Source organism: Dendrobates tinctorius, unplaced genomic scaffold (assembly GCF_039654945.1).
Source record: "Dendrobates tinctorius isolate UK_male_01 unplaced genomic scaffold, ASM3965494v1 ptg000022l, whole genome shotgun sequence".
Classification (NCBI taxonomy): Eukaryota; Metazoa; Chordata; class Amphibia; order Anura; family Dendrobatidae; genus Dendrobates; species Dendrobates tinctorius.
Genome location: NW_027361690.1, coordinates 76,377,422 through 76,665,779, shown reverse-complemented (window position 1 = coordinate 76,665,779; position 288,358 = coordinate 76,377,422).

Sequence of the window (288,358 nt, the reverse complement as noted above, 5' to 3'; positions counted from 1 at the left end):
CTACACCTTATAGTTTTGTCCGTTTTTCAAACAGTTTAGTATATTTGCTGTTTGATTACATTCAAAACTAGAGAGAGACAGCGTGTGTCAGTCCGTATACAAAAACACGGAGCTTGACAATTTTACATACACTGTACAGCAGTGTACGTGCATGCTCCTCTCTCAGTACTGTGTAACGGCTGTTATCATGGCCAAATTGAAGCTATCTACGTGTGTGACTCTTTAAGGAAATGCCGAGGAGTTTGTCCGTTCTTACAGACCTACACTCTAGGGAGATTTCAATTCTGCCCAATACTATATGCACCTTGTAGTTTGTCATACACTAGGAAATTTCTGCCGGTCACACTGCGGTGTTATAGACACAGGGCCTGACAGAATCCAACTGTGTCCTGAAGTGTAGAGAGATTCCAATTCTCCACAGTCCTCTATCCACCTTTCTTACAACATCCAGAATCTGCCTGTCACATTGCGGTGTAAAATAAACAGGGCCTGACAGAATCCAACTGTGTCCTGAAGTCTACAGAGATTCCAATTCTCCACAGACCTCTATCCACCTTTATTACACCATCCAGAATCTGCCTGTCACATTGCGGTGTAAAATAAACAGGGCCTGACAGAATCCAACTGTGTCCTGAAGTCTACAGAGATTCCAATTCTCCACAGTCCTCTATCCACCTTTATTACACCATCCAGAATCTGCCTGTCACATTGCGGTGTAAAATAAACAGGGCCTGACAGAATCCAACTGTGTCCTGAAGTCTACAGAGATTCCAATTCTCCCCACTACTATATACACCTTATACCTTGTTTTACAGTACCATATAGTTGGTGTTTTTTTGGGTACATTTTCCCCAAAAATGAGGAAGTGTGGTGGAAGAGTCCGTGGAAGTGGGCAGGGGTTGGCAGCTGGTAATGATAGTGTTGGTGTTGGTGGTGGATCTGCTGGTAGTGGCAAAAGCAAAATAGCACCTAATGCAAGAGGTGTTGATCCTGCGTCATCGTCTGGCTCCACAAGGCCTCGAAGGCTCCCTTTTCTGGGAGAAGGTAAACCGCTTTTAAAGCCGGAGCTTCAAGAGCAAGTTTTGGCTTACATTGCTGACTCAGCCTCCAGCTCAATCGCCTCCTCTTCTGAAGTTTTAAAAAATGAAAGCACTGAGTCATCATTGGAGGCTCATGTTCATGAACCACACCTTTCCTTGTGTCCTTCACCCCAACCAAAATTGAAGGATGCGGCAGGCCACACTACAGATTACTCCATGGAGCTGTTGTCACATACCATGCCTGGGTTATCAAGTGAAATGGTGAATTACCCAGGCCAAGATGAATCTGATGTGGAGTGCACTGATGCACAGCCACTGATAGATGATTCTGCTGGTACATTCAGTCAGAGCACTACATTGTCCTCGCAGTGTACTAAGCCAGAATCTGACCAAGATGAAACTCAGGTGCCCCTTCCCACACACTATACCACCATACACGGTGACACAGAGGAAGGTGCACATGACATTGAAGAGGAGGTGATGGATGACCCAATTTTTGACCCAGATTGGCATCCATTGGGGGAAGAGGGTGCCGCTGCCAATAGCTCAGATGAGGAGGAGGAGCATCCGCAGCAGGCATCGACATCGCAACAGCTGTTATCTGGCAGGCCCGGAGCAGTCCAAAAACGGGTTGCAAAAACCAAAAGAGTTGCAGGACAGCTTGGCCAGACGGTCAAAATAGCACAGCGTGCAAGGCCTCAAAATGTCTTCCATAGTAGGAAGAGTGCAGTGTGGCACTTTTTTGAACAAAATCCTAATGATCAGGCAAAGGTTATCTGTAAGAAGTGCGCAAAGACCTTTAACCGAGGGAAAAATCTGAGAAATTTGAATACCAGTTGCATACTAAGACATTTAACCACCATGCACTTGCAAGCGTGGACGGACTACCAAAACTCACGTACCACATGTGCTACTGCTCCCAAAGAAGGTAGTCAACAATGCTGCATTGTTTCCCCCACTGTAAGTCCACCGGTTAGCACACCACCAGCAGCAAATGTTGAGTTGTCGTCGCAAGGGCAAATCAGTCAGGGAATCACACTGTTATTGCAACAAAAGACTGAATCTAGGCCATCAGAAAGAACACCAACTCCATCACCATCATCAACCCTCTCTCAGTCCGCCATGTCCACCGCTAGTTCCATCATATGCAGCTCTCAAGTCCAGTTCACCCTACCAGAGACTATGAGTAGGATAAGAAAGTACTCATCCTCTCATCCGCGTACACTGGGTTTGAACGCCCACATTGCCAAACTAATCTTGTTAGAGATGATGCCCTATCGGTTGGTTGAAAGCACAGCTTTCTGCGAACTCATGGCCTACGCAGTACCATGCTATGACCTACCCAGTCGCCACTTCTTTTCTCGCAAAGCCATCCCAGTCCTCCACCTGCATGTGAAAGACCGCATTGACCATGCACTCAAGAAATCAGTGAGTGGAAAGGTGCACCTCACAACTGATGCATGGTCCAGTAGGCATGGCCAGGGCCGTTACGTGTCCATCACTGTGCACTGGGTTAATGTGGTGGATGCAGGGTCCAGAGGGAACAGCTGTGATGGCACAGTGCTTCCTAGCCCACGGCATAGGAAATAGTTGGCTGTAAGCGTTCGACCCTCCTCCTCCTCCAGAAGCGAAAGCTCGTCCACAGAGCGCAGTCGCATGAGCACTGCATCCGCAGCTGACAGTGGTGCACACGAGTTGTCCCCCTATCGACCAGCTAGTGGAAAGCGTCAGCAGGCTGTGTTGCAGATGATGTGTTTGGGTGACAGACACACGGCGGAGGTACTGGCCGACTACTTTCAGCGACAAACTGAGTCATAGCTGGGCAGTCTACATCTTGAGGCAGGCAAGGTAGTTAGTGATAACGGTCAGAATTTTGTGGCAGCCATAGCCCTTTCAAAACTCAGACACATACCTTGCTTGGCTCACACCTTGAACCTGGTGGTGCAGTGCTTCCTCACTAATTATCCGGAGTTAGCAGGCCTGCTTCATAAGGTTCGAAGACTGTGCTCGAACATCCGCCGGTCGCCGGTACACTCCAGTCGTATGCAGAAGCTCCACCTTCCCAAGCACCACCTAATTATCGACGTTGCAACAAGGTGGAACTCCACCCTGCACATGGTTGAGCGGCTGTGCGAACAGAGGCAGGCTGTAATGCATTTGTGGGAGGATACACGGGCAGGCACTTTGAGGGCAGACATGGAGTTGACAAGTGTGCAGTGGTCGAAGCAGAAAGAAGTCCTTCAATGTTTTGAGGAATGCACATGGCTGGTAAGCGCAGACGACGCCATCATAAGTATGAGCATCCCACTTTTGCATCTGCTCATGCAAGCTTTGACGCACATCAAGGAGCAGGCGTCTGCAGCCGAGGATGATGAGGAGGAGGAGGGAAGCCTTGATGACAGTCAGCCATTGTCTGTTCAGAGAACTGTCGTGGACGAGGTGGAGGAAGAAGAGGAGGAGGAGGATGATGATGGGGATGATTATTTAGGGGAGGAGGATGCTTCTCGTGGGGCAAGAGAAAATGTTGGCGTGGCAAGGTCTGGTACTGGGTTTGTGCGTGACTGGAGGGATGTGGATTTGCCTGAAAGTGCTCCTTCACCCAGCACTTGCAGTGCATCATTGACAACGGGAACATTGGCCCACATGTCAGATTATACCTTGCAGATCCTAAAAAGGGACCCCCGCATTGCCAAAATGATGAACGATGATGACTACTGGTTAGCCAGCATCCTGGATCCACGCTATAAAGGCAAATTCCAAAACATTATGCCACAGTAGAACCTAGAGCTAATATTGGCTAACAAACAAGCAACTCTGGTAAGCCGTTTTTTTGAAGCATTCCCAGCACACAGCGGCGGTGATGGTTCTCCCACGAGCCGTAGGGGGCAACATGGAAGAGGTGTTCATGGTGCACACAGCCGAAGTGGCATTGGACACAGGGGTTTCATGACCATGTTGTGGACTGATTTTTCAAGTACCGCTCACACGACTGGTAATACTTTCGATTGAAAGTGACAGGAGACAGCAGTTTTTCAAGGATGGTTACAAACTACTTCTTCTCCCATATCGATGTTCTCCCTCACAGGTCATTCCCCTTTGACTATTGGGCCTGTAAACTGGACACCTGGCCTGAATTGGCACAATATGCCTTACAGGAGCTCGCTTGCCCTGCTGCTAGTGTGCTATCGGAAAGAGTCTTCAGTGCTGCTGGCTCAATCCTGACAGAAAAAAGGACCCGTCTGTCGACCCAAAATATTGATGATCTAACCTTCATTAAAATGAACCATGCATGGGTTTCAAAGGATTTTGTCCCACCTTCCCCTGATGATTCATAGCTTGCCAGAAAAATGGCTCGCTTTTGTCCTCCTCTTCCTCGGACTTCTCCAATTCCTCCATTTGCAGCTGCTGAATGTCCAACATCAACATATGCCATTTTTTAAACCTTCCTAACTGGGCTACCACCCCCCATGGCCGGGGTCACCACCTAGCGCACACAACCGTGCGAGTGCCATTGCCCTGGACAGGTGTGGTGGTCCAATTCTTGGGCGCCGGCACTGGCACAGGGTCCCTCATAGAGCAATCAAGTGTCTCTGACGGTGGGTGTGCACACCCGCCGTCAGACACACCGGCGTACAATGAGGGGCCCAGTGCCAGTACCGACGCCCACGAGTGGGCCCCCCTTGCTTGGGCAGGGCCCCAGCATTTGCAATATTTACTTCTCCCTGCTCCTCCGCTGTGTAGTCTGGGCTGTCAAATCCTTCCCTGGGACTGCCACTACAAATTTCGTGAACTGATAGATGATGGTTAAGACATAGCTATGCCCTGTCCTGCTGGCCAGGCTCTAGCTTCAGATGATCAATGGCTTCCATTTCTTATGGACGTCAACTCACAATGAGAGGCAGTTGTGGTTTATCATCAGCTTTCACAGTTTTCCTACTCACAGACGTGTGACATTCCTGCCCACATTTTTAAATGTGCCCTCTCATGCCAATCCAATAGAATCGCCTACAGCCTGTGGCTTCTGTCTTTTGCACTCCAAAGTTACCTGACAGATCATGATAGGCAGTGTGGACTATGTCTACATCTCTCCCTGTGATCAAAATTTGATGGAGATTAGTAACGGTGATGGGATCAACGGTACTGCGATACAGCAATCCTTTCTTCACAAAGAACTGTTTTTGCTGTCTCCACACACAAAGTAATTGAGGGTCAGCATCGCCTCTGAGAATTCTCCTGGGAGTTTTTCCCGTGATTAGTAATTCCTAAATTTCTGCAATCACTCGACTTTATGTCTGTACTTTTATCCATCTCGTTTCCTCTTGTGGAGAGTCTGGACTGTCTTACTGAGACAGAAATATATATGAAGATTTAAAAATACCCCAACAGTGTATACTGGTGTACGCTTCAAAAACATTTCCTTTTTCCTACTTTTTAGATGGTTGTCTAATCCATACTGAGGCCGTGAGTGTCTTTGTCGGACTCAGGAAATAAACACGGAGATTTTAAATGTTTAAACTATGCTATATATACCTGTTTCCAGTGATACTGTACCCTTTCTCAACTTTCTGCAATCTTGTTGAATCCATACTGTGCCTGAGACCATCTGAGTCTGCCTCCTGATTACAGATGAGTGGTGTTTGAGTGGAACTTTTGGCCAAGTTTAAATTCTAGCTGTTTTGGGTGGTGTTAGATCCGTTCGTCGAACTACCACACTTTGATTAAAATTCGGCTGTTCGAGTTTCCGTTCGAGAACGTTTCGTTAAACAAAAGCGTATCTTTTTTTCACATTAATAATGGTTTTCAATTATAATAGACAGTTTTAGGGCATAGTAGCGGTGTCTGGTAGCCAGCGGTGTAGTACACCTGTGAAGGAGCTATACCGTGTGTGTTTCTAATAATTTTTTTATCGCATATTGTCCTGAAAATCCTTTTGGGCCTAGTAACTGTGTCTGCTACTCAGAAGAGGAGCCCACCCGTGAACCGAGCTATGCCGCCTGTTTATGAAAGAACCAGTTTTTGACTGCATTTACACCACTTAATATTATGGGCCTAGTAACTGTGTATGCTACTCAGCAGAGTTGGCCACCCGTGAACCAAGCTATGCCGCCTGTTTATGTAAGAACTGTGGAGGAGCCCAGCTGTTAAGCAAGCTACAGTACCTGTGATTTGGACACTTAATGGGGTTCAGCGTGTTATCCGCACCTGTAAGCAATACACGCTGGTCCTTTCATTGTAGCACATGTGCAGCCCCGGACATGTAAGGGCATGACAGACCTGTTATTGGCCGATCTCGCGTGCCAGAGCCTCGCGTGTCCCTCTAGTAATAATCTTTATTTTTATATAGCGCTAACATATTACGCAGCGCTTTACAGTTTGCACACATTATCATCACTGTCCCCAATGGGGCTCACAATCTAAATTCCCTCTCAGTATATCTTTGGAATGTGGGAGGAAACCGGAGTACCGGGAGGAAACCCACGCAAACACGGGAAGAACATACAAACTCCTTGCAGATGTTGTCCTTAGAATCATAGAATCATAGAATCGTAGAGTTGGAAGGGACCTCCTGGGCCATCTGGTCCAACCCCCTGCTCAAAGCAGGATTCGCTAAATCATCCCAGTCAGATGTCTGTCCAGCCTCTGTTTGAAGACTTCCATTGAAGGAGAACTCACCACTTCTCGTGGCAGCCTGTTCCACTCATTGATCACTCTAACTGTCAAAAAGTTTTTTCTAATATCTAATCTGTGTCTCCTCCCATTCAGTTTCATCCCATTGCTTCTAGTCTTTCCTTGTGCAAATGAGAATAAAGTTGATCCTTCTACAATGTGACAGCCCTTTAGATATTTGTAGACAGCTATTAAGTCTCCTCTCAGTCTTCTCTTTTGCAAACTAAACATTCCCAAATCCTGCAACCTTTCCTCATAAGACAGGGTTTGCAGACCGGTCACCATTCTGGTCGCTCTTTTCTGAACTTGCTCCAGTTTGTTGATGTCTTTTTTAAAATGTGGTGCCCAAAACTGGACACAATATTCCAGATGAGGTCTGACCAAAGAGGAGTAGAGGGAAATAATGACTTCACGTGATCTAGACTGTATGCTTCTGTTAATACATCCTAGAATTGCATTTGCCTTTTTTGCTGCTGCATCACACTGTTGACTCATATTCAGTCTGTGATCTATTAGTATACCCAAGTCTTTTTCACATGTGCTGTCACTTAGCCCTATTCCTCCCATTCTATATATGCTTTTTCCATTTTTATTGCCCAGATGTAGTACTTTGCATTTCTCCCTGTTAAAAACCATTCTGTTAGTTGCTGCCCACTTCTCCAGTTTATTTAAATCTTTTTGAATCCTCTCTCTCTCTTCTCTAGTATTAGCTATCCCTCCTAGCTTTGTGTCATCAGCAAATTTAATCAGTTTACCCTCAATTCCTTCATCTAAATCGTTGATAAAGATGTTGAACAATACAGGGCCCAGGACAGAGCCCTGTGGTACCCCACTTGAGACATTCTTCCAACTGGATGTGCAGCCATTTACGACCACTCTTTGGGTCCGATCACTAAGCCAGTTATGAATCCACCTAACAGTTGCCTTGTCCATTCCATACTTAATCATTTTTTCAATAAGGATTGTATGAGAGACTTTGTCAAATGCTTTGCTGAAGTCAAGATATACTATATCTACAGCATTTCCTTGATCCAACCAATCAGTGATACCGTCATAGAAGGAAATTAAGTTAGTCTGACATGACTTATTAGTTAGAAACCCATGCTGACTCTGTTTAATCACTTCATTCTTATCCAGGTATTGACATACATGTTGTTTAATAATTTGTTCAAAGATCTTTCCTGGTATAGAAGTCAGACTCACCGGCCTATAGTTACCTGGGTCCACCTTCTTCCCCTTTTTGAAGATAGGAACAACATTTGCTCTTCTCCAGTCTTCTGGCACTTCTCCTGTTCTCCAAGAATTTTCAAAGATTATGGAGAGGGGTTCAAAAATTTCTTCTGCTATCTCCTTCAGTACTCTGGGGTGTAATTCATCTGGACCTGGAGACTTGAATTCATTTAGGCTAGCTAAGTGTTTCCTCACTATCTTTCTGTTTATAGATATCCTGGATTCTTCTATTCCCTTAATAGGACAGTGAATAACAGTTGATGTTACATTTCCTTTCTGAGAGAAAACAGATGCAAAATAGGAATTTAAAAGTTCAGCCTTCTCAACATCCTGTCTTACCATTTCATAATTTTCATCCTGTAAAAATCCTATAGCATCTTTGACTTTTCTTTTACTTTTGACATATCCCCAAAATCCTTTATTATTGCTTTTGACATCTCTTGCAAGCCTCAATTCATTTTCAGCTTTAGATAATCTGATTTGTGCCCTGCAGGTTCTGCAGACAGCATTATATTCTTCTTTAGATATGCCTCCCTCTTTCCATTTTATAAACATTTTTTTCTTCCTTTTTAGCATGTGCTTAAGTTCTGTGTTCATCCATCCTGGTTTCCTTAACTGCTTCCTATTCTTCCCTCTTTTCGGAATTGTTAACAACTGTGCTTTGAGAATTTCATTTTTCAAGATTTCCCATCCTTCCTGGACATTTTTGTCTTTAAGGATATCCAGCCATTGGATCCCTCCAATTCTCTTTCTGAATCCCTTAAAATCTGCCTTTCTGAAATCTAACCTTGACATCTGAGTCTTCACAGTTCTTCCTCCTCTAGTTATCCAAAATTCTAAAATAGCATGGTCGCTACCTCCTAGGGTCCCAGCCACTTTTACCTCCTCAACCATTTCCTCCCTGTTTATAAGGATTAGATCCAAGGTAGCAGTTCCCCTTGTTTTCTCCCTTACCTTTTGGAAGATAAAGTTGTCAGCAAGAGAGGATAAGAATTTCCTTGACCTGTTAGTTTTGCCTGAGAGAGATTCCCAACAAATGTCTGGATAGTTGAAATCTCCCATGACAACTATGTCATATTTTTTGGAGAACTTGGCCATTTGATGCATAAAGAGTTCATCCATAGCTTCAGCTTGCACAGGCGGCCTGTAGTAAATGCCTACAATGGTGTCCTTTCCATTGTTCTGTCCTTGTATTCTTACCCAAACAGTTTCCACAGAACTCCCAGTCTCTGAAGCTTCAATCTCTGTGCAGATATACGCGTTTCTAACATACAATGCGACACCCCCTCCTCGTTTATCAAGTCTGTTTCTTGCAAAACATTCGAACCCAGGACCCCAGTGCTGCAAGGCTGCAGCGCTAACCACTGAGCCACCGTGCTGCCCAGCTAGTAAGCTGGACGCGGACCGCGGGGGCATGCCTGAGTCTCGTTCGTTAACGGAATTAAGCTTGCAATCTGTGCAGCTTTTTTGTGGATGGCATGGTTGAGGTTGCCCGTGTTGAGTCCAATTAAGCCGCAGGCTCCACTCCTGGTGGTGCCCTTCTGGACATTCCTTTAAGGTTCAGCTTTGCAACCATACTGCCCCCGGAAACCAAACTTTTGTTCAAAAGGTCAAAGAGCGCGATGACATCACGTCTGTACACCCTCTGCCTAAACAGTCCAAGTGCAGAGAGATGGAAGATGGGGATGAGGAGGAGTCCAGAGTACAGGGATTCCTTAGCGAGGAGACTTATTTAATTGTTTTAAAGGTTGGGAGCAATTTTTGGGGAGCACGATACTCTGGAGAATGATATCTGGGGCCCAGCATACACTGGAGCATTCAAAGGTGGACATCAGTCACTGGAGCAGCATTTACAGGGCCCATTATACACTGGAGCATTAGAAATGGGGCCCATTATATATGGAGCATTAGTTGGGCCCATAAGACACTGGAGCTTCATCCATGGTGAACAACATATACTGTAGCATTATGTGGAGTTCATCATATACTGTATCGAACATTATATGGGACCAATAATTCTGTATGGAGAAATATATGGGCCTCATTACTCTGTATGGTGCACTATGCGGTGGCCATAATACTGTATGGAGGAATATACTGTCTGTTTTTGGAGCTATTGGAAAATTTAAAATGGCTATCAGTCATGTGATGTAAGAATTGAAGTATTTTTCATTGTACTGTACCGCTATTTCTCTGCCGTATCAAAGGATCATGAATTGTGTCATGTGTTAAAGGAGCTCAGTGACACTCTTTGGCCCTGGGCCCACGAAAATCTGGAGCCAGTCCTACCCCCCCACAACTTTAGCCAAATAACCCCCAGGTTTCAATGCCTAACTATTATTATAAAGTAAATTAAGGTTGACAAGCTTAAGGAATAAGAATTGATGTTTTTGGCATTAAAATGGGCACTCTAGGTGTGTTTCCTGTCCTCCACTCACTGCCGACTTTTCTTCCCCATTGACTTACATTGTGTTTCGTGTTTCAGTCGGACTTCGACTTTTCACAATAATCGGCCAGTTTAGTTCGACCCGACTTTTGCGAAAGTCGAGTTTCGTGAAACCCGACTCGACCCGAAAAAAGGCAAAGTCGCTCATCTCTAGTCGATGCATTTGTTAGCTCGAGACAGAAAACTTATGGTCAAGTCTGGCATTGTGGCCTGAACAGGGATTGTAAAATATGGTCATGTGAATGCACCCATAGGCAACTTCCACACCTGTCCCCTCTGCGGATGAGCACACAGAGCTGCAAACAAGTTCAACCACATCCGTAATTTGTAAATGTAACTGCTCATGTGAAACAGACCAGAAGAGTACATGCTGTGAGTTTTTGGAAGATAACTTGACCACTAATTACAATTGATTTAGTATGCAGTGGGACAGAACACAAACCAAAAACACACTGGTCTGAACGAGCCAATATAATGAATCTGGATACGACGTATTCCATCAGTATTGCATCAGTATTTTCATCCTTATTTGCATTCAATGGTATTATTTTCGAGGACACATTGATGTTTTGCAATATCCAGACCATGTGCAGGTCTTCTGACCCAAACTTATGGCCTTGTAGGCTGTGGACTGAAGCAATACTGATAGAATATTGATAAACACTGATTGTAAACACTTTCCATAGACTTATAAGGGTGTACTTTATAAAATAGATGAAAGTAGCAGAATTACATAAAAAGTAAGTTAAATAATAGATTTACATTTCTACCAAGTCTGTAAATAAAAGATTAAATACAAATTTGAAAAATGCTTGTCACGTCGCTGTCAGACTCAGGGCCTCCTGTTCCGGCTTCAGCCAATAGGAGGCGCCGGACTGGCACGTTGCCGCCAGACTCGGGGCCTGTTGTTCCGGCCTCAGCCACTAGGAGGCGCCGGTCTGTCACGTCGCCGTCAGACTCGGGGCCTGCTGTTCTGGTCTCAGCCACTAGGAGGTGCCGGACCGTCACTTTGCCGTCAGACTCGGGGACGGCTGTTCCTGCCTCGGCCACTGGGAGGCGCCGTGGTTCGCCCGTGAGTGATGGTGGTGACAGAGAAGGGGCTCTTGCGCAGGCATCTGGTGGACGCAGGCTCCGCCCCTCTTTCAGTCAACAGGGGGTTACTGCATCACCATCTGGCCTAGTCCTGGGGGCGGTCCTAATGACATCATCAGTCCGGGAACCTGTGAGTTATGACCTGATCCCTAAAATACCTTGGGACTGGTCTTGCAAGCCGCCGGATATATTCTTGATTCCCCTGCGTGCTACTGTGTGATTTGCTATAGTTAACTCTGACCTCAGCTTGGATTTCTGAACATTCTATTGCCTGCCGTTTTTGTACCTCTGCCTCTCTCCCGATTTTTGACGCTGACCTTAGCTTGGATTCCTGACCCTTCTTCTGCCTGCTGATTTTGTACCTTGCTGCCCTCCTGTTTTTTTACTCACCTTGGCCCGGACTTTAGACCCTTCTTCTGCCTGCTGATTTTGTACCTCTGCTGCCCGCCGGCCTCCGACTCCTGCCTCCGGACCACGATTACGGGTTTTAGTTTTAACCCCTTGGCGGCCGTCCTGCTCTGGTCCACTGCTCCTCTAGACAGCTACCGCCTGGGCCTTGCTACACTTCCAGATCCCTGTATAGGGGTTAAGGGTCTCGGGGTTACTCGGGGCGCTGTTCCTACTGCAGCCCAGATTCGCAGACAGTCGTCACTAGAGTTGAGCGACTTTTGGTTTTTTAGGGTCGTGTTTAGTTTCGTGAAACCCTACTTTTCCAAAAGTCGGATCGAGCAAGATCGTCCGATTATAGGGAAAAGTCGGGGTCGTCCCGAAACACGAAACCCAATGCAAGTCAATGGGGAATAAAAGTCGGCAGTGAGAGGAGGACAGGAAACACACCTACAGTGCCCATTTGAATGCCAAAAGCATCAATTCTTCTTACTTAAGCTTGTCAACCTTAATTAACTTCATAATACAAGTTACGCACTGAAAAATGGGGGTTATTTGGCTAAAGTTGGGGGGGGGAGGGCTGGCTGCAGGTTTTCATGTGCCCTGGGCGAAAGAGCGCCCCTTTAACACATACCACAACTCATCATGCTCCGATACGGCAGAGAAATAGCGGTATAGTACAATGAAAAATACCTCACTTTTTACATCTCATGACGAGGCCCATCTATTTCTCCATACAGAATCATTGGTCCCATATAATGTTTGAAACAGTATATGATGAGCTCCACATAATGCTACAGTATATGTTGGTCGTCCCCATGGATGAAGCTCCACTGTCTTATGGGCCCAAATAATGCTCCAAACATAATGGGCCCCATTTCTAATGCTCTAGTGTATAATGGGCCCTGTAAATGCTGCTCCAGTGTCTGATGTCCACCTTTGGAATGTTCCAGTGTATGGTGGGCCCCATCTATCATTCTCCAGAGTATAGTGCTCCCCAAAAATTGCTGTCCCAACATTGAAAACAATCAAATAAGTCTCCTCGCTAGGGAATCCCTGTACTTGTCTGGATTCCTCGTCGTCCCCATCTTCCATCTCACTGCACAGTATTTCAACTTTGCAAGTGCTGTGATCCTGGGCAAGCAGAGGGGGCCCACTCGTTGGCGACGGCACTGGCACAGGGCCCCTGATAGTACGGTGGTGTGTCTGATGGCGGGTGGGCCGAACCTGCACTTTCATCTGCAGCTTCCTCTTTGTCACCGTGTAAGATGGAACTGTATATGGGAAGGGTAACCTGAGTTTCATCAGGGTCAGATTCAGGTCGTGTAGCGTGCGAGGGGAATGTAGTGGTCTGGGTCAATGTACCAGCACATTCATCGAGCAGTGGCTGGGCATCAGTGCACTTGTGTTGCCCCCAGGAGTACGGTCGCCACAGTGGCATTACCTTCTTCCTAGGGAGTGTGATGTCATGCTTGGGAGCAACGAAGGATCTCTCTAGCAGGTTAACTGATTGGGCGGCGTTATTCCCACGAGTCATGACCCTCCAAACAGCGTTCATGAAGGCAAAGTGTTTGTTTTACGTGGGCAGTATGGTTGCAAAGCTGAACCTTAAAGGAATGTCCAGAAGGGCACCACCAGGAGTGGAGCCTACGGTTAAATTCGACTCCACCTGGGAAACCTCAACCATGCCAGCTACAGAACAGATGCACACATTGCAAGCTTAATTCCGTTAACGAACGAGACTCCGTGAGGCTCGTGAGGCTCTGGCACATGAGATTGGCCAATAACTGGTGTGTCATGCCCTTACATGTCCGTGGCTGCATGTGCTCTACACTGAATTGGCCAGCGTTTGTCGCTTACAGGTGCAGATAACCCGCTGAACAACGTTAGTGATGGGGATCACTGATTACAATTATTACTCGCGAACAATGATTTCCCAGTAAGTGCAGGTCAACCGCAGTTCCGGAATTAGGCCTAACCGTCATTCCTGAAAAAATGAAAAACTTACGTGTGCAAACCACAGGTGCTGTAGCTTGCTTAACAGCTCGCCAGCCGTTCTCACGCCCAGTATGGATTACACGTGATTGCACAAAGGTGAGAAAGGGTACCGTATCCCCAGATAACATGTATGGATAGCGTACACATTCAAAATATATGTCTATACATCAGGAGGCAGGCTCAGACGGTGTTAGGCCCAGTATGGATTGCACGTGATTGCACAAAGGTTAGAAAGGGTACCGTTTCCCCGGATAACATGTATGGATAGCGTACACATTCAAAATATATGTCTCAGGAGGCAGGCTCAGACGGTGTTAGGCCCAGTATGGATTGCACGTAATTGCACAAAGGTTAGAAAGGGTACCGTATCCCCGGATAACATGTATGGATAGCGTACACATTCAAAATATATGTCTCAGGAGGCAGGCTCAGACGGTGTTAGGCCCAGTATGGATTGCACGTGATTGCACAAAGGTTAGAAAGGGTACCGTATCCCCGGATAACATGTATGGATAGCGTACACATTCAAAATATATGTCTCAGGAGGCAGGCTCAGACGGTGTTAGGCCCAGTATGGATTGCACGTGATTGCACAAAGGTTAGAAAGGGTACCGTATCCCCGGATAACATGTATGGATAGCGTACACATTCAAAATATATGTCTCAGGAGGCAGGCTCAGAGGGTGTTAGGCCCAGTATGGATTGCACGTGATTGCACAAAGGTTAGAAAGGGTACCGTATCCCCGGATAACATGTATGGATAGCGTACACATTCAAAAGATATGTCTATACATCAGGAGGCAGGCTCAGACGGTGTCAGGCACAGTATGGATTTGACGGCCCAGACTACACAGCGGAGGAGCAGGGAGAGGTAAAGATTGAAAATGCTGGGGCCCTGCCCAAGCAAGGGGGGCCCACTCGTGGGCGTCGGTACTGGCACTGGGCCCCTCATAGTACGGCGTTGTGTCTGACGGCGGGTGTGCACCACCACTGTCAGAGACACTTGATTGCACTATGAGGGACCCTGTGCCAGTGCCCGAGCCCAAGTGTCGGCCTACCCACCTGTCCAGGGCAACGGCACTCGCACGGTGTCGTGCACTAGGTGGTGACCCCGGCCATGGGGGGGGAGGCAGCACAGTTAGGGAGTTTTAGAAAGTGGCATATGTTGATGTTGGACATTCAGCTGATGCAAAAGGTGAAATAGGTCAAGTCCCAGGAAGAGGTGGACCAAAGCAAGCCATTTTTCTGTCACCCTATGTGTCATCAGAGGAAGGTGGGACAAAATCCTTGGAAACCCATGCGTGGTTCATTTTAATGAAGGTTAGATCATCCACATTTTGGGTTGACAGACGGATCCTTTTTTCTGTCAGGATTGATCCAGCTGCACTGAAGACTCTTTCCGATAGCACACTTGCAGCTGGGCAAGCGAGCTCCTGTAAGGCATATTGTGCCAATTCAGGCCAGGTGTCCAGTTTAGCGGCCCAATAGTCAAAGGGGAATGACCTGTGTGGGAGAACATCGATATGGGAGGAAAAGTAGTTTGTAACCATAGTTGACAACTGCTGTCTCCTGTCACTTTCCATCGATGCAGTATTACCAGTTGTGTGAGAGGTACTTGAAAAATCAGTCCACAACATTGTCATGAAACCCCTGTCTCCAATGCCACTTCTGCTGTGTGCACCACGAACACCTCTGCCAAGCTGCCCCTGGCCCGTACGGCTCGTGTGAGAACCATCACCGCTGCTGTGTGCTGGGAATGCCTCAAGCAACCGATTTACCAGAGTTGCTTGTTTATTAGCCAATATTAGGTCAAGGTTCTCCTGTGGCATGATGTTTTGTAATTTGCCTTTATAGCGTGGATCCAGGATGCTGGCCAACCAGTAGTCGTCATCGTTCATCATTTTGGCAATGCGTGGGTCCCTTTTTAGGATCTGCAAGGCATAATCTGACATGTGGGCCAATGTTCCCGGTGTCAATGATGCACTGCGAGTGCTGGTTGGAGGAGCACTTTCTGGCAAATCCACATCCCTCCAGGCACGCACAAACACTGTACCAGACCTTGCCACGCCAACATTTTCACTTGCCCCACGAGATGCATCCTCCTCCCCTAAGTAATCATCCCCATCATCCTCCTCCTCCTCCTCTTCTTCCTCCACCTCGTTCAGGAGAGGTCCCTGAGCAGACAATGGCTGAATGTCATCAAGGATTCCATCCTCCTCTTCCTCCTCATCAACATTGGCTGCAGACGCCTGCTCCTTAAGGTGCGTCAAAGTTTGCATGAGCAGACGCATAAGTGGGATGCTCATGCTTAGGATGGCGTCGTCTGCGCTTACCAGCCGTGTGCATTCCTCAAAACACTGAAGGACTTTACAGAGGTCTTTCAGCTTCGACCACTGCACACCTGTCAACTCCATGTCTGCTCTCAAAGTGCCTGGCCGTGTATCCTCCCACAAATGCATTATGGCCTGCCTCTGCTCGCACAGCCGCTCCACCATGTGCAGGGTGGAGTTCCACCTTGTTGCAATGTCGATAATGAGGCGGTGGTTGGGAAGGTGGAGCAATCGCTGCAGCTTCTGCATGCGAACGGAGTGTATAGGCGACCGGCGGATGTGTGCGCACAGTCTTCGCACCTTCTGGAGCAGGGCTGTTAACTCCGGATAATTTTTGAGGAAGCACTGCACCACCAGGTTCAAGGTGTGAGCCAAGCAAGGTATATGGCTGAGTTTTGAAAGGGCTATGGCTGCCACAAGATTACGGCCGTTATCACTAACTACCTTGCCTGCCTCAAGATGTACACTGCCCAGCCATGACTCAGTTTGTCGCTTCAAGTACTCGGCCAGCACCTCGGCGGTGTGTCTGTTGCCCAAACACATCATCTGCAACACAGCCTGCTGACGCTTTCCACTAGCTGCTCGATAGGGGGACACATCGTGTGCAACAGTGGCAGCTGCAGATGGAGTGCTCGTATGACTGCGCTCTGTGGACGAGCTTTCACTTCTGGAGGAGGAGGAGGAGGGTCGAACGCCTACAGCCAACTGTTTCCTATACCGTGGGCTAGGCAGCACTGTCCCACCACCGCTGTCCCCTGTGGACCCTGCATCCACCACATTAACCCAGTGCACAGTGATGGACACGTAACAGCCCTGGCCATGCCGACTGGACCATGCATCAGTTGTGAGGTGCACCTTTCCGCTCACTGACTGCTTGAGTGCATGGACAATGCGGTCTTTCACATGATGGTGGAGGGCTGGGATGGCTTTGCGAGAGAAGAAGTGGCGACTGGGTAGGTCATAGCGTGGTACTGCATAGGCCATGAGTTCGCGGAAAGCTGTGCTTTCCACCAACCGAAAGGGAATCATCTCAAACGAGATTAGTTTGGCAATGTGGGCGTTCAAACCCAGTGTACGCGGATGAGAGACTGAGTACTTTCTTGACCTACTCATAGTGTCTGGGAGGGTGAGCTGGACTTGAGAGATGCATATGCTGGAAGTAGCGGTGGACAGGGCGGACTGAGAGAGGGTTGATGATGGTGATGGAGTTGGTGTCCTTTCTGATGGCCTAGAATCAGTCTTTCGTTGATATAACAGTGGGATTCCCTGACTGCTGTGGCCTTGCAACGACACCTCAACATTTGCTGCTGTGCTAACCGGTGGGCTTACAGTGGGGGAAACAATGTAGCGTTGCTGACTACCTTCGTTGTGATCAGTTGCACATGTGGCACTTGAGGTTTGGTGTTGTGTCCACGCTTGCAAGTGCATGCTGGTTAAATGTCTAAGCATGCAACTGGTATTCAAATTTTTCAGATTTTTCCCTCGGCTAAAGGTCTTTGCGCACTTCTTACAGATAACCTTGGCCTGATCATGAGGATTTTGTTCAAAAAAGTGCCACACTGCACTCTTCCTACTTTGGCAGACATTTTGTGGCCTAGCACGCTGTGATCCTTTGACCCTCTGAACAAGCTGTCCAGCAACTCTTTTGATGTTTGGAACCTGTCTTTGGAGTGCTCCGGGCCTGCCAGATAACAGCTGTTGCGATGTCGATGTCTGCTGTGGATGCTCCTCATCTGAGCTATTGGAAGCAGCACCCTCTTCCCCCAATGGATGCCAATCTGGGTCAACAACTGGGTCATCCATCACCTCCTCTTCTATGTCATGTGTACCTTCCTCTGTGTCACCGTGTATGGTGGTATAGTGTGCGGGAAGGGGCACCTGAGTCTCATCAGGGTCAGAATCTGGCTCTGTACACTGCGAGGACAATGTAGTGCTCTAAGTGAATGTACCAGCAGAATCATCCATCAGCGGCTGTGCATCAGTGCACTCCATGTCAGATTCATCTTGGCCTGGGTAATTCACCATTTCACTTGATAATCCAGGCATGGTATGTGAAAACAGCTCCATGGAGTAATCAGTAGTATGGCCTGCGTCATCCTTCAATCTTGGTTGGGGTGAAGGACACAAGGAAAGGTGTGGTTCATGAACATGAGCCTCCAATGACGACTCAGTGCTTTTACTTTTTACAACTGAAGAAGATGAGGCGATAGAGCTGGAGGCTGAGTCAGCAATGTAAGACAAAACTTTTTCCTGATGCTCTGGCTTTAAAAGCGGTTTGCCAACTCCTAGAAAACTAAGCGTTCGAGGCCTTATGTAGCCAGACGATGACGCAGGCTCAACACCTACTGCATTCGGTCCTATTTTGCTCTTGCCACTACCATCAGATCCACCACCAACACCATCATTACCAGCTGCCAACCCCCGCCCAATTCCACGGCCTCTTCCACCAGCCTTCCTCATTTTTGGTAGAAATGTAGACAAAATCCAACAAACTATATAGTAATGTAAAACAAGGTACAAGGTGTCTATAGGACAGGGGAGATTTTTAATTTCTGCACACACTTGTGGACACTGGACACTTATGGATTGTGTGAGGCCCACTGAGTATCTGAGCGCTCTGTCACAGGCTCGATGGCAGAGCTGTGACCAAAGTGACTAGAGGATAAGGGAGATTTTTAATTTCTGCACACACTTGTGGACACTGGACACTTATGGATTGTGTGAGGCCCACTGAGTATCTGAGCGCTCTGTCACAGGCTCGATGGCAGAGCTGTGACCAAAGTGACTAGAGGATAAGGGAGATTTTTAATTTCTGCACACACTTGTGGACACTGGACACTTATGGATTGTGTGAGGCGCACTGAGTATCTGAGCGCTCTGTCACAGGCTCGATGGCAGAGCTGTGACCAAAGTGACTAGAGGATAAGGGAGATTTTTAATTTCTGCACACACTTGTGGACACTGGACACTTATGGATTGTGTGAGGCCCAATGAATATCTGAGCGCTATGTGACAGGCTCGATGGCACAGCTGTGAGCAAAGTGACTAGAGGATAAGGGAGATTTTGAATCTCTGCACACACTTTTGGACACTGGACACTTTTGGATTGTGTGAGGCCCAATGAATATCTGAGCGCTATGTGACAGGCTCGATGGCACAGCTGTGACCAAAGTGACTAGAGGATAAGGGAGATTTTGAATCTCTGCACACACTTTTGGACACTGGACACTTTTGGATTGTGTGAGGCCCAATGAATATCTGATCGCTAATTGACAGGCTCGATGGCACAGCTGTGACCAAAGTGACTAGAGGATAAGGGAGATTTTGAATCTCTGCACACACTTTTGGACACTGGACACTTTTGGATTGTGTGAGGCCCAATGAATATCTGAGCGCTATGTGACAGGCTCGATGGCACAGCTGTGACCAAAGTGACTAGAGGATAAGGGAGATTTTGAATCTCTGCACACACTTTTGGACACTGGACACTTTTGGATTGTGTGAGGCCCAATGAATATCTGAGCGCTATGTGATAGGCTCGATGGCACAGCTGTGACCAAAGTGACTAGAGGATAAGGGAGATTTTGAATCTCTGCACACACTTTTGGACACTGGACACTTTTGGATTGTGTGAGGCCCAATGAGTATCTGAGCGCTATGTGACAGGCTCGATGGCACAGCTGTGACCAAAGTGACTAGAGGATAAGGGAGATTTTGAATCTCTGCACACACTTTTGGACACTGGACACTTTTGGATTGTGTGAGGCCCAATGAATATCTGAGCGCTATGTGACAGGCTCGATGGCACAGCTGTGACCAAAGTGACTAGAGGATAAGGGAGATTTTGAATCTCTGCACACACTTTTGGACACTGGACACTTTTGGATTGTGTGAGGCCCAATGAATATCTGAGCGCTATGTGACAGGCTCGATGGCACAGCTGTGACCAAAGTGACTAGAGAGGGAGATTTTGAATCTCTGCACACACTTTTGGACACTGGACACTTTTGGATTGTGTGAGGCCCACTGATATCTGAGCGCTATGTCACAGGCTCGATGGCACAGCTGTGACAAAAGTGACTAGAGGATAAGGGAGATTGGATTGCTTTTAAAAAAGCAGTTTGCGGAGCAGTGGGTAAACAGCAATGCCAGCCTGTCAGGAATCCTTAAAAGGCAGCCCAACAACCAACACCACTGATACACCACAATATAGCCTCCCCTTGCACTGCACACACAGTGACTGGTGTGTTGTGCAGGCCAAATTGCTAGCAGCAGAAGCAGTTTTTTTTTCTTCTCAGCAGGACAAAAAAAAAAATTGGGATTGCTTTTAAAAAAGCAGTTTGCGGAGCAGTGGGTAAACAGCAATGCAGGAATGTCAGGAAGCCTTAGAAGACAGCCCAACAACCAACACCACTGATACACCACTATATTGCCTCCCCTTGCACTGCACACACAGTGACTGGTGTGTTGTGCAGGCCAAATCGCTAGCAGCAGAAGCAGTTTTTTTGTCTTCTTCCCTGCCTAACACTCTCCCTAAAGAATCAGCAGCAACCTCTCCCTATACTGAGATCGGCAGAAGTAAGATGGCGGTTGGCGTGCACGCCCTTTTATACCCCCTGTGACGCCCACCAAAGCAAGCCAATCACTTGCATGCCCTTCTGAAAGATGGTGGTGACCCCTGCCTATGTCATCACGTTGCCCACAGTGTCCTTGGATCCTGATTGGCTGAAAAAGAGCGCAAAACAAACTTTTGAAACGCGACTTTGGCGCCTAAGTCGCCGACCTCGTGGCCGACCTCATCCTAGGGTCGGGTTTCGTTTCATGAAACCCGACTTTGCCAAAAGTCGGGGACTTTTGAAATTTTTCGACCCGTTTCGCTCAACTCTAGTCGTCACATTATATCTGGCCCAATATACTGCTTTTTGTATGTATGTCCATCATATATAAAAGCAGTCTCCTGACCTTTTTTCCCTTCTTCTCCTGCCTGAGCTGATTTCTTGGCCTAACACCTGCTTCAGTGCACAGCCTGAAGGAACACTCCCATCTTCCTATACCAGCATGCTGCAGCCTGGAGACTTGAAGGGAAATGCTGGGTGTCAGAAATCCACATTCCTGGGACATTGGCCTCTGGGCAGCTCTGGTCATGCTGGCCCAGAGGCTCAGGTATTGCCCGCAAATGCGGCTAAAGTTTTGTTACCCATCTCTCTCTCATTTTCTAAGAAATGTGTGTGAAGGCTTATGTGGATTGTGCTTCTGCAGGCAACTTTATGGATTTTTTGCTTGCAAGGAATCTTGGTGTACCTCTGCTAAGGTTAATGCCCCTGTTCAAATCACTGCGATTAATGGTACATCTATTATCCAGGGTGGAGTGGAATTTGTCACTACAGAAATTGCTATGTCAGTTACACACCGAACAGATGTCGTTTTTTGTTATTCACAATTTATCACATGCAGTTGTTTTAGATATGCTATGGTTGTGCCAGCATAGTCCTGTTATTGACTGGCATCTAGGTGATATCGTGCGCTGGAGTCAGAATAACTGTATGTCGCTGTCGGTGAACCAAATTAAAGTTAAAACACCCTTTATACCATATGCATTCAGGGACTATGAGGATGTCTTTTCCATAGTGGAGTCTGAGAAATTACCTCCTCAAAGAGAGTATGACTGTCCTATAGACTTGGTCCCAGGTTCCCGTCTCCCTAAGGGGAGAATATTTAATCTCTCTGGTCCAGAGCGTGTAGCCATGAATGACTACATAGCAGACAGCCTACGAAAAGGCTTTATTAGACCATCCATTTCACCTGTAGGGGCTGGGTTTTTCTTTGTAGAAAAAAAAGATGGTGGACTCAGACCTTGCATTGATTATCGTGAGCTGAACGCTATTACTGTAAAAAATCAGTATCCGCTTCCACTCATCCCTGATCTTTTTAATCAGCTACTGGGAGCCCGTTGGTTTACTAAGCTTGATCTCTGGGGAGCTTACAATCTGGTCCGCATAAAAGAGGGAGATGAGTGGAAAACCGCGTTTAACACACCCCTTGGTCATTTTGAGTATCTTGTTATGCCGTTCGGGTTAAGTAATGCACCTGCCGTGTACCAAAACTTTGTGAATGATATCTTCAGGGATATCTGTGGGGTATATGTAGTGGTTTATTTAGTTGACATCCTGACCTACTCTGCTGATGTTCTTACACACGCGCAACATGTCTGTTCTGTGCTCCAAAGACTTCGAGAACATTCCCTATTTGCCAAGCTGGAAAAGTGTGTTTTTAAGGCTGAGGAGGTACAATTTTTGGGGTTCATGATTTCTGCTAAGGTGTTCCGCATGGATCCTGCCAAGATCCGACCCATTAGAGAATGGGTGCAACCCAAAACTCTAAAAGCGCTGCAGCGATTCTAGGGGTTTACAAATTACTACCGTAAATTTATCAAAGGCTTCTCTGAGATCGCCAAACCGCTCACGGATTTGACCCAGAAGGGGGCAGACGTGGTTAATTGGAAGCCTGAGGCACTTCAGGCATTTTCTGTTTTAAAGGATTGTTTTTCTGCCAACCCAATATTAATCCAGCCTGATCCAGACCGCCCCTTTGTGGTAGAGGTTGATGCCTCTGAGGTTGGAGTAGGGGCACTGCCTCCCTCACTCAACTCCATCCATGTGCCTTCTTTTCCCGAAAATTCTCTTCTACTGAGAAAAATTATGATATAGGGAATCGGGAATTGTTGGCCATAAAATGGGCCTTCGAGGAATGGCGCCACTTCCTCGAAGGTGCTAAACACAAGATTACGGTGATCACAGATCACAAGAACCTGACCTACTTGGAGTCAGCTAAACGACTGAATCCTAGGCAGGCTAGGTGAGCTTTGGTCTTCTCAAGGTTTAACTTTGTGATCACGTTTCGTCCAGGGACTAAAAATGTAAAGGCTGATGCCCTCTCTCGAAGTTTCTGCCACTCACAGGCCGAGGACTCGGAACCAGTTCCAATACTGGCCAATGGGATAGTTGTGTCGGCAGTGTCTCTGGACCTTCTGGAGGAGATCCGTAGGTCCTCAGAACCAGCCCCTGACATGACGCCCCCCCAGAAATTGTTCGTTCCAGCCCCGTTTCGTCTACAAGTTCTGAAGGAGTCACATGACTCTGTCCTGGCAGGCCATCCTGGTGTCACTAATACCGCCAGACTAGTGACTAGTAATTTTTGGTGGCCGATGGTAGTTAAGGACTGTAAAGATTACGTGCTAGCTTGCGAAATCTGTGCTCGCGCCAAGTCCCCCGATAATCGGCCTGCCGGCTGGCTCCAGTCCTTGCCCGCCCCAAAGAGTCCATGGACCCACATCTCCATGAACTTCATTACTGACCTACCGCCCTCAGAAGGGAAGACATGTATCTGGGTGGTGGTGGACAGGTTCAGTAAGCAGTGCCATTTTGTTCCCCTGTCTGGACTACCTAATTCAGAAACTTTGAGTAAGTTGTTCATTATTCACGTAATATGACTGCATGGCGCTCCGGTGAATATCGTGTCTGACCGAGGTACCCAGTTCGTTTCTAAATTCTGGAGGGCATTCTGCAAACGCATTGGCGTTGAATTATCCTTCTCCTCCGCTTACCACCCTGAGACCAATGGTCAAACTGAGCGCACCAACCAGGCCCTAGAGCAGTATCTCCGCTGCTATGTCTCGGAACATCAGTCCGACTGGGTGGAACATCTCCCGTTAGCCGAATTCGCCCTAAATAACCAGTACCAGGAATCCATCAAAACCACCCCGTTCTTCTGCAATCATGGTTTGCACCCACGTTTTGGTTCATTTTCGGCCAAGATGTCGGAGCTCCCGTGGGTAGAGAAATCCATACATTACTTAAGGACAATCTGGTTGAAGGTTAGCACAAACCTGAAACGGTCCCAAGTCAGGCTTCGGCCGCAAATAGATGGCAGTCCAAGAGGCCACACCTAGAAGTTGGGGACAAAGTTTGGCTGTCTACCAAGAACATTAAGCTTAAGGTGCCATCTGCCAAACTGGGTCCCAGGTTTATTGGTCCCTATGAGATATTAGAGGTAATTAACCCGGTAGCCTTTCGTTTAAAGCTCCCTCAGTCTTTTAAAATACCCAATGTTTTCCACAAATCCCTCCTCAAGATGTACCGCTCCCCAATTCATCCCATAAAGTCCCCTCCTCCTCCAGTTTTGGTCAAGGGTGCCTTAAAGTACGAAGTCCAGGGCATCCTTGATTCCCGTTTGGTGAGAGGGTCCGTGCAATATTTGGTGCATTGGAAGGGCTACGGTCCAGAGGAGAGGTCCTGGGTCCCTGCTAGTGACATCCATGCCAAGGGGTTAATTAGAAGGTTTCACCTCCTTCACCCTGACAAACTGGGTTTTGAGGGTCCGGAGGCCCCTCTTGGAGGGGGGGTACTGTCATGTCGCTGTCAGACTCGGGGCCTGCTGTTCCGGCCTTGGCCAGTAGGAGGCGCTGGTCTGTCATGTCGCCGTCAGACTCGGGGCCTGCTGTTCTGGTCTCGGCCACTAGGAGGCGCCAGACCGTCACTTTGCCGTCAGACTCGGGGATGGCAGTTTCTGCCTCAGCCAATGGGAGGCGCCGTGGATCGCCCATGGGTGATGGTGGTGACATAGAAGGGGTCCTGCGCAGGCATCTGGTGGGTGCAGGCTCCGCCCCTCTGTCAGTCATCAGGGGGTTACTGCATCACCATCTGGCCTAGTCCTGGGGGCAGTCCTAATTACATCATCAGACCGGGAACCTATGAGGGATGACCTGATCCCTCAAAAACCTTGGGACTGGTCTTGCAAGCCGCCGGATATATTCTTGGTTCCCCTGCGTGCTACTGTGTGATTTGCTATAGTTAACTCTGACCTCAGCCTGGATTTCTGACCATTCTATTGCCTGCCATTTTTGTACCTCTGCCTCTCTCCCAATTTTTGACACTGACCTTAGCTTGGATTCCTGACCCTTCTTCTGCCTGCTGATTTTGTACGTCTGCTGCCCGCCAGCCACCGACTCCTGCCTCTGGACCACGATTACGGGTTTTAGTTTTAACCCCTTGGTGGCCGTCCTGCTCTGGTCCACTGCTCCTCTAGACAGCTACCCCCTGGGCCTTGCTACAATTGCAGATCCCTGTATAGGGGTTAAGGGTCTCGGGGTTACTCGGGGCGCTGTTCCTACTGCAGCCCAGATTCACAGACGGTCATCACAATGCTCCTCTGAAAGATTCCTTTTACCTGCAAATTCCAAGTAAAACTGTTTATTCTGCTCCTGTCATTGTTCTTACTTTGCCAAATGACTTCAGTATACTAAACGTTTCCAGACAGTGATCACTGCGTGTGGTATGGAAAGTTGACATTTCTATTTTCATATTATCATGCTGCATTACTTATAGTAATGCCTATAGAAACGTTTTGGATTACAGCAGGCACAGATAAATAGGGCAAAACTGATTTCATCCTTCACAACTATTTGAGGCTTTCTAACTCATGGATGCCAGAAAAGTAACAGTTTGGCTGCATTTGGCTTTGCTTCTCTTCATCTTTAATACTTTCAGCACAATTAAAGATGAAGGAATATGCATTCATAAATGTATTTTCTGGAGTGTGCATCACCTATTTTTTTAAAGAACAAGATCCCAATTATTTCTCTATCGTATCGTTGGGTGTTCGTGGAAGGATTGTCTGCAGACAAGTTCAGGCGGTCATATAATTGTCTTCAGTGAGAGCCCGTCTTTCGCTGCACTAACGATCAGTGACTGTTCCAGGTTTAAATAATCAGTAGGAGTCACTTTTCTGATTGTTAGAGTAATGCCTCATAACAATCTTGGAACATTTACTGCAGGACAGTAAAGAGAAAATGGAGCAATTTAATTCCTATTATCATATGTTATATTTCCTAAGTAGGCGACATTTCCATATTCTTTTTTCAAAATTGTTTCTGCATTTGTCTTGTGCTACAGGAAAGTGCTAAAGAACAAAGAAGCACAATAAATAAAAGGACCCACATGCCAGGAACATCTCTGCGGAGTGTACAAAGCTTGATCACAGGCAAAGCAATCAGTGTTTTTATAACCCTTCTATCCTTCTCCCACAAAAGCAATGACGATCACAAGAGTTGGTTATTTGTATATTCAAAGTTTTATTCTTTTACTATGATGTAATACTTTAATGTCATTATTTTTTTAACTTTTCTACAGTTTTTTTTATCTAAATATCTCAAACTTAATATAAAAAGTAATCAAGTCATAGGAAAGTTAACCCATTCATGGCATTGCGATTTTCCATTTTTGCGCTTTCGTTTTTTCCTCCTTTCGTTTTTTTCCTTTTCTTATTACAAGAGCCGTAACTTTTTTTATTTTTCCATCTTCATAGAAGCACGAGGGCTTGTTTTTTGTAGGATGAGTTGTTCTTTTGAACGACACCATTGGTTTTAACATATCACGTACTGGAAAATGGGAAAAAAATTCCACAGTGCGGTGAAATTGCAAAAAAAAAGTGCAATCGGACAGTTGTTTTTTGTGTTGAATTTTTACTAGGTTCACTAAATGCTAAAACTGACCTACCATTACGACTCTCCAGGTCATTATGAGTTCATAGACAGCAAACATGTCTAGGTTCTTTTTTATCTAAGTGGTGAAAAAATTTCTAAACTTTGTTAAAAAAAAAAAAATTGCACCATTTTCCGATACCTGTAGAGTCTCCATTTTTGTGATCTCGGGTTGGGTGAGGGCTTATTTTTTGTGCACAGAGCTGATGTTTTTAATGATACCATTTTGGTGCAGACACTATCTTTTTGATTGCCCATTATTGCATTTTACTGCAATATTGTGGTGACCAAAAAAATGTAATTCTGGCATTTTGACTTTTTTCTCGCTAAGTCATTTAGTGATCAGGTTCATCTTTTTTTATTGTTAGATCAGGCGATTCTGAAAGTGGCGATTCCAAATATGTCTGTTTGATTTTTTTATTGTTTTATTTTGAATGGGGCAAAATGGGGATAATTTGAACTTTTATATTTTTTTATATTTTTAAAAACATTTTTTTTTTACTTTTGTCATGCTTCAATAGTCTCAATGGGAGACTAGAAGCTGCCATTAGCCGGCTATGCTACATGCAGGCAATGATCCGATCACCTGTATGTAGCAGAATACCTCATTTGCTATGAGCAATCTGACAGTGACAACCATAAAGGTCTCCAGGAGACCTCTGGTTGTCATGCCAACCCATCAGTGACCTGTGATCACGTGACAGGGGTCACCGAAGGGTGGATTTCCGTCACGCTCACTGGAAGCGAACGTTAAATGCTGCTGTCAGCATTTGACAGAAGCATTTAAAAGATTAATAGCCACGGGTGGATCGCGATTCCACCCACGTCTGTATCGGGCACATGTTGGCTGTTCAAAACAGCTGACGTGCCGGGAAAGATGTGGGCTCACTGCCGGAGCCCACATCAAAGGGAAGGTGTCTGACATCGGCGTAAATTTACACCCGATGTAAGAAAGGGGTTAAACTTTTTTTCTTACTTTTTACTGTATTTGATAGTCTCCTTAGGGAATTTAAAGGTTTGATCGTTTGATCGCCTGTAATATACATGGAAGTGTATTAGCATTGCTGTGTATAGCAGAAATCACAATCTCATATGAATGGAGGACGTAATGACAAGTACCATCAGCAGATCCCCGACTGTCATGACAACACATTGGTACCCCACAATCATGTGATGGATGCACCGATGGGCAGAGTGAATGAAGCGCTTCCGGATGGTGCCTGTTAAATGCTGCTGTTAGAGATTGACAGTTGGATTTAACTGTTTAACAACTGCAGATGGAGGACAGGAACCAGAGGCAGCAGGGAAGCAATAAAAAAAATAATTTCCTGGCCCTCCACTATTGAGCAAATTTTCTGAATTTGCATTAAGTTAATCACAAAAAAATCGATTTAAAATAACTGATTTGCTCATCTCTAGACATTAAGATTGTAAATCATCATAATAAAATGCTGAAGTTTAAAGGGGATCTATCATAAGATTTCACATTGCTAAGCTGTCCTATAGGAGGCAATAGAGCTGTCCTATAGGAGGCATTAGATCTGTCCTATTGGAGGCATGAGAGCTGCCCTATAGGAGGCATCAGAGCTGTCCTATAGGAGGCATCAGAGCTGTCCTATAGGAGGCATCAGAGCTGTCCTACAGGATGCATTAGATATGTCCTATAGGAGGCATCAGAGCTGTCCTATAGGAGGCATCAGAGCTGTCCTATAGGGAGGCATCAGAGCTGTCCTACAGGATGCATTGGAGCTGTCCTATAGGAGGCATTAGATATGTCCTATAGGAGGCATCAGAGCTGTCCTATAGGAGGCATCAGAGCTGTCCTATAGGAGGCATCAGAGCTGTCCTACAGGATGCATTGGAGCTGTCTTATAGGAGGCATTACAACTGTCTTATAGTATGTATTAGAGCTTTCCTATAGGATGCATTAGGCTAGTTTCACACTAGCGTTCGGCAGAGCTGTGGAGGGCTGTGTAGTTCCTCCATGAAGCTCCGCCCACTGCTGCACCTCCTCTGGTCGGCGACCCGCATCGAACGCAACGTGTTGCAATTTGTTGTGGTTACCGCATCATCAAAACGACACATGAGGACGCATCCACAAACATCCGCACAGCCTGTGTATCCAATGTTAAAGATAGGTACGCAGACCGTATGCAGATGTAGGCGGAGCTGACTGGAGGAGGTGTGGCAGTGGCAGAAGCTTCACGGAGGAACTATGCAGCCCTCCGCAGCTCTGCCGAACGCTAGTGTGAAACTAGCTTTAGAGCTGTCCTATAGGAGGTATTAGAGCTGCTCTATAGGAGGCATTGAAGCTGCCCTATAGGATGCATTAGACCTGTCCTATAGGATGCATTAGAGCTGTCCTATCAGATGCATTATAGCTGTCCAATAAGAGACATGAGAGGTGTCCTATAGGAGGCATTAGAGCTGTCATATAGGAGGCATTACAACTGTACTATAGGATGCATTAGAACTGTCCTATAGAAGTTAATAGTCACTGTTTTGAGACATAATTACCACCATGAGTTTATTTTTATATTTAACTGATTGATGTATGCTTGGGTCTTGGGGGTCTAAGCGTTTTCTCCCATCATTGGCGCAGTTTGTCTGTGTCTGCACGTACTTGTTACTGTCTTTGTCTTTTCCTGCATATATATTTAATAAAGTTGTATAATTTTTTACTACTGGATCTCTAGTCGTTTATTAGTGGTTCTCCACTACCCCTTTGTAGACATTACAACTGTCCTATAGTCTGCATGAGAACTGTCCTATAGGATGCATTAGCACTGTCGTATAGGATGCATTACAGCTTTCCTATAGGAGGCGTTAGAGCTTTCCTATAAGAGGCATTAGAGCTTTCCAATAGGATGCATTAGAGCTGTCCTATAGGAGGTATTAGTGCTGTCCTATAGAAGGCATTACAACTGTCCCATAATATTCATTAGAGCTGTCCTATAGGATGCATTATAGCTGTCGTATAGGAGGCTTGAGAGATATCCTATAGGATGTATTAGAGCTGTCCTATAGAAGGCATGAGAACTGTCCTAGAGGAGGCATTACAGCTGTCCTATAGGATGCATTAGAGCTGTCGTATAGGAGGCTTGAGAGCTATCCTATAGGATGTATTAGAGCTGTCGTATAGCAAGCTTATCTCTCCCTGAGGAAGCCACTCCTGTGTGGCAATACGCGTAGGATCTCATCCCACACTCTGGTTCTCTCTATTTTTTTATGGCACAGATAGCCTTTTTTTCTTGCCCCGGCTCATATTGTTGTGCTCTGAGGTTTGATTTTCTATCAGCTTACCTGCATGTGCCTTTTACAACCACCTTTTGAGCATTTACCTTTTGTGATTTTTTCTATTTCAATGTGCCCCTTATAGTGGGCTTTTTTGAGGGGTTACTGCAGGTTCATTCCATCAGGCTGTAACTCTTTTCCATCATGAGTGCTGTTGGATCCATCAGTTGGTACTGTATATTTATCATCACTTTGGTTATATAAACCTTGTCATTATTGTTTTTGTATAATTTTGCTACCTTTATCAGCTTCAGGTGGTATTTGTGATTATGTATATTCATGGTTGCAGGTCTATATGTGTATATATTCCAACTAAGCTATCTTCATTGATATAGCGCCTCTATGAGAACCATGTGTGGTTTACCATAACCTTTATATTAAGGTATGGTACATTTTTGAGTCTCCTTGTTTGCTATCTCGTGATGCAATTTTAATTGATTTTATCTTGTGCGTTATATGTTGTTGTTCTGTCATATATATTTTTCTCTGTTTTTTGTTGAATAATAAAGTGATACTTTTTTTACTATATATATCTATATGTAGTTATTTTGTGCAATTGAGGTGTTCCTTTTTATGGGTCTGTTCTTTCTCCTGTTCTAGAGCTCTCTTATAGAAGGCAAGAGAACTGTCCTAGAGGAGGCATTACAGATGTCCTATAGGAGGCATTAGAGCTTTCCTATAGGAGGCATAAGTGCTGTGTAGGGTCCTAGCAGGTTCACAGGATGCAGTGATGAGACACGAGACTGTATGTGGTTTGTGAAATAAACTTTTATAAAACTGTAGCCGCGGGGCTATATTGAGCTAAAAACAAATGTAAACAACAATCAGTCCACGCAGGGACTCAACAACCCTAACAACACTTTTCTTTTGGTGTATGCGACTAACCCGGTTTGCCCGGTTGCTATAGGCCACGTATGACCAAACTGGGGGGTCCTTATCTCATATAGTACACTTATCTTTCCAGGGGTCTGTCCAAATCACAGGTGTGCTGCATAGAGATCGCTGATGCGGCTGCCATGACGCCTCGATATTCCGGGGTGAAACTGGGCTCGACAGACCGCTGAAAAAGCGATGCCGGTGGAGTGCAACAGGCCCTGAAGAAATGATGACGGTGGGGTGCAACGGGCCCTGAAGAAACAAGGACGGTGGGGCACAACAGGCCCTGAAGAAAATGATGACGGTGGGGTGCAACGGGCCCTGAAGAAAACGATGATGGTGGGGCGCAGCAGGCCCTAAAGAAAACGATGATGGTGGGGCGCAAAAGGCCCTGAAGAAACGATGACGGTGGGACGCAACAGGCCCTGAAGAAAACGATGATGGTTGGGCGCAACAGGCCCTGAAGAAAACGATGATGGTGGGGTGCAACAGGCCCTGAGGAATCGATGACAGTGGGGCGCAATAGGCCCTGAAGAAACTGTGCCGATGGGTGCAACAGGCGTCCCCTTGCGACTCTCATCTCACAGCAGAGTCATGACGCAGTCTCTAAATATAACTGTTCACCAACCTCTACTCAGGGTCCCTTAGCAAACCGGACGGGGGCCCCTACTGCCGCTTGTAGTGAGGTGGTGCCCCCTGGGGCCGGTGATGACAGGGCCGGAGCTGTGGGAGAAGGCGGGGGGGCAGTGTCCTGACTGCTGTAAAGGAATGGTCTCTAGTCGCAGCGGTCAGTGGAGGTCGTGGACTTGTCACAGCAGGGAGGGAAACAGCGGGGGCGGCGGTATGCGTCTGTATGAGGGGAGCGACCGCCGGTGCAAGGCTCTCACATGTCACTAGTCGGTAAGTCCGCAGCTTTCCTTTCACAGGGCCCTGTCAGTCTCTCCACAACACACCGTTCGCTCCCTCAGTCCTCTCTGTCTCACCTGACTTCTTGTCTGTTGTCTGGCTCTCTCTCAACTGCCACTTCAGCGCACCCCCTGCTCCTGTTAAGCTTGCCCCGCCCCCTGTTTCCCTGACAACTTCAGTCAAGTCTTTTCTTTTACTGTCCTCCCAGCATCGTTCCCTCAGGAACCCTGATGGCGGTCCCCTGGGCACCTGCCCCTTCACTGTCTGGGAGTCCTCCTCCCCACAGCTGTCCTATAGGATGCATTAGAGATAGTAGCTTAGCTACCGGGGGTAGAGGGGGCAGTGGCCCCGGGTCATGCGCTCTGAGGGGGCCCACCCGGAGCTACGCTGCTGTAGCTGTGTTGATGTGCACAGCGGGCCCATACAGTTACATTCTGTGGCAGTGCAGGGAGAATTGATCTCCCTGCTCTGCCACCTGGCCACTATGGGGCCCCTGAGCAGGCGGTAGGGGGGACCGGTGCCAGCAATGCCATCCCAGGGTCAACAGTATCAGCATCTAGCTGATACAGCTGACCGCATTGATGAAAGAAGGAGCATTATGCTCCCTCTCCCATCATTCCCCTGTCTGCGTCTGCAACAGACACTGACAGCGGGCATGCTGACGTCACTACCCGGCGCCCGCTGTCAGGAGATGAGTGGGAGCTCGGATCAGCACAGGAACCAGGAGGAAGAGAGGTGAGTAGTGTTGCGCATTCCGATACTGCAAATATCGGGTATCGGCCGATATTCGCTGTATTGGAATTCCGATACTGGGTACCGATATTTTTTCAATATCGGATACCGGAATCGGAAGTTCCCATAATGCAATGAGCCACTGTTGTGGCTGTGATTGGCTGCTGAAATGATGTCATCATGATGCGCGGTCTGTGCGCATCATGATGAGTGGTCTGTGCCGACTGCGGGGGTCTGTACAGGCCTGCCGGGGGCCTGTGCCGGCTGCCGGGGGTCTGTACGGGCCTGCCGGGGGCCTGTGCCGGCTGTCGGGGGTCTGTACGTGCCTGCTGGGGGCCTGTGCCGGCTGCCGGGGGTCTGTACGGGCCTGCCGGGGGCCTGTGCCGGCTGTCGGGGGTCTGTACGTGCCTGCCAGGGGCCTGTGCCGGCTGCTGGGGGTCTGTACGGGCCTGCCGGGGGCTTGTGCCGGCTGCCGGGGGTCTGTACGGGCCTGCCGGGGGCCTGTGCTGGCTGTTGGGGGTCTGTACGGGCCTGCCGGGGGCCTGTGCTGGTTGACAGGGGTCTGTGCAGGCCTGCCGGGGGTCTTGTGTGTGTGCAGGCATCGTCCGATGGGACTACAAGTCCCATCGGGCTATGCCTGCTACAACGACAGTGATTGACACATTAGCCAATGATGGGACAGTAGTAGTCCCATCATCCGGCTAATGTGTTGAATGTAAAAAAAATACATACATACTACATACATCCTACATATATATACAACATTCGTACAACATACATACATACTACATACATACTTCATATATACTACATTCATACAACATACATACATATTACATACATACTACATATATACTACATTCATACAACATACATACATGCATACTACATACTACATACTTACTACATACATACAACATACATACAACATGCTACAGACATACAACATACTTACAACATACATGCTACATACATACTACATGCAACATACATACTACATACAATACATTCATATATTCATACAATACATACTACAGATATACTACATTCATACAACATACATATATAGTATACTACATACATACAACATGCTACAGACATACAACATATATTCAACATACATACTATATACATACTACATACATACTACATACTACATACAATACATTCATACATTCATACAATACATACATACTACATATATACTACATTCATACAACATACATACATAGTACATACTACATACATACTACATACATATAGCATGCTACAGACATACAACATACATACTACATACAATACATTCCTACATTCATACAATACATACATATAGACATACAGTACATATAACATAGAGTACATGCTCACCATCACTTGTCACTTTGATCCCAGAAGCCAGTGTCATCTATGAAAAAAATTAGAAAAAAACAAATAAGCAATATACTCCCTGATCCGCAGAAATCCACGAGTGTCCCACGACGATCTGCTGCACTGCATCACTGAGAGGTTACTATCGTTCACTGGTCAAACTTTATGGCAAAAGCTGCATGGGAACTTTCTCACACTGCAATGCCAAAAGTGAGACTAGGGACTATTTTTAACAGTGGCGGAGGAATACAGTGCGGAAGGATACCTACCTCCTGTCATTGGATTCCTGGAGCCCCTAGAGAGCGGTTGCATCAGCTGATGCTGCTGTTCTCCACGGGAGATCGACGTGGGACACTCGTGGATTTCTGCGGATCAGGGATTATATCGGTTGGTTGCTATTTTCATATTTTTTCACAGATGACACTGGCTTCGGGGATCAAAGTGACAAGTGATGGTGAGTAGGTACTCTATGTTATATGTACTGTATGTCTATATGTATGTATTGTATGTAGTATGTATGTTGTATGTCTGTAGCATGTTGTATGTATGTATGTAGTATGTATGTATGTATGTTGTATGTTGTATGAATGTAGTATACATGTAGTATGTGGTATGCATGTATGTATGTTGTATGAATGTAGTATATATGAAGTATGTATGTAGTATGTATGTTTGTTGTATGAATTTTGTATATATGTAGTATGAATGTATTATGTAGTATGTATGTATGCATGTATGCTGTATGAATGTAGTATATATGTAGTATGTATGTATGTTGTATGAATGTAGTATATATGAAGTATGCATGTAGTATGTAGTTTGTATGTATGTTGTATGAATGTAGCATATATGAAGTATGTATGTAGTATGTATGTATGTTGTATGAATGTTGTATATATGTAGTATGTATGTTGTATGAATGTAGTATATATGTAGTATGTATGTAGTATGTATGTATGCTGTATGAATGTAGTATGTATGTAGTATGTATGTTGTATGAATGTAGTATATATGAAGTATGTATGTAGTATGTATGTATGTTGTATAAATGTTGTATATATGTAGTGTAGTATGTATGTAGTATGTATATATTTTTTTTTTACATTCAACACATTAGCCGGATGATGGGACTACTACTGTCCCATCATTGGCTAATGTGTCAATCACTGTCATTGTAGCAGGCATCGCCCGATGGGACTTGCAGTCCCATCGGACGATGCCTGCACACAGACACAAAGACCCCCGGCAGCCCGCACAGACCCCCAGCAGCTGGCACAGGCCCCCGGCAGCCGGCACAGACCCCCGGCAGGCCCGCACAGACCCCCGGCAGTCCACACAAACCCCCAGCAGGCCCGTACAGACCCCCAGCAGGCCCACACAGACCCCCGGCAGCCAGCACAGACCCCCGGCAGGCCCGCACAGACCCCCGGCAGTCGGCACAGACCCCCAGCAGTCCCGTACAGACCCCTGGCAGTCTACACAGACCCCCGGCAGCTGGCACAGACCCCCGGCAAGCCCGCACAGACCCCCGGCAGTCCGCACAGACCCCCGGCAGGCCTATACAGACCCCCGGCAGGCCCATACAGACCCCCGGCAAGCCCACACAGACCCCACCCGCACACACAGACACGCACAGTGTCCACCCACGCACCGCCCACACTCTTCCCCCCTCCCGAACAGGATGTGCAAGTGCAGAAAGGGTTTTTTTAATTCCGATATTTCTATCCCATTGACTTGAATGGGACTTCCGGTATCGGAATCGGCGATACCCGATACTTTTTGGGTATCGGCAGATCCAATCCAATCCGATATTTCTCAATATCGGACGGTATCGCTCAACACTAGAGGTGAGTATTTATTTATTTTTTTTTTAATGTTGGTGCATTATAATACAAAGGTTACCTATGAGAGGGGGGCTGAATTATAATGCAGAGACTGCCTATGAGAGGGGTGCTGCATTAAAATACAGAGGCTGCCTATGGGGGTGCATTATAATACAGAGGCAGCTTATGGGGGTGCATTATAATACAGAGGTTGCCTATGGGGGTGAGCCTAAACTTTTGAACGGTAATGTAGATTATTAAATTAAACACAGACGTCCAAAAGTACAATTACACACTGTGCAGGCAAAATAAACTGTTAGGTGTGTACAATCCCTTATATCAATATCAAGAAAGTATATACTGTATTTTTAACCTCCATATTTCTTGAGTGTAATGTTAGTGTAATACATTTTTTTGCTCACTGAAGATCTGTGGTTGATCCAGAGATTTAATCGATATTTTGAGTTAGGTAACTTTTTTCTCTAAAATAAGTAATACTGGCTTATGCCCCAAAGTGTTTTTTTTTTTTTGCTTTGCTATGGATCAACGTATCAGATAATCCTTACTTCTCAATGAATGTATATAAATAGTGTTCATTTCTGTTTATAATTTATAGTAAATTTATGCTGTAAAGTATTAGGCTTGTAGATCGATAAGCAATTGTCAAACAAAAAAAAGCCCAAATATTACACCAAAAAGTTGCAAAAAGACAAAACTAGATTTTTTGTTTATTTCAGTTACCTTACTAGCAAATAAAACCCTTAGTGAAACCTCTCAGTATGTTTTACGACTTTGTGTTTCGATCAATCCAACGGTCTATACATCTACTAAACTTCCTGCATATGTCTTTACCAATTTATGACAATGTTTTGGAGAGTGCTCCCTTAATAATCTCATGTATGAAAGCTCCTCCAATATGTTTCACAGACAATATTCTGACATATCAAACTAGGTGACATATTTAGAAAATAATTGCCAGCAAAAAGCCATTCTCTCATAAGATCTCTATGTAAAAGACCCCAAGTGACAGCTCACCGGTTTCTTCATATCCTGAATACTTTATCAGGTCTGTTCTATCTCTCTGTGTGATGCATTAACGTACACAATCTACCTGATTGTTTCCAGAATATTGTTCCTTACGGTTCTCGTTCATCATGTCATTCTGTCATGTAGCTAACAACTTAAATGTGTTCCTTGATGTTATATCCAAACATGTTGACTGTCTATTGATGAACTCTCACCTTTTAAGTACATGCCCTTTAATAGACTAAAATATTAAGGCTATATCCAAACTTGAGGGAAACAATCTGCTGTAGTGTTACATGTGGATTTCTTTGCAGATTTTGTTGTGGGCAGCTCTAAATGCTACAATGAAGGCGTGAATGGCTTTTGGATGTTATACCTCAACATGGTCAAATATTCCAGAAAGCATTAGGCAACTGGTGTTCCTAAATTGTTTACTACACATGGCATTTGGGGCCATACAGTACTGAAAACAAAATCATAAGTTGGTTCTTGTGGTTTTGCGATTGCTCGCTATGGCACTCTCTGTGCCTTGTTCTGCAATATCAAGGTGTATGCTGCATCTCTTCACGTCACTTTCCGTCCCTCAGCCCACCACCTCTCTTGCAGTGGACAAGATATTCTGGTCTACAGGTCCTCTGATGGATAGTACAATGGCACAACAGTTAGGGTAGTGGCCATAAAAATTACAATATGCTGACCATGACAATTCGTAAAGGCAAGTTCCACCTATACAAGTGCTAATAAATGTCACAGTGACTATATATCCTCCATAATCCTCTACTGATCTCTATTCCACTGCCAAGAACTTTCATCTGATCAGCCAGACAGCAGTATGTACTGGTCTCTTCTCATGCCAATCACTGCAATCACAAATCAACATAATTGATCCGTTCTATAATGACAGATGAGTGTTAATCCAAACCATTGATCCTGAACTCTCTCCTTGAGGCTTTGAGATAGTGTTGGATGAAGTTGGAAAGTCAGAAAGTTCATAAAAGAGGCCATTACATTTAGTATGGGTATGTACTGTAAATAGGCAATCCAGAATTACTTTTCATGGCACTGCACATTTGTTTGCCATTCAAGGATTTGGAAAGGCTGGTGATGACAACTTTTATGGGTAGCGTAAAAGGTGCCATTATGGGATGTCCCTTGGTATGCCTCATCTTTATGGAGCAAATAGTCAATATTAAAATTTTAACTTTTGTTTAAAGCAAAATAGTCCTAAAGTAACATAGGACTAGCTACAGTATTGTCCAGTTTCAAAACCTCAGGTCAGATTTACTAATATTTACTAGAATAAAGACAGTATAAATCTAGAGAAGATAGAATAGTATGTCAATGGGGGTAGAAATTACCGAATATGTTTGGAACCGATCATAAGACATACATTCAGCACGAATACTGTTCGAATATTGCTCGAATATGTCAAAATTAGATTCAGGGACAAATTCCCAACAAATTTGCTCCGAACAGGTTATTGGGATTTCTTCAGGTTTGCACATGTGAGAGAACCTGTGTCAGTTTCTGATGCCTTCAGAATAATTACATCACTTGTGCAATACTAAGGAAACTCTGAAAACATCATCTGTTGAGGGTCATTGTGACTGGGAGTTTGGGAAACACTGATAAAGAAGATGCTCCAAATGCATCATAGTGGTGTATGATGTGTGTTAGATTTGCTGCATCTTGATAGACATTTATTTTATTGATTTATTTTACTTACTAATATAGCACCATTAGTGTCCACATCATCATTTACTGTCCCTATTGGGGCTCACAATCTGAATTCTATATCAGTATATCTTTGGAATTGTGGGAGGAAACCAAAGAAAATTAGGAGAACATACAGACTTATTGAAGATGTTGTCCTTGGTGGGATTTGGACTCTAAACCCCAGCGCTGCAAGGGAAACTGGAGAAGTGGGCAGCAGCTAACAGAATGGTTTTTAACAGGGAAAAATGCAAAGTACTACATCTGGGCAATAAAAATGAAAAAAGCATATACAGAATGGGAGGAATAGGGCTAAGTGACAGCACATGTGAAAAAGACTTGGGTATACTAATAAATCACAGACTGAATATGAGTCAACAGTGTGATGCAGCAGCAAAAAAGGCAAATACAATTCTAGGATGTATTAACAGAAGCATACAGTCTAGATCACGTGAAGTCATTATTTCCCTCTACTCCTCTTTGGTCAGACCTCATCTGGAATATTGTGTCCAGTTTTGGGCACCACATTTTAAAAAAGACATCAACAAACTGGAGCAAGTTCAGAAAAGAGCGACCAGAATGGTGACCGGTCTGCAAACCCTGTCTTATGAGGAAAGGTTGCAGGATTTGGGAATGTTTAGTTTGCAAAAGAGAAGACTGAGAGGAGACTTAATAGCTGTCTACAAATATCTAAAGGGCTGTCACATTGTAGAAGGATCAACTTTATTCTTTATTATTTATTACTTTATTTAGGCAGCACGGTGGCTCAGTGGTTAGCGCTGCAGCCTTGCAGCGCTGGGGTCCTGGGTTCGAATCCCACCAAGGACAACATCTGCAAGGAGTTTGTATGTTCTCCCCGTGTTTGCGTGGGTTTCCTCCGGGTACTCCGGTTTCCTCCCACACTCTAAAGTCATACTGATAGGGAATTTAGATTGTGAGCCTCATCGGGGACAGTGATGATAATGTGTGCAAAAACTGTAAAGCGCTGCGGAATATGTTAGCGCTATATAAAAATAAAGATTATTATTATTATTCTCATTTGCACAAGGAAAGACTAGAAGTAATGGGATGAAACTGAATTGGAGGAGACACAGATTAGATATTATAAAAAACTTTTTGACAGAGTGATCAATGAGTGGAACAGGCTGCCACGAGAGGTGGTGAGTTCTCCTTCAATGGAAGTCTTCAAACAGAGGCTGGACAGACATCTGACTGGGATGATTTAGCGAATCCTGCTTTGAGCAGGGGGTTGAACCAGATGGTCCAGGAGGTCCCTTCCAACTCTACGATTCTATGATTCTATGATTCTATGCAGTGCTAACCACTGAGTCACAGTGCTGCCCACAACATGTTAGAGTCTTTCCTTTTGGGTTATCTTTCTTGAGACCAGTATTTTGCATCAACTACAAGACCATGACATTAATACATTTGGTGAACTTATAGACTCCACTTAGCCGCAACTCCTCTCCTAGACACTTTCAAAAAGTTTCTAATGACGTACAAAAATTGTAAATATGTCCCATTATAAGTTAGTGCGATTTTGATAAAATAAAAAAATGTAATAGATTTACAATAAGTTGTAATTTTACTCTGAAATGCGTAAAACATGCATGTAATGCATGTGGGGTTTCATCATAGATTTTGAGGCTAGCTTAGCAGTTTTAATAAATCCAGTCGAATAATAAGGTATACAGCTATCCCTTCCAAATTTTTTGACATCTACTGAAAATATTTAAGGAATTCCTACAGTAGTAATCATAGCAGGAATGTTCGTTTTTTTTTAAATAGAGATTAAGGAATCACTCTGAAGGTTTCCAAAAGTGAGACTCCCCCTTTATGTAGAAGTCAAGTTTCTTCACAGCAAAGATATGAAGATCTTCAGAGCAGGAGCATAGTTTCCACCACATTATTAATACGTCAAGCATAGCAATGTGTTGTTGGATTATGCCCGGCAGGGAAAGAGTTACTTCAATCTCTTTCATGTTGGTGGTAGGCAATCAGCGGTGGGTGGCTTCTCACAAGAGAACCCAAGAGCAAAAGAATGTATTAATTAAGAAAAAGACATGAAAGCATTAAAGGAGGGATGGAGGGCCGCTTATAGAACTTTGTATACATTATTTTGTTTTTCTCTTGCACAAATTGAGAGATTAACCGGCAGTCAATTGAAATGGCAGCCTGTATCATACCTTCCCTTGGTCTCACAGCATGGATAATAAATGCTGGGATCTAGCCAACCAGCCTTCTTTATCTCTCCCCTTATTGTTCCGGGCCACACATCCGTGAACCTTCAGCATGTTATGTACTTAACCACGGTCAGGTTGATGTCATTATTTTCTTATTGTTGCCCGGCTCCCTGGGTGCTGCTCTCGCATTCACATGGAGTGGAGCTTGTGTGCTCTTTGTAGGTTAACCTTTTGAAAAGGAGATGCTCGACCACCTGCAAATTTAGCCCAAGGCTTTGACATTGCACTAGGCCGATTGGTACGCTTGAAAAAACACATTAGCCCCTCTTGTGCTATTTCATCTTTCTCCTTAATTCTGAATCAGAGCTGTAAGATAAATCTTATCTATGCCGTTAGAATCCACCCGATAGAGAACAGTTGTTCAAGGTCCCTTGGTACGGTGGCTTGGTTCGGCTAGGTCAATGTCTGCTTTGTCTAAGTCTATGTCTATGGTATGTGCCAGTTTATCTTTCCGCTGATCCATCTGTCTGCAGCGCTACCTAGCAGCAAGCAAGCAGCGGGCACTAAAAGTGAGATGTCAGATCTATGGGGGAAAGTGGTTCTCTGCATGATACACAGGCACATTTAGCTTTGTACAACAATATTGTGTAAAAATTGGTCGGTTAGTAGAAAACAAGCTGCATCCTTCTCATTCCTCTGTGCTCACATGGAAGATCCACAAATGCTTCTCTTTAATCCATAAGTGACAGAATACATCTAAGAAAATGTTAATTAACTCCTCTTGACACCAGATGCAGTTAATTTGCTACCTGCCAGTCGAGAATCTCTGCTGTTTTATTAGGTAAGGTGATATTTATTGCTTGCTATCATTAACATTCCAGCTCTGGTTTTCTCATTTAACAACTTGCATCTCTTATGTGTATTTTTTTTCATGTGTCAGCAATATCTTAATATTATATGAAAGACCCCTGTGTGGGCTGATCAGGAAATCTGAAAAGATGACATCTAATTCAATTACACTGGATAACCTGAGGATATCACGGGGGCATTCACTCACCAATGTAGTAGCCAATCCCACTAGAATACTCAAAACTATTATTAACACATTATTTGCTTTTATTTTGAAATAATACTTTTTTTTTTCCAGATCAGACTAATCAAAATGAAGTTTCATTAACCTAAAGTAATTAATTTATAAACTTTAGAATTTTTTTGTGCTCCTTTGCAAACACCTAATATGCAGATGTAGCAGAGGTGATATTGTAATTGCTCTTTTGACAATATCCCACTAATTTTAGGCCAATTATATTCTGCACACAATGTCAGCTATGCTGCATCTGTATTATTATATATTGATAATCACAAAAGTGCAAATATGCTCTTCAAGATTGTCTTCAAACCAACTATTAGTATCAACCACATATGGTAAAAAAAATACATATATACATGAAGGCATGAGGTTTCGTTCAAGTAGCCTCTTTTATTATAGAGCAGGTTATTCCTTGCTCATGTCTACTAACAAAATTACAGCAGCACCGAGCACCTGCAAGCATATCCAATAATCTGACAACCCGATAATGGGCTGACATAAATTAGATTATTAGGTTGTCAACATATATTGTGGAGTGGCGCTTTACCAGAATGTTATCAATCTTGTGTGTGGTGTGTGGCTACTACTATGTGCAGGCTGTGCTGTAATGTACAGAAATCCATTCCCTGAGTACTAGGCTGATTTATTACTATTGGGAATATATAGAAAGGATATTAATGTATTGCCATGGCATAAATTGTCATTGTTACCACTGCCAGAATCATTACTCCAACTTATCTCGCTGAATGTATCCAACTGTACTCGTTATGTATGTCTGGCAATACTATTTAGTAAAGTATAGTAAAGACCAAAAGTAAAGACTTGCAATACGAAAATGTTTTCCAGCATACTAGCTATGTTCTGCATGTGCGTGATATTCATTCATTTCTCTTAATGTTATGCATTATGGTTTGAGATGGAGATAGAAAAATAGAAGAATAAATATAAAGATGAATGATAGTATGGTAAATCAATAGAAGATGATAGCATGATAAACAGAAACATTATACCGTGATACATAGATGATAACATGATTAGATAGATAGGTTAGCGCATGATAGCTAGAATAATGATAGAGTAATGATGATAGGTACATAGATAGATGATGGATAGATAGATAATAGATGGATAGAGAGATAGAAAGATAATAGATAGATAGATAATAGATAGATAGATAATAGATGATAGAGAGATAGATAGATATTGATAGATAATAGATTATAGATAGATAATAGATGATAGATAGATAGATAGATAGATAGATAGATAGATAATAGATGGATAGAGAGATAGATAGATAGATAGATAGTAGATTATAGATGGATAGAGAGAGATAGATAGATAGTAGATTATAGATAGATAATAGATGGATAGAGAGATAGATAGATAGATAGATAGATAGATAGATAATAGATGGATAGAGAGATAGATAGATATTGATTGATAGATAGATATATAGATAGATAATAGATGCTAGATAGATAGATAGATAGACAGATAATAGATAGATAGATAGATAGATATGGGATAGATAGATAGATATATAGATAGATATGGGATAGATAGATAGATAGATAGATAGATAGATAGACAATAAATAGATAGACCCATTTATGTAAATTACAGCAACAAGTGAACTGAAGTTGTTTGTTTTTTAACCCTTGAAAATACATATTTCATAGAAATATCAGCTATTTTATGTAGTAATCAAGCTTTTAATAATTTATAAAGTTAACAGATAGACTATAGATTACTGATATATATATAGAGAGAGGATAGATAACTAGATAGATAGATATATAATAGATAGATAGATAAATAGATAATAGATAGATAGATATATAATAGATAGATAGATAGATAGATAGATAGATAGATAGATAGACATGCAATTACCATGCATTAGTTTGAAATACAGCAACAAGTGATTTTCTTTTGAAATCCTTACAAAATATATATTTTTCTAGAAAAGTCTGCACCATCAGAAAGTTGTGATCCAGCTGCTAGCAATTTGACTGTAAATGTTCATCGCCCATATTTTGGCTTTTGCATCATTTAATGGCTTGTGTTAAAATAATAAGCCCATCTGTTTGGACAATGCTGATGAATAATAAAAATCTCATTAATTCCTTTTTTTTGTGTGTGACTTGCGACAACAGTTTATTCATTCTGGGGACACTTGATTCCGTAAGTCTGTGGTTTGTTAGATGGTGACCTAGTGCAAGACATTATCAAATCTTGGAAATGATGGTCCAAATGACTGCTTAATTTCATCAGTAAGATCAAATCTCTGCCCCCTTCTCAACGTTGGCCCCTCTCTATTGTGAAACTGGCAATTAACATGAATTGTGTACTTACATTATTAAATTGAGGGTATATCAAACATTTTAATTGTATATATGCATGCATGTGTGCATATAATAAATATATACTGTATGTATATGTACTACACACACTATATATATATATATCATACATACACACATACTGTATATGTTACACACATGCATTCACACATTCATGCACACACACATTATATATATATATATATATATCATACATGCACACTTCCATATACCCATAAACCTAGGTAGGATTTGAACTCTTTTAACAAAGGTAATACGCGGAGCACAAAAGCAGTCCAATTTCTCCAAACCTTATACTTCCTTTTAAACCATAGTCATTTTGTTAGATATTGAAAATGTCTTGATTCAGTTGTCTTGCTGTTTTGGGCCTGTCTAGCCCCCTGCCGAGGTAATAAGGATGAGAGTTCCTGCTGAGCCCCGAAGAATACCATTTCAAGGCTGCCACATAGCTGGCAGCTTTTATTTATAGAACCAGGAAAATGAACGGGTATTAGTGTCCAAACATTTTAGAATGCTCTTGTGGCCATGCACAAAGGGACTGATTTGCAGCAAATTTCCACTTATTTTCCAGAAGTATTTACCTTGTAGAAGCTTGGATGATCACCGTAATGACTGGAAGAAGGGGAAAAAGTAACCATTTTTTTTCTTTTTTTTTTTTAATGTGTATGTATCTTAACCCATTTGGAACCAAAAGTAACACACATCACCTTTCTTAGTATGTCTCAATGTGATCAGTGAAAGTATTCAAGTGCAGCTTCATCTACAGAGAGTACTGTGGATAAAATGCTGCTTGAGTATACTGTTCACTTTGTATGATGTTATTTGTGAAACTGCATGCTTTAACTCTTGAGAGCTTTCCAAGTAGGACACATTGGAAGTTCACACACTATAAAATGCAATGTGCACCCTGTAAGTAGAGCTGGGGCGAAACCTCGGGGAATATTAATTTTCAGTTTACTATCTTTACATTTTTTAGAAATGTCTTATTGGAAAGAAAGTTTAATCACTTTGAAAAACAAAATTTTGTTGTACAGTTCTTTCTGATCTTGTTACTTTCTAATTTTGAGATATCCTGCTATAAGGAGAATCGCTTACCAAGTGGGCATATTTCCCATGGGGAAACATTGCGAGTGGACTAATGAGAATACTGGTATTCAACCCTCATATGAGACTCTCTCTTTTCATTGGTTTATGTGCCTAAATACATGGTAAGGGGTATCCTTATGGAGAGCGTCTTACAAGAAATGTAATTGTTGTATATGGGTTGTGAATCAGTTACATTTTTGGCTAAACTTCAAACTAGCTTAGTAGTCTAATTTAGCCAGTTAAACAGGGCGGCATTCCTAATAAGTCTGTCTAGGCTAAATCCTAGGGGCCCACAATGACCAGGGACTAATCAGATTTTTTTCTGAGACACAGTTACCTAGGATCAGTTTAAACATTTTTTGTGTATAACAATGTGTGTACATATATTTATCACAGTGGTCAATAGCGCATTAGCACAAGGGTTGTGATTAGTGTTGAGCGATACCGTCCGATACTTAAAAGTATCGTATCGGATGGTATCGGCCGATCTAAAAAAAATATCGGGTATCGCCGATTCCGATACCAGAAGTCCCATTCAAGTCTATGGGACTTCCGGTATCGGAATAAGAAAAACCCTATTTTTGCCTTGTACAGCCTCTCTGGGGTCTGTATGGGCCTTTCGGGGGGCTGTGCCGGCCTGCCGGGGGGTCTGTGCAGGCTCCGGTGGTCTGTGCCGGCCTAAAGGGTGGGCTGTGCCGGCCTGCCGGTGGTCTGTGCAGGCTCCGGGGGTCTGTGCCGGCCTGCCGGGGGGCTGTGCCGGCCTGCCGGTGGGCTGTGCAGGCTCCGGGGGGCTGTGCAGGCATCGTCCGATGGGACTACAAGTCCCATCGGGCGATGCCTGCTACCATGACAGTGATTGACACATTAGCCAATGATGGGACAGTAGTAGTCCCATCATCCGGCTAATGTGTTGAATGTAAAAAAAAAAAAATTTACATGCTACATACATACAACATGCATACTACATATATACTACATGTAACATGCATACTACATACATGCTACATACTACATGCATGCTACATACTACATACATACTACATACATAATACATATATACTACATGCATGCAACATACATACAACATACAGTGGGGCAAAAAAGTATTTAGTCAGTCAGCAATAGTGCAAGTTCCACCACTTAAAAAGATGAGAGGCGTCTGTAATTTACATCATAGGTAGACCTCAACTATGGGAGACAAACTGAGAAAAAAAAATCCAGAAAATCACATTGTCTGTTTTTTTTTCATTTTATTTGCATATTATGGTGGAAAATAAGTATTTGGTCAGAAACAAGCAATCAAGATTTCTGGCTCTCACAGACCTGTAACTTCTTCTTTAAGAGTCTCCTCTTTCCTCCACTCATTACCTGTAGTAATGGCACCTGTTTAAACTTGTTATCAGTATAAAAAGACACCTGTGCACACCCTCAAACAGTCTGACTCCAAACTCCACTATGGTGAAGACCAAAGAGCTGTCAAAGGACACCAGAAACAAAATTGTAGCCCTGCACCAGGCTGGGAAGACTGAATCTGCAATAGCCAACCAGCATGGAGTGAAGAAATCAACTGTGGGAGCAATAATTAGAAAATGGAAGACATACAAGACCACTGATAATCTCCCTCGATCTGGTGCTCCACGCAAAATCCCACCCCGTGGGGTCAGAATGATCACAAGAACGGTGAGCAAAAATCCCAGAACCACGCGGGGGGACCTAGTGAATGAACTGCAGAGAGCTTGGACCAATGTAACAAGGCCTACCATAAGTAACACACTACGCCACCATGGACTCAGATCCTGCAGTGCCAGACGTGTCCCACTGCTTAAGCCTGTACATGTCCGGGCCCGTCTGAAGTTTGCAAGAGAGCATTTGGATGATCCAGAGGAGTTTTGGGAGAATGTCCTATGGTCTGTTGAAACCAAACTGGAACTGTTTGGTAGAAACACAACTTGTCGTGTTTGGAGGAAAAAGAATACTGAGTTGCATCCATCAAACACCATACCTACTGTAAAGCATGGTGGTGGAAACATCATGCTTTGGGGCTGTTTCTCTGCAAAGGGGCCAGGACGACTGATCCGGGTACTTGAAAGAATGAATGGGGCCATGTATCGTGAGATTTTGAGTGCAAACCTCCTTCCATCAGCAAGGGCACTGATGATGAAACGTGGCTGGGTCTTTCAACATGACAATGATCCAAAGCACACCGCCAGGGCAACGAAGGAGTGGCTTCGTAAGAAGCATTTCAAGGTCCTGGAGTGGCCTAGCCAGTCTCCAGATCTCAACCCTATAGAAAACCTTTGGAGGGAGTTGAAAGTCCGTGTTGCCAAGCGAAAAGCCAAAAACATCACTGCTCTAGAGGAGATCTGCATGGAGGAATGGGCCAACATACCAACAACAGTGTGTGGCAACCTTGTGAAGACTTACAGAAAACGTTTGACCTCTGTCATTGCCAACAAAGGATATATCACAAAGTATTGAGATGAAATTTTGTTTCTGACCAAATACTTATTTTCCACCATAATATGCAAATAAAATGAAAAAAAAAACAGACAATGTGATTTTCTGGATTTTTTTTTCTCAGTTTGTCTCCCATAGTTGAGGTCTACCTATGATGTAAATTACAGACGCCTCTCATCTTTTTAAGTGGTGGAACTTGCACTATTGCTGACTGACTAAATACTTTTTTGCCCCACTGTATATACTACATGCATGCAACATGCATACTACATATATACTACATGTAACATACTTACTACATATATACTACATGCTACATACATGCAACATACATACTACATACATGCTACATACATACTACATACATAATACATATATACTACATGCATGCAACATACATACTACATATATACTATATATACTACATGTAACATACATACTACATATATACTACATGCTACATACATGCAACATACATACTACATACATGCTACATACATAATACATATATACTACATGCATGCAACATACATACAACATATATACTACATGCATGCAACATGCATACTACATATATACTATATATACTACATGTAACATACATACTACATATATACTACATGCTACATACATGCTACATACATACTACATACATGCTACATACATAATACATATATACTACATGCATGCAACATACATACAACATATATACTACATGCATGCAACATGCATACTACATATATACTATATATACTACATGTAACATACATACTACATATATACTACATGCTACATACATGCAACATACACACTACATGCTACATACATGCAACATACATACTACATACATGCTACATACATACACACTACATGCTACATACATACAACATACATACTACATACATGCTGCATACTACATACATGCTACATACATACTACATATATACCACATGCATGCAACATGCATACTACATATATACTACATGCATGCAACATACATATATACTACATACATTACATACATATAGACATACAGTACATATAACATAGAGTACATACTCACCGTCACTTGTCACTTTGATCCCCGAAGCCATTGTCCCCTTGAGGAATAAATATCAAAATAAAAAAACACCAATATACTTACCCCGATCCGCAGAAGTCCACGAAGGTCCCACGTCCATCTTGCGTGGAGAACAGCAGCATCAGCTGATGCTACCGTTCTCTACCAGCTCCAGGAATACAATGACGGAAGGTAGGTATCCTTCCGCACTGTATTCCTCCACCACTGTTAAAAAAAGTCCCTAGTCTCACTTTATGCCATGGCTGCATGGGAATTTCCCACGCAGCAATGGCATAAAGTGAGACTAGGGACTTGTAGTCCCATCGGACGATGCCTGCACAGACCCCCGGAGCCTGCACAGACCACCGGCAGGCCGGCACAGCCCACTGGAGCCTGCACAGACCACCGGCAGGCCGGCACAGACCACCGGCAGGCCAGCACAGACCCCCGGACAGTCGGCACAGCCCCCCCGAAGGCCCGAACTGACAGCGCATCATGATGCGCACAGACAGCGCATCATGATGACGTCATTTCGGCAGCCAATCAGAGCCACAAAAGTGGCTCATTGCATTTTGGACTTCCGCATTTTATTCCGCATTGCATTAGGATAAAAGAGGTCTACTCCCCAAATAAAAATCTTAAAAAAATGTGAATAGCATTCTATGGGAGATCCTCAAACTGGATATAGGGCTATCTATGGAAGTCTTGTACCTACTGAAGCAGGGTCAGGCTGTCAACTGCAGAAATGTGAAAGATTGAAATGCTGGATGGTCCCCAAAATTGCTGAAGATCTAGAAGTCTTGTAAAGAGTTAATATGGGCTTTGAAGTTAGGAAATCTTAATTAGTAGGCTTTTTTTTCCAGAGACTAAAGGCCCCTTTACATTTAGCGATGCACCAGTGATCCGACCATGATATGACCCGTTCAGGATCGCTGGTGCATCGCTAAATGGTCGCTAGTGAGCTGCCAAACAGGCAGATCTCACTAGCGATGTAGCGACGCAGCAGCAGTCGTTACTTACCTTTCACATGCAGCGATGCTGACGTCCTCCCGCCCGTGTCCACACGTCGCTCGTCGGCGCCAGCAGGAAGTGCCCGACGAGAAATGGACCCGGCCGATCTCGCACGAACAGCGACAGACAGCGGGAACAGGTCGGAGGTAAGTATCACACATAGCGATATCTCTAGCAATATCGCTGCTGCGTCACAAAATCGGTGACGCTTTAGCGATATTGCTAGCAATATCGCTATGTGTAAAACCCCCTTAAGGGTACCGTCACACTTGGCGACGCACCAGCAATCCTGACAATGATGCGACCTGGTAGGGATCGCTGGTGCGTCTCTGTGAGGTCGCTGGTGAGATGTCAAATAGTCAGATCTCAACAGCGACGCAGGAACGATACGACAGTCATTTGGACCCTGTCTTTCATACCTGTAGTATTGAGGCTGTTCGTCGTTGTCCCTGTCAAACACAGTGATGCATGCTGGCCAGTGGGACACCAGCGATCAAAAAATGGCCCAGGACATTCGAGCACGATCAGCGACATCGCAGCAGGGGCCCAATCACCGCTATGTGTCACACATAGCGAGATCGCAGGCGAGATCGCTATTGCGTCACAAAATTGGTGATGCAACAGCGATCTCGCTATGTGAGACGAGGGCTTTAGACATTTTGAGGTCAATTGTAACAATTTTTGAAATAAAGCCATGGTGCTTAGGAAAGGCTCAAAAGCTCCTTTACTATATAAGATGTAAACAAAAATGTACGTGGTAGAAGGGTCCGGATATTTCGAGTCACACCTATTCTTCCTATAAAAAACAAGGAAGCAGGCCAAATATCTGAAAATTCTCTTGCCTAAGATCGACATGGTCTGCCCCTAACATATTTTACTATCAATACTACACAGTTAGGATTTTTTTTGAGTCGATGTGGTGCTGCAGATAACAAATACAAAAAATAAAATCTGTAACTAGTCACCAAGCCAACCTTATTCCACTCCCATGCTTAAGATCCCTTGGTCTTAGGGTATGTGCACATGCTGAGGATTCTGCTGCAGATCCGCAGTGGATTTGGCCTCTGCGGATCCGCAGCAGTTCTGCAGGCAGTGTACAGTACCATGTAAGTCTATGTGACTTACAATCTGCTGTGCACATGCTGTGATTTTTTCACTGCAGAAAGCTGCGGTTTTAAAACCGTAAAAAGAATTGACATGTCAATTCTTTCTGCGGATTCCGCTCTGGTTTGCCACCCATTCCATTGTCCAGGTGTCAAACCGCAGGGGAAAACCGCTGGCCAATCCGCAGGTAAAACCGCAGGTCACTTTACCTGCGGTTTTACCTGCGGATCCGCACAGAAAAATCCACTGGTGAATCCGCAGCATGTGCACATAGCCTTAAGGTAATCTCTGTTTTTCTGGCTCCAGTACTGACCCATGTGAATGTTGCATACTGTGATTTGCTGCAGTGGTCATGTCTGCACAATGCAATATTGCTGGAGGCTTGAATACAGAGAAAAGACCTGAGGACGAAGGAAGTGTCTGCATGAAAGGTGCAGGACATTGGTAAGATGAAGGGCTCATCCAGATAACCATACAACACTGTCAAGCACTATTTGTCATTTTGACAGATGACACTTGTCCCCTTATTATTCTACAGGGGTTATGAACATGTCGGATTTTTTACTCGAACCAAAAATTGCAGCATGCACAAATTGCCTGCGAGAATGGCATGACACTTGCCCATTCAATTCTATGGGTCCATGGAATAAATTGGACCATATTCATATGACATCTGAGTGCTGTCCGATTGATTTAAACAGATTGACATTATAGAGAGGGCTTTATTTTCTTTCACTCCACCTCAGAGAAAATAGGATCACACTCTGATCAAATGGTCATCAGAGTCAGATCAGAGTTTGGTTAGGCCTGTTTCACACATCCATTTATGTCCATCAGTCAAAATCCGCTGTTTTCCCATTGAGTTGCATTACCGGCGGATCTTGACGGATGGCCATCCATTGGATCCGTTTTTTCGGGCAGCCGGATCCGCACTTCTCACTGCGCAAAAACTTCACTCAGCCGCAAATTTAACCCTAAACTCTGTTCTGGCGGCTGAAAAATTCTCTCTCTCTCTCCCTCCCTCTCTATCTCTCTCTCTCTCCTTCCCCAGGCAGCGGTTCCTTTAAAATTTTTCCTCTGACGGATCCGTTAAAATAACGGTACGGTGACAAACGTTGTGGTCCGTACAGGAACGGATCCATTATCCGCCATTTCAGCGGATTTTGACTGACCAAAAAAACTGATGTGTTAAACAGGCCTTAGCATAATCAGAATTTCTCGGATGGGGTTAAAACCTTCACGTGACTCTATCACAGTAGTTTGCTTTTAACATGAATAATTAGTCACACCTGTGGGTTTTACTATAAATCTGCAGAAAATAAGCAGCAAAATCCTAGCACTAGGAACTGATTGAAGATTTCTACTTTCCTATTCATGTCAATAAGAAAAATTTGCAACAAATCTGTGCGTTGTAGGAACTGAAATGCTGTGGATATAATATTCCACACTCCAGGTCGATTTCCATGCAGAAAATTTCTGCACTACTGTATGTGACTATGATTTGATAAAATCTCCCCCACTTGTGTGCTAGTAGAAAATCCACAGATAAAATCTGTATAATTTAAGCGTGGAGATTTACAGAAATGCACCTGGGGTGTGATCAGTCCATTCAGTGAAGTGCTACTTGCCTCCTACTGCTCTGGAACTAAAGTTAATGGTTTTCTCTTTTTGTGCATGAACATTATTTCAAGCTTTTTCTAATTTTTGCATAATATAAAATAACCCCTGTGGTTGGAAAAAAAGTGATGATCTACATGTATCTCGATGCGTTCAGTGAAAGCAGGTAACTGATGACTTCACCCTCTCAAGTAACTTGTCAGATTTAAACTGTCTGACCTCACGGAAAAGGAATTAGACAAGTGATTATAACCACATTGCCCCACCGATCAATATATATGACTTTTTCCAAGTTGCTTCAAAACCACAGCCCCTGTATAAGTCTTGTTGTTCTATTAATTAACGAGATTGTGGGCTGCTCTTCATCTCGCTCGCACATATTCACTTTCTCCAGGCAGTAAAGCTGCTGTCTGTCACTGTTAATGTTTGATACAGTTCATTATTATTATTATTAGAACATTATTACATTAGAACACTGCTTGGAAATAATATTGTATCATAGTTAGCAAAAAGCATAAAATACCTGTTACACTTGCGTTTGGACTGTTTAGCACAAGTGTGGATTGTGACCCCACTGTGCAATGGACTGAGGAGAGCCTAGAGTGGCATGACTTATTGCCTCCACAAGATTGACCCGGATGCACGGCAAATGACGGTGCCGCAGTCTAAGGAGAGCCCAGAGAGGCATGACCAGGTGCAACACCAGCACTGACCTCGGTCACATGGCAGTGGAGCCCTCAATGATATATGAAGGTGCTGCTTGACATGACTGCTATAAAGACAGGCAGGTCTAGGACCCAGTTCAGACAGGATGGAAAGAGCAGCTTCAGGGAGAACTGGATCTCTGGCTAGGGGGTATTTTACTGCAACTGCAGTCAGACAGGACAGGACTCGGTTCACAAGGAGTAGTCAGGGTCAGGTTCACATAGGACACATACAAGAATAGGTACGGACAAGACAGACAGGAACAAGTTCACATAGGGTACTTACAAAGAAGTAGCAAGTGTACTTACTAAACACTACTGTTGCACAGAGACAACAGATTAGAGATAGGCACTCGTTCAGACACTGCATGTTTCAAAGATAGGAACAGTTTCAGATACTGCAGGTTTTAGGTATAGGTAAACATTCAGACACTGCAGGTTTTAAACACAAGCGGTAAAGTAAAAGATCCAGACAAAAATACAAACAGGTTTAGGGAAAAGTCCTAATACAGACAAGAACTGACAGAGGTACAAACAGATTTAGGGTTTTGTCCCAATTCAGACAAGAACTGACACAGGTACAAACAGGTTCAGGCCTAAGTACTCAGCCCCCAGAGAGGGAGAAACAAAACCAGGTCCTGGCAACTCAGTAGTTGCAAAAGCACACTGAAAGAGCGTGTTGCTCAGGCACCTCCCAACAGGTGGAGGTGCTTAAAGTACCCAGTGCCTGTCAGCAATAGGCTGGGGACACATTAGGAATGTGTGCACAGTTTCTTTAAGAATCAGAAATTGCAAGCGCAGCTGCCCTAAACATGCAGCCTGGAAGTATACACAGCCAGTAGGGACACAGAGCTAAGAGCACACAGAGAACAAAACTCACTGTACGGACGGGAGTGGTCAGTAAGTCAGTGTCCCTGCATCATGAGGATGGAAAGCCATGCAGGGATGGCAGCAGTGATGAAAACAAAAAACAGAAAACAATTCCTGAATTCCTGGTTTTTGTTCATTCTGCCTTCCAAAAATCAAAACAGAGAGCGATCCAAACATGTCATCTGACCGAACATGGTACCAATAAAAATTTCAACTCGTCCCACAAAAAACAAATCCTAACATGACTTTATTTCTTTATTTTCACATCTCAAAGTTCTAAATTTCTGTGAGGCACCTGGCGGTTCAAGGTGCTCACCACACATCTAGATAAATTCCCTGAGGGTCTAATTTACCTAAAGGTGTCACTTACTGGTGGTTTCCACTGTATAGGCACATCAGGAGCTCTCCAAAAGCAACATGGCATCAGCTAATTATTCCAGCAAATTTTACATTCAAAAAGTGAAATGGCGCTTGTTCCCTTGCAAGCATTGCTGTGCGTTGAAACAGTAGTTTTCGTCTACATATTTGGTATCGGCATATTCAGGAGAAATTGCATAACAAATTGTATAGTGCAGTTTTCCTGTTACCCTTGTGAAAATGCAAAATTTGGGGCTGAAAATTTTTTTTTGTGGAAAAATTTGATTCTTTTATTTTCACAGCTCACCGTCATAAAGTTTTGAGAAGCACCTGGAGGTTCAAGATGCTTACCACACATTTAGATGAATTCATTGAGGGGTCTAGTTTCTAAAATGTCACCTGTAGGTGGTTTCCACTGTTTAGGCACATCAGGGGCTCTCCTAATGTGACATGGCGTCCACTATTATTCCAGCAAATTTTACATTAAAAAAGTCAAGTGGAGCTCCTTCCCTTCAGAGTCCTGCAGTGGTGTTCCCCCACATATAGGGTATCTGTATGCTCTGGAGAAATTGCACAAAAAATTTTGGGCTCCATTTTTTCCTGTTACAGTTGCGAAAATAAAAAAACTTGAGTCTTAAGTAAAATTTTGGTGAAAAAAAAGTAAATTGTTCATTTTTTCCTTCCACATTCCATTAATGCCTGTAAAGCACCTGAAGCGTTAAAAAACTTCTTGAATGTGGTTTTGAACACCTTGAGGGGTCAAGTTTTTTGAATGGTGTCACTTTGGGGTATTTTCTGTCATATACACCCCTCACAGTCACTTGAAATGTAATGTGGTACCTAAAAAAAGGTTTTTTAAATTTGTTGTAAAAATAAGAAATCATTGGTCAAATTTTAACCCTTGAAACTTTCTAACAAAAAAAAATTATGTTTCAAAAATTGTGTTGATCTAAAGTAGGCGTGGGAAATGTTATTTATGAACTATTTTGTGTGACATAACTCTCTGACTTAACAGTATAAAAATCAAAAATTTGAATATTGCTACATTTTCAAAATTTTTGCCAAATTTCCATTTATTTAAAAAATAAATGCAAGTCATACCTAACAAATTTTACCACTATCATGAAGTACAGTGAGCCACAAAGAAATTTTCTCAGAATCAGTGGGATTTATTGAAGCATTCCAGAGTTATCACCTCATAAAGGGAGACTGGTCAGAATTGTAAAATTTGGTCTGCTCATGAAAGTGAAAACATGCTCGGGTGTGAATGGGTTAAACCAGAGAGTTATGTCCACAAAATAGTTAATAAATAATAACATTTACCACATGTCTGCTTTACATCAGCGTAATTTTTGAAACAATTTTTTTGTTAGAAGGATTAAAAGTTGATCAGCAATCTAATTTTTCCAACAAAAATTACAAAATTATTTTACCACATTACATTTGAAGTGACTTTTGGGGGCCTGTATGCCAGAAAATACCCAAAAGTGACAATTCTAAGGCTGGAGTCACACACAACAAATAAAAAATCGGTCCGATTTTAACGGTACGAAATCGCACAAAGAATTCTTGTCCAGGGATCCGTCTGTCATCCCATTTTCCGGCGAGGAACCGATTTTATTCGCATCTAAGCATCAAATTGACATCCAATGCCAATGCCTGATGCTCTTTCCTGTTGACCTGGAGAAGTCTTGCGATTTAATCGCAAGTCACACTTGCGGTGCGTTTTCAATGCGATTTTTAATCGCATCCATAGACTTGCATTGGCGAATCCGATCCAAAAATCGGTGACAATCACAGCATGCTGCGATTGTCTCAGTCCGAGGAACGGATCCGATAAAAAAACGCATGATGGGAGCAGCAACATAGAATAACATTGGGATGAATGCAATGCGATTTTTTATCGCATTGCATTCGTCTTATTTAATCGCTAGTGTGACTCCGGCCTAAAAGTGCACCCATTTAAAATCCTCAAAACACCATTCAAATAGTTTATTAACCTTTCAGGTGTTTCACAGGAATTAATGCAATGCTGAAGGAAAAAAATTCACATTTTATTTTTTTCCCGCATAATGCTCTTATAGCCTCAATTTTTTTTATTTTTACAGGGGTGACATGATAAAACGGTTGCCATATTTTAGTTTGAAATTTCTACTGAGTACGTTGATACCCCATATGTGGGGAAAAATACTGTTAGGGCTCATGGCAGGGCTCAGAAGGGAAATAGCACCGTTTGACTTTTTGAACGCAAAATTGGCAGGAATCAGGGATGAATTCTATGTCACGTTTGGAGAGCCTCTGATGTGACTAAACAGTACAAATCCCCCATAAGTGAAAACATTATGGAAATTAGACCTCTCAAGGAATGTATCTAGATGTGTGGTGAGCAACTTGAATCCCCAGGTGCTTCACAGACGTTTATAATGTAGCACCTTGAAAATAAAAAAAATCTAATTTTTCCAACATAAATATTTTAGCCCCAATTTTTTTATTTTCACCTGGGAGCAGGAGAAAATGCATCATAATTTGCTCTGCAGTTTCTCTTGAGTACACTGATACCCCATATGTAGTTGAAAACTACTTTTGAGACACAGTGCAAAACTCAAAATGAAAGAAATGAAATACTGAAGTTCAGTTTTTGCTAGAATGGTTTGCAGAAGCCATGTCACATTGGCAGAGCCCCGAAGTGCCAGAACAGCAGAAAATCCTCATAAGTGATGTCATTTTACAAACTACAACTCTCAATGAATTCATCTAATGGTACAGTGAGCATCTTGACGCCACCTAAATTTATACCATTGGGCAGTAAAGAAAGATTAATTACAGTACATTTGTACCTCTTAAATGTTGTTTTAGCCCCTGAGGTGCAAGGACAGCAGAACCTCTAAGTGACCCAATTTTATAAACTACACCTCTCACTGAATTTTTCTAAGGATGCAATGATTAAATTGAAAGCACAGGTGTGTCTCAAAGCCTTACACAATTGGGTAGTGAAGAAAATATGATTACATTTTTACCATAAATGTTTGATTTAGCCCCAAATTTTACATTTTCACTTGAGGAAATGGGTTAAAATTGCACCAAACTATGCCACACAATGCCCCATATGAGGCTGTACAGTATTGCCCAGTATTGCGAAGTAGTGCTATTTTCTTCCTGAAGCACAGATTTTCCTAAAATAGTTTGTGGATTCCATAAACAGAGCCCCAAAGTGCTAGAAGAGCAATACCCTCCTTATGTGACCCCATTTTGGAAATTATACCCCTTTTAGAAATTATCTACAGGTATAGTGATGATTTGACTCCATGGATGTTTTCCAGAAACAAGCAGCAGGGGATGTTGCTCAGTGAAAATTGCAATCTGATTTTGTAGTTCTTGTACATTGTAGTGCCCGGTACTAAGTAGTGCCCAGTTAATTATGGCTAACTTGTGCTTCTGGAGACACTCATCCATAAATTAGTCTGGCTTTGGATTTGTGAGTGCAGAATTTGCTGGATTTCTTTTGGGGAGTGAGGAGCCATAACACTTTTCCAGAGCTTTGTTCTATCAATAATGTGGAATCCCCTATATTTCCTTTGACAGATGATGGACCTGAGAAGGGGCTTGCATTTTTATGTATTGAGTTGAAGCTTTTGTTGAGAACATTTTATATAACATTTGAATCATGTTTATTCTGTGCTTTACGCTGAGCTCTTACATCGGGGTTTCCATGTAAATCTCTGATTAACGTGATTCAAATAAAACCCCTGAGCGATCCATTCACCATAAGGAGTCAGCAGAGTTACTCTGGACTCTGCCTTGCCTCTGTTCAGTGGTGTACATAGAATCATAGAATCGTAGAGTTGGAAGGGACCTCCTGGGCCATCTGGTCCAACCCCCTACTCAAAGCAGGATTCGCTAAATCATCCCAGACAGATGTCTGTCCAGCCTCTGTTTGAAGACTTCCATTGAAGGAGAACTCACCACATCTCGTGGCAACTTGTTCCACTCATTGATCACTCTAATTGTCAAAAAGTTTTTTCTAATATCTAATATGTGTCTCCTCCCATTCAGTTTCATCCCATTGCTTCTAGTCTTTCCTTGTGCAAATGAGAATAAAGGTGATCCTTCTACAATGTGACAGCCCTTGAGATAGTTGTAGACAGCTATTAAGTCTCCTCTCAGTCTTCTCTTTTGCAAACTAAACATTCCCAAATCATGCAACCTTTCCTCATAAGACAGGGTTTGCAGACCAGTCACCATTCTGGTCGCTCTTTTCTGATCTTGCTCCAGTTTGTTGAAGTCTTTTTTAAAATGTGGTGCCCAAAACTGGACACAGTATTCCAGATGAGGTTTCACCATAGTGGAGTAGAGGGCAATAATGACTTCACGTGATCTAGACTGTATACTTCTGTTAATACATCCTAGAATTGCATTTGCATTTTCTGCTGCTGCATCACACTGTTGACTCATATTCAGTCTGTGATCTATTAGTATACCCAAGTCTTTTTCACATATGCTGTTGCTTAGCCCTATTCCTCCCAATCTGTATGTGCTTTTTTCATTTTTATTGCCCAGATGTAGTACTTTGCATTTTTCCCTGTTAAAAACCATTCTGTTAGTTGCTGCCCACTGCTCCAGTTTATTTATATCTTTTTGAATCCTCTCTCTCTTCTCTAGTATTAGCTATCCCTCCTAGGTTTGTGTCATCAGCAAATGTAATCAGTTTACCCTCAATTCCTTCATCTAAATCGTTGATAAAGATGTTGAACAATACAGGGCCCAAGACAGAGCCCTGTGGTACCCCACTTGAGACATTCTTCCAACTGGATGTGCAGCCATTTACGACCACTCTTTGGGTCCGATCACTTAGCCAGTTATGAATCCACCTAACAGTTGCCTTGTCCATTCCATACCTAGTCATTTTTTCAATAAGGATTCTGTGAAATACTTTGTCAAATGCTTTGCTGAAGTCAAGATATACTATATCTACAGCATTTCCCTGTTCCACCCAATCAGTGATTCCGTCATAGAAGGAAATTAAGTTAGTCTGACATGACTTATTAGATACAAACCCATGCTGACTCTGTTTTATCATTTCATTCTTATCCAGGTACTGACATACATGTTGTTTTCATAATTTGTTCAAAGATCTTTCCTGGTATAGAAGTCAGACTCACCGGCCTATAGTTGCCTGGGTCCACCTTCTTCCCCTTTTTGAAGATAGGAACAACATTTGCTCTTCTCCAGTCTCCTGTTCTCCACAAATTTTCAAAGATTATGGAGAGGGGTTCAAAAATTTCTTCTGTTATCTCCTTCAGTACTCTGGGGTGTAATTCATCTGGACCTGGAGACTTGAATTCATTTAGGCTAGCTAAGTGTTTCCTCACCATCTTTCTGTTTATAGATATCCTGGATTCTTCTATTCCCTTAATAGGACAGTGAAGAACAGTTGATGTTACATTTCCTTTCTGAGAGAAAACAGATGCAAAATAGGAATTTAAATGTTCGGCCTTCTCAACATCCTGTCTTACCATTTCATCATTTTCATCCTGTAAAAATCCTATAGCATCTTTGACTTTTCTTTTACTTTTGACATATTTGATTTGTGCCCTGCAGATTCTGCAGACAGCATTATATTCTTCTTTAGATATGCCTTCCTCTTTCCATTTTATAAACATTTATTTCTTCCTTTTTAGCATGTGCTTAAGTTCTGTGTTCATCCATCCTGGTTTTCTTAAATGCTTCCTATTCTTCCCTCTTTTCGGAATTGTTAACAATTGTGCTTTGAGAATTTCATTTTTCAAGACTTCCCATCCTTCCTGGACATTTTTGTCTTTAAGAATATCCAGCCATTGGATCCCTCCAATTCTCTTTCTGAGTCCCTTAAAATCTGCCCCAATGTCCCAGCCACTTTTACCTCCTCAACCAATTCCTCCCTGTTTATAAGGATTAGATCCAAGGTAGCAGATCACCTTGTTTTCTCCCCCACCTTTTGGAAGATAAAGTTGTCAGCAAGAGAGGATAAGAATTTCCTTGACCTGTTAATTTTGCCTGAGAGAGATTCCCAACAAATGTCTGGATAGTTGAAATCTCCCATGACAACTATGTCATATTTTTTGGAGAACTTGGCCATTTGATGCATAATGAGTTCATCCATATCTTCAGCTTGCACAGGCGGCCTGTAGTAAATGCCTACAATGGTGTCCTTTCCATTGTTCTGTCCTTGTATTCTTACCCAGTTTCCACAGAACTCCCGGTCTCTGAAGCTTCAATCTCTGTGCAGATATACACGTTTCTAATATACAATGCGACACCTCCTCCTCGTTTATCAAGTCTGTTTCCTGCAAATAAGTTTTATCCTTCTAGCCTTGTATTCCAATCATGTGTATCTTCCCACCAAGATTCAGTGATTCCAATTACATCATATTTCTTTTCCTGTGTTAGTAGTTCCAGTTCTCCTTGTTTGTTGCCCATGCTTTGTGCATTAGTATAGAAAGATTTTAGTTTGTGATTGGTTTCTCTTTCTCCAATATTTTTATTATTTAGATTTTTTTGTCTTTGTTCTTTCCTCCCATTTCTAATAGCAGAGTTTTCAATAGCATTTGTCAGGTGAACAAAACTATGGTCGACTAGGCTTTTATGCACACCTAAAATGACGGTCACCGCCAGATCACAGGCCAGACAGCATCCATAGAATCACCATCTGCCCCATTATAGGAAATCTTCCTTTGGGGGTTCCATCTGAATCACATATTTCAGAGATTTACATAAAAAACATGGTTTTAGCTCTCAGCATAGAGCACAGGATAAATGTGCTCCCAACTTTACTGCCATCTTTGGGAGGCAGAATGAACAAATCAGTAGTAGGTCAAGAATTTGGTTTTATTTATTTTTGCGCAATTCTTCGCGTGTTATAAGTGAATGGATTACTTTATTCATTTGGTGTGATTACAGCGATCCCAGATTTATATTGTTTTTTTTGTTTGGCTGCTGTCACACACTAAAAGACGCAGTGACAGTACAAAAGCATGACAGACATAGCACGTCATTATGCTGGAACTAACACCCGCTCATGATGTTAAGAGGTCAAAAGGCTGTATGCGGCCTAAAGTGGCAGCATGAATCATTTTTACTCTGACATGGTGCATCATTTAGGCAAAAATATACTTTCAAAAGCCAGCTGGGGAATAACAGACATTTAGCCAGATTTAGGTCCCTGACTCAGAGACCTGACTCGTGCTAGTCATCCAAGATGTATAGTCCCTGGCCAACTTTTCAAAGTACGTTTTTCTCTGAACCCCAGAGTGTGAAACGTACACAGCTGCAATTACACATCTAGCATCTGATTCATTCTGCCCATGAATAAACTAATGGGTTCCCTTTAAATCTATTTTAAAGGAAAACAGTCTGGTGCCTATAGCAAACAATCATAGAATAGATTTCATTTCATCTGCTTTAAAGAAAAAAAAACAGTATTTACATACCCTAACATTGGCATTCATTACCCAAAGTCTAATAATACTAATAAAAATAATAATCTTTATTTTTATATAGTGCTATCTTATAAAGTATGATGACATAATGATGAAATGGTTACCATAGTATCCTATGGGTGACCAAATTCATTGTATGACATCTATCACATCACATGTATCCATAACTCAAAGACTATTTAGGCATAATCTCAATGGATAGGTCATGAAAAACTTATGACATTAGATTATATTTATTAGATACCTGGGACATATGCAATATTTTTGCTGTTTTGTTTGAAGTTTTTTTTTAAGTGCTATATATAACAATAACTGCATGTAAAATACAGGAACAGTAAAATGGTTGCTGATCCCAGGAAGTGTTATGTAAAAAAATGTTACCTGTAACAAAAATTTTCTGTTATAGCTTTCCTAAACACTATGAGAGAAAACATACATGGCAGTGACACACAGGTAAGAGAATGAGCCCCATTTTGCCACCTTGGACAGAAGAGACCAGTTTTAGTTTCCTCCACCTTCCTGTTAATTACAAATGCAGTACATTTCGAGAAGGGAATCCTGCATATGTTTTTCCCATGTAACAGTAAATGGATAGTCACATGGGCTGCCACTGGGAAATTTGTACATCAGCAGATTCAAGATTCAAAAACTAGGACTATGGTGCCGACATGCAGAGCCAGGAGAGGGGTATGCAGGGTAGGCACCCGCCTAGGGTGCTACCTCTTGCCTCCCCGAGGTGGGGAACACATTGAATAAACAAAACTTGACATTGTTGTATACCTGCAGCCGTCAGCACCATTCCGGCCGCAGGCATTCAGCACATTGACATTCATAACCGCATTACTTGGCACAAGCGCAGCTCTTTCACAAAGGTTGGGTCTGCCAGCTCTTGAAGGGTTCGTGTCAGCATACATAGCTCCTGCAGTGCCACCATGCTGAGATGCAGCGCTCTTTGGCTGCTGATCGCGACGCTGTTATTATCAATATACTGGCAGCAACTCCTATTGAACAACCCTGTAAAGCAAGGCTGCTTGCTGCCGTTTGGCTGTGCTGCGGCCAATCAGTGTTAGTTTGTTTTTGTGACCTCTGCAACTCAATTCACAGCTTGGTAAAGGAGGCGGTGATCGGTTGCCTGCCCCTGCACTGTAACTTGGCGCGTGCTGATGTAGCAGAAGAGGAAGATTGATGGGTCCCTGTTGGCACATGACTTATTCCCTGGAGTAAAGTGTGAGTAAAACATGAGAAATTAGGCATCCCTAACTGACTGCCCAACCAGCAACCCCAGCACTGTCAGTAAATGCCATTGGGCAATTAGGTTTGACACACTGTAAGAGGGGGGAACTATCCGGCAACTTGCAGAAACAGAGTGGGAAAGGGACCCTCAGGCTATTATCAATGACAGTGGGGAAGGAGGCTGACTTGAGGAGGGGGCTGCATAAGGGGCTATAGGGAACATACTGGGGTCTGGGTGATAATACTGTTTTGGAAGCTGTTAGGAACCTTATAATGGGGGCTGTGGTGACCATAGTGTATAGTGTGTCCTTTTGGTTTGGTCCTGATGAAGAGGTTGGAAAACCTTGAACCGCATTGACATAATAAACCACATTCATGCTTCTCCTTCATGTGTGATTGTATCTTTGAACCTTGGGCAGCGCGGACTCAGAACTACCGTATTCCTCATTTACTGCAACTTATCTCCTTGGTGGTCCTGCTGCAGGTGTTGTGAGTTCATTTTCCCCTTCATTACTGAGGCCCGAGGAACTCCCTCTTCTGATAAAGAAAGGTAGTGAGCCTGATTGTCAAACACCTGAGGCTGATGATTGTGACTGGCTGAGTGGAGTTACGGACTGGATATAATGCTGCCGACGCCCTTCTGCCCTGCGGGTGATTTCTCTGTGGGATCCTTGGAGACCAGTCTGAATTCCTGCTCCTCCAAAGCTAAGTTTGCTGCTCGGCCTTTTGCTTTTGTGCTTTGACTTTGTTTTTGCTTTGTTTTTCTGGATTTCTGCCATTCCCTGCTGGGGTGTGCTGAATTCATTTAGCTCTGTCTTCTGAAAATACCTGAGTGCTGATTCAGTTTTTGAAGCCTAGCTGCTTCAGGGCCTTTTTCATATCAGCTGGTGGGCTTTGATAGGGTTTTGGCAGATTGCAGACAGCAGCCTTCCTGTCCTTTCCTATCTAGGTAGTTTTGGGGCCCCGTCTTTGCTCAGTCTATCTTTCTGTCTGTGTTAGTATTTTCATCTTGCTTCACCGTCATTATATGTTGGGGGCTGCCTATTGCTTTGGGGTCTGCTCTGGGGCAGTTTAGATTTCCCCTTTCTTTCTTTAGGCCTATGTATTTCTCCGGCTGTGATCGAGGGGTCTAGGGCATCGTAGGAACCCCCCACGGCTACTGCTAGTTGTGTTGATAGGTTCAGGGGTCTGCAATCTGATAGTTGCCAACTTCTCTGGTTTTCTGGACTTAGCTTGTATTTCTGCTTTTGCCTCCTACGGTGACTCATTCATAACAGCAGGCTTTACATGCCTCTATGGGAGTTGTGACTGTCACAACCCCATCAGGTGAGCATACCAATAATATTTTATATTACTTGATTATCAGATATGACCCTATTTGCTCTTTTTATCTCTCCAGTTTTACCATTTAAATCAGTAGGAGGCAGATGTTCAGTACCTGGTGCTGCCACTAAAGAGTAGACGACTGCAGTTCCATTATTAGTCAATTCTGGCCACCAAGAACAACTGATAGGTGGGGGGGTGCCAGGTGTCGCATCCCCACTGATCAGACATTGATGTGTACTCATAACCTTAATATGCTTAGGAATACTCTTATTACACCTGACATATCGTGCATGCCTGACTCCTCATATAGACATGACACAGTTTATAATCCCAAATCATTACACTTGCCTTAGGGTGTAGTCCTAGGTCTTCAAATCGACAAGGCATAGGGAATACATCTGACATCTGCCTGGCTCCTCAAATAAACATATCAGATGGGGTAGTTCCAGACCATTACCCCTGTCATGCAGAGAAGTCCTGGCCCCTCACATTGACATGACAGGGGATTGTCCCACACTATTACACCTGACATAGGTTGCAGTCCTGGCTCCTCACATAGGGAATAGTGCAGGTCCATCAAATAAAAAGGACATAGCCTAAGACCCTCAGTCAGACATGAAAATAGTAAATAAAATGACAGCATGGAACTGATGGAACTGAATTTCTGCTTTGTAATAATCCTATGGTTCACATAATTTAAACATTTCAATTCATCACTGAACTAAGTATCACATTTTGCATATTGTATCAACCATTGGACTAAAACAATGAAGGAATTGCATTGGATGCTATCCTCTTATAATTTTTTTCACATCCATCCTAAACTTTCAAGTATTCAAGTATCTATCAAATTCCTTCCTCATGCATAGATGATGTCTCATTTTAATCACTTCATTCAGCGAAACTCACAGAGTAGCTGCAAAACCACTGCCAAAATTGGAATTCAGCTGACCCCAATCTAGGTCCAAACCAAACCGAATTTGCGTGTGTGTATTTGCTCATCTCTAGCAATATATAGAATTTCAAACACCACCATTCTGTGCTTTCCTTTTACTTTATTAGCGAAAGCCAACAAATGTTTTTGATCTTCATTAATTCAGGGCGTATGTCTAATCATATGCATGTTGTAGAACAGGCAGAGGGAAATCATTTATCTTCTACCAGAATACAAAGTTTCACAGAGTGCAATCATGTACCTAGTAATCAGGCAATTGTGTACCTAATTGTCCAGACTTATAGCAATGTTCTCATTTTAGGTTTTCCCTGCCAAGATGCTGCCGTCTCATCCACTTGTTGATAGATGTTGGTGTCACGTTAGCGGATGCAAGGAATGCAGCATTCTGAGTTCCATTCATTGAAGCTGAATTCTCTTCTATGTTTTTTCTAGAGACTTTTCCTTGACTTTCAGTTCTATAAATATGCATCGCTTCTGAGGAAAGAAATGTCAAAAGTAAAAGATTTTTCTTGTTTGTTTATTTTGGCAAATACACATAAATTGGCATTAGCTTTCACCAATGAGATTTTTCTTGGATAAATATGGTGCTTGACAAGTGGATCATCTGATCTCGGGCCTATGAGAATGTATGGCTTATGTTCAGAGACTCCAGCATGATAACCATCTTGTGTAAAGCTTAGGCCTCTTTCACACTTCAGTCGTTTGACATCAGTTGCAAACCGTCAAAGTGTGAAAAAACGGATCCATTTCCACTTTGCAATAAACAGATGCAAAGATCCGTTTTTTGGACGGATCCGCTGCAGCCGCTAAGTGCATGAAATTTAAAGGAACAGAGTTCAGGAAAAGAGGAGAGAGAGAATTTTCGCCTCTGCCAGAACGGCGTTTAGGGTTAAAATGCATGAAAAGAAAGATGTTCCGGGGGGAATGGCCTAACAAATGGCTGTGTGAAGAAGCAGCTCTGTAGACCCGGGACTTAGAAGCTGTGCCTATCGCTCACAAAGACACCCAAGATGACCAGGAAAAAGAAGCCAGACCCAATGCCCTGTCACACACCAGGTCTGCAACCAGGAAGCACTAAATCTGATCTTACCAGGCTCTTTGGGAGCGCAGTGAAGCATGGTAAGGATTCCTTAGTAATGGCGCCGGGACTGCAGCAGAGGACGCCACCTCGTGACTCCCCTCCACAGACGCTGAGTTCACAAGATTTGATTCGATGTGTGCATCACTCTCTCTTGGAGAAGTGGACATACAAGGTTCCCCTTATGGTGAGACAGGAACGGAGATGCAGCATACTGGAGTTACTGGGGAGAGAGGTGAGTCAGCAAACAAGAGTCATGTGGACACGATGCAGCAGCCTCCTCCTCTCTACACCTACTACTCAGAGTGAGATACAGTGCATCAGAGACTTAATTGAAGCCCTACCATCTAAACAAGACCTAGATGCTCTGATGCAGAGGCTTGAGGCTTCCCAGGAGCGGGCCCTGAGTTCTATAAAAGAGGACTTAGATTCTCTGAAAGAGAGCTGTGGCTAATGATGAGGCTGTGTCCTCACTAGAAAGCAGAGTGGCAGCCCTGGAGAGGCAAGTGGGGAGGTCTCAGGCACATATTCTGTCGCTTACTATGCAAGCTGATGATCAAGAGAATAGGGAGAGACAAAATAACATCCGTCTTAAGGGCATTCCTGAGACCATCTTCTCAGATGCCCTCCTACAGAAGACAATGGACATTTTTAATATGGTCACAAAGAAATCTCCAGGATCTGTTTATAAGATTGACAGGATACACAGAGTATCTCGCCCAGGTCCAATCGACAGTGCTAACCCACGTGATGTCTTATGCAGGCTACACTATTTTACGGATAATGATGCCATAATTCGTGCTTCATGGTCTCATGGCTTAATCTCTATGGAGGACAGTGAGATCCGCTTATTCCCTGATGTGTCCAGCCGCACACATTTCATGAGGAGGCAGCTCCGTACCCTCCTTTTGAAGATTAAAGAAACGGGTGCCTCATACAGATGGGGGCACCCCTTTCACCTGATTGTAAGACTGGAGGGTCGCCTGTACTATTTATGGAGAAAGGAAGATCTGGAGGGTCTGTTTGCTTTCTTAAACATTCCATCTATTCCAATCCCTGACTGGCTGTCCCACTCGAAGATGTCAAAGATCTGAAAGTCAAACACTTCCTAGAGGGCACCTGGGAGACAAAACAGGTCAGGGGCCACAGGAGCCTCCGGGGAGGTCCCCAACTTGAAGATCAGACCCTCTTATTTTTTTTTTACTTTTGGTGATGGTACGCACCTGTGGGTCATAAGGTGGGCTTCGGGTGGTCGGGCGAGTCTGACGGGGTAGTTTGGGATTAATATATGGTTTACTTCCTTACAATCGTTCTTACCTGGGAGTTTTATCACCCTGGTAAATTACAGTGACTGCTTTTCTTTTTGTTCCAGAGCTGATAGTTTTACTGTTGTGCTTTCTATATGCAGCCCTTAATTCACAAGATATAAATTGTGATTGGGATGAGAAAAAGGATGAATAGGATAAAGTAAAAAGGGCCTTGTTTCCCTGATGTGTTGGATGGGTGAGGGCGAAACCTGTTATATTTAAGTTGATGGTGTTTTGGTTATTCCTGGGTCTGCAGGGCTTCACCCCATGGTTGTCTTCGTCCCCTAGGATCCCCCCTAACTTTTCAGTGGGGATCTGGTACTCCGGCTAAGTCCAGACAAGGCTTATTAATCCTCCTTCTACCTGTGCATTTGACTTATTCTTAGCCTTTATCCTTTCACTTATCTATCATAAATCTATTTGCTTTGACTTTACTCTATTTCTTTAAAAACTTTTAATTTACCCCATACTTTTCTCTCCCTCTTCTCTCTTCCCCCCACTGGGCAATGTCTCTCAGTTGGCAATCAGAGCTGAAAATAGGCTCGCTAAATGTGAAGGGTCTTCATGGTGCAGGTAAAAGGTCAATCATGTTTAACTATCTGAAGTCTAACCTGATTCATATTGCCTTCCTCCAGGAAACTCACCTATGCGTGGCCAAACCGTTCAAGCTTACGAATCAATGCTACCCCATGGCGTATCACGCCTTTTCGACAGATACCAAGTCATGTGGTACCAGTATAGTGGTGGCTCGCTCTGTTCCGTGGGAGTTTGGGGAGTCTCGTAGTGATGATGTGGGCAGGATGCTGTTGGTAAAGGGTAAGCCTCTCAGACATACACTTTTTGCTTCGCTATACCTCCCAAATGCTGGTCAGATTTCTACGCTAGTGAATTTTTTGGAACATGTTGATGATTTTGCTGAGGGGACTCTGATACTGGGTGGTGACTTTAATTTGTCTCTGGAGCCTGCCCTAGACACATCTGTAGGGAAAACATTAGTGTCTGGTGCTGCCTTACGCAGACTGCGACGTACCTTACACAATCATCAATCACTGGACACTTGGTGCACGTTACATCCTGGAGAAAAAGATTTTTCATTCTATTCTACAGCTCATGATACATACTCCAGACTTGACTATTTTTTTATAAGACACGCTGATCTCGCACGACTGTGGCGTGCAGACATTGACACCATAACATTCTCGAATCACGCTCTGGTGACGATCTCGGTGTCCCTCCTCATTTCCCATTCCCAGACAATATCAATGGAAACTGAACACTTCTCTATTAGATGGTCTTGTGGTGTTCGGAGAGGTTACAGAGACTTTAACTGAATATTTTGCCCTAAACGTCACAGGAGACTCCTCCCCAACGATGGTCTGGGAGGGGCATAAATGTGTCATAAGAGGTGTGCTCATAAAACACGGAGCTAGATTAAAATGGGAGAGGGAGGCTGAGATTGCTGATCTGTTGACACGACTCAGGGACCTAGAAACGCGCCACAAAAGGACTCCAACAGTTGACGTGAGAGACTCACTGCTCTGTTGTGAGTTCATTTTCCCCTTCACTACTGAGGCCCGAGGAACTCCCTCTTCTGGTAAAGAAAGGTAGTGAGCCTGATTATCAAACACCTGAGTCTGATGATGATGACTGGCTGAGTGGAGTTACTGACTGGATATAAGGCTACCGACGCCCTTCTGCCCTGCGGGTGATTTCTCTGTGGGATCCTTGGAGACCAGTCTGAATTCCTGCTCTTCTAAAGCTAAGTTTTCTGCTCGGCTTTTTGCATTCTTGCTTTGACTTTGTTTTTGCTTTGTTTTTCTGGATTTCTGCCATTCCCTGCTGGGGTGTGCTGAATTCCTTTAGCTCTGTCTTCTGAAAATACCTGAGTGCTGATTTAGTTTTTGAAGCCTAGCTGCTTCAGGGTCTTTTTCATATCAGCTTGTTGGCTTATGTCTTTGATAGGGTTTTGGCAGATTGCAGACAGCAACCTTCCTTTACTGTTCTGTTTAGTTAGCTTGGGCCCCGTCTTTGCTCAGTCTATCTTTCTATCTGTGTGAGTGTTTTTTCATCTTGCTTCACCGTCATTATATGTTGGGGGCTGCCTTTTACTTTGGGGTCTGCTCTGGGGCAGTTTAGATTTCCTTTTCTGTCTTTAGGCTATTTAGCTCTCCGGCTGTGATCGAGGGGTCTAGGGCATCGTAGGAACCCCCCACGGCTACTGCTAGTTGTGTTGATAGGTTCAGGGGTCTGCAATCTGATAGTTGCCAACTTCTCTGGTTTTCTGGACGTAGCTTCTATTTTTGTGTCTGCCTCCTACGGTGACTCAATCATAACAGAATCACCCACTATACCGCGGATCCTAGGGTACTCTATAGCAGGAAAGAATTGTTAAAAAAAAAAGGGTGTATATTTTTTCCTCTATATCTCTGAGGCAGTAGGGGGAATTTTTTTTTTCTCAATGGAGATAAAGCAATTGTCTGATCGTGTGGAGCAGCTCGCTGCGGAAGTGTGGGGAATTTCCGCCTACCTTGCTCATTCACATGCTGCTGAACCAAAGATTCCTACACCTGATGTATTTTTTGGGGATCGGTCTAAATTTTTGAATTTCAAAAATAATTGTAAATTATTTTTTGCCTTGAAGCCTAACTCGTCAGGGAGCTCCGCGCAGCAGGTTAAAATTGTCATCTCTTTGCTGCGTGGCGATCCCCAGGATTGGGCGTTTTCTTTGAAACCAGATGATCCTATTCTGACTAATGTGAACGCATTTTTTCAGGCCTTGGGGTTGTTGTATGACGAACCTAATGCCATTGATCAGGCTGAAAAGACCCTGTTGGCATTGAACCAGGGTCGTGATTCTGAAGAATTGTACTGTCAAAAATTCCGAAAGTGGGCAGTACTTACTACCTGGAATGATAATGCCTTGGCTGCTCTCTTTCGGAAGGGGTTGTCAGAAGCCGTAAAAGATACTATGGTGGGATTTCCTGTTCCCTCTGGTCTTGACGATTCTATGTCATTATCCATTCAGGTTCATCGGCGTTTGCGCGAACGCAAAGCTGCACGAGAGGTGTTGCCACCTGTTGAACAAATGTCTGAACCTATGCAATGTGATAGAGTTTTTTCCAGAGAGCAGCGTCAGGAGTTCAGAAGGCGTAATAAGTTGTGTTTTTTCTGTGGAGATGCCTCGCATATTATTTCTGTCTGTCCTGAACGAGAGAAACGCTTTGCACACACGTTTTCTGTTGGTGATGTTCAACCTAAGTTTCTTCTGGCTATTACTCTGATCTGCTCCCTGTCCACATTTTCCGCCAAGGCTTTTGTGAATTCGGGAGCAGCCCTAAACCTAATGGACTTGGATTTTGCTAAACCTTGTGGATTTCCGATGACACCTCAGCAGACGCCTATCCCTTTGAGGGGGATTGATGCTCCTCCTTTGGCTAAAAATAAACCTCAGTTTTGGACCCAGGTGGTAATGCGGGTCGCCCCAGACCATCAAGAAAATTGCAGATTTTTGGTGTTGCATAATCTGCATGATACTATTGTTCTGGGGTTTCCCTGGTTACAAATTCATAATCCAGTTTTGGATTGGAAATCTGTGTCTGTGGTGAGTTGGGGTTGTCTGTGTGCCTTTAGTGATGCTCCGGTGTTTTCCACCTCTCCTCAGTCGCATGATGTTCCTGATTATTTGGCGGACTTTTATGATGTATTTAGTGAGAATGAGTCTGCATCTCTGCCTCCTCATAGGAGTTATGACTGTGCAATTGAACTGAGCCCGGGGTGTAAATTTCCCAAGGGTCGGCTCTTCAATTTATCTGTACCCGAGCACAAGGCTATGCGATCCTATATTAAGGAGGCGTTGGAGAAGGGTCATATTAGACCATCCTCTTCACCCTTAGGTGCCGTTTTTTTTTGTAGCCAAAAAGGATGGATCATTAAGACCTTGTATTGATTATCGTGCCCTCAACAAAATTACTGTTAAATATCAGTATCCGTTACCCCTGATTTCTGATCTATTCTCCAGAGTTAAAGGTGCTTGCTGGTTTACCAAGCTTGACCTCAGGGGGGCGTATAATCTTATTCGCATTAAGCATGGGGATGAATGGAAGATGGCGTTTAATACTCCGGAGGGACATTTTGAGTACCTGGTGATGCCTTTTGGGCTCACTAATGCCCCTTCTGTCTTCCAGTGCTTCATGAACGATATTTTCCGAGATTTTGTCGATAAATTTTTTATTATCTATCTGGATGATATTTTGATCTTCTCCAAGGATTGGGATTCTCATGTGGAACATATTCGGACTGTGTTCCGGATCTTGAGGGAGAATTCCCTGTATGTCAAAGGATCTAAATGCCTTTTTGGAGTACAGAGGATTTCTTTTTTGGGATTTATTTTGTCCCCGTCAACTATTGAAATGGACCCAGCCAAGGTACAGGCCATTTACGATTGGGTTCAGCCCACTTCTTTGAAGGCCCTCCAGAAGTTTTTGGGTTTTGCTAATTTTTATCGGAAATTTATAGCAAAATTTTCTAGTATTGCCAAGCCATTGACTGATTTGACTAAGAAGGGTGCTGATGTGTTAAATTGGTCTCCGGAGGCTGTTGCTTCCTTTCAGGAGCTGAAGCGAAGATTCACCTCCGCCCCGGTTTTGCGGCAACCTGATGTCTCACTTCCGTTCCAGGTAGAGGTGGATGCTTCTGAGATTGGTGCAGGAGCTGTTTTGCCCCAAAAGGATCCTGTAACATCTAAAATGAATCCCTGTGCTTTCTTTTCCCGAAAGTTCTCTCCATCTGAACGTAACTATGATGTGGGGAATCGGGAACTGTTGGCCATGAAATGGGCATTTGAGGAGTGGAGACATTGGTTGGAGGGAGCTAAACATCAAGTCGTGGTCCTCACTGACCACAAGAATTTGATTTACCTAGAGTCGGCTAAGCGCTTGAACCCTAGACAGGCTAGGTGGGCCTTGTTTTTTACACGTTTTGATTTTGTGGTTTCTTTTCTTCCTGGAACTAAGAATGTCAAGGCAGACGCCGTCTCTAGGAGCTTCTTTGCTGATTCTCCTGTGGTGACCAAGCCTGCTACCATCTTAGGCGAAGGGGTAGTTCTTTCTGCCATCTCGCCCGATTTGAGACGTGCTCTGGAAGAGTTCCAGGAGGACAAACCTGAGCGTTGTCCCAGTGGAAAGTTGTATGTTCCTGACTAGTGGAAGAAGACAGTGATGTCTGAAGTTCATTGCTCTGCTTTGGCTGGTCATCCAGGTATTTTTGGTACTAGAGATCTGGTGAGTCGGTCTTTTTGGTGGCCCTCCTTGTCTCGTGATGTCAGGAATTTTGTGCAGTCCTGTGGGACGTGCTCCCGGTCTAAATCGTGTTCTCGCTCTAGTGGGTTGTTGATGCCTTTGCCTGTCCCCAAGAGGCCATGGACCCATATTTCAATGGATTTCATCTCTGATATGCCTGTCTCTCAAAGGATGACTGTTATTTGGGTGATTTGTGATAGGTTCTCTAAGATGGTTCATCTTGTACCACTCCCTAAGTTGCCGTCTTCCTCTGAGTTGTTGCCCCTGTTTTTACAACAGGTGGCTCGCTTGCACGGGATTCCTGAGAACATTGTATCTGACAGAGGAGTCCAGTTTGTGTCTAGATTTTGGAGAACTTTCTGTTCCAAGCTGGGAATTCAGTTGTCCTTTTTTGCCCTTGGCCGAATTTGCTTTAAATAATAGAGCTAGTTCTGCCACTTTGATGTCACCTTTTTTTTGTAACTTTGGGTTTCATCCTCGATTTTCTTCAGGGCAGGTGGAGCCCTCTGCCTGCCCAGGTGTTGACATTGTGGTGGAGAGAATGCATCAGATCTGGGACCAAGTGGTGGAAAAGTTATCTCTCTCCCAGGAAAAGGCCCAGCGGTTTTCCAACCGACATAGGACCATTGGTCCCCAGTTTAAGGTTGGTGATATGGTGTGGTTATCATCAAAAAATATTGCTATGAAGGTGGCTGCTCCTAAGTTTAAGCCTAGATTTATTGGACCTTACAAGATTTTGGAGATTATTAATCCGGTCTCTTTTCGTTTGGCTCTTCCTGTCACATTTAAAATCCATAATGTGTTCCATAAATCTTTGTTGAAGAGGTTTGTTGAACCTGTTGTTCCGGGGGTGGCACCTCCAGACCCTTTATTGGTTGAAGGTAACATGGAATATGAGGTAGAGAAAGTACTGGATTCCCGTCTGGCTAGACGGAGACTCCAGAATTTGGTTAAGTAGAAGGGTTATGGTCAGGAGGATAATTCCTGGGTCTCTGCCTCAGATATTCATGCCAAAAGATTGGTGCGTGCCTTTCATCGGGCTCACCCTGATCGCCCTGGTGGCATGGTTGAGGGTTCAGTGACCCCTCCTCAAGGGGGAGGTACTGTTGTGAGTTCATTTTCCCCTTCACTACTGAGGCCCGAGGAACTCCCTCTTCTGGTAAAGAAAGGTAGTGAGCCTGATTATCAAACACCTGAGTCTGATGATGATGACTGGCTGAGTGGAGTTACTGACTGGATATAAGGCTGCCGACGCCCTTCTGCCCTGCGGGTGATTTCCCTGTGGGATCCTTGGAGACCAGTCTGAATTCCTGCTCTTCTAAAGCTAAGTTTTCTGCTCGGCTTTTTGCATTCTTGCTTTGACTTTGTTTTGCTTTGTTTTTCTGGATTTCTGCCATTCCCTGCTGGGGTGTGCTGAATTCCTTTAGCTCTGTCTTCTGAAAATACCTGAGTGCTGATTTAGTTTTTGAAGCCTAGCTGCGCAGCGCAAAAAAACGCAAGTGTGAAAGTAACCTAAGTGGCACTATTATGAACACGGAAATAAAGCTGGGAAGTCGCTAGCCAGGGCTGAGAGACTGCAAAAGGCTGCCACATATGTCTCAGAAATTGTGCCATCTACAGGGATCTCCCAATTAAAACTCCCTATTAAGATAACATCTGCCTTCCAAAAGTATTATGCCTCTGTTGGAAGATAACATGGACGATCTATTTATCATAGGAATCACTGAACTCTATATTGAGTTTTTGAGAGCTGAAACCAGATACAAGACTGTGTACCTGAGAAGGCCTATGTTCTTGTGTGTTGTCCTTTTGTTTTAGACATAAGATAAAAGTGCATCTGCATACGAAATGAATACTGGCCTTCCAACATAATAGAAGATACAGGTGTAAACTGTGGAGGTCGTGAATGAATAGCCTCTATCCTGTTTGTGACCTATTGTTATCTACATACGTACACAGCTCCTGTGGGTTTCCATTATGAACCAGTGGTCCTGAGATAGACATTCTGTCTCCGGTCTATGGATATGTATATTGATACACAATGTCTGTGGTGCTTGGATGATAAACTAATGTTCTTCAGATGGACATCTAGTCTTGGCCTAAACTGAATACCCTCAGGCCTTTTGACACCAGGACTTTATGCTAAATACAAGGACGCCATCTACAGGAAAATGTTGAATACTGCAGCCAATGACAGTGTTCCTATTACAGGAAGATGATTGGATATTTGCCACAGAAGATACCGGAAGAAGGGTGGAGTCATGGGTTGTATGTGGGTGTGAATGTGAAATCTGGGTATAAATGAAGGAAGAATCAAGGCAATCTCTCACTCTCTCTCTCTCATTATTGCCATGAAGAACCATTGCTAAGTATACTTGTATTACATAGATATTTGTATTGGTATTTATCTAATTCTCGGACATTGAAGAAAGGTTTTATTGTTATATTATTGTTTGAATTGTCTTATTACTATTTTATTTTACTTGTCATTAAATATCTCTGTCATTCTCCCAAACTTGAGTTATTGATTATATAGGAAATATTCAGGAAGGAAAATCACCTCCAACAGCCTCTCTGTATAATATAAATGATAGAAACGCTCACTCCAACCAATCAGAATTCAGGTCTCGTATTAGAGAATACATCAAAACCTCGAGACTGACTTCTCCTCAGGAGTCTGAAGTGGCATCCCAGCAATCACAGACCAGGAAATCACATATGCAATTTCCTCTTCCAGATCGGGGAAAGTTCCAGGCCCGGATGGGTTCTCCCTTGCTTATTATAAAAAGCTGTGGTAAATGTTGACCCCTCACTTAAAAAATGCATTCAACACCATGGCGGTGACCCCGTCACCTCCGGAAGACACTCTTAGAGCGATTATATCAGTGATCCACAAGCCGGGGAAAGATCCCTCGCAGTGTTCCAGCTACCGCCTAATCTCGTTACTAAATGTAGACACTAAGTTATTCGCTAAGATTTTGGCAGCTAGATCGTCTCCCCAAGTGTGCAATGTCATTCATCCGGACCAGGCTGGTTTTGTGTTGGGGCAGGAAGCTCGTGACAACACCATCAAAGCAATAAACCTAATATATAAAGTTAAACTCTCTGGCTCCCCCTTAATATTGCTCTCAACGGACGTAGAACAAACATTTTATATAGTTGATTGGACATTTATGGAAGAGACTCTGATTCATATAGGTCTGGGAGGGAAGATGCTACAATGGGTGTTGTCCCTGTACTCGACACCATCGACTAGGGTGCGGGTGAATGGCATCCTCTCTGACTCTTTCAGAATTAAAAATGGCACCCATCAGGGTGGCCCCCTCTCCCCATTAATATTTGTTTTGACTCTTGAACCCCTGCTTTGACAAATAACAGCGAATATAGATATAGGGGGAGTAGAAGTGGGATCAACCATGCATAAAATCACAGCTTATGCAGACGACTTGCTGTTTTTCATTACTAAACCTGAGATTTCCCTCCCTAATCTCACGAAGGAGTTGGAGAAATATTCCAATCTCTCAAATTTTAAGATTAATCAATGTAAGTAAATCGGAAGCTTTGAATATCAATTTATCCCCCTCACTTGTGGACCGACTTAGGGCTACTTTTGGTTATAGGTGGTCCTCACAGGCCTTGGATTATTTCGATCTACGCATTACAACAGATATTCAAGCATTATACAAGTGTAATTTCCCGAACCTCATTAATTCTATTCATACAGCTTGTGATAGATGGGCAAAATTAACCTTTACTTGGTTGGGCAGATGCCAGTTGTTTAAAATGAATGTACTGCCCAGAATTCAATACTATCTACAGTGTTTGCCTATTTAAATACTATCTTCCTTCTTTAAGTCGATCAATAGGATCCAAACTACATTCATATGGAATGGAAGAGGTTCACGACTTAAGCCCCCGTTACACATAGCGATATCGCTAGCAATATAGAATCATAGAATCATAGAATCATAGAATCGTAGAGTTGGAAGGGACCTCCTGGGCCATCTGGTCCAACCCCCTGCTCAAAGCAGGATTCGCTAAATCATCCCAGTCAGATGTCTGTCCAGCCTCTGTTTGAAGACTTCCATTGAAGGAGAACTCACCACTTCTCGTGGCAGCCTGTTCCACTCATTGATCACTCTAACTGTCAAAAAGTTTTTTCTAATATCTAATCTGTGTCTCCTCCCATTCAGTTTCATCCCATTGCTCCTAGTCTTTCCTTGTGCAAATGAGAATAAAGTTGATCCTTCTACAATGTGACAGCCCTTTAGATATTTGTAGACAGCTATTAAGTCTCCTCTCAGTCTTCTCTTTTGCAAACTAAACATTCCCAAATCCTGCAACCTTTCCTCATAAGACAGGGTTTGCAGACCGGTCACCATTCTGGTCGCTCTTTTCTGAACTTGCTCCAGTTTGTTGATGTCTTTTTTAAAATGTGGTGCCCAAAACTGGACACAATATTCCAGATGAGGTCTGACCAAAGAGGAGTAGAGGGAAATAATGACTTCACGTGATCTAGACTGTATGCTTCTGTTAATACATCCTAGAATTGCATTTTCCTTTTTTGCTGCTGCATCACACTGTTGACTCATATTCAGTCTGTGATCTATTAGTATACCCAAGTCTTTTTCACATGTGCTGTCACTTAGCTCTATTCCTCCCATTCTCCCATTATGCTTTTTTCATTTTTATTGCCCAGATGTAGTACTTTGCATTTCTCCCTGTTAAAAACCATTCTGTTAGTTGCTGCCCACTTCTCCAGTTTATTTAAATCTTTTTGAATCCTCTCTCTCTCTTCTCTAGTATTAGCTATCCCTCCTAGCTTTGTGTCATCAGCAAATTTAATCAGTTTACCCTCAATTCCTCCATCTAAATCGTTGATAAAGATGTTGAACAAAACAGGGCCCAGGACAGAGCCCTGTGGTACCCCACTTGAGACATTTTTCCAACTGGATGTGCAGCCATTTACGACCACTCTTTGGGTCCGATCACTAAGCCAGTTATGAATCCACCTAACAGTTGCCTTGTCCATTCCATACTTAGTCATTTTTTCAATAAGGATTGTATGAGAGACTTTGTCAAATGCTTTGCTGAAGTCAAGATATACTATATCTACAGCATTTCCTTGATCCACCCAATCAGTGATACCGTCATAGAAGGAAATTAAGTTAGTCTGACATGACTTATTAGTTACAAACCCATGCTGACTCTGTTTAATCACTTCATTCTTATCCAGGTATTGACATACATGTTGTTTAATAATTTGTTCAAAGATCTTTCCTGGTATAGAAGTCAGACTCACCGGCCTATAGTTGCCTGGGTCCACCTTCTTCCCCTTTTTGAAGATAGGAACAACATTTTGTGACGTAGCAGCGATATTGCTAGCGATATCTCTATGTCTGACACTTACCTCTGACCGACTCCCCCGCTGCTCATCGCTGGTCACGCGAGAAGGTCCTGGATCATTTCTCGTCATCCACTTCCTGCTGGGCTTCCTGTGGCGCCAACAAGTGCCGCGTGGACGCGGGCGGGAGGACGTCAGGATCACTGCGTCTGACAGGTAAGTAACGACCCCCGACCCCTGCTATGTCGCTGGTGAGATCTGCCTGTGTGGCAGCTCACTAGTGACCACTTGCGATGCACCAGCGATCCATATCGTTGTCGGGATCGCTGGTGCATTGCTAAGTGTAACGGTACCCTTAGACACCTCACACGAGTTGTAGACTGGTGTAGAAATGGGGAAAGTAAATTATGGGTACATATCAAACAGAGCTTGACCCCCTGCCCTCTACATTCCCTCCCTTGCATGGCGATAAAGGACCTGGAAGGCTTAAGGAACCATCCTATCATAGGGCCTACATTATATAGTTGTGACAGTTACTTGATACGATTAACAGTAATCCCTAACGACTCGGCACTTTCAGCGATGCTAAGTCATCCGACCTTTAAACCAAATGTTTCAGACCCAATATTCAAGTTACGGATCTAGGCAGGAATTGACAGAGTGGGCAGTTGGGGTGATGGGGATAAGTGGCCATCAATTGAATCTCTTGGAGCTATGTCTGCTCCAGTCCCTCTTGGGTTTTGGAGATGTTTACAGCTCAAACACTTTTTTAGTAAGCTCCCTCCTAAAAATAGGTTTTGTAAAACTAGAAAATTATTTGAAAATATCTGCATTGGTTTCGGTACATATAGACATGCTTTGTCTAGAATATACACAATGCTAATCTCGTCGCTGGAACCGACACCGCCCCCTTACATGGCACAGTGGGAGAGTGACTTGGGGCTTGATCTTAACATGGAACAGAGAGCTAGAATATTCACTCTTGCACATACAACATCAATCAGTTCCAGGTGTCAGGAGGCAAGCTATAAATTGTTGACATGCTGGTATAGAGTCCCCACTCGCCTTCACAAAATGTTTCCATCCTTAAATTCTGTGTGCTGGAGGTGTGGTGAGGCAGAAGGCTCACTTATTCATATCTTCTGGGAGTGCAGAGTGCTCAATCCCTTTTGGTCTGGGGTAAGTAGCATCATACGTAAAGTTACAGATTACGAGGGCGAGTTGGGTCCAGCTCTGTTTTTGCTGCATCACTGCGGGATCCCCACTAACTAGAGTTGAGCGAAACGGGTCGGTCAAATTCAAAAATCGCAGACATTAGCTAAAGTCGGGTTTCGCCGATCGAAACCCGACCATAGCGTGAGGTCGGCCATGAGGTCACCGAGCCGAGCGCCAAAGTCGCGTTTCAAATAATGCTTTCAGGGCCTTTTCTCAGCCAATGATGGAGGGCACACACTGTGGGCAACGCAATGACATGGGCAGCGGCCACTACCAGCTTAGAGAAGGGCATTGAAGTTGATTGGCTGGCTTTGTGTGGCGTCACAGTGGCTATGAAAGCCCGTGACCGCCGACCGCCATCTTACTTCTGCCGATCTTAGAATAGGGAGAGGTGCTGCTGCTGATTCTGAATAAAGGAGAGCGTTAGGCAGGGAAGAAGAACAAAAAAATTGCTTCTGCTGATAGCGCTTTTCACTGCAGAGTTAGTGTGCAGTGAAAGGGGAGGATTTTTGGTGTGCGCAGCAGCGCTGGTGGTGATTAGGCTGCCTTTTAAGGCTACCTGATAGCTGCATTGCTGTGTGCACAATGCTGTTCAAACTGCTTTTTTCAAAGCACTGCAACTTTTATTATTTTGTTCTGGTGAGTTACCGAGCGTTCATTTTTTCACACACCGTATAGCGGTGCACGCTCCTCACACACTACCATGTACTGGCTGGTATCACGGACAAATACAAACTATCTGTGTGTGACTCTGGAAAAACAAGCTGAGGAGATTTTCCATTTTTCCAGACCTACACCTTATAGAGCTGTCCGCTTTTCAAACAGTTTCGCATATCTGCTGTTTGCTTACGCTCAAAACTATACAGAGACAGCGTGTGTCATTCCGTATAAAAATAAACGGAGATTGACAATTTTCCATACAGACACCGTATAGCGATGTACGCTCCTCACACACTACCATGTACCGGCTGGTATCACGGACAAATAGTAGCTATCTGTGTGTGACTCTGGAAAAACAAGCCGAGGAGATTTTCCATTTTTCCAGACCTACACCTTATAGAGCTGTCCGCTTTTCAAACAGTTTCGTATATCAGCTGTTTGCTTACGCTCAAAACTATACAGACACAGTGTGCGTCACTCCGTATAAAAATAGATGGAGATTGACAATTTTCCATACATACACCTTATAGCAGTGTACGCTCCTCACACACTACCGTGTACTGACTGGTATTACAGATGAATAGAAGCTATCTGTGTGTGACTCTATAAAAAAAACGGAGACTGACAATTTTCCATACAGACACCGTATAGAGCTGTCCGATTCTCAAACAGTATTGTATATCTGCCATTCGCATTTCAGTCACATCTATACAGAGTCTGCGTCTGTGTGTGACACTCCGTAAATACATATACGGAGATTGTTAGTTACACAAAAAAACGTATACAGCTGTACACTTCTGATACAGTTCCGTATATCTGCTTGTTGGAGTACTGTCAAATACATACTGGGAGAGCGACAGTGACTAACAGAATATATACGTAGATTTAATTTTTTTAATACACCTTACACAGCTGGACGCTCCTCATACAGTACCATCTCTCTGCTGGTATTTTTGGTACATTTTCCCAAACATGAGGAAGTATGGTGGAAGAGGCCGCGGACGTGGGCAGGGGGGCTGGTCCTGGCAAAAGCACAATAGCAGCTAAGGCAGGAGGTGTGGAGCCTGCGTCATCGTCTGGCCCAAGAAGGCCTGCAAGGTTCCCTTTTGTTAGAGTAGGAAAACCGCTTTTAAAGTCAGAGCATCAGGAACAGGTTTTGGCGTACATTGCCAAAACAGCCACCAGCTCTATTGCCTCCTCTTCTGATTGTTCGAAACCTGCAAGCACGGACTCGTCAGTGCAGGGTTGTTGGTCAGGAAAAACACCTTTCCTTTTGTCCTTCACCCCCACCAAAAGTTAAGGATGTGGCAGCCCACACCAGATTACTCTATGGAGCTCTTTTCACATACAATGCCTGGGTTATCCAGTCAAATCTGACATGGAGTGCACTGATGCATAGTCACTGCTAGATGATTCTGCTGGTACATTGACCCAGAGCACTACATTGCCCTCGCAGTCTACTGAGCCAGAATCGGACCCTGATGAAACTCAGGTGCCCTTTCCCGCATACTATACCACCTTACACGGTGACACAGAGGAAGGGTAAAGAGGAAGGTGCAGATGACTTTGAAGAGGAGGTGATGGATGACCCAGTTCTTGACCCGGATTGGCATCCATTGGGAGAGGAGGGTGGTGCTGGCAATAGTTCAGATAAGGAGAAGGATCTGCAGCAGGCATTGACATCACAGCAGCGGTTATCTGGCAGGCCCGTAGCTGTGCAAAAATGTGGACTAAAAACTAAAAGAGTTGCAGGTCAGCTTGGCCAGACGGTCAACTTAGCACAGCGTGCAAGGCCAGAAAATGTATACCATAGTAGGAAGAGTGCAGTGTGGCACTTCTTTGTCCAAAATCCTACTGATGAGGCAAAGGTTACCTGTAAGAAGTGCGGAAGGACCTTTAGCCGAGGTAAACAACTCAGAAATTTGAAAACCAGTTGCATGCTTAGACATTTAATCAACATGCACTTGCACTTGGATGGACTACAAAACCTCAGGTAGCACATGTGCACCTGCCCCGACTGAAGGTAGCCAGCAACGCTCCATCGCTTCCCCACTGTAAGACCACCGCCAGTGTTAAGCACACCACTAGCCCTAAATGTTGAGGTGTCGTCGCAAGTCCAAAGCTCTCAGGGAATCACAATGGTTTTGCAACACAACACTGAATCTAGGCCATCACCACCAATACCATCACCAACCCCCTCTCACTCCGTCCGGTCCACCGCTACTTCCCCCATATGCAGCTCTCCAGTCCAGCTCACCCTACCAGACACTGAGTAGGACAAAAAAGTACACATCCTCTCATCCGCATACACTGGGTTTGAATGCCTACATTGCCAAACTAATCTCATTAGAGATGATGCCCTACCATTTGGTTGAAAACAAAGCTTTCTGTGAGCTCATGGCCTACACAATCCCACGCAATGGCCTACCCAGTTGCCACTTCTTTTCTCAAAAAGCCATCCCAGCCCCCCGCCTGCATGTGAAAGACCACATTGTCTATGCACTCAAGCAATCAGTGAGTGAAAAGGTGCACCTCACAACAGATGCATGGCAAGGGCCGTTACATGTCCATCACTGCGCACTGGGTTAAAGTGGTGGATGCAGGCTCCACAGGGGACAGCAGCCTTGAAATAGTGCTGCCTAGCCCACAGTATAGGAAACAGTTGGCTGTAGGCTTTCAATCCTCCTCCTCCTCCTCCATAAGCGAAAGCTTGTCCACAGAGCGCAGTCGCACGAGCACTCCATCTGCAGCTGGCAGTGTTGCACACAAGGTGTCCCACTATCGAACAGCTAATGGTAAGCGTCAGCAGGCTGTGTTGAAGATGATGTCTTTGGGTGACAACAGACACACCACGGAGGTACTGGCCGACTAATTGCAGCGACAAAGTGAGTCATAGCTGGGCACTCTACATCTTGAGCCAGGCAAGGTAGTCAGTGATAACGGCCGTAATTTTGTGGCAGCCATAGCCCGTGCAAAACTCTCACACATACCTTGCCTGGCTAACACTTTGAACCTGGTGGTGCAGTACTTCCTTAATAATTATCCAGAGTTAACATCCCTGCTCCATAAGGTGTGATGAATGTGCTCGCACTTCCGTCGCTCAAACATCCACTCCACTCGTATGCAGAAGCTGCAGCGATTGCTCCACCTCCCCAAGCACCGCCTAATCATAGATGTTGCAACAAGGTGGAACTCCACCCTGCACATGGTTGAGAGGCTGTGTGAACAGAGGCAGGCTGTAATGCATTTGTGGGAGGATACACGGGCAGGCAGTTTGAGGGAAGACATGGAATTGTCGGGTGTGCATGGTCAAAGCTGAACGACCTCTGTAAAGTCCTTCAGTGTTTTGAGGAATGCACACGGCTGATAAGCGCAGACGACGCCATCATAAGCATGAGCATCCCACTTATGCGTCTGCTCATGCAAAGTTTGATGCACATTAAGGAGCTGGCGTCTGCAGAGGTGGAACAGGAGGAGGAGGAGGAGGGAAGCCTTGCTGACAGTCAGCCATTGTCTGGACAGAGAACTGTCCTGGATGAGATGGAGGAAGAATAGGAGGAGGATGAGGGGGTTGATTATTTTGGGCAGTAGCATGCTTCTCAGGGGGCAAGAGAAAATGTTGGCATTCCAAGGTCAGGTACAGTGTTTGGGCATGACTGTAGGGATGTGGATTTTCCAGAAAGTGCTCCTCCACCCAGCAGTGGCAGTGCATTATTGACACCTGGAACATTGGCCCACATGTGCGATTATGCCTTGCGGATCCTAAAAAGGGACCCCCGCATTGCCAAAATGATGAAGAATGACGACTACTGTTGTGAGTTCATTTTCCCCTTCGTCACTCAGGTCTGGTGAACTCCCTATTCTGGTGAAGGAAGGTAATGAGCCTGATTATCAGGCACCTGAACTTGATGAGGATGACTGGCTGAGTGGAGTCACGGACTGGATATAAGGCTGCCGACGCCCTTCTGCCCTGCGGGTGATTTCTCTGTGGACTTCTAGGACACCAGTCTGATTCCTGCTCCTCTAAGCTAAGTTTTTCTGCTTTGCCTGTTTGCATTAGTTTTTTGTTTTTGTTTTCCTTGCTTTTCTGGATTCTGCCATTCCCTGCTGGGGTGAGCTGAATCTCCTTTTGCCTGTAGCTCTGTCTTCAGAATATTCCTGAGTACTGACATAGCTTTTTTGAAGCCTAGCGTCTTCAGGGCCTTTTTCACTGTCAGTCTGTTGGCTCTTATTTTCATAGGGTTTTTCACGGATTGCAGACAGCAGCCTTCCTGTCCTTTTCTATCTAGCTAGATTGGGCCCCGTCTTTGCTCAGTCTATCTTTCTGCCTGTGTTAGTGTTTTCATCTTGCTTCACTGTCATTATATGTTGGGGGCTGCCTATTGCTTTGGGGTCTGCTCTGGGGCAGTTTAGTTTTCCCCTTTCTTTCTTTAGGCCTAGCTATTTCTCCGGCTGTGATCGAGGGGTCTAGGGCATCGTAGGAACCCCCCACGGCTACTGCTAGTTGTGTTGATAGGTTCAGGGGTCTGCAATCCGATAGCTGCCAACTTCTCTGGTTTTCTGGACTTAGCTAGCATTTCTGTTTTTGCCTCCTACGGTGACTCAATCATAACAGACTACTGGCTGGCCTGCATCCTCGATCCATGCTACAAAGGCAAATTACACAACATCATGCCACAGGAGAACCTAGAGATAATATTAGCTAACAAACAACAACTCTGGAAAACCGTTTGTTTGAGGCTTTTCCAGCACACAGCAGCAGTGCTGGTTCTCCCACGAGCTGTAGTGGGCACAATGGAAGAGGTGTTCGTGGTGCACACAGTCGAAGTGACGTTGGAGACAGGGGTTTAGTGACCATATTGTGGAATGATTTCTCAAGTACCGCTCACACAACTGCTAATACTGCATCGATTACAAGTGAAAGGAGACAGCAGTTGTCAACTATGGTTACATACTACTCCCATATCGCGGTTCTCCCTCACAGGTCATTCCCCTTTGACTATTGGGCCTCTAAACTGGACACCTGGCCTGAATTGGCACACTATGCCTTACAGGAGCTCGCTTGCCCTGCTGCTTGTCAGGAACACCGCACTACACTCGCTCACTGAGTCAGTGCGCATGTCCTGAGTAAAAAAAAACGTGCTTAAAGATACCTGTGAAGCAGGGCAGCAGCGGTGACAATGCGTCCTTCAAACTATCAGGACCTGAAGCATGTGACTGCTGGGGGCGTGGCCTAAGCTCCACAGAGCTAGGAGCTGCAGGGAAACTCCCAGAAAGGTAACTATGGGACAAGTTACCAAGGGGCATAGACAGGGGCGGAAACCAGATCAAGCTGGGGTCAATGCACGAGATAGCAGGACAGTACCAAAGGGTTAGACAGAGCGGATAGTCAGGTCGTAGCAATAGATCAGAAAACCAGAATGAGCAATAGATGGTACAATAGGGGCAAACGGTAGCAGAGTAACAATAGCCAAGCCAGGAGGTCAGAACCAGAGAAGACAATAGTACCTAAAACGTGAGACGTAGCTCAGAGTGAGGGGACAGGCCAGGTCATACACGGCAATCAAACAAGCAATGCAGTACACGCACACCAGGGGGGTCGGTTAGACACACAGCCAGAATAACAGTATAGCTGACAGAGAATGCTAGTCTGGAGTGAGTATAAATACCCCTCCCAGATCCAAAGAGAGGCCGGCAAAAGAGAGAACAGGACATTACCATGTGTGCGTATATTCTTTCCTCTATATCTCTGAGGCCGTAGGGGGAATTTTTTTTTCTCTCAATGGAGATAAAGCAATTGTCTGATCATGTGGAGCAGCTCGCTGCGGAAGTGCGGGGAATTTCCGCTTACCTTGCTCGTTCGCATGCTGTTGAAAAAAAGACCCCTACACCTGATGTATTTTTTGGGGATCGATCTAAATTTTTGAGTTTCAAAAATAATTGTAAATTATTTTTTGCCTTGAAGCCTAACTCATCAGGGAGCTCTGCGCAGCAGGTTAAAATTGTCATCTCTTTGCTGCGTGGCGATCCCCAGGATTAGGCGTTTTCTTTGAAACCAGATGATCCTATTCTGACTAATGTGAACGCATTCTTTCAAGCTTTGGGTTTGTTGTATGACGAACCTAATGCTATTGATCAGGCTGAAAAGACCCTGTTGGCATTGAACCAGGGTCGAGATTCTGCAGAGTTGTACTGTCAAAAGTTCCAAAAGTGGGCGGTCCTTACTACCTGGAATGATAATGCCTTGGCTGCTCTCTTTCAGAATGGTTTCTCAGAAGCCGTAAAAGATACTATGGTGGGATTTTCTGTTCCCTCTGGTCTGGACGATTCTATGTCATTAGTAGAGTTGAGCGAAACGGGTCGAAAAAATTCAAAAGTCGCCGACTTTTGGCAAAGTCGGGTTTCATGAAACGAAACCCGACCCTAGGATGAGGTCAGCCACGAGGTCGGCGACTTACGCGCCAAAGTCGCGTTTCAAAAGTTTGTTTTGCGCTCTTTTTCAGCCAATCAGGATCCACGGACACTGTGGGCAACGTGATGACATAGGCACGGGTCACCACCATCTTTCAGAAGGGCATGCAAGTGATTGGCTTGCTTTGGTGGGCGGCACAGGGGGTATAAAAGGGCGTGCACGCCGACCGCCATCTTACTTCTGCCGATCTTAGTATAGGGAGAGGTTGCTGCTGATTCTGTAGGGAGAGCGTTAGGCAGGGAAGAAGACAAAAAAACTGCTTCTGCTGCTAGCCATTTGGCCTGCCCACACACCAGTCACTGTGTGTGCAGTGCAAGGGGAGGCTATATAGTGGTGTATCAGTGGTGTTGGTTGTTGGGCTGCCTTCTAAGGCTTCCTGACAGGCTGGCATTGCTGTTTACCCACTGCTCCGCAAACTGCTTTTTTAAAAGCAATTCCAATTTTTTTTTTTTGTCCTGCTGAGAAGAAAAAAAAACTGCTTCTGCTGCTAGCAATTTGGCCTGCACAACACACCAGTCACTGTGTGTGCAGTGCAAGGGGAGGCTATATAGTGGTGTATCAGTGGTGTTGGTTGTTGGGCTGCCTTCTAAGGCTTCCTGACAGGCTGGCATTGCTGTTTACCCACTGCTCCGCAAACTGCTTTTTTAAAAGCAATCCAATCTCCCTTATCCTCTATTCACTTTTGTCACAGCTGTGCCATCGAGCCTGTCACATAGCGCTCAGATATTCATTGGGCCTCACACAATCCAAAAGTGTCCAGTGTCCAAAAGTGTGTGCAGAGATTCAAAATCTCCCTTATCCTCTAGTCACTTTTGTCACAGCTGTGCCATCGAGCCTGTCACATAGCGCTCAGATATCAGTGGGCCTCACACAATCCAAAAGTGTCCACTGTCCACAAGTGTGTGCAGAAATTCAAAATCTCCCTTATCCTCTAGTCACTTTTGTCACAGCAGTGCCATCGAGCCTGTCACATAGCGCTGAGATATCAGTGGGCCTCACACAATCCAAAAGTGTCCAGTGTCCAAAAGTGTGTGCAGATATTCAAAATCTCCCTTATCCTCTAGTCACTTTTGTCACAGCAGTGCCATCGAGCCTGTCACATAGTGCACAGATATCAGTGGGCCTCACACAATCCAAAAGTGTCCACTGTCCACAAGCGTGTGCAGAAATTCAAAATCTCCCTTATCCTCTAGTCACTTTTGTCACAGCTGTGCCATCGAGCCTGTCACATAGCGTTCAGATATCAGTGGGCCTCTCACTATCCAAAAGTGTCCACTGTCCACAAGTGTGTGCAGAAATTCAAAATCTCCCTTATCCTCTAGTCACTTTTGTCACAGCAGTGCCATCGAGCCTGTCACATAGCGCTCAGATATCAGTGGGCCTCACACAATCCAAAAGTGTCCACTGTCCACAAGTGTGTGCAGAAATTCAAAATCTCCCTTATCCTCTAGTCACTTTTGTCACAGCTGTGCCATCGAGCCTGTCACATAGCGCTCAGATATCAGTGGGCCTCACACAATCCAAAAGTGTCCACTGTCCACAAGTGTGTGCAGAAATTCAAAATCTCCCTTATCCTCTAGTCACTTTTGTCACAGCAGTGCCATCGAGCCTGTCACATAGCGCTGAGATATCAGTGGGCCTCACACAATCCAAAAGTGTCCAGTGTCCAAAAGTGTGTGCAGATATTCAAAATCTCCCTTATCCTCTAGTCACTTTTGTCACAGCAGTGCCATCGAGCCTGTCACATAGCGCTCAGATATCAGTGGGCCTCACACAATCCAAAAATGTCCACTGTCCAAAAGTGTGTGCAGATATTCAAAATCTCCCTTATCCTCTCGTCACTTTTGTCACAGCAGTGCCATCGAGCCTGTCACATAGCGCTCAGATATCAGTGGGCCTCACACAATCCAAAAGTGTCCACTGTCCACAAGTGTGTGCAGAAATTCAAAATCTCCCTTATCCTCTAGTCACTTTTGTCACAGCTGTGCCATCGAGCCTGTCACATAGCGCTCAGATATCAGTGGGCCTCACACAATCCAAAAGTGTCCACTGTCCACAAGTGTGTGCAGAAATTCAAAATCTCCCTTATCCTCTAGTCACTTTTGTCACAGCAGTGCCATCGAGCCTGTCACATAGCGCTGAGATATCAGTGGGCCTCACACAATCCAAAAGTGTCCAGTGTCCAAAAGTGTGTGCAGATATTCAAAATATCCCTTATCCTCTAGTCACTTTTGTCACAGCAGTGCCATCGAGCCTGTCACATAGCGCTCAGATATCAGTGGGCCTCACACAATCCAAAAGTGTCCACTGTCCAAAAGTGTGTGCAGATATTCAAAATCTCCCTTATCCTCTCGTCACTTTGGTCACAGCTGTGCCATCGAGCCTGTCACATAGCGCTCAGATATCGGTGGGCCTCACACAATCCAAAAGTGTCCAGTGTCCAAAAGTGTGTGCAGAAATTCAAAATCTCCCCTGTCCTATAGACACCTTGTACCTTGTTTTACATTACTATATAGTTTGTTGGATTTTGTCTACATTTCTACCAAAAATGAGGAAGGCTGGTGGAAGAGGCCGTGGAATTGGGCGGGGGTTGGCAGCTGGTAATGATGGTGTTGGTGGTGGATCTGATGGTAGTGGCAAGAGCAAAATAGGACCGAATGCAGGAGGTGCTGACCCTGCGTCATCGTCTGGCTACATAAGGCCTCGAACGCTTAGTTTTCTAGGAGTTGGCAAACCGCTTTTAAAGCCAGAGCATCAGGAAAAAGTTTTGTCTTACATTGCTCAGCCTCCAGCTCTATCGCCTCCTCTTCTTCAGTTGTAAAAAGTAAAAGCACTGAGTCGTCATTGGAGGCTCATGTTCATGAACCACACCTTTCCTTGTGTCCTTCACCCCAACCAAGATTGAAGGATGACGCAGACCATACTACTGATTACTCCATGGAGCTGTTTTCACATACCATGCCTGGATTAGCAAGTCAAATGGTGAATTACCCAGGCCAAGATGAATCTGACATGGAGTGCACTGATGCACAGCCGCTGATGGATGATTCTGCTGGTACATTCACTCAGAGCACTACATTGTCCTCGCAGTGTACAGAGCCAGATTCTGACCCTGATGAGACTCAGGTGCCCCTTCCCACACACTATACCACCATACACGGTGGCACAGAGGAAGGTGCACATGACATAGAAGAGGAGGTGATGGATGACCCAGTTGTTGACCCAGATTGGCATCCATTGGGGGAAGAGGGTGCTGCTTCCAATAGCTCAGATGAGGAGCATCCACAGCAGACATCGACATCGCAACAGCTGTTATCTGGCAGGCCCGGAGCACTCCAAAGACAGGTTCCAAACATCAAAAGAGTTGCTGGACAGCTTGTCCAGAGGGTCAAAAGATCACAGCGTGCTAGGCCACAAAATGTCTGCCAAAGTAGGAAGAGTGCAGTGTGGCACTTTTTTGAACAAAATCCTCATGATCAGGCCAAGGTTATCTGTAAGAAGTCCGCAAAGACCTTTAGCCGAGGGAAAAATCTGAAAAATTTGAATACCAGTTGCATGCTTAGACATTTAACCAGCATGCACTTGCAAGCGTGGACACAACACCAAACCTCAAGTGCCACATGTGCAACTGATCACAACGAAGGTAGTCAGCAATGCTACATTGTTTCCCCCACTGTAAGCCCACCGGTTAGCACAGTAGCAAATGTTGAGGTGTCGTTGCAAGACCACAGCAGTCAGGGAATCCCACTGTTATATCAACGAAAGACTGATTCTAGGCCATCAGAAAGAACACCAACTCCATCACCATCATCAACCCTCTCTCAGTCCACCCTGTCCACCGCTACTTCCACCATATGCAGCTCTCAAGTCCAGCTCACCCTCCCAGACACTATGAGTAGGTCAAGAAAGTACTCAGTCTCTCATCCGCGTACACTGGGTTTGAACGCCCACATTGCCAAACTAATCTCGTTTGAGATGATGCCCTTTCGGTTGGTGGAAAGCATAGCTTTCCGCGAACTCATGGCCTATGCAGTACCACGCTATGACCTACCCAGTCGCCACTTCTTCTCTCGCAAAGCCATCCCAGCCCTCCACCATCATGTGAAAGACCGCATTGTCCATGCACTCAAGCAGTCAGTGAGCGGAAAGGTGCACCTCACAACTGATGCATGGTCCAGTCGGCATGGCCAGGGCCGTTACGTGTCCATCACTGCGCACTGGGTTAATGTGGTGGATGCAGGGTCCACAGGGGACAGCGGTGGTGGGACAGTGCTGCCTAGCCCACGGTATAGGAAACAGTTGGCTGTAGGCGTTCGACCCTCCTCCTCCTCCTCCAGAAGCGAAAGCTCGTCCACAGAGCGCAGTCGTACGAGCACTCCATCTGCAGCTGCCACTGTTGCACACGATGTGTCCCCCTATCGAGCAGCTAGTGGAAAGCGTCAGCAGGCTGTGTTGCAGATTATGTGTTTGGGCGACAGACACACCGCAGAGGTGCTGGCCGAGTACTTGAAGCGACAACCTGAGTCATGGCTGGGCAGTGTAGTGTACATCTTGAGGCAGGCAAGGTAGTTAGTGATAACGGCCGTAATTTTGTGGCAGCCATAGCCCTTTCAAAACTCAGCCACATACCTTGCTTGGCTCACACCTTGAACCTGGTGGTGCAGTGCTTCCTCAAAAATTATCCGGAGTTAACAGCCCTGCTCCAGAAGGTGCGAAGACTGTGTGCGCACATCCGCCGGTCGCCTGTACACTCCGTTCGTATGCAGAAGCTGCAGCGATTGCTCCACCTTCCCAACCACCGCCTCATTATCGACATTGCAACAAGGTGGAACTCCACCCTGCACATGGTGGAGCGGCTGTGCGAGCAGAGGCAGGCCATAATGCATTTGTGGGAGGATACACGGCCAGGCACTTTGAGAGCAGACATGGAGTTGACAGGTGTGCAGTGGTCGAAGCTGAAAGACCTTTGTAAAGTCCTTCAGTGTTTTGAGGAATGCACACGGCTGGTAAGCGCAGACGACGCCATCCTAAGCATGAGCATCCCACTTATGCGTCTGCTCATGCAAACTTTGACGCACCTTAAGGAGCAGGCGTCTGCAGCCAATGTTGATGAGGAGGAAGAGGAGGAGGGAATCCTTGATGACATTCAGCCATTGTCTGCTCAGGGACCTCTCCTGGACGAGGTGGAGGAAGAAGAGGAGGAGGAGGATGATGATGGGGATGATTACTTAGGGGAGGAGGATGCATCTCGTGGGGCAAGTGAAAATGTTGGCGTGGCAAGGTCTGGTACAGGATTTGTGCGTGACTGGAGGGATGTGGATTTGCCAGAAAGTGCTCCTCCACCCAGCACTCGCAGTGCATCATTGACACCGGGAACATTGGCCCACATGTCAGATTATGCCTTGCGAATCCTAAAAAGGGACCCCCGCATTGCCAAAATGATGAACGATGACGACTACTGGTTGGCCAGCATCCTGGATCCACGCTATAAAGACAAATTACAAAACATCATGCCACAGGAGAACCTTGACCTAATATTGGCTAATAAACAAGCAACTCTGGTAAATCGGTTGCTTGCTTGAGGCATTCCCAGCACACAGCAGCGGTGATGGTTCTCACACGAGCCGTACGGGCCAGGGGTAGCTTGGCAGAGGTGTTCGTGGTGCACACAGCAGAAGTGGCGTTGGAGACAGGGGTTTCATGACAATGTTGTGGACTGATTTTTCAAATACCGCTCACACAACTGGTAATACTGCATCGATGGAAAGTGACAGGAGACAGCAGTTGTCAACTATGGTTACAAACTACTTTTCCTCCCATATCGATGTTCTCCCACACAGGTCATTCCCCTTTGACTATTGGGCCGCTAAACTGGACACCTGGCCTGAATTGGCCCAATATGCCTTACAGGAGCTCGCTTGCCCAGCTGCAAGTGTGCTATCGGAAAGAGTCTTCAGTGCAGCTGGATCAATCCTGACAGAAAAAAGGACCCGTCTGTCAACCCAAAATGTGGATGATCTAACCTTCATTAAAATGAACCACGCATGGGTTTCCAAGGATTTTGTCCCACCTTCCCCTGATGACACATAGGGTGACAGAAAAATGGCTTGCTTTGGTCCACCTCTTCCTGGTACTTCACCTATTTCGCCTTTTGCATCAACTGAATGTCCAACATCAACATATGCCACTTTCTAAAACTCCCTAACTGTGCTGCCTCCCCCCCCATGGCCGGGGTCACCACCTACCGCACAACACCGTGCGAGTGCCGTTGCCCTGGACAGGTGGGTAGGCCGACTCTTGGGCGCGGGCACTGGCACTGGGTCCCTCATAGTGCAATCAAGTGTCTCTGACGGTGGTGGTACACACCCGCCGTCAGACACACCGCTGTACTATCAGGGGCCCAGTGCCAGTACCGACGCCCACGAGTGGGCCCCCCTTGCTTGGGCAGGGCCCCAGCATTTACAATCTTTACCTCTCCCTGCTCCTCCGCTGTGTAATCTGGGCCGTCAAATCTGTACTGTGCCTGACACCGTCTGAGCCTGCCTCCTGAGACATATATTTTGAATGTGTACGCTATCCATACATGTTATCCAGGGATACGGTACCCTTTCTAACCTTTGTGCAATCACGTGCAATCCATACTGGGCCTAACACCGTCTGAGCCTGCCTCATGCTGTATAGACATATATTTTGAATGTGTACGCTATCCATACATGTTATCCGGTGATACGGTACCCTTTCTAACCTTTGTGCAATCACGTGCAATCCATACTGGGCCTAACAGCGTCTGAGCCTGCCTCATGCTGTATAGACATATATTTTGAATGTGTACGCTATCCATACATGTTATCCGGTGATACGGTACCCTTTCTAACCTTTGTGCAATCACGTGCAATCCATACTGGGCCTATCACCGTCTGAGCCTGCCTCATGCTGTATAGACATATATTTTGAATGTGTACGCTATCCATACATGTTATCCGGTGATACGGTACCCTTTCTAACCTTTGTGCAATCACGTGCAATCCATACTGGGCCTAACACCGTCTGAGCCTGCCTCATGCTGTATAGACATATATTTTGAATGTGTACGCTATCCATACATGTTATCCGGTGATACGGTACCCTTTCTAACCTTTGTGCAATCACGTGCAATCCATACTGGGCCTAACACCGTCTGAGCCTGCCTCATGCTGTATAGACATATATTTTGAATGTGTATGCTATCCATACATGTTATCCGGGGATACGGTACCCTTTCTAACCTTTGTGCAATCACGTGCAATCCATACTGGGCCTAACACCGTCTGAGCCTGCCTCATGCTGTATAGACATATATTTTGAATGTGTACGCTATCCATACATGTTATCCGGTGATACGGTACCCTTTCTAACCTTTGTGCAATCACGTGCAATCCATACTGGGCCTAACACCGTCTGAGCCTGCCTCATGCTGTATAGACATATATTTTGAATGTGTACGCTATCCATACATGTTATCCAGGGATACGGTACCCTTTCTAACCTTTGTGCAATCACGTGCAATCCATACTGGGCCTAACACCGTCTGAGCCTGCCTCATGCTGTATAGACATATATTTTGAATGTGTACGCTATCCATACATGTTATCCAGGGATACGGTACCCTTTCTAACCTTTGTGCAATCACGTGCAATCCATACTGGGCCTAACACCGTCTGAGCCTGCCTCATGCTGTATAGACATATATTTTGAATGTGTACGCTATCCATACATGTTATCCGGGGATACGGTACCCTTTCTAACCTTTGTGCAATCACGTGCAATCCATACTGGGCCTAACACCGTCTGAGCCTGCCTCCTGAGACATATATTTTGAATGTGTACGCTATCCATACATGTTATCTGGGGATACGGTACCCTTTCTCACCTTTGTGCAATCACGTGTAATCCATACTGGGCGTGAGAACGGCTGGCGAGCTGTTAAGCAAGCTACAGCACCTGTCCAGACAAGTACAGGGATTCCCTAGCGAGGAGACTTATTTGACTGTTTTCAATGTTGGGACAGCAATTTTTGGGGAGCACTATACTCTGGAGAATGATAGATGGGGCCCACCATACACTGGAACATACCAAAGTTGGACATCAGACACTGGAGCAGCATTTACAGGGCCCATTATACGCTAGAGCATTAGAAATGGGGCCCATTTTGTTTGGAGCATTATTTGGGCCCATAAGACAGTGGAGCTTCATCCATGGGGACCAACATATACTGTAGCATTATGTGGAGCTCATCATATACTGTTTCAAACATTATATGGGACCAATGATTCTGTATGGAGAAATAGATGGGCCTCGTCATGAGATGTAAAAAGTGAGGTATTTTTCATTGGACTATACCGCTATTTCTCTGCCGTATCGGAGCATGATGAGTTGTGGTATGTGTTAAAGGGGCGCTCTTTCGCCCAGGGCACATGAAAACCTGGAGCCAGCCCTCCCCCCCACAGTTTGTAGCCAAATAACCCCCATTTTTCAGTGCGTAACTTGTATTATGAAGTTAATTAAGGTTGACAAGCTTAAGAAAGAAGAATTGATGCTTTTGGCATTCAAATGGGCACTGTAGGTGTGTTTCCTGTCCTCCTCTCACTGCCGACTTTTATTCCCCATTGACTTACATTGGGTTTCGTGTTTCGGGACGACCCCGACTTTTCCCTATAATCGGACGATCTTGCTCGACCCGACTTTTGGAAAAGTCGGGTTTCACGAAACGAAACGCGACCCTAAAAAACCAAAAGTCGCTCAACTCTAGTCATTAGCCATTCAGGTTGATCGGCATTTACGTGAACGCAGGATTGCACGAGAGGTGTTGCCACCGGTTGAACAGACGTCTGAACTTATGCAATGTAATAGAGTTTTGCCTAAGGCGCAACGTCAGGAGTTCAGAAGGCGTAATAAGCTATGTTTTTTCTGTGGAGATGCCTCGCATATTATTTCTGTTTGTCCTAAACGAGAGAAACGCTTTGCACACACGTTTTCTGTTGGTGGTGTTCAACCTAAGTTTCTTCTGGCAATTACTCTGATCTGCTCCCTGTCCACATTTTCCGCCAAGGCTTTTGTGGATTCAGGAGCAGCGCTAAACCTAATGGACTTGGATTTTGCTAAACGTTGTGGATTTCTGATGACACCTCTGCAGACGCCTATCCCTTTGAGGGGGATTGATGCTACTCCTTTGGCTAAAAATAAACCTCAGTTTTGGACCCAGGTGGTCATGCAGGTCGCCCCAGACCATCAAGAAAATTGCAGATTTTTGGTGTTGCATGGTCTGCATGATGCCGTTGTTCTGGGGTTTCCCTGGTTGCAAATTCATAATCCAGTTTTGGATTGGAAATCTGTGTCTGTGGTGAGTTGGGGTTGTCGGTGTGCCCTTAGTGAGGCTCCGGTTTTTTCCACCTCTCCTCAGTCGCATGATGTTCCTGACTATTTGGCGGACTTTTATGATGTATTTAGTGAGAATGAGTCGGCGTCCTTGCCTCCTCATAGGAGTTATGACTGTGCAATTGAACTAAGCCCGGGGTGTAAATTTCCCAAGGGTCGGCTCTTCAATTTATCTGTACCCGAGCACGAGGCTATGCGGTCCTATATTAAGGAGGCGTTGGAGAAGGGTCATATTAGACCATCCTCTTCACCCTTAGGTGCCGTTTTTTTTTTGTGGCCAAAAAGGATGGTTCTTTAAGGCCTTGTATTGATTATCGTGCCCTCAATAAAATTACTATTAAATATCAGTATCCGTTACCCCTGATTTCGGATCTATTCTCTAGAGTTAGAGGTGCTTGCTGGTTTACCAAGCTTGACCTCAGGGGGGCATATAATCTTATCCGCATTAAGCAGGGGGATGAATGGAAGATGGCGTTTAATACTCCGGAGGGACATTTTGAGTACCTGGTGATGCCTTTTGGGCTCACTAATGCCCCTTCTGTCTTCCAGTGCTTCATGAACGATATTTTCCGAGACTTTGTCGATAAATTTTTGATTATCTATCTGGATGATATTTTGATCTTCTCCAAGGATTGGGATTCTCATGTGGAACATATTCGGACTGTGTTCCGGATCTTGAGGGAGAATTCCCTGTATGTCAAAGGATCGAAATGCCTTTTTGGAGTACAGAGGATTTCATTTTTGGGATTTATTTTGTCTCCGTCAACTATTGAAATGGACCCGGCCAAGGTACAGGCCATTTATGATTGGGTTCAGCCCACTTCTTTTAAGGCCCTCCAGAAGTTTTTGGGTTTTTGCTAATTTTTATCGGAAATTTATAGCAAAATTTTCTAGTATTGCCAAGCCATTGACTGATCTGACTAAGAAGGGTGCTGATGTGTTGAATTGGTCTCCGGAGGCTGTTGCTTCCTTTCAGTAGCTGAAGCGAAGATTTACCTCCGCCCCGATTTTGCGGCAACCTGATGTCTCACTCCCGTTCCAGGTAGAGGTGGATGCTTCTGAGATTGGTGCAGGAGCTGTTTTGTCCCAAAAGGATCCTGTAACATCTAAAATGAATCCCTGTGCTTTCTTTTCCCGAAAGTTCTCTCCATCTGAACGTAACTATGATGTGGGGAATCGGGAACTGTTGGCCATGAAATGGGCATTTGAGGAGTGGAGACATTGGTTGGAGGGAGCTAAACATCAAGTTGTGGTCCTCACTGACCACAAGAATTTGATTTATCTAGAGTCGGCTAAACGCTTGAACCCTAGACAAGCTAGGTGGGCCTTGTTTTTTACACGTTTTGATTTTGTGGTCTCTTTTCTTCCTGGAACTAAGAATGTCAAGGCAGACGCCCTCTCTAGGAGTTTCTTTGCTGATTCTCCTGTGGTGACCAAGCCTGCTACCATCTTAGGCGAAGGGGTAGTTCTTTCTGCCATCTCGCCCGATTTGAGACTTGCTCTGCAAGAGTTCCAGGAGGACAAACCTGAGCATTGTCCCAGTGGAAAGTTGTATGTTCCTGACCAGTGGAAGAAGAGAGTGCTGTCTGAAGTTCATTGCTCTGCATTGGCTGGTCATCCAGGTATTTTTGGTACTAGAGATCTGGTGAGTCGCTCTTTTTGGTGACCCACCTTGTCTCATGATGTCAGGAATTTTGTGCAGTCCTGTGGGACTTGCTCCCGGTCTAAATCTTGTTCTCGTTCTAGTGGGTTGTTGATGCCTTTGCCTGTCCCCAGGAGGCCATGGACCCATATTTCAATGGATTTCATCTCTGATATGCCGGTCTCTCAAAGAATCACTGTTATTTGGGTGATTTGTGATAGGTTCTCTAAGATGGTTCATCTTGTACCACTCCCTAAGTTGCCATCTTCCTCTGAGTTGGTGCCTCTGTTTTTGCAACAGGTGGTTCGCTTACACGGGATTCCTGAGAACATTGTATCTGACAGAGGAGTTCAGTTTGTGTCTAGATTTTGGAGGACTTTCTGTTCCAAGCTGGGAATTCAGTTGTCCTTCTCCTCTGCTTTTCACCCTCAGACCAATGGGCAGACAGAGAGAACAAACCAGACCTTGGAGTCGTATTTGAGATGTTTTATTTCCGCTGATCAGGATGATTGGGTTTCATTTTTGCCCTTGGCCGAATTTGCTTTAAATAATAGAGCTAGTTCTGCCACTTTGATGTCACCTTTTTTTTGTAACTTTGGGTTTCATCCTCGATTTTCTTCAGGGCAGGTGGAGCCTTCTGCCTGCCCAGGTGTTGACACTGTGGTGGAGAGAATGCACCAGATCTGGGACCAAGTGGTGGATAAGTTATCTCTCTCCCAGGAAAAGGCCCAGCGGTTTTCCAATCGACATAGGACCATTGGTCTCCAGTTTAAGATTGGTGATATGGTGTGGTTATCATGAAAAAATATTGCTATGAAGGTGGCTTCTCCTAAGTTTAAGCCTAAATTTATTGGACCTTACAAGATTTTGGAGATTATTAATCCGGTCTCTTTCCGTTTGGCTCTTCCTGTCACATTTAAAAGCCATAATGTGTTCCACAAGTCCTTGTTGAAGAGGTTTGTTGAACCAGTTGTTCCTGGGGTGGCACCTCCGGACCCTGTATTGGTTGAAGGTAAAATGGAATAAGAGGTAGAGAAAATACTGGATTCCCGTCTGGCTAGACGGAGACTCCAGTATTTGGTTAAGTGGAAGGGTTATGGTCAGGAGGATAATTCCTGGGTCTCTGCCTCTGACATTCATGCCAAAAGATTGGTGCGTGCCTTTCATCGGGCTCACCCTGATCGCCCTGGTGGCGTGGTTGAGGGTTCGGTGACCCCTCCTCAAGGGGGAGGTACTGTTGTGAGTTCATTTTCCCCTTCGTCACTGAGGTCTGGTGAACTCCCTATTCTGGTGAAGGAAGGTAATGAGCCTGATTATCAGGCACCTGAACCTGATGAGGATGACTGGCTGAGTGGAGTCACGGACTGGATATAAGGCTGCCGACGCCCTTCTGCCCTGCGGGTGATTTCTCTGTGGACTTCTAGGACACCAGTCTGATTCCTGCTGCTCTAAGCTAAGTTTTTCTGCTTTGCCTGTTTGCATTAGTGTTTTGTTTTTGTTTTCCTTGCTTTTCTGGATTCTGCCATTCCCTGCTGGGGTGAGCTGAATCTCCTTTTGCCTGTAGCTCTGTCTTCAGAATATTCCTGAATACTGACATAGCTTTTTTGAAGCCTAGCGTCTTCAGGGCCTTTTTCACTGTCAGTCTGTTGGCTCTTATTTTCATAGGGTTTTTCACGGATTGCAGACAGCAGCCTTCCTGTCCTTTTCTATCTAGCTAGATTGGGCCCCGTCTTTGCTCAGTCTATCTTTCTGCCTGTGTTAGTGTTTTCATCTTGCTTCACTGTCATTATATGTTGGGGGCTGCCTATTGCTTTGGGGTCTGCAGAGTAACAATAGCCAAGCCAGGAGGTCAGAACCAGAGAAGACAATAGTACCTAAAACGTGAGACGTAGTTCAGAGTGAGGGGACAGGCCGGGTCATACACGGCAATCAAACAAGCAATGCAGTACACGCACACAAGGGGGGTCGGTTAGACACACAGCCAGAATTACAGTATAGCTGACAGAGAATGCTAGTCTGGAGTGAGTATAAATACCCCTCCCAGATCCAAAGAGAGGCCGGCAAAAGAGAGAACAGGACATTAACCATGTCCTAACCATGACACTGCTAGTGTGTTATCTGAAAGAGTCTTCAGTGCTGCTGGATCAATCCTGACAGGAAAAAGGACCCATCTGTCGACCCAAAATGTTGATGATCTAACCTTTAATAAAATGAACCATGCATGGGTTTCAAAGGATTTTGTCCCACCTTCATAACACATAGGTTGCCAGAAAATTGCCTCGCTTTTGTCCTCCTCTTCCTCGGACTTGCCCAATTCTGCCATTTGCAGCATCTGAATGTCCAGCCTACACATCAACATATGCCATTTTTTAAACCTCCCTAACTGGGCTGCCCCCCCAAGGGCTGAGGTCAACACTTGGCACACCCGGGCAAGTGCCACTGCTCTGAACAGGTGGATGGGCCCACTGATGGCTGACGGCACTGGCACAGGGCCCCTCATAGTACAATACAGTGTCTCTGATGGTGGGGGGGCCCACTCGCCATCAGACACACCAGCATATTATGAGGGGCCCTGTGCCAGTACCGTTGCCCATGAGTGTGCCCCCCCGCTTGGTTATGGCCACAGCACTTGCAAGTTGCAATACTTACCTCTCCCTGCTCCACCACTGTGTAGTCTGGGCAGTTAAATCCTTCACAGGGACGGCCACTAGAAATTTGGTGTATTGATCGATGATTGTTAAGATGTAGCTATGGCCTGTCCTGCTGGCCTCTACCTTCAGATGATCAATGGCTAACATTTGTAATGGACGTCAACTTACAAGCGGATGCAGTGGTGCTTTATGATCACCTTTTACAATTGTGATAGTCACAGACATGTGACATTCCTGCCACCAGTTTTCAATGTCTCCTCTCATGCCAATCCAATGTGGCTTCTGTCTTTTGCACTCCAAAATGACCAGACACATCATGATAGGCAGTGAGGACCATGTCTACATCTCTCCCTGTGATCACAATTTGATGGAGACGAGTAACGGTGATGTGATCCACGCTACTGCGATAAAGCAATCCTTTCTTCACAAAGAACTGTTTTTGCTGTCTCCACAGACACAGTAATCGAGGGTCTGCATCGCCTCTGCAACATGTATCGGGAGGTTTTCCCGCGATGAGTAATTCCCAAATTTCTGTTAACACTCGACTTTCCGTCTGTACTTGTATCCATGTAGTTTCCAGTAGCAGAGAGTCTGGACTGGCTTACTGAGATTGAAATATATACGAAGATTTAAAAGTACCACAACACTGTATACTGTTGTACACTTCGACTACCTTTCCCTTTTTCCATTTTTTAAATTCTGGTGTAATACATAGTGAGTCTGTGAGTGTCTGTGTCTGACTCAGAAAGTATACACGGAAATTTACAATTACCCCTAGACTGGATACACCTGGTATGTGCTGATACAGTACCTTTGTTCAAAATTTTTTATTACGGTATCATCCATAGTGAGTGAGCATGTGTGGTTTACGCCTTCTATATATACGGTGAATTGGAGATACCAATTTTTACCCTATACTCGATACAGCTTGTATCTTGTTATAAGTACTTTTGTTCAACATTTTGTATTACGGTCAAATCCATACTGAGTAAGCGTCTGAGAGTGACTACGAGACTATGTATGCAGAGATTTCAATTGTACCCTATAATATATATACTTGCTATCTTGTTATCCAGTACCTTTTTTACAACATTTTTTATTATGGTCAAACCCAGACCGAGTGAGCGTTTGAGGGTGACTCCGGAAATATATACCATGATTTCAAATTTGGCCAACACTATGTACAGCTGTACGATTCTGATACAGTAACCTTTTTAGCTATTTAGATTCTGGTGTAATCCATAATGAGCCGGTGAACGTCTGTCTGTTACTCCGGAAATATATTTGGAGCGTTAAGATTACCCCAACACTGTATACAGCTGTACGCTTGTGTTACATTACCATTTACAGCTTTTCATATTCTTGTGTAATCCATACTGGGCCTGAGAGCGTTTGTGTCTGCCTCCTGAAATGTATATGGAGATTCAGAATGTTTACACTATACTATATATACCTTGTATCTGGTGATACTGTACCCATTTTCAACTTTTTATTTTATTGGGTAAACCATACTGAGCTTGTGAGTGTCTGTGTATGAATCATGAAATATATACAGAGATTTACTGTTATCCCTAGACTGTATAGAGCTGTACGCTTCTGATACAGTACCATATATCTGCTGGTATTTTGGGTCCATTTTCCAAAACATGAGGAAGTATGGTGGAAGAGGATGTGGACGTGGGCGTGGGGGGCCACCTGGTACTGATGGTGGTGGTGCATCTGCTGGTAGTGCCAGAAACACAATAGCAGCTAAGACAGGAGGTGTGGAGCCTGCATCATGGTGTAGCTCTTGAAGGCCTGTAAGGCTCCCTCTTCTGGGAGTAGGTAGACTGCTTTTAAAGCTAGAGCATCAGGAACTGTTTTTGGCTTACATTGCTAAAACAGCCTCCAGCTCTATCGCCTTCTCTTCTGAGGTTTAAAAAGTGCAAGCACTGAGTCGTCAGTGTAGGCTTCTGGTCAGGAGCAACCCCTTTCCTTGTGTCCTTCACCCACACCAAAAGTGAAGGATGCAGCACCACACACTTCAGATTACTCCATGGAGCTCTTTTTACATACCATGCCTGGGTTAATAAAAAATGGGGCCCATCATATACTGGAGCATTCCAAATGGGGGACATCAGACACTGGAGCAGCATTTACGGGGCCCTTTATACACTGGAGCATTAGAAATGGGGCCCATTATATATGGAGCATTATTAGGACCCATCATACACTGGAACATCATCCATGAGGCCCATCATATACTGGAGCAATATAAATGGGATTGCTTTGGATTCTGCTTGGTACCTTCTATGTCTGTTTGGTTTTGACTTCTGCTTGGCCCTGACTATCCGTCCTATCTCATCCCTGGTACTTTACTGATATCTCTGTGTGTGACCTCTGTTTTGCCTGACTCTGAGTATTTCTGTATAGTGTCCTGCCATCTCTGAAAGCAGGACGCTAAGCCCCGCCCCCTTGCAGTCACATGACCGTAGGTCCTGTGACTGCTTGCTAAACTTCAGCGTCCACAGGTCCTGTGTATCTGTACTTTCCGGCTGTACCTGATCCCGGGCCCCCCTACAGTGCGGGTGAGTCCCTGCTCAGCGGAGGCTGCACACCGGCGCTGACAGGATCCTGACATTATAACTGACCGTTAAGTTTTGGGTTTTGCTTTTCTTTCTCTGCTGAGAAATATGGATCCCATACAATTTCTTGCTGAGCAAATGAAAAATCTGAGTCAGATGTTTCAGGGTTTATCTCTGGAGCAGTAAGCTCTGGCTCGTTCTCAGCAGCAGGTTTCTGAGACAGTGTGGGGGGCTTTAGCTGCTGGTCTCTGGGGGCTGGGGCGAGTGATTTTGTTTTGGTGTCCCCAGAACCACCTGTTAAACTGCCTGATTTCTTTTCTGGGAACAAAAAGGAGTTCAGGGTCTTCATGGAGGGGTGCAAACTCTTCTTTAGTTTGAGGCCACGTTCCTCTGGGGACGAAAGTCAGAAGGTTGGGGTCATTATGTCTCTGTTAAGAGGGTCCTCACAAGCTTGGGCTTTCACCCTTCCTCCCACTGCCCCTGAGAGAGTGTCTGTGAATGCATTTTTTGAGGCCCTCGGGCACATATATGATGAGCCGGACCGAGTGTGATTGGCAGAGGACATGGTGATGAGTGTCTGTCAGGGGAAACACTCGGCTGAGTGGTTTTGTACAGAATTCTGCCGCTGGGCCGCAGAGGTCTCTTGGGTCGACGACGCACTCCGAGGACTCTTTCACAGAGGCTTGTCCGAGCGGTTACAGGATGCCTTGGCATTACATTCCCCACCTAACTCACTCGAGGACGCCATGACCCAGGGCGTCCGGATGGACCACAGGCTGCGGTGATGCAGGCGGAGACTCTATTTGTTCCCTAGTGGAAAAGAGACTGTTTCTGTGCCCATGGACGTAGGGGCTCTCTCCCTGAAGGAAAAGGAGAGACAACGCCGGAGAGAAAAGCAGTTATGCTTCTACTGTGGTAAAACGGGACATTGGAAAAGGGAGTGTCCTGATTGTCCATCCTCAACCCGGTCGACGGGAAACGACTAGGTCTGTGTAGTCAGCAGGGAGACTACTCAGACCCTCAGGTACTCTTTTCTTCGGTTTCTAAGGTGTTGCTTCATGTGGAACTGTTAGTGGACTATTGTTGTTTTCCCACTACAGCTTTCATGGACTGCGGATCATCCATCAATCACATTGAATCCCACCCAATTGGTCACACGCTGTAAGATAGGGACAGTTAGACTTAAGGATCCGATCAAAGTGGTGGCCATTGACTCCTCCCCCTCACTAAAGAGGGAATTCTCTTTATGTCTGACTTGTTTTCGCTCAAAGTGGGCGCTACCCATGTGGAAAAATTAAGTTGTTTGGTTCTGGACAATCTACCAGCAGGATTGGTGTTGGGCATACCCTGGTTACAGCGCCATAACCCAGTCATTAACTGGAAATCGGGGGAGATTGTTCAGTGGGGGTTTAATGATTCGATGTTATGTGATAAGTCTGCACTATTGGTTGAACCTGTTAAATCTGTATCTGTGTCATCTGTCGAGCTGGAAGGTATTCCGGAGTACCTGAAAGAATTTGAAGATGTGTTCTCTGAAAGCGATGCCGAGACGTTGCCGCCACATAGACCCTTTGACTGCGCTATCGAGTTAGTCCCGGGGGATAAATTGCCTAAAGCCAGTCTGTTTAATTTATCTGGCCCTGAGCGCTTGGCCATGAAAGATTACATTGCTGAGAGTCTTCGCAAAGGACACATACGTCCCTCAGTCTCACCTGTGGTGGCAGGGTTTCTTTTTGTAAAGAAAAAAGATTGTGGTTTACGTCCCTGCCTCGATTTTCGTGAGCTCAACAAGATTACTGTGCGAAATACGTATCCCCTTCCGTTGATTCCCGATTTGTGTAACCAACTTTCAGGGGCAAAATGGTTCTCCAAACTGGATCCTCGGGGGGCATATAATTTGATAAGGGTCCGGGAGGGGGATGAATGGAAAACCGCGTTCCTCACGACCGAGGGACTGTTTGAAAATGTAGTCATGCCGTTTAGTCTTACCAATACCCCAGCCATATTTCAGAATTTCATCAACGTGGTATTCTCGGATCTCATTGGTCGTTTTGTTGTTATTTACTTAGACAATATTCTGATATACTCTCCCGACAGTCAATCTCATCTGAATCATGTACGAACCGTTCTCCAAAGACTGAGGGAAAATCATCTGTATGCCAAATTGGAGAAATGTGTGTTTTTTGTTCAAGAATTGTCTTTTTTGGGATTAATTGTGTCCTGTGAGGGTTTTCGCATGCACCCCAAGAAGGTGCAGGCCATTGCGGATTGGGTGCAACCCCGAGACCTTAAGGGTCTTCAGCGCTTCTTGGAGTTCACCAATTATTACAGCAAATTTATTCGGGGGTTTTCACAGGTGGTCAAACCACTCACAGATCTTACTTGTAAAGGTGCGGATGTGAGAAGCTGGTCCTCGCTCGCAAAAGAGGCCTTTGCGACCATGAAAAGAATCTTTATTGCTGCTCCCGTGTTAGTACAGCCAGATCCGTCCAAACCATTCGTCGTGGAAGTGGACGCCTCTGAGGTGGGGTTGGGGGCGGTGTTGTCCCAATGGCCTGCCACTCTAACCAACCTCAGGCCATGTACTTTCTTTTCAAAGAAGTTCTCTGCTGCGGAAAGAAATTACGACGTAGCCAATAGAGAGCTTCTTGCGGTCAAATTGGCACTTGAAGAATGGAGGCACTTTTTGGAGGGGGCCAGTCACCCGGTTACGGTGATCACGGATCACAAAAATTTGTCATACATTGAGTCTGCTAAAAGACTAACGCCCAGACAGGCCCGTTGGTCCCTTTTTTTTCCCATTTTCAGTTTACGATTATATTTCGTCCGGGGTCTAAGAATGTCAAGGCTGACGCCTTATCGGGTAGTTTTCAGCCGGTGTCGCCCCCTGAGCCATCGTCCTCCATTCTTCACCCTGGGGTTGTGATAGCAGAGGTCTCGTCTGAATTGGAACGAGAGATTCAGGGGGCCAAGTTGTTTGTCCCAGAGCAACTTCGCCTTAAACTCTTGCATGAGTTCCATGAATCCAAGCTGAGTGCTCACCCTGGTATTTCAGCCTCGCGTCTGGCGGTGGCTAGGATCTTTTGGTGGCCTACCCTTGGTTCAGACATTGCTGGTTGTGGGCTCTGCGCTCGTTCTAAAAGCTCTCATAGCCGGCCGGCAGGGGAGCTGATGCCCTTGGCAGTGCCCAAAAAACCAAGGACTCACTTATCCTTGGATTTTATTACCAATCTCCCTCCATCTAAGGGTAATACAGTGGTATGTGTAGTGGTGGACAGGTTTTCTAAGCAGGCTCATTTTGTACCCCTGTCCGCACTACCGTCAGCTGAGAAGTTGTCCAGGTTGTTTGTGCAGCATGTCATCCGATTGCATGGGGTAGCCCTGAATGTGGTGTCTGATCATGGTGTGCAGTTTGTGGCTAAGTTTTGGCGTGCTTTCTGCAAAAAATAGGGATGTCTCTGTCCTTTTCATCTGCATACCATCCTGAGAGCAATGGTCAGACGGAGCGCACTAACCTGTCCCTGGAACAGATCCTCAGGTGTCTAACCTCTGCTAGACAGAATGACTGGTGCGATGCACTGCCGTTGGCTGAATTTGCCTTCAATAGTCGGGTGAATCAATCCACGGGTATAACTCCTTTTTTAATCAATTATGGGTTCAGTCCTCATTTTGGTGAGTTTTCTCGTCTGGACTCGGGGTGTCCCGGGGCTGAGGGCTCTGTTCAGCGATTATAAAATACGTGGGCAGAAGTTCAGCGGAGTATATCTAAGTCTCAGGGCAGGTATAAGTTTTTCGCGGACAGGAAACGAACACCAGGGCCCACGTTTCTGGTTGGAGACAAGGTTTGGCTTTCCATGCGAAACATTAAGTTGAAGGCTCCTTCAACCAAGTTGGGGCCCAAATTCATTGGCCCATACAAGATTGTGGAAAAAATCAATCCAGAGGCATATAGACTGTGCCTTCCACCCTCTTTCAAGATCCCTAACGTCTTCCACAAATCTCTACTGAAACCTTTTGAAGCAGTCCGGGGAGACTCCGAGTCCGCTGCTACTCCTGTTTTGGTCAAGGGGCAGGTGGAGTATGAGGTTGGTCATATCGTAGATTCCAGGTTGGTACGGCGGTTGGTACAGTACCTGGTTCATTGGAAGGGGTTTGGACCGGAAGACAGGTCCTGTGTACCGGCCCGGTTGATGCATGCTGATCGCCTGGTGCGGGCTTTCCATGCTAAGTACCCGGACAAGCCTGGGGGTCCAGAGACCTCCCGTTGAGAGGGGGGTACTGTCATGATCTCAGTGCGGGTTTGACTCGCACACATGGGGTTAATGTCTGGAACCAGTGCTGATGACTGGCATTTCTGGGGTTAAAGGTTGTGATCCAAGTGCAGGCTTACCTGCACACCTGGGGCTATGATTGTGGCCTCTCCCTAGTTCTGGGAGAGGCTTCTTATAGCCTCAGGATGCTCCCATCCCCGTCAGTTATACTTTCACCCTTGGCATTGTGTGGTGACCCCTGAGTGTGTTTGTGCTGTGTTCTGGTTGCTTGATTCTCTGTGGACGACTCGGTCTGTTCTCTGGATATTGCTTTGGATTCTGCTTGGTACCATCTATGTCTGTTTGGTTTTGACTTCTGCTTGGCCCTGACTATCCGTCCTGTCTCACCCCTGGTACTTTACTGATATCGCTGTGTATGACCTCTGCTTTGCCTGACTCTGAGTATTTCTGCATAGAGTCCTGCCATCTCTGAAAGCAGGATGCTAAGCCCCGCCCCCTTGCAGTCACATAACCGTAGGTCCTGTGACTGCTTGCTAAACTTCAGCGTCCACAGGTCCTGTGTATCTGTACTTTCCGGCTGTACCTGACCCCGGGCCCCCCTACAGTGCAGGTAAGTCCCTGCTCAGCGGAGGCTGCACGCCAGCGCTGACAGGATCCTGACAACTCTATGTTGATGCCTTTGCCCAAAAAGCTCTACTTTTGGCTCATCTGACCAGAGAACAATCTTCCAAAACGTTTTAGGCTTTTTCATGTAAGTTTTGGCAAACTCCAGCCTGGCTTTTTTATGTCTCGGGGTAAGAAGTGGGGTCTCTCTGGGTCTCCTACCATACAGTCCCTTTTCATTCAGATGCTGACGGATAGTACGGGTTGACACTGTTGTACCCTCGGACTGCAGGGCAGCTTGAACTTGTTTGGATGTTAGTCGATGTTCTTTATCCAACATCCGCACAATCTTGCGTTGAAATCTCTTGTCAATTTTTCTTTTCCATCCACACCTAGGGAGGTTAGTAACAGTGCCATGGGCTTTAAACTTCTTGATGACACTGCGCACGGTAGACAAAGGAACATTCAGGTCTTTGGAGACGGACTTGTAGCCTTGAGATTGCTCATACTTCCTCACAATTTTGTTTCTCAAGTCCTCAGACAGTTCTTTGGCCTTCTTTCTTTTCTCCATGCTCAATGTGGTACACACAAGAACACAGAACAGAGGTTGAGTCAACTTTAATCCATGTCAACTGGCTGCAAGTGTGATTTAGTTATTGCCAACACCTGTTAGGTGCCACAGGTAAGTTACAGGTGATGTTAATTACACAAAATAGAGAAGCATCACATGATTTTTCGAACAGTGCCAATACTTTTGTCCACCCTCTTTTTTATGTTTGGTGTGGAATTATATCCAATTTGGCTTTAGGACAATTCTTTTTCTGTTTTTTCATTTAAGACAAATGAAATGAAGATAATTATACCAAAGAATTTGTGTTTGCAATCATTTTCAGGAAGAAACTGAGTATTATCTGACAGAATTGCAGCGGTGTCAATACTTTTGGCCACAACTGTACCTATATTTCTGTGCCGTATCGGAGCATCATGAGTTGTGGTATGTGTTAAATGGGCGCACTGACACTCTTTGGCCCAGGGCACACGAAAACCTGGAGCCAGCCCTACCCCCCCACAACTTTAGCCAAATAACCCCCAGTTTTCAATGCATAACTATTATTATGAAGTAATTGATGTTTTTGGCATTGAAATGGGCACTGTAGGTGTGTTTACTGTCCTCCACTCCCTGCCGACTTTGCTTCCCCATTGACTTGCAATGGGTTTCGTGTTTCAGTCGGACCCCGACATTTCCCTATAGTCGGCTGATTTCGTTCGACCTGACTTTTGCAAAAGTCGGGTTTCATGAAACCCGACTCGTCCCTAAAAAAGGTCATTTTCGGGTTTGCCTCTGGCTTCTGGTGAGGTTATGGAGCTGGCTGTGCTGACAGAAGAGTAGTGAGTTCTCTATCTGGACTCCCTCTGTTGGTGAAGGGAGGTAATGAAGCTGATCTAAATGGCAGAGACTGGCCACCTGAGGAAGACTGTGATTGGACATCAGGAGTTTCTGACTGGATTTAAGGCAGCCGACTCCCTAGTTTCTTGCTGGTGATTTTTCCTGACTGTGGCTTCTGGTTTCCAGTTTGGTTCCTGCCTTCCTAAAACTAGGTTTTCTCTTCTATTGTTCATATGAGTTTTTGTCTGGTTTACTTAGTTTTTGTGTTCAGCCAGCCCTGGCTGGGACTGGGCTGAAACCCCATTTTGTCTCTGATCAGTTGATCTCTTTTGCTCTGTCTTCAGAATATACCTGAGTGCTGCTATAGTGATTTGAAGTCTAGTGACTTCAGGGCCTTTTTCTATCAGACGTGTTGGACATTTTTTTGGCAGGGTTTTTTGCGTGATTGCAGACAGCAGCTTTTCTTTCCTGTCCTTTCTAGTTAGTGAGGGCCCCATCGCTTGCTCAGCCTATCTTTCTATCTGTGTCTGTGTTTTCATCTTGTTTCACCGACAATACATGTTAGGGGCTGTCTATTGCTTTGGGGTCTGCTCTGGGGCAGTTTAGATTCTCCCTTTCTTTCTTTAGGCTTATTTAGTTCTCCGGCAGTGATGAGGCATCTAGGACCACCGTAGGCATGCTCCACGGCTACTGCTAGTTGTTGTGGATAGGATCAGGGGTCTGCAATCCGCTAGTTACCAACCTCTCCGGTTTTCTGGGCTTAGCTTGCTTTTTCCTCCTCGGTGACTCATTCATAACAGTTCTCCTACTTTGAATAGTCAATCACGTGGGAACAGCAATCGGGAAGCTGGGAGGTAGAAGAGCTATGTATTCCTGTAGAATAAGTATAAACAACCCTCTTAATTATTAATGAAGAAAAAAAGGTAGTCCAGCGTAGAGAAATATAAAACTTCATCTTTAATGGAAAAGAATTCATAAAAAGAGGCACAATGCGGACAACATATAGATCCAGGGCCGCAGCTATAATGAGGCAAGTTGAGCCAGATGCTGAAGCGGAAGGCAGCAGGGGGCAGCATTATGCGCTCCTCTACCTGCAGCACCTACAATTTAGCCTCTGCACGCTGGTGCTGTGGTCGTGCAAGAAGCTGTAATTGATGAGATCACAGAAGGGAAGGAGAAGGAGTCAGGGCCCGCTGATCATGTGACCCCTAACTCCTCCCCTCCTGTGACCTCATCACAGGTCTTGTGTGCATCAGCCCTTGTTTTATGCAGGACTCTGTTGTCTGTCATCATCCTGGATGAGGGAAGTTTATTTGTGGGGTCAGGGGGGTTTACAGGGTGGATGTAGCAGAGCCGGGAGTGTGTGAGGTGTATGGAGCAGAGCTGCACGTGCATGAGGTGTACGGAGCAGAGATGTGTACGGAGTGGAGCTGTGTGTGTGTACGAGGTGTATGGAGCAGAGCCGTGAGTGTGTGAGGTGTACGGAGCAGAGCTGTGTGTGTGCGAGGTGTATGGATCGGAGCCATGTGTGTTATGGCCGATCACCGAGGAGGAAAAAACCTAAACATGCTAAGCCCAGAAAAACCAGAGAGGTTGGTAACTATGCAGATTGGAGATCCCTGATCCTAACCACACAACTAGCAGCAGCAGTGGAGCGTACCTACGATGAACCTAGACGCCTCGTCACGGCCGGAGGACTAAATAAGCCTAAAGCAAGAAAAGGGGAAAACTAACTGCCCCAGAGCAGACCCCAAAGAAATAGACAGCCCCCACACATGTATTGACGATGAAACAAGATGAAAACACAAACACAGGCAGGAAAATAGGCTGAGCAAACGATGGGGCCCAAACTAACTAGAAAGGAGAGGAAAGGAAAGACACTGTCTGCAATCTGCCCAAAACCCTACAAAATAATGTCCAACACTTCTGATAACAAAATTAACCCTGAAGTCACTAGACTTCTTCCACTATATCAGCACTCTGAAATATTCTGAGACAGAGCAAAAAGAGGCCAATCTAATAAGGGACAAAAAGTAAATTGGCAAATACAGATAATTAAGAGAGGAAATTCAGCACAGCCCCAGCCGGGGCTGGCTGACCACACAAAAAACTGAATGGAACAACAAAATCAAGTGTGAACATTAGCAGAGAAACTTAGCTTGAGCTGACTGGAACAGAGCTGAAAACCAAGAACTGACAAGCAGAAGGAATCACCAGCACCAGAGTAGGGCGTCGGCTGTCTTAAATCCAATCTGAGATTCCTGAGGTCCAATCGTCATCCTCATTATCAGGTGGCAGATCTCTACTGATTAAATCAGCCTCACTACCTCCTGTTACCACCAGAGGGAGCCTGGAAGGAGAACTCACAACTGGTAGACCAGAAAATGAACTCACAACACGTGTCTGTATGAGGTGTAAGGAGCAGAGCCGCGTGTGTACAAGGTGAAAGGAGCAGAGCCGCGTGTGTGCGAGGTGTAAGGAGCAGAACCGCGTGTGTACTGTGTACGAGGTGTACGGAGCGGAGCCGCATGTGTACGAGGTGTAAGGAGCGGAGCCGCGTGTGTACGAGGTGTACGGAGCGGAGCCGTGTGTGTGTACACAGGGCTGCAGCTATAATGAGGCAAGTTGAGCCAGATGCTGAAGCGGCAGGCAGCAGGGGGCGGCATTATGCGCTCCTCTACCCACAGCACCTACAATTTAGCCTCTGCACACTGGTGCTGCGGTCGTGCAAGAGGCTGTAATTGATGAGAACACAGAAGGGAAGGAGAAGGAGTCAGGGCCCCTGATCATGTGACCCCTAACTCCTCCCCTCCCGTGACCTCATCACAGGTCCTGTAGTCGCTCCTCTCCTCATCTGTAGTGTCTTCACTCCGGATATCATGTGACCCCTGACTCCTCCCCTCCTATGACCTCATCACAGGTCCTGTGTGCATCAGCCCTTGTTTTATGCAGGACTCTGTTGTCTGTCATCATCCTGGATGAGGGAAATTTATTTGTGGGGTCAGGGGGGTTTACAGGGTGGATGTAGTAGAGCCACAAGTGTGTGAGGTGTACGGAGCAGAGCTGCACGTGTACGAGGTGTATGGAGCAGAGATGTGTATGGAGTGGAGCTGTGTGTGTATGAGGTGTACGGAGCAGAGATGTGTACGGAGTGGAGCTGTGTGTGTACACGGAGTGGAGCCGTGTGTGTGTACGAGGTGTACGGAGCGGAGCTGTGTGTGTACGAGGTGTAAGGAGCAGAGCCGCATGTGTACCAGGTGTAAGGAGCAGAGCCGCGTGTGTACGAGGTGTAAGGAGCAGAGCTGCGTGTGTACGAGGTGTATGGAGCGGAGCTGCGTGTGTACGAGGTGTAAGGAGCGAAGCTGCGTGTGTACGAGGTGTATGGAGCGGAGTCGTGTCTGTGTACAAGGTGTACGAAGCGGAGCCGCACATGTGGGAGGTGCACGGAGCAGAGCTGCACGTGTATGAGGTGTATGGAGCAGAGATGTGTACGGAGTGGAGGTGTGTGTGTGTGTACGGAGCAGAGCCGTGTGTGTGTACGAGGTGTACGGAGCAGAGATGTGTACGGAGTGTAGCTGTGTGTGTACACGGAGCGGAGCCGTGTGTGTACGAGGTGTACAGAGCAGAGCCGCGAGTGTGTGGGGTGTACGGAGCGGAGCTGTGTGTGCGAGGTGTACGGAGCGGAGCCACATGTGTACGAGGTATAAGGAGCAAAGCCGCGTGTGTGTACAAGGTGTATGGAGCGGAGCCGCGCGTGTGGGAGGTGCATGGAGCAGAGCTGCACGTGTGCGAGGTGTACGGAGCAGAGATGTGTATGGAGTGGAGCTGTGTGTGTGTACGGAGCGGAGCCGTGTGGGTGTATGAGGTGTACGGAGCAGAGATGTGTATGGAGTGGAGCTGTGTGTGTACACGGAGCGGAGCCGTGTGTGTGTACGAGGTGTACGGAGCAGAGCCGCGAGTGTGTGGCGTGTAAGGAGTGCAGCTGTGTGTGTACGAGGTGTACGGAGCAGAGATGTGTACGGAGCGGAGCTGTGTGTGTGTACGGAGCGGAGCCGTGTGTGTACGCGGAGCAGAGCCATGTGTACGGAGCGGAACAGCGTGTGTGCGAGGTGTACAGAGCAGAGCAGCGCATGTGTGAGGTGTACGGAGCAGAGCCGCACGTGTACGAGGTGTATGGAGCAGAGTCGCACGTGTGTATGGAGCGGAGCCGCGTGTGTGTGAGGTATATGGAGCGGAACCGCGTGTGTACGAGGTGTATGGAGCAAAGCAGCATGTGTACAAGGTTTACGGAGTGGAGCCATTTGTGTACAAGTTTTACAGAGCGTGGCCACATGTGTACAAGGTGTACGGAGCAGAGCCGCATGTGTACGAGGTTTACGCAGTGGAGCCATGTGTGTACTGAGTGGAGCCGTGTGTGCGAGGTGTGCAGAACGAAGCTGTGTATGTACGAGGTATAAAAAGCAGAACCGTGTGTGTATGATGTATGCGGGGCCATACGTTTACAAAGTGTATGATGGGGAGCATTCATACCTCCCAGCGGGACAGTCCTGATTTTGAGAGAGATTCTGCCCCACTGCCCCGGCTGGGAGCTTACTTTTCCCGCAGACACAGGAGTACACGGCGGAGCCCTGAGGAGCACTTTAAAATTTGCACATGACATTCCACCGGAAGTGACGTGCTAGAAGCTGACTGGAAATGAGGTAATTTCGGGAGGAGATTGTGACGGAACCATGGAACCACTTCAGGGAATGCTTCAGATCCATTACTGTGTCCTCCCCCAACAGCGTGGACAGCAGGATCTCCTTGGACTCGGGATGCCGGCCATGTGAGCGGATCATGATATGTCCTGCATCGGGAGGTTCAGGTGGGCACTACAGTGGGAGCCAGGCTGCTATAGTATCTTTATAGAATCTTTCTCTCTCTGTTTCTTTCCTTCTTCTTTCTTTCTTTCTCTGTTATTTCTTTCTTTCCCCTCTTTCTTTCTCTCTCTGTTCTTTCTTTCTTTCTCTCTCTGTTTTCTTTTTCTCTCTGTTCTTTCTTTCTTTTCCTCAGTACCAGTCAGTGTGCCCACAGTACCAGTCAAAGAAGAGGGGTAGGAAACTAGGTGGCACTGGTCACATTGAGCCTCTCATACTTTTTACTGGTGCATAATCATATGCCCTGAGCACCCCCATAAAGTGGGTCAGCGCCAGACAACAGGGTACAAACAAACCACTATTACTATCAGTCCAAGTGGGCAGTTATATAGGTAACGTGACAAAGTAGAAAAAGCGGACGGCACCGCTATTACCATGTATCAACTGTTGGTATGTGTCTGGCAGCAAGCTGTCATCCTGGACTCCCGGGTGCTTGACCTCGCAGCAATCAAATCTTTGAATCCATGTAGAGGAAAGGTCGCACTCAGCAGGATGAAGTATAACTCATTTATTGACACATACAATACATGTCAGGTCAGAGTAGGGGTGGCATGAGTGTTACAAGCTGACAACGGCCGTTTTGCGCTGTTCTAGCTCTTCCACGGGTCCAAGTTATATAGGTAAAGTTAATGATGTCCCTGTGCCAAGCACTTCGGAGGATCAGAATACACTGAGGAGACCAGGACAGCAGGGTTTGGGTAGAAGAATTATATGGGGCCCATTACACTGTATGAAGTAATATATGGTGCCCATTATGCTGTATAAAGTAATATATGGTGCCCATTATACTGTATGACGCAATATATGGTGCCCATTATACTGTATGCAGTAATATATGGTGCCCATTATGCTGTATGAAGTAATATATGGTGCCCATTATACTGTATGCAGTAATATATGGTGCTCATTATACTGTAAGAAGTAATATATGGTGCCTATTATGCTGTATGAAGTAATATACGGTGCCTATTATTCTGTATGAAGTAATATATGGGGTCCATTATACTGTATGAAGTAATTTATGGGGCCCATTATGCTGTACTTTATGCTGTATGCAGAAATATATGGGGCCCATTATACTTTAAGCAATAATATATGGTGCCCATTATGCTGTACAAAGTAATATATGGTGCCCATTATACTGTATGCAGTAATATATGGTGCTCATAATACTGTATGAAGAAATGTATGGTGCCTTTTATGCTGTGTGAAGTAATATATAGGGCCCATTATACTGTATGAAGAAATATATGGGGCCCATTATACTGTATGAAGTTATATATGGGGCCCATTATACTGTAAGAAGTAATATATGGGGCCCATTATGCTGTATGAAATAATATTTGGGGCCCATTATACTTTAAGCAGTAATATATGGTGCCCATTATGCTGCACAAAGTAATATATGGTGCCCATTATGCTGTATGAAGTAATATATGGTGTACATTATAGTGTATGAGGTAATATATGGTGCCCATTATGCTGTATGAAGTAATATATTGTGCCCATTATACTGTATGAAGTAATATATGGGGCCCATTATACTGTATGAAGTAATATATGGTGCCCATTATGCTGTATGAAGTTATATATGGGGCCCATTATACTGTATGAAGTAATATATGGTGCCCATTATGCTGTATGAAGTAATATATGGTGTACATTATAGTGTATGAGGTAATATATGGTGCCCATTATGCTGTATGAAGTAATATATTGTGCCCATTATACTGTATGAAGTAATATATGGGGCCCATTATACTGTATGAAGTAATATATGGTGCCCATTATGCTGTATGAAGTTATATATGGGGCCCATTATACTGTATGAAGTAATATATGGGGCCCATTATACTGTATGCAGTAATATATGGTGCCCGTTATGCTGTACGAAGTAATATTTGGTGCCTATTATGCTGTATGAAGTAATATATGGGGCCCATTATACTGTATGAAGTAATATATGGGGCCCATTATACTGTATGAAGTAATATATGGGGCCCATTATACTGTATGCAGTAATATATGGTGCCCATTATGCTGTACGAAGTTATATATGGTGCCTATTATGCTGTATGAAGTAATATATGGGGCCCATTATACTGCATGAAGTAATATATGGGGCCCATTATACTGTATAAAGTAATATATGGTGTCCATTATACTGTAGGAAGTAATATATGGGGCCCATTATACTGTATGAAGTAATATATTGGGCCCACTATACTGTATGAAGTCATATATGGGGCCCATTATACTGTAATATATGGTGCCTATTATGCTGTATGAAGTAATATCTGGGGCCCATTATACTGTATGAAGTAATATATTGGGCCCATTATACTGTATGAAGTCATTTATGGGGCCCATTAAACTGTATTAAGTAATATATGGTGCCTCTTATGCTGTATGAAGAAATATATGGGGCCCATTATACTGTATGAAGTAATATATGGGGCCCATTATACTGTATGAAGTAATATATGGGGCCCATTATACTGTATGAAATAATATTTGGGGCCCAATACATTGTATTCAGTAATATATGGGGCCCATAATACTGTATGCAACATTATATGGGGCCCTTAATACTGTATGGACATTATGTGGCGATAGGGGATGACTTTCTGTTTGTTGTGGATCTGACCGCTGGGACCTCCATGATCCTAGGAAACGTATCTTTGAAGAGCACCATGTAAATGGAGCTGTGGTCGATCATACGCACTGTGGTGCCATTCACATGTGGCTCTTCAAATAACTCCTTTAAGAGAGTGATGAGGGGACGACAAAGTATAACAAAAATTCACTGATCGGGGTGAGGAGTGCTTTAGTTTGTGGGCTGGTGGGGTTTGTGTGGCAGGGCTGCATTTTTGTCCCAGTCCAGCCCTGTGCCAGGCCTACCATTGCCATTAATGATCCATGTTCTGGATACTTCTGTGTTGTTCTTGTATGTGCTTGTGATGGGGCTGACATCCTTTTATTTGGACACCTTTTTTCTATTTATCTAAATCAAAATGTCCACTATTGTACTCAGTTTTACAGGATAGATATAAAAATTTACTTTGTGTGCGGGGGGGCATCATTTTGCTGTTCGCCTCAGGCAGCAGATAGGCTAGGTTCACCCCTGTATAGATCCCAGAGAGCTACCAACCAGCGCGTTTCGACACTCCAGTCTTATTCATGGTTTAAACCATGATTAAGACTGGAGTGTCAAAATGCATCTGTTGGTAGCTGTCTGGGATCTATATGTTGTCCACATTGTGCCTGTTTTTGTGATTTTTTTCCATTAAAGATGAAGTTTTATATTTTTCTCTGCTGGAGTACCCTTTTTTTCTTCATTCTTTGGAACTTGCATGCCCAAGCCCAGGCGGCTCCGTGCGTGCAACTCATTCTTGAAAAGAGACTACAAATGGTGAGCTGACTTCTCCCGTTCCTTTCCCCCTTTTTTCATACATAATTATTAATACTCCTTTAAAGGGATTTCCCAGTCTTAGGCAACAAGTCTGCAGTCACTCTATGTGATTGTAAATTTGAGAATCCTCAGACTGTGCGTCCTGTGCACTGAGGATTCGCCAGTGTCAGCTTTGGGACAAGGTGGTCATGTGACCTCAAGTATGCGATTTGCACACTTCCAGCCTTTCTAGTTGGCATGTGACTGCATATATACAAATGAAAAATACTTGCCGTCACACACACCATTCTTGGCACTAGCAACAGAGAATCCTCACAACGCATAGTGAGCACGATGTGAGGATTCACAAGTCTGCAGTTACATAGAGTGCCTTAAGGCTGGACAACCCTTATAAGGTTAATTTTACTTACGTTCAATACAATGCATTTTTTCGCGTTTTGCTACCTCACGACCTGGAATTTTACGGGGTTTTTTTGTTTTTAGGGTTTGCATCAGCTCATGTAAAAAACATGCCTACAACTGTGAACATTTGTTTTTTTTATGGTAAAGCAAACATCAAATAGGACAAAATAACTGTAAACTTCAGTATACATAACTATTCTCCCTCCTAAAGTCAGTACTTTGTGGAGACCCTTTTGTGGTAATCATGGCTGCAACTCGCTTTGGATAAGTCTCTATGAACTTTCCACATCTTGCCACTTGGATTTTTGCTCCTTCAAGTTAGATGGTTTCCTCTGGTGAGCAGCAATCTTCAAGTCTGATTACAGATTATCAATTGGATTAAGGTCTGGGCTTTAATAAGGCCACTGCAAAACATATACACGTTTCCCCTTAAACCACTCAAGTGTTGCTTTAGCAGTACTTTGGGTCGTTGTCTTTTTGGAAGGTGAACCCACTTCCCAGTGTCAAATCACTGACAGACTGAAGCAGGTTTAGATCAAGAATATCCTTGCATTTCGCACCATACATCCTCCCCTGGGCTCAGACCATTTTTCTTGTCCCTACTGCTGAAAAACATTCTCACAGCATGATGCTTCTGCCACCATGTTTAACTGTGGGGAAGGTGTTCTTGGGGTGATGAGAAGGATTGGTTTGGTGCTAGACATAGCATATACAGTTGTGATCAAAAGTTTACAAACCCCAGCAGAATTTTTGCTTTTTTAGGCCTTTTTTCAGGGAATATGAATGATAACACCAAAACTTTTCTCCACTCATGGTTAGGGGTTGCGTGAAGCCATTTATTGTCAAACTACTGTGTTTTCTCTTTTTAAAACATAAGACAACCCAAAACATCCAAATGACCCTGATCAAAAGTTCAGATACCCTGGCGATTTTGGCCTGATAACATGCACAGAAAATGATACAAATAGGTTTGAATGGCTACTAAAGGTAACATCCTCACCTGTGATCTGTTTGCTTGTAATCAGTGTGTGCGCATAAAAGCTGAGTGAGTTTCTGGGATCCAGACAGACTCTTGCACTTCACCAACTTAAGGCCCTTTTACATTTAGCGATGCACCAGCGATCCAACCAGCGATCCGACCCGGTCAGGATCGCTGGTGCATCGCTAAATGATCGCTAGTGAGCTTTCATACAGAAAGATCTCACAGCGATTCTGCAGCGATGCAGCGCACGATACTCACCTTTCACACACAGCGATCCTGCGTCCTCCCGCCCGCCTCCACGTGTCGCTGGATGTCACAGCAGGAAGTCTCAGCAGGAAGCGCCCGACGAGAAATGGAGCCGGACATTCTCGCGCGATCAGCGATGAGCAGCGGGGGAGCCGGTCGCTGGTAAGTATCACACATAGCGATATCGCTAGCAATATCGCTATAACGTCACAAAACCAGTGACGTTTTAGCGATATTGCTAGCGATATTGCTTAGTGTAAAACCCCCTTTACTGTAGACTATTTACTACTGATGCATCACACACAAATTGGATTACAAAAATATTTAAACAGGTTGTAATGAAATAAAAAAGGAAAAAAGCTAAGGGGGTGAAAATTTTCACAAGCCACATTATGTTGCTGTGCTTATGACTGAAAGAAGATGACTACAGCTACCATGTTATAGGACAGGGTCTTATTTTAATTTTTGCTCTGAAAGATGGGTTACGGGTTATTTTCAGTCGATGTCTTATTTTTTTTCCATCAACAACAATCCATATTTATTCTTGAACAAAAATATCAACATAATCCTGTTATCACACACGCACACTGCACATATACTTATAAATATGCACACACGGTGTCTCCTCTTCAGTTCCTCTAAACTCCTGCAGTTAAAGGTCCTTTGGTGACATTAAGGTCACATAATCGTGATGTCACCAAACGTCCGTAAGCAGTCTTAACTTCAGATTGGAAATGCTGGGGGCCCCTAAGAGAGTGGGGCCATGAGAAATTGCCAAGCTTGCCTTCCCCTAACGCTGGCATTGCATATAAGCCTGTCTACTCTTTAGCTCCTCTATAAAACTCTAGGGAGAAAGTAGTGCAAATAGGCTCTTATCTGACAAACAATAAAAAATGTTTTTTTTAGATTGTGCTAACCTGATCCATGATATGGGTTTTAAAGTTGATGTTCAACTGCTGTGGATCCACAGGTTGTCAAAACTGATAAGACTGAAGATATTGAGAAATTGTGGATCTCTCCTGCACTGTCGATTATTGAAGATGTCAATTCACAGGAAATTATAAAATCCTGGTGGTTGTTCCCTGAAGAAGAAATGCCTGTCACTTCAAAACATGTGGAATAAAAACTGCAAGTTTTATAATTTCACGGGAATTGACGTCTTCAATAATAGGCAACGTGAGAGGTATTCACAATTTCTCCATATATTTAGTTCTTCTAGACTCTACCAGTTAAGGACTTTTGGTGACATCATGGCGACATGACTGTGATGTCACCAAAGGTCCTTAAGCAGTTTTAACTTCTGAAAAGAGTTGTTGGGGAGCCCTAAGAAATTGGGGGCCCAAGGCAATTGACCATTTTTGCCCCCTCCCACTGCACCAACACCAGTCCTAACTGTAACTAGGGCTTATTTTTGGAGTAGGGCTTATATTTCAAGCTTACTTCAAAAATTCTGTAAAATAATGTAGGGCCTATTTTATGGGTGGGTCTTATTTTCAGGGAGACATGAGATCCTTGGACTTGAAGGGTACCAAGACCCAACCTTTTATAAAATGCATGTTAGGTATTGTAAACTTTTCCAGTTAAGCTATGCCTCCATCAATTGTTATTCAGATCACAATAGGGTAAAATACAAAGCTATAGGATTCACTTTCTCTGTACTGATGTCAATGGTTTAATAAATTGGTTGTAGTAGCCGTGTTAGAACATGTAAGAAGAAATACTGAGCTCTGTCGCATCCATATTCTACTCTTGCAGCTTTAAGTTACAAATGACTTCTTTTATCATTGACTGTGCTGATCTCGAAACAATCCCCCAACTTAGTCCCTTTTTTATTATTATTGGTTTAAGTAAGTGGTAAGATAACAGAAATCTGTGTGTCTTGTCTTGACGTTTCCTGAAAATGACAATTTGACATTTGTTTCCTTAGGCTGAAATAGAATTGAAATGTAGCCGGTGACATGAAGATCTCCTTGTAATGCATTAAAATGTCTCCTTAATATGTCTCATTAACATGTCAGACACCTCCTGCGCAACATAATAATCTGACTTGCAGCAGCCGCTGTGCTTATGGGAGACGAACAAGATGGCAGATGTTACTTCAGGCAATGTTGGTGATGTGGGGATGAAAGGTACCTGCTTGATGTTGAAATGAAGCATGCTACCAGGTTTCATCACTTGTCTGTATGCTGTCAAATAATTGTATGCAGTGACTGTACTATCCCTTAAAATAACTTGAGTGATTTGTATCATCCTGTTATCTTACATAGGAGAATTTAGTGTGCTAATGATACTTTTTATGTGCTTAGCTTATTATCTCTGTCTCAAAAACACATTTTTCCCTAAAAATACCATAAAATCCCTAAAGTGTATAACTGCTTCACATAGCCATCTTTGCAATTATTATAAATATAATAGTTTTTTTTTCACAGGCAAATTTTTGAATTATAGGCAAATGTAAGTTCCTCTCAAAGTACTTACTTTGACTGCTGTAACTTGTATGTCACAGTCCAGGAGGTATTACACACGTGGTCAAAATTGTTGGTACCCGTCGTTTAATGACAGGAAAACCCACAATGGTCACAGAAATAACTTGAATCTGACAAAAGTAATAATAAATCAAAAATCTATGAAAATGAACAAACGAAAGTCAGACATTGCTTTTCAACCATGCTTCCACAGAATTTAAAGAAAATAAAACTCATGAAATAGGCCTGGACAGAAATGATGGTACCCTTAACTTAATATTTTGTAACACAACAGTCTTGTTATTACATTTATTGTGACTCCAATGTTCCTCAGCCGCATGTAGTCCAATGAGGATTATAGTACCAGCAACGGTTGGTACGGCGTCTTCAGGCGTTTCCTGCCAACACACAAACAAGCTTCTGGTGGCAACGGGCAGTCTCGGTTTTACCTGTTGAGTCCCTAGTTCAGTAATCCATAGCACCAAAGGGGGTAACACTGTGGAATTCTCTGACTGGTGCGTGCTCCGCCGCATGCCTGTACTCACAGAGGGATACAGCTCACAATCTGGCACCTGGCACCTGTTCCTTACTGCGAGCACCTCACACTGTCTGGCAGTGCGCCTGACGCTCTGCATGCTCCCTGTTCCCGTGGGGCCCTCTTGCAACCCCGAATGGGTCTCAGCTCTGTGCTCCCTCAGTGTCTGCAGAGCGTGGCGCACATCTGTCTCCACACTCTGCCAGCGTGAAACCTCTGACTCTTCCCATGCTTCCTGTTCTCACTACCCTCTGTTCACCATGCCCCCTTTCAACAGGTCATCAGTCCTGTCCGGTTCGCCATTCTTTCCCCCCAGCAACACTGGATGCAGCCCTGACAGTTCTGGATCGGGCATCATACAGGTACCCGCAGCTCAGTCTTCCTCCTTACACTCCCACCCTCTTTTAACTCGCCATTCCACGGGCGAGAACTCCTTCATCAAATGTTCACATTCTTCCACTCCTTGGATAATACATTGCTAAATAAATTGATTTCATTCATAACGAGTACTCCAGTGGTTGTAACGAGTACTCCAGTGGTTGTCCACTCTGACCGGCGTAATTTAGGTTGATGGATAGGAGGCGGAAGAACACTTTGGTCCGATTAATCTGCCGTCCCTGCTGCTTCAGGCCCCGCACTTCCCTGGGACCGGTGGACAGTGAACTATTCAAGTCTGAAGCTGAGACGAGTGTCTCTTCCTCATCCCATTCGAGAACCGTTGGAGTGGGCAATTTGGCAATGTCCAGCAACCTTTCTCCTTCCTCAGGTCCCTGTGACAAACAAGGCCACAACATGCTGTGATGGACTATTTGGGTAGGTGCTTCTTCACCCTTGGGTTGAACTTCATACACCAGCCCATCAAAGCCGACTTGGTGCTTCACTCGATGTGAGGTCTTCTCCCATCGATGGTCCAGTTTTCCCCGGGGCCACTTGTTCTGGATCAACACCCGATCTCCTGCTCTCAGAGCTGTCCCTCGATTGAGCAGCATTTCATAGTGCTGGATTTCCCGGAACTTCATAAATACGAGTCGGTGAAGAGTCTGTAGTCGATGTCGGTGTTCCCGGTCGGTGTTCCCGGACCCAGGAAGACACCCCCGTCCACGTTTAGTCTTCTCTCCTGGGTCTAACTCCAGTTCAGTGATCTCTTGTCCCTTTTGCCCAAACAGCATAGTATGCAGAATGCATCCTGTTGTACTGTGCACTCAGTTGTTGTACACTCAGACCAATTCAGCCACGAACTCAGGCCACTGTATTTTCAGATCTTCCTCCAATGTTCAGAGTATATGAATCAGCATTCAATTGAAACGCTCGTAGACTCCATTTCCCTGAGGGTGATAAGGCATAGTCCTCGACTTCTCAATTCTGTACAAACGGTATAACTCCTCCATCACTCGACCTTGGAAGCAAGCGCTTTGGTCAGAATTAGTCCTCTTTGGGCAACCATAACCATACCCCTGATGAAGTCTCAGCAGATGGCCTATGCAGCTGACTTGGCAGTCTGGTCCCAGGTCGGAGTCACTACCGTGAACTTGATTAAGTGGTCAGTCATCATCAGACAATGTTCATACCCAAGATGTGCTGGGCCTACAGCTAGGTAGTCAATCATCAATAGTTCTAAGGGGGCAGAAGTCATGATGGTCTGCATCGGTGTTCTCTGCTCTGGATGTTTGGCTAGTTCACAGCTCCGACATCGTTGACAGGCCTCCTCTACTGCAGTCTTTAATCGAGGTGATACACCAGCTTCTGTAACCACTGGAACATCTTCTCCAGACCAAAGTGAGCCCCTCACTCATGGGCTTCCGTAGCTACTACATAGATCAACTTTTCTGGGAGCACCACTAGCCAAGTGACCCCCAATTCCCGCATCAGCTGTACTGTTCTATATAGCAATCCATCTTCCATCTGAAGCCTCCCCCCACTGTCTCAGAATATGCAGAGCCCCAGGGGACAGAGCGTCACTCTCTTGCCAGCTGGGAAGTTGCTTCAGGGCCACCTACTGTCTCAATGGGGCAAGTTCCTTGTCTGCTTGATGGAGTTGAACCCAGTCATCCCGAGGATGTCCTAGCACTTGTTCTCTGATCTGTCCCTGCGTCACCACCAGTGACCTAGCCAGGTCCTGGAAACCAGGAATCTACTCTGCCTCCAATTCTTCATCTTGGTCGCTTTCAGGCCGCTCATGAGTCACTTACGAGAAAGCATCGGTGTGTGTTATCAGCACCAGCTTGATAAATGATCTTGTAGCGATACTTCACCATGTGGGCCACCCATCATTGTTAAAAGGCCCGCAATTTTGCATTTTCTAGGTGGGCAAGGGGATGATTATCGGTACGCACCAAGACTTCAGATCCCGACAAATATTCTGTGATCTTTTGGGTCATTGCCCATACCAACGCCAGCAGTTCCAACTTGAAAGAGCTGTAACTGTCCGGGTTTTGTTGCAAGTAGTGAAGAGACCGGCTCGCATAGGCTATCACACTCTCTTTTCCTTCCTGCATTTGTGATAGAACAGTCCCCAGGCCATGTAGGCTCCCATCAGTGTGAAGGATGAAGGGCTGTGAGAAATCCATGTAGGCGAGTATTGGTGCTTCTGTCAAGGCCATTTTCAAGGCAATGAAAGCTTCCTCTTGACTGCTTCCCCATTGAATAACTCGATTCTTCGAACCTGATGGCATTCCCTCTAGTAGTTCCAACAGCGGTTTAGCGATACGGGTGAAATGCTTTACGAACCTTTGGTAGTATCCAGTAAGACCAAGGAAGGCCCAAACATCTTTCACTGTGGTCGGGGTTGGCCATTCTTGCACAACCACAATCTTTTCTCGTGCCGGTCTCACTCCTTCAGCAGATATGATGTGTCCCAGATATTCAATTTGTTGGTGAAAGAGGTGACATTTTTGGGGCTTCACTTTCAGACTGACTCTGCAGCTGACTAAACACTTGCTCCAGATAGATATTGGCGTGCACTCTGAGTGTCACTAATGGAGGTGCCAATTGAGGGGATTGATGAGATCCCTCGTAGACCACGTAGAATAAATATCATTTGCACACTCCTTTTGAATGCAAACAAGATTACTTTTATTAAAGTTCAAAACATAGGAGCAACCTTTGAATGTCAACGCGTTTCGGCCTAATAGGCCTTTTTAACGACAGTTGCACTCAGTAGGTATTCTCTTCTAGAAAGGGATTTCTCTTTCCTGGAGGTCTGAATTGTTAAATCTGGAAGGTATTTTTCAAGAGATATCCTTGAGTAGGTTGATGAATGTGCAAAGCCTGTATTTCACATGTCCCGGTCCGGGTGGTTTCACATTTTAGCAACACTGGACGCAGCCCTGGGCAGTTCCGGACCTGGCATCAAACTGGTACCTGCAGCCCGGTCTTCCTCCTTACAAATAGTTGCAAGCATATTTATATATGATATAGCCAATATGATTGTCTATAAAACTATGGTAGTATTACATTATATATATAGTATGTGTATATGTGTGTATGCACAGTTGAAACTAGAAGTTTACATACACTATATAAAAAGACACATGTGCTTGTTTTTCTCAATATCTGTCATGAAATCAGAATAAACATTTTCCATTTTAGGTCAGTAAGCTTTATATATAGATTATGGTAATCCTGAGTGTATGTGTGTGTTTGTGTGTGTGTATGTGTGTGTGTATGTGTGTATATATGTGTATTGACGACGATGTCATAATGGTTGCCATTTCGACGATGATGTCATAATAGGTTGCAAAGGTGACGGTTTTGTCATAATGGTTGCCATGGTGATGATGTCTTAATATGTTGCCATGGCGACGATGATGTCAGAATGGTTGCCATGGCGAAGTTGATGTTATAATGGGTATATGGGCACGGAACTATGGGATGGAGGATGTGTGATAGGTATGTGGGCACAGGACTATAAAATGGAGGATATGTATGATGGGAATATGGGCACGGGATTATGGGATGGAGGATATGTATGATTGGTATATGGGCACTGGACTACGGGATGGACGATATGTATGATAGGTATATGGGCATGGGACTATGGGATGGAGGATATGTATGTTTGGTATATGGGCACGGGACTATGGGATGGAGGATATGTATGTGTATGTTCGGTAATGGGCATGGGACTATGGGATGGTGGATATGTATGATGGGTATATGGGACTATTGGATGGCGGATATGTATGATGGGTATATGGGCACTGGACTATGGGATGGAGAATAATCATTATAATTTGTTATAACTAACCACAAATAGTCACTATGCCCAGGCAACGCCAGGCTCTTCAGCTAGTTATTAATATTTGCCAAATGCCAGAATAATGAGAGAGAGAATGGTTTAAGGCATTTTTATTACTTACTGCAATGTCAAAAGTTTACATACACTAAGATTACTATGTCTTCTGGACTGCCCATACGATGATGTCATGTGTTTGGAAACTTCTGAGTTTCTGGTTTTTGGGCAATGACTGAGTTAATTAGAGACACGCATGTGGATGATTTAAATGAATACCTGAAACACGCTGCTTCTTTGTTTAGCACCATGGGAAAGTCTTGTGGATATTCTGCCTTCAGGCACGCTGACACGATGTGAAATCCAGCATACAGTATAAACCACAGATCTGTCTTCCGAAATAAGCAGACTTTTCTCTGTAGTCTAGCTTGTTTATTTGTGAAGAGTATAGAACATGCACGGTAAAACTGCAAGGAATACAAATAACATGCATAAGTATTGGGCAGATGATGACAGCTAACACAATCACAGAAGTGTACATTGTGATGCAAACATTACATAGAAAGACATTAGTTTATGATTACATTTACTGAGAACTGGCAACTAAAGGGTTAATGACATCTCTTGGCTGCTAGACAGTAAATAACACCTCTCTGAATCACTGCATTGCAAGAAAACACTAACTCTCACCATATATGCTTTAGCCGGGTAGTGACTCAAGTAGAGAAGTTGCAGGAAAAACAAAGGTTACACAGGAGGACAAAATAACATGTGCATCCTATGAGATCCACAGAAGCAAAATGGCCCTTCTTAATCCCAGAATACATTGCTTCCTTCCCATAGAGCACTGCTTTAATCCCTATATAATGTTATCAAGACACTGCTATAAATTCACTAGATGGAGCTATAATCAACCCAGCACATAATAAAAAATTCTTTTCCCTATTAAGAGGGCAGAACAGAGGACTTGCACAAGTCTGGCTCATCCTTGGGTACAATTTCAATATACTTGAAGGTGCCTTGTTCATCTGTACAAACAATTATATGCAAGTACAAACAGGATCAGAATGTCCAGCCATAAAACTGCTCAGGAAGGAGACGGGTTCTGTGTCCCAGAGATGAACGTGGTTTGGTCCGACATGTGTAAATCAACTCAAGGACAAAAGCAAAAGACCTTGTGAAGATGATGGCGGAGGCTGGTAAGATTGTGTCAATATCCACAATGAAATGAGTAATTAACCAACATGGGCTGAAAGGCCACTGTGCCAGGAAGAAGAGAAGCCATTGCTCCAAAAGAAACATAAAAAAGCCATATTCATGTTTGCAAATGCACACAGGAACACAGACCTTAATTTTTGGAGACATGTCCTGTGGTCTGATGAAACTACTCTTGAACTTTTTTAGGCATAATGGTCATTGTTACATTTGAAGGAAAAAGGGAGAAGCTTGGAAGCCTAATAACACCATCCCAACTGTGAAACACATGGGTGGCAGCATTATGTTGTGGGGTTGTTTTGCTGCAAGAGGGACTGGTACAATTCACAAAATAGATGGCATCATGAGAAAAGAAGATTATGTGGCAATATTGAAGCAATATCTCAAGACATCAGCCGAGAAGTTAAAGTTGGGCGGAAGTGGCTCTTCCAAATGAACAATGACCCGAGGCATACTGCCAAAATGGTAACAAAGTGGCTTAAGGATATCAAAGTCAATGTTTTGGAGTGGCCATCACATAGCCCAGATCTCAATTCCATTGAAAATGTATGGGCAAAGCTGAAATGCAGGTGCAAGTATGGCGATCTGTAAACCTGGATCTGTTAAACCAGTTTTGTCAGGAGGAACTGGCCCAAATTCTGACCAACTAGTGTGAGAAGCTTGTGGAAGGATATCCCAAATGTTTGACCCAAGCCATTCAGGTTAAGGGCAATGGTACTAAATACTAATTAAATGTATGTAAACTTTTGACTTTGCAGTAAATAATATAGTTGAGCAAAACGGGTCGGACAAATTCAGAAGTCGCCGACTTTGGCTAAATTCGGGTTTCGCCGATCAAAACCCGACCATAGCGTGAGGTCGGCCATGAGGTCGCCGACTTGAGCGCCACCATTACCACCATATTAAGTGGCCCTTTAAGTCAATATCCAGCTCTTTACGAGTTTACAGATATGACAAGGGAAATACCAAGGCCAGGTATCCATCCACAGACAGCTGTTTCGGGGTGTTGCCCCTCATCAGTGTGGAGTAGGATTCTGGCTAGGTGGGAGCAATGACTAGTAGACCAACATCACGAAACAATCACTGACCTGGTCTACTAGGCATTGCTCCTACCTAGCCAGAATCCTACGCTGCCGGCTGCCGCAGTGTTTTCTTTGACTGGTCTCCCTGAGGTTAGTGATTGTTTCGTGATGTTGGTCTACTAGGCATTGCTCCCACCTAGCCAGAATCCTACTCCACACTGATGAGGGGCAACACCCCGAAACAGCTGTCTGTGGATGGATACCTGGCCTTTGTATTTCTCTTGTCATATCTGTAAACTCATAAAGAGCTGGATGTTGACTTAAAGGGCCACTTAATATGGTGGCAATGGTGGTTTCCGAAAGGAGCCACTCCTTGGCTGGGTCCTTTCCTGGAGGAAGATCTGGCTAGTCCCATGTTTGAGACTCTTAAATGAGGCTCCACGGACTTTATTTGCATATTCGTATTTCCCAGGGAGCAATGCACCTAGGATTTCACTGATAGAGCGCCTTTGCTGGCTGCCGCAGTGTTTTCTTTGACTGGTCTCCCTGAGGTTAGTGATTGTTTCATGATGTTTTCTTTGACTGGTCTCCCTGAGGTTAGTGATTGTTTCGTTATGTTGGTCTGCTAGGCATTGCTCCCACCTAGCCAGAATCCTACTCCACACTGATGAGGGGCAACACCCCGAAACAGCTGTCTGTGGATGGATACCTGGCCTTGATATTTCCCTTGTCATATCTGTAAACTCGTAAAGAGCTGGATATTGACTTAAAGGGCCACTTAATATGGTGGTAATGGTGGTTTCCGAAAGGAGCCACTCCTTGGCTTGGTCCCTTCCTGGAGGAAGATCTGGCTAGTCCCGTATTTGAGACTCTTAAATGAGGCTCCACGGACTTTATTTGCACACTCCGTAAATACATATACGGACATTTCCATTTCTCCTTACACCGTATTGAGCTGTCCGATTCTCAAACAGTATCGGATATCTGGTGTTCTTATTACGGTCACATCTACACAGAGTCATCGTGTGTGTGACACTCCGTAAATACATATAAGGACATTTCCATTTCTCCATACACCATATTGAGCTGTCCAATTCTCAAACAGTATTGTATATCTGGTGTTCTTATTACGGTCACATCTATACAGAGTCAGCGTGTGTGTGACACTTCGTAAATACATATACGGAGATGGACAGTTTTACCAACAACGTATACAGCTGTACATTTCTGATACAGTACCGTATATCTGCTTGTTGGATTACGGTGAAATACATACTGGGTGAGCGTCTGTGACTCACAAAATATATATGGAGATTTCACTTTTTACATACACCTTACACAGCTGTACGCTCCTCATACAGTACCATTTCTCTGCTGGTATTTTTGGTACATTTTCCCAAACATGACAAAGTATGTTGGAAGAGGCCGCGGACGTGTGCGGGGGAGCGCAGCTGGTACTGATGGTGGTGGTGCATCGGCTGGTTCTGGCAAAAGCACAATAGCAGCTAAGGCAGGAGATGTTGAGCCTGCATCATCGTCTGGCACAAGAAGGACTTTAAGGTTCCCTTTTCTGGGAGTAGGTAAACCGCTTTTAAAGCCCGAGCATCAGGAACAGGTTTTGGCTTACATTGCTGAAACAGCCTCCAGCTCTATTGCCTCCTCTTCTGAAGTTACAAAAACTACAAGAACAGAGTCGTCAGTGCAGGCTTCTGGTTAGGAACAACACCTTTCCTTGTGTCCTTCACCCACACCAAAAGTGAAGGATGCCGCAGCACACACTTCAGATTACTCCATGGAGCTCTTTTCACATACCATTCCTGGGTTATCAAGTCAAATCCTGAATTCCCCAGTCCAAGATGAATCTGACATGGAGTGCACTGATGCACAGCCACTGCTAGATGATTCTGCTGGTACATTCACCCACAGCACTACATTCCCCTCACACTCTACAGAGCCAGACACTGATGAAACTCAGGTGCCCCTTCCCGCATACTATACCACCTTACACGGTGACACAGAGGAAGGTGTAGATGAAAGTGCCGGTTCCCTGAGCGGGTAGGGGGGTCATACACGTGGGCGACGGAAGTGGCACAGGGCTCCTCATAGTGCGCAAAAGTGTCTCTGCCGGTGGGAGGGCCCACTCGCCGTCAGACATACCGTCGTAATATGAGGGGCCCTGTGCCAGTGCCGTCGCCCATGAGTGGGCCCCCCATGCTTGCTCAGGGCCACAGCACTTGCAATACTTACCTCTCCCTGCTCCACCGCCGTGATGCCTTTCCTGACAGTGACATTCAGGTTACAGAGCATGATGACATCATGTTTGTATGCCCTCTACTGAAACAGTACAAGTACAGACAGCTTGAAGATGGCAATGCTGAGGAGTCCAGAGTAGAGCAGTGTCCAGCGAGAAGTATTTAATTTTTTTTAAATGTTGGGAGCATTTTTTGGGGAGCAATATACACTGGGGAATGATATATGGGGCCCACCATACACTGGAGCATCATCCATTTGGCCCATCATATACTGGAGCATTCCAAATGGGGGACATCAGTCACTGGAGCAGCATTTACGGGGCCCATTATACACTGGAGCATTAAAAATGGGACCCATTTTATATGGAGCTTTATTTGGGCCCATAACACACTGGAGCATCGTCCATGGGGACCAACATATACTGGAGCATTTCAAATGGGGGACATCAGACACTGGAGCAGCATTTACGGGGCCCATTATACACTGGAGCATTAGAAATGGGGCCCATTATAAATGGAGCATTAGAAATGGGGCCATAAGACAGTGGAGCATCATCCATGGGGACCAACATATACTGTAGCATTATGTGGAGCTCATCATATACTGTATGGAACATTATATGGGACCAATTATTCTGTATGGAGAAATATATGGGGCTCATTATTCTATATGGCGCACTAGGTGGTGGCCATAATACTGTATGGAGTAATATACTCTCCGTTTTTTGAGCTATTGTAGAATTTAAAATAGATATCAGTCATGTCATGTAAGCAGTGAAGTATTTTTCATTGTACTATACCTATATTTCTGTGCAGTATAGGTGCATTATGAATTGTGGTATGTGTTAAAAGGGCGCACTGACTCTCTTTGGCCCAGGGCACACAAAAACCTGGCGCCAGCCCTACCCCCCACAACTTTAGCCAAATAACCCCCAGTTTTCAATGCGTAACTATTATTATAAAGTAAATTAAGGTTGCCAAGCATAAGTAATAACAATTGATGTCGTTGGCAGTGAAATGGGCACTGTAGGTGTGTTTACTGTCCTCCACTCCCTGCCAACTTTGCTTTCCCATTGACTTGCATTGGGTTTCGTGTTTCAGTCGGACCTCGACTTTTCCCTATAGTTGGCTGATTTCGCTCGACCCGACTTTTAAGAAAGTCGGGTTTCATGAAACCCGACTCGACCCGAAAAAAGGCAAAGTCGCTCATCTCTAGTAAATAATAAAAATGCCTTAAAACATTTTCTCTCTCATTATTCTGGCATTTGGCAAATATTAATAATTATCATAATCCTAGTTGCCCTAAAATGGGAAAGGTTTGATTGCTGCAGGTGACCAGTTTTTTTATTTTATAAAAAATAAACTTGGTTTCAAGAGACATAGCAATTACAGTTGTGGCCAAAAGTATTGACACCCCTGCAATTCTGTCAGATAATACTCAGTTTCTTACTGAAAATGATTGCAAACACAAATTCTTTGGTATAATTATCTTCATTTAATTTGTCTTAAATGAAAAAACACAAAAAGAATTGTCCTAAAGCCAAATTGGATATAATTCCGCACCAAACATAAAAAAGAGGGTGGACAAAAGTATTGGCACTGTTCGAAAAATCATGTGACGCTTCTCTAATTTGCGCAATTAACAGCACCTGTAACTTACCTGTGGCACCTAACAGGTGTTGGCAATAACTAAATCACACTTGCAGCCAGTTGACATGGATTAAAGTTGACTCAACCTCTGTCCTGTGTCCTTGTGTGTACCACATTGAGCATGGAGAAAAGAAAGAAGACCAAAGAACTGTCTGAGGACAAGTCCATCTCCAAAGACCTGAATGTTCCTGTGTCTACCGTGCACAGTGTCATCAAGAAGTTTAAAGCCCATGGCACTATGGCTAACCTCCCTAGATGTGGACGGAAAAGAAAAATTGACAAGAGATTTCAACACAAGATTGTGCGGATGTTGGATAAAGAACCTCGACAAACATCCAAACAAGTTCAAGCTGCCCTGCAGTCCGAGGGTACAACAGTGTCAACCCATACTATCCGTCAGCGTCTGAATGAAAAGGGACTGTATGGTAGGAGACCCAGGAAGACCCCACTTCTTACCCCGAGACATAAAAAAGCCAGGCTGGAGTTTGCCAAAACTTACCTGAAAAAGCCTAAAACGTTTTGGAAGAATGTTCTCTGGTCAGATGAGACAAAAGTAGAGCTTTTTGGGCAAAGGCATCAACATAGAGTTTACTGGAGAAAAAAAGAGGCATTCAAAGAAAAAAACACGGTGCTTACAGTCAAACATGGCGGAGGTTCCCTGATGTTTTGGGGTTGCTTTGCTGCCTCTGGCACTGGACTGCTTGACCGTGTGCATGGCTTTATGAAGTCTGAAGACTTCCAACAAATTTTGCAGCATAATGTAGGGCCCAGTGTGAGAAAGCTGGGTCTCCCTCAGAGGTCATGGGTCTTCCAGCAGGACAATGACCCAAAACACACTTCAAAAAGCACTAGAAAATGGTTTGAGAGAAAGCACTGGAGACTTCTAAGGTGGCCAGCAATGAGTCCAGACCTGAATCCCATAGAACACCTGTGGAGAGATCTAAAAATGGCAGTTTGGAGAAGGCACCCTTCAAATATCAGGGACCTGGAGCAGTTTGCCAAAGAAGAATGGTCTAAAATTCCAGCAGAGCATTGTAAGAAACTCATTGATGGTTACCGGAAGCGGTTGGTCGCAGTTATTTTGGCTAAAGGTTGTGCAACCAAGTATTAGGCTGAGGGTGCCAATACTTTTGTCTGGCCCATTTTTGGAGTTTTGTGTGAAATGATCAATGTTTTGCTTTTTGCTTTATTCTCTTTTGTGTTTTTTCATTTAAGACAAATTAAATGAAGATAACAATACCAAAGAATTTGTGTTTGCAATCATTTTCAGGAAGAAACTGAGTATTATCTGACAGAATTGCAGGGGTGGCAATACTTTTGGCCACAACTGTACAAAATGTGTAAGGTGTGCATTAAGGAACAGGAAAGTGGAAGTGCTGATGACGGTGCACGCAGATGCCGAGGATGTGGGGCAGATGTTACTACACCTGTTGATGGAGCACAAGAAACACACCCATCCAAGACACATAGGTTCCTGTCCCATTTTGCTGGAAGGATAGAAAAAAAAAAAGAAGAAAGCGCACTTTGTGTAGATCAAACACAACAGATGGAAAAAAACTACAGTAAATGGTGAAAGTGCTCACCTGAAGGGGTTGTGCAGCTGCAGGCACAACACTAAGCAATGTAGGGCGTGTAATGCAATAGCTGCTGCTCCACCAGCTAGATCTCACCCAGAGGTCAAGAAATGTAATCAGAGGATAGAAGAATGGTGGCTAGATAAAGAGCTGCTGGGGAAGTAAAGATTGCGATATCACCAGGGAATATCATAAGACTTGACATTTATTGAATGCTACACATTTCAGAGCTGATCTAGCTCATTCCTCAGGCAAGTATACATGTAAAATGCTATTATATACACTCACAAAAGGATGTCATCAAATAGGTTCAAAATTAGAATTGAATAATCTATGTGGTTCGCCACTAATGAGCAGCAGAACCTATTAACAATGACTGATATACAGATGTAAACCATATATAAATAAAAAAATAAACATTAAAATGTAATAAAAACCTCTTAAATGACCCTATGTGGAAAAAAAATTCTTCCTATTGATGCTATGCTGTGTTGTCTACCATATGCACTCATTTAAACCATTGGGTTTGAGTTTGGAGAGCTTGAAGATCCAGTAAGACTCCCTAATGATAAGTCTTTGTAACCTTTTGGGTACATTGTTGGGTATTTGTTCAAGTATAGTGAGTTTCATGATAGTGGCCACTCAATCTGCATGCTCAAAAAGGGACATGATTACATGCTGTTTAATGATGCTCAAATCTTAGAGCAGCCACAGGCAAATAACAATGGTAAGGAATGGAAAATCTGGGATAAGGAGAAAGATGATGTTGAGACACAGTTGCCTCTAAGTCTTGTTGTTGTTAAGTCACGAAGTCAGGAGGAACAGGGTGTGGTGGTTTTTGACGAAGTCACCGATCAACCTGGGAAGTTGGCATGCAGAACGAAGCCAGCAGCACTGAAGGGGACAAATTGACAGCACCGAAACAGGCAGGAAGAGGCATTAAGGTGACCATAGGGAGAAGTCTGGAAGCTGTTCCGCAGAGCCCCAACACTCCTGAATATCTCCATCAAAGAGTTAGCTGTTCCCCAATCTGGAACTTTTCTGAAGAGTTTTGAGACACATAAAATTGCAATTTGCAACCTGTGCCATGCCAAGATCAGCAGGGGTCTGACGACTAAGAACCTAACAACCACTACCAGCATGATCAGGCACATGTTATCTAAGCACCTGACTAAGTGTTTCAAGCACCTGAATCCACGATTTGTGCCATTGGGTAACACCAATGCCTATTCCCCTGTTCTAGGTGCTTCTCAAACCCCAATCCAAAGCACTGGCACAAATGCCTTCTGCTCTTCACATATCCTTGCACATTATGACTTCCAAATCCTTGTCTCAGCACAGCGTTCAGCTGTCCCTACCCCTGTCCCTACCCCTGGCCTTGAAGTGAAAAACAAAGTTCCCAGCAACTGACTCCAGGTCCAAATACTAAATGGGCATACTTCCAGGCTGCTAGCAATGGAAATGTTACCATTTAGGCTGGTAGACATGAAGGATTTACACTGACTTATGGCAGCAGCCATCCCTTGGTACTCGGTTGCCAGCTGCTACAAATTCTCCCAGTGTGGTGTCCCCGTCTCGTAAGAGCACGTGTCCAGTTACATCACTCGTAACCTTACCAATGCAATTACTAGCACTGTCCACTTAACTACTGACAAGTAGACAAGCGCTTGTGGACAGGGATGCTACATTTCCCTGACCGCACATTGGGTGAACATTGTGGAGGATTGGGCCTAGCCACACCCTGGCACGGCGCATGTGCTCCGATGCCGAGTATTGCTGGCCCTACTTCTATCAGGGTTTCCTCCACCTCCTACAGGAGTTCCTGTAGCCCTCCTGCTCCTCCTCATCCTCTATCTCCGATGTGCTATCTCAGAGTACGTCGTCCACTTTAGCTGGAAGCTGAAATCTCTGCAGCCCTGCTTCACTGCTGAAGCTAATTTGTGTAAAAGACAAACTGCACGCCGTGCCAGTGTTACTTAAGGGAATAACAGACCAGACAGATCTGTGGTTTTTGCCACAGAACCTCTGAGTAATGGTTGTGTGTGATAATGGACGTAACTTGGTGATGGCTGTGAAGCTTGGCAACCCCACACACACACACCATGCTTGGCACATATGCTCAACTTGGCAGTTCCGTGGTTCTGAAAACATACCCAGATTTGCCAGAGCTTCTGGTCAAGGTATGCTGTGTCAGTGCCCATTTCTGCAAGTCAGCTATGGCTTCCGTCACTCTGGCAGTGCTGCAGCAGCAGATGCAAGTGCCAGCTCACCGACTGGTGTGCGACATCACCATGCACTGGAACGCCACACTGCACACATTGGCAGTGCTTTGTGAGCAGAAGAAGCCAGTGGCTAACTACCTGCTCCAACACGCCCATCAGCATTCTGGTCAGCCTCTGCATATAACAACTGAAGTGTGGGCATGGATGTCTGACATTTGTGTGGCTCTACAAGATTTTGAGGACACAAATATGTTGAGCAGCGATGACGCCGTAGTCAGCACAACTATCCTGCTTCTGTGCTTACTTAAACAGTTGCTGCTCACAAGTAAACATGAAGCTTTGCATGCAGAGAAGCTGGGAATTGAGGAAGAAATAACACAGAGAGATTGTAGCCAGCACAGCCTCATTTCATCTGCTCAGCGAGGATCTGGTATCAATGAGGAGGTTGAATCTGAGGAGGAGTAAGAGGACCGGAACTGGTGGCTAGTGCAACAGAGGCTAGTAGTCACACAACCTTCATCCAGTCTTTCCTACATGGAAGGGCTGAGGATGGGAATGAGGAGGAAGAGAGGGAGGAGGAGATGAAGAGTCATCATCATAGTGGAGACAGGGAAGTTTTGGCTGTATGGACCTTGGCACATATGGCGAATTTATGTACCGCTGCCTTTCCCATGACCCTTGCTTTACAATCATCTTGGCCAAAAAAAAGAGTACTAGTTGTTCACCCAGCAAGACCAACACTACTAGAAGAACTGTGCATCTCTTCTTCTTAAATTGGAGAGATCTTCTAAAATGGTTCTATGCCAGAAGGCCATTATGAAAAAGGTGTTGAAAAAATTCCCATCAGACATCGCTAGCAACAGGGGGGAAAGTTTCCTTGCCCAACCAAGGTGGAGAGGCCAGGGAGACAAACAGCAGAGACAGGGGTACCCTGTCAAAGGCATGGGCCAATTTCATCACACCAGCCCAGGGCCCGATGACCAGGTATTTTTACCAATGAAGGGAAAAGTTTTTAAAGATAGTCAATACCTGGCCGACCAAACCAGAGTATTCCATAATTCCTCTATAACTTTCATCTATTGGGTCTCAAAGCTGGACATCTGGCATGAGCTGTTCATCTATGCCTTGGAGGTGTTGTGTTTCCTGACACTAGCATTTTATCTGAGCAGGTTTTCAGTGCTATTGGAGGGGTCATAACAGACACATGCTTTTGCCTGTCAACAGAGGATGCAGACAGGCTCACTCTCATAAAAATGAAAAAGACTGGATTAACCTTACTTTTCCACATCACCAGATAACAGCAACACAAAATAATTGTAATATTGAATATTTTAATGAGGTCCACCAGTTGTTGCCTTTCATGGGTCTATGGATGACACTCTTCATAATTTCTGTTTGGCTTTGCACTTTCTGACTTTGCACTTATGACTTCATAAGTACATCAACTGCACTTTCAAAATATTTTAGTTCAAGATTTTTTTATGGATTCAATGACTCATGCAAACAGTTTAACATAGTTATTCTTGCATTACGGTGGTATGTAACACTTACAAAAAGGTTTAGATTACTCATCGATACAGTATTACATGCTTGCAGTCAAATTTTTGTGACTGTATATAATAGAATAAAAAAGCATTTGAAAATTGTGCTACTTTCTTATCCATACACTATTTTCTGTATTCTGGGGTACAATATTCATAAATTACACTGAAATTTCCTATTTTTTAATTTAAAAAATCAGATTTGGTTTACTTACTATTTTTAATTCCTTTTTAAATTTTTGTCATTATACAGAAAAAAAGATTTTTAAATTTTTTTCCCAGTAAAATGCAATTTCTTGTTGATTTGGAATGTTTTGTTGTCACTCCTTAAAGTGGAGTAAAAGTATTACAACATTGTTCTCAGCAGCAATCTATGGGTTAGGCTACTTTCACACTTGCAATCTTTTGCGGTGAGTTTTTTGCGCACATACACGCATGAAAAAAACGCATCATGCATTTGTGTGCGCTTTTTTGTGGGTTTTGGTGCGTTTTTTTTAAAAACGCATGCTTTATTGTGCATACGTGCGCATTACAATGCACACGTATGCACACCCATAGACTATAATGGGTGTTTTGCTGTAAAAAAACGCATTGCGTGCGCATGCGTTTTTTGGGGGCAAGTCGGACGGACAAAAAATGCAACAGGATGCATTTTGTGCGCCCGAGCGCACACTACAAAAAACCGCATGCACATACAAACGCGTACAAACTCATGTGTATGCGCACCTATACACACCCATGTAAAAGATAGGGGAAAAAACGCATGTGTTTTTTTGCGCTAAAAAACAGCGCAAAAAAACGCAAGTGTGAAACCAGCCTTAGAGGTGCTTTCAGGGGCCTTCCCCATTCTGTTCTCCTTCCATTTAGCACTTTTCTCATCCATTTGAACATTTTCACTGCCCCCCAAGACCTCTTTGTAGGATCTGCTGGAAAAAAGCTCAGCTTTTCCAATGACTCCCATTAAACTCATTACTCGCAATGAGCATGCAAGTATTAGGAGTTGCTCAGTTCAAGCAACAAGCACCCGAACATTTTAGTGCTCACTCATTTCTAGTGTCAATCTTTCAATTACAGTTATTCTCTGTATGATCCACTCCTGGATTTGGCATACAAACACTGATGCAAAATACTGACCAAATACTGATGTGTGTAGAAGCCATTACCTGGTAAATTCCCCTCTGCTCTGGTAATAAGATAATCAGATAAGATAAGATAATCCTTTAATCGTCCCACCATGGGGAAATTCAGAGCATTACAGGAGCAAAGCAGGAACAAGTACAGATACAGATGCATAAAGGCATTACATTGACAGTAGGTAGGTACATATAAGGAAAAAAAAAATGTAACCGGACTGTCACAACTTTGGATCTATCAGATTCTCTGTTTGGGTCGTTCTCCGTTTTGGACAGTGCTGGTTATACAGTATAACTGCAGCAGGAAGGAAGGACTTTCGATAGCGCTCCCTCTCACATTTAGGTTGAAGTAGCCGGTCACTGACAGTACTGCACATCTTTGTCACGGTCTCATGCATGGGATGGGAATCATTCTGCACCATGTAGCTCACCTTGGCCAGTATCCTCCTGTCGCCTACTTCCTGAACTGGGTCAAGGGGGCATCCCAGGACAGAGCTGGCCCTTCTAATCAGTTTGTCCAGCCTATTCCTGTCCCTGGTTGATATGCCACTACCCCAGCACGCCACACCTAAGAAGATGACTGATGCCACAACAGAGTTGAAGAAGGATGCAAGGAGTGCCCCTCTAACTCCAAAGGCTCTCAGCCTTCTGAGCAGATAAAGCCTGCTTTGGCCCTTCCTGTACACTGCATCCAAGTGATGGGCCCAGTCAAGCTTATTATTGAGGATCACACCAAGGTACTTATAGGTGTCGACTATCTCAATGTCATTTCCCTGAATGTTCACCACTACTGGTGGATTTTTGCCCTTGCGAAAGTCCACCACCAATTCCTTGGTCTTCCCGGAATTAATCCTAAGGTGGTTCCTCTGACACCACTCCACAAAAGCTTGGTTAGTATCTCTGTACTCTCTTTCATCTCCTCCTGTGATGAGGGCTACTATTGCAGAGTCATCAGAATACTTCTGCAAGTAGCAGCTAGATGAGTTGCACCTAAAATCCGCAGTGTACAGTGTGAAGAGAAAAGGGGCAAGAACTGTACCTTGAGGTGCCCCTGTATTGCAGATCACTGTGTCTGACACACTGTCCCGAACCTTTACAAACTGAGGTCGGTTCGTGAGGTAGTTAAGGATCCAGGTGGAGAGTTGGAGGTCCACACCAACAAGGCCCAGCTTGTCTCTCAGTAGACCTGGCTGTATAGCAGCTAGTCTTTGTCTATTTTCTAAGAGCAATAGTGTGCCATACATCTAGGTGCTCTTATTGAGAAAATGAAGCAAGTTAAATCGTATTTATCAGAGCTCAAGGAATTAATTATCATGTATGCTCAATTTCTACTCAAATTCAAGTATAATCTTGTTTAATGGGAAATGGTAACTTTAACTTCAGGGATGTTTTGTGAGTGACAGTTTATCCCTGTCATTAGTTAATATTTTTGTGGGTTGGTGGGAATGCTAATACAATTTTTACCCCATTAACCTTTTTGCATTCAACATATAGTGGTAATGACATTTCATTAAAGTCAGTGAGGCATCCATGCCATTGTTTGCTAAGGCTGGTTTCACATTTGCGTTTTTTAGCGCTGGAAAAAAACGCATACGTGCGCATGCGATTTTTCCCCTATATTTAACATGGGTGCGCATACCTGCGCGCTTGTAAGCGCATGTGTGCGATTTTCATGCGCTGCGTTTTTTTGGGGTGTGCGTTGGTATTTTCCAGATGCAGCATGTTGCATTTTTTGGCCCTGCAAAAAATCGCATGCGCACGTATGCGCACGTTTTGCGCTAAAAATGGCCATTATAGCCTATGGATGCGCATACGTGTGCACTGGCATGCGCAGGTATGCGTTTTTTTAGCGCTGCGTTTTTTGGGTGGTGTCCACTTTTTATCCTAGTTAGAATCTTCTAAAGTCAAAAAAAAAAAGTCTATATAAAGGAGGTGCCTGCCAAAACTCTGCCACTACTACACTGACAGATTGAAGAGCAGACAGTCAACCAAGAACCCATTATATCAGCGAAGAATGTGAGTATATTACATTATATGCCTGTCCTTTTAAATTATGTATGTACTAATGATTTTTATTATTTTTACATGCAGTATGTCTTCAGAATCCGAGTATTCCCCATCGCGGCAGGAATTGGCGCAAGCAGACCGTGAGGTGATTATTTTCGTGCATCTGGTAAGTATATCTGCTGCTTCTCCAAATCTCTTACGTTTTTTTCAACTTTCTTAAGACATCGTCATCATCATCTGCGGACAGGACTAGTGAGGGCGAAGAGCAGGAACAGCGAAGCCAAGTCCCGGTGGTGATACGGAATGTAAGTATCAAATGATTTGTAATGTTCTTTATTTTTTATCTTCTATTTTTACTCTTTTTTTTGTTTCTTTTTTTGTAACTTTTTATTCAATTTAAATTTGATTATTCTAATGAATGTGTTTTGTCTAGGTTCCACAACGGGATGAAGACGTCTACCTGGATAATGAGCAGCTCATCAGCCTGGTCCAGGAGCGTAAGCCGTTGTGGGACAGCCGTGACCGGCTGTACAAGGACAATGTGGTGACCCGGCGGCTATGGAATGAGGTGGCCGCAGCGTTGATGGATGGCTGGGACAGCGCCACAGCATCCTCCAAAAAGGCGTTTAGTGAGTATTTCCCTGCTCTGTATTGTGCCGCAGTGACTGTTGTCCTTGACGGCACTGTTGGGTTTCGTGCTAGGCGTATTCTAGCAGGAAACCCAACAGTGTCATCGGGGTCTACAGTGACTGCTTTGAGTATTGTATTGCTACATTGTGCCGCAGTGACTGTTGTCCTTGACGGCACTGTTGGGTTTCGTGCTAGGTGTATTCTAGCAGGAAACCCAACAGTGTCATCGGGGTCTACAGTGACTGCTTTGAGTATTGTATTGCTACATTGTGCCGCAGTGACTGTTGTCCTTGACGGCACTGTTGGGTTTCGTGCTAGGCGTATTCTAGCAGGAAACCCAACAGTGTCATCGGGGTCTACAGTGACTGCTTTGAGTATTGTATTGCTACATTGTGCCGCAGTGACTGTTGTCCTTGACGGCACTATTGGGTTTCGTGCTAGGCGTATTCTAGCAGGAAACCCAACAGTGTCATCGGGGTCTACAGTGACTGCTTTGAGTATTGTATTGCTACATTGTGCCGCAGTGACTGTTGTCCTTGACGGCACTGTTGGGTTTCGTGCTAGGCGTATTCTAGCAGGAAACCCAACAGTGTCATCGGGGTCTACAGTGACTGCTTTGAGTATTGTATTGCTACATTGTGCCGCAGTGACTGTTGTCCTTGACGGCACTATTGGGTTTCGTGCTAGGCGTATTCTAGCAGGAAACCCAACAGTGTCATCGGGGTCTACAGTGACTGCTTTGAGTATTGTATTGCTACATTGTGCTGCAGTGACTGTTGTCCTTGACGGCACTGTTGGGTTTCGTGCTAGGTGTATTCTAGCAGGAAACCCAACAGTGTCATCGGGGTCTACAGTGACTGCTTTGAGTATTGTATTGCTACATTGTGCCGCAGTGACTGTTGTCCTTGACGGCACTGTTTTTTTTATCAACAGTGGACAAAGTCCGAACACGTTGGCGTTCGATCAAGGACCGCTTCAACAGTGATGTTCGTGCTGAGGGCCAGGTTCGCAGTGGATCTGCGTCAAGGACCAGAACTAGATACCGTCACTATCACGCGTTGCAGTTCCTAAGACCGGTCCTTGCCACAAGATCGTAAGTATTATACATTTTGGGTTTTTATTTTTATTAATCTGTGTTTTTCTAATCCACAGCTGATGCTTCTTGTAAAGGCATGGTAGTAATGATTTTCCTTTCTTCCACAGCACCTGGAGCAGCACCCTGCAACCTGGCCCTGGAGCGGTCCTTCCTCGGATGTCCTCTGACCCGTCCCAGCCATCCGACAGCCAGGAAGCACCTTGCAGGTCAACCACACACACAGCTGGTGACCAGGAAGCTGGGCCATCAGGTGTTCCCCTGTCCCAGGTCTCTGCCACTGGTTATGCGGGCACTACCCGCCAGCGGCAGAGGGCCTTGGACAGGAATGTCTTGCCCGAGTTTATGCATTTGAGCGAGACATTTAATTCCAGCCTCAAGTCACTGTCCGACAGAGTTGAAAGCGGTTTTGCACTCATGGAACGTGGTTTTAACCACTTTGAACACCGCTTCAATTCTGTAGAACAGCGCCTTGACCGTCTGGAGGCCGACCTCAACAGACCAGCACACCATTTTTTTAGTAAGATTGAAAAGGGCATGGCGGAACACCTTAGTCCTGATCAACAGCTGAATGTGCTGCAGGCCTGCAACAATGCTTTCTTGCAGGCTATGCAGCATAATCGGTACGGTCAGCAGTCAGTGGTGTCCTTTCCACCTGTGCCACCATTGACTCGCTTCACCTCACTACCTACTTGTGCTGCATACCACTGCACGGACACCTCTATTCAAAGCCAGGACACCCACCGTTACACCACCACAAGTCTGAGTGCAGCTGGTCACTTCACCGACACCACCATGGCAAGCGCTGCTCCTGTCTGGAGCACCACCGCCAATCCCATGCATGCGTGGAGCTCAGCCACCACTAGGCAAACATGGAACAGCCCTGCCGCTACAACAACATGTAGTAGCCCTGCCACCACCACTCTGCAAACCTGGACCATCACTGCCGCCACCAGTCCTCCTGCAAGGACGAGCACTGACAACGAAGAGCAGCAGCAGCCACCTCAGCAGCAGCAGCCACCTCAGCAGCAGCCACCTCAGCAGCAGCCGCCACCTCAGCAGCAGCAGCAACCACCTCAGCAGCAGCCACCTCAGCAGCAGCCGCCACCTCAGCAGCAGCAGCCACCTCAGCAGCAGCCGCCACCTCAGCAGCAGCCGCCACCTCAGCAGCAGCAGCCATACCAGCAGACGGGGGACCTACATTCCATATTTGCCCCTAGTTCAAGGCGAAATCAATCAAGGCGGGCATTGGGCCAAAGTCGGTCCAGGCACACAAGCCTACGGCGACATGCCATTACAACTAATGTACCTGAACAGATTTCCTCTCCTACAAGTGTTCCTAGTTTAATTCCCTTAACTGGACTACCTTCCCCCACAAGTTTTGTTGCCCCTTCCCCTCAAACACCGTCTTCAACTGCAAGTGTTGCATATTCCCTGCACACCCCCAAATTGAAACCATCTACCCCCAAACGCCGTAAAAAATAATTTTTAGGTTTATTTTTGTGATAAAAAATAAATTTACATTTGTGGTTCACCATTACTAAGTTTCATTAATGTTGTTTGCGCCGCTCACACACACTGATGGGTAAATACATGTTAAAAACCAACCCAAGGCCTAGTATAGTCATATGTGAAATAACATGGACTAGTATAGTCATTCCAAGGCCTAGTGTAATAACTCTAGTTTTACCAACTAGAATCTGGTTTCATGAAAAACAAACTGTTGAAACTTGTCTAAAAAATAAGTTTCTTTCTAGTTTCACCAGTTTGTTTTTTGTGAAACAAGATGCTAGTTGTTAAAAATCGAGTTATTACAGTAGGCCTTGTTATGACTATACTAGGCCGTGGTATTTCACATATTACTATACTACTAGCCCCAAGGCCTACTATACTCATATTTGAAATACCACGGCCTAGTATAGTCATTCCAAGGCCTAGTGTAATAACTCTAGTTTTACCAACTAGAATCTGGTTTCATGAAAAACAAACTGTTGAAACTTGTCTTAAAAATAATTATCTTTCTAGTTTCACCAGTTTGTTTTTTGTGAAACAAGATTGTTAAAAATCGAGTTATTACAGTAGGCCTTGGTATGACTATACTAGGCCGTGGCATTTCACATATTACTATACTACTAGCCCCAAGGCCTACTATACTCATATTTGAAATACCACGGCCTAGTATAGTCATTCCAAGGCCTAGTGTAATAACTCTAGTTTTACCAACTAGAATCTGGTTTCATGAAAAACAAACTGTTGAAACTTGTCAAGTTTCACCCGTTTGTTTTTTGTGAAACAAGATCCTAGTTGGTAAAAATCGAGTAGGCCTTGTTATGACTATACTAGGCCGTGGTATTTCACATATGACTATACTAGTAGGCCCAAGGCCTACTATACTCATATTTGAAATACCACGGACTAGTATAGTCATTCCAAGGCCTAGTGTAATAACTTGTAAGTTGGAATGGAGCAGATTACATTCATCCACTCAATGCTGACTTGTATTCCCCATGGACTTTCATTGGGGTTGGGTTTTGAGGGTTGTGTTTTGAGAAAATCACATACTTTGTTTTCAACTAGTTGCACAACTTTCTCTTGAAAAAAAATGGTTTCCTGATTCATGGCCTGCAGCTTTGCTCGTTCCAATATATTTCACGCAGACTAGCAATGCTGCATTTTAACTCATATGTGTATTTACCTGCCCAGGTGTGTGAACATCAAAAAATTCAGTTATACATGGGAAGTTATTTATTAAATTGGAGTTTAAAAAATATAGTGCACTCAGTAATGGTATCAAATAAGGTTTTTTATTACCATAAACAAACAAAAACATTACACCATTTCATCTTGCCAGTGCACCCGTCCTACATCAGAAATAAAGTAGGCCGCAAATTGGTCCCTCATTTGGCCAACTTCAACGGATGACCTGAGAGTGTGCTGAGTGAATTCAGGCAATGGGTTAGGAGCATCATCGTCCAGTTCAAAGGTCGGGTGCTCTTTAGCCATCACAAAGTTATGTAGAACCACACAGGCCTTCACCACCTCATCGACTGTTTCAAGTTTAAGATTAATGGCCGTGCCCAGAATTCGCCATCTGGAAACAAGAATCCCAAAAGCACACTCGACAGTTCTTCTGGCCCTGGTCAGCCTGTAATTAAATATTTTTTTGGTGTGGTCCAAGTCCCGGCTGGAGTAGGGTTTCAGTAAGTTTCCGCACATTTGAAAAGCCTCATCGCCAACCATTACAAAGGGCAGTGGCGGAGCTTCGGTGTGAGGAAGAGGCCGTGGCATAGGGAAATTAAATTGGTTGCCATACAACCTCCGGCCCATGTCTGAGTTTTTAAAAGCCTGTGAGTCATTACCACGGCCAAATGCTCCAATGTCCACTGCTACAAACATACATCCGGCATCCGCAATCGCAATGAGTACTATTGAAAAGTACTTTTTGTAATTATAGTACTCAGATCCCGTTCTTTGGGGTTTGATGATCCGTATGTGTTTACCATCAACAGCTCCCAAACAGTTGGGAAAATTGCATACTGTCCAGAATTTGTCAGCAATTTCCATCCACTTTTCAGCGGTGGGCAGGGGCATAAATTCTGGGCAAAGAACATTCCAGAGAGCCCGGCAGGTGTCAGCAACAATTCCAGACAAGGTAGAGATTCCAATACGGTACTGGAAGTGTAGTGAAGATAGGGTTTCTCCAGTCGCCAGGAATCTGTGAACAGACAAAGAAGTAAAATTAATATTTATGTATATTATTTTAAAAAACTATAAAATAAAATATTAGTACATTCACGAAAACTAATTACCCAAGGTTTTGAATACTAAATTTAAAAAAAAACCATCAGACCGCACCCCTTGGTTTTTAAAACATACCGTAATGTCACCAGTAGCCGTTCCTCAGGAGGAATCGCACGACGGAGCTGTGTGTCCTGTCTCCGGATGGATTGTTGGACACGAGCAAGCAAATCCAAGAAACTTTCGTGGGACATCCGGATATAATCTGTAAATTTCTCCGGGTTTGCCTGTAGCTCGCTGTAGAGGGTGTGGTATGCCCCACGGCTCTCCCGGAGTTCAACAATCGGATGTATCCACATACGCCGCCGTCTTCGCTGCCTCTCTCTCTTCCTTTGTTCATGGCAAGCAACTGCATACGCCTGAGCCATCGCGATGTCCAAATCCAAGTTGAAGTGAAAACTCTTCCAGCGCAGATCCATGGTCACGAGAAGAATCAAGCAAATGTGAAGAATACTGTAGACAGGGTCTATATATATTAACATACCACACCCACAATGAAGTCCCATTGGTCTTGTGTGTTGTTGAATGGTTGTTTTTTCTTTTTTGTGGGGTTTTTCCAAAATCTGTAAAAAAACGCAAACGCACAAAAAACGCATACAAACGCGCAAAAACGCTGCGTTTTTTTCCTGCATGCGCATTAAAATGCTGGAAAAAAACGCAGCGTTTGTATGCATTTGTATGCGTTTTTTTAATGCGTTTTTTTGCGGGAAAAACGCGCTGCAAAAAAAAGCAAGTGTGAAACTAGCCTAAATACATCATTTCCAATCATCACAATCTCCTGTTTTCACATAGTGTCCAACATTCCAACTTTGTGTTTTTCAACAATTTGTTGAGGGAGGGATACTGGCACGTCACATATTCACATCTCCATTTATAGAAAACCATTAGCTGGTAATTAGTGTTGAGCGATACCATCCGATATCGTGAAATATCGGATCGCATTGGATCGGACCGATACCCAAAAAGTATCGGATATCGCCGATTCCGATACCGGAAACCAATGCAAGTCAATGGGACAGAAATATCGGAATTAAAAAAAAACCTTTCTTTCCTTGTAGGTTAATTCTACATGAAGAAAAACAACTAAGAATAATGTAGAATGTATTGGGGTGGTGGAGGAGACATTAAAGGCATAGTGGTTTATCCCAATCAAATGGAATAGCAGGAATTATTTTTTTTTTAAGACGTTCGGAGTTACAAAGATATTGACTATGTTAAGCTTTTTTATATTTTGTCAGATATGTATGTTTCACTACTTCCATGCTCTTCACCTTCTTTTTTACTTCTCCCACACTTTTTCCTACATGATCCTCAGCAGCAGCAGCAGCATCTTTTTCATCAACTTCTTCTTCACCTTCTTCCTAGTATTCTTTTTTTTACATTCTTCATATTCTTCTTATTCAACTATTATTCTTCTTCATCTTCTACTTCTTCATCTTCTTCCTATTTTTCTTCTTCATCATAATCTTATTTGTGACAGGCATTCCTATAGATGTTATCTATAAAAGTTTGAAGATTACACCTTCCTTTCTGCCTGTCACAAAAGATTTACAACAGGATTTGTCCGCGTTCAGTTTGGCCTGCAGCAGCAGGCATTTTCCAGGGGCACCACGAGGAGGAACGGACTAACCCCCATACATTGCTTAGTCTTCTTCTGCTTATAATTTAGATAATATCTTTTGCTCTGATTTTTAGTCTTATGCTTAATGTTCTTCTGCTTTTTGTTCTTCTGCTTCTTGGTCTTCTGCTTCTTGGTCTTCTGTCTCTTGTTGTTCTGTATCTTGGTGGTTGTCTTCATGTTCTTTGTCCTCTTGGTCATCTTCTTCAGGGTCATCTTTTTGGTCTTCTTTGGGGTGGTCTTCCGGGTTGTCGTCTTCAGGGTCATTGTTTTCGTGGTCGTCGTCTTCTTCGGGGTGGTCTTCAGGGTCGTCGTCTTCAGGGTCGTCGTCAGGGAGATCCAGAGTGATAACCAAAAACCATTTCCAAAAGCTTGAACTTGGAAATGTAACAGAAGGTACAAGAAGGCTGAGGAACTGCCGAGAACCTGCTGACGGTACTGGAACCCAGATGGGTAGCAGAAGCTGTAAGAGCAAATGGAACTAGCGAGGACCAGCTGACGGTGCTGGAACCTGGAGAGGCAGCAGAAAGAACAAGAGCCAATGGCATTACCGAGGACCAGCTGACGGTGCTGGAACCTGGTTACTAAGCAGGAGATACCTGTGCTAGAAAGCACTACCAAGGACCAGCAGACGTTGCTGGAACTCAGATACCGAGAAGGAGGCACCTAAGCCAAAGGCACTGCCGAGAACCAGCTGACGGTGCTGGAACCCGGATGGGTAGCAGAAGCTGTAAGAGCCAATGAAACTAGCGAGGACCAGCTGACTGTGCTGGAATCCGGAGGGGCAGCAGAAGGAATAAGAGCCAATGGCACTACCGAGGACCAGCTGACGGTGCTGGAACCCGGTTACTAAGCAGGAGGTACCTGTGCTAGAAAGCACTACCAAGGACCAGCAGGCTTTGCTGGAACTCAGATACCGAGAAGGAGGCACCTAAGCCAAAGGCACTGCCGAGAATCAGCTGACGGTGCTGGAACCCGGATGGGTAGCAGAAGCTGCAAGAGCCAATGGAACTAGCAAGGACCACCTGACGGTGCTGGAACCAGGAGGGGCAGCAGAAGGAACAAGAGCCAATGGCACTACCAAGGACCAGCTGACGGTGCTGGAACCTGGTTACTAAGCAGGAGGTACCTGTGCTAGAAAGCACTACCAAGGACCAGCAGACATTGCTTAAACTGCTGCCTGCTGTTCATGTTACTGAACCCCAGTAACACAGGAACAAGTGCAGATGGCACTTCTGAGCAGCAACTGGTGGTGTTGGAGGCCAGGGTAAATACTAGAGACAGAGTGGAGCCAGAGGCCTAATTGGAGCAAGTTTGAAATCAGTAGTAGTGTGAATGTGGAGGCAGCAGTAGACATTGCCGGACACACAGCAGGGGAGCAGCTGGTGTTACTGAACCCCACTAACACTGGAGCATGTGTTTTTCTCTGTGCAGACGGCACTTCTGAGCAACAACTGGCGATGTTGGAGCACAGGTTCAATCAGGGTTTAGGCTGAGGCCTAATTGGATCAAGTTTTATATCTGATGTAGTTTGAATGTGGAGGCAGCAGGAGACTTTGCCGGACACACAGCAGGGTAGCAGCTGGTATTACTGAACCCGACTAACACATGAGCATGTGTTTTTCTCTGTGCAGACGGCACTTCTGAGCAACAACGGGCGGTGTTGGAGCCCAGGGATTACAGTTCAGGTGGTAGAAACATGAACACAACAGGAGACCTGGATACTGTTGCCAACCAATTATTTATTCTGGAAGAGGACTGGCAAATTCCGGCGAGATCCAGGCCTTGTTCATTATCAGAAAAGTAAGCCGGTCAACATTATCAAAGGATAGTCGCGTGCAACGGTCTGTTAGTACACCACCTGCGGCACTAAAGACGCATTCCGATAATACACTAGCAGCAGGGCAAGCCAGCACCTCCAATGCATACTGGCTAAGCTCTGGCCATGTATCCAGCTTAGAGACCCAAAACTTGAAGGGGGAAGAGCCATTTGGGAGTACACTGACAGGGCAAGACATGTAGTCTATTACCATCTGACGGAAACGTTGCCTCCTGCTGACTGGAGCCGTCTGTGATGGTGTAGACATTTGTGGCGGGCACACAAAACTTTGCCACATTTGGGCCATACTGGTCTTGCCTTGTGCTGAGGCGCTGCCTCTGCTCCCTCTTTGTGCAGAGCTTCCTCCACTGCCTCGATGCAAAGAGCTGCTTTGTAAAGCACTAGCAGCACTGCTCTCAGGTGGAATGGAGAACATGATGGAATGCACCAGTGTGTCTTGGTACTAACGCATTTTATGCTCCCGGTTCAACGGTGTTATGAGGCTTTGTAAGTTTTCCCGGTAGCGAGATTCTAGGAGGGTGTACACCCAATAATCAGCTGTGTTGAGAATGTGGGCGATGTGGCGGTCGTTTCTCAGGCACTGCAGCATGAAATCAACCATGTGCTGCAGACTCCCAACTGCCCAAGAAACGCTGTCCCCTGCTTGAGGCGTCATCTCTGCCTGCTCTGCATCACCCCACCCTCGCAGTACATACTGACTACTAGAGCATTGTGTACCTCCCTCCTCTGGAGAGATGTCTTCCTCCTCCATTGACTTCTCCTCATCCTCCTCACAAAGTGTCCCCTGTCCAGAAGCAGATGGCATTTGTGACTCCTCATCCTCCACCTCTTCCAAAACCTCCTCCCTTAGTGCTTGCAGTGTTTTTTGAAGCAGGCAGATAAGGGGGACAGTCATGCTGACTAGTGCATCATCTGTACTCGCCATCCGAGTGGAATCATCGAAGGCATGCAAAACGTGGCAGATGTCCTTCATAGAGGCCCACTCAGTGGTGCTGAAGTGTGACCGGCGCACAGTGCGACTTGTTTGCGCCTGATGCAGCTGGTACTCCATTACTGCTGCCTGCTGCTCACACAACCGCTCCAACATATGTAACTTTGAATTCCACCTGGTGGGTAGGTCACTTATGATGCGATGTTCTGGAAGGCGGAATCGGCGCTGCAGAGCTGCAATGTGCGATCTTGCCATGCTGGAACGCCGCAAGTGAGCGCACTCTATGCAGACCTTGTGCAGCAGTGCATCAAGATCCGGATAGTCCCTCAGAAAGCTCTGCATGACCAAGTTGAGCACATGTGCCAGACATGGGATGTGAGTGAGGTTGCCTAGGCCCAGAGCTGCCACCAGATTTCGGCCATTGTCACACACTACCAAGCCTGACTGGAGATTCGCTGGCACAAACCACACGTCGCTCTCCTGCTTGATGGCATTCCAGAGCTCCTGCACTGTGTGGCTTCAATTCCCCAAAGAAATTAATTTCAGTACGGCCTGTTGACGTTTGGCCACGGCTGTGCTCATATCGGTCGTAACAGGCTTCTGCAGCACTGATTCTGAGGAACTGGAGTATGAGGAGGAGTCAATGTGTACAGACTGGATTCCTGCAATCCTTTGAGTTGACAGAACACGTACAGCGCCACTCTCAAGATCTGTACCCGGCTCCACAACATTGACCCAATGGGCAGTGAGGGAAAGGTATCGTCTCTGTCCATGGTTACTGCCTGTGCTACCGATGGCTGTCGAGTGGCCTGGGAGTGTGAGGATGACTTGGAACTTGGTGCTGTGGGTGGAATGTCACTGGGTCTCTGGACAACAGTGCCAGAGGTTCTTCCATGGCGATCCTGTGAGGAAGCCGAACCAGCTGTGTGTGAGCTGGAGGAAGAGGCTACAACACGAGCTGAAGAGGTGGTAGGTGGTGCTGTAGGTTGGCCTACGTCTTCAGTGTGTCTTTGCAACTCCACCACGTGCTTGGTGCACACATGTTTCCACATATTTGTGGTATTCAGGTTGCTGACACTTTTCCCTCTTTTGACTTTATGATTACACAGCTTGCATTTGACAAAGCAAATGTCATCTGCAACTGTGTCTAAAAAGGACCACGCACTGCAAGTCCTGGGAGCGCCCGTTTTGGGTTTTGGAAGAGGAATGCTCCTAATGGGTGCCGAAGTGGAGGCTACATGCAACCAAGTCTGCCCCCTCCCTCTCCCTCCTGTTTTGGACGTTCGGGGAATCTCCTCCTCAGAGCTGCTCCCACCACCTTCCTTTTCCTCACGCCATGATGGGTCGAGGACCTCATCATCTACACTCCCCTCTTCAAACACCTGCTTCTCCTGGGTAGTCTCGCCAGCACAGCACGCACCAGAAAGTGGCACCTGAATCTCATCATCTGATGCGTACTGAGGTGTGCTGACCATAGGCACTGGCCCACCCGCCTCTTCAGATTCAGAGGGACAAAGCAGTTGCGCATCACTGCATACTCCCTCTTCTTCACATTCTAGAATGCTGCTTGGCTGGCCCCCTCTTTCCAAGCCATCAGATTCAGAGAACAAAAGTAAAGATGGCTCCTGTCCAAGGCTCTCTGACTGCCTGGGCAATTTGGCAGGTGGTGAAGAGACAGATGGTTGCTCTTCAGTGCTCTGCCCCTGAGAGGATGTAGAAGTCATTGAAGTCGATGTGCTAGCTGGCATCCATCCGACAACGGCTTCAATTTGTTCGTCCCGCAGCAGTGGGGTACGGCGAGGTCCTACAAAGCTGTGCATAAAGGACTGTTTCCTGGTAAAACTGGGGGATGCTGAGTCACTGGTGCCCGCAGCAGGCACAGAATCCCCACGTCCTCTCCCTGCTGAAACTCCACGCCCACGACCACGTGCCTTACTCCCTGCCTTCTTCATCTTGGTAGACTGATAAAGATAGGCAGAAAAGTACAAAGGGGGGGCTTAGTGTGCTTATTCCTGAACAGCTGCTAACAGGTATAAGAAACACTAATTTTATAAAATGTGTGGACTACACTTTAATATGAGCTAATGTGGCCTACACAACTGTCAAGTGGAGTGTTTGGTGAACTTTATTTACGTGTTTTTTTTTCAAAAGAACAAAAAGGATGTGACCAAAGATGTGAAAGCGATAGTATCACAAACTTTTTGGAGCTATTACAATGCAGGAAGGTAACCTACAATGCAATAGATGAGGCTCCAAAAAATAGGCTAATACTAATCTGGCTGCGGCGGCAGGGCACAAGCCAGAAAAAAGGCTCCTCTATCTACTCCTATATAGTGTTTGCAACCAACCAATGTAGATGGATATGGATGGAAGCACACTAATAGGAGAAAAAAATCAGGAAAAATGAGCTGCAATAAAACAAAAAAGGACTATGTATGAGGCAGTGACGCACGCTGAGCGGACTACAACCAGAGGTGGCTGCAGAACACACTACAACGTGAGCTGCACGTACACACAGAGACCTCACAGACAGCCGTGAACAGTGCAGAGAACTGGGCACTAGCGCTGAAAGGCTGCAGAAAGGCTCCGCTGTCTACTCCTATAGTGTTTGCAACCAATGTATATGGATAAGGATGGATGCACACTAATAGGAGAATTAATGAAAAATGAGCAGCAATAAAACAAAAATATGTATGAGGCAGTGACGCACGCTGAGCGGCCTACAACCAGAGGTGGCTGCAGGACACACTACAGCATGAGCTGCACTCACGCAGACCTTGCAGACAGCTGTGAACAGTGCTGCAAGGCAAAAGAAAGCTACAGTGATTGATAATGTAGCCTGGGTAAAGTCCAATATTATTTAGCAAATCGCTATCTCTAACTGTCCCTCAGAGTCTTGAACAGCAGCCTGTCCCTAACTGAATTCACAGCAGAGTGAACCCTAAATGGCGGCGGCTTTTATAGTGCATCATGACATCATTTCAGCAGCCAATCACAGCCACACCATTAGTTAACATGCCTACATGCCTAACAGGATGTGCCCATACTTCTGAGGATTCCTCATTGGCTGAATCAAATCAAACTGGCTCATAGCATTATGGGAACTTCCGATTCCGGTATTCGATGTGCAAAAAGTATCGGAACTCAGTATCGGAATTCCGATACCGCGAATATCGGCCGATACCCGATATTTGCGGTATTGGAATGCTCAACACTACTGGTAATTCTACATTGCATGCACTGAGTTTTCATTCTAAACATGTAATTCTCAATTTACTCACTGGCAAATATTTCAGAGATAAATGCACTTGCAATGATAACATTGTGCCGCTAGTCATTACTCACGGACAGGTCATGAGGCAGAGTTCCAGGGTCAGATACCAAAAGAGCACTTAGTAAACTAAAGGAAAAAGGCAAAGGAGAAGTCAGGTCACGGTCTGAGGTCAGAATACCAGGAAGAATGCAAATCAGAGCAAAGGGGCTAGGAAAACGGATGGTCAGAACGATTAACAAGATCCAGAAGCAATAGATCAAAAAACAGCACAGAAATACAAGGCATACCACTGAGCAGATGCTATGTCTGGCAGAGGGCTGGGACTGAAAGCTCATTTAGTAGCTGGGTAATCACCTAGAACAGGGAACACCTGAAAGAAGCTCAGCAGCACCTCCCAGACTGTGATAGGATGGCTGAGCTGTCCATCAAAACACTGACAGCTCAGCATGCCACTCTACCAGCCCAATCACTGCAGCCAATAACTTGACTGAAACTACTGATTGGCTGCATTGTTTATGAGAATTTATGACACACCACTGATTCATGAAAATCAGCAAAAAAAATGCCATGGATCATTAGATCTGCAGAGGATTTGCCAGTTAAATATCTTTCTCCTTATTATAATGCATTTTCTTCTGTTACCTTATGATTTTCAATCTCCGAAAACCATTGAGGCCAGTCTTTGGCTTCAGTGTTTCTCCATTGGTAATTGAGGATATCATCTCAACAACACAGAAAACAAATATTTGTCAGGGAGCCAGTAGCATAGCTACTAGCGGTGTATGGAGAGGATGCGGACATTCCAGGCCCTGAGCTCTGAGGGGCCTACTTAGCGTTATACTACTTTTAGCTGTATCGTCATGCTCAAAATTAAACTCTGAGGCAGAGCAGGGAGACCTGATCTTCCTGCACTGCCGCCAGTGACGGTAGGCCACATGGCCGCTATGGTGCCTGCGAGCTGGGGGGGGCGCTGGCACCGGGCCCTCATCAGTAATGGCTAGTTTAACTGTATCAGCATCCTGGATGCCAATATAGTTGAAAGCAAGGATGAAAGAGGGAGCATCAGCTGACACTCCCTTCCACTTTTGAAATTTCTCGACCCGTTTAGCTCAACTCTAAACTTTACCTCTGTATGAAACTTTCTGATTAACCAAATGGATGGGGAAAGACGTCGAGACAAAAAATGAATGATAAATAATTTTTTATTTTTCCATTGCGAGCTTTGTAACAATTATATTGTATGTCATAAGAAATTGAAAGAACTGGAGCACTCTTCCAGATCTTTCCTGATGTACAATTTTATTCCATGGTGAAGCGTGACATCAAACCATGTTAAAGTGCAGAGTGCAGGTAGAAGGGGAGCTATGCAGATGAGAGAGCATGACGGACTACCACCGTTTTGCGCTTGCTTAGCGCTTCTACGGGTCCATGGAGAGTGTGAGATTACTACAGGGGCTATAACAGTGTGGGGGCTACTAAACGGCCATAGTACAGAGTGAGGGCTACTTACAGGGCCATCAAACAGTGTGGGGGCTACTCAGGGGGTCATTATATATTGTGGGGGGCTAATCTCAGTGCATTCAAAACTCAGCTTGACACCTGATGGCTTTGGCTTCACATCTTGTTTCGGCCCATTTCAGATTTCAGTGTCAGGAGTAGACAAAGATCTAATTCTGCCTTGGGTTCTTGGATGGAAGTGTTTAGCTACTGAAATGCACCTTGAAATAAAACGATATCATTCATTCTACCACAACAAGATCTCAATACATTTTAATTTCCAGCTGTTACCCAAATACTTGCTATTGCTGATTGTAAAAATAATGTGCCTTTAAATCCTAATGAAACAAATGTTTAGCAGCTTACTTCCTAGATGTCTTCTCCAGTGACTGACAACCGTAACATGAGTTACGGATTTTCTAGAACAGTAATACACTCAGTAGAGGGGCCTCATTTGACTGTCAATAATCTATTATTGCCTTTCATATTCTGAAAATGAGAAGATGAGCTTTGAATTAAAATGTATTAACTTTTGGTAACCTACTTTTATCCATCATTTCCAGATATATTTCATGATATGATGAGGTGGGGAGGTTATCTCATAGAAAATTGTTAGAAGGTGGAGCAATAAGGCTTGTGATTACAACCTTTTTCTAAAAGTTCACAAAGCATCAGTCAGACTTCGTTTGCTGTGCTTGGCTCTTTGGATAAAAGGTGGATTACACAGAAATGATACATTGCATTTAGGTGACTTTGCTGTCATCCATCGATTTAATTCAAATTTCGATTTTTCATCCTAAATGGACAGTTTTCAATATAATTGGTGTAGAAGTTTGAGTCACCGAGGAGTAATTATCTACGTATATGAGATGTAATTGAGAACTATAACTCATTGTGATGCTTTTTATTATTACATCATGGCCCATACAAATATTCTGTTCTGTCCTCTCATATGACAGATTATTCTGTTTTTCTTTGTTTCTCCAATTTTTCTGAGGATAAGTACAGAAAAATTCCTTTAATCAGGCATCAACTGATTAAGACAAAATAAATTAAGACAGATTATCAGATATTCTGGTTAATATCTAACACATACTTATAAATGGGTAGAGACCCTTTACAATCTCTCATTATTTAAGAAGGAATACACAAGTGTATAGCTATAGGGCAGTGGTCCCCAACCTTTTTCCACGGCCCTCTCCCCTACATCACATTAGTGACACTTAGAGTCCCGCACTATCGATATGATGACAGCCAAAAGCTTCCCCACAGAAAGCATACTGAGACATCGTGCCATGCTCCCATATAGACAGTATAATTACATCCAAGGGCTCCAACTTTACCCTAATTTAGTATTCTCATATGAGGTACTCCCTCCATACTGTCATATCCAGATATAGGCTCCCCTCTGACTAGGCTAACAGTATCATCATATCTCCATATTACCAGATTTATTTCTCTCCTCCTTCCCACCCACAAGTATATGCACAACCAGATCATATATTCTGTGTAGGGCTACTCACTTGCTCTTCATAATTGGTTGCTGGAGCTAATGCATCAAGTTGGCAGATAGCCATGAGTCACACATCTTGGGCACGTGAGCCACATTTGGCTCCTGAGCCACAGGTTGGAGACCTCTGCTATAGGAGTATTGCACGTGTTCAGGATCTCTGTGTCTGAAGGGACCAAAAGTGCTGAATTGCTACATACCAATAAACCAGTAGTGTTGGAATGGGATGCCTAGTGCCTGATGCCCACCAGTATTATTAATTCTGGTGGCACACTCTACTGAAAAATTACCTAAGCTTCTTTTGAATATCTCAAATTCCTGTATCTTTCTATGGAAAGGTGGCTGTGCTTGTGAGACGCTATATATCCATTTATGCATTTGTAGAATGTAGCAGTCATGAAGAGGAAAAAGTGAGTTAGTGGATTGGTGAAGCTTTCAAGAAGTGATATTTGCGGCATATCTTGTGAAGGGTTCAATCACACATAGAGACCACAGCAAACTAAAATTCTACAGCAAAATGGTGCAGTTTTCAAACTTATTGTTCAAACCAGTGATGCAGTTGCCGTCAAAATTGGATGTCCATTAACTAACTAATTTTTTGGTGTACCATTTTTTGTGTATATTTTTACACGATTAGCACATTTGTATCTGTGATATCCATCGATATATCTATCTCTTTTTATCATGTTCATGTCTGTTGTACGTATTTCAATAAAGCAATTTGTATTTTATGGCATTATGCTTCCTTGATCTGTTTGGTGCATAACTATTAAAATGGCATAGTTTGAATTGACTGTCACCTACAACAAATATTTGAGGACCAAAAAGTGGAACAATTGAGAGTTACTGACTGCATTGAGGGTAAGTAAGGCAGGCATCTCTACGATTAACAGTTGGTGGCTTTTGTCTTCATATTGCACTTCCTGGGGTACCACCTGGCTACATGATCTTCTTGTCATCCTCTCCCCTTATTGCTTTTTTACATCTTATTCCTTTGCTTTCTGCACTTCTCTATTTTTATTTTGTCGGTACTTTATATCCTTCAATCAACATGGAAAACATGATCCACCCACACAGTCTCCTGATTAGTCAATCTCAAATACTGCTAGTTGCTCACTCCTGATCTTTCCAGCAGGGAAACGAGAGGTCCAGATTGGTTGTTACCAGGTACATTAGACACTTTGGAAATGGCTTTGTGTTGTGGACAGGGGTAGAGTCCAGGCTTTGTTTCTTTTTTTTGTTTTTTTATGGATGTGACAGGGCAGGTGACAGAGCAGGCAAGTGAACATTTCACAAGACCTTTATTAAGACTGAGAGACTATAACGCCAAACATAGATATGATTCCTTAGAGTCTGCAGTGTGGCCACACCTGTCTGCAGGTTTGTGTATTAGAGATGACCTCTGCACAGAGTAGCAAAGACACACATACCAGCACCAGATGCAGGACAAGGAGTGCTAATGTAGGCTTGATTACAGTATGGTCAATGAAAACAGACTGTAGGTAACACTCTGTTACAATGGACTCTCAAAGTGGTGGTTCATAAAGGAAGTTATAGCGGTAACCAGAGTATGGTAGTTTGATAATAATTGGCACCTATATAAACTTGGACCCTCACCTAATAAACAGTCTTGACCAATACCCCAAATGACTCTCTGCTTTATTACATCTTTAAGTACTGATTAATAGAGTGAGATGGATACTGGTAGCATTTCTAGAGATTTTTCATTATAACTTCACGTTTCCAGTTGGGCACAGTTGCAATTACAACTGCAAATAGTCAACTAAGGACAACGTTGGCTCTTTGGTATTCCACATTGGGCCAGAGAACTTGTCATCAACTCATGGTTTCCCATCATTCTTTAAAGATTTGAGCTAATTCGAATAAATATCGTGATCACACATTTATTTCCATCTATGGTGTACGAACATATTCATTAATGTGTCTACATCTGCTTTGTATGCCTGAATTAGCCATACTGTTTGCGTAATATGCCCTGTCAGAAAAGCAGCTTCTTATGTGCTTGAGATCCTAATTAAAAAGTAAAAAAAAATACATATTTTGTGCAGACCTATTCTGATTTCACTTGTTGATTCTACAAGATTTGGTCTTATTAACTCTGACTTTTTAAAGCCTCTGTTTAGCATTTTCCACAACAAGCATATTTAAGAAGGAATGCGTGACACCTTCCTTTTAAGGTGGCAGCACATGTTAATACTCCTGAAAGTATATTTAGATTATAATCTGCACACCCTTGTGTAATCAGCTGCCTCTCACAAAGAGCCTGATGTCAAAGATTCTATAACAGCACTTGTACAGAAATGACTCAAGTACATTGATGCTGCAATAACACTAGCCTTATGTAAAAGCCAGGGGTAGGGATTTTTTTACAGACTAAAAGCCTTAAGTTTTTAAAATGTAGATGAGCACTGACTAAGGAAGCAGTAATTAATTTCCTTTGACCTCAAGCTGAAATTCCTTTCTAAAGCTGTCATAAAGAGAAAAAGGCTAGAGAGAAGAAGTGAAACTTTGTAACAATGCAATTAAACCCTTATAATGAGGTCAGCTATTGGACTTGCTGCAACTGATATCATTATAGCAGCAAGGAGGCATTGTACAGATGCTCTGATTTCTCCAACTCCTTTACTTTTTAACTCTTTGCATAATTTTCTTTAGAAATCAAACACTGGGCAATTATCCATCCTCTCCCTCCTTTCGCCTTTTGGCTTGGCTTTATTTTATAAATTAAAATATATATACTGTATATTCAAATATATTGAAGTGAATTGAGCTATGATACAAGAACTGTTTTTGCAAAGTATTTCTCTATATTTGTAAATGCAAAGCTACGTATGGTGTACAGTGTATAGTGTAGTAATGTTTGTAGCCTGCAGTTTCAGAGACCTACAGATTGCTGTAAAATAGTCCAATAATAAATAATAGAGTAGTAGACATAGTAGACACCTTGCATTGTATTCAGTATTATCAGTCTGAGAACATAAGTTATTGAATGGTCACTGTTTGAGAAACCCAACACAAGAGTAGAGTTCAATGAGTTAAGATGATCCGTATAATGTAAGTACATAAAAAATAAAAGTCAAACATTTGAGCACACCGACTCATTGAGGTTTTTTTAATTTAGTTTATCCATTGCCGGCTCCAGGTTTTCGTGGGCCCCAGCCGAAAGTGTCTCAGTAGACTTCTTTAGTACATAACACTATTCCTGATGCAGAAATAAGAAATGTAGGTTTGGTACAATGCCAAAGATTTCACTTATTTCTTAAATTACATGAGTGATATCTATTGTAAATTCTACAATAGCTCAGAAACCATAGAATCCTCGTAGGGAAACAGTCATTTTAGACCAGATGGTATAGTCCTCCATACAGAATTATGGGTACCACATAGTCCTCTATACAGTGTAATGGGCACCGTATATTGCTCCATACTGTATAATGGGCCCCATATAATTCTTCATACACTATATAATGGCCCCATATATTGCTCCATACAAAATATTATGGCCCCATTTATTGCTCCATGTAGTATAATGGATCCCATATATTGCTCCATACAGTGTAATGGGCCCCATATATTGTTTGAAACAGTTTAAGGGGCCTCATATAATGCTCCATATAGTAAAATGGGGCTATATACACTGCTCAAAAAAATAAAAGGAACACTTAAGTAACAGAATATAACTCTAAGTAAATCAAACTTCTGTGAAATCAAACTGTCCACTTAGGAAGCACCACTGATTGACAATCAATTTCACATTCTGTTGTGCAAATGGAATAGACAACAGATGGAAATTATTGGCAATTATCAAGACACCCTCAATAAAGGAGTGGTTCTGCAGGTGGGGACCACAGACCACATCTCAGTACCAATGCTTTCTGGCTGATGTTTTGGTTAACTTGAATGTTGGCTGTGCTTTCACACTCGTGGTAGCATGAGATAGACTCTACAACCCACACAAGTGGCTCAGGTAGTGCAGCTCATCCAGGATGGCACATCAATGCAAGTTGTGGCAAGAAGGTTTCTGTGTCTATCAGCGTAGTGTCAAGAGGCTGGAGGCGCTACCAGGAGAAAGGCCAATTGTTGTGAGTTCATTTTGCCCTTCGTCACTGAGGTCTGGTGACCTCCCTATTCTGGTAAAGGAAGGTAATGAGCCTGATTATCAGGCACCTGAGCCTAATGATCATGACTGGCTGAGTGGAGTCACGGACTGGATATAAGGCTGCCGACGCCCTTCTGCCCTGCGGGTGACTTCTCTGTGGACTTCTAGGAAACCAGTCTGATTCCTGCTCCTCTAAAGCTAAGTTTTCTGCTTTGCCTTTTAGCATGTGTGTTTTGTTTTTGTTTGCCTTGCTTTTCTGGATTCTGCCATTCCCTGCTGGGGTGAGCTGATTCTCCTTTTGGCGGTTGCTCTGTCTTCAGAATATTCCTGAGTACTGACATAGTCTTTTTGAAGCCTAGCATCTTCAGGGCCTTTTTCACTGTCAGTCTGTTGGCTCTTATTTTCATAGGGTTTTTCACGGATTGCAGACAGCAGCCTTCCTGTCCTTTCCTATCTAGTTAGCTTGGGCCCCGTCTTTGCTCAGTCTATCTTTCTGTCTGTGTTGTGTTCTTTCTTCTTGCTTCACCGTTATTATATGTGGGGGGCTGCCTTTTGCTTTGGGGTCTGCTCTGGGGCAGTTTAGATTTCCCTTTCTGTCTTTAGGCTATTTAATTCTCCGGCTGTGATCGAGGGGTCTAGGGCATCGTAGGAACCCCCCACGGCTACTGCTAGTTGTGTTGATAGGTTCAGGGGTCTGCAATCCGATGGCTGCCAACCGCTCTGGTTTTCTGGACTTAGCTAGCATTTCTGTTTTTGCCTCCTACGGTGACTCAATCATAACAGAATCACCCGCCATACCGCAGATCCTAGGGTACTCAATAGCAGGAAAGAATTGTGTTTTAAAAAAAAAAAAAGAAAAAAAAAAGTGTGTATATTCTTTCCTCTATATCTCTGAGGCTGTAGGGGGAATTATTTTTTTCTCTCAATGGAGATAAAGCAATTGTCTGATCGTGTGGAGCAGCTCGCTGCAGAAGTGCAGGGAATTTCCGCCTGCCTTGCTCGTTCGCATGCTGTTGAACCAAAGATCCCTACACCTGATGTATTTTTTGGGGATCGATCTAAATTTTTGAGTTTCAAAAATAATTGTAAATTATTTTTTGCCTTGAAGCCTAACTCGTCAGGGAGCTCCAAGCAGCAGGTTAAAATTGTCATCTCTTTGCTGCGTGGAGATCCCCAGGATTGGGCGCTTTCTTTGAAACCAGATGATCCTATTCTGACTAATGTGAATGCATTCTTTCAAGCCTTGGGGTTGTTGTATGACGAACCTAATGCTATTGATCAGGCTGAAAAGACCCTGTTGGCATTGAACCAGGGTCGAGATTCTGCAGAGTTGTACTGTCAAAAGTTCCGAAAGTGGGCGGTCCTTACTACCTGGAATGATAATGCCTTGGCTGCTCTCTTTCGGAAGGGTTTGTCAGAAGCCGTAAAAGATACTATGGTGGGATTTCCTGTTCCCTCTGGTCTGGACGATTCTATGTCATTAGCCATTCAGGTTGATCGGCGTTTACGTGAACGCAGGATTGCACGAGAGGTGTTGCCACCGGTAGAACAGACGTCTGAACCTATGCAATGTGATAGAGTTTTGTCTAAGGCGCAACGTCAGGAGTTCAGAAGGCGTAATAAGTAGAGTTGAGCGATACCAGCCGATACTTGAAAATATCGGATCGGAATGGATCGGCCGATCTTAAAAAAAAATATCGGTATCGCCGATTCCGATACCGGGAACCAATGCAAGTCAATGGGGCCAAAATATCGGAATTAAAAAAAACCCTTTCTTTCCATGTAGGTTAATTCTACATGAAGAAAAACAACTAAGAATAATGTAGAATGTATTGTGGGAGGTGGAGGAGACATTAAAGCCATAGAGTTTTAGCCCAATCAAAAGGAATAGCAGGAATTAAACTTTTTTTTTAAAGACGTTAGGAGTTACAAAGATATTGACTATGTTAGCCTCATTTATATTTTGCCAGACATGTATGTCTTCTTCTTCTTTCTTCTTCTTTCTTATTCTTCGTCCCTTTTTTACCTTCTTCTTCTTCTTCTTCTTATTCCTTTTTTTACATTCTTCTTCTTCTTCTTCCTTTTTTTACATTCTTCTACTTCCTTTTTTTACATTCTTCTTCTTCTTCCTTTTTTTACATTCTTCTTCTTATTCCTTTTTTTACATTCTTCTTCTTCTTCCTTTTTTAAATTCTTCTACTTCCTTTTTTTACATTCTTCTTCTTCTTCTTCCTTTTCTTACATTCTTCATATTCTTCTTATTCAACAATTATTATTCTACATATTCAACTTCTTCATCTTCTTCCTATTCTTCTTCATCATATTCTTGTTTGTGTCAGGCATTCCTGTAGTTGTTATCTAGAAAAGTTAGAAGTTTACAAATTCCGTTCTGCCTGTCACAAAAGATTTACAACAGGATTTGTCCACGTTCAGTTTGGCCTGCAGCAGCAGGCCTTTTCCAGGGGCACCACGAGGAGGAACGGACTCACCCCCATACACTGCTTAGTCTTCTTCTGCTTATAAATAAGATAATATCATTTGCTCAGAGTATTAGTCTTATGCTTAATGTTCTTCTGCTTTGTTTTTTTTATGCTTCTTTGTCTTCTCTCTCTTGTTGTTCTGCATCTTGGTGGTTGTCTTCCTGTTCTTTGTCCTCTTGAACCAGCTGACGGTACTGGCACCCGGAGGGGCAGCAGAAGGAACAAGAGCCAATGGCACTACCGAGGACCAGCTGACGGTGCTGGAACCCGGTTACTAAGCAGGAGGTACCTGTGCTACAAAGCACTACCAAGGACCAGCAGACGTTGCCGGAACTCGGATACCGAGATGGAGGCACCTAGGCCAAAGGCTCTGACGAGAACCAGCTGACGGTGCTGGAACCCGGAGGGGTAGCATAAGCTGCAAGAGCAAATGTAAATAGCGAGGACCAGCTGACAGTGCTGGCACCCAGAGGGGCAGCAGAAGGAATAAGAGCCAATGGCACAACCGAGGACCAGCTGACGGTGCTGGAACCCGGTTACTAAGCAGGAGGTACCTGTGCTACAAAGCACTACCAAGGACCAGCAGACGTTGCCAGAACTCGGATACCGAGATGGAGGCACCTAGGCCAAAGGCTCTGACGAGAACCAGCTGACGGTGCTGGAACCCGGAGGGGTAGCATAAGCTGCAAGAGCAAATGGAAATAGCGAGGACCAGCTGACAGTGCTGGCACCCGGAGGGGCAGCAGAAGGAATAAGAGCCAATGGCACAACCGAGGACCAGCTGACGGTGCTGGAACCCGGTTACTAAGCAGGAGGTACCTGTGCTACAAAGCACTACCAAGGACCAGCAGACGTTGCCGGAACTCGGATACCGAGATGGAGGCACCTAGGCCAAAGGCTCTGACGAGAACCAGCTGACGGTGCTGGAACCCGGAGGGGTATCAGAAGTTACCCCTGAAAAGCACAGTTGGCATGCCGCAAGCTGGGCGCAGTTACCGAATCACACAGTCCTACAGGGGGTGCTTGTCCTACTGGCACTATGGAACAAGCCTTTCTTACCAGAACCCGCAGTCCACATAGGAAGCACCTAAACTGCTGGCACCCTAGCCTCGGCTAACCCAACCGCAACACGACATGGCAACTTGGGGTGGCAAACTGACATTGACACTTCCCGGAAACAGCAGGCAGGGCTGGAACCAAGCTGGGCAGGAGGGAGTACCCGTGCCAAAGTCAGTTATGAGCAGCAACTGGCGATGTTGGAGCCCAGGACAAGCACTTAGCAGGCTGAGGCCTGATGTGCTGTCAATTGGGAGGCAGCAGGACAGATTGCCATCAAAACAGCAGGGGAACAGCTGACGTTACTGAACCCCACAAACACAGGAGCTAGTGTTTTACTCTGTGAAGACGGCACTTCCGAGCAACAACTGGCTGTGTTGAAGCCCAGGGACAAGCACGGAGCAGGCTGAGGCTGCATTGAAGAAATTTTAAGATCGGTTGTAGACTACTAATTTTAACCAAGCTCCACTTAGGCCTGTGGCTTCACTGATTTTCGTATTTCCCCTGTCCTCCAACCCCGCCAGTTACAGCTCCGAAGTGGCGTCTGCACAATCCACACTTGTTCCTGTGTTACAGGTGTTCAGTCCGGTCAGTTAATCCCCTGATGTGTGTCCGGCAATGTCGCCTGCTCTGTCCACATTCCCATAATGGGAATGTGGACAGAGCAGGCGACATTGCCGGACACACATCAGGGGATTAACTGACCGGACTGAACACCTGTAACACAGGAACAAGTGTGGATTGTGCAGACGCCACTTCAGAGCTGTAACTGGCAGGGTTGGAGGACAGGGGAAATACGAGAGACAGTGGAGCCACAGGCCTAATTGGAGCACGGTTAAAAATCAGTAGTGGTACGACTGTGTAGGCAGCAGGAGACTTTGCCATCTACACAGCAGGGGATCAGCTGACGTTACTGAACCCCACTGAGACACGGGAGCAAGTGTCTCTTTCCGTGTGGACGGCACTTCCGAACTACAACTGGCTGTGTTGAAGCCCAGGAAATTGGAGGGTGTAGGCAGAGGCCTACTGTATTTTGAATGAGGTGACAGCAGGAGAGACTGCCATCCACACAGCAGGGGATCAGCTGACGTTACTGAACCCCACTGAGACACGGGAGCAAGTATCTCTTTCCGTGTGGACGGCACTTCCGAACTACAACTGGCTGTGTTGAAGCCCAGGAAATTGGAGGGTGTAGGCAGAGGCCTACTGTATTTTGAATGAGGTGACAGCAGGAGAGACTGCCATCCACACAGCAGGGGATCAGCTGACGTTACTGAACCCCACTGAGACACGGGAGCAAGTATCTCTTTCCGTGTGGACGGCACTTCCGAACTACAACTGGCTGTGTTGAAGCCCAGGAAATTGGAGGGTGTAGGCAGAGGCCTACTGTATTTTGAATGAGGTGACAGCAGGAGAGACTGCCATCCACACAGCAGGGGATCAGCTGACGTTACTGAACCCCACTGAGACACGGGAGCAAGTATCTCTTTCCGTGTGGACGGCACTTCCGAACTACAACTGGCTGTGTTGAAGCCCAGGAAATTGGAGGGTGTAGGCAGAGGCCTACTGTATTTTGAATGAGGTGACAGCAGGAGAGACTGCCATCCACACAGCAGGGGATCAGCTGACGTTACTGAACCCCACTGAAACAAGGGAGCAAGTATCTCTTTCCGTGTGGACGGCACTTCCGAACTACAACTGGCTGTGTTGAAGCCCAGGAAATAGGAGGGTGTAGGCAGAGGCCTACTGTATTTTGAATGAGGTGACAGCAGGAGAGACTGCCATCCACACAGCAGGGGATCAGCTGACGTTACTGAACCCCACTGAGACACGGGAGCAAGTATCTCTTTCCGTGTGGACGGCACTTCCGAACTACAACTGGCTGTGTTGAAGCCCAGGAAATTGGAGGGTGTAGGCAGAGGCCTACTGTATTTTGAATGAGGTGACAGCAGGAGAGACTGCCATCCACACAGCAGGGGATCAGCTGACGTTACTGAACCCCACTGAAACACGGGAGCAAGTATCTCTTTCCGTGTGGACGGCACTTCCGAACTACAACTGGCTGTGTTGAAGCCCAGGAAATAGGAGGGTGTAGGCAGAGGCCTACTGTATTTTGAATGAGGTGACAGCAGGAGAGACTGCCATCCACACAGCAGGGGATCAGCTGACGTTACTGAACCCCACTGAGACACGGGAGCAAGTATCTCTTTCCATGTGGACGGCACTTCCGAGCTACAACTGGCTGAGTTGAAGCCCAGGAAATAGGAGGGTGTAGGCAGAGGCCTACTGTCTTTGGAATGCGGAGACAGCAGGAGAGACTGCCATCTCCACAGCAGGGGAACAGCTGGCATTGCTGATCCCCACTAACACTTGAACGAATGTGTTTGGCTCTGTGGAGACGACACTTCTGAACACCAACTGACGCTGTTGGAGCCCAGGATTAGGCGAGGAGCAGGCTGGGGCCTACTGGATTTTGGCAGGTGAAGGCAGCAGGAGACTTGCCATCTCCACAGCAGGGGAACAGCTGGCAGTGCTGAAACCCACTAACACTTGAACGAATGTGTTTGGCTCTGTGGAGACGACACTTCTGAACACCAACTGACGCTGTTGGAGCCCAGGATTAGGCGTGGAGCAGGCTGGGGCCTACTGGATTTTGGCAGGTGAAGGCAGCAGGAGACTTGCCATCTCCACAGCAGGGGAACAGCTGGCAGTGCTGAAACCCACTAACACTCGAACGAATGTGTTTGGCTCTGTGGAGACGACACTTCTGAACACCAACTGACGCTGTTGGAGCCCAGGATTTGGCGAGGAGCAGGCTGGGGCCTACTGGATTTTGGCAGGTGAAGGCAGCAGGAGACTTGCCATCTCCACAGCAGGGGAACAGCTGGCAGTGCTGAAACCCACTAACACTCGAACGAATGTGTTTGGCTCTGTGGAGACGACACTTCTGAACACCAACTGACACTGTTGGAGCCCAGGATTACGCAGCCGCATGCAGAGGCCAATGGGCAGCGGTTTTTTTGGAGGTTGTGGACTACTACTGATTCTAACCATGCTCCACTTAGGCCTCTGGCTCCACTGTCTCTACTATTTACCCTGGCCTCCAACCCCGCCAGCTACATCTCTGAAGTGGCGTCAGCACAATCTACACTTGTTCCTGTGTTACTGGTGCTCAGTCCCGTCAGTTGATCCCCTGATGTTTGTCCGGCAAGTTCGCCAGCTCTGTCCTCATTCCCACTACTGGTTATGGGAATGTGGACAGAGCAGGAGACCTTGCCGGACACACATCAGGGGATAAACTGATGGGACTGAGCCACAGGAACACAGGAACAAGTGTAGATTGTGCTGACGCCACTTCAGAGATGTAGATGGCGGGGTTGGAGGTCAGGGGAAATAGTAGAGACAGTGGAGCCAGAGACCTAAGTTGGGCACGGTTAAAAATCAGTAGTGGTTTGAATGTTGATGGAGCTGGTGACTTTGCCATCCACACAGCAGGGGATCAGCTGGCATTACTGAACCCCACTAACACAGGAGCTAGTGTGTTTCTCTGTGCAGACGACACATCTGAGCGACAACTGGCTGTGTTGAAGCACAGGGATTATAGTTCAGGTGGTAGAAAAATGAACACACCAGCAGACCTGGATACAGTTGCCAACCACTAATTTAGTCTGTAAGAGGAATGGCAAAGTCTTTTGAGATCCAGGCCTTGTTCATTTTCAGAAAAGTCAGCCGGTCAACATTATCGGAAGATAGTCGCGTGCGACGGTCTGTTAGTACACCACCTGCGGCACTAAAGACACGTTCCGATAATACACTGGCAGCAGGGCAAGCCAGCACCTCCAATGCATACTGGCTAAGCTCTGGCCATGTATCCAGCTTAGAGACCCAAAACTTGAAGGGGGAAGAGCCATCTGGGAGTACAGCGACAGGGCAAGACATGTAGTCTGACACCATCTGACGGAAGCGTTGCCTCCTGCTGACTCGAGGCGTCGCTGATGGTGTAGACAATTGTGGTGGACACACAAAACTTTGCCACATTTGGGCCATTGTGGTCTTGCCTTGTGCTGCGGCGCTGCCTCTGCTCCCTCTTTGTGCAGAGTTTCCTCCACTGCCTCGATGCACAGAGCTGCTTTTTAAAGCAATAGCAACAATGCTGTCGGGTGGAATGGAAAACATTATGGACTGCACCAGTGACTCTTCGTACTCCCGCATTTTACGCTCCCGGTTCAACGTTGGTATGAGCCTTTGTACGCTGTCCCGGCAGCGAGGATCTAGGAGGGTGTACACCCAATAATCAGCCGAGACGAGAATGTGGGCGATGCGGCGGTCGTTTCTCAGGCACTGCAGCATGAAATCAACCATGTGCTGCAGACTCCCAACTGCCAAAGAACCGCTGTCCCCTGTTTGAGGCGTGACCTCGGCCTGCTCTGCATCACCCCACCCTCGCTGTACATACTGAGTAGAGGTTTGTGTACCTCCCTCCTCTGGAGAGATGTCTTCCTCCTCCATCGACTCCTCCTCATCCTCCTCACAAAGTGTCCCCTGCCTAGGCCTTTGTGAGGAAACACGTAGCGCAGACTGTCCAGAAGCAGATGGCATTTGGGACTCCTCATCCTCCACCTCTTCCGAAACCTCATCCCTTAGTGCTTGCAGTGTTTGTTGAAGCAGGCAGATAAGGGGGACAGTCATGCTGACTAGTGCATCATCTGCACTCGCCATCCGCGTGGATTCATCGAAGGCACGCAAAACGAGGCAGATGTCCTTCATAGAGGTCCACTCAATGGTGCTGAAGTGTGAACGGCGCACAGTGCGACTTGTTTGCGCCTGATGCAGCTGGTACTCCATGACTGCTGCCTGCTGCTCACACAACCGCTCCAACATATGTAACGTTGAATTCCACCGGGTGGGTAGGTCACATATGATGCGATGTTCCGGAAGGCCAAATCGTCGCTGCAGAGCAGCGAGGCGCGATCTTGCCGTGCTGGAACGTCGCAAGTGAGCGCACTCTATGCGGACCTTGTGCAACAGTGCATCAAGATCCGGATAGTCCCTCAGAAAGCTCTGCACGACCAAGTTAAGAACATGTGCCAGACATGGGATGTGTGTGAGGTTGCCTAGGCCAAGAGCTGCCACCAGATTTCGGCCATTGTCACACACTACCAAGCCCGGCTGGAGATTCGCTGGCCCAAACCACACATCGCTCTCCAGCTTGATAGCATTCCAGAGCTCCTGCGCTGTGTGGCTTCGATTCCCCAAAGAAATTAATTTGAGTACAGCCTGTTGACGTTTGGCCACGGCTGTGCTCATATCGGTCGTAACAGGCTCCTGCTCTGCTGTTTCTGAGGAACTTGAGTAGGAGGAGGAGTCTATGTGTACAGACTGGAGTCCTGCAATCCGTGGCGTTGGAAGAACACGTACAGCGCCACTCTCCAGATCCGTACCCAGCTCCACAACATTGACCCAGTGGGCAGTGAGGGAAAGGTATCGTCCCTGTCCATGGTTACTGGTCCACGCATCGGTGGTCAGGTGGACCTTGCTACTAACGGCGTTTAGTAGCGCATGTTTTATTTTGCCCTCAACATGTTTCTGCAGGGCAGGGACGGCTCGCCTGCTGAAATAAAAGCGGCTGGGCACGTTGTATTGGGGGACTGCCAATGCCATTAAGTCCCGGAATGTGTCAGTGTCCACCAGCCTGAATGACAACATTTCAACTGCCAGAAGTTTGGCAATGCCAGCATTCAGAGACTGTGCTCGGGGATGGTTTGCCGAGTAAGGGCACCTTTTATCCCATGCCTGTGCTACCGATGGCTGTGATGGATGGGAACGTGCTGCTATGGGTGTAATCTGACAGGGTCTCCGGACAACAGTGGCAGAGGTTCTTCCTTGGCGATCCTGTGAGGAAGCCGAACCAGCAGTGTGTGAGCTGGAGGAAGAGGCCCCAACACGAACTGAAGAGGTGGTAGGTGGTGCTGTACGTTGGCCTACGTCTTCAGGGTGTCTCTGCAACTCCAACTCGTGCTTGGTGCGCACATGTTTCCACATATTTGTGGTATTGAGGTTGCTGACATTTCTCCCTCTTTTGACTCTCTGATGACACAGCTTGCATTTGACAAAGCAAATGTCATCTGCAACTGTGTCAAAAAAGGACCACGCACTGCAACTCTTGGGAGCGCCCGGTTTGCCTTTGGAATGAGGAATGCTCCTAACGGGTGCCGAAGTGGAGGGTACAGGCAACCAAGTCTTCCCCCTCCCTCTGCCTCCTGTTTTGGCCGGTAGGGGAATCTCTTCCTCCGAGCTGCTCCCACCACCTTCCTGTTCCTCACGCCATGATGGGTCAAGGACCTCATCATCTTCCCTCCCCTCTTCAAACAGCTGCTTCTCCGGGGTTGTCTCGCCAGCACCGTACGCACCAGAAAGTGGCAACTGAGTCTCGTCATCATCTGATGCGTACTGAGGTGTGCTGACCATAGGCACTGGCCCACTCGCCTCTTCAGATTCAGAGGGACAAAGAAGTTGCGCATCACTGCATACTCCCTCTTCTTCACATTCAGGAATGCTGCTTGGCTGGCCCCCTCTTTCCAAGCCAACAGATTCCGAGAACAGAAGTAGAGACTGTGATGGCTCCTGTCCATGTCTCTCTGACTGCCTGGGCACTTTGGCAGGTGGTGAAGAGACAGATGGTTGCTCTTCGGTGCTCTGACCCTGAGAGGATGCGGAAGTAATTGAAGTCGATGCGTTAGCTGCCATCCATCCGACAACGGCTTCAATTTGTTCCTCCCGCAGCAGTGGGGTACGTTGAGGTCCTACAAAGCTGCGCATAAAGGACTGTTGCCTGCTAAAACTGGGGGATGTTGATCCACTGGTGCCCGCAGCAGGCCCAGAATCCCCACGTCCTCTACCTGTAGAATCCCCACGTCCTCTCCCTGCAGAATCCCCACGTCCTCTCCCTGCTGAAACTCCACGCCCACGCGCCTTACTCCCTGCCTTCTTCATCTTGCAAGACTGCTTAAGATAGGCAGAAAAGTACAAAGGGGGGCCTTAGTGTGCTTATTCCTGAACAGCTGGTTACAGGTACAAGAAACACTAATTTTATGAAGTGTGTGTGTGTGGACTACACTTTAATAGGAGCTGATGTGGCCTACACAAGTTCCAAATGTAGTGTTTGGTGAACTTTTTTTGTGGTTTCTTTGTTGGAAACAAACTCAAAGTATGTGAACAAAGAATTGAAACTGATAGTATCACCAACTTTTTGGAGCTATTACAATGCAGGAAGGTAACCTACAATGCAAAAGATGAGGCTCCAAAAAAATTGGGTAATACTAATCTGGCTGCGCCGGCAGGGCACAAGCCAGAAAAAAGGCTCCTCTATCTACTCCTATATAGTGTTTGCAACCAACCAATGTTGATGGATACGGATGGATGCACACTAATAGGAGAAGAAAAAATGAGCTGCACTCAAAGACAAATATGTGTGAGGCAGTGACGCACGTTGAGCGTCCTACAACCAGACGTAGCTGCAGGACACTCTACTCAGCGTGAGCTGCACTCACACACAGTCAGAGACCTCTCAGACAGCCGTCAACAGTGCAGCTAAGTGGGCACTGGCACTGACAGGCTGCAGAAAGGCTCCGCTGTGTACTCCTATATAGTGTTTGCAACCACCGTAGATGGAGACGGATGGATGCACACTAATAGAAGAAAAAATGAGCTGCACTCAAATAAAAATATGTGTGAGGCACTGACGCACGCTGAGCGTCCTACAGCCAGACGTAGCTGCAGGACACACTACTCAGCGTGAGCTGCACTCACACACAGTCAGAGACCTCTCAGACAGCCGTGAACAGTGCAGCAAAGTGGACACTAGCACTGAAAGGCTGCAGAAAGGCTCCGCTGTCTACTACTAGTGTTTGCAACCAACGTATATGGATACGGATGGAAGCACACTAGATTGAAATTATGTAAAAAATGCAGCTCAAAAAATAAAAGATGTATGAGGCAGCAGTGATCACACTGGGTGGCCTACAGCCTGACGTGGCTGCAGGACCCACTCCACAGCGTGAGCTGCACTCACACAGCCCTTGCAGACAGCTGTGAACACTGCTGCTAGGGCAAAGAAGGCTACAGTGGTGGTTTATGTAGCCTGGGTAAAGCACTAGATGTTTGGTGGAATCGCTATTTCTAACTGTCCCTCACAGTCTTCTACAGCAGCCTGTCCCTAACTGAATTCACAGCAGAGTGACCAGAAATGGCGGCTGCGGTGGCTTTTATAGTGCATCATGACATCATTTCGGCAGCCAATCACAGCCATGCCAATAGTTAACATGCCTACATGCCTAACAGGATGTGCCCACACTTCGGAGGATTCCCATTGGCTTAATCAAAGCAAGCAGGCTCATAGCATGATGGGAACTTCCGATTCCGATTCCGGAATCCGATATGACAAAAGTATCGGAAGTCCGTATCGGAATTCCGATACCGCTAATATCGGCCGATACCCGATACTTGCGGTATCAGAATGCTCAACACTAGTAATAAGCTGTGTTTTTTCTGTGGAGATGCCTCGCATATTATTTCTGTTTGTCCTAAATGAGAGAAACGCTTTGCACACACGTTTTCTGTTGGTGGTGTTCAACCCAAGTTTCTTCTGGCAATTACTCTGATCTGCTCCCTGTCCACATTTTCCGCCAAGGCTTTTGTGGATTCGGGAGCAGCGCTAAACCTAATGGACTTGGATTTTGCTAAACGTTGTGGATTTCCGATGACACCTCTGCAGACGCCTATCCCTTTGAGGGGGATTGATGCTACTCCTTTGGCGCAAAATAAACCTCAGTTTTGGACCCAGGTGGTCATGCGGGTCGCCCCAGACCATCAAGAAAATTGCAGATTTTTGGTGTTACATGGTCTGCATGATGCCGTTGTTCTGGGGTTTCCCTGGTTGCCAATTCAAAATCCAGTCTTGGATTGGAAATCTGTGTCTGTGGTGAGTTGGGGTTGTCGGTGTGCCTGTAAAGAGGCTCCGGTTTTTTCCACCTCTCCTCAGTCGCATGATGTTCCTGACTATTTGGCGGACTTTTATGATGTATTTAGTGAGAATGAGTCTGCGTCCTTGCCTCCTCATAGGAGTTATGACTGTGCAATTGAACTGAGCCCGGGGTGTAAATTTCCCAAGGGTCGGCTCTTCAATTTATCTGTACCCGAGCACGAGGCTATGCGGTCCTATATTAAGGAGGCGTTGGAGAAGGATCATATTAGACCATCCTCTTCACCCTTAGGTGCCGGTTTTTTTTTTGTGGCCAAAAAGGATGGTTCTTTAAGGCCTTGTATTGATTATCGTGCCCTCAACAATATTACTATTAAATATCAGTATCCGTTACCCCTGATTTCGGATCTATTCTCTAGAGTTAGAGGTGCTTGCTGGTTTACCAAGCTTGACCTCAGGGGGGCGTATAATCTTATCTGCATTAAGCAGGGGGATGAATGGAAGACGGCGTTTAATACTCCGGAGGGACATTTTGAGTACCTGGTGATGCCTTTTGGGCTCACTAATGCCCCTTCTGTCTTCCAGTGCTTCATGAACGATATTTTCCGAGACTTTGTCGATAAATTTTTGATTATCTATCTGGATGATATTTTGATCTTCTCCAAGGATTGGGATTCTCATGTGGAACATATTCGAACTGTGTTCCAGATCTTGAGGGAGAAATCCCTGTATGTCAAAGGATCGAAATGCCTTTTTGGAGTACAGAGGATTTCATTTTTGGGATTTATTTTGCCTCCATTAACTATTGAAATGGACCCGGCCAAGGTACAGGCCATTTATGATTGGGTTCAGCCCACTTCTTTGAAGGCCCTCCAGAAGTTTTTGGGTTTTGCTAATTTTTATCGGAAATTTATAGCAAAATTTTCTAGTATTGCCAAGCCATTGACTGATCTGACTAAGAAGGGTGCTGATGTGTTGAATTGGTCTCCGGAGGCTGTTGCTTCCTTTCAGGAGCTGAAGCGAAGATTTACCTCCGCCCCGGTTTTGCGGCAACCTGATGTCTCACTCCCGTTCCAGGTAGAGGTGGATGCTTCTGAGATTGGTGCAGGAGCTGTTTTGTCCCAAAAGGATCCTGTAACATCTAAAATGAATCCCTGTGCTTTCTTTTCCCGAAAGTTCTCTCCATCTGAACGTAACTATGATGTGGGGAATCGGGAACTTTTGGCAATGAAATGGGCATTTGAGGAGTGGAGACATTGGTTGGAGGGAGCTAAACATCAAGTTGTGGTCCTCACTGACCACAAGAATTTGATTTACCTAGAGTCGGCTAGACGCTTGAACCCTAGACAGGCTAGGTGGGCCTTGTTTTTTACACGTTTTGATTTTGTGGTCTCTTTTCTTCCTGGAACTAAGAATGTAAAGGCAGACGCCCTCTCTAAGAGCTTCTTTGCTGATTCTCCTGTGGTGACCAAGCCTGCTACCATCTTAGGCGAAGGGGTAGTTCTTTCTGCCATCTCGCCTGATTTGAGACTTGCTCTGCAAGAGTTCCAGGAGGACAAACCTGAGCGTTGTCCCAGTGGAAAGTTGTATGTTCCTGACCAGTGGTGGAAGAGAGTGATGTCTGAAGTTCATTGCTCTGCATTGGCTGGTCATCCAGGTATTTTTGGTACTAGAGATCTGGTGGGTCGCTCTTTTTGGTGGCCCACCTTGTCTCATGATGTCAGGAATTTTGTGCAGTCCTGTGGGACTTGCTCCCGGTCTAAATCTTGTTCTCGCTCTAGTGGGTTGTTGATGCCTTTGCCGGTCCCCAGGAGGCCATGGACCCATATTTCAATGGATTTCATCTCTGATATGCCGGTCTCTCAAAGAATCACTGTTATTTGGGTGATTTGTGATAGGTTCTCTAAGATGGTTCATCTTGTACCACTCCCTAAGTTGCCGTCTTCCTCTGAGTTGGTGCCCCTGTTTTTGCAACAGGTGGTTCGCTTGCACGGAATTCCTGAGAACATTGTATCTGACAGAGGAGTTCAGTTTGTGTCTAGATTTTGGAGGACTTTCTGTTCCAAGCTGGGAATTCAGTTGTCCTTCTCCTCTGCTTTTCACCCTCAGACCAATGGGCAGACAGAGAGAACAAACCAGACCTTGGAGTCGTATTTGAGATGTTTTATTTCCGCTGATCAGGATGATTGGATTTCATTTTTGCCCTTGGCCGAATTTGCTTTAAATAATAGAGCTAGTTCTGCCACTTTGATGTCACCTTTTTTTATAACTTTGGGTTTCATCCTCGATTTTCTTCAGGGCAGGTGGAGCCTTCTGCCTGCCCAGGTGTTGACACTGTGGTGGAGAGAATGCACCAAATCTGGGACCAAGTGGTGGATAAGTTATCTCTCTCCCAGGAAAAGGCCCAGCGGTTTTCCAATCGACATAGGACCATTGGTCCCCAGTATAAGATTGGTGATATGGTGTGGTTATCATCAAAAAATATTGCTATGAAGGTGGCTTCTCCTAAGTTTAAGCCTAGATTTATTGGACCTTACAAGATTTTGGAGATTATTAATCCGGTCTCTTTTAGTTTGGCTCTCCCTGTCACGTTTAAAATCCATAATGTGTTCCATAAGTCCTTGTTGAAGAGATTTGTTGAACCAGTTGTTCCTGGGGTGGCACCTCCGGACCCTGTATTGGTTGAAGGTAACATGGAATATGAGGTAGAGAAAATACTGGATTCCCGTCTGGCTAGACGGAGACTCCAGTATTTGGTTAAGTGGAAGGGTTATGGTCAGGAGGATAATTCCTGGGTCTCTGCCTCTGATATTCATGCCAAAAGATTGGTGCGTGCCTTTCATCGGGCTCACCCTGATCGCCCTGGTGGCGTGTTTGAGGGTTCGGTGACCCCTCCTCAAGGGGGAGGTACTGTTGTGAGTTCATTTTCCCCTTCGTCACTGAGGTCTGGTGACCTCCCTATTCTGGTAAAGGAAGGTAATGAGCCTGATTATCAGGCACCTGAGCCTAATGATCATGACTGGCTGAGTGGAGTCACGGACTGGATATAAGGCTGCCGACGCCCTTCTGCCCTGCGGGTGACTTCTCTGTGGACTTCTAGGAAACCAGTCTGATTCCTGCTCCTCTAAAGCTAAGTTTTCTGCTTTGCCTTTTAGCATTTGTGTTTTGTTTTTGTTTGCCTTGCTTTTCTGGATTCTGCCATTCCCTGCTGGGGTGAGCTGATTCTCCTTTTGCCGGTTGCTCTGTCTTCAGAGTATTCCTGAGTACTGACATAGTCTTTTTGAAGCCTAGCGTCTTCAGGGCCTTTTTCACTGTCAGTCTGTTGGCTCTTATTTTCATAGGGTTTTTCACGGATTGCAGACAGCAGCCTTCCTGTCCTTACCTATCTAGTTAGCTTGGGCCCCGTCTTTGCTCAGTCTATCTTTCTGTCTGTGTTGTGTTCTTTCTTCTTGCTTCACTGTCATTATATGTGGGGGGCTGCCTTTTGCTTTGGGGTCTGCTCTGGGGCAGTTTAGATTTCCCTTTCTGTCTTTAGGCTATTTAATTCTCCGGCTGTGATCGAGGGGTCTAGGGCATCGTAGGAACCCCCCACGGCTACTGCTAGTTGTGTTGATAGGTTCAGGGGTCTGCAATCCGATAGTTGCCAACCTCTCTGGTTTTCTGGACTTAGCTAGCATTTCTGTTTTTGCCTCCTACGGTGACTTAATCATAACAGCCAATACACCAGGAGAAGTGGAGGGGGCCGTAGGAGGGCAACATCCCAGCAGCAGGACCGCTAACTCCGCCTTTGTGCAAGGAGGAACAGGAGGAGCACTGCCAGAGCCCTGTAAAATGATCTCCAGCAGGCCACAAATGTGCATGTGTCTGCACAAACGGTTAGAAACCGACTCCATGAAGATGGTCTGAGTGCCCAACGTCCACAGATGGGGCTATGCTCAAAGCCCAACACCGGGCACAATGCTTGGCATTTGCCACAGAACACCAGGATTGTCAAATTCGCCACTGGCACCCTGTGCTCTTCACAGATGAAAGCAGGTTCACACTGAGCACATGTGACAGAGTCTGGAGACACTGTGGAGAGCGATCTGCTGTCTGCAACATCCTTCAGCATGACCAGTTTGGCAGTGGGTCAGTAATGGTGTGGGGTGGCATTTCTTTGGAGTTTTGGAGGGCTGCACAGCCCTCCATGTGCTCACCAGAGGTAGCCTGACTGCCATTAGGTACCGAGATGATATCCTCAGACCCCTTGTGAGACCATATACTGGTGCCGTTGGCCCTGAGCTCTTCCTAATGCAGTATAATGCCAGACCTCAGGTGGCTGGAGTGTGTCAGCAGTTCCTGCAAGATGAAGACATTGAAGCTATGGACTGGCCCGCCCAGTCCCCTGACCTGAATCCAATTGAGCACATCTGGGGCATCTTGTCTTGCTCCATCCACCAACGTCACATTGCATCACAGACTGTCCAGGAGTTGGCGGATGCTTTAGTCTAGGTCTGGGAGGAGATCCCTCAGGAAACCATCCGCTGCCCCATCAGGAGCATACCCAGGTGTTGTAGGGAGGTCATACAGGCACGTGGAGGCCGCACACAATACTGAGCATAATTTTGACTTTACATTCCAGATGGGGTCCACACACTCTCAACATTCCACTTTAATTTTGTGTGGGACTCCAAATTCAGGCCTACATTGGTTAATAAATTTGATTTCCTTTGATGATTTTTGCGTGATTTTGTTGTCAGCACATTCAACTTTGTAAAAAACAAAGTATTCAATGACAATATTTCATTCATTCAGATTGAGGATGTGTTATTTGAGTGTTCCCTTTATTTTTTGAGCAGTGTATATTACTCCATACAGTATATAATGGCTCCATATATTGTGCTATACAGGACAATGGGCCTATATAATGCTCCATACAGTATAATGGGCCAGATAAATTATGGTACTCCATACAGTATATATTGGCCTCAAATATTGTGCCATACTGTATATTGATCCCATATGGGCCCCATATAATACTCCATACAGGATAATGGGCCCATATAATGCTCCATACAGGATAATGGGGCAGATATATTACTCCATAGGGTATATATTGGCATCATACAGTATATTGCTCCATACAGTATAGCTGGCCCCATATACTGCATCATACAGTATATAATGGGCATCATATAATCCCCCTTGGTATTTTTTGCACTTTGCTTTCTTACTGGTGGATAGGCAGAAAAATGCCTCCTCCTTTTTTTGGGGTACCTAGAATAGTTGATACAGTTTTGAAGGCAAAGGACGGACAAGCAAAATATTGATTTGATTTAGCGTGCTCTCATTTATTCACTTTATATTTATCAATTAGCAAAATGCAAACTATTAACACGTCTATTTTTAACAGCATTTTTACTTTGCAACATTTTTTCACACTTGTCTAAAACTTTTAAAACTGTACACATAATATAAATTTACATTTGTTACATAGTATGTTTTCCAAGAGATCATAAAACATATCTGAGAGACAATGCATTTTTAATTTTATTGTTCAGTTTACCACTGTAACTGGAGCATCCACCTAAGCAAAGGAAAATCCAACCTGTATAGTGGCAGAGCTAACAATCAGGGTTAAACTAGATCCCTTAAAACTCAAGAGCATTGCCATGCCCAGAAGACACCAAGCGATCATGTGATTGACAGGTCTAACAGAATAATAACAATAATAAATTTTATTTCTATAGCGCCGACATATTCCGCAGCACTTTACATTTCAGAGAGGACTTGTACAGACAATAGACATTACATCATAACAACAATCACATAGATCATAACAGATACCAAGAGGAATGAGGGCCCTGCTCGCAAGCTTACAATCTATGAGGAAAAAAAGGGAGACACGAAAGGTGGGTGGTAACAGTTGCCCTGATTGTATGGACCAGCCATAATGTTAAGTGTGTAACAGTACAGACACAGAAGGCTAATGGATGTATAAAGCATGTGGGAACATGATGCAGGGAACCTGGTTATGGTGAAAACTTTTGGCTGTGCCACCCAGGGATAGATTAGGTTAATGTGTTGAGACGGTAGGCCAGTCTGAATAAATGAGTTTTCAGGGCATGCTTAAAATTGTGGGAATTGGGGTCTAATCGTATTGACCTGGAAATTGCATTCCAAAGAATTGGCGCAGCACGTGTATAGTCTTGGAGACGGGAGTGGGAGGTTCTGATTATTGTGGATGCTAACCTCAGGTCATCAGCAGAACGGAGGGCATGGGTAGGATGGTATACTGAAACAAGGGAGGAGATGTAGCGTGGTGCTGAGCCATGGAAAGCTTTGTGGGTGAGGGTAATAAGTTTGTACTGGATTCTGGAGAGGATGGGTGGCAAGTGTAATGACTGGCAGAAGGTAGAGGCATAGGTGTAACGATTGGCGAGGAATGTGATCTTGGCAGCAGCTTTCAAGACAGATTGGAGGGGGAGAGTTTAGTAAGAGGGAGACCGATTAGAAGAGAGTTACAATAGTCGAGACGAGAATGAATAAGAGAAACAGTAAGAGTTTTTGCGGAGTCAAATGTACGAAAAGGTCGAATTCTAGAAATGTTTTTGAGGTGCAGATAACAAGAGCGAGCCAGTGATCGTATGTGGGGGACAAAGGAAAGCTCGGAGTCAAGTATGACCCCAAGACAATGGGTATGTTGCTGGGGAGTAATAGTGGAACCACACACGGAAATGGCAATGTCGGGTATAGGTACATTAGTAGCGGGAGGAAACACAAGGATTTCAATCTTTGACAGGTTCATTTTCAGATATAGTGAGGACATGATATTAGACACAGCATTTAGACAATCGCTGGTGTTTTCTAGAAAGGCAGGTGTGATGTCAGGAGAAGAAGCATATAATTGGGTGTCATCAGCATAGAGATGGTACTGGAAACCAAATCTACTGATTGTTTGACCAATAGAGGCAGTGTACAAAGAGAAGGGGCCTACGACTGATCCTTGAGGAACCCCAACAGTAAGGGGAAGATGAGAGGAGGAGGAGCCAGCAAAGGATACAGTAAAGGAGCAGTCAGAGAGATAGGAGGAGAACCAGGAGAGAACGGTGTCCTTGAGGCCAATGGAATGGAGCATAGTGAGGAGGAGCTGATGATCCACAGTGTTGAATGCTGCATAGAGATCCAAGAGAATTAGCATGGAGTAATGACCACTTGATTTAGCTGTTAGTAGATCATTAGAGACTTTAGTGAGGGCAGTTTCAGTAGAGTGTAAAGAGCGGAAACCGGATTGGAGAGGGTCAAGAAGAGAGTTATCAAAGAAATAGTGGATAAGACGGGAGTGGACCAGGCATTCCAGGAGTTTAGAGATGAAGGGAAGATTAGAGACAGGTCTATAGTTAGCGGCACAGTTTTGGTCAAGGGATGGTTTTTTAAGTAGTGGATGTATGATGGCATGCTTAAATGAGGAGGGAAAGATACCACAAGAGAGAGAGGTTAAATATTTTAGTTAGGTGAGGGGTGACAGCAGGGGAAAGGGACTGGAGGAGATGTGATGGAAATGGGTCACTGGTGCAAGTGGTTGGGCGAGAAGATGCAAGGAGCCTGCTTACTTCTTCTTCTGTGACTGGTTCAAAATCAGAGAGTGAGCTAGATAATGTCAAGATCCTGTCAGCGCTGGCGTGCAGCCTCCACTGAGCAGGGACTCACCCGCACTGTAGGGGGGCCCGGGGTCAGGTACAGCCGGAAAGTACAGATACACAGGACCTGTGGATGCTGAAGTTTAGCAAGCAGTCACAGGACCTACGGTCCTGTGACTGCAAGGGGGCGGGGCTTAGCATCCTGCTTTCAGAGATGGCAGGACACTATACAGAAATACTCAGTCAGGCAAAACGGAGGTCATACACAGAGATATCAGTAAAGTACCAGGGATGAGACAGAATGGATAGTCAGGGCCAAGCAGAAGTCAAAACCAAACAGACATGGAAGGTACTAAGCAGAATCCAAAGCAATATCCAGAGAACAGACCGAGTCATACACAGACAATCAAGCAACCAGAACGCAGCAGAAACACACTCAGGGGTCACCACACAATGCCAAGGGTGAAAGTATAACTGACGGGGGATGGGAGCTTCCTGAGGCTATAAGAAGCTTTCCCAGAACCAATGAGAGGCCACTATAATAGGTCCCAGGTGTGCAGGTAAGAATCTGCACTGAGATCAAAACATTAACCCCAGAAGTGCCGGTCACCCAGCACTAGTATCATGACAGATGCAGTGGGGGAGGGAGGACAGTGCATGGTATGAGGTGATTGGGAGATAATTTCCTGTCGGATCTGGTCAATTTTTTCTTTGAAGTAATTGGCCAGATCATCAGCTCGAAGCTCCGTGGTTGGGGCCTGTACTCTTGAGTTGACTAGAGAATGAAAAGTGTCAAAGAAACGTTTAGGGTTATTGGACAGTGAGGTGATGAGGGTGTTGAAATAGGTTTGTCTTGAGAGGTGAAGGGCAGTGTTGTATGTTCGAAGCATAAACTTATAATGGATAAAATCTTCGGGTAGGTTGGATTTTCTCCACAGATGTTCGGCGCACCTGGAGCACCGCTGCAGGAAACGTGTTTGCAGGGTGTGCCAGGGTTGTCGCTGTCTGTGTTGTGGTGTTCTATGTATAGGAGGTGCAAATTCATCCTGGGCACTTTGAAGTATTTCATTGCAATGCTTCAATGCAGAATCAGGACATGAGAGGGAGGAGATAGGGGCCAATGAAGACTGCCAGTTCTTCATAAGTTTTTGGGTGTTAATAGCCTGTGTGTTTCTATAAATATGGACAGTGGGGGTGACCTGAGCAGCCTGGCAGTTCTTGATAGAGAATGAAAGACGGTTGTGGTCAGAGAGCGGGAGAGGGGAGTTTGCAAAATCATCCACTGCACAAAGTCGAGGGAGTTTCCGTATTCCTGCGTTGGAGAATTAGTAAGCTGTAAAAGGCCAAACTAGGAGGTTAGAGATAAAAAGGTGAGTAGCAGATGGGGAGAGGGGAAGAGCAATGGGGATGTTGAAATCGCCCTTGAAGAGGTTAGGAATGTCACAGGAGAGAAAATGTGGAAGCCAAGTAGCAAAATGCATATCAATGATGATCCATCTATTCTATTCAGTACTTTGCACTAATTTGGATGAATGTAGATTGAAATAGAGAAGAATAAATGGTAATAAACCATTTCTCATTAAGGTAACCCTCTGATGCAGATAGCTAGAGACCCAACCTGCTCCTGCCCAACCTACCCTAATAGAGCAATGTAAAAAAATGAAACAGATTCAGAACCTACACCACATGCAATCAAAAGACAGTTTCACTTGTAGCTTGTTTTTTCTTAAAGCACTGTTCCAAGCACAGTGGCTCAGTGGTTAGGATTGCAGCGCTAGAGTCCTGGGTTCAAATCCCACCAAGGACAACATCTGCAAGGAGTTTGTATGTTCTCCGTGGGTTTCCTCTGGGTACTCTGATTTTCTCCAACATTACAAAGACATACTGATATGGAATTTAGATTGTGAGCCCCCATCGGGGACAGCAATGCTAATGTGTGCAAACTGTAAAGCGCTGCAGAATATGTTATTAGAACCATCTCCACTGAGTTTAATTCAGGGACTGAAGATGCAAGCACATCACTTTCATTTTTGACAAACAGCTTTTGAATGGCCCCAAGCACAAACCTTTACTGTCTCATTGTGAAAGTTAAGGCATGGACAAACCTTCATGCTAAACTAAAATTCAAAATTTGCCCTTTGCTTCATACCATACCAAGCAGTCAAGCACTGTTAAATGGTAAGTACTATATAGTTTTCAAAGATTTTATCATTTTCATTAACTTTCATTAAAGTGACGCTAATCAGTGACAGTGGGAGGCCAAGATCTCGGACACCCTCATCACTCAAAACAGTGCTCTGAAGTGTGCAACTCCTGAACGAGTAAAAAACAGCCCCCCGAGGAAGCCCACGCGAAACGCGCGTCGGGGCTGCTCTTTCCTGTGCCGCGCTCACCTGCAGAAATTTATGGGTAAGATATCAATTTTATCCGCAGTGGTATTTTCACTTATTACCTCTTTTTTTATTTATATATTTTAGGCCACAGTGACTCTTGAGTGTTACAGCTCTGTCTGCTCATGATTAATGATCATGCACGATGCATTTTTGAAATTTATCTGATGGCAGTTTGAGATTTACTGTTACATTCTGATGTTACCCTTTCTGCTATGTAGTGTGTTGCTGCGGCTACCATATATGAACCCTGTATTTTGTCTTTTGTCTGTACTATGTATGTTTCTATTGAGAACATATTAATAAAGTGGATTTTTTATTAAAATAAATCGGATCATATCTCCGTGGACTTTTGTAGGATTAATAAACAAACTCCTGAACGAGTGTACACTCTATGGGTCTAGACTTCTCTGTTAGAGTGGTGTACAGAACCGTAGACTTACTAGCTACAACGTAAAAGAACAAACTCATTATTTCTCCCCTACAGAGCAGCTCAATTTTTGTTCTTATAATTAATGATACATTCCTTTCGCAATATTTTTCATTGAAATGGGGAAAAATGTAAAAAAAAAAGACCAAAGTTAGGACATGCTGCTGATTGGCAATGCACAACTATGCCTTACAATTCCTCATCTAACTAATGTGATGCACATCTGGTGGTTGCAGGCAAACCACCACAAAATAACCCTATCTGAACATGGCCTTAAACCCTCTAACCTACACTGGAAATATCATTATAGTGGAAATCTAAACCACATTTATGACATTCTAGAGCATAAAATCCCATATGAACCATGGCCACGACTGCACAACATATCTTAATTTGCATGTGTTTTGTGCGCATTTACACATGACATGAAGACAGTTATTTCAATCACAGTTTAAAGTTCTAATCCGTTATAAAAACATAAGATCCAGCCCCCTCCCGCTACTTACACAGCCATAGTAACCAAAAGAATTTTGTTAATAATAACACACCTATATGTACTTATATGCATATAAATCTTGTGAAATAATACCCTATTAAGCCAGTTTATGTTCCCAGTAGGATCTTTTCAGCTATCCAGAACAACAAAAGATTATTGCTGGGACATTGGTAGGAAATATCTGCTCCAGGATATTTATTAGTGCCTTATCCCAGGGTAAGCTGTGCAGATTTCGAAAACTCTTACAGGAAATTAATAGGATTTCCGCTTGCTAGTTATTTATGTCACTTATGTGAGTAAAAAGATCAGTGAAGAAAAGTTAAATTAATTGAATGGTTCATTGTTATGAATTCCGAAAGTTAATGTAACTGAATCACTGCTGGGAATTCGTCCATTGCTGGTTGACCGAAGGCGAGTGAAAATTTTGCCACTTACAATTCTCTGGCTGAAAGTGCCTTATTTAACATTGTCACTATTTTCTACAAATATATCACAGGCATTTTTTAAAAATGTTACAAATAATATTCTTATATATATGCCCTCTGAGGGTTAATAAAATATTAAATTGAAGTGAAATGCTAAATGTAGGATTTGTACAGAAAGTGTGACAATTAACATTTAAAACTTAAAGAAATATATAGTGTATTCACTATCTCTCTTTTACTAAGGACCCTTTAACACATACAATTTTCTCATTCATGTTCATTGTCCATGATGAGTTTTTGACGCTTTTTATTTTCACTGTTTCCAAAATGCAGCATCTTAGGCTATGTTCACACATTGCGTTTTTGCTGTGCTTTTTTATGTAAATTTTAAACTGCATTTTACAGTACCAGCAAAAGCTATGAGATTTCAGAAATCTCGTGCACACACATTGTTTTTCTTTCCTGACTGAATTGGAAAACTGCTGCATTTTTTAAAACTGCAGCATGTCACTTCTTTCAGCTTTTTTAAGTGTTTTTTCGCTCTCAGAAAGAAATGAGTAAGTGCAAAAATGCAGGTATCAGGTTTTGCTGCATTTTCATTGGTGTAAAAAACGAAGGAAGTTACATCATGTTTTTTGGGGGCACTAAACTTTATCAATATGCACAAGAGACAATAAAAACGCAGCACAAAAACACAAAACAGCTTTACAGTTCTAGTTTCCAATATGTAGACACCTCAAATTCACTTCAAGTGTGAATAGGTCATTAAAAATTGGTTTTGGAAATTTCTTTAACAATATGAAAAATTGCTACTAAAATTTAACCCTTTAACGACTGCCGATACAGCTTTTCACGGCCGTAGTTAAGGGTACTGAAACTACAGTGCCGCTTTTTAACGGCACTGAGGTTCAAGTGTATAGCCCCCCCCAGAGTCCGATTTTTTTCCGGTGTCTCGGCTTCCGGGGGTAGCCGAGACCCCAGAGAACATGATTCGTGTTGGTTTTTACTGACCCCGATGTTGCGATCGCTGTTATTAACCGTATAACGGCGACTGCAAAAAAAATAGTCTGATGTGCCATTTAATTTCTCTCTCCACTGATGTGATCATACATCAGAGGAGAGAGAAATGGAGTCCCTGATCCTCCCCTGTACCTCTAGGTGTCCCTGGGTCTCCTGGCTTCCCCTCACGGCTGCTGGCATCTTCTTCCGGTAAGAAAATGGTGGGCACATGCGCAATGCGCCCACCGAGATCTGCCGGCCGTCACCCGGCAATAATAGGAAGATTTTTCCTATTGGTTCAATTTGGTCACTGTGATAGACCCTATCACAGTGATCAAAATTAAAAAATAGTAAACAACCCCTCTATCGCCCTCTTAGTTAGGAAAAATAATGAAATAAAGAAAATATATTTATTTCCATTTTCCTATTAGGGTTAGAGTTAGGCTAAAGTGAGTTGGGCTAAAGTTAGGGTTAGGGTTAGCGTTAGGATTAGGGCTGGGGTTAGGGTTGAGATTAGGGATGTGTTGGGGTTAGGTTTGTGGTTAGAGTTAGGACTGGGATTAGGGTTATGGTTGGGATTAAGGTTAGGGCTGTGTTGAGGTTAGGGTTGTGGTTAGAATTATGTTTAGGGGTGTGTTGGGGTTAGGGTTGTGATTAAGGTTATGGTTAGGGTTGGGATTAGGGTTAGGGGTGTGTTGGGGTTAGAGTTGGATTTAGAATTGGAGAGTATCCACTGTTTAGGTACATTAGTGGTTGCCAAACGTGACATGGTGCCACCATTGAATCCAGCCAATTTTGCATTCAAATTGCACAATTTTGGAGGTCTAATTTCTCCTGTTACCCTTGGGAAAATAATAAATTGTGGCAAAAAAATCATTTTTGTGGAAAAAAATATTTTTTTATTTTTACGGCTCTGCGCTACAAACTCCTGTGAAGCACTTGGGGGTTCAAAGGGCTCACCACCCATCTAGATTTGGGTATACTAATAGATCACAGACTGAATATGAGTCAACAGTGTGATGCAGCAGCAAAAAAGGCAAATGCAATTCTAGGATGTATTAGCAGAAGCATACAGTCTAGATCACGTGAAGTCATTATTGCCCTCTACTCCTCTTTGGTCAGACCTTATCTGGAATACTGTGTCCAGTTTTGGGCACCACATTTTAAAAAAGACATCAACAAACTGGAGCAAGTTCAGAAAAGAGCGACCAGAATGGTGACCAGTCTGCAAACCCTGTTTTATGAGGAAAGGTTGCATGATTTGGGAACGTTTAGCTTGCAAAAGAGAAGACTGAGAGGAGACTTAATAGCTGTCTACAAATATCTCAAGGACTGTCACATTGTAGAAGGATCATCTTTATTCTCATTTGCACAAGGAAAGACTAGAAGCAATGGGATGAAACTGAATGGGAGGATACACAGATTAGATATTAGAAAAAACTTTTTGACAGTTAGAGTGATCAATGAGTGGAACATGCTGCCACGAGAAGTGGTGAGTTCTCCTTCAATGGAAGTCTTCAAACAGAGGCTGGACAGACATCTGTCTGGGATGATTTAGCAAATCCTGCTTTGAGCAGGGGATTGGACCAGATGGCCCAGGAGGTCCCTTCCAACTCTACGATTCTATGATTCTAGATAAGCTCCTTGGGGGGTCTACTTTCCAAAATGGGGTCATTTGTGGGTGGGTTTCTACTGTTTAGGCACATCAAGGGCTCTGCAAACACAACATGAGTTTTTGGAAGTCTGCATTCCAAAACGTCACTACTTCCTTTCCGAGCTCTGCCATGCACCCAAACAGTGGTTCCGCCCCACATATGGGGTATCAGCCTACTTAAGACAAATTGCACAGCAACTTTTGTGGTCCAATTTCTCCTGTTAAGAAGTTGCATTTTTGATGCAGCATTAAAAACTCATCAAAAACTCTAAGTATGGACATAGCCTAAAGATGTATTTGCAATTAGATATTTAATTGAATAAGTGATATAACATAAATGATGATTTGGCATACCAGAGATGAGCATGACTATGAAGGAATAACCACGTTATTAAGGAGTTTGTACTGGAGGCAGTCGAGTATGTGCTGTGCTGCTCTATGGTTGCTCTTTAGTGGAGCAAAAATGAACTTTTCAGTAGCCACATTCACACGTTGAGTATTTGGTGCTTTTTTTACATCAGTATTTGGAAGCCAAAACCAGGAGTGGAGCAGTCAGAGGAAAAGTATAATAAAAACATGTCACCACTTCTGTATTTATCACCCACTCCTGGTTTTGGCTTCCATAAACTGAGGTAAAAACTAACCAAATACACAGCATGTGCATGAATCCCAAGTGCAAAGCTCAATAATGTGCTAAAAGTTATGGCGGCCAACACCAATTTGGTAGGAACTGATGTTTTTTAACATCTTATGTTTAGAAAATCATTAAAAAAAACACTTTTTTCCAAATATCTCTTAGAGTAGGATAATGTTTCCCATGACATTTGTCAATTCACGACATAATTTTTTGTATTGAATCAATATGTTTTTACCAGAGCTCACAAATGCCCAAACTGGGTCTCTCACAAAATGTCTGATGTTGTCTGGTCAAAGTGATTTAGTTCTCTAATCAGAGCCATTTTAAATAAATGCCTATACAGTTGCAGCATAAAGAGTGAAGATAGTTGAAAAGAAATTGAAGTGATCCTTTTCCGTACAGTGACAAAAATTACATAACAAATCAACATAAAAAAACTTAAGAAACAAACCATTTATTTATCTGTAATATACTTATCCAGTTATATTATTCATCATTTTTTGTTTTTCTAAATTTAACTATTAACCTATTTGTAGAACTTGATATGCTAAAAATAATAAGGTTGGTAAATTTTAAATAAGAAATTATTATTATTAAAATGGCCCACTATTAAAGAAGGTTATCTGATGCATTAGATGTGGAAAATCCACGAGTTAAAAACGCACATGCGCTTTTAGTGCATTTCCACTGCTAAAATGCACTAAAATGCACGTAATCCACATATGACTGTACTGTATAAAGTTTTGCCAACACAAAATATCAGGAAGTAGCAAAAACAATGCTGCTGTATTTAAAACATGACACACCAAAAATAAAAATAAAATGTAACATAATAAATGCAATAAAAACGCATGTTAAAGAAACTCACTTAAAAACGCAATGAAAACAACTCAAGTAGCCTAAATTTACAGAAATCCTGCAGAAAATCTGCAACATCAAAGCCTTAAAGTGAACCGGTCAGCAATGATCCATACATCAAGTAAATACAGAGCAGGATAGCTGTCATTTCAGGACCCAGTTTATTGAAATCCATGTTACAAGTCCATGTCCTGAGAGATTTAAAGGGAACCTGACAACAGATTTCTAGACTGCAAACTAGCATCATCTATATGAAGTCCCTGTAATGTTGACGACATCTATACCTGTCATTTTATAGAAATCCATCTATAAATAATCATACCAATGAGCTGCATGTGAATGGTACTTGGCCCTGAACTTACAGCTCTAATATTTAATTGACAGTGAAACACTGGTTTAAATGGTAGCCATGACCAGGGTCGTCATCAGGGCATTACTGCCCATACCGGTGTATGGGATCCGGTGAGAACAAGCTTGGACCAGTAAGAAGGTGGATCCAGGCAACAACCATCAGGTAAGTCTGACGTGTACTGTGCAAAGTTGTTGAGGGCATTATAACAGATGATATAACACCATAACCTAAGAATTTTAATTCTGATGTTAATGAAAAGTTGGTGGCTATGTATGTGATACTGTGTTTTATGGGAACTGTTAATGTGTGATTTGTGAGAATGTGGGGCACAAGTGGACTTTTTCCAAGAGTGGGCGATGGGACTAATGAAAGTTTGAGGAGTGGAGGCGGAGCTGGGGAGACTTTTCAAGGGGCCCAAACAATTTGCCAGTATGAGTTCCTGAAACTACTGGTGGCTGCCCTGGCCATGTATATGCTGAATCAGTATTCTAATAGCTCTAAACATTACCAAGTATTATAACACAATGTTGTACATCAAGTTGTAGCAACTCCTTTAAAGACCAATATAGTTGTGTCTATAAACCCTTTCCAAGCACATCTTTCTATAGTTAACCAAAATGGAATGAGGCCTACAATAAAAAGAACACAGTACTTACAGTCAAATATGTTGGAGGTTCAATGCTTTGGGGTTGTTTTTGCTGCCTCTGCCACTGGGTGCCTTGACTGTGTGTAAGGCATCATGAAATGTAAAGATAACTAAAGGATTTTGGGTCTCAATGAAATGCCCAGTGTCAGAGAGCTGAGTTTGTATCCTAGGTCATGGGTGTTCCAGCCGGATAATGACCTAAAACATACTTCAAGAACCACTCAGAAATGGATGGAAACAAAGTACTGGAGAGTTATGAAGTGGCCAGCAATGATTTTGTATCTAAATCCCATTGAACACCTATGGAGAGATCTTAAAATTGCTACTGGGTGAAGGCACCTTCAAATATGAGAGATCTGGAGCAGTTTGCAAAAGAAGAGTGGTCTAAAATTTCAGTTGAGTGGTTCAAGAAGCTTGTTAATGGTTGAAACAATGGTTGCGGATAAACAAATGATTGCAGTTATTTATTCAAATGGGTGTAAAACCAAATATTAGATTTGAGGGTGCAAACAATTTTGTGACGCATCTTTTGTGATTTTGTGGGAAATTATGTCCAATTTTCCTTTTTTTTCTTCTGTTTTGTGTTGTTCCAATAGACACAAAGGAAATAAACATGTAGAACAAACATGTGTAAGTGCAATAATTTTATGGTATAAATATTATATTTTTGGAACAACCTCAAGAGAGCTAACACTTTTGGCCATGACAGTAGGATAACAGCAGCAGCATGCAGCCACAATACACACTGGCACTGTGCACATTCTCATCCCTCTGTTGTCAGCATTGACTGCTGCTTTGTTAGCCTATGTATAGTGAATGGATGCCATGCACAGGAAAGGGGGTTGAGAATTCACCTATGCGCACAGTCACAGTGGGCATGTAGGCTCTTGCCCGGCTCTAGGTTTCAGTATGTTCACGGTTAGGGAGTTAGATCATACAGCGCCCCAAAGCGAGCAATGCCAATCACCATGATGAGAGGAGCGGGGTGTATTTGATGTGGCGGAAATGTGCATTATGTTCTTGGCCACCTCATTTACAAATGTAATAAAACAGTATTTCTCTAAAACATATTTACTAAGATCTATAGTAACAGTATGATTTTTATAGGATCTGAGTCTTCTGTACAAAGGTCTAAATAGTTCAATTTAAGTTTTGGAGGGGATAAACTCACTAAGTTTTAAAATACAACCCATAACCCTTTGGCCACACACTATAAATACTAGTGCCCACAGGAAAGAGGGATAAAGTCACAAATATAGATTCATTTATTGAATAAATCCAAAACGGCAAAAATTCATGATAATTTAAATAAATAATTAAGGAGATACTCTGGACGAAAACAACATACACAGAGGGGGAGGGGACCCAGATGGTATAGTGGTCTGCAAAAAGCCCCCTAATATACAAATGAAAAAAACTCCCCCAAAAATACCAATACTGGCTGTAATGAGCATTATAAATTAGTATAAAAGAAAATACATGTCATGAAATAAAATACCCAACTGATCAGTTTTATCTACACAACATCCAAAAAAGGGGAGGTATAATTAAAAAAACAGAGTGACAAAACCAGGAGTTATGGACAGTAACCATACCAAAACAAGGCTAATAACAATAATGTAAGGTAGTAACATGGTAAGAAAAAAATAAGTATTGACTGCAGCCGGTCTCAGTGCACTAAGGAGATTAAGAAAATGTTTAAAACATTTTCTAAAAAACAATAATTAAAAAATAAAAAAAAATTTAAATAACACCACTTTCCCAGCTAGCCGAAAAAGATTAAAAAAAACACAAAAATTCAAGTAAATAAACAGGCAAGCTTGGTAATGTCAGATCCATAAAACTCTGATCTGTCAAAATATGAAATTAACCTGCATTATAACTGTTGCAAAGAAATAAATAAATTAAATGGTTATCACAATAAGTAAAAAGCAAACAATCAAAACATTGCATGTAGCCTAAAATGGTATGAATTAAAAAAAACACTTGCCAAGCACAAAACAAGGCCACATACAGCTCCATCGAAGAAAACTAAAAAAAGGTAGGTCTTAAAAATATCATAAGTCTCAAAAATGGTGAAACAAACTACATTTTCTTTTATTTATTTTTTTAAAAAAGTTCAGAATTTTTTATTTTACAAGTATATGTTTGGTATCACCATAATCATACTGGCCTGGAGAATCATGAGACAAAGTCATTTTTAATGCATATTCAACAAGGTAAAAGTAAATCTCAAAATACAAATGGCGGAATTGCGTTTTTTTTTCACCGATGCAAACCAACAAAGTTCAAAACTTGATGTTTTTTAATGTTAACCCCTTGCTAACATATGATGTACTGATAAATCACATGCCGGCTCCCTGAATTTGATGCGGGCTCGCACGCCGAGCTCACATCTTTGTCATCAGCTTATGGCTGATTTAATCAGCCGTCATGTGCCTTTAACAGCTGCTGGTGGATTGAAGCTCTGCCCACCTCTGTTAACCTGTTAAATGTTGCTGTCAGTCTCTGACAACAGCATTTAAAACACGCCAGCCCGTTACATGATGGCAGAGCACTGATGGGTTTTCATGATAGACAGAGGTCTGCTGAAGACCACCATGCCGGTCATTATGATACTCCTGTGAAAGCCAGCATTTTCCTGGTGTTCATAGGAGATTGTGATTTTCATTATACATAGAAGTGACGATGCACTGCTTTGTATAGAACAAGAGATCAGGTGATCACAGCTTCAACTCTCCTAAAGGGACTATTAAAAACAGGAAAAAAAAGGGAAAAAAAAGTTTTAAAAATTTGAAAGAAATAAAATGTAAAAGTTCAAATCACCTCCTCCTTTTGCCCCATTAAAAATTAAACAAAAAAATAAAAATATAAATATTGGTATCACTTTGTAAAAGTCCAATCTATTACATTATAAAATAAATTCATCCAATCAATAAACAGCAAAGAAATAAATAAATTAAATGGTTATCACAATAAGTAAAAAGCAAACAATCAAAACATTGCATGTAGCCTAAAACGGAATGAATTAAAAAAAAAACTTGCCAAGCACAAAACAAGGCCACATACAGCTCCATCGAAGAAAACTAAAAAAAGGTAGGTCTTAAAAATATCATAAGTCTCAAAAATGGTGAAACAAACTACATTTTCTTTTATTTATTTTTTTAAAAAAGTTCAGAATTTTTTATTTTACAAGTATATGTTTGGTATCACCATAATCATACTGGCCTGGAGAAGCATGAGACAAAGTCATTTTTAATGCATATTCAACAAGGTAAAAGTAAATCTCAAAATACAAAAGGCGGAATTGCGTTTTTTTTTCACCGATGCAAACCAACAAAGTTCAAAACTTGATGTTTTTTAATGTTAACCCCTTGCTAACATATGATGTACTGATAAATCACATGCCGGCTCCCTGAATTTGATGCAGGCTCGCACGCCGAGCTCACATCTTTGTCATCAGCTTATGGCTGATTTAATCAGCCGTCATGTGCCTTTAACAGCTGCTGGTGGATTGAAGCTCTGCCCACCTCTGTTAACCTGTTAAATGTTGCTGTCAGTCTCTGGCAACAGCATTTAAAACACGCCAGCCCGTTACATGATGGCAGAGCACTGATGGGTTTTCATGATAGACAGGGGTCTGCTGAAGACCACCATGCCGGTCATTATGATACTCCTGTGAAAGCCAGCATTTTCCTGGTGTTCATAGGAGATTGTGATTTTCATTATACATAGAAGTGACGATGCACTGCTTTGTATAGAACAAGAGATCAGGTGATCACAGCTTCAACTCTCCTAAAGGGACTATTAAAAACAGCAAAAAATGTAAAAAAAAGTTTTAAAAATTTGAAAGAAATAAAATGTAAAAGTTCAAATCACCTCCTCCTTTTGCCCCATTAAAAATAAAACAAAAAAATAAAAATATAAATATTGGTATCACTTTGCAAAAGTCCAATCTATTACATTATAAAATAAATTCATCCAATCAATAAACAGCAAAGAAATAAATAAATTTAATGGTTATCACAATAAGTAAAAAGCAAACAATCAAAACATTGCATGTAGCCTAAAATGGTATGAATTAAAAAAAAACACTTGCCAAGCACAAAACAAGGCCACATACAGCTCCATCGAAGAAAACTAAAAAAAAGGTAGGTCTTAAAAATATCATAAGTCTCAAAAATGGTGAAACAAACTACATTTTCTTTTATTTATTTTTTTAAAAAAGTTCAGAATTTTTTATTTTACAAATATATGTTTGGTATCACCATAATCATACTGGCCTGGAGAATCATGAGACAAAGTCATTTTTAATGCATATTCAACAAGGTAAAAGTAAATCTCAAAATACAAAAGGCGGAATTGCGTTTTTTTTTCACCGATGCAAACCAACAAAGTTCAAAACTTGATGTTTTTTAATGTTAACCCCTTGCTAACATATGATGTACTGATAAATCACATGCCGGCTCCCTGAATTTGATGCAGGCTCGCACGCCGAGCTCACATCTTTGTCATCAGCTTATGGCTGATTTAATCAGCCGTCATGTGCCTTTAACAGCTGCTGGTGGATTGAAGCTCTGCCCACCTCTGTTAACCTGTTAAATGTTGCTGTCAGTCTCTGACAACAGCATTTAAAACACGCCAGCCCGTTACATGATGGCAGAGCACTGATGGGTTTTCATGATAGACAGAGGTCTGCTGAAGACCACCATGCCGGTCATTATGATACTCCTGTGAAAGCCAGCATTTTCCTGGTGTTCATAGGAGATTGTGATTTTCATTATACATAGAAGTGACGATGCACTGCTTTGTATAGAACAAGAGATCAGGTGATCACAGCTTCAACTCTCCTAAAGGGACTATTAAAAACAGCAAAAAATGTAAAAAAAAGTTTTAAAAATTTGAAAGAAATAAAATGTAAAAGTTCAAATCACCTCCTCCTTTTGCCCCATTAAAAATAAAACAAAAAAATAAAAATATAAATATTGGTATCACTTTGTAAAAGTCCAATCTATTACATTATAGAATAAATTCATCCAATCAATAAACAGCATAATGAAAAAAAAATCAAAATGCCAGAATTACTTTTTTTTTGGCCACAGCAACATATTGCAATAAAATGCAATAAGAGGCGATCAAATATTATATCTACCCCAAAATGGAGTCAGTAAAAACGGCATCTCTGGACGCAAAAAATGATCTCTCACACAGCTCCATATCCTGAAAATTGAAATCGTTACAGGTCTCAAAAATGGCAACAAGCAAATTCTATTACAATTTTTATAATTTTTTTTTTTTACAAAATTTCCCTAAAAATTTCACAACATTAATAATAAAACAACTATGCATGTTTGATATCTACGCAATTGTACAGACCTGGAGACTCATATTGCCTGGTCAGTTTTAGCATTTAGTACATATGGTAAACAAAAAATCTGAAAATTCACTTTTTTTGCAATTTCAACACACTTAGAATTTTTTTCTTGCTTTCCAGTGCATCCTAGGATAAAACAAATGGTATCATTCAACTGTACAAACTGTCCTTCAAAAATCAAGCCCACATACGGCTATGTGGACAGAAAAATAAAAAAAGTTATTGCTCTTGAAAGAAGAGGAGGTAAAACGGAACCGGTCACCAGTTTTGTCATATGTCAACTAAAACTATCATCTTAATCAGCACATGTACTGCATTCCATAAATGGTTATATAACCCCCCGACTCCCCCCTGTATACACCCCAAAAATCCTTTTGAAGTCCTATTGCTGATATTAATCGGCCAGTCTGATAGGCGTCATTTCTGGGCTCTTTATCCTTACTCAAGGCTTCTCTATTCCTCCTCCAGCCTACTGCTCACAGTCACCCTGCTTTGATTGACGTGGATGATACCTCCTGCATCATCCATATAGCTGATCGAAACCTCGCGCCTGGGAAGAGAAATCGCTGGCTCGTGCCTGCACACTATGCTCTTCCCTACTGAGGGCATGTACAATTATGTTTTCAGCTCTTCAATTTTTCTATAAATCAACAAAAGAAAATTGTCCAAAATCCAAACACCTAGATGACTGTCTACCTCACAAATTTTGGCACCATGAGTTTTATTTGTATATCTGTTATACTAGTCAAATTTTACATTTGTAGATGCCGATATACCAAAACAGTACCTTTTTTTAAGGTGCTTAGAATTTTTACTTACGTTCTTGATAAGAAAGAGGGGGTTGGATCTTGTTACAACCCCTCCCCCAAAAAAAACATGTACTATGGACTGTTGCTGCCTTTCACTTTTCTGAAGGTGTACCTACCAATATAGCATTTTTGCTTACAGCATTTTTTGGATGGGATGGTGATGTTTTACTAATCCAATTTGACAACTACTGTATATGCACCATGACAATACTATGGCATGTTGCTGCATTTTGGGCTCTGGGCAAGTATCTTTTTGGAATCTTTTCTAGATTATTTTTGCCTCTGCAGAGGTCTGTTTTCGCACACCTGTATAAAAAGTCTACTTTGAAATCTGTACATGGCATGTCAATACTACAGGCAAGCTGTTGTTGTAACAATAAAAATAAAAGTTTGGGCACCCCTGGTCAAAATTACTGTTATTGTGAACAGTTAGGCAAGTTGTAGATGAAATGATGTCTTAAAGGCATAAAGTTAAAAATGACACATTTCCTTTGTGTTTTAGTAACAAAAATATATATTGTCTTTTTTTTCATTTAAAAAATTATACAAAAGAAAAATGGGCCAATGCAAACGTTTGGGCACCCTTGGAAAACATGTGTTCTCAGATAACTTTGACCCAGGTTTCAGACCTTAATTCGCCTGTTAGGCTTATGGCTTGTTTACCATCATCATTAGAAATTATCTCCCAATCACCTAATACCATACACTGTCCTCACTCCCCCACTGCATCTAGCTCACTCTCTGATTTTGAACCAGTCACAGAAGAAGTAGTAAGCAGGCTCCTTGCATCTTCTCCCTAACCACTTGCACGAGTGACCCATTTCCGTCACATCTCCTCCAGTCCCTTTCCCCTGCTGTCACCCCTCACCTAACTAAAATATTTAACCTCTCTCTCTCTTCTGGTATCTTTCTCTCCTCATTTAAGCATGCCATAATACATCCACTACTTAAAAAACCATCCCTCGACCAAAACTGTGCCGCTAACTACAGACCTGTCTCTAATCTTCCCTTCATCTCTAAACTCCTGGAACGCCTGGTCCACTCCTGTCTTATCCGCTATCTCTTTGATAACTCTATTCTCGACCCTCTCCAATCCGGTTTCCGCTCTTTACACTCTGCCCTCACTAAAGTCTCTAATGATCTACTAACAGCTAAATCAAATGGTCATTACTCCATGCTAATTCTCTTGGATCTCTGTGCAGCATTCGACACTGTGGATCATCAGTTCCTCCTCACTATGCTCCGTTCCATTGGCCTCAAGGACACCTTTCTTTCCTGGTTCTCCTCCTATCTCTCTGACGGCTCCTTTACTGTATCTTTTGCCAGTTCCTCCTCCTCTCACCTTCCCCTTACTGTTGGGGTTTCTCAAGGATCAGTCCTAGGCCCCCTCCTCTTCTCCTTGTACACTGCCCTTATTGGTCAAACAATCAGTAGATTTGGTTTCCAGTACCATCTCTATGCTGACAACACCCAATTATATGCTTCTCCTGACATCACGCCTGCCTTTCTAGAAAACACCGGCGATTGTCTAAACGCTGTGTCTAACATCATGCCCTCACTATATCTGAAACTGAACCTGTCAAAGACTGAACTCCTTGTGTTTCCTCCCTCTACTAATGTACCTATACCCAACATTGCCATTTCTGTGTGTGGTTCCACTATTACTCCCCAGCAACATGCCCGCTGTCTTGGGGTCATACTTGACTCCGAGCTTTCCTTTGCCCCCCACATTCGATCACTGGCTCACTCTTGTCATCTGCACCTCAAAAACATTTCTAGAATTCGACCTTTTCTTACTTTTGACTCCACAAAAACTCTTACTGTTTCTCTTATTCATTCTCGTCTCGACTATTGTAACTCTATTCTAATCGATCTCCCTCTTACCAAACTCTCCCTTCTCCAATCTGTCTTGAATGCTGCAGCCAGGATTATATTCCTCACCAATCGTTACACTGATGCCACTACCTTGTGCCAGTCATTACACTGGCTACCCATCCACTCCAGAATGCAGTATAAACTTATTACCCTCACCCACAAAGCCCTCCATGGCTCAGCACCACCCTACATCTCCTCCCTTGTTACAGTTTACCACCCTACCCGCGCCCTCCGCTCTGCTGATGACCTGAGGTTAGCATCCTCAATAATCAGAACCTCCTACTCCTGTCTCCAAGACTTTACACGTGCTGTGCCAATTCTTTGGAATGCACTTCCCAGGTCAATACGATTAGTCCCCAATCCCCACAATTTTAAGCATGCCCTGAAAATGCATTTATTCAGACTGGCCTACCGCCTCAACACATTAACCTAATCTATCCCTGGGTGGCACAGTCAAAAGTTTTACCATAACCAGGTTCCCCGCATCATGTTCCCACATGCTTTATGCATCCATTAGCCTTCTGTGTCTGTACTGTTACACACTTAACATTATGGCTGGTCCAAACAATCAGGGCAATTGTTACCACCCACCTTTCCTGTCTACCTCTTTCCTCATAGACTGTAAGCTTGCGAGCAGGGCCCTCATTCCTCTTGGTATTTGTTATAATCTATGTGATTATTGTTATGCTGTAATGTCTATTGTCTGTACAAATCCCCTCTGAAATGTAAAGTGCTGCAGAATATGTCGGCGCTATAGAAATAAAATGTATTATTATTATTATATTATTAGAAAAGGCTGGTGCAAATATGGCAGCTTTATTAAACCCAGCCTCCTCTAACCTTGTGCTAATAAAACAGCAGTCATGGGTTCTTCTAAGCAGCTGCCTAGCACTCTGGACATTTCCTACACTGAGGCAACTGTAAGCCATGTCAGAGATGATGATAATGATGATTATTGTGATGGACAAAACCTTAAAAACCAGATTGGGGTATGGAGGAGTGTGTTTCATCACAAGAGGAGGGTAGTGGCTTCAGCAATACGCAGCAGAGGTGATGTCCTGCCAAAAGATCTCCTGGGGTCTGATCTTTTTCTGTGGTCAGCTCAGGAGCAGGTGATGCTGCATGTGCTTCTAGTGAAAGACTAAATAGCACCTAAAAGCTTAAGTCATGTGAATGCAAGTTCTATTTGCCGGCATCTTGAGTATGAAAGCTCTATTTCATGTTTCCAATAGTCAAAATCTTCATCAGTCTAAATTTCTGCAGCAGAAAAATATGCTATGAACTTCTTGGCTCAAATTGACAAGGAAATAAGGCGCTTCATCAGTACATTAAGTGATGTCTTCTGCTTATTCGTAAAAAAGGTGACCAGCCACCTGAGTAAACTTTAAGCTGTCCTCCTCCTCTTCTACTCATGCTTATTTTTGTGGTAGTAAAGCCACATCCCCATGTGGTACATGGTCAGTGTCAATATCACCATCATTACCATCCACAACTACTGCTTACCATCATTACCATCCACAACTACTGCTTGTCAATCTAGGACTTTTCCAATTCCTCTTCCATTGCACTGCCAGATATCCATCGCAGGTTTTGTGATAAAGAAACAAGTTTAAGCTCATAGTCATCCACTTGTATGCCAATTCAACTCTCACATTGTCAAGTTGCTGGTGCAGTCTCTGCCGTATCTCTTCGTGGTGTACTAAGCCTTTCAATAAATAATGACGTGCTCATCCTTGCTGAAAGATTCCCAGCTGCTGTTCTCAATTCTATTGGCAGTGGTGGTGGATGTGGCAGCAACAGCCACTGCACAGTGTAGAATATCAAGAATTTATCCATACTGCTCTGTTTCTGATACCTTCCCTTATTTTCAACTGTATGAGCTTGTCTTACCACTAACAGAAAAGTTGCCTAAACTCTCTCTGAAGACATATTAACGAATCTAAATAGTTCTTAATTCAAGACATTGGTATGCTTATGGAGTTCTTACCATCATTTCAAGAATTATACTATTGTACTATAATGTTAACTCATTAAAAAGAGAATACAAATTGGGGGGAAATCCTGAGTACTAAGGGTGATCTGATTTAAAACACAAGTAATTTTTTTCACGTATTCACTTTGTTTTTCTTATTTACAGGCCAAACCACTCTCTCCTGATCAACTTTTTATTGTCCAACCTTTATTTTTATTCTGAGTATGGTGGTTGGGTTAACTTAACTACTTTAGCATCATTTTACTTTGCAATTTGCGTCTACTAATTTTTGGTATATTTGCATTTTACTCTGACTTTAAGAAGAGATCGAGGTCATGGAGATCAAAAGCAGAAGACAGCATATGATCCTACAGGACTTTGTTCAAATTAAAGCATGTCCATTAGGCTTTCTCTTAGCTAAAGCCTAATAATCTCCAGACAAGCAGCAAATTTGGGGAAAGTGAAATTGCTTTTAGACAATAATGTGTAAAGTTACGTTGATGAAATAACCCTGCTTTCTCCAGGCATTTTTGATAACAAAAATCCCATTAACTCTTTGCCCTGAAATGCCCATTAGATCCAATCAGAAGAATATTGTAATTTGTAATAAGAATAATACAGTTTGGCATTATAGGTATAATTGGTTCTTGAAGAAACTAACACGGGCTGCAATTAGAGCTTGCACGAATTTTGCCTTAAGAACATTTCCTTGTTTAGAACAATGATATGTTGTGTTGGACAGAAGATTTTCTATTTCAAACATAATATATTTTCAATTAATATACTACAGTGACAAAAGTAGTGATCATTTAAAATTATTAAGACATCACGAATATGCATACTACATCTGTTTTGTAGATCTGTATATAAGAGAGAGTGAAGTGAATCATAGACATGATTTCCCTTATATTTGAATTGTCATTTTGTGCATACAGTCTTTAAACATATCAACGCCTTTTTGAAAAACAATGGCGCTAAAATGTTCATGTCACTGAATGCAGCATTGAATAAACCAATGGGGTTTAACCCCTTAACCTCCGAGGTATTTTCGCTTTTGTGTTTTTGTTTTTTCTCTCCCCTTCTTCCCAGAGTCATAACTTTTAGATTTTTCCGTCAATATGGCCATGTGAGGGCTTGTTTTTTTGCAGGACAAGTTGTACTTTTGAATAACACCATTGGTTTTACCATGTCGTGTACTAGAAAACAAAAAAAAAATAAAAAAATCCAAGTGCGGTGAAATTGCAAAAAAAAAAGTACAATCCCACACTTGTTTTTTCACTAAATACTAAAACTGACCTGCCATTATGATTATCCAGGTCATTACAAGTTCATAGACACCAAACATGTCTACGTTCTTTTTTATCTAAGTGGTGAAAAAAAATTCCAAACCTAAAAAAAACATAATTGCGCCATTTTCCAAGACCCATAGTATCTCCATTTTTTGTTATCTTGGGTAGATTGAGGGCTTATTTTTTGCACGCCGAGCTGATGTTTTTAATGATGCCATTTTGGTGCAGATACGATCTTTTGATCACCCATTATTGCATTTTAATGTAATGTCACGGCGACCAAAAAAACGTAATTCTGGCGTTTTGACTTTTTTCTCGCTATGCCGTTTAGCAATCAGGTTAATCCTTTTTTTATTGATAGGTCAGACGATTCTGAATGCGGCGATTCCAAATATGTGCATCTAAAAAAAGTGGCTAATAATATTGAAGCTCATCCATAATAATATCACAAAAAAACAAAAAAGAAAATAAGGACCAAGGAGCAGTGCATAAAATATAAGTAGATTTTATTGTTATACAAAAATAAAAGATAAAATCAAAATCACTAGTTTGTAATTTATAATTGCATACATAAGGGAATCAGCAACACCTAGATTCCACATACAGGTTAGGTTAGGTACAAAAAATGGCAATTTGATAAGAATCACATATACCAATGAAGATGGGTGTAAAAAGCACACATAAGGTATTGAGTTATAAGCAATGAATAATAACAATAATAATAGCAATCAGGTTAATCCTTTTTTTTAATTGATAGGTCGGACGATTCTGAATGCAGCAATTCCAAATAAGTGTATGTTTAATTTTTTTTAAATCATTTTATTTTGAATGGGGCAAAAGAGAGGTGATTTAAACTTTTATTTTTTATGTTTTTTAATTTTTAATTTTTTTTTGCACTTTTGGCATGCGTCAATAGTCTCCATGGAAGACTAGAGGCTGCTATAACCTGATAGGCTTTTCTACATATAGGCGATGATCAGTTCGCCTACATGTAGCTGAATTATTCACTTGCCATGAGCCCCGACTACTGGGTGGTGCTCACAGTAAGCCAGCAGGATACATCTGGTTGTCATGCCAACCCACCAGTGACCCGAGATTAAGTGATGTGGGTCACCGATGAGCGGATTTCCGGCACGATTGCCGGAAGCGCTTGTTAAATGCTGGTGTCAGTGTTTGACAGTGGCATTTGATGGGTTTAGTAGCCGTGGGTAGATCGCGATTCCACCCGCGGCTGTTCTGGGCACATGTCAGCTGTTCAAAACAGCTAACGTGTGCCGGGAAAGATGTGGGCTCACCGCCAGAGCCCACACCAAAGAGAGGGAGTCCGACATCGGCGTACTACTATGCCCGATGATGAAAAGGGGGTAAAATGCTTTCAGAAGCAAATATTACTTTAATGGTTCATTTAGATGTCATACCAATCGTTCCAAGCATGTACTATTAATGCACGGACTGGTTGTGACACGACCATGAAAGCTTTATATATTTCAATGAGGCTGGTCAGGAGAGCTATAGCCAGTCCGTGTATTGAGGCCTGATCTCTGACCAATTTGCACAGATAATTATAAATATATAAATATTTGCGCTAAAAATATGTCCTGTTGTCCAAAAAAAAGGAAATTTTATATAAATTTTTTTTTTATAGAACATCCTAATAACCATGTGACACTGCCAATAAAAAATGGATAACTCTGAGATGCGAAACAATGTTATGCCTGATAAAACAAACTAATGATGATTCTAAAATTTGAACCAACTAAATCCATATCAACCAAACAAATACCTTTTAGCAGCTAAAACCGTGTTTAGACGATATTCTCTAGTCCCAATTCAGAGCTGAGTTCACAGGGTGACTTCTCCCACAATATTCATTGGATGCCAAAGGTCCTTGTACTGGAAATGTGTCCAATCTCAATCCAAACAAAAGTGGAAGTAACCAGAATTACAGTAGTATTAGAGGTTAGGAGATGATGCTCCTCTGATGTGGTGACAGGTAAAGGACGATGTCCCGGCCGGTGACAATTGTCCTGCTGGATGGCGTGCTCCCACTACAGCAGAGCGGCGGGCGCGCTGTGTAGAAGCTGAAAGCCGGCAAGGTGAAGGACCTTGCGTGACGTCACAATCATGTGATCGGCTAAGGAGCGCTAGAAGGACCCAATTTCCTACACGTTTCGGAAGACTGCTGCTTCCTTCATCAGGGATGGTCTTTGTTACGGAGATAGCGCTTAAATACCTGACCCACATTCAGAGGAAAATTAAATATTAAAAGCAAATAATTCTATTTTGCTATTTAGTCCAGTTGGCATTAAAGTGTTCATTTTAAATATCCAGTCACTTTCTTCTTTTGACATCTGATTAATGTAATTCCCCTTTCTCCAACTTTTTTTTAACTATTTTAATCCCAGTTACCTTAATGTCTCTAATAGAGCCTCCATGATGTGTAGAGAAATGATTAGACAAAGGATGGCCAGTAAACTTCTTGGTAATGTTTCGAAGGTGTTCAGCAATCCTTATGCACATTGGACGTATAGTTCTGCCAATGTACATTTTCCCACATGGACATGTGATCCCATAAAATGACTCCTTTGGTATCACAGGTAATAAAGTCAGTGATATTAAACTCAATGCATTTATTGGTAATTGCCATTTGTTTTTTCGTGCCCAATTTTATGCACGGACCACATTTTTTTGCATGGAAAAAAGCCACTCGGAAATCTTGATTCACCTATATTGTTCCTCATTAACTTTCTTGGAATTGAAGGAGCAATCATATTCCCAAGGTTAGTGGCCTTTCTGAACACGAATCTGGGATGTGTTGGTAGTAGTTCACCAACAATCTTATCATTTTGTAAGATATTCCAGTGTTTCCTAACAATATTTTTGATTATTTTAATGTTCGAATTATATTGGAGGATAATAGGAATTTCATCTCTAGAATAAAAATCATCCTTATCCCTTTCTTTGGGGTTCAATAATTCTTCCCTTTGCATTTTGCCCACCAATTCACTGTTTTTTGTTAAGGAATCTATATCGTAACCTTTATGCTGAAACCTGGTATTAAGAGACTCTGCCTCTCTATTAAAGTCTTGTTCTCTAGAGCAGTTTCTATAGGCTTTTATGAGCTGACTTTTAGGGACATTAAGGAGCCACTTCGGAAGGTGGCAACTACCTAGAGAGATAAAATTATTAGAATCAGTGGGTTTATGATACAATTGCTCAAATCTAAAAATTAACCTCCCTATAGCTGGTGGTGGCAGTGAAATTTAAAAAATAGTGTTTATTTAATTCATTTAAAAATTAATTTAATAAAACTTCACCACCAGACCAAATAAAAAAATGTCATCGATAAAACTGCGCCATAGCAGCAGGATTGCCCGCAGGTCCCCACCTGGGTAGATGGTCTCATGTTCCCATTTTCCCATGTAGAGGTTAGCATAACTGGGGGCGAACCTGGTGCCCATGACTTATCACATGATTGTGACGTCACACAAGGTCCTGCACCTTGCCGCCTCTCAGCTTCTACACGGCGCGCCCACCGTTCTGCCGTGGTAGGAGCATGCCGACCAGCAGGACGATTGTCACCGGCTGGGACATCGTCCTTTACCTGTCACCACATCAGAGGAGCATCATCTCCTAACCTCTAATACTAATTCTTACAACCTTAAAGGGAACCTGTCACGCCCCTGGGCATTTTTAACTAAAAGAGCCACCTTCAGCAGCATTAATGCTGCATTCTGTGAAGGTGGCTCTTCTGTTTCTGACCCCGAGTAACGCCAAAATATTAACTTTTATAAACAGGTCCTCATACCTGTTATGAGTCCCATAGGTATAGAGTCTCGTCCTGAAGCAATCGCCTCCCTGCCGTCAATCATGTCTGCAGCGTCTGGTCCCTGCCTCCCAAAGTCGTTCATTATGCCCCTGCTCTGCCATCTGTGCCCCACCTCCTTCTGTCTCCTATGCCGGCGCCTGCTCTGTGAAAACAGTTCTCAGGCATGCGCAGTGCGCGCTGCCCGTGAACTAACATCAGGAGATCAAGCCTGCGTATTGTGGAGGCCCTAGATTCCGAGCCCCGCAGTGTGAATACATCATAACACTCACACTGCGGGGCAGGATCTGGGGTCTCCACAACATGCAGGCGTGTTCGCCTGATGTCAGTTCATGGGCAGCACGCACTGCGCATGCCCGAGAACTGTTTTCACTGAGCAGGCGCCGGCATAGGAGACAAAAGGAGGTGGGGCACAAACGGCAGCACTGGGGCATGATGGACGGCTATGGGAGGTGGGACCCAGATAGCAGAGCAGGGGTATGATGGACGACTATGGGAGGGTGGTGCCCAGACGCTACAGAGACATGATTGATGGCGGGGAGGCGGCTGCTTCAGGGGAGGCTATACCTATGGGATTCATTACAGGTATGAGGACCTATTTATAAAAATTAATATTTCGGCTCTACTGGGGGTCAGAAACGGAAGAGCCACCTTCACAGAATGCAGCCTTAGTGCTGCTGAAGGTGGCTCTTTTAGTTTAAAATGCCCAGGGGGGGTGACAGGTTCCCTTTAAGGTTGTAATCTTTTTTTCTATTTTTTTTATAACTGTGCTGATTATGAATTTACAGTTTTGTCTTTCACTTTTATTTTGTGCTGATCATTTAAACTACCATTGACTCATCAACGTTTACTCCCAATTGTAGCCTGCTACCTATCTCAACTCTTCTAATACACTGTCCCCGCTTACCATATGCATCTAATGGCTATGTTTTATAACCTCAACTCGACCTCCTCTGAATAATATAATTGTCTATCCTTCAGCTAATCACTATATGTCTACAACTCTATGGAATAACGTCTCAATCGACACGTTTCCAACTTTATTTTTTCACCTGAACAGGAAAAAATATTTTTTCACATAGTTTCATAGATCAAGGTGTCATGTTCTTATTGTTATGCAATCATTATTTCCATGTCTTGTGGGGGGTACTCGCATATTATTGTGAACTGACTCAAGAATTTAATTGAGCAGTTTGCTCATGTCATGTGAAAACACAATACAATGTTTGGATAAAAATTATTGCCACCTTGTACGTCCTTTTCGAGATGCAAGTCATTTCTTATTCATGGTGCATCCTGCGGAAACATTTGCTGTCATGTAAGGCCTTTTATAATCCTGTTTGCCAAATCCACATAGACTCTGCGCTTTCCTGCACCACTGGGTATCCTGTCATTAAAATGGCACTGAGGGGCATCAAAAGTCAATCAGAAATTGAACCTGGATTCTTCTATATTAGCCTTAATTTGCAAATGGCTGAGGCCTGGCCAGAATGCAGAGAATTAAAATTGTACTCTTTCAAGGCGCATTATTGTCTCTCAATTTGACAAGCACTTTACAGTCGCAAATCACCTGATCTGTCAAGTTTGTCTTTAGTATCCTTGTGCAAAGATGACAGCATTTTTTTTTTTTTAGTTTTCAACAGTTTAGATCAATAGGGACAATCTCTCCACCTCTTGGTGAATTCACTTCCATTAACTGCCAAGGAGGAAGCATAGCATAAACAATAGGATGCTGTCAACCTCGACAGAAGGCCATAGATATATGATCGCTGAGCTGACAGCCTGGGCCTTGGAGGGTAAACTGCCTTGCTGGAACTAATTAAACAGATGAAATTATTACATGAATATGCAGATGTTGTTTACATTTTACCATATGGTATTATTACAGGTAATAACTCGCAGGAGGATCCTTCCTTCTTGTCAAAAAGTTAGTACACAGAGATGGGAGACTCTGCATGTCACCTATCAGTTGCTAGGCAAACACTGACATAGCAGCTTTTCTTCAGCAGAATCTGAGTTATTTTCCATATCTCCACCGCTGAGATAGATTGATTTTTATCATAAAGTATTATACCTCTGTTGTGCTAACCAATTATTGCATTTTCATAATACAACCAGCGATGCCTAACCGTTATAGCCACATTACATCTACCGTCATGTCTAACAATGCATAGACAGCAGGCAACGGAAAATAACAAGACAGGTCACATCTACTAAAGGAGAGATCAGAAAGTTGGCAAAGTACACTAAGTATGTAGCACATACAATAATTTATCCTAGAGGCATAAGGAAAGGTTAAATGGAGGGGAACCAGCATCCCAGGAGAAATCAAAGTGGCAAAATAAGTTTATGCTGATTAAAGTTGAACTGTTACCAAAACAGAGATACATATGAGGTTATTTATGACATGAAGATTGTCTTTCACATGACATAGTCAAGAACAGCTGTATAAGTTGGAATAGCTGGCTGCAGAATATTCAGTGGTATCATACCTGGGTTTCATATAGAATCTGCAAAAGAAGGTTCAAGCTCCTAACATGTAATGTATTACTGAGATATTCTTAGAAGTATTTCTTATAGTGGAGAACATGATCTGGTGAAACACATAGCATCTATGGGCTATTTCACTGTCTAATCCAATTGAAGTAATTTATAAAAAATAACTTTTATTGATACTTTTAAAAGTCCATAATTATACAGTTAGATTTAATTTTATTTTTAAAAAAATTATTTTGAAAACGCACAGCACTGAAGATTTTGTTAAATGGTATATTAAGTTTGTTTAGCCCTATATTAGTGAGCTGAGAAGCCTCATCTCTGAAATATCATCTTAGCTCAATCCATTGCTGAATGGTGTATTCAGTCTTTTAATGTGGATGCCATTGTTGTAACATTTAAAGAAGAGAAAATTTGGAGCAACACGGTCCAGGGACAAAGCACCCTGAGGAAGCAAATGCGAAATGCGCGTTGGGGCTGTGTGGCACATGTCCCAGTACATCGTAGCATGGGTAAGAACTTATAGGACATGGAGAGGAATATTTGTTATGGGCACTTTGTTTGCAGATACTATCACCAATGTGTTATGTATTAATGACCGCCCCAATAGCTTACTTCTGTCCGTCATGCGATTGAATTGCAGAATGCACTTTACCGTATAATTATTCGATGTAACTAGGCTGCACATGCCATTCTCTACCTGATCTCTTGTCTAAATTTGTCTCTTGTACTGTCTCTATATGGAATCTTTGTTATATGTACCAATATGATTGTATTTATGATGGTTTTTGTAATTCATTTATACCTTATTAAGTATTATCTCGACCGCGTTGCTCCAAATAGTCTGTTCTTTAAATTCTGGTACATTCTGGAGTGTCCGTTTTCAATGTTCTGTCTGGGGCCTTTCCACAGGGCTTTAGGTCCCTATGGCAGTTTTATATTAATGGTTCCTTGTGTGGTCTGTATTCACTTCCTATCATTGTTGTAAGCAGTTTATACAAAAGTTGAGCTATTGCTAGTTTTCTTATTTAGAGGTGATATTTAATTACCACATCGAGACAACTCTATTTTTCAATGTGAGACTGGTCAGCATCATCCTATCAAACCTCACAGTGTGTGGGTGACATTAACTAGATGATATACATGGCTAAGATGAATTTTTATAGAGCCTATCACTAGCTACCTTCTCTATCTAGCAGCTGTGCTGGAGGCTAGTCCTACGTATTTCTTCAATTGTTAATTCCTACTATGAGACATCAGGACTGGTAGTTTGTATATAGGGGCTAACAAATCTAGATAGAACACATGATATTATTCTAATAGCATATCGGTATGATTGATGGCCTCATTTTATGGCCAAACCGGCGTATCTAGATAGAAAAAGAGATCCTACCTCCTTCTTTTCTGGATTCTCCCATAGCCTAATCCAGAGCCAAGGACTCTGCCATTGTGTCACGCCCCAACCAATCGCTATATTGAATGGGGAAAGGGATGGTCCAGTTAGTCCAATAGCATCAGATATTTACAACGACATCACAGGGTTCTTGCGCAATAATCCCAGGCACTGTTACATTTGAGGCATATCCTCTAACAGCCGTCCAATCTTGGGCAGTGTGACTATTGACAGAGAGATCTCTGATGGCCAATCCGGAACAGCAGTTATTTGGGAAAGCTATCTATAATTAATATGATAATATAGTCATTAAATCCCTCCTTAAGATCAAAACCGCCATATAATCAGAAGGCAAGGATAGTAATATTACTCATTTACATTATTAATGAGTAGTGTTGAGCATTCCGATACCGCAAGTATCGGGTATCGGCCGATACTTGCTGTATCGGAATTCCGATACCGACTTCCGATATTTTTTCAATATCGGAATTCGGCATCGGAATCGGAAGTTCAAAGTTGATTGACAGCCTGACGTCATCATGATGCGCGGTGTGTGCGCAAAATGATGCGCCGTCATTTCGGGCCTTCCGGGGGTCTCTGCCGGCCTGCCGGGGGCTGTGTGGACTGCCCGGGGTCTGTACCGGCCTGCCGGGGGGCTGTGCCGGCCTGCCGGTGGTCTGTGCACCCTGTGGGGGTCTGTACCGGCCTGCCGGGGGGCTGTGCCGGCCTGCCGGGGGGCTGTGCTGATGTCCGGGGGTCTGTGCAAGCATCGTCCGATGGGACTACAAGTCCCATCTGGCGATGCCTGCTACCATGACAGTGATTGACACATTAGCCAATGATGGGACAGTAGTAGTCCCATCATCCGGCTAATGTGTTAAATGTTAAAAAAAAAAAAAAAAATACTACATACATACTACATACATACTACATGCATGCTACATACATACTACATGCTAAATACATACTACATATATACTACATGCATGCTACATGCTACATACATACTACATATATACTACATGCATGCTACATACATACTACATGCTACATACATACTACATATATACTACATACATACTACATACATACTATATGCTACATGCTACATACATACTACATACATACTACATGCTACATACATACTACATATATACTACATACATACTACATACATGCTACATACATGCTACATACTGCATGCTACATACATACTACATACATACTACATGCATGCTACATGCATGCTACATACATACTACATACATGCTACATACATACTACATATATACTACATACATGCTACATGCTACATACATACTACATATATACTACATGCATGCTACATACATACTACATATATACTACATGCATGCTACATACATACTGCATGATACATGCATACTACATACATACTACATACATACTACATGCTACATACATACCACATATATACTACATACATGCTACATGCTACATACATACTACATACATACTACATACATGCTACATGCTACATACATACTACATATATACTACATGCATGCTACATACATACTACATATATACTACATGCATGCTACATACATACTGCATGCTACATGCATGCTACATACATACTACATACATACTACATGCTACATACATACCACATATATACTACATACATACAATACATTCATACAATACATACATAGACATACAGTACATATAACATAGAGTAACATACTTACCAATACTTGTCACATTGTTCCCCGAAGCCATTGTCTTTTCCGGAATAAATATTAACAAACCACAAAAATACTCACCCACGATCCGAAGCAGTCCACGAGTGTGTCCCACGACGATCTTGGGTAGAGAACTGCAGCATCAGATGATGCTGCCGTTCTCTACGGGCTGCAGGAATCCAATGACGGAAGGTAGGTATCCTTCCGCACTGTATTCCTCCGCCACTTAAAAAAAAAAAAGTCCCTAGTCTCACTTTATGCCATTGCTGCGTGGGAAATTCCGATTTCCTCTTTTCAGCTGCAACGGCCAAACCCCAGTGATCGTTGAGCTCGCGGAGACTCTTCACTTATCCCAGAAGGCACTGGGAATATGCAAATGATCTCCTCAAGATTCTTCCCCTGGTTTTCCGATTTCCTCTTTTCAGCTGCAACGGCCAAACCCCAGTGATCGTTGAGCTCGCGGAGACTCTTCACTTATCCCAGAAGGCACTGGGAATATGCAAATGATCTCCTCAAGATTCTTCCCCTGGTTTTCCGATTTCCTCTTTTCAGCTGCAACGGCCAAAACCCAGTGATCGTTGAGCTCGCGGAGACTCTTCACTTATCCCAGAAGGCACTGGGAATATGCAAATGATCTCCTCAAGATTCTTCCCCTGGTTTTCCGATTTCCTCTTTTCAGCTGCAACGGCCAAACCCCAGTGATCGTTGAGCTCGCGGAGACTCTTCACTTATCCCAGAAGGCACTGGGAATATGCAAATGATCTCCTCAAGATTCTTCCCACTGTAGTATGTAGTATGAATGTAGCATGTATGTAGTATGCATGTTGTATGTATGTAGCATGTATGTAGCTTGTAATTTTTTTTTTTTTTTTACATTCAACACATTAGCCGGATGATGGGACTACTACTGTCCCATCATTGGCTAATGTGTCAATCACTGTCATGGTAGCAGGCATCGCCCGATGGGACTTGTAGTCCCATCGGACGATGCCTGCACAGACCCCCGAAGCCTGCACAGACCACCGGCAGGCCGGCACAGCCCCCCGGAGCCTGCACAGACCACCGGCAGGCCGGCACAGCCCCCCGGCAGGCCGGCACAGCCCCCCGGAGCCTGCACAGCCCCCCGGCAGGCCGGCACAGCCCCCCGGCAGGCCGGCACAGCCCACCGGAGCCTGCACAGACCACCGGCAGGCCGGCACAGCCCCCCGGCAGGCCGGCACAGACCACCGGAGCCTGCACAGACCCCCTGGCAGGCCGGCACAGCCCCCCGAAAGGCCCGTACAGACCACAGAGAGGCTGTACAAGGCAAAAACAGGGTTTTTCTTATTCCGATACCGGAAGTCCCATAGACTTGAATGGGACTTCCGGTATCGGAATCGGCGATACCGATACTTTTTTTAAAGATCGGCCGATCCATTCCGATCCGATACTTTGAAGTATCTGACGGTATCGCTCAACTCTATTAATGAGTATATCTGAAGCCTCTGACTATATAAAGATGGCAAACACTGAACAATATATTTATGTTACGATGTGATGCAATCTATTATTCTGCCTACAAAATGATAATAGGTAAACTGGTAAGATATAGAGTAGTAAAATTAAAGAATAAACTGGCTGAATGACCAATCCAGTCATGTTGGAGTGATACATTAATAAATATTCTCATTTGTTATTAATTATTTGTAGATAATCTCAACTAGCTGGGCAAAAAACAAAGCTATGGCATTTTATTGTGCTTTGAATAATAAGACTGGAGTCACACTAACCTGAGCAACATACGCTCCGTATTTTAAATGCGTAATACGGATGAATGACTCCTAAACAGTGCTCCGTAGCTCATCCGTAAGCAAGGTGTGGTCGCGTATTTTGCGCATGTGTGCATCCGTATGTAATCCGTGTGGAGAGATTTTCTCGCAGCCTTGCAAAATGGACATTTAACGGTTTTCAGGCCTGCAAACAATTTAAATCATTAGCCTGCACCCTATTTAGACACTCAGAAACAGGTGGATGCCTACATTCTGTACATTTGTCACCTTGCTTTCACGAGGTGTGTTGGTGTTCTTTGTGCAGCATGGCAGAGGGTCTGACATTCAATACAACTGAGCAGGTTCTCTTTACCTGGCTTTTGTCACGGCGCTTTGGCCAACCATATCCTGTGATAGTGGATCCGCGGAGGAGGAGACGCATGTGGGTACATCCACTTTTGAGGCAACGACTCACAAGAGGTCATTTTCACCGCCTCTATTCGTCTCTGCGGGAGCATCCGGAGAAATTTTACCAGTACTGTCGAATGAGCATTGCCACATTTGATCGCCTCTTGGAGACAGTGCGCCCTGGGATAACCTTTCAGGACACAAGGATGCACAAAGCGATATCTGCAGAGGAGCGACTTCTACTCACAATACGGTATGTACTACACAACCACATTCTCTATGTTCATAATGTGTGTGTTAATTTATGTTTTTTGGCCTTCTTGGACAAAGTTTAATACCCTCAACTTACTCAAAATATATTTCACCTGACACAGCAGAATGTTACATATAATATGTCCTGCATATCACTTAGTCATTGTGCCACCAAATATGTGTGTGTTGTTCTCTCTCATTTCCTAACAAGTTTGGTCGGCATGTAACTGATTTTTTTTTACTTTAGCCATTCTAAAATGTACTATTTCTGTTGTTCTACAGCTTCCTTCTCCACTGGCCTGTCTTATGCCGCCCTCCACCATGAGTTTCTCATTGGAAAGTCCACCATTTCAGGCATAGTGAGGTCTACATGTACACAAATCTGGACAAGACTCCATCAGGTTGTCCTACCCGAGCCCAGGATGGAAGACTGGTTAAGGATTTCAAGGGACTTTGAGGAGGACTGCCAGTTTCCAAATTGTATTGGGGCCCTGGATGGCAAACATATCAGGGTGCGTAAGCCGCCGAACTCAGGCTCCCAATTCTTCAATTATAAACAATACTTTTCTGTTGTATTGTTGGCTCTGGCCGACCCTCAGTACAAGTTTATAATTGTTGACATTGGGGCCTATGGAAGGACGGGAGACTCTAGAGTCTTCAATACTTCCATAATGGGTCGGCGGCTATGCACCAACCAGTTGGATCTACCACCACCACCACCAGCTACCAGGCTCCCCCAAACAATCAGTCCCTTATGTCCTTGTGGCAGATGAGGCCTTTCAGTTATCACGCAATGTAATGAGGCCATATCCCCGGCGCAACCTTGACCACAGGCGCAGAATTTTTAACTTGCGCCTATCACGTGCTAGGCGACTGGTGGAGTGTTCCTTTGGGATTCTTTGTGCCAAATGGCGGGTACTCCAGTCTGCCATTCAGTTGAGTGAGCAAAATGTGAATGAAGTTGTCAAAGCCTGTGTTGTTCTGCATAACTTCACCAGGATACATGATTGTTCCTCCTCTGATTGTGTTGTGCGTAGGCCGGACAATGTGCGCAGGGTGAGACCACCTATCATCCCTCAACGTAGACCGCTCTCTGGCCTCAAAGTGCGTGATATATTCACGAATTACTTTATCTCACCTGAGGGGGCAACTTCTTGGCAAGAGAATGCTGTGTCTATGTTATAATTTGTTTCTTTAAGTTTGTCAAAATATATAAAACTCAAGCCTTTATGATTCTATGACTGTTTCATTGCATTGGTTGGTGTCTGTTATTATGTTGTGAGGGATTGGGAAAAATCACACAGAGACGTTAACTAGAGTAGCCAAATTTTTAGTTTTCCCTTTTTTTTTTTTGTTTTGCTTAAAGGCAAACATAATTTTGCCATAAACACAAATTTGGCAATGGCCAAAATGACCCTTTGGGCCTTCTTTAACTTGGTGTAACATTAACATTACAGAAATAACAACATTGCTGAATGCCTACATTAACCTTGATTAGGCAACAAAGGGTGAGCTCCATCACCTACATAAAGTCAATAAGATAACACTCACATTTCCTCCTAATGTTATCCAATCATAGAAAGATTCCACCATGACAGGCAAGGCTACCTTACATCTTTCACACAGATATTACCTGTCTGTAGAACAGACAATATTTAAGCATGCTATACTGGAAAGGATGAAAATACAAAAATCACTTGTTAAGACATAGAGAGAGCGTGATATTCTGAATGCTGGTCGCCTCAAATTGTTTTACTAGAGATTAGAGTTGAGCGACTTTTGGTTTTTTATGGTCGAGTTTCGTTTTGTGAAACCCGACTTTTCCAAAAGTCGGGTCGAGAAAGATCGGTCGATTATAGGGAAAAGTCGAGGTCGTCCCGAAACATGAAACCCAATGTAAGTCAATGGGGAATAAAAGTCGGCAGTGAGAGGAGGACAGGAAACACACCTACAGTGCTCATTTGAATGCCAAAAGCATCAATTCTTTTTACTTAAGCTGGTCAACCTTAATCAACTTCATAATACAAGTTACGCACTGAAAAATGGGGGTTATTTGGCTAAACTTGTGGGGGGGTAGGGCTGGCTCCAGGTTTTCATGTGCCCTGGGCGAAAGAGCGCCCCTTTAACACATAATACCACAACTCATCATGCTCCGATACGGCAGAGAAATAGCGGTATAGTACAATGAAAACTACTTCACTTTTTACATCTCATGACGAGGCCCATCTATTTCTCCATACAGAATCATTGGTCCCATATAATGTTTGAAACAGTATATGATGAGCTCCACATAATGCTACAGTATATGTTGGTCCCCATGGATGAAGCTCCACTGTCTTATGGGCCCAAATAATGCTCCAAACATAATGGGCCCCATTTCTAATGCTCTAGTGTATAATGGGCCCTGTAAATGCTGCTCCAGTGTCTGATGTCCACCTTTGGAATGTTCCAGTGTATGGTGGGCCCCATCTATCATTCTCCAGAGTATAGTGCTCCCCAAAAATTGCTGTCCCAACATTGAAAACAATGAAATAAGTCTCCTCACTAGGGAATCCCTGTACTAGTCTGGACTCCTCGTCGTCCCCATCTTCCATCTCACTGCACAGTATTTCAACCTTGCAAGTGCTGTGATCCTGAGCAAGCAGGGGGGGCCCACTCGTTGGCGACGGCACTGGCACAGGGCCCCTGATAGTACGGTGGTGTGTCTGATGGCGGGTGGGCCGAACCTGCACTTTCATCTGCAGCTTCCTCTTTGTCACCGTGTAAGATGGAACTGTATATGGGAAGGGAAACCTGAGTTTCATCAGGGTCAGATTCAGGCCGGGTAGCATGCGAGGGGAATGTAGTGGTCTGGGTCAATGTACCAGCAGATTCATCGAGCAGTGGCTGGGCATCAGTGCACTTGTGTCGCCCCCAGGAGTACGGTCGCCACAGTGGCATTACCTTCCTCCTAGGGAGTGTGATGTCATGCTTGGGAGCAACGAAGGATCTCTCTAGCAGGTTAACTGATTGGGCGGCGTTATTCCCACGAGTCATGACCCTCCAGACAGCGTTCATGAAGGCAAAGTGTTTGTTTTACGTGGGCAGTATGGTTGCAAAGCTGAACCTTAAAGGAATGTCCAGAAGGGCACCACCAGGAGTGGAACCTACGGCGTAATTTGACTCAACACGGGCAACCTCAACCATGCCAGCTACAGAACACATTGCAAGCTTAATTCCGTTAACGAACGAGACTCCGTCATGCCCCGCGGTCCGAGTCCGGCTTACTAGAGGGACACGTGAGGCTCTGGCACATGAGATTGGCCAATAACTGGTGTGTCATGCCCTTACATGTCCGTGGCTGCATGTGCGCTACACTGAAAAGGCCAGCATTTGTCGCTTACAGGTGCAGATAACCCGCTGAACAACGTTAGTGATGGGGATCACTGATTACAATTATTACTCGCGAACGATGATTTCCCAGTAAGTGCAGGTCAACCGCAGTTCCGGAATTAGGCCTAACCGTCATTCCTGAAAAAAATGAAAAACTTACGTGTGCAAACCACAGGTGCTGTAGCTTGCTTAACAGCTCGCCAGCCGTTCTCACGCCCAGTATGGGTTACACGTGATTGCACAAAGGTGAGAAAGGGTACCGTATCCCCGGATAACATGTATGGATAGCGTACACATTCAAAAGATATGTCTATACATCAGGAGGCAGGCTCAGACGGTGTTAGGCCCAGTATGACTTGCACGTGATTGCACAAAGGTGAGAAAGGGTACCGTATCCCCGGATAACATGTATGGATAGCGTACACATTCAAAAGATATGTCTATACATCAGGAGGCAGGCTCAGACGGTGTAAGGCCCAGTATGGCTTGCACGTGATTGCACAAAGGTGAGAAAGGGTACCGTATCCCCGGATAACATGTATGGATAGCGTACACATTCAAAAGATATGTCTATACATCAGGAGGCAGGCTCAGACGGTGTTAGGCCCAGTATGGCTTGCACGTGATTGCACAAAGGTGAGAAAGGGTACCTTTTCCCCGGATAACATGTATGGATAGCGTTCACATTCAAAAGATATGTCTATACATCAGGAGGCAGGCTCAGACGGTGTTAGGCCCAGTATGGCTTGCACGTGATTGCACAAAGGTGAGAAAGGGTACCGTATCCCCGGATAACATGTATGGATAGCGTACACATTCAAAAGATATGTCTATACATCAGGAGGCAGGCTCAGACGGTGTCAGGCACAGTATGGATTTGACGGCCCAGACTACACAGCGGAGGAGCAGGGAGAGGTAAAGATTGCAAATGCTGGGGCCCTGCCCAAGCAAGGGGGGCCCACTCGTGGGTGTCGGTACTGGCACTGGGCCCCTCATAGTACGGCGGTGTGTCTGATGGCGGGTGTGCACCACCACCGTCAGAGACACTTGATTGCACTATGAGGGACCCTGTGCCAGTGCCCACGCCCAAGAGTCGGCCTACCCACCTGTCCAGGGCAACGGCACTCGCACGGTGTCGTGCGCTAGGTGGTGACCCCGGCCATGGGGGGGGGAGGCAGCACAGTTAGGGAGTTTTAGAAAGTGGCATATGCCGATGTTGGACATTCAGCTGATGCAAAAGGCGAAATAGGTCAAGTCCCAGGAAGAGGTGGACCAAAGCAAGCCATTTTTCTGTCATGTCACCCTATGTTTCATCAGGGGAAGGTGGGACAAAATCCTTGGAAACCCATGCATGGTTCATTTTAATGAAGGTTAGATCATCCACATTTTGGATTGACAGACGGGTCCTTTTTTCTGTCAGGATTGATCCAGCTGCACTGAAGACTCTTTCCGATAGCACACTTGCAGCTGGGCAAGCGAGCTCCTGTAAGGCATATTGTGCCAATTCAGGCCAGGTGTCCAGTTTAGCAGCCCAATAGTCAAAGGGGAATGACCTGTGTGGGAGAACATCGATATGGGAGGAAAAGTAGTTTGTAACCATAGTTGACAACTGCTGTCTCCTGTCACTTTCCATCGATGCTGTATTACCAGTTGTGTGAGCGGTACTTGAAAAATCAGTCCACAACATTGTCATGAAACCCCTGTCTCCAACGCCACTTCTGCTGTGTGCACCATGAACACCTCTGCCAAGCTGCCCCCGGCCCATACGGCTCGTGTGAGAACCATCACTGCTGCTGTGTGCTGGGAATGCCTCAAGCAACCGATTTACCAGAGTTGCTTGTTTATTAGCCAATATTAGGTCAAGGTTCTCCTGTGGCATGATGTTTTCTAATTTGCCTTTATAGCGTGGATCCAGGATGCTGGCCAACCAGTAGTCGTCATCGTTCATCATTTTGGCAATGCGGGGGTCCCTTTTTAGGATCCGCAAGGCATAATCTGACATGTGGGCCAATGTTCCCGGTGTCAATGATACACTGCGAGTGCTGGTTGGAGGAGCACTTTCTGGCAAATCCACATCCCTCCAGTCACGCACAAACCCTGTACCAGACCTTGCCACGCCAACATTTTCACTTGCCCCACGAGATGCATCCTCCTCCCCTAAGTAATCATCCCCATCATCATCCTCCTCCTCCTCTTCTTCCTCCAACTCGTCCAGGAGAGGTCCCTGAGCAGACAATGGCTGAATGTCATCAAGGATTCCCTCCACCTCTTCCTCCTCGTCAACATTGGCTGCAGACGCCTGCTCCTTAAGGTGCGTCAAAGTTTGCATGAGCAGACGCATAAGTGGGATGCTCATGCTTAGGATGGCGTTGTCTGTGCTTACCAGCTGTGTGCATTCCTCAAAACACTGAAGGACTTTACAGAGGTCTTTCAGCTTCGACCACTGCACACCTGTCAACTCCATGTCTGCTCTCAAAGTGCCTGGCCGTGTATCCTCCCACAAATGCATTATGGCCTGCCTCTGCTCGCACAGCCGCTCCACCATGTGCAGGGTGGAGTTCCACCTTGTTGCAATGTCGATAATGAGGCGGAGGTTGGGAAGGTGGAGCAATCGCTGCAGCTTCTGCATACAAACGGAGTGTACAGGCGACCGGCGGATGTGCGCGCACAGTCTTCGCACCTTATGGAGCAGGGCTGTTAACTCCGGATAATTTTTGAGGAAGCACTGCACCACCAGGTTCAAGGTGTGAGCCAAGCAAGGTATGTGGCTGAATTTTGAAAGGGCTATGGCTGCCACAAAATTACGGCCGTTATCACTAACTACCTTGCCTGCCTCAAGATGTACACTGCCCAGCCATGACTCAGTTTGTCGCTTCAAGTACTCGGCCAGCACCTCGGCGGTGTGTCTGTCGCCCAAACACATCATCTGCAACACAGCCTGCTGACGCTTTCCACTAGCTGCTCGATAGGGGGACACCTCGTGTGCAACAGTGGCAGCTGCAGATGGAGTGCTCATACGACTGCGCTCTGTGGACGAGCTTTCGCTTCTGGAGGAGGAGGGTCGAACGCCTACAGCCAACGGTTTCCTATACCGTGGGCTAGGCAGCACTGTCCCACCACCGCTGTCCCCTGTGGGCCCTGCATCCACCACATTAACCCAGTGCGCACTGAAGGACACGTAACGGCCCTGGCCATGCCGAGTGGACCATGCATCAGTTGTGAGGTGCACCTTTCCACTCACTGACTGCTTGAGTGCATGGACAATGCGGTCTTTCACATGATGGTGGAGGGCTGGGATGGCTTTGTGAGAGAAGTGGCGACTGGGTAGGTCATAGCGTGGTACTGCATAGGCCATGAGTTCGCGGAAAGCTGCGCTTTCCACCAACCGATAGGGCATCATCTCAAACGAGATTAGTTTGGCAATGTGGGCATTCAAACCCAGTGTACGCGGATGAGAGACTGAGTACTTTCTTGACCTACTCATAGTGTCTGGGAGGGTGAGCTGGACTTGAGAGCTGCATATGGTAGAAGTAGCGGTGGACAGGGCGGACTGAGAGAGGGTTGATGATGGTGATGGAGTTGGTGTTCTTTCTGATGGCCTAGATTCAGTATTTCGTTGATATAACAGTGGGATTCCCTGACTGCTGTGGCCTTGCAACGACACCTCAACATTTGCTGCTGTGCTAACCGGTGGGCTTACAGTGGGGGAAACAATGTAGCGTTGCTGACTACCTTCTTTGTGATCAGTTGCACATGTGGCACTTGAGGTTTGGTGTTGTGTCCACGCTTGCAAGTGCATGCTGGTTAAATGTCTAAGCATGCAACTGGTATTCAAATTTTTCAGATTTTTCCCTCGGCTAAAGGTCTTTGCGCACTTCTTACAGATAACCTTGGCCTGATCATGAGGATTTTGTTCAAAAAAGTGCCACACTGCACTCATCCTACTTTGGCAGACATTTTGTGGCCTAGCACGCTGTGATGTTTTGACCCTCTGGACAAGCTGTCCAGCAACTCTTTTGATTTCTGGAACCTGTCTTTGGAGTGCTCCGGGCCTGCCAGATAACAGTTGTTGCGATGTTGATGTCTGCTGTGGATGCTCCTCATCTGAGCTATTGGAAGCAGCACCCTCTTCCCCCAATGGATGCCAATCTGGGTCAACAACTGGGTCATCCATCACCTCCTCTTCAATGTCATGTGCACCTTCCTCTGTGTCACCGTGTATGGTGGTATAGTGTGCGGGAAGGGGCACCTGAGTCTCATCAGGGTCAGAATCTGGCTCTGTACACTGCGAGGAAAATGTAGTGCTCTGAGTGAATGTACCAGCAGAATCATCTATCAGCGGCTGTGCATCAGTGCACTCCATGTCAGATTCATCTTGGCCTGGGTAATTCACCATTTCACTTGATAATCCAGGCATGGTATGTGAAAACAGCTCCATGGAGTAATCAGTAGTATGGCCTGCGTCATCCTTCAATCTTGGTTGTGGTGAAGGACACAAGGAAAGGTGTGGTTCATGAACATGAGCCTCCAATGATGACTCAGTGCTTTTACTTTTTACAACTTCAGAAGAGGAGGCGATAGAGCTGGAGGCTGAGTCAGCAATGTAAGACAAAACTTTTTCCTGATGCTCTGGCGTTAAAAGCGGTTTGCCAACTCCTAGAAAACTAAGCCTTCGAAGCCTTATGGAGCCAGACGATGACGCAGGCTCAACACCTCCTGCATTCGGTCCTATTTTGCTTTTGCCACTACCATCAGATCCACCACCAACACCATCATTACCAGCTGCCAACCCCCGCCCAATTCCACGGCCTCTTCCACCAGCCTTCCTCATTTTTGGTAGAAATGTAGACAAAATCCTACAAACTATATAGTAATGTAAAACAAGGTACAAGGTGTCTATAGGACAGGGGAGATTTAGATTTTCTGCAGACACTTGTGGACACTGGACACTTGGATTGTGTGAGGCCCACTGAATATCACAGCGCTATGTCACAGGCTCGATGGCACAGGTGTGAAAAAAGTGACTACAGGATAAGGGAGATTTTGAATTTCTGGGAGATTTTGAATTTCTGCAGACACTTGTGGACACTGGACACTTGGATTGTGTGAGGCCCACTGAATATCACAGTGCTATGTCACAGGCTCGATGGCACAGGTGTGAAAAAAGTGACTACAGGATAAGGGAGATTTTGAATTTCTGGGAGATTTTGAATTTCTGCAGACACTTGTGGACACTGGACACTTGGATTGTGTGAGGCCCACTGAATATCACAGCGCTATGTCACAGGCTCGATGGCACAGGTGTGAAAAAAGTGACTACAGGATAAGGGAGATTTTGAATTTCTGGGAGATTTTGAATTTCTGCAGACACTTGTGGACACTGGACACTTGGATTGTGTGAGGCCCACTGAATATCACAGCGCTATGTCACAGGCTCTATGGCACAGGTGTGAAAAAAGTGACTACAGGATAAGGGAGATTTAGATTTTCTGCAGACACTTGTGGACACTGGACACTTGGATTGTGTGAGGCCCACTGAATATCACAGCGCTATGTCACAGGCTCGATGCAGCAGGTGTGAAAAAAGTGACTACAGGATAAGGAAGATTTTGAATTTCTGCAGACACTTGTGGACACTGGACACTTGGATTGTGTGAGGCCCACTGAATATCACAGTGCTATGTCACAGGCTCGATGGCACAGGTGTGAAAAAAGTGACTACAGGATAAGGGAGATTTTGAATTTCTGCAGACACTTGTGGACACTGGACACTTGGATTGTGTGAGGCCCACTGAATATCACAGTGCTATGTCACAGGCTCGATGGCACAAGTGTGAAAAAAGTGACTACAGGATAAGGGAGATTTTGAATTTCTGGGAGATTTTGAATTTCTGCAGACACTTGTGGACACTGGACACTTGGATTGTGTGAGGCCCACTGAATATCACAGCGCTATGTCACAGGCTCGATGGCACAGGTGTGAAAAAAGTGACTACAGGATAAGGGAGATTTTGAATTTCTGGGAGATTTTGAATTTCTGCAGACACTTGTGGACACTGGACACTTGGATTGTGTGAGGCCCACTGAATATCACAGCGCTATGTCACAGGCTCGATGGCACAGGTGTGAAAAAAGTGACTACAGGATAAAGGAGATTTTGAATTTCTGCAGACACTTGTGGACACTGGACACTTTTGGATTGTGTGAGGCCCAATGAATATCAGAGCGCTATGTAACAGGCTCGATGCAGCAGGTGTGAAAAAAGTGACTACAGGATAAGGGAGATATTGAATTTCTGCAGACACTGGACACTTTTGGATTGTGTGAGGCCCAATGAATATCAGAGCGCTATGTCACAGGCTCGATGCAGCAGGTGTGAAAAAAGTGACTACAGGATAAGGGAGATTTTGAATTTCTACAGACACTTGTGGACACTGGACACTTTTGGATTGTGTGAGGCCCACTGAATATCAGAGCGCTATGTCACAGGCTCGATGGCACAGGTGTGAAAAAAGTGAATTGTAGAATTGGGCAGAATAGGAATCTCCCTAGAGTGTAGGTCTGTAAGAACGGAACAAGTCCTCCACTTATCCTTCCACAGTGACACACAGATAGCTTCACTGTGGCTGTGATAACAGCCGTTACACGGTACTGTGTGAGGAGCGTACACCGCTGTATGGTGTGAATAAATGCACGCTCAGTACCTTAGCAGGACAAAAAAAAAATTGGGATTGCTTTTAAAAAAGCAGTTTGCAGAGCAGTGGGGAAACAGCAATGCAGCTGTCAGGAAGCCTTAGAAGGCAGCCTAACAACCAACACCGCTGATCCACCACAATATAGCCTCCCCTTGCACTGCACACACAGTGACTGGTGTGTTGCACAGGCAAAATCGCTAGCAGCAGAAGCAGTTTTTTTGTCTTCTTCCCTGCCTAACGCTCTCCCTACAGAATCAGCAACCTCTCCCTATGCTAAGATCGGCAGAAGTAAGATGGCGGTCGGCGTGCACGCCCTTTTATAACCCCTGTGACGCCCACCAAAGCAAGCCAATCACTTGCATGCCCTTCTGAAAGATGGTGGCGACCCCTGCCTATGTCATCACGTTGCCCACAGTGTCCGTGGATCCTGATTGGCTGAAAAAGAGCGCTAAACAAACTTTTGAAACGCGACTTTGGCGCGTAAGTCGCCGACCTCGTGGACGACCTCATCCTAGGGTCGGGTTTCGTTTCATGAAACCCGACTTTGCCAAAAGTCGGCGACTTTTGAAATTGTTCGACCCGTTTCGCTCAACTCTGCTAGAGATTGTTAACAACAAAGTTGACTACTTAACTAAAGGCAAGCACGCCTTTCCTATGCGTTAGCAAGTGTCTAGTGTATTTTCATCCTTTCATGTAACAGTATAGCGCATTTAAATATTCTCTTTTATACACACATGTAATATCTGTGTGAAAGGCGTGAGGTAGCGTTGCCTGTCTTGATGGATTGTTTCATATGTTTGGAAAACATTGTTTAAAAATGTGAGTGTTAAATTATGTTATAAATGTTGGTGATGGAGAACACCTGTTTTTTGGTCTAGATTAGAAGCACCAGTTACATGTCACTGGACATCTCCAAACTTTTGATTCATAAATCCTCATATGTAGGGGAAGGGGAACGTGGAGGACCAGCCTGTGGGTGCTGCTGGACATTGTGGGCAACATCGCCCTGTGTGGGGCCATACTGTTGCCCATGATGCTGTAATTGTCCAGCCTCCTGGGCCTGTTGGGAATACTGGCCAGAGTAATGATGATGGTGAGGGGCTTCTTGTTGGCTCTGGTAGGCCCGTGGCTCATACCCACCAAGATAGCCAGATCGTCCCCAACCAGGTTGGGACCAGCCTCCAACACTGGGTGGGTACAAGTGGCCATATTGGTGGGGTTGGCTTGAGGAAGACATTTGGGGCTGCGGAATAGAAGGATGGGTAGGGGGAGGAAGGGGTTGAGGTGTTGGCCCACGTATTAGGGGCTGTTCAGACCCTGCTTGACCAAGCATCTGTGTGGATGGTCTCATGCACATTAAATTTCTTGGTGAGAGCTGCCACCTCTCCAGAAATTCAAACACCTCATATGGGGTATTGGGGGGGTGCTTGCATCAAGCAGGATCTGAATACATCCCCTAATACGGAGCCTGACCTCACGGGTAAGGGCACGGAGATAAAGGGTGAGGCTACGTGCATAGGCCTCCTCACCATCATCTGTAGTGACTCTGGACAAGTAATTCAGCACCCCTGTGTCCATATTGGTCCTGCTCTCTTGAATGGTGACCTGGCGCCTTCTTCTTATTCGCCGTGATGCTAAAGCAGCCTGTGGGGAAGACCTGATCTGGGCAGTTGGGCTGCTGCTCAAGTTACCCGGCTCTTCCAGGATGGGTGAGTTTGCAGCAGCAGACCGTCCTGGTGGTGTGTTGTGTAAGGCAGCCATTGTGTGTTCTGGTGATGCCTCCTCTTCAGTCATCCTTCTTGTAGGGGGAGAAGATGGGCCAGCCACCTCATCCCCTACAGGATCTATAATGGGCTCTGCCTCTGAGGCATTCCTCGATCCGTAAGGTTGGATTGAGTTCTGTTATGAAATAAAACAGAGGCAAAAATACATCAATATTTTTGTCCCTGTAAAGTATTTGTGTAATGTTTTTGTGTCATGTGGTGTGAGGTATGTACTTACGGTCTCAGAGCCAGAATTGGGGCGAGGAAGTTCAGCCGGTCATAGTAGATATATTTGCGCTTTACATGGCCAGCATCACCACTCCTGGACCGCTGCTGGCATTCCCGGCGGTATTGGTCCCGAATGCTCCTCCACCGTTTCATCACATCTTCCACTGCAATGTGACAGGAAAGAATGTCAAAATCACATATTTGAGAGGTCACATTTTCTACCAGTAGTCTAGGCATGGGGCCTTCTGGAGTGTGCGTTCTAACCATGGTGGCATATGTAATTGGGCCGATACCCAGGGTCTCATTAGCTACACTGAAACTAATTTTATTGGCTAGGAGGATGAGGAGTAGTGTTGAGCATTCCGATACCGCAAGTATCGGGTATCGGCCGATACTTGCTGTATCGGAATTCCGATACCGACTTCCGATATTTTTTCAATATCGGAAGTCGGCATCGGAATCGGAAGTTCAAAGTTGATTGACAGCCGAAATGACGCCATCATGATGCGCGGTGTGTGCGCATCATGATGCGCCGTCATTTCGGGCCTTCCGGGGGTCTCTGCCGGCCTGCCGGGGGGCTGTGCCGGCCTGCCGGGGGGCTGTGTGGACTGCCCGGGGTCTGTACCGGCCTGCCGGGGGGCTGTGCCGGCCTGCCGGTGGTCTGTGCACCCTGTGGGGGTCTGTACCGGCCTGCCGGGGGGCTGTGCTGATGTCCGGGGGGTCTGTGCAAGCATCGTCCGATGGGACTACAAGTCCCATCTGGTGATGCCTGCTACCATGACAGTGATTGACACATTAGCCAATGATGGGACAGTAGTAGTCCCATCATCCGGCTAATGTGTTAAATGTTAAAAAAAAAAAAAAAAAAAAATACTACATACATACTACATACATACTACATGCTACATACATACTACATATATACTACATGCATGCTACATACATACTACATGCTACATACATACTACATATATACTACATGCATGCTACATACATACTACATGCTACATACATACTACATATATACTACATGCATGCTACATACATACTACATGCTACATACATACTACATATATACTACATGCATGCTACATACATACTACATGCTACATACATACTACATATATACTACATGCATGCTACATACATACTACATGCTACATACATACTACATGCTACATACATACCACATATATACTACATACATACTACATGCATGCTACATACATACCACATACATACTACATACATACTACATACATACTACATGCATGCTACATACATACTACATACATACTACATGCTACATACATACCACATATATACTACATACATACTACATGCATGCTACATACATACTACATGCTACATACATACCACATATATACTACATACATACTACATGCATGCTACATACAATACATACATAGACATACAGTACATATAACATAGAGTAACATACTTACCAATACTTGTCACATTGTTCCCCGAAGCCATTGTCTTTTACGGAATAAATATTAACATAACAAACCACAAAAATACTCACCCACGATCCGAAGCAGTCCACGAGTGTGTCCCACGACGATCTTGGGTAGAGAACTGCAGCATCAGCTGATGCTGCCGTTCTCTACGGGCTGCAGGAATCCAATGACGGAAGGTAGGTATCCTTCCGCACTGTATTCCTCCGCCACTTAAAAAAAAAAGTCCCTAGTCTCACTTTATGCCATTGCTGCGTGGGAAATTCCCACACAGCAATGGCATAAAGTGAGACTAGGGACTTTTTTTTTTAAGTGGCGGAGGAATACAGTGCGGAAGGATACCTACCTTCCGTCATTGGATTCCTGCAGCCCGTAGAGAACGGCAGCATCAGCTGATGCTGCAGTTCTCTACTGAAGATCGTCGTGGGACACACTCGTGGACTGCTTCGGATCGTGGGTGAGTATTTTTGTGGTTTGTTATGTTAATATTTATTCCGTAAAAGACAATGGCTTCGGGGAACAATGTGACAAGTATTGGTAAGTATGTTACTCTATGTTATATGTACTGTATGTCTATGTATGTATTGTATGAATGTATTGTATGTAGCATGTATGTAGTATGTATGTAGTATATATGTGGTATGTATGTAGCATGTAGTATGTATGTATGTAGCATGCATGTAGCATGCAGTATGTATGTAGCATGCCTGTAGTATATATGTAGTATGTATGTAGCATGTAGTATGTATGTAACATGCATGTAGTATGTATGTAGTATGTATGTAGCATGTAGTATGTATGTAGCATGCATGTAGTATATATGTAGTATGTATGTAGCATGTAGTATGTATGTAGCATGTAGTATGTATGTAGCATGCATGTAGTATATATGTAGTATGTATGTAGCATGTAGTATGTATGTAGCATGCATGTAGTATGTATGTAGTATGTATGTAGTATGTATGTGGTATGTATGTAGCATGCAGTATGTATGTAGCATGCATGTAGTATATATGTAGTATGTATGTAGCATGTAGCATGCATGTAGCATGCATGTAGTATGTATGTAGTATGTATGTAGTATGTATGTGATATGTATGTAGCATGTAGCATGCATGTAGTATGTATGTAGTATATATGTGGTATGTATGTAGCATGTAGTATGTATGTAGCATGCAGTATGTATGTAGCATGCATGTAGTATATATGTAGTATGTATGTAGCATGCATGTAGTATATATGTAGTATGTATGTAGCATGTAGTATATATGTAGTATGCATGTAGTATATATGTAGTATGTATGTTGCATGTAGTATATATGTGGTATGAATGTAGCATGTATATAGTATGAATGTAGCATGTATGTAGTATGCATGTTGCATGTAGTATATATGTAGTATGTATGTTACATGTAGTATGCATGTTGTATGTATGTAGCATGTATGTAGCATGTAATTTTTTTTTTTTCATTTTTTTTTACATTCAACACATTAGCCGGATGATGGGACTACTACTGTCCCATCATTGGCTAATGTGTCAATCACTGTCATGGTAGCAGGCATCGCCCGATGGGACTTGTAGTCCCATCGGACGATGCCTGCACAGACCCCCGAAGCCTGCACAGACCACCGTCAGGCCGGCACAGCCCCCCGGAGCCTGCACAGCCCCCCGGCAGGCCGGCACAGACCACCGGCAGGCCGGCACAGCCCCCCGGCAGGCCGGCACAGACCACCGGAGCCTGCACAGACCCCCTGGCACGCCGGCACAGCCCCCCGAAAGGCCCGTACAGACCCCAGAGAGGCTGTACAAGGCAAAAACAGGGTTTTTCTTATTCCGATACCGGAAGTCCCATAGACTTGAATGGGACTTCCGGTATCGGAATCGGCGATACCGATACTTTTTTTTAAGATCGGCCGATCCATTCCGATCCAATACTTTGAAGTATCGGACGGTATCGCTCAACTCTAATGAGGAGCTTGTGGCCTAACCCCTAATTATGGCTGTGTGAAGCCACGTGTCACATACTAATGTAACGGCCTCATGAGGCTAATAAAAGTACATGCACAGGAAGGGGGGGTGCTGAATCTAGATTCCTTTTATAGCGTGCGCTAAGGTTAATGATATTTTTATGGTTGCACTTATGAATTTTCTGCTGCTCATCACGTGGTCTGTCACCAAAGTCATGGTACATCTGGCGACAGATGCGCCTCCATGACGCCTCCTTTCTTGTGCGGTTCGCATAGTTTGCGTCGCGTGGGTCCCATATTTCTGGACGCTCCTGCACCAGCACAATGAGCATCTCTACATTTATATATGTGGACGCCATGCTGCTGCTGTACTCCCTGGAGGCTGACTTCCTGGATGTCTGGAGCGGTTTTTTAGCTCATTTGCATGTCTACACTTCCTGATGATGGATTGGCCCATTTCCTGTTCACCAGCCAAGAGACCTGCGTATTGCTTGCAGGTCACACGTGTGTTCCGTGTGTAATGCGTATTTTTTGCGCACCCATAGACTTGCATTGGCGTACTACGGTCGTAGTACGCTGACAATCGCAGCATGCTGCGAGTGGCACGGAGCGTAGGATACTGAGGAGAAATATACACCTGGTGCGAGTGACCCCATAGAGAATCATTGGTCCGTGTCTAATGCGTGCTTTTTGCGCTTCTCACTCTCCCGTATTCCTCGCCAGTGTGACTCCAGCCTAAGAGTATGTGGGGATGATGTACACACATGTGGTCAATATTGTTGATACCCCTCATTTAATGACAGAAAAAAACAATGGTAACAGAAATAACTTGAATCTGACAAAAGTAATAATAAATCAAAAATCTGTGAAAATAAACAAATGATAGTCAGACATTGCTTTTCAACCATGCTTCCACAGAATTAAAAAAAAAAAATAAAACTCATGAAATAGGTCTGGACAGAAATAATGATACCCTGAACTTAATATTTTGTTGCACAACCTTTTGAGGCAATCACTGCAATCAAACGATTCCTGTAACTGTCAATGAGACTTCTGCACCTCTCAACAGGTATTTTGGCCCACTCCTCATGAACCTCTGAAGACTTCTTTTGTAGGAGAACTCACCACCTCTCGTGGCAGCCTGTTCCACTCATTGATCATCCTAACTGTCAAGAAGTTTTTTCTAATATCTAATCTGTGTCTCCGCCCATTCAGTTTCATCCCATTGCTTCTAGTCTTTCCTTTTGCAAATGAGAATAAAGATTATCCTTCTACAATGTGACAGCCCTTGAGATAGTTGTAGACAGCTATTAAGTCTCCTCTCAGTCTTCTCTTTTGCCAGCTAAACATTCCCAAATCCTGCTATCGTTCCTCATAGGACATGGTTTGCAGAACAGTCACCATGCTCTTCTCTGAACTTGCTCCAGTTTGCTGATGTCTTTTTTAAAGTGTGGTGCCCAAAACTGGACACAGTATTCCGGAAGAGGTCTGACCAAAGAGGAGTAGAGGGAAATAATGACTTCATGTGATTTAGACTGCATGCTTCTGTTAATACATCCTAGAATTGTATTTGCCTTTTTTGCTGCTGCTGCATCACACTATTGGCTCATATTCAGTCTGTGATCTGTTAGTATACCCAAGTCTTTTTCACATGTGCTGTTGCTTATCCCTATTCCTCCCATTCTGTATATGCTTTTTCATTTTTATTGCCCAGATGTAGTACTTTGCATTTTTGCATGTGAGAAGCCTATTCTGTTAGTTGCTGCCCACTGCTCCAGTTTATTTATATCTTTTTGAATCCTCTCTTTTCTAGTATTAGCTATCCTTCCTAGCTTTGTGTCATCAGCAAATTTCATCAGTTTACCCTCAATTCCTTCATCTAAATCATTGATAAAGATTATACACAAAAGTGAAAAAAAGTGATGGCACTCACCGTTCTGTCGTGAAAATTCTTTATTGATTAAAAGTCATTGGCACGGGAGGAACGTACAGAGAGTGGACAACTGCCGTTTCATGCATTGGCGCTTCAACGGGTCCTCGAAGGACTCATTGAAGTGCAAGTGCGTGAAACGGCCGTCGGAATAGTGAGTGCCATCACTTTTTTTCTCTTTTGTACATAATCAGATTACATGTTTGTTTTTCTGGATTGAGCACCCGTTCGGACGGTAGTTTGGCGGTCGGTCCAGGTCTGTGATTTTGGACTTGAATAGCAGTCATGGAACTGCTTAGGGGTTAAGGAGCAGTGCTGAATCTTCTGTCTCTTCTATTTATTTCATTGATAAAGATGTTGAACAATACAGGGCCCAGGATAGAGCCCTGTGGTACCCCATTTGAGACATTCTTCCAACTGGATGTGCAGCCATTTAAGACCACCCTTTGGGTCCGATCACTAAGCCAGTTATGAATCCACCTAACAGTTGCCTTGTCCATTCCATACTTAGCCATTTTTTCAATAAGGATTGTGTGAGATTCTTTGTCAAATGCTTTGCTGAAGTCAAGATACACTATATCTACAGCATTTCCCTGATCCACCCAGTCAGTGATTCTGTCATAGAAGGAAATTAAGTTAGTCTGACATGACTTGTTAGTTACAAACCCATGCTGACTGTTTAATCACTTCATTCTTATCCATCTATGACTTTTCCTTTACTTTTGACATATCCCCAAAATCCATTTTATTGCTTTTGACGTCTCTTGCAAGCCTTAATGCATTGTCAGCTTTGGATAATCTGATTTGTGCCCTGCAGGTTCTGCAGACAGTATTATATTCTGCTTTAGCTATGCCTCCCTCTTTCCATTTGATAAACATTTTTTTTTCCTTTTTAGCATGTGTATAAGTTCTGTGTTCATTCATCCTGGTTTCCTTAAATGCTTCCTATTCTTCCCTCTTTTCGGAATTGTTAATGATTGTGCTTTGAGAATCTCATTTTTCAAGATTTCCCATTCTTCCTGGACATTTTTATCCTTAAGGATATCCTGCCATTGAATCTCCCCAATTCTCTTTCTGAATCCCTTAAAATCTGCCTTTCTGAAATCTAACCTTGATGTCTGAGTCTGCACAGGTCTTCCTCCTCTAATTATCCAAAATTCTAAAATATCGTGGTTGCTACCTCCTGGGGTCCCAGCCACTCTTACCTCCTCAACCTCCTTAGATTATTCTGTATTGTTTGTAACTTAAATAATAATACCTGTTGATAAGCTTTTTTTTGCTGATGATTTAATGTGTAGAATCGTTAAAATTTTGTCAAGATGTCCATAATATTGAGAAAAAGTTGACTGACCTATAAATGTTGTTGAAACAGTGACAAAGGTTAAATGGTGCCATATGTCTCATGTGGTATTATACACAAATTTATTTTACTTTTGCTTAGCAGAAAGGATTCCAGCAGGGCCAGACTGGCCATCTGACAATTCTTGCAAATGCCAGAAGGGCCTGTCTGGTCATGGGCCAATTTGTCTGCTGCATTAACAGAATTGGTGTTCTCAAGATACCCATACTGTTAAGAGTTGTGTCGGAGCAGAAAGTCGCCAACTCCGTCACACCCCAGCAAGCCACGGGAATCATTAGAAATATTGATCATGTAAATCTTACTTTCCTCCATTCAGGGTAATATTAGTAATATAGTCCCTCTGGTACTTGGGGACAGGGACAGCATTTGCTTGTAAGATTTCAAATACCAGGAATGAATTTCATCCCCATTCCATACCTGGATCGCAGTAATGGAAATGTGCATTAGATTCTCACCCTATATTTTTCAAAGCAATATTTGCATATTCTTTGGTAAATTAAAAAATAGTGGACTTAACATTATAGGAAAAAAAAGGCAATTAAGAAGGGCCCACTGTTTATCAGTCATGATTATTTTAGTTTTTTTTTCTTTTTTTTAGCTTACTACTGTATTCTCAAGAGTCTTCACAGTTGCTTTTCTGTCCAGCTTCTTTTGTTGTTCAGGATTCAGGAGAGTTATAAATAAAATTGGCCCTTCAGCAAAAAAAAATAAGTTAGGAAATCCCTTCTGGCAAAGGTTACTAACCATCAGGGACAGGAGGAATTGGTGCGATTTCAGCGCCAGTTCATTTCCATGCCCTCTCTTCCTTTCCATGGGTCCTTTGGTAGCCACATGTGTTGTGAATTCTCTCTCTGGCTTCCCTCTGGTGATTACTGAAGGTAGTGGAGCTGGTCAGATTGAGAGTTCTCTTTCTGGGCTCCCTCTGGTGGTTACTGGAGGTAGTGGAGCTGATCTGATTGACAGAAGCTTGCCACCTGACAATGAGGAAGACAATTGGAGATCTGGGGTTTCTGATTGGGATTTAAGACAGCTGACTCCCTCTATCCCTGCTGGTTTGTTTTTTTTCCTGTGCCTCCTGAGGTCTGATGTCTCCTGCTCTTTCCCTGCATGATCAGCTAAGTAGCTCATTTGCTATTCTGTTTGCATTTGATCTGGTTTTGTTTATCTCTGCTTTGTGCTGGTCAGCTAGCTCCGGCTGGGGCTGTGCTGAATCACTGCCCATATGTTACTGCATGTGCCAGTTTGTTTTGTCCCCTTTTACATTGGTCTCTTTTTGCTTTGCTTTCAGAATATACCAGAGTGCTGATATAGTTGTGGGCGAAGTCGTGTGACTTCAATGTTTTTGCATCAGATGTGTTGGACTTTTGCAGGGTTTTTTGCATGATTGTAGACAGTGTCTTTCCTTTCCTGTCCTGTCTAGTCAGTGTGGGCCCCATCGTTTGCTCAGTCTATTTTTCTGCCTGCGTTTGTGTTTTCATCTTGTCTCACCAACAATATATGTTTGGGGGCTATCTATTCCTTTGGGGTCTGCTCTGGGGCAGTTTAGATTTCCTCTTTCTTGCTTTAGGCTTAGTTAGCTCTCCGGCTGTGTCAAGGCATCTAGGATCATCGTAGGTATGCTCCACGGCTACTGCTAGTTGTGTGGGCAGGATCAGGGGTCTGCATCCGCTTAGTTACCAACCTCACTGGTTTTCTGTGGCTTAGCCTGGGCCTGCTATCCTCTTCGGTGACCCATTCATAACACACATGCTCTGCCTCTTGTAGTATTGTAGTACATATGTCCTTGTCTTGTTATTTAGCTTTTCTTACACAATTAACCAGGTTACCATATTTTAAAAGCTTTGATCTTTAACATGTTTTGTATTCAGATGCCAGTGTGCATTGAAAGTATGAAGATTAGTGTTGAGCGATACCTTCCGATATCGGTAAATATCGGATCAGATTGGATCGGACCGATACCCCAAAAATATCGGGTATCGCTGATTCCGATACCAGAAACCCATGCAAGTCAATGGGGCACAAATATCGGAATGAAAATAAACCCTTTCTTTCCTTGCACATCCAGTTCGGGAGGGGGGAAGAGTGTAGGCGGTGCGTGGGCGGAGACTGTGTGTGTGTGGGCGGGGTCTGTACGGGCCTCTCGGGGGTCTGTGCGGGCCTGCCGGGGGTCTGTGCAGGCCTGCCGGGGGTCTGTGCGGGCCTGCCGGGGGTTGTGTGTGTGTGCAGGCATCGTCCGATGGGACTACAAGTCCCATCGGGCTATGCCTGCCACAATGACAGTGATTGACACATTAGCCAATGATGGGACAGTAGTAGTCCCATCATCCGGCTAATGTGTTGAATGCAAAAAAAAAAAAAAAAAACATACACACTACATACATACTACATACATACTACATATACTGCTCTGGGTTTTGACATATTTACACCAGTCCTGACCAGTTATAGTTGTTCTCAAAAGTTTACATACCCCACAGAATTTTTGCATTCTTGGCCTTTTTTTCAGAGAATATAAATGATAACACCAAAACTTCTACTTCAATCATGTTTAGTGGTTGAGTGAAGCTATTTATTGTCAAACTATTGTGTTTTCTCTTTTTAAATCATAATGACAACCTAAAACATACAAATAACCCTGATCAAAAGTTCACATACCCCATTTCTTAATTTCGTGTATTACGCCCTCTAAACATCAATGGCAGCTTGAAGTCTTTTGTGGTAGTTGTACATGAGGTTCTTTATTTTCTCAGATGGTAAAGCTGCCCACACTTCTTGGCAAAAAGGATCCAGTTCCTCTAAATTCATAAGCTGTCTAGCATGAACTGCGTGCTTGAGATCTCCCCAGAGTGGATCAATGACAATGACATTGAGGTCAGGAGACTGAGATGCCCACTCCAGAACCTTCACATTGTTCTGCTGTAGCCAATGACAGGTCGACTTGGCTTTGTGTTTTGGTTCCTTGTCATGTTGGAAAGTCCAAGTATGTCCCATGCGCAGCTTCCAGGCAGATGAGTGCAAATTTGCCTCCAGGATTTGCTGATAATGTGCTGCCTTAAACTTTCCTTCAACTTTGTCCAAGTTTCCTGCCCCATTGTAGCTCACACATTGCCAAAACATCAGCGATCCACCTCTGTGCTTTACAGTAGGAATGGTGTTCCTTTCATCATAGGCTTTGTTGACCTCTCTCCAAATGTAACGGTTATGGTTGTGGCCAAAAAGTTTAATTTTTGTCTCATCACTCCAAATTACCTTGTTGCAGAAGTTTTGAGGCTTGTCTCTGTGCTGTTTTGTGTATTGTAGGCGAGATACTTTGTGGCACTTGTGCAGTAATGACTCTCCTCTGGCGACTCGACCATTCAGCCAATTTTACTTCAAGTGCCTCCTTATTGTTCATCTTGGAAACAGCCACACCACTAGTTTTCAGAGAGTCCAGTATTTCAGCTGATGTTATCTGTGGGTATTTCTTTGCATCCAAAACAATTTTCCTGGCAGTTGTGCAAGACATTTTTGTTGGTCTACCTGACCGTGGTTTTGTTTTTATAGAGCCACTCATTTTCCATTTGTTAATCACAGTTTGAACGCTGCTGACTGGCATTATCAATTCCTTGGATATCTTTTTGTATCCCTTTCCTGTTTTATACAGTTCAACTACCTTTTCCCGTAGATCTTTTGACAATTCTTTTGCTTTCCCAATGACTCATAATCCAGCATCATCAGTGGCTGGATTAAAGATGCTAGAGTCTGTCTGGATCCCAGAAACTCACTCAGCTTTTATGCACACACACTTATTACAAGTAACCAGGTCACAGGTGAGGATGTTACCTTTAGTAGCCATTGAAACCCATTTGTGTCAACTTCTATGCAGTTTATCAGGCCAAAAACACCAGGGTATGTGAATTTTTGATCAGGGTCATTTGGATGTTTTGTGTTGTCATTATGATTTAAAAAGAGAAAACACAGACTCTTCAGATCAAAATCTGTATGATACCTTTCACAAGGATCTGGACTTACTCCAGACTGATGACCATGACTGTTTCAGCATCATGCAACAGGAAATAGCAGGATTACCCAATGTGGCAGATGAGCTACTGACCAACCCAGAGTTGATCCTTTATGTAAATAGCTCCAGATTTGCAGATGATAAAGGAAGATTCCATACGGGATGTGCAGTGACCAGCAATCAAGAAATCCTATGGTCCAGAAATCTGCCGCCTAGCTTGTTAGCCTAGGAAGCAGAACTGAAAGCGCTGACAAAAGCCTGCCAGATTGCAAAAGACAAAATTGCAAACATTTAAACCAATTCCAGGTATTCGCATGGTATAGCACACGACTTTGGACCCATCTGGGCTGCGAGGGACTTCATCACGGCAAGCGGGACAACCATGAAGCATCATGGAGCCATCAGAGACTTGCTGGATGCACTCCAAGTTCCAAAGATGGTGGCAATATTAAAAGTCAAAGCACATGGAAAACTGAACACAGTAGAGGCACGAAGAAATAACATGATGGACATGGCAGTCAAAGAAGAAGCCAAAGGAAGACAATATCAAGAGGTGGGAGAGGTTATAGAGCCGGATAGCTACTGCATGATGACTAAGGACAAGAAACCTGATGAGATTGCGACCTGGGATCTGTTCAAGAAACTATAGGACCAGGCTCCAAAGGAGGAGAAGGAAAACTGGATGCGGAAGGGTGCAACGCATGAAGAAGGGTATACACAATGGATTTCAAACCCTGCCTGCCTCAGAGCATGTACCCTATGGTGGTTCAATGGGCACATTGGCCCACACACAGATCCAAGACACAGATGAATGATCTGATTGGTACTTACTGGCTCACTTCAGGGATTTCCACTAACAGCTAAGTTTACTAGCAGTTGTTTGACTTTTGGCAAATGTAACCCCGGACGAGTAGAGAAAGTTCCCCCACATCATATGGCCAGACCACTGTACCTCTTTCAGAGGATCCAGATAGACCACATCCAGATGCAGCCATGTGGAGTATTTGAATATGCCCTCGTGATTGCTGATGTGTTCTGAGGATGGCCAGAAGCTTTCCCAGTAAGGAACCAGTCGATGAAGACTACTGCAAAGAAACTACGTTCGGAAATAGTGTGTAGATTTGGGGTTCCAGAAGTGAAACAGAGTGATCAGGGACCCGCATTCACAGTAAACCTGACACGAGAGCTCTGGTCAGCAGTTGGGTCAGATTTAGGCCTACACACTCCCTACCAGCCCCAAAGTAGTGGGAAGTAGAAAGACTAAACGGGACACTTAAGAACAGGATGTTGAAAGTTGCCCAAGAGACAAACAAACCATGGCATGAGACACTCCTAACTGAACTGTTTAATGTAAGGAACACTCCCAGAGGCCCAGAAAAGCAGTCACCATATGAAATTTTATTTAGGTCCAGTCCCAGGTTAGGGGTATTCTTCCCTCAGCAGCTGACTATGCAATATGACACCTTGTCTGCTTATAAGATTGAACTGACCAAAAAAATTGCTAATGTCAATTCTCGAGTTTTCTCTTCATTGCCAGATCCAAATTCAATATCCAGTAGGCACTCATTGAAGCCAGGAGACAGGGTGTTGGTGAAGAAGTTTGTAAGGAGAACACTCGATCCCAGATTTGATGGTCATTTCCAAGTGCTGCTGACGACACCATCCTCTGTGAAACTAGAGGGAAGACCCACTTGGATCTACGCATCACACTGCATGAAAAGCTCCCATACCAGAAGATACACCTAAGTCAGAAAGATGCTGTGGATGCGCCACCTGACCGGATAGATGTCCTGCTTGACCGGATAGATGTCCTGCCTGACCGGGATTACACACCTCTGACTACGCATGCTGTCTAATACGAGACTATGACTGCCATTCCATGAACCCCTGTTAGGGAAGTCAGAAGATCTGTCCTTATGTGAGAGTGTGTACGTAGGGGGTGTATGCATTAGACATACATCGTCTAAACTGCGGCACTAAAGAGTTCCTAGCACATTGGGACAGAAGGTTAGTATTTTAGGGCAAGTGATATCTAAGGGGGATTGTGATGGAAATATATAAAACATAGATTTCACTTGCATATATACTAACAGCTAACATAATGTATACATTATAATCAATTGCTTAAAGGGAATCTGTCACCCCTTTTTTTGAATACGAGCTGCCGGCACCGACATCAGGGGTTTATCTACAGCATTCTGTAAAGCTGTAGATAAGCCCCCAATGTAACTTGAAAGATAAGAAAAAAGAGTTAGACTATACTCACCGGGGGGCGGTCCGGGAGGCCATGTTCATACGATGCTGTCCTCTTCATTCCTCTTCTTTCCTTCCTGTCGTGGCTCTGGCGCAAGCGCACTGCTCTGCCCTTTTTGAGGGCAGAGCAGAGTCTTGCAGTGCTCAGGCACCGGGAGAGGTCCAGCGCCTGCGCACTGCAGTATTACAGCATCGTATGAAGATGGGGGGCACCGGACCGAACCGTGACACCCATCGGACCAGACCGCCCCCCCGGTGAGTATAATCTAACTCTTTTTTCTTATCTTTCAGGTTACATCAGGGGCTTATCTACAGCATTACAGAATGCTGTAGATAAGCCCCTGATGTTGGTGCCGGCAGCTCATATTCAAAAAAAGGGGTGACAGTCAGATTCCCTTTAAAATGGCCACCACAGACTAGACAATACCTTAGGACTTTCCAGAGATAAAAAGGAACTGAACAACAGATGACTCAAATTTTGGCTTAACTGCAGGAAAGGCGACAGTTATACGTTAGTTGCTAAATCAGCCTGTTGCTATGCCTTAACCGCAATATTCCATATATTTAGATAACCAATAACAGAGAAGCTTGACCATATGATCCTTAACTAACCTATCTTTCTATAAGCAACTATAAAAACATGGTACTCAATAAAGCATCAGTATTGATGGAATGTTATTCTGTCACCTGGGTGTACAGTGTCATTCTTGAGCTCTCAAATGCTAAGCCCAATTTGGGAACGGACGCAGCAGACATGGGGATAGATTTAGCCTAACAAATTTTCTATTACAGTAGTTTGACAATAAATAACCATGAGTGGAGGAAACCAATAACCATGAGTGGAGGAAAAGTTTTGGTGTTATTCTTATTCTCTGAAAAAAAGGCCAAGAAAGCAAAAATTCTGCTGGGGTATGTAAACTTTTGAGCACAACTGTATTTACCCATAGAAAGATATGTCAAAGTCTCTGACATTTCTAAGTTAATTTAAAGAGCTGAAAAAGGGGTTCAATACAGTCTCAGGATTCCTTAGTGCGTTAGTTAGGTCTACATCAGGACATTTAGAGGCTTTACAGTATTCACAAGTTTCATTATAAATCGAATTTTTGGGAAGAATTTGTTGCAGCTGGCAAATTTGAAAAGATTCTTTCACATCTAGTCACTATCTCAGTATTGGAAAATAACCCCCCATGAAAAGGAGAGATAAAAAATCAAAGATTCAAAAATTACCCACTTATAAATCACTCTCAAGACCACATGTCTAATATGGGTGGGAGCTTTTGTAGCCAATACTTTAAGCAGGAGATAAAAAGCCACAGAAGCTCCAACATTAACACGATGAATCAGTAGGATAAGTAGACTATCTCGCAATGGACTTGTTCTTAGGGGAAAACAGGCGCTATAGATGTGATATATGAGATGGACCAGGAGACAGCATGCAAACATCAATACAGGAATGGCTTCCTTACAGAAAGAGTAGTCAAATATTGAAGTGCCATATAATACCACAAAAAATATTGAAATAATAAAACATGGACCAATAATGCATTTAATATACTGTAATATTCATTTCTACAATTCGCACAGGAGGGATTTTTTTTCTAACTTTTGTGAACGGAAAGATTTTTTACCACTGTAAGGCCTGTTTCACACTTGCTTTTTTTTGCAGCGCGTTTTTCCCGCAAAAAAACGCATTGAAAAACGCATACAAAAGCATACAACTGCTGCGTTTTTTTCAAGCATTTTTATGAGCATGCATGAAAAAAACGCAGCGTTTTTATGCGTTTGTATGCGTTTTTAGTGCGTTTTTACCGCGTTTGCGTTTTTTTCCAACATTAGGTGGCCCCTCACACTAACCCAAACCATGACTTTACTAACCCTAACCCTGACCCTAACCCTAACCCTAACCCTGACCCTAACCCTAACCCTAACCCTTAACCAAACCATACTTAACCCTAACCCTGACCCTAACCCTTAACCAAACCATACTTAACCCTAACCCAAACCCTAACTAACCTTAACCCTAACCCTAACCCTGACCCTAACCCTAACCCTAACCCTGACCCTAACCCTTAACCAAACCATACTTAACCCTAACCCTAACCCTGACCCTAACCCTAACCCTAACCCTGACCCTAACCCTAACCCTGACCCTAACCCTAACCCTAACCCTTAACCAAACCATACTTAACCCTAACCCTGACCCTAACCCTTAACCAAACCATACTTAACCCTAACCCAAACCCTAACTAACCTTAACCCTAACCCTAACCCTGACCCTAACCCTAACAATAACCCTAACCCTAACCCTGACCCTAACCCTAACCCTGACCCTAACCCTAACCCTAACCCTTAACCAAACCATACTTAACCCTAACCCTGACCCTAACCCTTAACCAAACCATACTTAACCCTAACCCAAACCCTAACTAACCTTAACCCTAACCCTAACCCTGACCCTAACCCTAACCCTAACCCTAACCCTGACCCTAACCCTTAACCAAACCATACTTAACCCTAACCCTGACCCTAACCCTGACCCTAACCCTAACCCTAACCCTAACCCTAACCCTAACCCTGACCCTAACCCTAACCCTAACCCTAACCCTTAACCAAACCATACTTAACCCTAACCCTGACCCTAACCCTTAACCAAACCATACTTAACCTTAACCCTAACCCTAACCCTGACCCTAACCCTAACCCTAACCCTGACCCTAACCCTTAACCAAACCATACTTAACCCTAACCTTGACCCTAACCCTGACCCTAACCCTAACCCTAACCCTAACCCTGACCCTAACCCTTAACCAAACCATACTTAACCCTAACCCTGACCCTAACCCTGATCCTAACCCTAACCCTAACCCTAACCCTGACCCTAACCCTTAACCAAACCATACTTAACCCTAACCCTGACCCTAACCCTAACCCTAACCCTGACCCTAACCCTTAACCAAACCATACTTAACCCTAACCCTGACCCTAACCCTAACCCTAACCCTGACCCTAACCCTAACCCTAAACCCCCTTAACTAACCCTAACTTTACCCAAACCCCTAAATTCCATTGTCTAAACTAATGGTAAAAAAAAAAACGCATGTGCAAAAAAACGCATACATAAGCATGCCAATGCGCACATATGCTCACCATAGACTTATAATGGGTGTCTTGCTGTAAAAAAACGCATTGCGCGCGCATGCGTTTTTTTGAGGCAAATCGGACGCACAAAAAATGCAACAAGTTGCATTTTGTGCGCCCGAGCGCATACCGCAAAAAAACGCATGCGCGGTAAAACGCGTACAAACGCATGTGTATGCGCACATAAGCGCATCCCATGCAAAGTATAGGAAAAAAAACGCATGCGCTATTTAGCGCTAAATTACCGCGAAAAAAAACGCAAATGTCAAACCAGCCTTAGACAAACCGTTGTTCATTATTGTGGTTTTTCCCTCTTTTATAAAAGATGAGTCTGTGAAAGGTTGAGGATGCTGTAAAATAATCATATTCATCCTAAGTAACAATGTTACTGAACCTCTCTTGACTCTAAAATAAGCATTCACTTTGATAATATGCATGGCATTATACAGCTACAGACACATCTGGTTTGCAGTATATGTTACATGGAAACAAATGATCAGGCATATTGAAATCCAACATGTCCACTCCCTTTCCCCAGACTTCCGACATTAGGGGAAAGTTGGAAGTCTGCCTAGTACATTATGTGAAGTATAGCATGGCACTACCGTGAGGTGCTCAAGTAGGTTACCAAACCAATGTGCAATAAAATAAAGAACTTGGCACTCAACTTAGTATGTCATTGCAAAAGGATTTTTCAGTGTTGCAGTCTGTAAACGTTTCGGTCTTATCTAGACCTTCATCAGTCCAACTGCTTGTCACAGAAGGATTAAAGTGTAAAATTGTATACACAGGACTGGAGTAATGGGCTCCTCTAAATGTTTTTGAAGTCAGGTAAAGGAGTTGCTCCTATCAGAATTCACGTGTTCCTGGAACAGACGAGTGGCGGATACCGCGTCTCTTTGGCACACATTAACCCCTGACCACCACTGCAGCCTCTGGAGGACAGACATATTTATACTGTAGGTTGACTGTGCCCTCACCATATTTCCACAGCAGGGACCCTCTATATGAAGCACATTAAGCCCCTGTGGCACCAGGACTGTAATCCTATTATAGGCACATTCTATGCCAGTACCAAGACTGCAACCCAATAAGGTCTACCATATGCTATCTTGCTACAATTATATTTATTTTCTACACGTGAATTCTGATAGGAGCATCTCCTTTACCGGACTTCATAAACATTTTGAGGAGCCCATTACTCCAATCTTTGTATACAATTTTACACTTTAATCCTTCTCTGACAAGCACTCGGACTGATGAAGGTCTAGATAAGTCCGAAACGTTTACAGACTGCCACAATAAAAAATCCTTTTGCAATGACATACTAAGTTGAGTGCCAAGTTCTTTATTTTATTGCCTTGTACATTAGACTGTTCCCAAATCCCGACAAAATAAGTTGGTTTACTTGACAATTACCCAATGTAGAGGACCACCATTATGGCATTAGAGGTTGGGTTCAAACAATTTGCCCACGAAAGTAAATTTTGGATTCTTCTTCAATAGCGGAAAACAGTTGAGCATCTTCTCACTTATTTTGTATACTCCTATGCTCCTTCTCCTCGTCTAGTGGATGCTATCTTTGCACATTTATTTCATCCTACCCAAAACATTTTTATTAAGCGATGGTCTCTGAAGCATGTAAGTGGCTCGGATTCTGAGAGTAAAGTCGGAGGCCTCTCCAGAAGCAGGGAGATTGAAATCAGCTCCATGTCAGGGGCTGTCATATCTTAGGGAAGACATAAAACACACGGTAACATCAATAAGCAACAAGCCTGTGACAGCTCTGAAACATTTCAGCTGACAAGAAGAGAAAAGGGGTAAGGTTAAGACTCATGGGGAATGCTTAAAATGACTAACAGCCAGACGAAGTGTTGGCAGGAGCTATGGAGGTACAGGAAAGACAAGATAAAGAATACCAGGTTATCACCTATTCTAAACTAATTCTACCCTCCATGACTACAAACGCGGACTTACACCAAAAGCCTTTCTCAACTGTTTATTTTAATATTTTTTTTTATTATGGGAGAATAAAAGGATACAAAAAGATTGCGCTGATTACCATTGTGTGATAGATTAAAAATATGTTAAAAGAGAATTGAGGAAGTCAAAGAATTCTGCTTCCAGCTACTACCTACAGAAATCAAAAAGGATTAACAAGGGCTCCATTTTTTTTTATTTAATTTCCTGTACACTGCCTGCTTGTGTTAAGAGATCAGAGATATTTTTATTTATTGAGTTTTTAATATGATCATTATTAAAAGGTAGCGCATAGGTTTAGATATTCCTTACTGAAATTGATAAATAATAATAAATAAAACGTATCTATTGTTAGATTTTTCCTCCTGCCTAAAGGGGTAATTCGCATGAAGAATGTAATTATATTATTCTGTAGCACCTTTCCTAGCACAGGTCTTCCTACAAGACATTTGACTTTTACTTGGGATTACTAGAGTTCCTTGCTAGTTGTATACCTTTGGATTAATGATCTGGAGAATCAACAAGAAAATAAAAGGTAAAATATGCTTTAAAGGGAACTTGCCACAAGGTTTTTGCTAATCTAAGAGCGGCATAATGTAGAGGCAAAGACCTTGATTCCAGCAATGTGTCACTTACTGTGATGCGTGCTGTAGTTCTGATAAAAATCACTGTTTCATCAACAGGTGATCACTAATAAAGGACTAGTAAGACTCCTGACCACTGCCAGGTAGTCCTCCATATTTATGAGCTCTGTATAAACCCACCCTTACCACTGATTAGATGGAAGCTTTGTGTCTATGTAATATTGTACACAGAAAACTGCCAATCAATGTGAGGGTGGCATTATATAGAGTTCAGAATTCAGAGAGAGAACTGCTAGATCTGTAGCAGATAAAACAGTGATTTTATCAAAACTACAGCAAGCAGCCCAGTAAGTGATATATTGCTGGAATCAGGGTCTCTGCCCCTATATCATGCTACTCTCGCATGTGATAGCAAAAATTTAGTGACAGATTCCCTTAAAGGTATGTAGAAGGCTTTACTATGTAGTTAAATAGCTCGTCAACATTTTTTTTTTAAATTAACCAGAAAGTAAGGAAGTTGTTAAAATATCAAAATAGCTTCAATTCACCAAATATATTTTCACACTGCTTCAGAGCTGATGCATAGATAGTCTTTTCATCTTTTTTAGCTGTCCTGCAGTCATGACATTTCTATTTTTACGTTAAATTCCCAGTCAATCACTGAGTTCAGCGGTGACAGCATGAACACTGAGGCCTGTGACTGGATGCAGCAGTCACATACGAGTAGCCATAATGTCATCGTTAGAGGACTGCCATCCCTGCAATAACAGGGAATTTTCTGATTAACATAAATTGTTTTCTTAATTAAAAGATCAAATTTTTCAAAAATTTTAGTCAACCCCTTTACCGTGAGTTTTTTCTGTAATTCTACATTAAAAGTCAGGATTGGTTTTGTCTCAGTTCGTGAATTTGTAGGACACTTTTTGCTTATATGAAATGATCAATTGCCTGCAAGCACTAACAGAACAGTATGGGAGCTATACTGAACACCACTGGTGCCGGAGGGGAGTTTTATAATAAACAAAGCAGTTTCAGCTGAAAACAGATATAATGGGGTGTTATAAAGATACAGTCATGGCAAAATGTTTTGGCACCCTTGAAGTTGTTCCAGAAAATGAGGTGAACTTGAGAGACAAAATTGTTGAATAATATCAACAATTTCAAGTTTACAAGTCCATCTCCTGAGATCATAATGTACTTTCGTCCAAGGTGCACAACATAATCAAGAAGTTTACAACCCATGGCACTCTAGCTAATCTCCTTGGACGTGGACTGCAGAGAAAAATTGATGAAAAGCTGCAATGCATGATAGTCTGGATGGTGGATAAGCAGTCTCAATCAAGTTCCAAAGAAATTAAGGCTGTCCTGGAGGCTCAGAGGACATCGGTATCAGTGCAAACTGTCCATCGACATTGGAGTTAAATGAACCGCTATGGCAGGAGACCCAGGCGGACCCCACTGCTGACATAGAGACATAAAAAAGCTAGACTTCAATTTGTCAAAATGTATGCAAGAAGGCCAAATTCCTTATGGGAAGGCATTTTGTAAACAGATGAGACCAAAATAGAGCTTTTGGTAAAGTACATCATTCTACTGTTTACTGAAAATGGAATGAGACCTACAAAGAAAAATGTGGTGCCCCTGCTGGTCCAGATGCCACAGAGGTACTGCACCTCAACCAGAGGTGTGGTATCCCACAACCAGGTAGGATGGATGCACCCCACCAGATTCCAACACTCACCCCACACACACACAGTAGTGTTGCAGAGCACCCTTCATGGCTCACTGCTTGGAACACGAAGTGTGCTGGGAGGAGGGCGGAGCATAGCAAGGCGGGAGAGTCTAAGCTGAGATTAGATTGTGAGTCCCCAAAGAGGGAAGGAAGTTGAAGGACGTGTCTGGAGCAGCTCCTGACTGCATGTGGAGCACCAGACGGATTGGACTACAAACAGCAGATTCTTCACAGGGAAGATCGGTTCTTCCAGGGACACGGTTGTAAAGTTATCCCATAGGTCCCGTTCCACGCTGACGGCCGTCAGGTGGAGGAAGGAACCGGACTGGTAACAAAGGGAACGGCCCCTAGTGTAGATTGCATTCCTCTGGGTGCCACTAGCAAGCCGATACCTTTGGTTTCTTTACGGACCATCGCCCCTACCACAGTTAGTCCGACTGGAAAGGCGGGCTATGTAGAATCACAGAAATGGTGAGGCGTTGTCTGAACAGGATTCGCAGCTGCTGGCCCAGAACGATAATTGAGAAGTGCTGTAGTGGAAGTAAGGTGGAAAAGCAGCATTTAGTGTGGAGACAGCCAGGAAAGGAACACACTGACTGGGAAAGCAGGAAAGGTGCATTTCATCATACCTGGGAGTTGTCTGGATCCCTCACCTGGAGGACGCAGCACTGAAGCGGGCATCTGTGTGCACACCAGACTAGGAGTAAAGCCTTTGGAACTACATGCCATTGTGTCCTCCACTTTATTCCTTCGCCACTCAACCAGCACTGCTACATCTACTCTCTGCACTAACTCACCATCTATCCATTCATGTCTTCTGCCCTGGGACTACAGCTCTACCTGTGGAGGGCTTCAACATCTCAGCTGCGCCCAACATCTGTCCCAGAGCAGCAACACTGCAGCGCTGGTCAATCTGACCAGAAACCACAGGTGGCGTCATGAATCACTTCATAGACTTTATCCCCATTCAATTCAACCCCTTTTACATGACGGCCTGAGGCCACGAACCGGGTCACAACCACTGTGACATTTCCCATTGAAGTCAACGGGCCTGGCGCCGAGTATCCCACAGCCTCTGGGGCGCGTCAAAATAGTAGTAAATACATTCAAATATAAGGAAGGTTCAAAGATGTTTTGAGGTTGATTTGCTGCGTCTGGCACTGGGTACCTTGACTGCTTACAAGGTATCATGAAATCTCAAGATTACCAAAGTATTTTGGGTAGCAATGTAGTGCCCAGAGTCAGAAAGCTGGGTTTGCATCCTAGGTCGTGTGTCTTCCAGCAGGGCATTCACCCAAAACATACTTCAAGAAGACCCAGAAATGGATGGAAACAAAGCTCTGGAGAGTTCTGAAGTGGCCAGGAATGAGTCTGGATCTAAATCCCATTGAACACCTGTGGAGAGATCTTAAAATTGATGTTTGAAGGGTGTTGCTTCACCCTTCAAATATGAGAGACATGGAGCAGTTTGCAAAAGAAGAGTGGTCCAAAATTTCAGTTGAGAGGTGTAAAGATTGCTGATGGTAAGAGAAAGCAATTAATTTCAGATATTTAATCCAAAGAGTGTGCATCTAAATATTAAGTTGAGAGTGCTAACAATTTGGACCGGGCCATTTTTGGGGTTTTGTGTGAAATTATGTCCAATTTGCCTTTTTTTCATTGCTTTTTTTGTGTTGTTCCAATACACGCAAAAGGAAATAAACATATGTATAGCAAAACATGTAATTGCAATAATTTTCTGGGAGAAATACTTAGAAATAATTAATTTTCTCAAACAATTTCAAGAGTGCCAACATTTTCAAGCCATGACTGTATATCATCATATATATCTTTGGTGTATGTCCAGCTGATGCAACACACATCAATCCTGAGAATGATGGGGTACAAAATAATAGTAATAACTTTTATTTCTATTGCTCCAACATATTCCGCATCACTTTCAATTTCTGAAGGGACTTGTACAGACAAAGACATTACAGAGTAACACATGATCGATGTATGTTGCATCAGTTGGACACACACCAAAGAGAGTGATGATATACAGTTCCCGCAAACAGCAGTACAGGTACAGCGCACTGATCGTGCGGTCTCAAGCTGAGCACCGCGGCGATCAGGCGCTGGCATCAGCTCTATGTGAGAGCTGACACCCAACTGCAACGCCAACGCTAGCACTGATAGCGGGCATTTAACCCATCTGATGTCACTGTCAGTAGTAACAGCGGCATAGATGAGCATCGCGCAGGGAATAAGTTCCCTGCACGTTTCCATCAGGACAATGCAATGCAATAGCGTGGTCCTAATGGTCTCTATGGAGACCCCCCCGGCCACAAGATGGCCACGAGGTCCTTCAGGGTTCTGCAGGGAAGGTGGTTGTAAGCGCCTGCTGAGAGTAGGTGTCGACATCATGCCTCCTTCCCTGCCTGTCAGATGCTGATGTGATACTCTGCAGTGCATCAGTGATCTGACAATATACAGTGATGTCCCAGGATGGGACAATGCAAAAAAGGGAGAAAAAAAATTATGGTGTAAAAATATTTTTTTTTAAAAATCCCCAAATAAAGAAAAAAAAAGAAAAATATTATTCCAATAAATACAGTTAAGCAAATAAAAAAATAAGCAATAAAAGTACACGTTTAGTATCGCCGCATCCATAATGACCCACTCTATAAAACTGTCCCACTAGTTAACCCCTTCAGTGAACACCATAAAAAAGGCAAAATAAACAATGTTTTATTATCATACTGCCAAACAAAAAATACAATATAAGGCCGGGGTCACACTAGAGAGGAAAACGGATGAGTGAGAGGCGTTAAAAGCACGCATTACACACGGACCAATGATTCTCTATGGGTTTGCTCCCAACAGCCCCATATTTCTTGTCCGTATTCTACGGTCAAGGCTAATCGCAGCATGCTGCGATTGTCAGCGTACTACGCCCGTAGTACGCCAAAGCAAGTCTATGGGTGCGCACAAAATACGGATTACACACGGACCACACGTGTGACTTGCGAGAAATACGCAGGTCTTTTGGCAGGTGACAGGAAATAGGCCAATCCATCATCAGGAAGCTTAGACATGCAAATGAGCTCAAAAAGCACTCCAGACATTCAGGAAGTACGCCTCCACGGAGTCAAGCAGCATCATGGTGCCATGTTTTCTCAATGTGGAGATGCTTATTGTGTTAGTGCAGGAGCGGCCAGAAATCTGGGACCAACGTGATGCCCATTATGCCAACCGGGCAAGAAAGGAGGCGTCATGGAGGCGCATATGTTGCAAAATGTTCCACGATTTTGCTGATCGGCCACGTGAGGAGCAGCAGCAACTGAGTAAGTACAACCCAAAAACTGTTTAAAATTACCTCACATCCAAAAAGGCATTTAGACTCAGCCCCCCCCCCTTCCTGTGCTTATAATTTTTGCCTCATGAGGTGGATAGATTTTGATGTGACCCATGGTTTTACACTGCAATCATTTGGCCCAGGCCACAAGCTCCTCATCCTCCTAGCCAACCAAGTTATTAAGTGTAGTTACTTGATACATGAACTATTGTGACCCTGTGTAACTGGCCTGGATGCCCCAATTATATATGCCACCCTGAGTAGAAAGCACACCCTAGAAGGCCACATGCCTAGGCTACTGGTAGCAAATTTGACCTAGCAAATATGTGAAATTGAGAATATTTCCTGTCACATTGCAGTGAAGATGTGATGAGATGCTGGCGCAGCATCCGCAACCAATACAGGCGGGAACGTCAGCAGCGGTCCAGGAGTGGTGATGCGGGCCACATAAAGCGGAAATATATATATTATGACCGCCTCTCCTTCCTGGCTCCTATTCTGGATCTGAGACCGTAAGTAGATACATCACACCACATTACACAGATACATTACAGGGACCCAAAAATTGATTTTTCTTGTTGCTCTGTTCGATTTCTAAACAGAACTGAGTCCAACCTTACGGAGAGAGGAACTGGCTCAGATAGCGAGCCCATCATAGATCCTGGGTCTGTAGGGGATGAGTTGGCTGGACCATCTTCTCCCCCTCCAAGAAGCATGGGTGAAGATTCCTCTCAGGAAAACCAAGTGCCTGCGCCACAAACCCCACCACCAGGACCACATCCACAAGCAGGACCGTCTGCTGCTGCACCATCAGCCCTACAGGAGGAGCAGGGCAACATGAGCAGCAGCCCAACTGGCCAGTTCCGGGGCTCCACACAGCCTGCTGGACCATTCCGGCGAGGAAGAAGAAGGCGCCATATCCCTGCCCAAGATACCCGTACCAATGGGGACACAGGGGTACTCAACTATCTGGCTAGAGTCAATAATGATGATGGCGAGGAGGCATACTCATGCAGCCTGGCCCTTTATCTTCATGCCCTTTCCCGTGAGGTGTGGCTCTGTATTTGAGGATGTTTTCAGATCCTGCTTGATGCAAGCACACACCCCAATACCCCATATGAGTTATTTGAATATCTGGAGAGGTGGCAGCTTTCACCCAGAAATCTAATGCGCCTTAGACACCCCATACACATGCTTGCTCAAGTAGGCTCTGAGGATCCTCAAATATGTGGGCTTACACCTCACCCCCTTCCTCCCCCTACCCAATCTTTCCAACAGCAGCCACATATGTCTGGCTCTAGCCAAACTCAACAATATGGCCACTTGATCCCACCCAGTGTTGGAGGCTGGTCCCAGCCTGGTTGGGGACAACATGGCTATATTGGTGGGTATGAGACACGGGTCTACCAGCCCCAACAAGAGGCCCCTCTCCAGTATCACTCTGGCCAGTACCAAGCACAATCCCAGGAGTCAGTACACTACCCACATCATGGGCAACAGTATGCCCCTACACAGGGCAATGGCCAAGTTGGGCAAAGTAGCCAGCAGCAAACACAGGCTGGTCTTTCGCCTTCTCCTCCCCCGTCGTACCAAAATTTATAATATTGCCATTTTGGTATTGCCTAATGGTATTTGCTTTGTTTTCTATGTTGGAAAATGTTTATTCTACTCAATTTTCACATCTGCACAAAGGCCAATTTGGGCCATTGCCACATTTCTCATATGGCAATAATATGTTTTGCTTAAAAAAAAAAAAAAGGCAAAAGTAAACATTTGTCTACTGCATTTTACGTCTCTGTCCCAATTAAAAAAAACCGTGTCAGCATACTAACATATGCTTACCAATGCAATTAAACAGTCATAGAATCATAAGGGGTTTAAATATATATATTTAGACACACATAAACCAAAAAATTATAACATAGACACAGCATGCTCTTGCCAAGAAGTTTCCCCCCCAGGTGACATAAAGTAATTTGTGAAAATATCACGTACTTTGAGCCCAGAGAGCGGTCTACGTTGAGGGTTGATAGGTGGTGTCGCCCTACGCACATTGTCTGACCCACGCACAACACCAGCAGAGGAGGAACAATCATGTATCCTGGTGAAATTATGAAGAACCACACAGGCTTTAACAACTTCATTAACATTTTGTTCACTCAGCTGAATGGCAGACTGGAGTACATGCCATTTGGCACAAAGAATACCAAAGGAACACTCCACCTGTCACCGAGCACGTGATAGGTGCAAGTTAAAAATTCTGTGCCGGTGGTCCAGGTTGTGCCGGGGATATGGCCTCATGACATTGCGTGTTAACTGAAACGCCTCATCTGCCACAAGGACATAAGGGACTGATTCTTGAGTGGAGCCTGGTAGCTGGCGTGGTGGGGGTAGATCCAACTGGTTGGTGCGTAGCCACCGAGCCATAATGGAAGTATTGAAGCCTCGAGAGTCTCCCGTCCTTCCATAGGCCCCAATGTCAACAATTATAAACTTGTACTGAGGGTCGGCCAGAGCCAACAATACAACAGAAAAGTATTGTTTATAATTGAAGAATTGGGAGCCAGAGTTCGGCGGCTTACGCACCCGGATATGTTTGCCATCAAGGGCCCCAATACAATTTGGAAACTGGCATTCCTCCTCAAAGTCCCTTGATATCCTCAACCAGTCTTCCATCCTGGGCTCGGGCATGATGACTTGATGTAGTCTTGTCCAGATTTCACTACATGTTGACCTGACTATGCCAGAAATGGTAGATCTTCCAATCAGAAACTCATGGTGTAGGGCAGCATAAGACAGGCCAGTGGCCAGGAAGCTGAAGAACAACAGAAAAGGAATATTTTAGAATGCACACATTTACAAAACAAACAGGTCCAAACATAACAAACTTGGTAGGATTTCAGAGCAAATAACACACACATCTTTGTTTGCACAATGAGTTAGTGATATTCAGTACATATTACACATAACATTCTGGTGTATAAGCTTAAACATATCTGGAATAAGATGAGGGCATTAAGCTTAGTCCAAGAAGCCAAAAATAAATACTTTGGGCAACACATCATGAACACAGAGAATGTGGTTGTGTAGTACATACCGTAATGTGAGTAGAAGTCGCTTCTCTGCAGATATAGCTTTGCGCATCCTTGTGTCCTGAAAGGTTATCCCAGGGCGCACTGTTGTGAGTTCATTTTCCCCTCCGTCACTGAGGCCTGGTGAACTCCCTATTCTAGTTAAGGAAGGTAGTGAGCCTGATTATCAGACACCTGGGACTAATGAAGACGATTGGCTGAGTGGAGTCACTGACTGGATTTAAGGCAGCCTACGCCCTTTCTGCCCTGCGGGTGATTTCTCTGTGGACTCTTGGACACCAGTCTGATTCCTGCTCTCCTAAAGCTAAGTTTTCTGTTTTGCCTTTTTGCATCTAAGATTTGTTTTTGTTTTTCTTGCTTTTTGGATTCTGCCACTCCCTGCTGGAGTGTGCAGTGTTCCGTGAGCTCTGTCTTCTGAAGGTACCTGAGTGCTGATTTAGTTTTTGAAGCTTAGTTGCTTCAGGGCCATTTTTATATCAGCTTGTTGGCTTTTGTCTCTGATAGGGTTTTGGCAGATTGCAGACAGCAGCCTTCCTATCCGTTCCTATCTAGGTAGTTTTTGGGCCCCGTCTTTGCTCAGCCTGTCTTTCTGTCTGTGTAAGTGTTTTCATCTTGCTTCACCGTCATTATATGTGGGGGGCTGCCTATTGCTTTGGGGTCTGCTCTGGGGCAGTTAGATTTCCCCTTTCCTTCTTTAGGCCTATGTATCTCTCCGGCTGTGATCGAGGGGTCTAGGTCATCGTAGGAACCCCCCACGGCTACTGCTAGTTGTGTTGATAGGTTCAGGGGTCTGCAATCTGATAGTTGCCAACTTCTCTGGTTTTCAGGACTTAGCTAGCATTTCTGTTTTTGCCTCCTACGGTGACTCAATCATAACAGAATCACCCGCCCAACCGCAGATCCTGGGGTACTTAATAGCAGGAAAGAATTGTGTTTAAAAAAAAAAAAAAAAAAAGTGTATATTCTTTCCTCTATATCTCTGAGGCCGTAGGGGGAATTTTTTTTTTTTCTCTCAATGGAGATAAAGCAAGTGTCTGATCGTGTGGAGCAGCTCACTGCTGAAGTGCGAGGAATTTCCGCCTATCTTGCTCGTTCACATGCTGTTGAACCAAAGATCCCCACACGTGATGTATTTTTTGGGGATCGATCTAAATTTTTGAGTTTCAAAAATAATTGTAAATTATTTTTTGCTTTGAAGTCTAACTCGTCAGGGAGCCCCGCGCAGCAGGTTAAAATTGTCATCTCTTTGCTGCGCGGCGATCCCCAGTATTGGGCGTTTTCTTTGAAACCAGATGACCCTATTCTGACTAATGTGAACGCATTTTTTCAAGCCTTGAGGTTGCTGTACGACGAACCTAATGCTATTGATCAGGCTGAAAAGACCCTGTTAGCATTGAACCAGGGTCGAGAATCTGCAGAGTTGTACTGTCAAAAGTTCCGAAAGTGGGCGGTCCTTACTACCTGGAATGATAGTTCCTTGGCTGCTCTCTTTCGGAAGGGTTTGTCAGAAGCCGCAAAAGATACTATGGTGGGATTTCCTGTTCCCTCTGGTCTGGACGATTCTATGTCTTTAGCCATTCAGGTTGATCGGCGTTTACGTGAACACAGGATTACACGAGAGGTGTTGCCACCGGTTGAACAGACGTCTGAACCTATGCAATGTGATAGAGTTTTGTCTAAGGCGCAACGTCAGGAATTCAGAAGGCGTAATAAGCTGTGTTTTTTCTGTGGAGATGCCTCACATGTTATTTCTGTTTGTCCTAAACGTGAGAAACGCTTTGCACACACGTTTTCTGTTGGTGGGGTTCAGCCTAAGTTTCTTTTGGCGATTACTCTGATCTGTTCCCTGTCCACATTTTCCACCAAGGCTTTTGTGGATTCGGGAGCAGCGCTAAACCTAATGGACTTGGATTTTGCTAAACGTTGTGGATTTCCGTTGACACCTCTGCAGACGCCTATCCCTTTGAGGGGGATTGATGCTACCCCTCTGGCTAAAAATAAACCTCAGTTTTGGACCCAGTTGGTCATGCGGGTCGCCCCAGACCACCAAGAAAATTGCAGATTTTTGGTGTTGCATGGTCTGCATGATGCCGTTGTTCTGGGGTTTCCCTGGTTGCAGATTCATAATCCAGTTTTGGATTGGAAGTCTGTGTCTGTGGTGAGTTGGGGTTGCCGGTGTACCTTTAGTGAGGCTCCGTTTTTTTCCACCTCTCCTCAGTCGCATGAGGTTCCTGACTATTTGGCGGACTACTATGATGTATTTAGTGAGAATGAGTCTGCGTCCTTGCCTCCTCATAGGAGTTATGACTGTGCAATTGAACTAAACCCGGGGTGTAAATTTCCTAAGGGTCGGCTCTTCAATTTATCTGTACCCGAGCATGAGGCTATGCGGTCCTATATTAAGGAGGCATTGGAGAAGGGTCATATTAGACCATCCTCTTCACCCTTAGGTGCCGGTTTTTTTTTTGTGGCCAAGAAGGATGGTTCTTTAAGGCCTTGTATTGATTATCGTGCCCTCAATAAAATTACTATTAAATATCAGTATCCGTTACCCCTGATTTCGGATCTATTCTCTAGAGTCAGAGGTGCTTGCTGGTTTACCAAGCTTGACCTCAGGGGGGCGTATAATCTTATCCGCATTAAGCAGGGGGATGAATGGAAGACGGCGTTTAATACTCCGGAGGGACATTTTGAGTACCTGGTGATGCCTTTTGGGCTCACTAATGCCCCTTCTGTCTTCCAGTGCTTCATGAACGATATTTTCCGAGACTTTGTCGATAAATTTTTGATTATCTATCTGGATGATATTTTGATCTTCTCCAAGGATTGGGATTCTCATGTGGAACATGTTCGGACTGTGTTCCGGATCTTGAGAGAGAATTCTCTGTATGTCAAAGGATCAAAATGCCTTTTTGGAGTACAGAGAATATCTTTTTTGGGATTTATTTTGTCTCCATCAACTATTGAAATGGACCCGGCCAAGGTACAGGCCATTTATGATTGGGTTCAGCCCACTTCTTTGAAGGCCCACCAGAAGTTTTTGGGTTTTGCTAATTTTTATCGGAAATTTATAGCAAAATTTTCTAGTATTGCCAAACCATTGACTGACCTGACCAGGAAGGGTGCGGATGTGTTGAATTGGTCTTCGGAGGCGGTTGCTTCCTTTCAGGAGCTGAAGCGTAGATTTACCTCCACCCCGGTTCTGCGGCAACCTGATGTCTCACTCCCGTTCCAGGTAGAGGTGGATGCTTCTGAGATTGGTGCAGGAGCGGTGTTGTCCCAAAATGATCCGGTAACATCTAAAATGAATCCCTGTGCTTTCTTTTCCCGTAAGTTCTCTTCATCTGATCGTAACTATGATGTGGGGAATCGGGAACTGTTGGCCATGAAATGGGCATTTGAGGAGTGGAGACATTGGTTGGAGGGAGCCAAACATCAAGTTGTGGTCCTCACTGACCACAAAAATTTGATTTACCTAGAGTCGGCTAAACGCTTGAACCCTAGACAGGCTAGGTGGGCCTTGTTTTTTACACATTTTGATTTTGTGGTCTCTTTCCTTCCTGGAACTAAGAATGTCAAGGCAGATGCCCTCTCTAGGAGTTTCTTTGCTGATTCTCCTGTGGTGACCAAGCCTGCCACCATCTTAGGCGAAGGGGTAGTTCTTTCTGCCATCTCACCTGATTTGAGACTTGCTCTGCAAGAGTTCCAGGAGGACAAACCTGAGCGTTGCCCCAGTGGAAAGTTGTATGTTCCTGACCAGTGGAAGAAGAGAGTGATGTCTGAAGTTCATTGCTCTGCATTGGCTGGTCATCCAGGTATTTTTGGTACTAGAGATCTGGTGAGTCGCTCTTTTTGGTGGCCCACCTTGTCTCATGATGTCAGGAATTTTGTGCAGTCCTGTGGGACTTGCTCCTGGTCTAAATCTTGTTCTCGCTCTAGTGGGTTGTTGATGCCTTTGCAAGTCCCCAGGAGGCCATGGACCCATATTTCAATGGATTTCACCTCTGATATGCCGATCTCTCAAAGAATGACTGTTATTTGGGTGATTTGTGATAGGTTCTCTAAGATGGTTCATCTTGTACCACTCCCTAAGTTGCCATCTTCCTCTGAGTTGGTGCCTCTGTTTTTGCAACAGGTGGTTTGCTTGCACGGGATTCCTGAGAACATTGTATCTGACAGAGGAGTTCAATTTGTGTCTAAATTTTGGAGGACGTTCTGTTCCAAGTTGGGAATTCAGTTGTCCTTCTCCTCTGCTTTTCACCCTCAGACCAATGGGCAGACAGAGAGAACAAACCAGACCTTGGAGTCGTATTTGAGATGTTTTATTTCCGCTGATCAGGATGATTGGGTTTCATTTTTGCCCTTGGCCGAATTTGCTTTAAATAATAGAGCTAGTTCTGCCACTTTGATGTCACCTTTTTTTTGTAACTTTGGGTTTCAACCTCGATTTTCTTCAGGGCAGGTGGAGCCTTCTGCCTGCCCAGGTGTTGACACTGTGGTGGAGAGAATGCACCAGATCTGGGGCCAAGTGGTGGATAAGTTATCTCTCTCCCAGGAAAAGGCCCAGCGGTTTTCCAATCGACATAGGACCATTGGTCCCCAGTTTAAGATTGGTGATATGGTGTGGTTATCATCAAAAAATATTGCTATGAAGGTGGCTTCTCCTAAGTTTAAGCCTAGATTTATTGAACCTTACAAGATTTTGGAGATTACTAATCCGGTCTCTTTTCGTTTAGCACTTCCTGTCACATTTAAGATCCATAATGTGTTCCATAAGTCCTTGTTGAAGAGGTTTGTTGAGCCAGTTGTGCCTGAGGTGGCACCTCCGGACCCTGTATTGGTTGAAGGTAACTTGGAATATGAGGTAGAGAAAATTCTGGATTCCCGTCTGGCTAGACGGAGACTCCAGTATTTGGTTAAGTGGAAGGGTTATGGTCAGGAGGATAATTCCTGGGTCTCTGCCTCTGATATTCATGCCAAAAGATTGATGCGTGCCTTTCATCGGGCTCAACCAGATCACCTTGGTAGCGTTGTTGAGGGTTCGGTGACCCCTCCTCAAGGGGGGGTACTGTTGTGAGTTCATTTTCCCCTCCGTCACTGAGGCCTGGTGAACTCCCTATTCTAGTGAAGGAAGGTAGTGAGCCTGATTATCAGACACCTGGGACTAATGAAGACGATTGGCTGAGTGGAGTCACTGACTGGATTTAAGGCAGTCTACGCCCTTTCTGCCCTGCGGGTGATTTCTCTGTGGACTCTTGGACACCAGTCTGATTCCTGCTCTCCTAAAGCTAAGTTTTCTGTTTTGCCTTTTTGCATCTAAGATTTGTTTTTGTTTTTCTTGCTTTTTGGATTCTGCCACTCCCTGCTGGAGTGTGCAGTGTTCCGTGAGCTCTGTCTTCTGAAGGTACCTGAGTGCTGATTTAGTTTTTGAAGCTTAGTTTCTTCAGGGCCATTTTTATATCAGCTTGTTGGCTTTTGTCTCTGATAGGGTTTTGGCAGATTGCAGACAGCAGCCTTCCTATCTGTTCCTATCTAGGTAGTTTTTGGGCCCCGTCTTTGCTCAGCCTGTCTTTCTGTCTGTGTAAGTGTTTTCATCTTGCTTCACCGTCATTATATGTGGGGGGCTGCCTATTGCTTTGGGGGTCTGCTCTGGGGCAGTTAGATTTCCCCTTTCCTTCTTTAGGCCTATGTATCTCTCCGGCTGTGATCGAGGGGTCTAGGTCATCGTAGGAACCCCCCACGGCTACTGCTAGTTGTGTTGATAGGTTCAGGGGTCTGCAATCTGATAGTTGCCAACTTCTCTGGTTTTCAGGACTTAGCTAGCATTTCTGTTTTTGCCTCCTACGGTGACTCAATCATAACAGCGCACCTGCTCCAAGAGTAGATCAAATGTTGCAAAGCTCATGTGACAGTATTGGTAGAATTTTTCAGGATGCTCCCGCAGAGAAGAATAGAGGCGGTGAAAATGACCTCTTGTGAGTCGTTGCCTCAAAAGTGGATAGACCCACAGGCGTCTCCTCCTCCGCGAATCCACTATCCGTGGGTATGGTTGACCAAAGCGGCGTGACAAAAGTCAGTTGAAGAGAACCTGCTCAGTTGTGTTGAAAGTCAGACTGTCTGCCATGTTGCACATACAACAGCAACACACCTAGTCAAGGCAAGGTCACAAATGGACAGAATGGAGGCAGCCACCTGTTCCTGAGCCAATAAATAGGGTGCAGGCTAATGATTTAAATAGTTAGCAGGCCTCAAAACCGTTAAATGTCCATTTTGCAAGCCTGCGAGAAAATCTCACCATACGGATGTGACACGGATTACATACAGATTACATACGGATGCTGACATGCGCAAAATACGTGACCATACCTTGCTTACGGATGACATACGGAGCACTAGTAAGGGGTCATTCATCCGTATTTCGCATGTAAAATACGAATCGTATTTTGCGTCGGTTAGTGTGACCCCGGCCTAACATGATCAAATAGACAAATGTAAACAAAAATGGTACCACTAAAAACATCACCTTGTCTTGCAAAAAACAAGCCATCATAAAGCTGAAAAAAGTTTTAGCTCTCAGAATAAAGCGATGCAAAAATAATTTTTTCTATAAAATATTTTTAATTGTGTAAAAGTGCCAAAACATAAAAAGCTATATATAAAAGAGGAATTACTGTAATCGTACTGACCCAAATAATAAAACTGCCTTACCAATTTTATGACACACGGAACGGTATAAAAAAAACGGTATAAAAAAGCCTAAAAAGTAATTCCTGAATTGCTGGATTTTGTTCATTCTCAGTCCCAAAAATCGGAATAGAAAACGATCAAAAAGTGTCATGTGCCTGAAAATAGTACCAATACAAATTTCAGCTCGTCCCACAAGAAATAAGCCATAATATGAATCGGTCAAAAGATGGAAAAATTATAGCTCTCAAAAAGTGGTGCACAAAAACTAGTTTTTGCAATAAAAGCATCTTTTAGTGTGTGACAGAAGCCAAACATAAAAACCTGGTATCACTGTAATTGCACCGACCCGAAGAATAAAGTCACCTATTCACTTATACTGCATGAGGAATGGCATAAAAAATAAATAAATAAAACCAATTCTTTACATGCTGTTGATTTTTTCATTCTGCCTCCCAAATATCGCAATCAGGCTTGGCGCATATTTATCCTGCACTCTGCACTTATATCAGGGTTTCCACGTAAATCTCTGAAATACGTGTTTCAGACAAAACCTCCAGCAGAAGATTCCCTACAATAAGGCAGATGGAGGCACTGAGTAACTATGCTGCTTCATTATAGTGAATGGATCTATCGGGGGTTTCTTCTGTAACATCACTCAGATTTAGATGTATACCCTGATGTAACTGCTCAGTATAGAACGCTGGATAAATGTGATCATAAATGTTATGTAAAATGTTCCCAATAAAAGCTTCAGCTCATTCCACAAAAAAACAAGCTCTCACCTAGGTCTGTCAGCTGTTAACGGAAATATAGGGGCTTCCACGTTACTGTTACTGGTAGCCCAAAGGCTCTGGAAAAGCGAAATGGCTACTCGCCTTCCAAAAGAAATTCAGCAAATTCTCCACTCCCAAATTCAAATGACCCCCCTTCCCTCCTGAGCCCCATTGTGCCTAAACCACATTTAGCACCCACATGTTTGGCATTTCTGTAGTGATGAGAGCCTGCCTAATTTACAGGTGCATATCTCCAGAAGCTTGAGCTGGGCATAATGTACTGCTCACTGTTAGAGTTGAGCGAAATGGGTCGGTCAAATTCATAAGCGAAACCCAACCATAGCGTCAGGTTGGCCATGAGATCGGCGACCAGAGCACCAAAGTCGCGTTTCAAATGATGCTTCCAGCACCCTTTTTCAGCCAATGATGGAGGACGCACCCTGTGCAATGACATGGGCAGCGGTCACCACTATCTTTGAGAAGGGCATGCAAGTGATTGGCTTGCTTTGTGTGGCGTCACATGGGCTATATATGGGCGTGCACGATGACCACCATCTTACTCTGCCTATCTTAGCATAGGGAGAGGTTGCTGCTGCTGATTCTGAATAAGGGAGAGCCTTAGGCAGGGAAGAAGAAAAAAAAACTGCTTCTGCTGGTAGCGATTTTCACTGTACAACACAACAGTTTGTGTGCAGTGACAGGGGAGGCTATATTTTTGTGCATCAGCTCTGTTGGTTATTAGGCTGCCTTATAAGGCTCCCTGATAGCTGCATTGCTGTTTGCACACTGCTTTGCAAACTGCTTTTTTAAAAGCAAAAATACTTTTCTTCCTCTTTTCTGCACAGTTATCAAGCGTTCATTTTTCCACACTTTTGTGTGCAGCAGTCCTGCTTATTAGGCTGCCTGCTGCCATACTTGGACATCATTGTTAGCCTCCTAAAATCTCTAGGGAGATTCAAATTCTCCCCAATATTATATACACCTTGTACCTTGTCATACACCAGCCTATTTCAGCCTGTTAAATTGTGGTGTAATCTATAGTGGGCCTGAGATAATAGTTCAGCCTCCTAAAAACTCAAGGGAGCTTCCAATTCTGCCCAATACTATATACACCAAAGGTGGACATCAGACACTGGAGCAGCATTTACAGGGCCCATTATACACTGGAGCATTAGAAATGAGGCCCATTATATATGGAGCACTAGTTGGGCCCATAAGACACTGGAGCTTCATCCATGGGGACCATCATATACTGTAGCATTATGTGGAGCGCATCATATACTATATCGAACATTATATGGGACCAATGATTCTGTATGGAGAAATATATGGGCCTCATTACTCTGTATGGCGCACTATGCGGTGGCCATAATACTGTATGGAGTAATATACTGTCCGCTTTTGGAGCTATTGGAGAATTTAAAATGGATATCAGTCATGTGATGTAAGAAGTGAAGTATTTTTCATTGTACTATACCGCTATTTCTCTGCCGTATCAGAGGATCATGAATTGTGGCATGTGTTAAAGGAGCCCAATGACACTCTTTGGCCCCGGGCCCACGAAAATCTGGAGCCAGCCCTACAGCCCCACAACTTTAGCCAAATAACCCCCAGTTTTCAATGCCTAACTATTATTATTAAGTAAATTAAGGTTGACAACCTTAAGTAATAAGAATTGATGTTTTTGGCATTAAAATGGGCACTGTAGGTGTGTTTCCTGTCTTCCACTCACTGCCGACTTTTTTCCCCATTGACTTGCATTGGGTTTCGTGTTTCAGTCGGCCTTCGACTTTTTCACGATAATTGGCCGATTGCGTTCGACCCAACTTTTGCGAAAGTCGAGTTTCGTGAACCCCGACTCGACCCGAAAAAAGGCAAAGTCGCTCATCTCTACTCACTGCAACAGCAGTTTGCAATTTTCACACAGCAACATCGACTGCTGCTTGTTTCTATAAAACACCCATAAAGTCAAAATTGTCCCTACACCTGTAGATAAATTCCCAAAGGGGTATAATTTGCAAAATGGGTTCACTTGAGGGGGGATTCTGCTTTTCTAGCACTTAGGGGTTCTGTATATGGAGTCCACAATTCTAGGAAAATCTGTGCTTCAGGAGGCAAACAGCGCTCCGCCCCTCTTCTCTCTCTCTCCATATGGCTGGGCAGTACTGAACATCCACATATGGGTTATTTTTACATTCAACATAAATTATGGGACAAATTTTGTTGCCATTTTTAATGTTTTACCAGTATGAAAATGTAAAATTTGGGGCTAACACAATTTTGGTGGTAAAAATGTAAATTATTCCTTCTTCACTGCCCAGTGGTATAAAATTGTGTGATACACCTGTGGTGTCAATATAATCACTGCACCACTCCTAGATAAATTCATTGAGAGATTTAGTTTGTAAAATGGGGTCACTTATGGGTGGGTCCACCTGTCCTGGCACCTCAGGGGTTCTGCAAATGTGACTTGGCACCCTCAAACCAGTGCACGGTAATATGGTGGTACTTCCCTTCTGAGCTTTGCACTGTGCCTTAAAAGTAGTTTTCAACCACATGGGATATCGGTGAACTCAGCAAAAATTGCAAAACAATTTTTGTGGTCCATTTTCCCCTGTTACCCATCTGAAAAAACAAAATTTAGAACTAAAAAAGATTTTTTGGGGGGAAAGATGTGATTTTTTTTATTTTCACAGCTTAAAGTTATAAACTTCTGTGAAGCACCTGGGGGTTCAAAGTGTTCAATACACATGTAGATAAGTTCCCAAAGGGGTCTAGTTTCCCAAATGGTGTCACTTGTGGGGGATTTATACTGTTTAGGCACATCAGTGGCTCTCCAAACATGACATGGCATCCGCTTTCGATTCCAGACAATTTTGCACTTCAAAAGTAAAGCAGTGCTTCTTCCCTTCCGAACCCTGCCATGCACCCAAACAGTAGTTTTCCCCCACGTATGGGTTATTCACGTTCTCAGGAGAAATTGCACAACAAATTTTGGGATCCATTTTCTCCTGCTACCCTTGTGAAAATGCAAAGTTTAGGTCTGAAATAAATTTTTTATGAAAAAAGTAAAATATTTATTTTTCCTTCCACATTTCATTAATTACTGTAACCACCCTGAAGGGTGGTGTTTTTTATAATGGTGTAAAATATGTGTATTTTCAGGCATATAAGCCCCTCAGTCACTTCAAATGTGATGTGAAAGTTAAATATTTATACTGTATATAATATATATAAATATTTAATAAACCTCTTGAATGTGGTTTTGAGCACCTTGAGGGGTGCAGTTTTTTGATTGGTGTAACTTTTAGGTATTTTCTGTCATATAGGCCCTTCAAAGTCACTTCAAATGTGAGGTGGTCCCTAAAAAAATGGTTTTGTAAATTGTTGTAAAATGAGAAATCGATGGTCTAATTTTAATACTTATAACTAAAGTTGAGCGAAACGGGTCGAAAAATTTCAAAAGTCGCCGACTTTTGGTAAAGATGGGTTTCATGAAACGAAACCCGACCCTAGGGTGAGGTCGGCCACGAGCTCGGCGACTTTAGCGCCAAAGTCGCGTTTCAAAAGTTTGTTTTCCACCCTTTTTCAGCCAATCAGGATCCACGGACACTGTGGGCAACGTGATGACATAGGCAGGGGTCACCACCATCTTTGAGAAGGGCATGCAAGTGATTAGCTTGCTTTGGGGGCGTCACAGGGGGTATAAAAAGGGCGTGCACGTCGACCGCCATGTTACTCATGCTGATCTCAGAATAGGGAGAGCTGCTGCTGATGATTCTGTAGGGAGAGCGTTAGGCAGGGAAGAAGACACCAAAAACTGCTTCTGCTGCTAGCGATTTTGCCTGTACAACACACCAGTCACTGTGTGTGCAGTGCAAGTGGAGGCTATATTTTGCTGGATCAGCTGTGTTGGTTGTTAGGCTGCCTTATAAGGCTTCCTGATAGCTGCATTGCTGTTTTTCCACTGCTCTGCAAACTGCTTTTTTAAAAGCAATCCAAATTTTTTTTTTGTCCTGGTGAGGTACTGAGCGTGCATTTTTTCACACCATACAGCGGTGTACGCTCCTCACACAGTACCGTGTAACGGCTGTTATCACGGCCACAGTGAAGCTATCTGTGTGTGACTCTTTAAGAATAAGTCGAGGACATGTTCCGTTCTTACAGACCTCCACCTTCTAGTTTTGTCTGCTTTTCAAACAGTTAAGCATATTTGCTGTTTGATCACATTCAAAACTATAGAGAGACAGCGTGTGTCAGTCCATATACTTAAAAAACACGGAGCTTGACAATTTTATGGACACCGGACAGCGGTGTACGTGCACGCTCCTCTCTCAGTACCGTGTAACGGCTGTTATCACGGCCACAGTGAAGCTATCTGTGTGTGACTCTGTAAGAATAAGTCGAGGACATGTTCCGATCTTACAGACCTCCACCTTCTAGTTTTGTCTGCTTTTCAAACAGTTAAGTATATTTGCTGTTTGATCACATTCAAAACTATAGAGAGACAGCGTGTGTCAGTCCGTATACTTAAAAAACATGGAGCTTGACAATTTTACGGACACCGGACAGCTGTGTACGTGCACGCTCCTCTCTCAGTACCGTGTAACGGCTGTTATCACGCCACAGTGAAGCTATCTGTGTGTCACTCTGTAAGGGTAAGTCAAGGACATGTTCCGGTCTTACAGACCTACACTCTAGGGAGATTCCTATTCTGCCCAATTCTATATACACCTTGTAGTTTGTCATACACTAGCCAATTTCTGCCTGTGACATAGCGGTGTGATATTCACTGGGCCTCACACAATCCAACAGTGTCCACAAGTGTGTTCAGAAATTCTACATCTCCCCTGTCCTATAGTGACATTTTTCACACCTGCGACATTGAGCCTGTGACATAGCGGTGTGATATTAACTGGGCCTCACACAATCCAGCAGTGTCCACAAGTGTGTTCAGAAATTCTACATCTCCCCTGTCCTATAGTGACATTTTTCACACCTGCGACATTGAGCCTGTGACATAGCGGTGTAATATTAACTGGGCCTCACACAACTGTGTCCACAAGGGTGTTCAGAAATTCTACATCTCCCCTGTCATATAGTGACATTTTTCACACCTGCAACATTGAGCCTGTGACATAGCGGTGTGATATTAACTGGGCCTCACACAATCCAACAGTGTCCACAAGTGTGTTCAGAAACTCTACATCTCCCCTGTCCTATAGTGACATTTTTCACACCTGCGACATTGAGCCTGTGACATAGCGGTGTGATATTAATTGGGCCTCACACAATCCAACAGTGTCCACAAGTGTGTTCAGAAATTCTATGTCTCCCCTGTCCTATATACACCTTGTACCTTGTTTTACATTACTATATAGTTTGTGGGATTTTGTTTACATTTTTACCAAAAATGAGGAAGGCTGGTGGAAGAGGCCGTGGAATTGGGCGGGGGTTGCCAGCTGGTAATGATGGTGTTGGTGGTGGATCTGATGGTAGTGGCAAAAGCAAAATAGAACCGAATGCAGGAGGTGTTGAGCCTGCGTCATCGTCTGGCTCCACAAGGCCTCGAAGGCTTAGTTTTCTAGGAGTTGGCAAACCGCTTTTAAAGCCAGAGCTTCAGGAAAAAGTTTTGGCTTACATTGCTGACTCAGCCTCCAGCTCTATCACCTCCTCTTCTGAAGTTGTAAAAAATAAAAGCACTGAGTCGTCATTGGAGGCTCATGTTCATGAACCACACCTTTCCTTGTGTCCTTCACCCCAACCAAGCTTGAAGGATGACGCAGGCCATACTACTGATTACTCCATGGAGCTGTTTTCACATACCATGCCTGGATTATCAAGTGAAATGATGAATTACCCAGGCCAAGATGAATCTGACATGGAGTGCACTGATGCACAGCCACTGATAGATGATTCTGCTGGTAGATTCACTCAGAGCACTACATTGTCCTCGCAGTGTAATGAGCCAGATTCTGACCTGGATGAGACTCAGGTGCCCCTTCCTGCATACTATACCACCATACACGGTGACACAGAGGAAGGTGCACATGACGTTGAAGAGGAGGTGATGGATGACCCAGTTGTTGACCCAGATTGGCATCCATTGGGGGAAGAGGGTGCTGCTTCCAATAGCTCAGATGAGGAGGAGGAGCATCCACAGCAGACATCGACATCGCAACAGCTGTTATCTGGCAGGCCCGGAGCACTCCAAAGACAGGTTCCAAAAATCAAAAGAGTTGCTGGACAGCTTGTCCAGACGGTCAAAATAGCACAGCGTGCTAGGCTGCAAAATGTCTTCCAAAGTAGGAAGAGTGCAGTGTGGCACTTTTTTGAACAAAATCCTAATGATCAGGCCAAGGTTATCTGTAAGAAGTGCGCAAAGACCTTTAGCCGAGGGAAAAATCTGAAAAATTTGAATACCAGTTGCATGCTTAGACGTTTAAACACCATGCACTTGCAAGCGTGGACACAACACCAAACCTCAAGTACCACATGTGCAACTGATCACAAAGAAGGTAGTCAGCAACGCTACATTGCTTCCCCCACTGTTAGCACAGCAGCAAATGTTGAGGTGTCGTTGCAAGGCCAAAGCAGTCAGGGAATCCCACTGTTATATCAACGAAAGACTGAATCTAGGCCATCAGAAAGAACACCAACTCCATCACCATCATCAACCCTCTCTCAGTCCGCCCTGTCCACCGCTAGTTCCACCATATGCAGCTCTCAAGTCCAGCTCACCCTCCCAGAGACTATGAGTAGGTCAAGAAAGTACTCAGTCTCTCATCCGCGTACACTGGGTTTGAACGCCACATTGCCAAACTAATCTCGTTAGAGATGATGCCCTATCGGTTGGTGGAAAGCGCAGCTTTTCGCAAACTCATGGCCTATGCAGTACCACGCTATGACCTACCCAGTCGCCACTTCTTCTCTCGCAAAGCCATCCCATCCCTCCAACATCATATGAAAGACCGCATTGTCCATGCACTCAAGCAGTCAGTGAGTGGAAAGGTGCACCTCACAACAGATGCATGGTCCAGTCGGCATGGCCAGGGCCGTTACGTGTCCATCACTGCGCACTGGGTTAATGTGGTGGATGCAGGGTCCACAGGGGACAGCGGTGGTGGGACAGTGCTGTCTAGCCCACGGTATAGGAAACAGTTGGCTGTAGGCGTTCGACCCTCCTCCTCCTCCAGAAGCGAAAGCTCGTCCACAGAGCGCAGTCGTACGAGCACTCCATCTGCAGCTGCCACTGTTGCACACGAGGTGTCCCCCTATCGAGCAGCTAGTGGAAAGCGTCAGCAGGCTGTGTTGCAGATGATGTGTTTGGGCGACAGACACACCGCGGAGGTTCTGGCCGAGTACTTTCAGCGACAAACTGATTCATGGCTGGGCAGTATACATCTTGAGGCAGGCAAGGTAGTTAGTGATAACGGCCGTAATTTTGTGGCAGCCATAGCCCTTTCAAAACTCAGCCACATACCTTGCTTGGCTCACACCTTGAACCTGGTGGTGCAGTGCTTCCTCAAAAATTATCCGGAGTTAACAGCCCTGCTCCAGAAGGTGCGAAGACTGTGCGCGCACATCCGCCGGTCGCCTGTACACTCCGTTCGTATGCAGAAGCTGCAGCGATTGCTCCACCTTCCCAACCACCGCCTCATTATCGACATTGCAACAAGGTGGAACTCCACCCTGCACATGGTTGAGCGGCTGTGCGAACAGAGGCAGGCCATAATGTATTTGTGGGAGGATACACAGCCAGGCACTTTGAGAGCAGACATGGAGTTGACAGGTGTGCAGTGGTCGAAGCTGAAAGACCTCTGTAAAGTCCTTCAGTGTTTTGAGGAATGCACACGGCTGGTAAGCGCAGATGACGCCATCCTAAGCATGGGCATCCCACTTATGCGTCTGCTCATGCAAACTTTGACGCACCTTAAGGAGCAGGCGTCTGCAGCCAATGTTGATGAGGAGGAAGAGGAGGAGGGAATCCTTGATGACATTCAGCCATTGTCTGCTCAGGGACCTCTCCTGGACGAGGTGGAGGAAGAAGAGGAGGAGGAGGATGATGATGGGGATGATTACTTAGGGGAGGAGGATGCATCTCGTGGGGCAAGTGAAAATGTTGGCGTGGCAAGGTCTGGTACAGGGTTTGTGCGTGACTGGAGGGATGTGGATTTGCCAGAAAGTGCTCCTCCAACCAGCACTCGCAGTGCATCATTGACACCGGGAACATTGGCCCACATGTCAGATTATGCCTTGCAGATCCTAAAAAGGGACTCCCGCATTGCCAAAATGATGAACGATGACGACTACTGGTTGGCCAGCATCCTGGATCCACGCTATAAAGGCAAATTACAAAACATCATGCCACAGGAGAACCTTGACCTAATATTGGCTAATAAACAAGCAACTCTGGTAAACCGGTTGGTTAAGGCATTCCCAGCACACAGCGGCGGTGATGGTTCTCACACGAGCCGTACGGGCCGGGGGCAGCTTGGCAGAGGTGCTCGTGGTGCACACAGCAGAAGTGGCATTGGAGACAGTGGTTTCATGACAATGTTGTGGACTGATTTTTCAAGTACCGCTCACACAACTGGTAATACTGCATCGATGGAAAGTGACAGGAGACAGCAGTTGTCAACTATGGTTACAAACTACTTTTCCTCCCATATCGATGTTCTCCCGCACAGGTCATTCCCCTTTGATTATTGGGCCACTAAACTGGACACCTGGCCTGAATTGGCACAATATGCCTTACAGGAGCTCGCTTGCCCAGCTGCAAGTGTGCTATCGGAAAGAGTCTTCAGTGCAGCTGGATCAATCCTGACAGAAAAAAGGACCCGCGAGTGCAGTTGCCCTGGACAGGTGGGTAGGCCGACTCTTGGGCGCGGGCACTGGCACAGGGTCCCTCATAGTGCAATCAAGTGTCTCTGACGGTGGTGGTGCACACCCGCCGTCAGAAACACCGCCGTACTATGAGGGGCCCAGTGCCAGTACCGACGCCCACGAGTGGGCCCCCCTTGCTTGGGCAGGGCCCCAGCATTTGCAATCTTTACCTCTCCCTGCTCCTCCGCTGTGTAGTCTCGGCCGTCAAATCCATACTGGGCCTGACACCACATGAGGCTGCCTCCTGATCTATAGACATATATTTTGAATGTGTACACTATGCTATCCATACATGTTATCCAGTGATACGGTACCCTTTCTCACCTTTGTGCAATCACGTGTAATCCATACTGGGCCTGACACCGTCTGAGCCTGACTCCTGATCTAATAATCAAAACATTTTTGGCACTCAACTCGTTGCAAAGATGAAGAATTTTTATTTGCAGTCACAAATATAGACGTTTCGGCTGTATCAACTCATGGAAGCTCATGGAAGGAAAAGAAACAGAAATACACATAAAAGTCACAGATCTAATAGTGAGTAAATCTCAACATGATATACATTATAACGCCTAAGGTTAAATAAGTTCTAAGGGTATACTGTGTTCATGTTAGATACTGTATATGATCTCGTTTGGAATATTTCTCTACTACCCCTTCTCATTGAAATATACAGGTTAGTTCCAGTATCGTCATACGTTGTAATATCCCCACACTACTGTAATGTTTGCTCACAGACACATATTTTTTTTTTTTTTTTTTCGAACCAGGTTTATATACCAGTTCTTACATGGTGGATGGTATCGCCTCCAATAGCATCTAATTTACTATTGGTCATACAATATAGTGAGTATAAATATATTCTACAGTTATAGACTCCATTGATTACTTCTTAACAGGATAATTTTATTGATTTAAATCTGGTCTCACCATAGATGTCCAGAAAATTATAGAGATAGGAGCAGTCTTGGTAGGTTTGATGTCTTTTCTTTTACTTTTAGGTGTATTTCTGTTTCTTTTCCTTCCATGAGCCACATTTCCTATATACCTTGTTCCGTCCTCCCTACCACTTGTGCACATACCAATACTTGTTTCTTCTGTTATTGATATCTTCATGGATTGATTATCTGTAGTAACTGATTGTATATTGTATATACTTTTGTCGACTTTGCAGTTTACTGATGAAGGCTAGTTGATACAGCCGAAACGTCTATATTTGTGACTGCAAATAAAAATTCTTCATCTTTGCAACGAGTTGAGTGCCAAAAATTTTTTGATTATTCTATACTGGTGTGGGAACCTTCTTTTGTGCACCGACACAGCTGTGCCACATTATATTATTGATTGACTCCTGATCTATAGACATATATTTTGAATGTGTACACTATGCTATCCATACATGTTATCCGGTGATACAGTACCCTTTCTCACCTTTGTGCAATCACGTGTAATCCATACTGGGCCTGACACCGTCTGAGCCTGCCTCCTGATCTATAGACATATTTTGAATGTGTACACTATGCTATCCATACATGTTATCCGGTGATACGGTACCCTTTCTCACCTTTGTGCAATCACGTGTAATCCATACTGGGCCTGACACCGTTTGAGCCTGCCTCCTGATCTGTAGACATATATTTTGAATGTGTACACTATGCTATCCATACATGTTATCCGGTGATACGGTACCCTTTCTCACCTTTGTGCAATCACGTGTAATCCATACTGGGCCTGACACTGTCTGAGCCTGCCTCCTGATCTATAGACATATATTTTGAATGTGTACACTATGCTATCCATACATGTTATCCGGGGATACGGTACCCTTTCTCACCTTTGTGCAATCACTTGTAATCCATACTGGGCCTGACACCGCTTGAGCCTGCCTCCTGATCTATAGACATATATTTTGAATGTGTACACTATGCTATCCATACATGTTATCCGGGGATACGGTACCCTTTCTCACCTTTGTGCAATCACGTGTAATCCATACTGGGCCTGACACCGTTTGAGCCTGCCTCCTGATCTATAGACATATATTTTGAATGTGTACACTATGCTATCCATACATGTTATCCAGGGATACGGTACCCTTTCTCACCTTTGTTTAATCACGTGTAATCCATACTGGGCCTGAGAACGGCTGGCGAGCTGTTAAGCAAGCTACAGCACCTGTGGTTTGCACATGTAAGCTTTTCATTTTTTCAGGAATGACGGTTAGGCCTAATTCAGGAACTGCGGTTGACCTGCACTTACTGGGAAATCATCGTTCGCGGGTAATAATTGTAATCCCAGATCCCCATCACTAACGTTGTTCAGCGAGTTATCTGCACCTGTAAGCGACAAACGCTGGCCTTTTCAGTGTAGAGCACATGCAGCCACGGACATGTAAGGGCATGACACACCAGTTATTGGCCAATCTCACGTGCCAGAGCCTCGCCTGTCCCTCTAGTAAGCCGGACTCGGACCGCGGGGCATGACGGAGCCTCGTTCGTTAATGGAATTAAGCTTGCAATGTGTGCATCTTTTTTGTTGCTGGATGGTTGAGGTTGTCCGTGTTGAGTCAAATTACGCAGTAGGCTCCACTCCTGGTGGTGCCCTTCTGGACATTCCTTTAAGGTTCAGCTTTGCAACCATACTGCCCACGTAAAACAAACACTTTGCCTTCATGAACGCTGTTTGGAGGGTCATGACTCGTGGGAATAACGCCGCCCAATCAGTTAACCTGCTAGAGAGATCCTTCGTTGCTCCCAAGCATGACATCACACTCCCTAGGAGGAAGGTAATGCCACTGTGGCGACCGTACTCCTGGGGGCGACACAAGTGCACTGATGCCCAGCCACTGCTCGATGAATCTGCTGGTACATTGACCCAGACCACTACATTCCCCTCGCACGCTACCCGGCCTGAATCTGACCCTGATGAAACTCAGGTTACCCTTCCCATATACAGTTCCATCTTACACGGTGACAAAGAGGAAGCTGCAGATGAAAGTGCAGGTTCGGCCCACCCGCCATCAGACACACCACCGTACTATCAGGGGCCCTGTGCCAGTGCCGTCGCCAACGAGTGGGCCCCCCCTGCTTGCTCAGGATCACAGCACTTGCAAGGTTGAAATACTGTGCAGTGAGATGGAAGATGGGGACGACGAGGAGCCCAGACTAGTACAGGGATTCCCTAGCGAGGAGACTTATTTCATTGTTTTCAATGTTGGGACAGCAATTTTTGGGGAGCACTATACTCTGGAGAATGATAGATGGGGCCCACCATACACTGGAACATTGCAAAGGTGGACATCAGACACTGGAGCAGCATTTACAGGGCCCATTATACACTAGAGCATTAGAAATGGGGCCCATTATGTTTGGAGCATTATTTGGGCCCATAAGACAGTGGAGCTTCATCCATGGGGACCAACATATACTGTAGCATTATGTGGAGCTCATCATATACTGTTTCAAACATTATATGGGACCAATGATTCTGTATGGAGAAATAGATGGGCCTCGTCATGAGATGTAAAAAGTGAAGTATTTTTCATTGTACTATACCGCTATTTCTCTGCCGTATCGGAGCATGATGAGTTGTGGTATTATGTGTTAAAGGGGCGCTCTTTCGCCCAGGGCACATGAAAACCTGGAGCCAGCCCTATCCCCCCACAACTTTAGCTAAATAACCCCCATTTTTCAGTGCGTAACTTGTATTATGAAGTTAATTAAGGTTGACAAGCTTAAGTAAGAAGAATTGATGCTTTTGGCATTCAAATGGGCACTGCAGGTGTGTTTCCTGTCCTCCTCTCACTGCTGACTTTAATTCCCCATTTACTTACATTGGGTTTCGTGTTTCGGTCGGACCCCCGACTTTTCCCTATAGTCGGGCGATTTTTCTCGATCTGACTTTTGGAAAAGTCGGGTTTCATGAAACGAAACTCGACCCTAAAAAAGCAAAAGTCGCTCAACTCTACTTATAACGTCCTTAGAAAAAAAAATTATGTTTCAAAAATTGTGCTGATGTAGAGTAGACATGTGGGAAATTTTATTTATTAACCCTTCTGTGCGACATGACTCTCTGAATTAAGGGCATAAAATTAAAAGTTTGAAAATTGTGAAATTTTCAAAATTTTTGCCAAATTTCCATTTTTTTCACAAATAGACCCAAGTCATATCAAAGAAATTTTACCACTATCATGAAATACAGTATGTCAAGAGAAAATCTCAGAATCAGTGCGATCCATCGAAGCGTTCCAAAGTTATGACCTCATAAAGTGACACTGGTCAGAATTGTAGAAATTGGCCTGGTCAGGAAGGTGAAAACAGGCTTTAGGGTGAAGGGGTAAAACCGATACCTGTCATGCTTATTGTACATTTTAAGAACATTAAGTTCTACTCCTGGCTTCAGTTGATGTGTAGTCTAGTCACTGTGTTTGCACATTTAAGTGTCTTTCAAATGGGGGTCATGTTACCAATGTAAGGCCCCCTAGATTATATATGTTCTATTTGAGAATTTAAACTTTATTTCCCACCAAAACAGACAGCTAGGCGGCTGCTAAATTAAGATGTATCAATTTTCATCAAGGGAATAGTTAGCTAGTTGTAAAGGGAGCGTAGTGACAGCCAGATACTCTAGATAATGGCTTATGATCCAATGGAATATGAGGTATTAAATCTAAAGCACTTACAGACAAAACATTTTTTGCGAATATGACTTGACAACTAATGTTAAGTTGAAAGATGACTACGTTTGTAAAGTAAAGCAAGACGTCACAACTTATTTGAGTAGTGACTATGAAATGCAAAAAAAATTCAAATTCACATCATATTAAATTTACATAAGTAATAGTCTGTGTTCTGTTCATGATCCATATATAATACCTAAAGTACTGCAGAACCATGTATTAACCCCTTAACAATCAGAGGTATTTTTGGTTTTGCATTATCATTTTTTGCTCCCCTTCTTCCCAGAGCCATAACTTTTTATTTTTTGGTCAATATGGCCATGTGAGGGCTTGTTTTTGGCCGGACGAGTTGTACTTTTGAACGACACCATTAGTTTCACCGTGTCAAGTACTCAAAAACGGGAAAAAAACTTCAAGTGTGGTTAAATTGCAAAAAAAGTGCAATCCGACACTCGTTTTTTTTTTGTTTTTTTTACTAGGTTCACTAAATGCTAAAACTGACCTGCCATTATGATTCTCCAGGTCATTACGAGTTCATAGACACCAAATATGTCTAGGTTCTTTTTCATCTAAGTGGTGAAAAAAAATTCCAAACTTTGTTTAAAAAAATTGTGCCATTTTCTGATATCCGTAGCGTCTCCATTTTTCATGATCTCTGGTAGGGTGAGGGCTTATTTTTTGCACGCTGAGCTATTGTTTTTCATGACACCATGTTGGGGCAGATACGATCATTTGATCACCCGTTATTGCAATTTAATACAATGATACGGTGACCAAAATAACATAATTCTGGCATTTTGACATTGTTTTCTTGCTACGCTGTTTAACGATCGGGTTAATGCTTTTTTTTATTGATAGATCGGGCGATTCTGAACACAGCAATACCAAATATGTGTATTAAAATCCTGTAGAATGTAAGCCCACAAGTGCTGGGTCCTCTTGTTTCTGTATCAGTCTGTCATTGTTAGTTTGTTTACTGTAATTAATATTTGTATTTTGTTCCTGCTATATGTGCATTTGTCATCAGACAAGGTTCTGGCAAGGCCATATCTTGTTGTGTGAGGTATTTTGATGTCACCCCATCTCATGTACCGCACCATGGAATTAATGGTGCTATATAAATAAATAATCATAATAAAATAAAATAATGTGTATATTTGATTTTTTTATTGTTTTATTTTAAATGGTGCGAAAGGGGGTGATTTGAACGTTTACATTTTTTTATATATTTTAAAACTTTTTTTTACTTTTGGCATGCTTCAATTGTCTCCATGGGAGACTAGAAGCTGCACTCGACCGATTCACTCTGCTACATACAGGCGATGATCAGATCACCTGTATGTAGCAAAATAGCTCACTTGCTATGAGCGCTGACCACTGGGCGGCGCTCATAGCAATCCAGCAGTGACAACCACAGAGGTCTCCAGGAGACCTCTGGCTCTCATGCCAACCCATCGGTGACCCGCGATCACGTGATGGGGTCACCAATGGGCGGACATGTGCCAGAAAAGATGTGGGCTCACCGCAGAGCCCACAACAAAGGGAGGGAGTCCGACATCGGCGTAAACTTACGCCCGTTGTCGGAAAGGGGATAATAAGTATATTCCCATGGCAGCTGTTACTTCAGAGCACCAAGGGTCAACTACTCCACCTGTGGCAGGCACATAGAGAAGAGGCAACGACAAGCATAGGAAGATGACAGTCCATTCAGGTACAAGGCCAGTTAACCCAAGGGTCACAACCTGGCTTCTCTGAACATCTCCATGGAGCCAGGTGACCGATGGGTCCCAATCCTGGTTTTCTCCAAGCGTATCCATGGTTCAGCGATGGTCAATGGAGCAGATTTGTATTCTTCCAACCTGGGCAGAGGTCCCCTAGGTTGTTTCCTCTAGAATGATACATCCATGTCCCTCATGATGGAGCCATGATGTCTTGGCTGCTGTGCTATCTCTGGTCCTTTGGATGTCTTGACTGAATCTCTGGCTGTCTCTCAGTCTTTCTGTGTCTCTCTATAGAGGCATGGAACCTCTTTTTATACTTAACAAGTGTCCGTCATTCAGTATTGACATAAAGGATAAGAATGGAGTTGAAATAAAGCAGCATTACTTTATTATTAATTAATAATAATAATAATAATAATAGTTTTTCCTCCTCTATTTTTAAAGTCACAAAACTATCTGACCTGCACAATTCATAATTAGCATATCAGTAAATATCTCTAGTCATCAAGGATAAGAGCACAATATATTACATAAAATGTCAATATTACAGGTTGAAAAAGTCTGTTTTCTTGACCAACACATAAATTCAAAAGTCAACATACAGATAACAGTCTGTTTTTCTTGGTTTGCTAAAAATAGTCATCTAGGTAATTAAGATACAATGGTGTGTCTCCACAGGAACATTTTACATAATGCTTGGGATCACATTTATATGGCGCTCCACTCTGAGCTCTTATAACCGGTTTCCATGATGTGATTTAAATGAAACTCCCAAGGGAGTACTCAGTCCTGAGGGAGTATTCACTGGCATAAGGCAGCAGAGTTACTCTGTACTCCTTGTGGCCTCTATTCAGAGGTGTCCTTTTCAGGGATGCACAAAACTGTTGCCGATGACACTTTTATCCTAAAAAGGATTATAGGCCAGACAGCATCGACAGTGCCTCCATTTGCCTCTTTATAGGAAATCTTCCACCAGGGGATCCATCTGAATGACGTATTTTAGATATTTAAATGGAAACCCAGAAGTAAGCACTCAGCTCTCTGGATAAATGTGAGCAAAGCCATGCTGCGAACTTTGGAAGGCAGAATGAACAAATCAACAGCAGGTCAAGAATTGGTTTTATTTATTTTTTACGTTGTTCCTTGAGTGATATAAGTGATTTGTTGAATTTATTATTTGGGTTGGTGTGATTATAGAGATACCAGATCTATATAGTTTTTATGTTTGGCTGCTGTCACACACTAAAAGTCGCTTTTGAGAGCTATAATTTTTCCATATTTCAAAGAGTCATGTGAGGCCTTGTTTTTTGCAGAACGAGCTGACGTTTGGTACCATTTTTAGGCACATTACACTTTTTGATCGCATTCTATTCCAATTTTTGTTTTTTTATACCATTCACAGTGTGGTAAAATTGATAGAGCAGCTATATTCTTTGGATTAGTACGATTTCAGCTATACCATTTATATAATTTTTTATGCTTTTGCGCTTATACACAAAAACTATTTTTAGAGAAAAAAAGAATTATTTGTGCATCTCTTGTCTAAGGGCTAAAACTTTACTTTTCTGCTGATGGAGCAGTATGGTGGCTTTTTTTTTGGGACAACGTGACATTTTCAGGGATACCATTTTTATTTACATTTATGTTTGATCGCATTTTGTTCCACTTTTTTTCAGCGGTATGAGGAAAAAGCATAGCTTTTTGCCTTTTTTTACAGTGTTCACTGAAGGAGTTAACTAGTATGACAGTTTTTTAGGTTGGGTCGTTCTGGACTCGGCGATACCAAATATGTGTACTTTGGGTTCATCATGTTTTTATTTTATTGTGATCTAAAAAAAAATGTTTACAATTCTTTTTTCTTTTTTTACTTGGTCCCTTAGGCTTTCAGCACTCTGATTGCAGTTATAAAAAATAGCAATGCAGGAGTGAGACGAAGGCAGATGCCGAAACTTGCGTCGGACTGAACGCATCCGTGTGACAAGTCACTGCTGACCTTCACAGGTAGATTTTTTATGACCTATATGACGCCAGTCTTATAAGGGTAGTGATAAGTTCTTTATAACTCTATATGAGTAAGCTGTATATCTATTACTATACCCCTTGTTTATTATTGGGCTAACCGGTTCCTATGCACTTTATTTGATTCTATAGGATACCTAATACAAATATACCTTCACTTTTTATTTAGTTAACTATACTCTTCGATCACTATTTTTATTGACATCTATGCACATTTTCACTTTATTCGAGTCTACAGCATATCTGCAGACACACATACGTTTTTATTTCAAGCTAATTATCCAATTTGAACCTATGTGATGTTATATATAATTACATAGGCTTGGATGTAATAAAATCATTGTAAATTAGTTTTACTATAAATACATTATATAGTGATTGTCTCTAGGATCAGTGTCCACTGTTGTATCTGGTTGTTTTTCCTACCCTGATAATTTTATACTTGATCAGTAAAGTTGTATTTGCATCCTTTATAACCTGAGCCTGTGTCGCTTTTCTTCGCTCTTGCTTGTTTTCACAATTTTTCCGACGGGTAATTATTTGGTCTAAAATACACATGTAACAGTAATACTTATACTAGGTTTATTTGGATTGATTTTTTATATATTACTTGCATGTGTATGTAATTTTAACTTTTGGGTATCTTTTGTTAATCAAGAGAACCACGAAGATCAAAGTGATCTCACTTCTTAATCGGGAGACCCAACCACGAATATCATTCTTCTCCTGATGAAAAGTGAAAGCACTTAGAAATGTGTTTTGATTAAACTGTGTTGTTACCCTCATACCGAATTGGATCCCTTTATCGGATACATCACTTGCAGTGCAAGTTACCCACAATTCCTATATAACTAAATATTTGTGTTATTGGCATAGTGTTATCAAATAAGGATAATTATAATAATTTGCAGTGAATTAAAAAAATTTTTCCTCAAGGTGCTAAACATTTAGCCCACACACAAGATATCTGTAAACACTACATTAGCTCATTCACAGGAAACAGTCCAGTCTTTTTTGGAAAAGTCCAACCAATAAGAAGATTTCATGCAAAGTTACAATTTGTTCTATCTTAAAATGTGTTTGCGTGTCAGAAGCTGGCTCTATGTAAGCCCCAAACATGTCTGCTCTTAAAATGCCTTATTAAAAGACCATCTTTGTCATATAATATTTGGCCTTACCTTATCTTGATTTATGATGATATTTTTAAATCACCTGGACATACTACCTCCTGTACGTATACAAGGTAATGTAGTACGGCATTGTTTGGTGGTTAATGGTCTTCATTGGGTGGCATTATTCTCATCAAAACATGGGAGTTTGTACTTGATCTGCTTAGAAAAGGCATTGAAGTACTCTTAACTAGCAAGATAAAGATGGAGGTATGGGCTGCTATATGGCGTCAACTGAAACGGTTAGATTAGACAATACTGCAAATCAATGATGGCATTTTGCAGTAATATATAGTATTATGGACAAAACCACTTATTCCAGTAAGATGTGACTGCATATCAGAGGACACGGGCGGCACAGTGCTTGACAAGGGAACACCACTGCCGAGTTTCCCTAGAGAAGGAGTGTTCAAACAGGACCAATATGTGCATGGAGTAGATGTCGTCTTTCTGTAGTAGTATCCTAATAATTGGTATCCTATAGAATTTTATGTGTTTGTAATATATGTTTGATACTTGAAAATTAGACTATTAGTGTCATCTCTATAAAAGATTACAATCTTTTTGGAGCTAGAAACAATATATTGAATCCATGCATGAATTGAATTGTGATAATAAACAGGTCGATTGAATTAAAAAAATGAAATACGTACAACAGTAGCACAAATGCTTAATGGTAACAAACACGTTGAGTGGGATATTTGGCTTAGTTGCTTGAAAGTCACAATTTGTGGTATCAAGTATTTACATTCAGGGCCTGTATTCAGGGCCATGCGTCTGACCAGACGTGTCTGACCATGCATATTTCAAAATCCATATTTCAAATTACAAATTTCTAATTACACTACTGTGAATTAGACTAGAATTCCATGATGCACTTACCCATTCACCACTGCTGTATTATCTTCATCCTCACCCCCACCTGCGTCATCTAATCGAGTTGTTTTGTCTACCCACAGGTATGCTGCTCACTCATCCATTCAACTTTCCTGCTTTGTGTGTGTATATGAATTGCACATAATCCTACCCTGGTATTGCACTGCTTTTGTATCCATAATGTATTCATTCCTCTTGTGTCTTCCATGCATACCTGAGTAGTCAATCCCTCCCCCCTTTTTTATCACCTCTCTTTGACTCAGAACATGTGGCCTTGACAATCATGCCCACAACCCCCTCACAGCTGACTCCTCTCAATTGCACATATATTAAGGGCCATGCGTCTGACCAGATGTGTCTGACCATGCATATTTCAAAATCCATATTTCAAATTACAGATTTCTAATTACTCTACTGTGAATTACACTAGAATTGGACTGGAATTTGACTGAAAGGTATAGGAATCTTTAACCATCGCAATGCTACGGTTTCTTCTCACTTTCACCCCCATACTTCTCTATTTTGTCTGATCTCCTGCTATCCCCCCACCTAGTAATGAACTTGTCATTTCCCCCTCCATCCTCCCCAGCCACCTAACCTTCTCCTCAGAAATGTTCCTCCACATACAATCCTTTTTCTCCAGACACACACGGCCACATTATGTCTTATCCTCCTCCCACCTTCTAACGCTCTGTCTGCTACTCCTCATTGCTGGCGATGTATCCCCAAATCCTGGCCCTCCTCAACACATCCCCACACTCATTTCTAACATCCTGCCATGACCCTCTACACGTATTTGCAACCATGAGAACCTCATACCTATTCATCCAGCCCCCACTCCCCCAGTCCTCTTACCTGGCGCCTTATGGAACGCACGCTCTGTCTGCAACAAGCTGTTGTTTATCCATGACCTCTTTATCACCAAACTCTCCTTCCTTGCCAGCACTGAACCCTGGCTCACTCCCTCTGACACAGCCTCTCCAGCTGCGCTTTCCTATGGCAGAATCCATCTCTCTCACACCCCTCACCCCAGCAACAAATGTGGTGGAGGAGTTGGCTTGCTCCTGTCTGATACCTGCTCCTTTACCCCAATTCAACTTCCACCCTCCGCTACTCTTCCTTTGTTCGAGGTGCACTCTGTCCACATCTATTCCCCCTCCAACCGGCTGTCATCTACCGCCCCCCAGAACTAGCCATCTCCACCTTTCTCGACCACTTCACCACCTGGCTACTCCATTTCCTCTCTGCTGACATCCCCACCATCATCATGGGCGATTTCAACATCCCCATTGACACTTCCACCTCAGCTGCATTTAAACTTTTATCACTGACTGCCTCCTTTGGCCTCACTCAATGGTCCTCCTCGGCCACTCACAAATATGGTCACACGCTGGACCTTATCTTCATCCGTCTCTGTTCCCTCACTAATCTCACTAACTCACCCCTTCCCCTGTCTGACCACAACCTACTGACATTCTCTTCCCTCTCCTCTCCAATGGCACAACCCCCACTCCACAAACTTGCTCACCCTCGCAGAAATCTCAAACACCTCAATTTACAATCACTCTGAGTCCCTTCTCCCTCTCACAGACATAGCTTCCCTTCATGACACAGATGCTGCTGCCACCTTTTATAACACCACAAAAACAGCAACACTTGATTCAGTCGCCACCCTCATGCAGAGCAAAACTCGTACAATGGTCGGGCTGGTCAGCCAGGGCTGCCTGTTGAATGAACTGAGATGGGTTTCCAGGGCCGCTGAGCGGAGATGGAAGAGAACCCATTCTACCGAGCACTTCAACGCATGCAAGCAGTCCCTTGCCAGCTTCATGTACACGCTCTCTGCAGCAAAACAAACTTACTTTGCATCCCTCATATCCTCACTGTCTCACAACCCTAAACAGCTTTTCAACACTTTCAATTCTCTACTCCGTCCCACAGCACCTCCTCCATCTCCTCTCATTTCTGCTGAAGACTTTGCCTCCTTCTTTAAGCAGAAGATCGATACGGTCAGAGAAAGCTTTGGCCCGCAGCCCCCATTGCCCCTCTTAGCTGCTCAGCCCTGTTCTTCCAAAACCAGCTTCTCCAACATGACAGAAGATCAGCTTTCCACCCTCCTGTCAAGATCACACCTCACCACTTGTGCGCTTGACCAGCTCCAGTCCCAACTCATCCCTAACTTTGCCACAGTCTTCATCCCAACTCTAACACACCTCTTCAAACTTTCTCTTACAAATGGTGTCTTTCCCTCCTCCTTCAAACATACCTCAATCACACACATCCTCAAAAAGCCCTCCCTCGACCCATCCTCTATGTCTATCGCCCGATATCTCTTCTCCCTTACGCCTCAAAACTACTGGAACAGCATGTATATCTTGAACTGTCCTCCAACCTCTCCTCCTGTTCCCTCTTTGACCGGTTACAATCTGGCTTCCGACCGCATCAATCAACTGAAACTGCCCTAACTAAAGTCACTAACGACCTACTAACTGCCAAGAGCAAGCGACACTACTCTGTCCTTCTCCTGGACCTGTCTTCTGCCTTCGACACCATGGACCATTCCCTCCTGCTACAGATTCTCTCATCTCTTGGCATCACAGAATTGGCCCTATCCTGGATCTCATCATACCTAACAGACCGAACATTTAGTGTCTCCCTCTCACACACCACCTCCTCACCTCGCCCCCTGTCTGTCGGTGTTCCTTAAGGCTCAGTCCTCGGACCCCTACTCTTCTCCATCTACACCTTTGGCCTGGGACAGCTCATAGAATCCCATGGCTTGCAGTACCACCTCTACGCCGATGACAGATCTACCTATCTGGACCTGACCTCACCTTCTTATTGACCAAAATCCCACAATGTCTGTCTGCTATTTCAGCCTTCTTTTCTGCTCGCTTTCTCAACCTGAACATGGACAAAACAGAATTCATCATCTTTCCCCCATCTACCCCTCCACCAGACCTATCAATCAATGTCAATGGCTGCTCACTTTCCCCAGTCCCGCACGCTCGGTGCCTTGGGGTGATCCTTGACTCTGCCCTCTCTTTCAAAACCACATATCCAAGCCCATGCCTCCTCCTGCCGCCTCAAACTCAAAAATATTTCCCGGATCCGCTCATTCCTCAACCATGAAACCACAAAAACACTAGTGCACGCCCTTATCTCCCGCCTCGACTACTGCAACCTCCTACTCTCTGGTCTCCCCTCCAGCACTCTGGCACCACTCCAGTCCATCCTACACTCTGCTGCGTGACTAATCCACCTGTCTCCTCGCTATTCCCCAGCCTCCCCCTATGCGAGGCCCTTCATTGGCTTCCTAATGTAAAGAGGCTCCAGTTCAAACCCCTAACCATGACATGCAAAGCCATCCACAACCTATCTCCTCCATACATCTGTGACATGGTCTCCCGGTACCTACCCACACGCAACCTTCGATCCTCTCAAGATCTCCTTCTCTACTCCCCTTCATCTCTTCTTCCCACAACCGCATACAAGACTTCTCCCTTGATTCCCCCATACGCTGGAACTCTCTGCCGCAACACTTCAGACTCTCGCCAATAAAGGAAACTTTCAAGAAGAACCTGAAGACCCACCTGTTCCAACAAGCCTACTGTGAGCCCTCATGGGTAGGGTCCTCTCTCCTTCTGTACTTGTGTGTCCCTTGTCTTGCACATGTTTATTATACTTGTCTATATTTCCCCTTTTCCCATGTAAAGCACCATGGAATAAATGGCGCTATATAAATGTATAATAATAATAATAATAATTTACATGTTGCAAAACTGAGCATTAACTTGACTATTGAGTGTCCCTTATTAGAGAGGAGGGAATATATTTGAGTGAGATTGAATTCTACTTGAATATTACAAAAATCCGCATTGAACAAAATTCAGACTTTTTATAATTCACTTCTGCATGGATTCAGCAAAATTATGGCCACTGGGTACCATTTTTTTTAAACTATAGAGGGTTCAAAAGGATAAAAAACAAAGAGTAAAGAGTTCAAAAAGTTAAAAAAGTGGAAAAAAATACTCATGTTCACCTTACTGCTCAACTCTCTGGCCCCTCCGCTCTCTCATCAGCCATCTATTCGTTGTGGTTTCTTCTTACAAGAGTCTTAACTCTAAGCCGAGAGTTCTGGCTCTGATGAATCTTGGGATGTGTGAGCGCATGTCATGACTAGTGTTGAGCGATACCATCCGATATCGTGAAGTATCAGATTGGATTGGATCGGACCGATACCAAAAAAGTATCGGGTATCGCTGATTCCGATACCGGAAACCCATGCAAGTCAATGGGGCACAAATATCGGAATTAAAATAAACCCTTTCTTTACTTGCACATCCAGTTCGGGAGGGGGGAAGAGTGTGGGCGGTGCGTGGGCGGACACTGTGCGTGTCTGTGCTTGCGGGAGGGGTCTGTACAGGCCTGCCGGGGGTCTGTGCGGGTCTGCCGGGGGGTCTGTGCACACCTGCCGGGGGTCTGTGCGGGCCTGCCGGGGGTCTGAGCTGGCCTGTCGAGGGTCTGTGCAGGCTGCCGGGGGTCTGTGTGGGCCTACCGGGGGTTGTTTGTGCAGGCATCGTCCGATGGGACTGGTATGCCTGCTACAATGACAGTGATTGACACATTAGCCAATAATGGGACAGTAGTAGTCCCATCATCTGGCTAATGTTTTGAATGTAAAAAAAACATACATACTACATACATACTACATATATAAACATACATACATACTACATACATACTTCATATATACTACATTCATACAACATACATACATACTACATACTACATATATACATACTACATACATACAACATATATACTATATTCATACAACATACATACATACATAAATACTACATTCATACAACATGCATACATACTACATACATACTACATAAATACTACATTCATACAACATACATTCATACTACATAATACATACATACTACATATATACTACATTCATACAACATACATACATACTACATACATACTACATATATACAACATACTGTACATACATACTACATACATACAACATATATACTACATTCATACAACATACATACATACTACATATATACTACATATACTACATTCATACAACATACTACATAGATGCTACATTCATACAACATACAGTACATACATAGTACATACTACATACATACTACAGACATACAACATACATAAAACATGCTACAGACATACTACATACATACTACATACATACTACATACTACTTACAATACATTCATACAATACATACATATAGACATACAGTACATACAACATAGAGTACATACTCACATCACTTGTCACTTTGATCCCAGAGGCCAGTGTCATCTGTAAAAAATATTAAAATAACAAACAAGTAATATACTCCCTGATCCGCAGAAATCCACGAGTGTCCCACGACGATCTCCCATGGAGAACAGCAGCATCTGCTGATGCGACCGCTCTCTAGGGGCACCAGGAATACAATGATGGGAGGTAGGTATCCTTCCGCACTGTATTCCTCCACCACTGTAAAAAAATAGTCCCTAGTCTCACTTGTGGCATTGCTGTGTGAGAAAGTTCCCACGCAGCTTTTGCCATAAAGTGAGACCAGTGAACTATAGTAACCTCTCAGTGATGCACTGCAGGAGATCGTCGTGGGACACTCATGGATTTCTGCGGATTAGGGAGTATATTGCTTGTTTGTTATTTTAATATTTTTTACAGTGAGATGACACTGGCTTCGGGGATCAAAGTGACAAATCATGGTGAGTATGTACCCTATGTTATATGTACTGTATGTCTATATGTATTGTATGAATGTATAAATGTATTGTATGTATTATGTATGTTGTATGTATGTTGTATGTAATTAGCATGTTGTATGTATGCTGTATGTATGTAGTAAGTATGTATTATGTAGTATGTATGTATGTATGTTGTATGTATGTAGTAAGTATGTAGTATGTAGTATGTATGTATGTATGTTGTATGAATGTAGTATATATGTAGTATGTATGTAGCATGTAGTATGTATATATGTTGTATGAATGTAGTATATATGTAGTATGTATGTAGTATGTATGTATGTTGTATGAATGTAGTATATATGTAGTATGTATGTATTAGATTCAAGATTCAAGATTCAAAGAAGCTTTATTGGCAGGACTAAATACACATTAGTTTTGCCAAAGCAGGTGTACAGAAGGGAATAGGGATAGGGACTGTAGGGATGTTGGGAAGGGGCTGTAGGAAAGGTGGATGGGGCAGATCCAGGATGGGGCTATAGAAGTTCATGGCATAGGGAAGGTGGATGGGGGCATGGGGGCAGATCCAGGATGAGGCTATAGAAGTCCATGGCATAGGGAAGGTGGATGGGGGATTGGGGCATATCCAGGGTGGGGGCCATAGAAGTCCATGGCATATCATAGTTCTCTTTCTCGCAGTCTATGGCATTCGCTCACATATTGCGCTGCTATCTCCACTGCACTCTCTTCTTCCCCCAGCAGGATGTTTGTTTTCTCTTCCTCCTTCTTGGTGGTGAAATCCGGGAAGACATGTGAGAGTCTCCTTAAGTGAGTGTCCCTCACTGCTGAGTACTTGGAGCAGTGTAGCAGGAAGTGGGTCTCATCCTCCAGGGCCTCCTGGTCACAGTGTTGGCACAGTCTTTCCTCCCTGGGCTTGTAGCTCTGCCTGTGTCGGCCGGATTCGATGGCCAGACTGTGGGCACTGAGTCTATACCGGCTCAGGATCTTGCGGTCTTTGGGGTCCGGGAGTTTCTCCAGGTATGGAGCCAGTCTGTAGTCTCTCTGTAGACTCTGGTACATGGTCAGTTTCTGTGAGCTGATGATGTCGTTATTCCAGTCACTTACGTACCTCTCCTGGCCTTCGTCTACCATCTTCCTGATTCCGGCTTTTGTCAGGTTGTTGTGATTGGTTTTCTGGTCAGGTTGGGTTTGGGTGGGTTTGGGTTTGGGTGTATTATGTAGAATGTATGCTGTATGAATGTTGTATATATGTAGTATGTATGTATTATGTATGCTGTATGAATGTTGAATATATGTAGTATGTATGTATGTTGCATGAATGTAGTATATATGTAGTATGTATGTAGTATGTATGTATGTATGTTGTATGAATGTAGTATATATGTAGTATGCATGTAGTATGTATGTGTGTATGTTGTATGAATGTAGTATATATGTAGTATGTATGTATTATGTAGTATGTATGTATGTTGTATGAATTTAGTATATATGTAGTATGTATGTATTATGTAGTATGTATGTATGCTGTATGAATGTTGTATATAAGTAGTATGTATGTATTATGTAGTATGTATGTATGCTGTATGAATGTTGTATATAAGTAGTATGTATGTAGTATGTATGTTGTATGAATGTAGTATATATGTAGTATGTATGTAGTATGTATGTATGCTGTATGAATGTAGTATATATGTAGTATGTATGTAGTATGTATGTATGTTGTATGAATGTAGTATATATGTAGTATGTATGTATTATGTAGTATGTATGTATGTTGTATGAATGTAGTATGTATGTAGTATGTATGTTGCATGAATGTAGTATATATGTAGTATGTATGTAATAGTAATATGTAGTATGTATGTATGTATGCATGTTGTATGAATGTAGTGTATATGTAGTATGTATGTTTTTCTTTTTTACATTCAACACATTAGCCGGATGATGGGACTACTACTATCCCATCATTGGCTAATGTGTCAATCACTGTCATTGTAGCAGGCATAGCCCGATGGGACTTGTAGTCCCATTGGACGATGCCTGCACACATACACAACCCCCGGCAGGCCCGCACAGACCGCGCATCATGATGACATCATTTCAGCAGCCACTCACAGCCATGCCATTAGTTAACATGGCTAACACAACTGGCTGATAGCATTATGGGAACTTCCGATTCCGGTGTTCGATATTGTAAAAATATCGGTACTCGGTATCGGAATTCCGATACCACGAATATCGGCCGATACCCGATATTTGCGGTATCGGAATGCTCAACACTAGTCATGATGTCATCTCATGTAAATTATGTTCCGGTGTCTGGAGAGACCCCAGAGAATAATAATGGACATTAAATTTACATTAAAAAAGATTCCTGAGAATCAAATTTCCCAAGAAAATCTGCAAAAAAACAACATGAGAATTTGAATTTTGCCTGATTTGCTCATCTCTATTACTTATTTAAAAAAAGAACAAGCCATACTCCACAATTTCAACAAGGATCAGATTGTAATGTACATGGATTGTTTTCTGGTTCTTACCATCTCTAAGTGCTACCTTGGGTTAACTACCTGCCACAGCCTTCATCACTTAAGTGGTTCTCAGGCTACATGAGTCACTTCACCTCTATTTTCCGTGTGCCTCCATGGATCCTCATGATTACTAAGCTACCACCTGTAATAGAATTACACCTAACTTCACGCCATTGCTAACATGAAACCGTACATGCTACCCAACTCCCTGAGCTGCAGAAATATAGTTCCAAACCTAGTCTTTTTTAACAATTGTTTCTGCCTCTCATAAATCCACTTCCATTCAAACTAAAACAGCTTAGGAATGAGCATATCTGTAAATTTTTGAATTTGCAGTTTCACTTGAGTTTGTCCATGCATTCAATTAGCATTGAAATTATTTGAATGCTTGATTTTTTTTTTAATTTGAAATGAATGTGGCACTTCTACAGTACCAGCACAGTGAATGAGATTTTTGAAATCTATACACATGCTGCTTTTTTTTTTCTTTGCATATATCAAATCATAAAAGTTTTCATTTTCAAATCTGCAGCATGTCAGTACTTTCAGAGTTTTTGCACCTCTATTTTCATCCATTCAAATAAATTGGGATAAAAATATATATAAAATGAGTGAAAAATTTGCACACTTTACAAGGCATTTTTTTGCTTCTAACAACCTGGTCTTATGTGCAGAAAATTCTGCTGCAAATAATCAACATGTGCACGTAGCCTTACGGGATCAATTCAGATCAAAACATTTGAGATATGTAAACTAAGGGAGGTGG